Below are 264,723 nucleotides of genomic sequence, written 5' to 3'. Positions count from 1 at the left end.
AATTGTGTTTCTGATGTAAAATTTCATGCAATTGATCATAATATCATTCAAATGCACAATTCTCAATGTAATTTTTCAAAGGCTGGAATTGCTTGAATGTAGGCCTCAAGTTCTTCAAGAGTTGTCAGTTTGTAAACGTAAAGCTTAGATCTTACATAGCCCAAAAGAAAGCAATCCAATAGAGCTGAGTCACACAATTTCGATATGGCTAGTTGACATACTAGTTTTTCGATAAAGCCGTTCAGTCAAAAATGCGTCTCATCCGAGTATACGATTTGTCGTCGAATATCTGGATCGTTTTTCCTCTCTTCCAAATATCAATCAGCGACCTCTAGACGAAGTAACAAGCCTGACTGATCCAAGACGACCTCTAAGAGTTATCGAAATTTAATTATCCCTCTTGGGAAGTACTGTACAACGATAACATTCGAGCTGTTCTAGAGTCCTGAAACCCCAATCATGTCATCCCTACAAGCTCTGCGATAGAATTCCTAACCGTTTTAAGTTAACACATTAAGGACTGCACGTTTTGGGGCAAACTTGAACGCTTCATTTGTTCGGATTCCACGAATAAGATCGTTTCCTTCGATGTGGATGAGACGAAGGCGGGGCTTCGGTAGGCCTTGTTATATTCTTGGGAAACCAAGGATTTAACCTTCAAGTGTAGAAAACACTGGTTATTTCGTGATCCATCCGTGACAGACGGAACGCGAAACACGAGAAATCTCGTGACCGGTCCGCAAAATGTTAAGACATTTAATCTCTTATCCATTGTGGATCGCATTTTCTGCCAATGTTTCTCTAGAAGGATCTAACCGTCGTGCACTGTTCACGTTTTCGTGTGTATCGATCTAATCGAAATGATGAAATCCGTAATCCGATGGTTCCGCTTAGCGTAGGGTATTACAGGAAACCATCTCTAACTGGATTCGCATGGCTCGTCGGCTGCTGAATTATGTTACGATAAGATTAGGTATACAATTGTTGAATTTTCGCTCACGTGAGCAAGTGATAATTTCCAGTATAAAAAAATTAGTTCATTCTGTTACCGTATTAATTTTATAAAATGTGTTGAGCTGAACACACAAAACGAACCTCTAAGCACAATCGTTTTATTGTTAGTTTTTGTTTGTTATGGACAACGTCATCATCTATCAGTAGAGTGACGCGAAACAGAAATGATCGAACGAAGGCTAACCATCATCGTGTAAATTAGACGACGAATCATTTTCATCATCAGCCAAGTAGTAGAACTATGAACTCCAAACCAGCGCACTGTAAAAATGATCACGAATTTAGGGTATCGGATATTCTTTGAATAAAATAGTACAGGATGTATTAAAATCCAAAACTAAATCTCCGAGATAATGTTATTAAATGAATGAGGCAGATATCTCGAATAAAAAAAAACCAGTGCGATAGTTGATTCCGGTTAACAAATGATAACAAACGCACTATACTACAATCACAGGCAATTGATACTGGAATGAACGATTCAAAAGGGATTGTTTGCTTCTCATGACAAAGAGAGTATAGCTAGCGATAATGACCTGTTATTACAGAAGAAGAAAATAAACACAAAAACTCCGAATATAATTATATTAAATATTATGCGAACTGGACGGAACTCTCGTCGACAAGATATTATAAAGCGTCGCTTCGTCCGTCGGCAACGCTTCCACCAAAGCACTCACACAGACAAAACATATATATAAAGAAGTTATGTACATGCGAAAACCAGAGATTCAAATCAGCATCTTTCAATGAATTAAGTGATATTTTACTGTTGATATTGTTGTTTGGAGTGTATTTATTGAATTTGAAAATATCATGCAGTAACGATTGTTGAAATAGTTTTCGCAGAAGTAAACGCCGTATATTAGAGGAACCTAAATTTGAAATAAGTGATATCTATGTTTCCAGAAATATTTCTTCTATTGCTACTAACAAGACTAACTTTCTGGTCAGCCGTACAAAAACCTGTACTTATCGCCAGCGCAACGGATCCCATCTTAATTCGATCAGTAGTCAACTGCATCGGGACGATATCAGCGCCATCAGGCGTCTCTTCCAGAGGAAAGTGATATCGCAAATTGTACGTCCGCCGGAAACGATTAAACTACTGCAATCAGCATTCCAAGCGATCTCTTTTACCACACCGAAACGACACAACAAAGCTATACAAGTTATTCGTTTCGAAACAAGGAAAAAAAGTAAACAGAACTAAGTTTTAACTTTTCTAAGTGTGATATTTATCTATATACATATATACTATAGTCGTAAACAAGACAAAAAGATAATTATATTGCATATTGCAGACTTACTGATTCTATACATTACCAAACACACAAACACACTCAAGAAAGAGACATCATTATTCGTGTTCGACCATGTTACGATTTTAAAACCTTATTGATATATATCTGAGAAACAAGAAAAATCTCTAGCTGCTATCTTTAAACCAAAAAAAAACTCACCGTACAAAAAAAAACGCAAAGATTCAAAGAAAAACTAAAACCAAAAGAAAAAGAGGTATATATACATAGGTCGATTGTGCTCCATAGGAATCAAATATATATAATACCTATAGAAAATTTAACTAAAATGCAACCAACCAAACCAAAATAACATTATTTCATCATAGCTAGAATATCTTTTCCAATTTCTCACAGATGAAAACAAAGCGCATTCAAATCTTCTAGGTGTCTGTAAAAAACAAACATATGTAAAATTGCATCTATCAAATTGAGAGAAAACAAAAAAAAAAACGGAATGTCCTCAATCCAGGAACGTACTAAAAAGACATACACACTCATAAGAAATACGTGATTATTATGTAAAAGAAAAAAAAACATGTTGAGTTTGACGAGAAACGTTAAGATTTATTACTAGGATTTATCTCTCATCAGGAAGCAAACCCATTGAAGCAAATATAGAAAATCTAATCACCGGAAGGCAAGTGAATATTCGAACGGTTCGAACAGACAAGTGGTGGATAATCACTGAAATGCGCGCTCCACCGGAAGGCCGACTACATTCCGGTGGCATTATCAGACAGAGGAATTTGTCACGAAATAAACTATAACTACCGGTATGGGTCAAATACAATTAGGGATAAATAAATGAGAAAAGAAAACAGAACAAATGCAATAAGAAACCGGACTGTGTATGAGTGGAAAGAACCGCCTATTGTTCCGCACAATAATACTTTTTTGAGTATGGATTTGAGATGGAATATCAGGGTAGAACCTCTGCTCGATTTATTGAGCAGTCATTTTTTCGCACTTCTATGAAAAAATGTTATTCTCTGTTGTGCATGAAGTTGTCCTAGCAGTATGACCAGTTTGTTCCAGCTTCTCCTATCTTTGCAGTGTCCAGAGTAACCAGTTTTCGACTGTTGTTCAATCTTTCTCGAAAAGACGAAATCAGATACAAAGGAGTGTTTGATCGATTGATGTATTCTATTTGAGAAATGTTTACGGAGCAAGAAAGCATTTAATTTATTAAAAGCATTGATTCAGTTTCTCTTAGGCTCGAAAATTATTTGAGGAAACACCTTAATAAGTTAAAATTTCGCAGACGATGAGTTGCTAACATTATTACGTCGAAACTCAGCTCGAATGCTAGAACATTACACACGTAACTTAAGCTGCTATTTTCGAACGTTTACATGCCATGCGGCAAAGATCCAAAACGGAGTACAGTGAGTACCACATAAATTGTCTGAAAATACATTCCACAGCCATTTCAATATCACGGTTTCTTGCTTATCATACAAGAAAGAAGAGTGGCGATGATGAAAAAATATTTTGTCTACCCACAGGCAATATCCCGGGTTGTCGCATCGCACCTAGGGAAAACTGATGAATGTACATCATTCGACCATCTTAAGGGTCTTCAAAAGGTTCTAGGAAGGGATGACAGTAAACAACAAGCCAGAAACTGGAAGAAAACCGGGAATAACGCGCAAAAAAACGAGAAAGTGGTGATTGCTCATTTCACATGAAATTCGAACATTCCGACGCGGGTCTGGGCGCAAAATTTTCAACCAGTTAAGAAAATATCCGGAATCAAAACATAGAGGATGCTGAACTTCATAAATTGGGACGAACCCCTGCAGAGTGTTGCCGAAACTCTTGCCCCCAAACTCTACACGAAGCTGCCAACGAAATACCGAAATACGTCATTAATGATCAGACCTACATCAAAGCGGATTGTTAGCAGTCACCGGGACAGGAATATTTCATGGGTAAGGACAAGTTTGCTGTGGACGACCGTTTCAAACGAAAGAAGCTGTCGAAGTTTGCTTCCGAGTACCTGATTTGGCATGCCATATGCACTTTCGTTTGTTCAAATATGATCTTGCAGAAATCATTCCCCCCAGTGATATTCGTTTGTTGTTATATTTATTTATTTTTTTATTTATTTATTTTGTGTTCAGTCTTCGATGGACTCGTACAGACTAATCATAACTTAAGCTAATAATTTAAGTCTACATATAAAACATTGTCGGGTGATATGAAAATCGAATTGAACACAAACAACACTAAAGGCCTCAAGACAGGAACAGAAAGAGCTGTTGAATCCATAATTAGTCCTGTGTCTAGGAATGGCGATCAAAGCAGAGTGTCGCAGCTGTCGCGGGGGTACGGTAAATGATATTTCTTGTAGAAGATCAGGACAGTCAATGTTATTCGTCAGGACGTCAAATATGAAGAGCCGCTGTAGTCTCAACCTTCTTACCGACAGGAGCTCAAGATTGATCAGACGGCAACGATCTTGGTAATCAGGAAGGTTTAAGGGATCATTCCATGGCAGGTTCCGAAGTGCGAATCGTAAAAACAGCTTTTGGATACGCTCGATTCGTATTATCTGGTACGCGTGGTAAGGTGCCCAAACCGGAACAGCGTATTCTAAGATGCTACGTACTAATGCGCAAAAAAACGATTTGAGTGCATACACATCAGTTAGCTGAGCAGCATTACGGCGAATAAAACCAAGCACGGAGAAGGCTTTTGCCGTAGTAATGGAAACGTGCTCGTGAGATCGAAGTTTACAATCCATTATCACTCCCAAGTCGCGAATAGACTGTACGCGTTCCACAGAAGCACTGTCGATCCGATATTGGTGTGAGGATGAAGATCGACTGCGGCTAAAAGTGATCGCTTTGCATTTATTTATGTTCACACTCATACCATTCTCGTTGCACCAGTTCAGGACGATGTTGATGTCGGTTTGCAATAAAAAAGAGTCAATTGGAGATGCGATGACACGAAAAATCTTGAGGTCATCGGCAAAAAGCAGCTTTTCGGAGGATATACGAAGACAGACATCGTTGATGAAGTGGACAAATATCAAAGGGCCCAGCACACTCCCTTGCGGTACGCCAGACGGTATGTTGAATGTGCTGGATCGTGATGAGTTGAGCTGTACAAATGCCTTTCGATCCGTTAGATACGACAATAGCCAGTCCGCAATCCAAGTCGGAAAACCTATGTGTTGCAATTTATGCACTGCGTAAGCGTGTGGTACCGTGTCGAAGGCTTTCGAAAAGTCGATATAAACTGAGTCTACTTGATTTCGCCGTTCGATCTCAAGAAACAGAAACTTGGAGTAGCACATTAAGTTGGACACAGTGGAACGATGTGGTATGAATCCGTGTTGATGATCTGAGATAAACGGCAGTGTTGCGTTTAGTATGACGTTATGCATCAGGGATTCAAAAACCTTTCCCAAGCAACTGAGAATCGAAATTCCACGATAGTTGACGACATTGTACAAACTGCCAGATTTGTGAACTGGAATCATAGAAGCGGTTTTCCATAAACTCAGGATGCATCTCTGTTCAATTGAGCTGTTGAATAGCATCGTCAAAGGAACCGCCAACGATGCCGCACATTTTTTAACTAACAACGGCGGCAGAGCATCCACCCCGGCTCCTTTTGAAGCATCCAGTTTAACCAGTGCACCGAGTACTTCTTCGTTGGAAAAGCTGAAGATCGGAAGGTGGATATTATGAGTTGGTACGTTGTTGAAACATCCCGGCCGAGGTACAGGTGAAGTAGAACAAAACACACTTTGGAAGAAGTCAGAAAAAAGATTGGCGGCTTCGTCAGCTGTACTGGCTGTGGAGTCATTGTAGACCACATTGATTGGCACGAGGTTGGTAGCCCTTTGTCCTTTAACGTACCTCCAGAACATCGATGGGTTTTGTTTCAAGTTAGATTCCAGTCTGCATATATATTGTTGATAACTGGAAGTGTGTAATTCGTTGTATGATGATTCAATTTGACGCAACCAGTCTCTATTCACATCTGATCTGAGAGCAAAGAATCGTTTACGTGCTTTCCTTAGTCGGTTACGCAAGTTGCGCAGCTCAGCTGTCCACCAAGGTTTCCTGCTAACGCTGCTTAAGTTACGACGACGGCGCGGGACATTTGAGCGAATAATTTCGTTAAGTTTGCCGTAGAACAGAAAAACATTTGCGTCAACAGACCGTTTGTTAAGAAAATGCTGCCAGTCGATGGACGAAAACGCGACGTTCAGCGAATCAAAATTGCATCGCCTGAAGTCCATGTCGTTCTCATTCGAAGCTGGGAAGATTTGGTGGCAAGTGACCGAGCTTTGTAAGTCCACGAGTAGGATGAATGGAGGGTGATGTGCGTCAATGGGCAGCAGTGGTAGTGGTGGCTGAAATACCTCAGTGATATCCGGAGAACTCGTGAAGGCTAAATCCAGAAGCCTGTTGTTCGAATTGACATGCGAATTCACTTGAACCAAGCCACACGACGAGATGGGATCAGCTAGATTTGTCTCTTGTTCACTGGACGCGTTTGATGGTAAGTATCCGTTGATGTCCTCCTCGAAACACCATTGTAGATGAGGAAGATTATAATCACCAATAAGCACGATAACGTCGTTCGGTGATGAACGTTCCAATAAATATTGAGCAGTCACGGCGTGAGCTGAATATAGCCCAACATCTGAGCCCGGAGGAATATAGACAGCAGAGATAAACAGCGATCGGTGAGGAAGTAATATTTTTACAGCAACCTGTTCTAGCTGATTGCAATCAACTATGGACACCGCCGTGCAGTGCAGTGTCGGTTTCACAGCAACAAGGACGCCACCTCCTCTCGAGTGGTTACTAGTAGCCTCGTTGCGATCGCACCGGAATACGGTGTAGTCCGATGTAAGCTCTGTGTTGCAGATATCGGATTTGAGCCACGTTTCGGTAAACACGATTATATCGTAGTCACAGCACGATAGTTTCAGCTTTAGTTGTGTCGTTTTAGTGCGAAGGCCTCTGACGTTCTGATAGTATATAGATAAAGAGCTGTGATCAGGTTGAGGCACTCCGTTGCTGACACTGATTGTTGTCATGGTACGTGAACAATCGAACCCACCGGCGTGGCAGTTGGACATAACGTTGCCGGGAACTGCAGGTTTGTTGCGTCCTGGAGTTGAAACACGTTTCGTAGAGAAACTCGAGGGTTGACGATTAAACGGAATAGTACTGAAACCAAACAACGAATCAGGGGTTGTACTGATCGGTGAATTAACGTACTTGCCTGATGAGACAGGCTGGACAGCCCCATCACCATGTTCGAACACAGGGCCGGGACGACTGCGGCAGGAACCGATGAAATATGGCTCGACTGTGCTGAAAGGATAAGGGCTGTCCATAGAGCCTGTTTGTGCGCGTCCCGGGTTGACCACATTGACAGATTTACGTGCTGGTTGATCGTTCTTTACAAGTTCTAAGTCGAGTTTTGACGAGATGAAATATGACCGTTTTTTTGGTCGTGATCGAAAACACGAATGTTAACTCCTTCTGGCCAGTACCAACCATCGCCGACCACGTTGGATATAGCTTTATTAACGGTCACTTTGAATGATACAAACGATAGATCATCCAAACATTTTCCACGAGGAACCAGCTTGACCACCTTGACCAGCGTTGAGTCCACGTTTGTGATGTCATGAATGTGTTGTTTGATGTCACTTTCTTTCTGGTCTGGGGTGAATGGTGTCACGTAGTAATCTATTATATCGTCAGTAGTCTGCCTAACTTTGGCAACGCTTAGAGTTCCAGTTCTGTGCCGATTAACATTGTCAGTGTTTTGATTGTCGTTGATGGGTAGGGTATGACCGGAGATAACTGAAATAGACCGGTTACTATTTCCTCCGTTCTGAGCGTGAGGTGGAAGTTCGTTGCCGGATAATTCACAGGACTTTTCGATTGGTGCTGCCGGTGTGGATGCAGTCGCCTGAGAAGTGGACCTGGAATGATGATTGGACAAAATTTTCACACGTCTATTTCCCACAACGAGTTTGTCAGGTTGTGCAACTGAGCTGTTGACTTTGTCCAGAACTTCGAAAAACGATGATTCGTCACATGATCGCGAGCGGTTAATAGGATCAATGGTGTCATCTAGGTTGAGCTGATCGATGTTGTTGAGAAACGTTGACTTTTCGAACGATTGGCTGGTTTGTCTGTGTTGCTGTTGTGATCCAAAGAGTGTTTTGTTGATAGTGCGGAGATTGTCGCCGTAGTTGCCTAAACGTGTGTCCATGGAGTCCGTGCGTATTAACAGCTCACGTAACGCTTTGATGATAACTTTCTCTCGATTGTAAGTAGCAGGGTTGAAATGCAGTCGACAGGAGTCGCAAAACCAGAGTAGTCCGACTTTTGCTGACCATGCTGAGTAGTGGTGCTTAGTTAATCCCACACAAGTGTGGTGAAAAATAAGGCCACACGAACCACTGCACGTTATCACCTTTCCGGAACTCAATGGTCGTGAACAAACTTGGCACGTATCCATATTACAGAGCAAATTTGAAGATCACAATGTCAGTTGAATTACAATGTCTCACTGGACGACGGTGACAACAGTTGTTCGAAGCGCCTACAGTTATGCTGTCACAGAGAGACAAGCTTCCAAGCTTTCAGCGCTACCACGATTTGCTACCAGGTGGCACTTCGAGACGATCAGAGATTTCGAACGGGTAGAGATAAGCGATGGCGATGACAAATTATAAGAATATGCAAAACACAAGGCACAAAAACACTCATACACAACAATACAGCACAATAAATAAACACAGGAATGTGATATTGTTGACTTGTTATCATGCGTCCGAACACGTCTGATAATATACGACACGGAAAAACCTTCGTATTTAGCGAGAAAAAATGCGACGAAAACAAGCAGTGAACAGTGAACGAAAAAAAAACGATATATATTATATGCTTACGAATCATTACGCAATCGAGAACCGGAGAATTTTGCTTCGGTGTGTCAAGCGAAGGTTCTATCGTGGCTGAGTGCCGGCACAAATCTGCAAGTCGTTTCTGTGTCATACAGTAGCAGCGCGTAGCTCTTAATGGTAGCCTTGAAAACAGTTCACCACTTGAGATTTCCCAGTTTATGACTTCCAATCGCGATCTTGACCTCGGATATGATAGAGCCGGAGATCCCACCTATATTCACTTATAGAAGAGTGGCCGTTCTTGAACGTTTCCTGAAAAGCTCGGAAGCTCAGGCATTACCTGCTTCGCAGCTAGTTGCAGACCGCGCACCGGCACCCAAGAAAGAAAAGCATGAACGACTGGATGCACCAAAGGAAAACTAATTCCTAATTCCTTTCGAGGAATCGAGCGTGACCGTCATGCAGGAAGCTGAAGAAGGTAAACATGCGTGTGATACAATGGAAACAACGACTTGTCGCGTGAACATGTCCTCCTAAATTAAATATGTTGCATTTGAATTAACGATAAACTGTATGATAATAATTTATAGCAAATTTACTCCAGCCCTAATTTGAAAACTTGTTAGGATCAGCAGTAGGCTTAGCGAATCATCATTTGCAAACACTCTCTTTAACCTCAACCGTTGAACAAACCGGTCACAATTTAAAGTGAACTAAATAAAATAAGTTTTGAGAAAATTCCATTGTGTCCTCATTCGGAAAGACGGTAAGTCCCAGCTAGAAGGCGTTTCCGCATCCACCCAGACGAATCATAGGGTGCCGTGATCAGGATTCGGGTGCTAGAATCGACTTAGGAATTCGAATTGTTTCCTAATCTGTACCAACCGAACCCAGAGGAGATTTGGAATTTTGATTTCTATAAAATACAAGTCCTTCAATTCAAGTGCATGTGAGTACCTGTCCAATCCAATTATTTTTGTTTGTAAGGTGCTTCCTTGGTGTTCTTTGGATTTCCACAGATCGAGTCGTCACTACTGTTGCTGTTGCTAGGTTACCACTTTGCTGCCACCGCTGAAATTACGTGCTGTTCACTGAAAAAAAAGATGAGACAACTCATATCAAACTACCCATTATTACACAACCGAATTTTGATGGTGATCTGAATAGTTGGTTGACGTTTCATGAATCATTTTTATCGCTAATCCATTCATCTGCTTACAAGCATTGACATCATCTGCCAAATTTACCGCGCAGACCAACCTAAGATCCATACTGGAAGATTTCGAGCGCAACGTAAAGATCATTACTCAGATTGGTGAACTAACCGAGCAGTGGAGTAGTATTTTGGTCCAACTGACATCTTCTCAATTGGATGACGGAACACTCAAAGGCTTGGAAGAGCATGTTTCTGATTAAAAAGAGCCTACGTATCAGAACATAGTGAAATTCCAAACAATGAAAGTTCGCACTTTGAACTCATTATCCATTAATGCAGAACAAAATCCAAGTTCATTGCACTCAAGGTCAGTCATCCCCTAGCAACAAAAGCTAGCTTCATCATCTCATACTCCACGCATTAACACGTACACCATTACTGTTAGCTATAAACCTGATTGTTTGGTATGCAGTGATAAGCCCTTTCTAGTTGAATACCCTGTGTTCGACAAAATGCATCTGAAGGATAAGTTAGACCTAGTTAACAGTAAAAGAATCTGCAGCAACTGTTCAGAAGAAACCACTTCGTCCGCAAATGTCCTTCCAAATTTTGAATGGCGTTAACGTTCCCTGAGGAACTTGTGCCGTCTCTACGTATGCATTAACTAGCGTCATTTATTAACAATTAATAGTAGAGATTTCTTAAGCCAAATAACACGCCTTGAATGTATTCCGAGGGGCAAGTTCTTGAATACGTGACCACAGTGTAAGTCGAAGGGAAATTCTTTGAAGAAAAATCCTCCGGCCAGAACGGGAATCGAACCCGAACACTCGGCATGATAATGTGAGACGCTAACCACTCGGGCACCTTCCAAATACAACTGTCGAATTTTCCAGAAAAAACATCACAGATCTTTGAATCCAGGTTTTGAGACAAATAGTTCATCCAATCCTAATGCTCAAGTCTCGCAAGCTGCCTCAAGTCCAGAACGAAATGGGTCACGACATGTGAATAACTCCTTGATCAAGTCTCGCAGCGAGTGTTCAGTTGTCGACGGTTATCCTGGTGATACTAGATGCAAATGGATGTGAGCATCTCATCCGAGCACTACTGGACTGGGGTTCTCAGTGTAATTTGTCGAGTGAACAATTATTTTAACAGCTATGTTCATCCCGATCTCGTGTTAATCACAATATTTCTAGTATTGGTGAATCTCAAGTGCGTGTTATTGGTTTGACTTGAACTACAATCTAATCTAGAATTTTTCCACTAATTTGGATTGTATGGTACTACGCAATCTCACTGCAACTTTCTCATCCGTGAACACATCTGGAGTGATTGGGGAACACCCACGGGAGTCACTTTGGCAGATCCCGAAGCCAATATCTCTGGGAAAGTTGATTTAATCATTGGTGTGGAGAACTTCTACACAATTATGTTGGTGGAAAGTGAATTTGGATGATTGATATCAGGAAAAGTTCCAACAAATCTCTAACCAAATACTATAAATTGTTGTTTACCCACGTTTTCTGGAAAATTGAGGAAATAGGTCATGAAATCCTCTCATCTACCGAAAAGCAATGCGAGGGTTTTTACCAGCAAACTGTATCACGGGACCCAACTGGACGTTACATTGTCAATTATCCTGAGAAGGCAAACTTTAGTTTGATGATCTGATTCCTCGATTTCTCGATTTCTCGACGTGGTTTTGGTCGGAATCTATGGTTACCTGCATTGGCTTCGTGCATCCAGCCAAACCTGGAAACCTTTGAGTCGTGATGGATAGCGTTCATCCCTGGATCCTACTGTGATGAAAAGATTGCTGTGGTCCGATTTGTCAATCGTGCTGTTAACGTTGGGGATCGGACAGTTACCGACATCACCAGTTTGTAGCTTTTCAACTAACTTCAACTAACGTAAATGTAATCCAAACTCAACCTAGCCGATATCGCTATCAAGTGATAAGATTAGGATTGGGCGATATTGGATCGATTTTCAGAAGATCGATTTTTTCCATTCAGATTTCCGATTCTTTGGATCGATTCTTTGTACCCGAAAAAATCGTAAAGATCGATATTTTTTTCGATTTTTTCGAACTTTAAATTCTCTTTTCAGTGTACATTAGAGTGCCAATGAAAATGGCCATCTCGAGTTTCAAAAAGTTACCCCAGAAAAAATGTTCACCACCTCGAAAAAAACACCCTATGCAAAATATCAGCTCAATCGGACTTAACCCTTTCGTTACGAGCGTCGTCTATAGACGACATCCGCGCGACGAGCTGTGTGTACGAGCGTCGTCTTTAGACGACATGGAATTCATACTTTTCTTCGCCACTCTCCCTTAAGTACGATTAGGCTGAAATATGGCATAGGGTGTTTTGACGTAGGACTACGTCTTTCATTTCTATACCGGGGTGTAAAATCAAAGTTTCGAAAACGAAAGCGTTACGCCGGAGACCGAGATTTTGAGCGTTAATAGCTCCTAAACAACTGAACGAAATGGTATGATAAACACTTCATTCGAAAGATAAAATGTCTACGCGTTCTATACTTGTTACTTTTTGATCCAAAAACTTGTTTCAATAGTGTTAAAATTGCTTTCAAAACAGGCTATTGAAATCACCAATCGGTATATAAGCGAGCGCCGCTCGGAAATCCACTCAGTTCTAATTGAACAGCGATTGGAGCATGTTGTCGCTGTTGTGGTGAAGCTCTTCGTTTATCATGAAAGCGCGGATGAACGGTGCCACCAAGAGCCTGTTTGTGCACCTTAGGCCAGAAGAGAATCCATCAGGAGGAGAGTGATGCCACAAACGGTTCCCCGGGAAGAGTTCGGAGCAGCCGCCACACACACACATACACGCGCGGAATTCTTCGTTTGGATGCCATTCAGCATCGAGAAAATTCCGGAAAGATCTAATCATTTCTGGAAAATAAACTGCCAGTTCCTCTGGGAATTTAAAAATACATTCATGTGAAAGAGTTTATTTGAATGTTTTCTATCCATGTAACACTGTGACCAAATATGTTTCAATCAAGTGCTATTAACAGATGATTATCGAGTTAGCATTAACCACTGGTGAGCTTCCAGTATCGAGGAAAATGTGGAAATATCTAATCGTTACTGAAAATAATCTGCCAGTTCCTCTGGGAATTTAAAAATACATTCATGTGAAAGAGTTTATTCGAATGTTTTCTATCCATGTAACACTGTGACCAAATACATTTAGTTTTGTGTTTTTTCAATCAATCGCAATGAACAGGATAGCTTCTGAAGATTATTCTTCCCCATCAGTAGGATATTTGCGTATCCAATATTGTATGCGCCCGCAATCGATTATTGCTCAGTCGCCGAAAGTTCCGAGCTCAGAGAGTTCATTCCCCTCTAGTTTGCCTTCCAAATTGCCATCGTAAACCACACCTTCTCTCGATTCAATCACACACAAAAAGCATACTTAAACGATATTCTGGTGGTAAGACACATTCATTTCTCGTGAGGACATCGACAAGACAACATCGTTGCCTAACGTGCTGGAGGAGGTGGACGGCGAAGGATCGACACATACACGCGCAGAATTCTTTCCGTTTGGATGCCATTCAGCATCGAGAAAGTTCCGGAAAGATCTAATCATTGCTGGAAAATAATCTGCCAGTTCCTCTGGGAATTTAAAAATTCATTCATGTGAAAGAGTTTATTTGAATGTTTTCTATCCATGTAACACTGTGACCAAATATGTTTCAAGCAAGTGCTATTAACAGGTGGTTATCGAATTAGTATTAACCACTGGTGGGCTTCCAGTATCGAGGAAAATGTGGAAATATCTAATCGTTACTGAATATAATCTGCCAGTTCCTCTGGGAATTTAAAAAATCATTCATGTGAAAGAGTTTATTTGAATGTTTTCTATCCATGTAACACTGTGACCAAATATGTTTCAAGCAAGTGCTATTAACAGGTGGTTATCGAATTAGTATTAACCACTGGTGGGCTTCCAGTATCGAGGAAAATGTGGAAATATCTAATCGTTACTGAATATAATCTGCCAGTTCCTCTGGGAATTTAAAAATACATTCATGTGAAAGAGTTTATTTGAATGTTTTCTATCCATGTAACACTGTGACCAAATATGTTTCAAGCAAGTGCTATTAACAGGTGGTTATCGAATTAGTATTAACCACTGGTGGGCTTCCAGTATCGAGGAAAATGTGGAAATATCTAATGGTTGCTGGAAAATAATCTGCCAGTTCCCCTTCGAATTGAAAATTACATTCAAGCGAAAGAGTTTATTTTAATGTTTTCTATCCATAAAATATCCATGTAATACATTTGGGTTTGTGATTTGTCAATCAAGTACAGTTAGCAGGTTAGCTTCTGAAGATTATTCTTCAGAACAAGGTTTTTCGTATTCTATATTGGATACATAAAACCTTGTGCCTCCAACGTAACGCTCTCGTTTTCGAAGTCCCCCAAATATTCATTTATTCATTCATTCAGAATGGATTGAGATTCAACTTCAAACAAATGATCTCTAAATCAACGATAGTCCTACGTCACCCTTGCGGTAATACCATAGATATAACCCACTTCCTGTTTTTTCAAGGTGGTGAACATTTAGTATATGGTAACTTTTTGAAATTTTAGGGTCGATTTTTCCCATACATTCATTGGCACCCTAGTGTACATTGATTTTATTCTCTCCACCTGACAAATTTTATAAACATAACGTCAACGTTTGGATCACTTTGGATTGATGATAGTGAATCTAGGTTAAGCTGGCGTCTACGTTTGGTCAAGGATTGGGCGATCTCGGATCCATATTTAGAAGCTCATTTTTGATCTTTTCTTTTATCAAAAACAAACTTGTTTTAAATTTGTTTTTTAATATACATCAATCAATCAAATACATCATCAGCAGTCAATGGATTTTTCATCTTATCAAGCCAGAGAGAATAATTTACCTCTCTCAGGTTCTATTCTTCGGGAGAAAGCTTACGAATTTGTCCAGACACTGGGAATTTTCAACTTTAAAGCACAACCAACATGGACGGAAGCGATAAACTACCGTTGTTGGTCAATGGAAAGAGTAAAAACCCACGTTGTTTCAAAAAGAAGAAGTCATTACCAGTGATATACGAGAGCAACACCAAGGCCTGGATGGCCTTAAAGCTTTTTAAGAAATCGATCATGCAACTAGACAAAAAAAATTTCCAAAGAAAATAAAAAGGTATTAATTTTATAACTATGTTTAGGTAGGTAGTCGAGTTCGTTGATGTACAGTACAGCGCACCCAAAATCTCTCTGACCAAAGCTCAAATCGATAAGTTTACACTTTTTCCACAAATCTTTAGTTCCGTAGCTCAGCAGTTGGACTTCGACATAATCAAGAACCTGAACCAATACTTTCACCATCTTCGATTAATTAGTTCGATTAGTTAAACAAAGATTGCAAGAAATGGGGGATATTTGTCCTTTTCAACCTTCATGTTATTCAGCATTCTTACTGTATTTAAATGCACTCTAGGACCCTTCAGATATATCGGTATTGGATTCAATTGAAATACTTTCACGCTCTTGGATCAATAAGGTTAAATCTGAGACTATTCAAAATTGATTCCGGAAAGCCGAATTTTCCTCCAATGATGATAATTAATGCATCGTGAGCTTGCTAATGTCAATAGTACAGTACTGTTCCATTGCTCAACGTCCTTTAATGATTAGTGCGACAAGGACCAATACGTGATTTGCTGTGATCTGATTCCAGATACCGATGTACTGAAAAGTGTTGAAAAAGCTGAGGAAAACCCTGATAATAGTAGTCCTATCGAATTGGTGAATAATCAGGAAGGTTCAGATGATTGTGTCGGAATTACTCCTTCGAACGTTAAATCAAACCTGACGAATATGTCCGGAATATTGGAATCAACTGAAAATGTACCTGTAAAACGATTTGAACATTTCTTTGTGATTGAACAGTTCCTGCGTGATCGTTACAATTTACATAGTTTTAATATCATACCTAATCAATATTTGCATTGTTAACCTAGTTCCTTATTTGGACTCGATTATATACAGTTTGAAAAAAAAAGGTTTTTTTTATAATTCAAGAAAAAGTTTAACCTTTCAACGTTGAAGTGAAATTTAAATGGCTTTTGTTAGTACAGTGGGGTGAAAATAGCAATTTTTGAAGATTTTGCTTGAATTTTCACCAGGAATTGTTTATATCGATATTGCAGCGACATTAAGAGAGATAGAAGTTGAGTGTCAAAGATCAAATTGTAGAGTGGTTAGATAGTTTTAACTTGATTGATAGAAACAATCTAGTTTAGTATGAATTTTTGGGATAACATTAATTATTACACGTAGCGTACTTTTCAATGTAGAGCCAGTTTGAGGCAACAGAGTCCGAAACAAAAAAAAAGTTCTATAACTCTGTCGTCGTTGAAATACGATCATATGCGTAGAAGGATTTTTTTCGTCAAATATAACCGTCTATAACCTTCAGAGAGATTACTAGAAAAAAAAATTTCATGTGAGAAAGATGTTTTCTGACTTTAAGGCGATGAATAAAAAATTAAAATTCATGCCATAATTGGGACACTTTTCCTAATATCATATATTCGCAATTTATGACATAAAAAAATATGAAAGAAAGGTTCTGTATCTCGATACCTCCCTAACTCGATGGTCCCCTTGGATATCGAGTTAGGGAGAGTTGACTGTATATATTTTTTCAAAATCCTATCAGTTCTGGTATCAAAGGAAAGGGCTTGATTAGTAGAACACAGTCATTGATGAAAAATGTAAATCGAAGATAGCGGCCACTACAAAATGGCGGATTACATATTTTCTCTAAGCCCCATCAAATGAAATGGATTGACTAGTAGACAGTTCTTTATGGAAAATAGAAATCCAAAATGGCCGCCACTACAAGATGGCGCCATATATTTTTTAAAACCCCATCAATATAGGTATCAAATGAAAGGGCTTGACTAGTAGAATACAGTTATTGATGAAAAATATAAACACAAGATGGAGGTCACTACAAAATGATGGATTACATATTTTCTCAAAACCCCATTATTATGGGTATCAATAATATGGGACAAGTAGAACGGTTATTTATGAAAAATGCAAATCCAAAATTTTGAAGAAATTGTTGAATGGTATTATTGTAGTGAAATATTCGAATGATACAGATAATGTACTAAAAACTAAAAAATAAAATAAGTAAAAAACACTTTTTAAGTTCAACGGTTTCATTATGATTAAACATAATAATAATACAGATTATGTAATAAAGCTAGAAAACAATTAGGCAAGTAGTAGTTAGTAGTTATCACACCCCTTTCTTCATTAATCTAGGGCATTGATGAGACTAAAATAAAATCGTGGGGCATGTTATGAAACAACTAACTGTAGATGATGGAAATCTGACGTGGCCCATTTTGGATTAGCATTTTTCATAAATAACTGTGTTCTAATAGTCAAGCCCTTTCATTTTATACACACATTGATGCAGTTTTGAAAATAAATATGGCACCATTTTGTGGTGGCGGCCATTTTGGATTTGCATTTTTTATAAATAACTGTGTTTTACTAGTCAATCACATTCGTTTGATACCCATATTTATGGGGTTCTGAGAAAATATGTTATCCACCATTTTGTAGCGGCCGCCATCTTGGATTTATATTTTTCATCTATATTTGTATTCTATTAGTCAAGCCCTTTCATTTGATACCCATATTGATGAGGTCTGTTAAAAATATATATATATATATATGGCGCCATTTTGTGATGGCGGTCATTTAGGATTTGAATTTTTCATATAGAACTGTGTTCTTCTAGTCAAGCCCTTCCGATCGATGCCCATATTGATGGGGTTTAGAGAAAATATGAAATCCGCCATTTTATAGCGGCCGCTATTTTGGATTTTCAAGATCATGAAATACAGTAATCGTTCGCTAACTGGTCCTTGTTTAACTGGTCTGCTTTTTAACTGGGCGAACGTTAACTGGTCTTTGTACCAGTTAAAAAGCAGATTTTCGCAAACAATCGACGCCATATTCAAATGGAATATTTGCTGTGAGGGGCATTCGAATTTAATTTGAAATGTTATGAAAATTAACATTATTTTCGCATGATAAAAACGTTGATTAAATCACAGAAAAATAATTTCCTCAAATTACATTTCATACCTATTGTCGCACTCAATGCGAAACTTCCATTGGAATCCTTTTGTTTATTCAATTTCATGACCAACACGAATCAAACAATTCATTGAAATTCCCCTCGATTTTATTTGACGTTCAACATGCCGGACCAGTTAAAACGCGAATGTCGATAACTAGTCTTCCCTTTTCGACCAGTTAGTGAATGTTTAATGTACGAAGAAAAATGACTGCAGAGATAAAGATGTGAAATGACTGCAGAGATAAAGATGTGTTCCAAATTTCAGATTATTCGGTCAACATGAATGGAGTTAAATTTCTATTAATGTGGGACAGCGCTACAGAGAAAGTTACAAAGTTACCCACGTACATACAAATTAGTCATATAATCGACCCCGAAAATCTTTGCTCCACACTCCATACCAAGGATTCTAACACACCCTTATGCAACTCCTTCAATGAGAAATTCAATCGTCAACTTTTGACCGTCCGGATTTATAATCATTTTCTAAATGTGTTTTTATTCTGGACATGGGTTTGTGAAATTCACATTAATTTTTGATTTATTACATTTTTTTTGTTAACAGCTAGGTACTATGTTTGGCACTAAACTAAATTGACACAATAGTAACTATCAGTCACATTAATTCAACATGCCAAAAATGTCATGGTTTTGGCATGGTATTGAATGTAATAAAAAAGTGTCCGGATTAAAACGCGTCTGGATTCAGAAGCATCACTATATATATATGTGTTCTGGAATCGTGTTGGTTTTCGCCTCCGAAATTTTCGCTATCGTTGATTCACCAATATTATATCAGTACTGAAAGCATCGGAGGCGATTTTCAAGAAGCCCGGAGAATACTTCTTTTATAAGACCTTTCAGAAGTTAAAAACTCGCTGGGAATCGCGTATTTTATCGGAAGGGAAGTACTTTGAAAGCCTGTAATTGAATGTTGTTAATAAATACATTCTTCGATTTTTGGCGATTTTACTGACAGTTGTTTCTGAATGCTCCTCGTATGTAACTGAGTCTGTGAAAATAAACGAAATTTAAAAAAAACGTAGTCACTGGAACAATGACCAGCTTCGTGCAGTATTCCTATTTCACGATACAGGACAGTAATCACGGATAGATGTTTCAAGATTTTCAAACTGACACCGGCTAATGGGAGTAGCTGTCGACGTTTTACGTAGTGTTAAGGCTTATTCTGACGAAAGTACCATTTAAAAACGATTTCGATTTCGTATGCCTGAAAATTTATCCAAACAGTACTTCAAGGCCGCTTTTGTATAATTTTCTGAATAAGAATTTTGTGCCTCGGAAGAATGCCCCGGGAAACTACAAAATAGAAATAGGAGGTAGATGTTCCCGAAAAAGTTCTTCAATTTCCAAGAAATCTGTAGCCGCGAACCGAAAAGTGACGCGTTCGTAACTTCTACAATCACAAACCAGAAGATTTATTACAAAGAGTGCCTTCAGGAGATGCTGTTACTTTTCCTGCACCATAATGAGGCAATCAATCTGCCACAAAATAACAAGCGATCGTTGTTAAAATTTGACCAAACAGTTGTACAACGACAATGGCATCACTGTGATTCCCAATCTGATACGCTTGGAGCTCGAGCCGATTGGTGAACACTGGTCAATTGCAAAGACCAAATCATGAAAAAAAACGAAGTAACATAGTTTTCTGATTTTATTTAGAATCCCAAAAAAACCAAAACGGGAAAATCCACACATAATGATCACCTGCATCCGTGAACGTGGATTATGGTGTTTGGATTGATGGTTTCGGATCGTAAAAAATGGAACTAATGTTCACGACCTCTTTCTCTTTCACAAAGTTCGACGACCTTTTTCTCTTTCAAAACGCATTTTCGGATCATCGTCTGTATCTGTTATATACCCTGGTTCGTAATGTAGTTACGAAACGTATCTTTTTGGCGATACATCGTTCAAAATTTCAGAAAGCAGCGGGGTTTCCATCAGGACTGACCGCAAAAATAGATGGCTTCCAACGCTTTGGCAGTTGGGATGACTCAATTTTTGCCACGGGGCGTTATAGAAATCGAGAAGAAGTGTGTATTGAAAGTGATGATATGTTCATAGTTATGAAATCAGAATAATTTGTTTAATAGCGTCAGTTCCGGTAATTAATGGCAAAATCTCGCATATTATTATATTTCAACTAAAAATATCATATACATTCATGGGGAGTTCTTTTTATGGCAATAATACAAACCATACCTAATCACTAACATATTTTGGGATGGAAATGCTTAGATCAGCTATGACATAAGCCGCAGCGGCCCACAGAGCAGTACATTTGTCTAGATTTTTTGGATCCTCCACAGCCATGCTATCACCTGCCGAATGGTGAAACCTGAAAGTATGCACCGTTCAGTAAAGTCGTCGCGCGTACATAAGACGATGATTTTACCAGAAATATTTTTCATTCTTGTTCATCAGTGAAGCTCCGGGAAAACCACGACTTGTCCAGTGCGAGATGTCCGGTCCACCGTCTGAAGGTGTTTCGAACTGCGTTGCGTTCAACGGTGTCATCAGCCTGCAAGCGTATAAGAGGAACCGATCAACTTGTGTTATGGAAACTAATGAGAGCAGCAAACACTCACTTCACCACCTCTCTGAAGACACATTCCGCATCTTTGTTGCCGGTAAAATCCAAGCCCCTAGGTTCAAAGGTTCCGATATCAGATTCGAAAAAGAAATTAAATTCTTTCTTTTCATTCTCCTTGTGCGCATCTTTGTATGCTTTACCGCCCCACAAACCAAGCTCTTCTCCGGTCCATAATATTGCCCTAATCGTGCGTCTCGGTCTGAGTCCCATTGCCTTCAAGTAGGTTAATGCCTTCCAAGAGATCAAGGCACCACCACCGTCATCCATAGCCCCGACTCCCACATCCCAGCTATCCAAGTGTCCTGAAACCACCACTACCGAGCTGTTGGTATAAGTTGTTCCCACAAGTTCCCCGATAGTGTTTCGCGAAACGAACGGTTCAAAATTTCGATCGTCCATCTCCAGGTGGATCGTTATAGTTTCTCCCCGCCGATATTTTCTTAGAATCATCTCAGCGTCCTCTACTGTAATGCACGCCGATGGAATCTTATTCACTCCCTCGTCATAATCCTGCCCGCCAGTGTGGGGCGATCCAATCGAAAACGGCGTAACCGATCTGATTAAGGTGGCCACCGCTCCTTTCCTCGATGCTACCGATGCTCCCTTGCTTCTATACACCACCGTCTTCCCATATCCTTCCCATTGCGGCACAAACACCACAATCTTCCCTTTGACCTGCTCCGGTTTAAGTGTCTCAAACTCTTCGAAAGATTCAACCGCAACAACATCAGCAATAATACCACCCCGAGGCGTACCTACCGTCGTTCCGAGACCCAACAGTGGCAAATTCTTCTTAAATGGTGCCACCAGCTGGGCACTTTCGTATCCACGCACCCAGTGGGGTACTGGGGCATCCTCGGTGTGTACATTCTCCAAGCCATCCAATTTCATCTGCTCCTGTACGTAATCAATCGACTTCTCCAACTGCTCGGATCCGGACAACCGAGCTCCAAAAGTGTCCACCAATTCGGCCAAGCTGTCCCATGTTTTCCCTGCGAATTCTCCTCCCACAATCTTGCTAACTATCTTGTTCACAATCGGTTGATAACCTTTGATCTCCTGGACCAAACTATCCGGTACAGTGCACGAATCTACCCCTTTCGCAGCATCCGAGCCATATTGGTCGACTCGGTTATCTAACACACCAGCGGAAGCACGAAGCACCAGTAGACCCAGCAGCGCTAGATTGAGACGTGTTTTCATTATTCCAACGCGTGAATGACTGAATGACTGATTGTTGAACCCTTTTTCAATTATCGCTGCATGGATCGGACAGCTTCAGAACGCTTATCGGGCAATTTCTCGCTCATTGGCAGCACAATGGAATGGAGGAAGATGCCAAAGTACGAAGCATACCGTTGGACGATGTGTGGAATTTTGTTTATTTGAACTGGATGTAGGGTAACACGGGGTGATATGGACCATCCCATTATCTCAAAAAGTACGGCTCAACTTGGATTTTTTATAATGTCATCTTCTTTCATTATTAAACCGTATGTAACTAATGGTGCTCATACACTGTTTGACCGAAGCCAAATATTTGACTCTTTTTGACAGATAAAATTTGGTCAACGTGTACTGATCAAATATATTCTACACGAAACACGACAAGCAAATATTCAATTATTGGATGCCTAAAATATTTTTTCAGTCTGTTCTTCGAACCTGTCGGTACATGGTTAGGTTACCTTGGATATTTCAGTTGATTTTTTTTCATGTTCGGTGTTTGATATTGTTTACTACTGTTTAAAATTGAAGAGTGGCAAACAAAATAGTGTTTGTACAAATATCAAATCAAACCTTATCTGTCAAAAAATATCAAATATTTGACCTCCGGGCAAACAGTGTACGGCCACCTTAACGTAAAAAAACTTTGGTAAAATTCAGCAGGTGGAAGGAAATGGTATCATGAACACAGCAAGCACTTTAATTGTTAAAAAATGTGAGTTTTCCGATCGTGGTTCTAAGGTTTTTCCCGCTGATTAAACAAACTTTTCGTGTATTGTACAATAAAGTTCTGTTCACCTACTAAAGAGGAACAATTTGATGCAGCGAAACTGTAAGTTTGATAACAATAAATGAAATTAGTTGCATTTTAATTTTTGCATGTTGTGTGGGGTGACATGGACACGTTTTTGTGGGATGAATTGGTCCTACAGATTTGAGCTTTTTCTTTGGTCTAATTGATTCCAGATGCCGCTGAATTACAAAAAGAGCATGGGCAGACAACGTTGGAAGAAGGAGGAGCCATGCAGAATTCGAGATGGTCTCAATCCAATTTTTCTGGTCTGAAATCTGGCCAAGACACCTGGTATCGATCTCAGACACTGTTACTGATTGTAACATTATTCCAAAATTCTTTACACAAACATAAGTATGTTTTTTTCGATGAAACACACACTGGACCAAATCACCCCACAGATGGTTCAAATCACCCCGCATCAAATTTTAATGTCCAAAAATCTTTTTTTTTTATGATATATTTGGTAGTTTAAAGCTTGATATAATGATAAAACATTATTGATTGAGAGAAAACAAGTGTAGCTTAGTATACAATGTGACATTTTTTATTTGGACCGTATTGGTTTGGAAATATTAGGCGATTTGCTTAAGTGGTCCAAATTCCCCCCTTTTCCCCTAGGTATTAGTGGGCTTAGAATTATTGAAAGCCGGTTTCTTCGGTAGAGCATTGAGCTGGAAGGCTTTAATGTTTGTTGAAAAACCATTGTAGTTCTAATAATAATCAGGACGATTATACTGCACTTTTCGATCACATAGAGTGTATCAAGAATTGTCCATGCTGTAGTTTCTCTCATTCAAAGCAATACAATTATATTTAATCATTCAACAAATCGCAACGTATATTTCATTCTGTAATACAATATCCCCTCATTTGAAACCAGCAATGGGATTAAATTCTGATTTCTTTTGTCGAAACGAATGTATCGCAGAATCTCAGTAAAATCTCGTCTACTCATAGTGCTAGAGAAAAATGATGGTCCTTACTTGTTGTTCCACAAATATTGAAGCTTCAAAGTAATCCCTCCTTATGCCCCATGTGCGTCCAGTTTTCCTCCAAAACCCGAGAGGCTTCTAACTCTGTACAAATTCGTATATGTTTCAAAATATGGTTGTCAATCAGCAATAGGAACGCACTATTTAAATTCCCGTTCATGATGTTTCTTTTAGCATGTACTGTTGGCTCGTGTACATTTTTGAAAGCACTTTGAACTGGTAATCTACCAGCGACACCACGAAAAGGCGCATTGGCGCTACATATAGAGTAATGCGGGGCAAAGGAGCGCACCTAACTGTTGTCGTCCAATAACTCTTGAAATAAAAGCAAATAAAATTCCGTTTGCTTACCAAATTGTAACTATATGTATTACCTTCGAAACGTAGTACAAGCATTTCTCGAGTTGTGTTTCTAATCGGACAAATACCTATTTTAATACAAAAGGACAATTCAAATAGGTGCAAAGGTGCGCACTTATTGAATTGAATTTCTGAGATAACTTATACCAAAAATAAATGCTTTATCATCAGAAGCGGGAGAAGCATCATTACTAAAGAGTGTAGGCACCGTCTAGTAGGCAGGAGGGGGCGTGTTCTATGGTTTTTTATGGGTGAAGAAAAGTGGGTGTTATGGTCGAACATACCACGTGGAAATTTTTGGAAGGGAGGAGACTGACAATATAAGATATCCGAAAATGTCCAACATTTGAAACAGAATTCGTGTTTATTAACAAACTGTTTATTAACAAACTTCTATGTACGTAATCTATACTCGCAGTATATAATTTCTTTTTTGACATATAAACCTGATGCAGACTAAGACCCATCAGCTTGATACTGACTGTTTAAATCCGTTTCTCCGTTCTTGAGTTAAAAAGTGAGGAACGGACACCAAATCATTTTTATTTATGTAGATCAAGTTTATAAATACATAGTTAACTTCACTAAATTTATTTGAAACTCATTGTTGAAAAAAACCAATAATTATTTGAAGTTTATTGTGAAAACATAAACATAAACGAAACATAACCGTTATTGAAAATGGTTTATGCATGGTGCATGGTGAAAAAAAAAACATTTTTCATTTGAAATTCATTTCGAATTATTTTTAAGCAATTTTTTATTTTTATTCCTCATCTTGGATTTCGGTTCTGAGGATTCCGACGCTTTGCCTTGGAGCGCTGATGCTTCGTTGTGCTGTTGTGGGGTTCGGAGAGACAGACGATGGTTCCTCATGAAACTAGAATCAAAATCTCTTCCTGCCTGTGTGGCAGCTTGGTTGAATTCGTGCTGGAGATTGTTGGCTTCCGAAAATCAAACGCCAGATGCCGTAAATCTTTGAGAGTCATACCATAGAAAGCTTTGTCCAGTGGCCTGCAGATCCTCAGACTGCTCACTCGTAAATACCTATCTGAACCGCACTATGTACTCGCTGACACATCCCAGCAGAAGTAGAAATGTCAATAAAAGAAAATTCAAATCGTAAATCACTTTCTGATATGAGCCTCTTCCTCAGAGCTGATTCAAAAATATCGAAGTCTGCCGCAATCCGACGCTTCAAGACCCGCCTCCCAAAGCCTCTGTCGGGCCATTTGAGCATTTCTGGAGTGCATTTCTTCAAATCAGTTTTCTTCTTGTGGGTCCCGTTAAAAATGTGGTTGAAAACATTTTAGATTTTTTTTTCTGAGCAAAACTCTGGTGCGAACTTTCGCACCACAGCCACTGCGCACCTTTGCCCCACAAGCAATTTTTGAACTAATCGAATTTTAAAAAAAGCTCTTGAACTATTTCACAAAAACGAATACGCTCTATCATCTACTATAGAATGAAGGTTTCCTTGACAGTGTAGTTTCGAACTTTCCAGTTATTTTAGGTAAGTAAATCGTCATCTCCAAAACTAAAAAAAATAGATCAAAACATCGCAAAACTCTATTTACCTCATAACTGTTGCCACTTTAATGAAATGCATCTTTTTTTTTATGTGTGAGCTGCTATTGTAATAATGTATCAATCGTCTACACTGCTGTCGAAATTTTATGCTCGTTTGCTTCAAAATGGCCAATGCGCACCTTTGCCCCGCACTACTCTACTGCAACGGTTTCATGATTCTCCCGAAATCATACATTTCTTCATAGGAACATGCACCAGTCATTTAGACTGGTACTGGTATAAATGTCAACAACAAACAATATTTTTGTTACTAATGTATATGAAGTTACTTTAAGTTCATAAAATGTATTCTCTACTTATAGCTACAAAAGTCATAACATCATTTCGGAAAACAAATATTATATGTAGCAGGAAGTTTGAATTGAAATTGCATAACCAGTCAAAATGACTGGTCTGGTAAATCGTGTTTTCAAAAAAAAATTGTTCACCAGAAAAAGTAATCCTGAAAAATAAATCCAACAGTCTAGTTGGGTTCGTCAAGTATTGTTTTCTGAAAGTTCCGAGGCCCATACTGAATCGTCAATCGAGGCCGATCCACTGCGTCTCGAATATCAGAAGCTAAGACAAGACCAGACAACTGGCTTCTTACTCTTCTTCGTCGTCCAAAAACGAAGCCATGACATGAAGATGCCAGAGCTGCCAAATATTATAAAATATCGGATTTTTCAAATTTCTATTTTAATGAATCGTAACATTTGGTTGGTGCGAATTCAATGATTATTGCATATTTTCAAATAGACAATCTCAAAAATATGCTTTAAAAGGATAAAATAAGTCTTTTAAATACCCATATCTATAATATAATCGTTTCCAAAACAAATTTGGGATTTTTTTTTAGCAAATAAATCTAATCTGACAACCGTTACAGCGTTATGCAGATTCTCATTGTCTGAACCAAAACATTCTATCTTATTATATGAGCAGGAATACAACCATCCACTTTATTCCATTGTGAAAAAACAAGGAATGACATTATAAAAAAATTTATATCTTTTCGTTTAAAAAGCGGAGAAAACAAAAAAACAAGGAAACGAAAATTTGATAGCAGGAGCATGGCATGGTAGAAATAAAATATATCAGTATCAGAAACCAAATAGATTATTATTAAACTAAACTTATGTCCATTTCCATTTTAGTGTTGTCCGAAAACTCATTTTTTCCACTTTTTCCCAAAAATGACTTTTTCAAAAAATCATAACTTTTGAACCTCTGAACCGATTCAGATGATCAATAAATCTAATTGAAGCCAATGAGGTAGATTTTTAATAGAAAAAATATTGAAAAAAGTATTGAACTTGGAAAGAGGGTTCTAGAGAGGTGTTTTTTTCGTTTTAGAGTCATTATTTTGTAAATTTAACATGTTTTAAGTCTTCGTTCAATATTCTTATGTGACTAGACTAGACCTATGCGACTAGAATCCTATCTTTCCGGTAAGTGTGATATTTTTTCAAAAAAGATTGGCTTATTGGCTTCAATTTAATATGTCGATCATCTCAATCAGTTCAGTAGTTCAAATGTAATAAATTTTTGCAAAAAATTATTTTTGGATAAGAGTGGAAAAATGATTTTACGGACGACCGGTTAACTTTGAAAAGTCACTCAAAAACACAAAAAAGCCTATCTGATATCGAGATATGTTATGTAATAAATCCTCAGCTTTCAAGAAAAAACATAAAATATAAAAACATAAAAACAAAAAACATAAAAATAACAAAAAACAACTACAATCAATAGTTACGAAAACAAAATTCGATTTCTTGGCAAGCCTAATATTTTTCCAAAAAAGTTTAATTGGCTTCAATTTGATATATCGATCATCTAAATCGGTTCAGTGATTCAAAAGTTATGAATTTTTAAAAAAGGCACTTTTAGGAAAAAGTTGAAAAAAAATGATTTTTCGGACCACCCTAAAATAAGAAAAGGTCACCCTAACGAAAAAATAAAAAATACGGGTCTAATATTTTGCAATAAAGAAAGAAACTACCACTTTTCATGGAAATCTGAGGAGCACTATATCGGTTTGACATGAAATGGATGTATATATATATATATATATATATATATATATATATATATATATATAAATGTTTTCAATTCAATCAAAATATAGTAACAAAATAATTAGGTAAAACGTGTATACAATTCCTTCACATTTCCTCTAAACTAAGTATCGTAATATCAATTAAATTCATTTTTTTTCTAAATTCAATACAAACCCAACGTAATTTATTTTTATTGGCAACACTGGAAAAATCGACTTTGTTTACAAAATTTATCGAAATCGACCAATCAGAAATCAGAACGACTGACAGAAATTTGGTCCGTAAAAGACCCCCTATTGTCTGATCTTATCTTAGATCAGAAGGACTTTCATCGACATTTTTCATATGAACAATTTTTCAGGTCCCTTTAAATAAGGCGTCACGTGTGGGCGTAAATGATAAATAATAGTTTACCGGTTTAGAGCCCCCGCAGACTGCAGACTGATTTGTCGGCCGATAGTTTGGTCGTCTTGTTAATCAGTACGGAGAGGTATGCATGTGCGCACATTATGCCGATTCAGTTGGGTCGGTTTTGCACCAGAAGGCCGACCTGGCCAAACTGTTGGTTGACAGAAAGTCTGTAGAACGCGGGGGCTCTTAGGGTTCAAATTTGTTGTCTACACCGTTCGAAGAAAGGCTTCGTAAAATTATACAAAATGTTTCCATGAATTCAAGGAAGTGAAAAAAACAAGATAGGGAGAAAGAAAGATCAATAGGGGAACCGCGGGTAAGACGGACAGTGGGGATAAGATGGACAAGTGGTTGATTTGTATAGTTGCATTATGAATTTCAAATTTCTGTTGATGGGAACCTCTTCTATATGCTATTCTAGAATATTCAAAGACAATGAATACTGATCAAAAGTGAAATAGGGAAACAAAAACCGAAAATCAAACATGGTTCCGCGTGTAGATGGAATTTTTGCAGCTTCGATATTAAGCATTATGAGTGATTTAATTGCAAAATTGAATTTGCTGATGATTATATTTCGGTTTGTGAGTTGACAGAGAAGCGATATTAGGTGTGTATGGAAAAGTAAATTCTTTCGTAAGTGGTAGGGTAACACGGGGTGAGTTGGTCATACGGGGTGATTTGGACCAAGATTTTTCCCGTTGATTAAACAAACTTTTCGTGTATTGTGCAGTAAAGTTCTGTTTGTCTACAGAAGAGGAACAATTTGATGCAGCGAAACTGTAAGTTTAATAACAGAAAATGAAATTAATTGCATTTTAATTTTTGCATGTTGTGTGGGGTGACATGGACACGTTTCTTTGGGGTGAATTGGTCCTACAGGTTTGAGGCTTTTCTTTGATCTAATTCCAGATGTTTTCAGATGATTCCAGATGATTCCAGATGTCACGGATACTCAGGCCATCAAGAACGGATTTTCTTTGACCAACAACGAAAGTGTTCGAAAATGCTCGAACAACAGTGAAAAGATTCATGCAGAATTCGAGATGGAGTCAATCCAATTTCTGGTCTGGAATCTGGCCAAGACACCTGGTATCGATCCTAAAACACTGTTACTGATTGTAACATTATCCCAAAATACTTTATATAAACTTAAGTATGTTTTTTAGATGAAACATACACTGGACCAAATCACCCCGCATCAAACTTGAATGTTCAAAAATCATCTCTTTTAATTTATGATATATTTGGTACATAGTTTGAAGTTTGATATAATGATAAAACATTATTGATTGAGCGAAAACAAGTGTAGCTCAGTATACAATGTAACATTTTTGATTTAGACCGTATTGGTTTGGAAATATTAGGCGATTTGCTTAGGTAGTCCAAATTCCCCCCCCCCTCCCCTTTTTCCCTGAATTTAAATTATTGAAATAATTGCACTGGTGGGGTTGAAATGGACAGTCACATCCAAAATCACATCCAATGCATGATGGAAAGTGAAGGGAATAATATTGAACTCTTTTTTATATCGCTTTCTCTTTTTATTCTATTTCAGTTACTGGACGCACAAACACTGAGAGAGAGCTCAATTATTCTTCTCGCGAGCGATAAACTTCTACGCTTCGTATATTATTGGCCTGTCCATATTCCCCCCACTACATGTCCATTATACCCGCATCGATAAAATTGTTCTATATTTCAGTTTGTTTCAATTTCAGTAAAAATATGAAAAACCCATTTTTATGAAACATACAATACAATTGAAGTTTTCCTTAACATGTCCGTCTTAGCCCCATCTCCCTTACCACTTTTATCGAGTAAAAAAAGGTCAGAGCACTGTTGCACAATCGAGATTTCACTAAAAATAAAAGTCCTGTTGCTTATAATTTGTAGATTCTGTAGTGTCGCGCAGATTAACTTGGAAGGAGTACAATGAAATACGTGAAGCCTGCCTGAATGCCCAAATACGAATGCCGTTGATTGCCGCTTTGAATGTATATATGGTGTACAATGTTTGTTTAATAGGTGTAGTATATCAGATCCAAGATAAGTATAGTGAGAGGTAGTTAATACGGTTGAGATACTACAGATTCATGTTGCATAATGATATTGCCTCGGCCAAGGAGACCAACACCATATTTTCCGATATTGGCGATCTAACGTACAAATCTACACCTAGGCGGCGCTGCGGTAAAAGTGATGATGGTTTTAAATTTTTCCATGTTGTAAGAAATTTAATTCTGCGCAATTTTATATATAACATGTTATTTATTTACCTCTTTCAGTAGTGAAAACTATAAAAATGTTGGCAATGGTTGAATCAAAGAAGGAAATTCGAGAGCACAATCAAACACAAGTAGAAAAATGCACGATTCCTGCATGTGAGAACTACCTTGGAAAGCCCGGAAGTAAAATATACGTGTTTTGTTTTTGAGTTTTAGGTTACATTAGCATCATTTTATTAGTTCAAAAACAAAATCCAGATGTCTCACCGATCGTTTACGTTTTTGCATTAATCACTAGATTAATTAAAAAAAATAATGAATAATGGTCAGTCATTTTTTTTGAATGCGCATAGCTAAAAGAATGTAATCAAATTTATGTTTTTGTAATTTAGTGAATTTGATTCATAACGGGTATTTGAATAGGGACGCTACAAAAGTAGACCGATAGGGACAGCAAACAACTTCATATTTTTTCCCGCTCTCTTGACATTTCTCTTCAGTAAGGTTTGCCATTTCATAATGGAAAGATATATGATCCAACAACCAGTCGAGGTTATTAAAATTTACTACCGAAATTCGGAGTCAATGGGCTCAACTTTAAGAGCACTACGTTCAATTTATGGTCGTCATAATCGTCCTGTCAGATCAACAATTAAGCGTCTAGTGGAAAAGTTTGAATCCAAAGACGTAGTACAAAATTTTCCCGTACTAAGTGCTCGTAGTGTCTAGAATGTTGCTGCCCCCAGCGCATCAATTAAGGAAGACCCAAATCAGTCTCTAACACGTTGTTCTCAAACGTTGGACATCCCTGTGACGTTGTTGTGGCGAATTTTGCGAAAAGATCTTGGCCTACATCCTTACAAGATCAAATTGACGCAAGAACTGAAGTCGCTCAACCACCAGAAGCGTCTTATGTTCATGAATTGAGCTGAGCAACAACTTGAAAATGATCCGGATTTTCATCGAAAAATCATCTTGAGCAATGCGGCTCATTTCTGGCTGAATGGCTTCGTCAATATGCAAAATATGCGTTATTGGTCAGGCAGCAATCCACACGTACTCTATGAGTCACCATTGCATCCCGAAAAAATCACGGCTTGGTGCGGTTTATGGTCCGGCGGCGCCATTGGGCCGTACTTCTTCCGTGATGATCAAGACCGATACGTTGCTGTGAATGGGAATCGCTACCGCTCAATGATAACCCAATATTTTTGGCCCGAAACAGATGATATGGATTTGGACAATATATGGTTTCAACAGGATGGCACCACAAGCCACACAGCGAATTTAACAATCGATTTATTAAAAACCAAGTTTGGTGAGCGTGTTATCTCACGAAATGGCCCAGTCAATTGGCCGCCTCGGTCGTGCGATTTGATACCGTTAGACTATTTCCTGTGGGGCTACGTCAAGTCTATGGTCTATGCCACCAAGCACGCTACGATTGATGAACTTCGTACGAATATCGAACCTGAAATTGCAGCAGTATCGGCCGATTTATGCTTGAAAACCATTGAAAATTGGGTTCAGCGTCTGGACTTCTGCAAGCGTGCCCGTGGTTGCCATGCAAAAGAAATCGAGTTCCATACATAACGGAATCAAATGTACTTTCACACGAATAAAGAATTTCATTGATATCCAAAACCGTTTTTGTTTTACTCGCAAACTGTAGCGCTCTTATTGAAAAACCCGATAGTTTAATGCATGGGGTTTCGAATTAATCCCACCGAACATTTCTCCTTATATATAGGAGAAATAGGAGAGCAATTCGTCAAAAATACTCCTCTCGATAAAAGATCCAAGATTTCATAAATTCTTTAAAAGTGGTAACAGAATGCCGCGTTGTGCGTTGCTTCTCATCAGCTGTCTTTGCTTGCGTTTTGTGCTAAAACATTTGCCCGGCGCAGTCTGCTAATTTGAAATCACAATCTAGCGTTCGTGTCACCTCTTTTCATGTAAACAAACACAAAGTAAAATTGAATCAGTCAACTTCAATCAACTTGTGAATCTGTAATTTCATTTTTTAATTACGCATCAATTTCCGTTTATTCACCACTACCTTAAATATAATGAATTCGGCCGATGTTCAGTTTGCATCGGTTGCTTAAGTTTGCATAAGCACGAATACATAACAACTTCTTTATTCTTCTTTTCCGTCTCCAATGTTTCAAACTAACCCGGCAATCGATGGAACACAGGTTTGTTTATGAAAGGCCGCCGCTTCCGACGACGGGTCGGCGGCCAGCTCGGATTGGGTCACCTCGGCGGCTTAGGGCCACCTCTGTTCCCTATCCTCGATTGATGGGGACTATGTGTCCATTACGTTGACCTCAGAATAAATTTAATTAAGAAAAACCAATTCATAATGAAAATAGCGCTCCGGTGGCGTTTACACTTAAATACCTCAAATCCCAAATACGCATTTTCGTAGCACTAAAAAATGACAACACTGCATACAACAAGGCACTAACAATACAAAAGATATCTGAGTGCCAGTGTGTACAATAAAATTGCTATCTATTGTATTTCGGCTCCGCTGACGCTAATACGAAAGTACCAGATAAACTTTAAAGGACCAATAACTAAAACACAGTTATAATAAGTAGTAGATAAAATGTATGAACAAAAATAAATTTTATTTTCTCTTCATCAGTTTCAAGCCGCGTTTTGCTCGCATTTGGTTCACAATCTTAGTTTCCCGCATTCTACGTTTTTTGAATACCTTTCGAATATCTTGGAGTTGCGTGTCCTTTTCGGTATTGGCTTCTCCTACCGAACCCGCAAACTCAACGAAAAATTTCCTCCCCTCTTCCAAACGAGCATCATTGGGCAGAAAAAAGAAATTCTCCTTCCAAACGCCTTGCTTGGAAAAATAACCTGCCTTCTTTTTCTTTTTCTTGGCTTCGTCTTCCTGAGCAACTGTTAGGTCATTGTTTACGTTTTCTACCTGTTGCTCTTGTTGATCTTCTTCGTCCTCACTGGCAGAGGATTCATACCTGAAGCGGGTATCTTTAAGAACTGGCTTCTCCGATTTTACTTGTGGTTTCGCTTCTTCTTCGTTGTCGCTATTCGCTGAAACAGCTTTCCCAAACATCTGCAACAAACTGAATCCACCAGAGGAACCAACGCCGAGAGCTTGCGTCAAATTATCCGACACGTTATAAAACTTATCCTCCGAAACTTGAAAGCTGTCTTCCGGTCGAATGGCTCTCTTTGTTTCTAGTATATCCTCTTCCGTTAGCTTCTTCTCTTTTTTAACTTTGTTTTGCGTGGGTGGCTCGAAGCGTTGCATTGATTTACCACCTGGTTCTTCCTTTCGGAATTGGTTTTGATCCTGAATATTTTTCCCAGTTACTTTTGAGAGAATTTCAAGTTGTTTCTTCCTTTCCTGATTGTTAGCTTTGTTGTCACCTGATACAAAAGATGCCTTTTCCTTGTCCAGCATTTTTTTCTTGCTCCGGCCGACAGCAGAACCGTCGTCAGCTAAAAAGCGCTCGTCCAATTTGAAGCGAGAATCTCCTTGGAATTGTGTTTGCATTTCGAATAGTTTCTGACCATTCTCGGCTAAAATAAGTTGCACAAATTAATACATGTCTCGAAAATCCAAAGTGTAGCCATTACTTACTGTTTGATGAAAGTTCTTTTTTCACCGCGAAATTGGCCTTGAATCCGTCCTCATCGTCTTCATTACCGAACAGCGATATTTTAGCCTTTTTGTAGCCTAGTTCTTCCGAGCCATTCTCATCGAAAACTATCTTTTTTCTCTTAACACTAATTCCACCAGCAAGGGCGGCTTGTATGGCTGATTTCTGCAGCTCGTAAGCACTGTTCAGATTTGTCAAACCCTGCTTTCTTTTTTCATCCGCCAGTCGCGATTTCTCATCCAAATCCTTGACATTTTGCTTCTTCTTTTTGTCCTTCTCGATAACTTCTTTAACTTGTCCAGTGATAGGCACAATTTTCAACTTTCCGTGCTCTATATAAGTTTCCTGATTCCACTTCCGAACCAGCTGATCTTCCTCTTTCAATTGGGAAGGTGCTTTCCGGACAGGCTCAGGCACCTCATCCTCACTCTCGGAGCTCGACTCCGAACTAGAACTTTCAATTTTCTTCTTGATAGTCGGCAGCACCGGAAGTGGTTTCGCTTCCTCAACTGGCTTCGGTTCATTGTCGAATTTTTTGTACGGATTCAAAACACCACTGCTCTGCTTGGCGGCTTCCGCTTCTTCTCGTTCACGCTTGAGTCGATCCAGGAACGATTCCTTCGCTTTGGATACATTCAGGTAAACGCCTCTGTACTGCTGCTGACGGAATTCGGTAATGCAGCTACGCAGGGTGCGATCATCGAGCTCGATGTTGATGAAGGCGAACGTGTCCAAAGAGTCTACATTTGTCGCGTTCGGTTTGCTTTTGAGATCGATCGCTTCGACCGGTCCATACGATTCGAACTCTTGTCTTAACTCCTGCTCGGTGGTGCCCGATGGAATGTTGCCCACGAAGAGTCGCTGCAACGGCATTGTTTTATATTATAGTTTTCAAATATTGATGAGAAACCGTGTGATTTTTTTTCGAATGCCAACCGAATTCTAATCCAGCCTAACAAATTTGTATGAACTCGAATATTTACATTGTTTACATACAACACGTGCTTTTGACATTTGGCTCAATTACACCGTCAAAACAATTATTCTAGTATTCGCGACATAGAAGGTACGGTATCGCCATCTAGCGGATTATATGGATGTATGAGGAAAATGTAAACAAACCGAGTGTTTTTCAACTGTACTTTGAGTGCTATTTTTTTCTCGAATTTTTTTATAGTTTATATAAAAACGAATACGCAATGTTAGAGTAGAGCTTAGTAAAGCTGTTTTCACTTCAGGAACTGTTTATTTATTTCGTTGATACACAATATAGAATCGAATGAGAGTATCTTTGTTGAGATTAGCATACTCAGAGGCAGTTGTAAATTTTCAAATATTGAATGAAAATTATTTTGAAATGTTGTCAAACTCAGCTTCGATGTCCCGAATTGCGTGTGAGGGGTTCAGAGATGCCAAGTTTGAAGACATGTCTTCTTTTCGAAGACATTTGACATACTGTAAGACATGGAATGTACGTATAGAATACTATTAGATTAGGCAGTAAAACGTACTACTCTCCCCAGTGGTTGAAACAGAAGTGAAAGATTTTTATTTCCTAATTTATTACATGGTTGTTGTGTTTGGATCTTCGGTCTGAACACCTACCACTTCTAACAAATACTGCATATATCTATATTACGATGCTGGCTGTTTCGATGTACGACTTAATCTATCAATTATATAGAAAATAATGTGTTTAATAAGATTGTGATTTGTTACGACATAGGGTAAATGATCTTGGTTTGTCCAATTTGGGGCGTTTTTACGCAACTAGTAAATGCAAATCGATTTTTCTTCATGAAAATCACACATAATCGATACGAGTTTGGGTTTGTAGAAAAGCCCCCAGTCTCTAGTTGCTAATACTACCATAAGGTGTTGAAATTATTCAAATTTTTATGTTTTTTAACGATTTTCCTTAAAGAAGAATTATGATCATAGTTTGACCACCTCTGATCATGGTTTGCCCAAAAAAAAATGATCATGGTTTGTCCGGTTTTAGAAATCTCCATTTTTGAATGAAAACATTCGAATTCACAATTAGATGTTGCATTTATCATTGCTTGACTTTACTGTCATCATATTGATCCATTCATAATTTAGGCTTTCTTCAGAATATTGCCTTTTCTTGGGCATTTTAGAAGTGTTCACCTCAACACAATCAACACAGAAAAACCATACTTCTGCTATGTGCGAAGCACACCATAAACAAACATCAACAAACTGCAGCGCGCCAAGCGGTTGCCATAGAAATCATGTGGACAAAACAACATTATTGAATTGGACAACTCATGATCAGAATTGATGTGATGTTTACAATATTTATAAGTGTTGTAATCCAGAAAAGGTCTGAATACGTGCCAAATAATCATCTGGTGATCGATTAGAAGTTAGCTCGAATGAGGGGCGCATTGACACAAATAGAAGGTGTATTTTATAATCCTTTAAAACATGTGATTTCGTAAAAATATACTATCAAACTACTATAAATCATGTAAAAGGCAATTTCATTTATATGTTTCGAAACATTCGAAGGCCTTATTTGACACAGGAGCGCTGAATTAGAGCATTCAAAAAAGTGGGCAAACCATGATCATATTTTCGACTGGACAAACCAAGATCATTTACCCTACGTTGCATGAGCAAAAGTTATACAATTTAATGTTTACTTGGTATAAATCAGTAAAGTAACGTAAATAAAACAAAATCAATTATTTTCACTTAGCGATAGAGGGTTACTTTTATTGTTCAGCTACTACCTCTGTGGAATATGCGTGCTCTTACGTTCACTATCGCTGTCGTTGAAAACATTTCGCTTTTCTTTCTAATCATACTTCTAATATAATATCAGGTTGAATTTGTTTTTCGATCTTTTTATATCTTTTCAATAGCTGTCGACACCGCACCACTGTTCTCGCGAATGTCCGTTTAAAGATCACAATCATTTCCAGTGCGACACAGATGTGTGCTTCGGTATGTCGAATTAGATGTAACTTACTGTACCTCAAATTTAAATATTTGATTTTATTTCAGTGTATTATTCAACAGAGCTACTACACTGGAGAAATAGTTTAGTAACCAAAGCAGCTACCAAATCTTTAGTAGCCAAAACATTGGTAAAATATACAAATGTTTTGTAAATATTACCAAAATTGCGTAAAAGCGATGTCAGACGCAATGAACGTTCCTACCAGAGATTCGTAGATTTTACTTCATACCATTAGTAACTTTGTTTTTTTGTCATACCTAACATCTGTGATGTGCGCACTTTGCAAATCGCCATTTCTATTTTGGAGATGAAGCGATTCGGAGGTAAGTATTTTTGTGATGTTACGTTTCATTACATATATACATATTTAATATTATTAACATATGTATTTCTTTTCTTCGTAGAGACACGAGAGAACAAAATGCGGATGAAACGTGCTGGTGCTACCGGCACTCCCTAAATAATGCTAACTAGAGCGATGCAGCAGGAAGATGAACGGGAACTTTCCTCGTGTACGCTGCTCATAGAATAAGTTATATATTATTATTATAATGTATTCTAAGTATGTGGAGTTAAATGTAACCAAATATAATTTTTTAAATTAAAAATAATTATTAAAAAACATTTCTATTATCCCTGATGATTATCTCTCACAAATGAGAAGCAAAATTTTCACTGATATTGCACCAATGTTGGACCAACAAATCGTAGTTTGTTTGACGTTTGTGCCTACCATCTTTCTTTCGTAATATGTACCAATGATTAGTAGGGTAGAAAATGACTAGAGAATTGGTAACATGTACCAAAAAATTCGTCGTATTTACTAACTATTCCTCTCAGTGTAGATCAAGCCTTTTACACCGTCATGGACTTATTTGGATTCAAAATAGAGATGCTGTATATTTTACGGACATAAAAATTTTGCACACTCCACAATACAGGTTTTTATTTGCATGCGATATTCTCGCATATATTCAAGTGACCTGATAATTTGGAACAGCTCTTCAGCTCAGTTTTGAGGTTGTCCATACAATTTCGTCTGAAACGTAACTACCATGGGACATTGTATAGCATATATTTTCTTGATAAACAGAAGCAATGAATAAACGAATTGAATTTTTAATTGTACTCAAACTAAGACTGATATAAATTCTAATAATACAGTAATTTACATTTAATGCGACATGCCGAGGCACCACCCAGTGTCGCATTGGAGGCGTTTTTGATCTGTAATTGGACATTGGCGATGAGAATGGTACAGTGTCGACTTATAATGTGGGGCTATAATTTGGGCCCCGAACTCGATGTTAACAAAAATGTCCAATTAAACGTGTCGCATTACAAGTCTGTCCAATTAGCTAAATTTTGCGATAAATATAACTTACTGTATACTGAATACGGGATGCTGAAATTCAACTAAGAAGATTCTTAGGAGATGCTAAACTTAAACAAGAATCAGTAGTAGCCGAATAAATTACCTTCAGGAATATAGGCCGAAACAATGTATTTAGATAAATCTACCGAGAGATTTTTTTTGCATCAACACTCGCAAGGATAATATAAAATAAATCTTCTATTAGGTGCAACGAAAAAACAGTTATTTTTGGTGATAAATGTAACAAAGGGTCATCTACTTTATATCTCTATCGTATTAGTAGACGCGAAGATGATAGAATTCGGTTTAGTTTAAAAGTTTATTTATTCCACATAGAAATCAACTACCATTATCAATTATTTGCATTTATACCAGGTGAATTTTTGAATTGTTTTGATTCATCCCTCGAAAATAAATTTATGAGTTTCCACTGTCAAGTTTCAATAACAATATAGTAATATATTATAGTAATATAATAATTTTATTTAAAAACAGTGTTCTGAGACGAGCCAGCCCAGTCACACGTATTCTAGAGCTACTAATAAAAATGACGCAAATAATACCCACGTTGAGAAGGCAAAAGTTCCAGTCCCGTTCAAGAAGAAGAAGTTTTATATAAGAATGTAATTCTGTTTTGGGATATAAGAAAAATATAATCTTACAGGTCACGTTTTTATGAAATAAAGTTAACGTTAATAACTCCAGTTCACTTTGCTTTCGCTGCGCTTCGATCTAAGATTGGACCCCACCAGTGGCAATTCAACTTGTGACACCGCATCGAACAACAGCAAAATAGGCGATTTCGGCGCGTCGGTCGAAAATGTAAACGGTTTCTTTGGTGCCTTTGAGAATGCATCAATGCATTAAACTGACGTTATGGCGAAGCAAGAGTTAGGGTTAGGCTCCAAAAAAATATTTGGGGAATACCAAGTATCTTGAATGTCTTACTGGAATGTTATAAGTTATTTAGGTTCGCGTGCCAGTCGCAAAACTGCCTTCAACTAGATGACGGATGAAAACTTAACGATTTCATCACGTTTAAGTTGTCTCAATGTGCAGAGCTAGGTTGGAGATCCGATTGACATCGCCAACATAGATCGAGTTGCGGTTGCGTAAGTATTAAAATCAACGTTCCCTTAGGCCGTCTACACACTAGGCAACCTAAGTTGGAAAGCAACTTAACGAATATGTCAAAAAAGTTTAGAGCATGTGTAATCAAATGGGAGCATACACACTAGGCAACTGGCAACTTAGGTCGGACCAACTTTTTCGATTCAACCTAGCATGTCGAGTCACGCGCGATATATGTTGGCAACTTTTTCGTTCAATTTCTGTTGACATTTTTAATTCTGCGTTCGTTGAGTTTCAATGTTTGTCAGTAGTAATAACAAACAGTGTTTTCAAGATTTGCCCAGTTTATAATAATACGAACGAAACGTAAGCATTTTTTATTTTGATATATAATTTTATATATGGTTTATATTGTATCAGGTGGAACAAACTGAAAGAGGATTTCGAATGGAGAATGACCTATGATGGGGAGCCAAATTGAGACGTCAAATTCTCAAACTCCGATCGCTTCATTTCCAGGCCCCAACATCGAAGGGAAAATTTCCTTTCCCCCACATAAGACACAAACTCCGCTACCGTCGGCAAAAACAAAAAGTACACATCCACTCAAATTTCGACGACAATCCAAATGCGTAAACACTCAAAGTGCAATCACATATGCTACCGACATTCCTTCACAAACAAACATATCACATCCGTGTAATTCCATTTCACATTAATTACAATTCACATGTAAAAACTCAATTTATATTTACATATCACAACGTTTAGATTTTACATTATATTTACAGTTACAGGTATTTCACCTCACAAATTACATATATTAAATTAAATGTCACCACTGGCGGACCATCTCGGACTACTTTCGCTCCGCTATTTACAATTTTTGTTGTGCGTTGTTGTTGATGTTGATCCTACTCTGTGTCATATTTCACGATCTCCAATCTACGATGAAGTGATGAATAATTCACCAACGTGACCGCTTCGTTCGTGATGAGATCCCAGAAGGAGAGAACGGCAAATCACATTGTTTTTTTCTGTTCTCCTATCGCACATGTGGGATAAACAATTCCTGCTGTATATGATCAGCTGATGTAGACCTTGCAGTTCATTGTTCTCCAGCAGGCAGCCGTCTCGATTATGTAATCGTGTGTACCAGGCCTGTATTTGGGGGAGCTGCTACTACTCATAAACAGTCTATGTAGGATCAGCCGAATCGGAAGAGTACAATCAGGTTCTTGACACGATATATGTTGGTCCGGTACCAGTGGGGAGACACATTATTTCAAGCAGACATACATTCCCAATGTGACACGTACTCCGGAGCTAGACGCAGTGACTCTTCACACTTGTTCATATTGTGGTCAAGGATTCGTGCGAGCCGGTTACGTTATAAATAATTAATACACTGAAATAGAGAGAGAATGGAATGACCACTGAGTACAATCCGAGTGATGCTTGAATTGATGTTGCTTTAAACATTGCCAGAATATAACGGAACAGTAGAGAACAATTCAGCATTACTGCCAGAATTTAGCAGAAATTCGAACTCGTGGCCGACGGAATATTGGACATGAATATGTTTACTAGAATGATCCATTTTTTCAATTGTTTTAGATTGATGCGGAACCTAAATAAAGTCTACTGTCGAATGGCAGCGCGTCATATTTTCTTTTCTTTTTCATGCAATCAAAAAATTTTTAATGGTGCTGGTTATCTGTTTCATGCAGTTGAGGGTACATATAGTGTATTATAAAACTGCTCGTTTTGATTTCATTGTAGCTTACAAATATTGCGCACATTTTCAATTTGATGTCGTTTGCATAAATTGAGTACTTTTGTTTTCCTCTTTTCGCTAGAGTTAGATAATTCGCTCTTCATATGATTTATTTTGGTATTTGAAGAAATGACATCTCTGCCAGCGATTACGCAGTTGACAGATGAAAACTTAACGAATTCATTACGTTTGAGTTGCCTCAATGTGCAGAGCTGAGTTGGAGATCTGATTGACATCGCCAACAAAGATCGGGTTGCGGTTGCCCAATGTGTAGATGGCCTTAGTATTAAAAATCATCGTTCCACTAGCATTTTCCCATACGACGATCAACCATTTTTTGTCGAGACATTCTCGTTTCGAGTAGCTCGAAAAATGCTCGAACACAATGTTACGTAATGTCAAACTTTGCTCAAAACTCTACTACTGCTTTATTCATTTCGCTCGCTTGGAAATTCATAATGGCAAAAGTGGTCGAAACGAACAAAAATTACTCGTTTCGAAATGTGAAATGCCACCCCAGGTCTGTCCAATTAGCAAAATGTAAATTACTGTATCTTCTGTATTGCGCATTTACCTGAAAGCTACTGGCATCACTGCTCCGGTGTAAATCGTGACAGATCTTCAAAATCAATCTATGCGCGTTGCTGTCGTTAACAAACTGTTTCTAACGAACCGCCATAAATTGCGGGTTTTCGATTTTTATCAATTAAATAAATCTCTTACGCTATGGATAAACCAGAACAGATCAATATTGAAATCGCCTGTACAAAAGGGTACGTGTAAACATAGTGTAATGATAGTATAATAAATGATAGAGTACTAATACCGTGTTCATATCCACAGATTCAACAAAAAGCTGCCACATTCCGACCTGCAGCAGGCAATCCATTTGTATCTCGCGGAAAATAAAAATATTGTTAAGGACCATGTTTTTCATGTTAACTACGCACACGTTGAAAGTATTATGGTTTGTGACGAAATTACGGAGATGACCCCGCGGACAAATTTGTGTCTATATACGTATCTGCTGTCCGAAGGGACAGGCGAGGAAGAAACCGTCCAACAGGACGGAGACGAAGTCCAGGTTTCGAATCATTGGTTGCTTCCGGCCAGAGAATTCCACGGTTTGTGGGAAAGTTTAATTTACGAAGACGACCTAAAAGAAAATCTGTTGAGTTTCGTGCAGACGACTATGCTTTTCTCGAAGAAGATGGTGAACGTGAATCTTGTCGCCTGCAACAGGCTTATTCTTTTGCACGGTCCACCTGGGACAGGGAAAACAAGCCTCTGTAAAGCATTGGCCCAAAAGCTAGCGATCCGAATGACAAATCATTACACCCATGCGCATCTAATCGAGATCAACAGTCACAGTCTATTCTCGAAATGGTTCTCCGAGAGTGGGAAACTGGTGCAGAAGGTTTTCGGTCAGATTCATGATCTCTGCCAAGACCGGTCCTCGCTGGTGTGCGTTCTAGTGGACGAAGTGGAATCGATTGCATTCGCTAGGGAATCAATCTCGAATAACGAACCAAGCGACAGTATTCGAGTGGTGAATGCGGTGCTGACGCAGCTGGACCGAATCCGAAAGTATCCGAATGTGTTTGTGTTGGCTACCTCGAATTTGACCACCAGCATAGACATAGCGTTTCTGGACCGGGCCGATATTGTGCAATTCATTGGTAATCCCACCGTGGCAGCGATTTACGAAATTTACCGATCGGCGTTAGAGGATTTGCAAAATGTGGATATTATAAAAGATGCGGAAGCCCTACCGACTTATTTGGAGGCGAATGTCGACACGGTTGTAAGCAATAATATGAAAATTGTGTCGGAGCTGAGTCTGGGATTGAGCGGAAGAAGTTTGAGAAAGGTTCCTTTTCTAGCTCACGCTCTGTTCGTGAAGCAGGAAGAAACGACGCTACTTAAATTTTTGAGTGCTATGAGGAATGCCATTCGTAGGATGCAGAATGATAAACGAATGCTGGGAGCTGAGAAGCGACCATCGAGTATACCTAACGCAGATTCTTCGGCTTGTGAGAGCAGTACTAGTAGAGGGGTTGATAGTGGTGTTGTGAGCATGTAGTTGCTTTGTAGTTTAATAAGACATGTGTAGGAACAAATGTAGGCAAATTTCAAATGAAATGATCCTGAATAGAACACAATCAATATTTAGCTCTTAATATCACCATTAAACATGCCATGTTAGCAATAAAGAATAAATGATGTATTTCTCGCAAATGTTATATTTTCTTACTAGCTGACCCGGCAAACTTCGTCCCGCCCAAAATTTGTTTGTTGTTATCAATACCTTCAAACATTCATGTTTTCTTACTATGAGCAAGCTCATGGGTCCAATCGCAGGACTGTTCATTGATTGATCTTCTATTCGACCCCGTTGAATTTACTTTTTACTATAAAATTCCTAGTATTTTTAACAAAGCTCCGATTATTTTCAGACACAATTCTAGTTCAAGATTTTTTAACCACTTGCAAATAACATGTTTCTCCGTTACATGGAATAAATGTTTTATACAGAAAATATGATAGAATAAAGACAGCCCTAATTCGGACAATTCCAAAACCTTCACATGCAAAATTTGGTTTCATTAGATTAATTCTCAAATAATGTAGAAATTTATGTTTCATTTGAATGGCAGCCCTTCCTTAGAGAGGCTGGTGGAGAGTCTAATCATAGAAACATTCATTGCACCCTAAAATCTTCACATGCAAAATTTGGCTTCATTTGCTGGATTAATTCTTAAGTAATGCAGAAATTTGTGTTTTATTTGTATGGCAGCCCTTCCTTAGAGAGGATGGTGGAGAGTCTAACCATCATAGAAACATTAAGGGCGATTACACATTATCCGGTTTCCGCCGGACCGGTTAGAATCCCAAATGGCAAATTTCGACCGTACCAACCTCTTCACGGCGCCGTGATGCAGCCGTCCACTGCGACTGCAATGTCCGGTGACCGGACAAGCATTATACGCGATGACAGTAGTATTGTGTCGACGTCTGGTACAGACACCGGTTTGGGAGAGTAAATCATTCTCTTTGAGAATATCAGACCTTAAGACAGTTAAATTGTTCAAACTTTTAATGAAAATTTTTACTTTATATTATGTGATCACTTAAAACTCGTAATACTGATTCTTACTTAACCATTTTTGTATAATTTTCTTGATATTGTCACTAAAACTCATCATTGTAATATGAAATTATTATGAAACACAATTCTTGTTCAGGGGGTTTTCATCACTTGCAAAAGAACGTGCAATTGCATTGCATTAAGCATTAAGAACATATTTTATAAGAAAATGTTAATTTTCATTCATAATTTTTATTTTTAAATATGTGTTAACTGCACCCGAAAATCAATTATCACTATCAATTCCCAAAAGCGGAGCACGAACCTCCACGCGAATTGACAGTTGTTTTCATGTCTGTTAGTATTAGTACAATTCAGGCAATTTTTCGCCCCATATATTAGTATGTGTGTGCCATTTGACGTTTGTTTGTTGATTTTGAAATCAAACAGAATTTGCAAGTGGTATGGACACTGAATTTTTTATTTCGCTTCTTTATTCAGCTGCAGTGAAAAAATTCAGTGATGAAAGTTTCTGCTCAAAGCGAAGCAATGATCACAGGCACACGAGGTCGTCATGGAGTGTTTTGCCATGGATTGTGTTCAACGGTGTGTAGTGTCTTCTGACAAATTAATCGAGCTATTAAATTAACTTCTGTTTATGTTTAGCTCACAGCAACTACGAGTTCTTAAATTATCTTCTGTTTTTGTATTGTTCACAGATTCGCTACTGAACAAGTTCGATGATGTCAAACAAATCTCCAACTGGTTCTTCAAAGGGCATATTTTGAGCGACTTTATCGAGATTTTATGAGGAGGTCAGTCTTTGTTTATTTGAGCACATCAAAAATAACTCTCCTAATATTCTTATTGGGTATTTCAGACAGTTTGACCTGATTTGGGTCGCGATCGACGACGAGGTGGTCGAGGCTCGGCTTGAGGAACTCTAGCCCAAAATGTCCGATCTGTGATCGGTGATCGAGATGCCCGACACCGAAGCATCGGTTCTGTCATAACAAAATCACCCAAATCTCAAATTAAAATATCTGAGTCAGGCATTCTTTGCCCAAGATCCACGTATGCGCGTTGATTTGCTATGCGCTCGAGAAGCTACCGCTGCCCCAGGAGTAGGTGCTCGACGAATTGCGGCATATGCTGAGCCCGTTTCTGGACGAGGATCTTCGGATGCAGCAATGGGATAGCATTTGAATGAATCATTATGTTATTTTTAGGAAGGAATTATGATGTTATTTTAATCGTACAGATTTCTACTGTAATGGTGAAATAAAAAACACTCTAGAATGAATGGAAGGGCATATATTATCTCGTAGACAAATTCCAAGACAATCACAGGAAATGAACACATTACACATATAAATAAATAGTGCCGCTAGCTTCTTACGGAATGTTATTATTTTTACGGTCTTAAAATTGTACACTTGTTTCTGAGACTGTTGAACCAATATGTGGCAACAGAACGTGTGAAAAAATCATGCTATTTGTGTATGTTTAGAAACAAAATAACTGAGCGTATGAATGACTACACCGCAACAGGACTAAATTTAGTTATTCTAAAGTGGGGCGGAAGTATTTACGATAGGTGCTGCAAGAACACCTTTATGATCCAGGATGCGCTAATGCCGTGAGGGCTGCTCTTACTTTGACCATGCTCCTGATGTGCCACACAATATGAAAACGCTCGTGGTTGCCGCAGCAGCTGTGGTTTTAAAATTTTCGGTCTGCAAACAGCTGCATGTAGCCGGAATATTTGCAGCAATGTGTACCTGTCAATCCACTATATAAATAAATGCATGCATGTCTATGTGAGAGATGTACAGTTTTGTGTAGTGTATTTGTATGTGAGAGATGTACGGTTTTGTGTAGCGCGAGGTCTCTTTCACATTGTTATCCGGTTTTCCGTCCAAACCCAGCGGCGTTTTTTGAAACCGGTCCGGCAGAAACCGGATAATGTGTAATAGACCTAATTGCACCCTAAAACCTTCACATGCAAAATTTGGGGCCCTATTATACTATTATAGAAATCGAATCGAGGATTCGATACAATCACTATCACTATCACACCGAGTAAAATCTGGAGTTATAGAAATCGAGGAAAACTGCTCGATTCGTTAGCAAGCTCGAATGTCAGCGGTTGTGATGAAATATTTTGAAACAAGTTTGAAATGTTTCATGAAGCACTATAAAAAGGATGCCAAATCTTTTTTGTAGGCATCTGCTATGGAAATGTATTTCCAAAAGTGTTAATATGGTTATGTTTTGGAGTAAATTGATATTCCCTATAAGAATAAAGCTTAAAAGGCGTAAGGCACGCATGCATGTGTAATAAAAACGACAGCCTGGAACAATTTGCTGTACAAAAAATATAATTATCAGAAAATCTATGGAATTCCGTAAAGAGGCACGAATATCACTTTTTTTTAGCATAACAATTTTTGTTATTCATGTAATGCAACATGTAATTCTCGTTTAGCGTCGTTTTCTTGTTGTAGCGGCGTCGATAGCTTTATTGTATTGGGTCCACCACCTGTTGCTCTAAATTCTCGCTTGTTGCGTACTAGTGTTTTCTTCACCTTTCCCCTCATGTCAATCCAAACCTGTAATTTAAATAAAATCATTATTGTTTTGTAGGATAGCTTTAGCATATGGTATAGAGCATTATTCCACTCCGACCATTAGTTTGATCTATTGTAGTGAAAGTGGTATAGTTTGGCACAGTATAGCAATAAAACAGAAAATTGCTGCAAAAATAAGGTACTAATGTATGCCAAAAATAACGTATAATGTATAATCGGTTGAAAGGAATTCAAAGAGTATGATAAAATTTACTTATGAAAGTTATGTGTATCGTAAAAAAATACTTACTTCCTGCCATTCTGAACCTAGCTGCATTGGTGGTCTCAGTGCATTAAGCTTCTCTCTGAATTCCTCCAACTTTTCCTACACCGGGATTATATTAGAACTGACTCCAGAAAAACCTCGAGCAATGTCTACATTCGCTTCCATTGATTCAAGGAGCCGTTCAAACTGGTGGTGATTTGGTTTTTTTTCTTCCGCCACTCATTTTCAGCCACTGAAATATGCGCTGGAAGTAAATTCTGCATTGTAAGTTATAACATGATTAATATAAATAATGCTGAATGGAACACTTACTTTGTATAGACTATTCTGGCAGCATCGTAAAACAAATGCTGATCAAAACAAACGAACATGTGTTGCAAATTGCATATATTGAAGCGTTTCTGAAATGTTTCCCAAAGGGATGCAAGCCAAAACAAAATAATTCTCCGAAGATATGCAACAAGTGAATCAAACAACTCGAAAAGTTCTGACACTTGCATCGATAGCTATCACTCGCTCGGTGCTATCGAATTGCTCGATTTCTATAATAGTAAAATAGAGTTAACGAGCAAAATTCTTATCGCCTCAATTTCTATAATAGGGTCCTTGGTTTCAATTGCTGGATTAATTCTCGAGTAATGCGAGTTATATTATTTTTCAAAATTTCGAAATGCCAGAAAATCTATAAAAATTTTTCGTACTGTGTATTATTTTTTTTTATTATTTTATTTTTATTATTAGATATTTGAAAAAAAAAACAGCTTGAAGATATTTATCAATCTAGAAAATCCGTAAGAGCACATTTAAATATGAATTAGAGTAGTACTGAATCTCTAAATCCCAAAAAAAAAAATTTAAAATTTAAATATTTTTTTAGTACTAAAATTGTTGATGAAATATTTTTTTGATAATTTTTTTTGATACACCGTGGTAAGATGCACATTCAGTATTTTTTTCAAATTTTTATCTCGGATCTATTGAGGATGGCGTGAAATAAACGAAAGAGTACGTTTCTCACTATAGATCCTACGTCAAACCACAAAGGGGTTCAAATAAACCACCAAAATTTCTTATTTAATATTCTTTACAATATTTGCAATACAGCTAGTGATTTGGTTTGGGGGCACTTTTTACTCCCTTACCCGGCCAGGCGCTTTGTGTTTAATTTGTATGGCAGCATTAATTCTCGAGCAATGCAGAAATTTGTGTTTAATTTGTATGGGAGACCCCCTTACAGAGGAGGGTGGAGAGTCTAACCATCATAGAAACATTCATTGCACCCTAAAATCTTCACATGCAAAATTTGGTTTCATTTGCTGGATTAATTCTCGAGTAATGCAGAAATTTGTGTTTCATTCGTATGGCAGCCCCCCCTTAAAGAGGAGGGTGCAGTGTCTAACCACCATAGAATCGTTTATTGCACCCTAAAATCTCAATGTGCCTAATTTGGTTTCATTTGCTTGATTAATTCCCGAGTAATGTGGAAATTTGTGTTTAATTTGTATGGGAGGAAATTTCTGCATTATACGAGAATTAATCAAGCAAATGACGCCAAATTTGGCATGTGGAGGTTTTAGGGTGCAATAAATGTTTCTATGGTGGTTAGACTCTCCACCCTCCTCTCTAAGGGGGGGCTGCCATACAAATGAAACACAAATTTCTGCATTACTCGAGAATTAATCAAGCAAATGAAACCAAATTAGGCATATGGAGGTTTTAGGGTGCAATAAATGACTCTGCATCCCCCTCTCTAACGGGGGGCTGCCATACAAATGAAACTCAAACTTCTGCATAACTCGAGAACTAATCAAGCACAATTTGGGATGTGAGGGTTTTTGGGTATGAGAAATGTTTCTATGATGGTATGACACCCCTCCCTCCTCTGGAATGGTTCCATAAAAAATATTACACATATTTCAACCAAAAATATTCCAACCAAACATGACAATTGAAAATTTTCGGAAAACTCTGAAGAAAAAGGGAAAATTGGGAACATTAAATTCCCAAATTGATCTTTGTTCCAAACTGGAAATGGATTTTATTGTGATGGAACGCACTCCTATATCTTTTTCTATCTATACCAATAAAAAAGTATCGCCGAATGTGTTGATAAGAGCAGAACTCGAGGAAAAAATTGTCCGATTCCATGTAACGGAGAAACATGTTATTTGCAAGTGGTTGGAAAATATTGAACGAGAATTGTGTCTGAAAATAATCTGATATTATAATGATGAGTTTTGTTAAAAATACTAGGAATTTTATAGTAAAAGGCAAATTCAACGGGGTCGATTAGAAGATCAATCAATGCACAGTTTTGCGATCGGACCCATGAACTTTGCTTATAGTAAGAAAACGTGAATGTTTGAAGGTATTGATAACAAAAAACAAATTTTGGGCGGGACGAAGGTTGCCGGGTCAGCTAGTATAACATAATCTCTTATATTAAATCATTTGTCATAATATTAGGTATAAACAACTCTGTTTGCATTATAGTTTCATACAGATTGCCAAATGAAACTTACAGTGGAATGGAATATTCAACTGTTGTTGAGAAAAAAAAATGAAACAGCTAACGATGTTTTGACGCAGGCTACAGAGCATAGTCATTATCTTCATATTTATGCTGGTCGCCATACCATACGCATAATATCTGCTTCGCGGTGAAATAAGAGAAGGGCTCCAAATTGGGAGCGTTTTTGTGAAGTGACTTGTAGAGATGATGGCTTGTTAAAATGATAGTCTGACTACCAAGTAGGACGGTTAGTTTATTACAAATTGTTTAATGGTTGGCTGTCATAAAAGATTACTCCGAGATTGGCTACCGACGGCGGTTTTTTGCTCATATATCATCCTCTGTACTGGGGCACCGGCCATAGACGAGAAACGTTTCATTGTTTCTCCGCGGCCTAGAGGCTTTCTATGACCCTTTCCCGCGGCCATCGTTAGTGCATTAAATTGGTTAATATTTCCATTGATCAGCACATCATCGTATGTGACCCTGTCAGTTGAAATGAAAAGATGTGGACCAGCAGTGAATTAATTGGAGAGTAGTACACAAAATATATGCCGGCGCCAGTAATAATGAAAGGTGGCCCGACGGAAGGACGATTGCCAATGTACATTTCCGATCTAGATTTGTCGGTGTATTTCCGATGGATGCATTGAAGGTGAAAACAAACTATTCATTTTTGTAAAAGGGTTACATTGATCTGGATTTCCCGTGAATATTGCTTGTTTCAATGGGTGCAATTGCTTTGAAGTTGCCAAATCCGACAATCATCGGTTTAGGGTAACATTTTGCCGAATTTTCAAACTTGGTTCCTTTTCCCTGACTCCGACAGATGAAATTTAGAGCTCTAATTCTGTGCCGACCATAAAAGCAAATCAGCTTCTTAGACCTGCGCTCACTGTTCCGGTGTTGCATCTGATGTGTTAATTGAGAGCCATAAATCTGCTCCCAGCACCTCCATACGACGGATTCGAAATACGCACCCTTTCTATGAATAGATTTATTCATCCCTTCCACACAGGTGCAGCTGGGAATGGGTGTCATATAACACTGCAACGATGCTTTAAATTTTCCATTTGCATCCGTTTCGGTGTACAGAAGTGCATTAGAGAACCTCGCAGGTGTAGTTAGGAGAGGAAGGGGATTGCGAGGGGGAGCAGTACCTCATTCATGCGGTCGTTGCAAATTCATTGTGCAATTGCGCCTACCTTTCAGCATATTGACGTGTGGCAGGTGCGCTCCGTAACTTCACATGGTAGGTACTGCTCAGCATGCCACCGCGTCGGACTAATTTAATTAATAGTGTGGAAATTCATCATCATTGTCCCCTTCTCACCTCGTGCGACAAAACAGATATGTATTCTGGTGTGTGGCGGCAATCAACGAGTTATTTCCTGCCTCACTAATGGAGAGCATCCTTTCGGGACTGGCGGTTTCTAGATTGATGGCTGGCGTCTCCTTCTAATGGATGCTTGTGTCTCATAATTTCATGTGGGCACGACACATAACTCTGGCGCATCAGATGAGTGAATGCTGGCAGACGAAGTTCTCTCTCGGGCGGTGATGTGTACTACACACTGACACCGAAAGCTGTTCGAGTTTATGTAAATTGCAACTAAATTTACCCCTAAGTAATCGTAATTTTTCATCATTAACTCCAATGAAAGTCGGAAAATATATGTTCATCGTGAAGCAAATTGAGGCGGGAGCAACGCTAATTATCAGCTGATTGCATTGTAAACATTGCGTCAAGGGTGCGTCTCTGTCACTTCAAAGGTACAAAGGATGATTGAGCTTACGAAAGGTTCCAACCATTCGCTCAATTACGTTACCGATCATTATGAATGTACATGATTTGATTTGTCCGTCATATGGTTCCCCAAAAAGCTACTCGTCTAAGGTATAGATGGATGTTTGATGGTACAGTGATACATTTTTAAAGATATGAGTACACTGATGAGCGCAAAAAAAATCCACCCCTATTTGAAATCCAAGTGTCCCAATATTAACGTTTTTTTTTAAACATTTCGGTATTCCAGTCAATCCAACGTAAAAGTAGGTAATTATTAGTAGACCATCTTGCCATCTTGCCTATCGTTGATTTTTTTGATTTTTGTTTTAAAAAGAAAAATGACATTTTTTCCCAAACGGGTACTTTAAGGGTACACCCAAACTTAATTTTTGGTACATTCTCCGGCATCCCGATTTATTACATTAAATGAGCTGAAAGATAACATGTTCTACTCCCCAATACATGTATATCATTTGTATAATACAGGGTTTTCCAACTTTAAATTCCGAAAGTAAATTGAAATAAAACACACTTAGAATTCGAATTTCGATGAAACTTTTATTTCAAATTAAAGTTTGGTTTATGCCATTATGTGTGAAATACAACATCATTCAAATGTCCACCTAGGGCTTCCTCGCACACCTTGATCCGGAACAAGTAATTTTCGATGACTTTTCGGCACATATGGGGCGGTATCTCGGTCATAACTTCACGAATGTTGTCTTTCAAATGTTCAAGAGTTTGCGGAGAGTTGGCACAGACACGGTCTTTCGCATAACCCCACAAAAAAAAAGTCTAGCGGATTCAAATCGCATGATCTGGACGGCCAATTGGCATCACCAAAACGCGAAATTATGCGTCCCTCAAATTTCGTTCGCAATATGGCCATGTTCGGTCGTGTTGTGTGACACGTGGCGCCGTCCTGCTGAAACCACATGTCATCCGTATCCATATCTTCAATTTGTGGCAAAAAAAAAATCGGTTCACATGCGGCCCTAGCACTCACCATTCACAGTTACCGTCTCGCCGTCCTCATTTTCAAAGAAATACGGCCCGATGACTCCACCAGACCATAATGCGCACCAAACAGTGACTTTTGGCGGATGCAGTGGCCTAATTGACGCACTACATTAGCGATTGTGTGCTCTGTAGGCCGTCCATGTAGACCAAAATCCGTCCGTAATGCTCGAAAAACATTTGCCGGTTTTTCATCATTTTTATAGTATAATTTAACAAAATTAACACGTTGTGCGATGCTAAAACGATCCATATTGTAAAATGGCAGACATTCAACTAACGATATGACGCTTTGGTTGACAGCTATGTCAAACAGTTGTCAGCGCAGGGCTGTATACTTTCGGAAGCCCGAAATGGAAAACCCTGTATATATGGTAGAGCCAATATGAGGGAGCACATTCACATTCAAACGAAAGCTGTTCGTATAGTTTGCCAAATACACGGCCCAGACAGAGAAAGATATATTCTCGTACATGTTCTTCTTTATCGGCTTAGACAACACCTTCCAACATCATTTTATGATGAGGTGTAATATTATCACGCTCCTTTATAATAGCGCTGGCAGCTAAATGGATAGCGTGGTCGTGTAAAGTAACTTCGCATTCCAGCCGGCCTTGGTTCGATCCCATTGACGTTGTCGTATGGGCTTTTTTTTGCACAATCCCAATTGAAAAGAGAAAAGAAAACAGAAAGAGATGTCTGCACGCATACATACAAACCATTTTTAAGCTTTCAAAATAGCTCATTTTTTTGCGCATTTGACTCTCATGACCAGGAAATGGCATCTTTTCTGCCAACGCTAGTTTGGGTGTATACAACATACATATATCGCAATAACGATTTTGCGTAAAATGCGATTGAAATCTCCTAATGAATCGTTACATGCCTCGTTTTCAAAAATTTAACACATGGTGGGTCGCTGTCTAGAGTGAAACTAAAAGTTGAGAAGAGAGAGTAGCATTATAAAGGGTGTGTCACATCAAATTGCATCACGGAAAAAACGCTGTAGAAATTCGCCCAGTAGACCGATCCTTTTGAAAATTTTAGACAGTAAAATAAAAACTATTAAACAACTTTTGGCATTTTGTTTTTATTCATACTTCGAGCCCAAGCCCGTATGCTCGCACCTTCCTCTTTACCCCGTCCATAAGGTTCTGTACAACGTCAGGTAGTAGTTTTTTATGAACAGAAATCCATTTTCTCTTGAAGTCCGCCTCCGATTTGACAACTTTTGGGTTCTTCCGGAGGGCCTGCTTCATAATCGCCCAATATTTCTCTATTGGGCGAAGCTCCGGCGCGTAGGGCGGGTTCATTTCCTTTGGCACGAAGGTGACCCCGTTGGCTTCGTACCACTCCAACACGTCCTTTGAATAGTGGCACGAAGCGAGATCCGGCCAGAAGATGGTCGGGCCCTCGTGCTGCTTCAATAGTGGTAGTAAGCGCTTCTGTACGCACTCCTTAAGGTAAACCTGCCCGTTTACCGTGCCGGTCATCACGAAGGGGGCGCTCGCTTTCCGCAAGAGCAGATCGCTTGCCACACCATGTACTTTTTGGCAAACTTGGATAGTTTCTGCTTGCGAATCTCCTCCGGAACGCTGAATTTGTCCTCTGCGGAGAAGAACAACAGGCCCGGCAGCTGACGAAAGTCCGCTTTGACGTAGGTTTCGTCGTCCATTATCAGGCAATGCGGCTTCGTCAGCATTTCGGTGTACAGCTTCCGGGCTCGCGTCTTCCCCACCATGTTTTGCCTTTCGTCGCGGTTAGGAGCCTTCTGAACCTTGTATGTACGCAGGCCCTCCCGCTGCTTGGTCCGCTGGACGAATGAACTTGACACATTCAGCTTATTGGCGACATCCCGGACCGAACTTCTCGGATCACGTCTAAACTGCTTAACTACGCGCTTGTGATCTTTTTCACTGACGGAGCATCCAGTTTTGCCGTTCTTCACCTTCCGGTCGATGGTTAGGTTCTCGAAGTATCGTTTTAGTACTCTGCTGACCGTGGATTGGACGATTCCTAGCATCTTACCGATGTTCCGATGTGACAACTCCGGATTCTCGAAATGAGTGCACAGGATTAATTCACGACGCTCTTTTTCGTTCGACGACATTTTTCCAATTTTACGAAAAATTGACAGTGAAGCATGGCCAACGTGATCTATACACTCTTATCTGATTATAAGCGAAAGCTGAAGATATAATTCCTAAAAATTAAATTTCTACAGCGTTTTTTCCGTGATGCAATTTGATGTGACACACCCTTTAGAAGTTTTAAATGTTTTGCAGTTCATTCGCCTCCAGCCTTGAAGAGGGCCTTTTAAGAACCAGGTATCGTTTCAGATTATCACTTGTTCAGTTCTCGGTAACGTTTCCTTGAGGACAAGAACGTTGACTCTTAGGAAAAAGTAAAAACTCCGAACTAAACAAGTTTTGGGAGGACAAAATTTCTAAACGTTGGAAAGTTGGTGATGGCTTGTGGAACAAAACGGTGCATATATTAGGCTGTCAAAAACGTCCTACGGTATTTCCGCGAGGTGTCGTTGTAAGCGCGTAGTTCTAGTTGTATTCATTGTATCGAGTCATATTATAGCTTGTTGGAAAGGTATTTTTGCGCGCTATAATAAAGTCCTTGACAGTGTTTTGTTTGGTTAAGTCGTTCGTGAGTTATAGTGTCGCAAATATGGAGCAAAATAAAGAGAAAATCCGACATATTTTACAGTACTACTATGACAAAGGCAAAAATGCATCTCAAGCTGCCAATAAAATTTGTGCAGTTTATGGACCCGATACAGTTTCCATTTCCACCGCACAACGATGGTTTCAACGTTTTCGTTCTGGTGTAGAGGTCGTCGAAGATGCGCCACGCTCCGGAAGGCCTGTCGTCGAAAATTGCGACAAAATCGCTGAATTAGCCGAGAAAGACCGCCATAGTAGCAGCCCTAGCATCGGCCAAGAGCTGGGGATAAGTCATCAAACCGTTATTAACCATTTGAAGAAGCTTGGATTCACAAAGAAGCTCGATGTATGGGTGCCACACACGTTGACGCAAAAAACCATCTTTGACCGTGTCGACACATGTGAATCGCTGCTGAATCGCAACAACATCGACCCGTGTCTGAAGCGGATGGTGACTGGCGATGAAAAGTGGGTCACTTACGACAACGTGAAGCGCAAACGGTCGTGGTCGAAGCCCGCTGAAGCGGCTCAGACGGTGGCCAAGCTCTCATTAACGGCCAGGAAGGTTCTGCTGTGTGTTTGGTGGGATTGTCAAGGAATAATCTATTATGAGCTCCTTCCTATGGCCAAACGCTCAATTCGGACCTGTACTGCCAACAACTGGACCGCTTGAAGGTAGCACTCATGAAGAAGAGGCCATCTTTGATAAACAGAGGCCCCATTGTCTTCCATCAGGACAACGCCAGGCCACACACTTCTTTGGTGACGCGCCAGAAGCTCCGGGAGCTCGGATGGGAGGTTCTTTTGCATCCGCCGTATAGTCCTGACCTTGCACCAAGTGACTACCACCTGTTTTTGTCCATGGCGAACGAGCTAGGTAGTCGGAAGTTAGCCACAAAAGAGGCCTGTGAAAATTGGCTATCCGAGTTTTTTGCCAATAAGGAAGCGATCCTCTATAACAGGGGTATTATAAAGTTGGCATCTCGTTGGGAACAAGTCATCGAACAAAACAGCGCATATTTGACTTAAAACAGATGATTGTAACTAATTTTATGAACAAATGAAAATTTAAAAAAAAATACCGCAGGACTTTTTTGACAGCCTAATATATTGAATGAATTGTAGGCAACGTATTAAAGTGTTTTTTTTCCTTAGGAATCAGCACGACGAAACTGCGGATTCATCAAATAGTTGTATTGAAGTTTTAATATGAAAGAGCGCGTGATGTAAAGTAACATGGCATGTCTGTAAGACTGAGTAAATATAACGGAATGATTTCACCGCTCTCTTACGGTTAAGAGAAATCGTAAATGATCCTAATCCTAATTACTTGACCTTATGATCAACATATGCCTATTTCTGATTCGGTGATCAAACAAGTATAATTTTTCAGTACTATTAGAGCTAACGATGCTCGGAGCCCATGAAACGAAAAGTAACCGTATTACCGGTCAATTTAACCCACACTGACGCACGGGGAACTACACTGCTCAGACATTAAGAACATAATTGTGACATGGAATGTATTTCGTAAATGCGATCGCATCCATCTAGCCCTAACTACAAGCACCCACGACTTAAAATTGATGGCAACCATACATCTGCCTGAGTCATTAGCTATAATTACCATAATATCTATTTTGAACAAATTGCCAACAGCAATTATGTTCGAAGGTTACTTATGCCAATGAAACGATGAGAGCAGAATTTGTTGAACTAATAAGGAAGTCTCGTTCTTATTGTTTATGTAGATTAAGTCCCAAACCGTACGAGTTATCTTTATGGCTTGACATATCTCACATGCTCAAACTGTATCCCTGTCGGTGATTTCGGAGCCCATCTCACGTCAGTCGGCTCGAAAGATTGCGTTGTTTTACGAGCGGTACATCTCACCCCGAATGAATCTCCGATGTTGATCATCTCCGGTATAGGACACGATGCAATGCGGCACAACAAAGCGGCCGTGTGTTCAGAAACGCAAATCATGTACACGGATCCAAATATTTTGTTAGGGGTTGGTGTCTGAGCCGTTAATTTTGTGGTCCATTTTAGCGGAGGACCTCGCGTGAGCTGGACAGGGGGTGCAAGAATCGTGCAATCGGTCGTGGGTCACGCCGAGAATGGCCGCTCGCTGTAAAATCTCACACTTCTCACTCAATCTTTTGAAGGTAAAGGTGATGCAAGCATGTCTCTGGCGGTGCTCGTGTTATAATTAAAGGTTCCCTAATTCAATGCTGACGGAGAACCAAAAAAAAACAAATAGGCACGACATTGTCAACGATAAAGATCGTTTCTTCTACGGAGGAAGGAAATCGTAAATTGTTTTCGGGGAACATTTAGTTGCTAACAAGCCAACATTTATGGTTTGTGCCGATGTCTAGCAGCTACCGCAGTTGCATTCATTCGTCATATCTCCGTGACCCAGTAGCAGATTGAACATTAAACGAGTAGTTGTGTGACACTAATGTGACAGCATCACACGTGGTATGGAATTTAAATTACGTTTCGTAATAAAGTGTGACATGTGTTGTGAAATATCTCCAACAATGTAACACACATTAACACTAAATCACATTGGCGCGAGAGTCCCTTTCCCCTCCAGTTGATTAGTTGTGGAGCTACATGCACTAGCTTATGCTTGTGGAGAATAAATATCTCTCCACTGAATACCCTCTGACGATTAGGACGCAAATTAATGGTTTCACAATGCCTCATCATCTTTACGAGCATCAGCATCTGTGCCACTTGATGGAAACCGGAAAGCCTTTTCGTTGAGGACTTGTAGTGGCCATTCGTGTCGAATCATCATAAAAGATTGTGTATTCTTTCGGGCTTCAGCTCTCCACTCAACGACATTCGATGCCCTGCGAAGGCAGTAAGCTCCACTTCTAATAGAGGCTTAGAGCATTTGGAGAGGAGGAAAGCTCACCCACAAGTGATGGTGATTAGACACTACTCGGAACCGCGCTTCAATTGGTGCTGTCACCTTGAAGGTTGTGATTCTTCTACCGATTCAGCTGAGATTGGTAGTGAGAACTTGTTCGGAGAAAAATGCTCATTATGCTGTAAAAGCGAAACCCGGTTACGGTGAGGAACTGATTCATGATTGTTCTGGTGGTTTGGGGAAACTTTTGACGTAGGATTACGTCTTTCGGGAACATATTGGGGTACAAATTGAAAATCGAAAATCGTGTATATCGTGAAAATTGTCCAAGTTCAAACGCTTATTGCTGAGTCATTTCATGATGGATTGATGAAATTTTTGCGTCAATCGATTTCGGCACTCCACAACAATTTTTTATATTGAAGAAAATAATATGTGTCATGAAACTAACTATCGAACAATTGAAAAATCTCAACCCGTATCCTAACGGAAATACCCACTTCTGATTGGACGAAATTGACGACATATGCGGCTGGTCCCTAACAGAGACATCAAAACCAAGCTGCCTGGGGGAAATCGGAGTTGCAAATATATAAAGGTAGTGGGAGCTTTTGCTCCCACCGAAATGTGTTCCCTAACAGAGACATTAAAACCAAGTTGCCTGGGGGAAATCGCAATGCAAATATATGCAAGTCGGGGGCATTTTTGAATTGCAAGTAAGGTGATACGAATCATTCTAGCAAATAAAATTTAAATTTGGAACTTTAATGTTGGTTGCTTCGTGAAATTTCATATCAATGACCGATCGTGTATTGTGAAAAATTTAGCACAAGTGCAAGTGTAAAATTGTATTAGGCTGTCAGAAAAGTCCTGCGATATTTCCGCGAGGTGTCGTTGTAAGCGCGTAGTTCTAGTTTATTCATTGTATCGAGTCATACTATAGCTTGTTGGAAAGGTATTTTTGCGCGCTATAATATAGTCCTTGACAGTGTTTTGTTTGGTTAAGTCGTTCGTGAGTTATAGTGTCGCAAATATGGAGCAAAATAAAGAGAAAATCCGACATATTTTACAGTACTACTATGACAAAGGCAAAAATGCATCTCAAGCTGCCAATAAAATTTGTGCAGTTTATGGACCCGATACAGTTTCCATTTCCACCGCACAACGATGGTTTCAACGTTTTCGTTCTGGTGTAGAGGTCGTCGAAGATGCGCCACGCTCCGGAAGGCCTGTCGTCGAAAATTGCGACAAAATCGCTGAATTAGCCGAGAAAGACCGCCATAGTAGCAGCCCTAGCATCGGCCAAGAGCTGGGGATAAGTCATCAAACCGTTATTAACCATTTGAAGAAGCTTGGATTCACAAAGAAGCTCGATGTATGGGTGCCACACACGTTGACGCAAAAAACCATCTTTGACCGTGTCGACACATGTGAATCGCTGCTGAATCACAACAACATCGACCCGTTTCTGAAGCGGATGGTGACTGGCGATGAAAAGTGGGTCACTTACGACAACGTGAAGTGCAAACGGTCGTGGTCGAAGCCCGCTGAAGCGGCTCAGACGGTGGCCAAGCTCTCATTAACGGCCAGGAAGGTTCTGCTGTGTGTTTGGTGGGATTGTCAAGGAATAATCTATTATGAGCTCCTTCCTATGGCCAAACGCTCAATTCGGACCTGTACTGCCAACAACTGGACCGCTTGAAGGTAGCACTCATGAAGAAGAGGCCATCTTTGATAAACAGAGGCCGCATTGTCTTCCATCAGGACAACGCCAGGCCACAAACTTCTTTGGTGAGGCGCCAGAAGCTCCGGGAGCTCGGATGGGAGGTTCTTTTGCATCCGCCGTATAGTCCGGACCTTGCACCAAGTGACTACCACCTGTTTTTGTCCATGGCGAACGAGCTAGGTAGTCAGAAGTTAGCCACAAAAGAGGCCTGTGAAAACTGGCTATCCGAGTTTTTTGCCAATAAGGAAGCGAGCTTCTATAACAGGGCTTCTATGAAGTTGGCATCTCGTTGGGAACAAGTCATCGAACTAAACGGCGCATATTTGACTTAAAACAGATGATTGTAACTAATTTTATGAACAAATGAAAATTTAAAAAAATACCGCAGGACTTTTTTGACAGCCTAATATATGGTAGTAGTTGTGTTAAAAATGACTTGATATATGAAACGATTTATTTCAATTTTCATAAATAAAAACCAAGGTCGCTTGGTTTAGCTGTATGTTTTGTTGTGTTCATTTTTATCCAAGGAAAGTTCATGTGGTGAGAAAAATTAGGAAAGTGAAGAAATATTAGAAAAAGTGATTGTTCATATGCTCGACATATAGTATTAGGTTTTGTTAGTCCATTTAAAATTCGCGTTGGGCTGAATAAACACTTTAAAATTCTGTATCAGATTTAAGTGGGTGATAAGTTGGTCGGTGTTAAGTCAGAGCGGACCAAGTCGCAAAATTGAAAATTTCGAGTTATTGATTTCATTAAGTTAAACTTTTTGTGAGCTACATTCCACATTTATCAAATTTGGAAAATCACGCGTGCAGGTGGAATAACTTATCGAAATTGTTTGGAAAGCTCAATGAAAACCCCTTATAGCACCAAACTTCAAACTTAACACTTAACACCGACAACTATTCTCGAAATTCAAGTTATGTTTAGTGTACTGAAATGAAATTTACTATAGGTAGTGTTAGTAATATTTAGTGCTCCCGTAGCCGAGTAGTTAGCGTCACGCCTAACATGTCGGGGGTTGGGTTCGATTCCCGTTTGGGTCAAGGAAATTTTTTGTCAAAGAAATTTCCTCCGACTTGCACTGTGGTCACGGGTATTCTAGAGCCTGCCACTTAGAATGCATACAAGGCGTGTTATTTGGCGTAGAAATCTCAACTAAGTACTAATAAAAATAACGGGGGAAGGTTGCCCTGATCAGACCTTGTAAATTGCAAATGCGTTCCCCTAATTGATGTGGACGCAAACGCTTGACAACGGACCGGGCTGATGCCAGAATCATCAGAGAAGTGCAAAAAAAAAAACCCAAGAGCTACAAGCAGTGGTCAGACGAAAGCAAATTCAAGCTTTCGGTACGAAACAGCGATCCAGAATATGGATTAAGCGAGGAAAGGAGCTGCTTGACAAGAACGTTCAGAAGACAGTGAATAACGGTGGCGGCAACATCATGGTCTGAGGGTGGTCCTTGGTCCGGTGTTGGAAACCTGATGCAGATCGATAGTATAATGAATGCTGACAAGTACATCGATATTCCTCTGCACAATTTGAAGAGCTAAGTACGGAAGATCGGTTTGCCGAAGGATTGGATCTTTCAACAAGACAACGATGCAAAACATACGGCACACAAAACGATGTCCTACTCCCGTCAATCTCGTGTGAAGTTGATGGGTTGGCCGCTACAACCACCCGATCTGAACTCGATCGAAAATCTGTGGTCAATTCTTGATCAAAAAATGGATAAAAGCTCGGTGATCAACAAAAATCTGCTGTTTGAAGAACTTTCAACGAGTTGGGAACAAATTGGTCAACACTACCTGCGAAACATGGTTGAAAGTATGCCCCGATGTCTGCATGCAGCTATCGGTGCCAAAGGAAGACACACGAAATATTAGTGACTGGTTTTTGACGTAGAACTAAGTCTTTCTGGAAGGGTGCCAAATTAGAAAACAGGTTGACAGAAGTTAACGTGAATAACTATTTTCACTGTATACGAATTCTCATGATTTGCATACCAATCGAATCAGAAATTCTCTAAGATTTGTTTGATATGCTATACATTACAATTCGCTAATTTGTAAACGGTTTAAATTCATGAGAACTAGAATAACTTATTTTGTTCCCATACATTTCCTGTGCCGATTTGTGTGCTAATCCTACCCGTATTTCGACTGCTTATAACTCGAACATTTCTTAACAGATTAGAAAGATGTTTGCATCAAATGATAGGAAATATTTCTACGCGTCTATCGCAATTAATTTTTGAGATGAACAATTGAATAACTGTAAAATGTCAAGCACTATCTAAACGCCCTAACTGCCAAGTTTTGATTGGCCCGATTTCCGGTTTCCCCTACACAGACTTCATATCGATGTACCTGTGGAAATCCGCTTCGCAAATATACATGCAAGTCGGGGATATTTTTTTTCCACTGAGCTGTGTTCCCCTAATACAGACTTCAAAATTAATGTGCCTGGGGGAATCCGCTTTGCAAATACATGCAAGTTGGGGATAATTTTTGATGTTGAGTACTTTTGTATTCGCTTGTCGTTGTGCAGACCGGAATATGTTTCCCTAAAACGTACTTTTAAACTGAGAAGCCAGGTCATTTCAGATACTAGAGGTGAATGAACTTTCGCGGTTCGAGGGCTACGTAAACATGAGATGTGCAATAATTTCATAGGGAAATGTAAAATACAATTATTGTTTGGCAATTTTTCCGTTCAAATATTTTGGTAGTGCTAAGCATCATATCAAACGTAAAAGGACGTTCATCAAATTTATTTGTAACAAAAAAAAAAAAATTATAGGAGGTTGTGTCCAAGATACGACCGCATTGTTGACGTAGAACTACGCTGTTGTTTTATATAAGTCGCTTGTTTATACCTTCGGATATTATTCTATAATGCTGTGAAATATTCGGAACAACTGCTTAGTAGAATAATCTCTGAAATTTTTTTTTCATTGTAGAATCAGTTGACGATAATTGATTGATGATTCATTTTTGCCCTCGCAAAACAATACACTAGCTGATCGTATGTCGCAATTTATTTCCTGTCAATGCATTGAAAATTTACCACGAACGCTATTCCGGTGGCCTTTTTCGCAACTGACATAGACTCGGCTACAGTCGATTATAAACATGTTACACCAGCACCATTATTCCACATCTCATATCTACATCAATATATCTTTGGCACCGCATGGAAAAAACAACAATGGCAACACTTGCAAGTATCAAATATCATGCTACATGCTATTTAGTATTGCCTCAAAGGAATCGCACCTCTAGGCATCGTTCGTACAACGTAAACAAAGCGCCAAACAAGCGTTCGCCATAGCATGCATACAGAGCCATACATTGGTGGCTTGAAACTACTAGGAATATAAACATTTCTCATCATTTTGCGCTATTCTAAAAAAAAAACGCTTCTGTTAATATTACTGGCCTCAAAAAAAGTTGCATTACTTTCTCATGCCTCCCTCTTCTTGCTCATTACACACTACGCGAAACATCCAATTTATTTATTTTATTTTTTTTTTTTTTTCCAAAATATATATTTTATTAAGGCTCATATGGCGTCAGCCTAACGGGGCCGGAGTTCAATATTTTGACAATGTTTGCTTAGACTATGTTAGTAATATGTAACCGATTACTCGCGGTTGACTCGAGGTTAGTATTACAAGTGTTCTCATAATTGGTATGTCGCAGTCTTCGATGCTCTGTACGTGTGCCCGACACGGGATACTTCCTATTGGGATGCAGCTGACCATTAATCAGCAACGCCCCCCTAGTCTGTACCCCATATCTAGCGTGGTGCGTCTTTCTCGACTCAAGGAATCCAGGATAGAATGGCGGCGCAATCATCAGCTCGTGTAGAGTTGTCATGAGCGGTACAATCTTTGGCTCTTGTTGAATAATCAGTGGACTGCACAACCTTCGGCCCGTGCATCTGTAAAGAGTGTGTGTATGTATTGCCGCGACTAAGTAAAAGTTTATCGATCGGATAGGAGGGATATGAAACGGGGACACAACGAAGGAAACATCATTAAACGTTGACATCGGCGTTTCTGAGGAACAGGTATAGATGAAGCAGAAGATCAGGATCCCGGCTACCTAAGATATCCCGGACGGGGATATCCGATTGTCTGCCTTGTGCTCTCAGTGCTCTAGAGAGCTGAGAGCGAGCAGCATGGAACCGGATACACGACCAGACAACATGCCCTCCAATTTATGACGCGAGAAGAAAAACACACGATACGAATAACGAATAACGAACAGAAAAAGCAAACGATGATATCCAAGTTGGATTACCACTGGTGGGGTCCAATCTTAGATCGGAGCGTAGCGAAAGCAAGGTGAACTAGATTGCTCAACAGTCTGATGCCGAATGAAAGTTTGCCTCAGCGAGATCCACTGTTTATACTCTAGGCAAGTGTTCCCCTTTATTCTTCTACTTTTCCTTTGTTCACGGAGACTTTAAATCCTACGATTTCGCCTTCGTTGGTCGTCGATAAGTAGCTCGTAATTGACAGCTCTGTTCGGGGAAGCACACAAATGGACAGAACAAATGTATGGGAAAATGGAAACGCCTAAAGTTTTCATGAATTTTAACCATTTACAAACCAGGGGATTCTAATGTATAGCATATTAAACAAATCTTAGGGAATTTCCGATTCGTTTAGTATGTAAATCGCTAAAATCCGTTGGCGGCAAAAATAGTTATTAACGTTAACTTTATTTCATAGTAACGTGACCTGTTTTCTGATTTGGCACACTTAATGAAAGACGTAGTTCTACGTCAAAACATAATCTATTACGAAAATTTCAATGCATTCTAAAATAATATTCGAAGTGGTAAACAAAGTGGATTGCATAATATAATTGCGTAGTTCTACGTCGAAATGCCGTCGTGTCCTAGATACAGCCCCTTACACTTACACAATCATAGAACTCTAAATTGAAATAGAACATGATGTTGATTCCGATGAATTTGGGTTTATTTGAAAAATAATCTAATCGATGTGAGCCAAAAATTCACATAGCCCCACAACAAAAAAACTCTAACTGTGTTACGTTATCTGATCTTAGAGGCCAATTCAGATGTCCATTACGCGAAATTGCTCGATTGCCGAACGTTTCTTTCTATCTCATTTCATTCTTTCCCGTCAAATGGACTTCATTGCATTTTGAAGTTACTCCCCTCAAAATGAGTTCATTCCTCTCTCTCTCTCATGTATCACGTATGCATGTATCGATGTTTGAGTTCAACGTGGTTTGACATATACTACAGGTGAGCTAGATTTTTTTTTGTATTGTACACGAAAATTACTCACACGTATAAACTAGCGTGCAGTGTTGTGTTCAGAATCACTGGCAAATTTGTGAATTTTGTTGATCTAAATCCGATTTTTTGTATGTTTTTTCTCCAAAAAAATTGTGTTGAGAATTAGTCCCAAACTGCACTTTATTTTGCATTTTATTTACTAATACTAATGCAAGGACCTTTATAGCATACCTGATAACTGCCTAAGTTCGTTGGTTTGAGTTCACGGAGGGTAAACAATAAACCGTCCATTAATGGTGTAGCTACTTTTTTGCATCAGATATCAAGTTTTTATTTCGCATTATATAGACTTAAAAATAAAATTTTGTACGCGGGTAAAGAGATTCGTATCCGGGGGAAGTAGATGTGTGGCTTGAAGTCAGTTGAATGAAGAGGCAGATTTGTATTCATTAGTCACGCAATTAGAATAATCATTGACTAGAATGTTTCATCAGTCATCCTCGCTCTCAACGCTTGTCAATTGTCATTTCCTAGTCAATTCAAATTATGTTGACGGCGAATGCCGAAGTAGTAATTATCATTTGAACAAACACCATGTAATATAAGGTACCTTGGTTTTGATGGCTATGTTAGGGAAACCGTAAATCGGATCAATCAAAACGGGACAGTTAGGGCGTTTAGATAATGCTTGACGTTTTACAGTTATTGAATTGGTTATCTCAGGAAAAAAAAGTCACAGGAGGGTTGTGTCTGAGACACGACCCCATAGTTAACGTAGGATTCCGTTAGGCTATCTGTGGATTTTGGATATGTTTGAAGAATTACATCGTTAAACTCTTCGATAATGATTTGGTAGCCCTAAAATGTGACGTTTTGTTTGGTTGTTGGGTATTGTTTGTTCACTCCACCAGTGTTTACCGAGTGAAGATGACAGAAGGATGGTAAACAGACATTGGATGGTGCGTATCAGATAAAAGATAGTGAAGTGGAACGAGATATGATGAAAACCTCCCTCTGTGATCCTAGGCGAGATGCCTCCTGTGATATGTATGGATGAAATAAAGAAAAAGAAACATACCAATGAAATATAAGAAAATTACCAATACCGAACACAATTATCAATTTTCCTCATCAGTAAAAACATGTTACTTCAATATAGAGAAAACATATTTGAAATTGAAAAGGTAATTTTCTTCTATAATTTTTACTTTCTGAGTGTTTATTCAGCCCAACGCGAATTTTAATTGGACTAACAAAACCTAATACTATATGTCGAGCATATGGACAATCACTTTTTCTAATATTTCTTCACTTTCCCAATTTTTCTCACCACATGAACTTTCCTTGGATAAAAATGAACACAACAAAAGCTTACAGCTAAACCAAGCGACCTTGGTTTTTATTTATGAAAATTGAAATAAATCGTTTCATATAATTCACTTGCACTTGTGCTAAATTTTTCACAATACACGATCGATCATTGATATGAAATTTCACGAAGCAACCAACATTTAAGTTCCAAATTTAAATTTTATTTGCTAGAATGATTCGTATCACCTTGCAATTCAAAAATGCCCCCGACATGCATATATTTGCAATGCCGATTTCCCCCAGGCAGCTTGGTTTTGATGTCTCTGTTAGGGACCAGCCGCATATGTCGTCAATTTCGTCCAATCAGAAGTGGGTATTTCCGTTAGGATACGGGTTGAGATTTTTCAATTGTTCGATAGTTAGTTTCTTGACACATATTATTTTCTTCAATATAAAAAAATGTTGTGGAGTGCCGAAATCGATTGACGCAAAAATTTCATCAATCCATCATGAAATGACTCAGCAATAAGCGTTTGAAATTGGACAATTTTCACGATGTACACGATTTTCGATTTTCAATTTGTATCCCAATATGTTCCCGAAAGACGTAATCCTACGTCAATAACATTTTATTTGTTCTGATAGGAGCGTAGAAATATTTCCTATCAATTGATGCAAACATCTTTCCGATCTATTAAAATATGTTCGAGTTTTTGACGTAGAACTACGTCTTTCATTAAGGGTGTCAAATCAGAAAACAGGTCACGTTTTTATGAAATAAAGTTAACGTTAATAACTATTTTTCCCGCGAACGGATTTTAGCGATTTACATACTAAACGAATCGGAAATAACGTAAGATTTGTTTAATATGCCATACATTAGAATCCCCTTGTTAGTAAATGGTTGAAATTCATGAAAACTTCAAGTGTTTCTATTTTCCCATACATTTGTTCTGTCCATTTGAGTGCTTTCCCGAACAGAGCTATCAATAACGAGCAACTTATCGACGACCAACGGAGGGAAAATCGTAGGATTTAAAGTCTCCGTGAACAAAGGAAAAGAAGAAGAATGAAGGGGAATACTTGCCTAGAGTATAAACAGTGGATCTCGCTTAGGCAAACTTTCATTCGGCATCGGACTGTTGAGTAATCCAGTTCGCTTTGCTTTCGTTGCGCTTCGATCTAAGATTGGACCCAACCAGTGGTAATCCAACTTGGAAATCGTCGTTTGATTTTTCTGTTCGTTTTTCGCGTTATCCGTATCGTGTGTTCTTCTTTCCGCGTCATAAATTGGACGCTTCGCGTAGTGTGCGATGAGCAAGAAGAAGAGGAAGGCAGGCTCAAGCCCTGCAAAAAACGAACGCATTGCCAGGGGCAATAACATTTCGAGGTAAGCGTCATCTAATGATGCACGTGGGGTTGGTGCAGTGAAAAGCGCTCGCACTGAACCGAGCCTTCGCAAATGTGACACCCCACCGAACAACAGCGATTTCGGCGCGTCGGTCGAAAATGTAAACGCCCAGGCAGCAACCAAAATCAAGCTCCCCCCGCTGGTGGTGAAGGCGGTCGCTCTTCACAAACTCATCAGCGAATTCGCATCGATGGGTGTTACAGCAGAGTACAAGCTGTGTGGCATAATTCAGTCTTTTTCCAAGCAGTTAACATTGTTTATTTTCCGTCTTCATAAGGGTTGGTGCCTTTGATAATGCATCAATGCATTAAACTGACGTTATGGCGAAGCAGACGTTAAGGTTGTGCACCAAAAAATTATTTGGGAATACCAAGCATCTTGAATGTCTTACTGGAATGTTATAAGTTATTTGGGTTCGCGTGCCAGTCGCAAAACTGCCTTCAACTAGGACTGCATTTGCGCTAATATTGATCATACTGAAGCATTGCTACTCTTTTTGTTAATAACAACCTCGAAAGTTATTAACAAAAAGAGTTTATTTCTCTTGTTTAGTCATCAAGAAAGTAAATGTTCTGGAATTTTGTTTGTGACAAGGTTTCACTTACCAGTAGCAAAACTTCCTCCACTAAGGGTGACAGCTGCGCTTCTCTCGAGCATGAGAAAGTAATGCAACTCTTTCGAGGCCAGTAATATTAACAGAAGCGTTTCTTTCGAGAATAGCGCAAAATTATGAGAAATGTTTATATTGCTAGTAGTTTCAAGCCACCAATGTATAGCTCTGTATGCATGGTATGGTGAACGCTTGTTTGGCGTTTGGTTTACGCTTAGTTTTTACGAACGATATCTAGAGGTGCGATTCCTTTGAGGCAATACTAAATAGCATGTAGCATGATATTTGATACTTGCAAGTGTTGTCATTGTTGTTGTTTACATGCGGCGTCAAAGATATATTGATGTAGTTATGAGATATGGAATAATGGTGCTGGTGCAACATGTATATAATCGACAGTAGCCGAGTCTATGTCAATTTCGAAAAAGGCCACCGGAATAGCCTTCGAGGTAAATTTTCAATGCATTGACATGAAATAAATTGCGACATACGATTGTTTTGCGAGGGCAAGAATGAATCATCAATAAATTATCGTCAACTGATTCTACAATGAAAAAATCATTTCAGAGATTATTCTACTAAGCAATTGTTTCTAAAATTTCACAGCATTATAGAATAATATCCGAAGGTATAAACAAGCGACTTATATAAAATAACAGCGTAGTTCAACGTCAACAATGCGGTCGTATCTTGGACACAACCTCCTATAATTTTTTTTAATTGTGAGATCTTCGAATTCATGTCATAATAGAAAGTATGTGAAACTAGTTTCACGCCATGTGACTGTATGTCCTTCCAAACTCCCACAATTAATCCTCTCAGTATCGATTGACAAGTACTTGAGACACGAAACCACTTGGTCGATACCTCCCACTGATCCATAATTTGCTAATAACTATGTTCTGGTAGCATCAAATCGAAAAGCTACTGCATCAAGAATCCGATGCTTCCTAAGGATGCGCGAATGCTTGTGTGTGCACTATACAGCGAATGCGAATGCAGTCTGTGCACTACATTGCTAGAAATGAACTCATCAGTCTCACAACTTTGTCTGGTATTTTCCGACACCAGAGCGTGATTGAGACTCATAGTTGGCATTCCAAGGCGATGGACGGTTTTTGAGCGGCGTTCGATTTTCACTGTCCGGAGTGCCGCTCGTAATACAATGTTTTGTCATGTTTGGTTCCATTTCCTTGGAGCACTCCACCATCCGGCGGTACTCGTGGCTGCTCTAATGTTGACACATTGCATTGGGTGCAATCCATCCTACCGTACCTGGCTGTTGTGTATGGGGCACTTGTCCGACAAAGGGTCTTTGTTAGTGTTTGTTGCGGAACGGCATTCAGTTGGAATCGGAGCGGTAGCGGATGGGTGCTTTTGCTTTCAAGACGCAACTCTCGTTCCGTGTTGCCACTGTTATGCACTTGAGGCGATGTGCATTTTTTTTCTGTTGCTATTGAACCTGTCAACATCGTCTGTGAATTAAGTGGATTTGCCGTACGAAGTCTTGTTCCATAAACACCTGACACGTTGGTCTTCTTCGAGATAATGCGATAGTCCGTGGGTCGGACGAGGTTAGAATCTCGGTCAACAGACCAATAACAAACGTTTTCCACTGGTTTCAGCAAGCTTAGATGAGCGCTTGAAGCTGATCCGATTACAGCTGCAGTGGGAAAAGATGAATGATATAATGTGTTCTTGTTTCCATTTCCAAGGAAGTGGTGATGATGAGGGTGAAAAGTTTAATGGAGCATCCCATTCAAGGATTTTATCGACACGATGATCTAGCTTATGTACGATGAATTCGAGGAACTCCTTTTGCGGATCCACAATTTTCACAACATCAACTTCGTGAGATGTTTTAGCTCCGATTTAGCCGCACGTGAATTACTCCTGTCCGCTTCAAACGAGATCAAACAAATTGGCACAACTGACCTCCTCCGAACCATAGTGGTGTTGACGTAAGGTCTATTTATTCGCGATTATCAGAAGAAAACAAGTGCCTAGTAGTGGCAATTGGCCCAACAACAGAAACACCACAGTTTCTACATTACAGTGCCTCATAGGGTTTTGAGAAATTAGTGGGCATCGTTCACAATTTTAGTCGAACGAGAGAGACGAGAGCACCAAACGAAAGAAACCATTCCGAATTGCGGTAAATGACCAACTGTACCCACATTAATAATAATTGTTTGCAACACACAACACATTCGCTTGTTTCGGTATGGGAAACCAGATGACATTGTGGTTGATGGGGAAAAAAGGGCAGAGTGCAAGAGTTGTTTGGGACTGAACGTTAGTTTTGATTCGCTTCTCGCCGGTGCACACCTTTAGTGAGTCAAGATTTTTCTCCACATAATGATGATTGTCAGGAGAATACAAATATACGTGTCGTAACTGCTTCTTGTAGAATTGTCGTTTTAGTTGTATATTATTCACTTGAGAAACTAATAGCTATAAAGAGGGTCTTCCTCGATTCGAATTGGAAGGAACGCCATGAGCTTCTTTTTTTTCTCTTGGAGGTCAATGGTGATGATATTCCGTATGCGATCTATTTTCCCCGATGCATCTCGAATACTGTTCGACTAAGCATGCACCTTGACATATTACATATGTGTATTCCTCATTACCATTTTTGCCGCGCTCAGAATACATATTTATTTCGAACGGCATGGTTTATCACATAGTTCGAACCGGAATATGGACACTGAACGCGGTCGGCGGTCGGTTGAAGTCGTCCCCAAAAATGAGCTTCATTAACATACGCGCCACATTTGGGCGCAGAGTGTGAAAGAGGAGAATCCAGCCACATTCACTCACCGAATGGCGAAGGAATCGCAGAAGTAACATCTTCTGAACCTAGGTCGGGGTTCATTCCGCGTTGTTGATTGTGTTTTTTTTCCCAAAAACAGTTGTTCAAGGTTGGCCTATTTTGATCCAAATAAATTAGATTTGGAAATGAAATCAGTTGAATAGAATTCGCTTCGATTCAGTTTTTTCTGCGTCAATTCGATCATGGCGATTTGATTGATTCCCACCTGCTTATCATATCTGATAAGATCAAGATCAGATTTCGAAATTTTGTTTTTGAAACATTTTGAATGGAGCTACCCAGGTTATCTCGATGGCTTCAGGCTATAGATAATCGTTAATTTTAGTATTAGTACTCGCATATCTGTCCTAAACTGATTCATTTATTCATTTTCTCTCGGTTACGTGTTCCTCTTGTATTTGTGAGATTTACACTTCGTTGTCTCATCTGATACCACAAATATTATAAAATGTACACTTTATTGACACGTCTGATAACACAGACACTACACTTCCCCACTTTCTCAATAGTCCTGAACTCCCTGTCCCGAAGTACTCTACCGAAAATAAGTGCCGAGGGTGCAACTCCCGTTGTAGAATGTGGAGTAGAATTATACATAAGACGCATCCGTAAGTCCCACTTCCAATTCATTTTAGTCGATTCTTCAATGTTTTTTCAATGATCTGTACGCTCAACTTCCCCGTTAGCTTGAGGCCAGTATTGCGTTGTCTTCCGTAGCTCGATTCCGAATTCCTTACAAAAATTCTTCAGAGGTTCGCTTATGAACTGAGGCCCATTGTCCGACTTGATAGATTTGGGAATGCCATATCAGCAGAAGATTTCGTGCAGTGCTAGAATTGTATTTCTGGCCGAAATTTCCTTTATTATTATCACTTCAATGGATCTACTAAAATAATCAATCAAAACTAGAAGATTGTGACCTGAGGGTAATGGACCCATAAAGTCCACCGCAATGTGGACCCATGGCTTATCTTGAATCTTCGTTCTTATCAATGATTCCGGAGTCGCCACCGATGATACAATAGTGCAATCTTTACAACTCATGACGAATTGCTCGGTTCCCACGTCCATTCCCGGCCACCAAACCTTCTGTCGAAGACGTCTTTTCATGACTACGACCCCCCGATGTCCCTCGTGCGCTATTTCCATGATTCTGCTGCGCAAAGATGTTGGTACCACAATTCTTTCTCCTCGAAAAAGCACGTTTGACGTTGTACAGTGCACCCGTGACCGAGTGGTTAGCGTCTCACATTATCATGCCGGGTGTTCGGGTTAGATTCCCGTTCTGGCCGGAGGATTTTTCGTCAGAGAAATTTCCTTCGACTTGCACTGTGGTCACGCGTATTCTAGAGCTTGCCCCTCGGAATACATTTAAGGCGTGTTATTTGGCTTAAGAAATCTCAACTAAGTATTAATAAATGACGCTAGTTAATGCATTCGTTGAGACGGCAAAAGTTCCACAGAGAATGTTAACGCCATTCAAGAAGAAGAAGAAGACGTTGTACAGAGCTCCGCTGCATATGCTTTGTATGATTTAACCTCCTCAGACTATGTTCCCGCTTCCAATGATGTGATAACTTTCTGAACCTCTTCATCCATTTGACGTGGGACTACGTCTAACCGGAGTATATGGGGGGTAAAATGAAAACCTAAACACAGAACATGCAGGAAAAAAATGAAAGATTCCGAATGCTCACAACTCAAACATTTCTTACTGGATCGGAAAGATATTTGCATTAATTGATAGAAAATATTTCTACGCGTCTATTGCAATTAATACAACATTATTTGTCATTAGATGAACTATTGAATAACTGTAAAATGTTAAGCGTTATCTAAACTCCCTAACTGCCTCGTTTCGATTGGCCAATTTACGGCTTCCCCAACACAGCCATCAAAACTAAGCAGCCTTGGAGAAATCGGCATCGCAAACACATGAAAGTAGGGGCAGTTTTTGCTCCCACCGAAATGTGTTCCCTAACAGAAATTTCAAAACCAAGGTGCCTGAAAGAAATCGGCATTGCAAATTCATGCAAGTCGGGGGTATTTTTGTTCCAACTGAAATGTGTTTCCCTAACACAGACTTCAGAACCAAGGTGTCTGGAGAAATCGGCATTGCAAATACATGCAAGTCGGGAGCGTTTTTGTTTCGACTGAAATGTGTTTTTCTAACACAGACTTCAAATCCAAGGTTTCTGGGGAAATCAGCTTTGCAAATAAATGCAAACTGCGAGTACTTTTGGAATCGCTTGTCTATGTGCAGACTAGAACATGTTTCCCTAACACGGTCTGCTAAACTTAGGAACCTGGAAAAATCGTGCAGACACCAGAGGCGAATGAACTTTCAGGTTTGAAGCAACTGCGGTTCGAGAAGTACGTACACTTGAGAGATGCAAACTTCAGAGGGAAATTTAAAATAAAATAATCGTTTGATTATTCTTCCGTTAACATATTTTGTCCTAGGCATTATACCAAACGTAAAAGAACTGTCATTTAATGTACTTGTAACGAAGAACGTAATCTATCACAATGCATGAGTTGATCAAGAATCAATCAAGAATTTAATCAATACAAAAAAGTGATTGCTAGGCTAAGGTAGTCCCACGTCAACCTTGCGGTTATATCACAGATATAACAGGTTTGTACCTGAATCTCCTGTACTGTGATTGCTACGGGCGCTGAAAAGGTAGCTAACATCTGCATGTAGCTTTCATTTACATACATAATAACTACATCAATTGTACGATTGGAGCGGTAGTACCCAGCTTTCAATTCTGGCACAAGGCTTAGAATTGGGACCAAATAAAAACTTCAGTGGCTTACAGTCTGTGACTAATGTAAATTTTGCGCCGTGAAGATATAGTTTTAAACGGTCAACCGGCCAAACCAGAGTTAGTGCTTTCTTTTCCGTTTGGAAATTCTTTCTCTCTAAATTAGTCAGTGACTTACTAGCATACGCTATTATTCGTTTCTGTTCTTGTACATCTTCCTGAAGCAACACTGCTCCTAGGCCGGTGATTTTGACGGTTTGTAAATGGACCATCCACTTCCATTTCTACTTTTTGCTTCAATGATTGACGCCGCCATTTTTTTAGGTGTGATAGCATCGGAACGCTTTATTATTTCCGTATGAAAAAAACACTCACCTCACAAATATCGCCAATTTTCCACCTTAAATCACCGGTTCTTCGATCAATCTGTACAATTGCAGCTCGGAATAATTGTATAAATTCTCACTGAATAAATTGTAAATGTAAAGACGGAATCCGCAGCAAATAAAATACGCGTGTTGACTACTCGCATGTCTGTCCCAAACTGATTCGTTCATTCATTTTCTCTCGGTTACATGTTACTCTTGCATTTGTGAGATTTACACTTCGTTGTCTAGTCTGATACCACAGATATTATAAGATGTACACTTCATTGTCACGTCTGATACCACAGACACTACAATGTCCTGATTTTGAGATGATTTTGGGGCGTCCTGATTTATTTTTCATATCCTAGCATTTGTCCTAATTTATTATAATAATGATTTATTATAATTTTGTTGATGAATCATGATTAATATTTTTTTGCATTTTGTTTTTGAGCAAAAAATCACGTACAATCACGTCTTCCGGAAACATTATATTGGGGTACAAAAAAAATGAAAAAGGAAAAAGACGGGTGGCTAATGTCGGGGACATAACCGGAGTGACGTAGGACAAAGGGGACAGCTTTTGATAAATATATATTTTGAATATATTGTTTTATTTTCTTCTCCTACGTGAATTCCTACCTATCTACCTGAAAAATGGATTAGTTTATACTTATGACAGACATACAGCTGTACTTGCGTTGTACTTCGAAAATTGTATGTCTGTCACCATGTACAGCGCTAGAACCATGCAAGCAACTCGGTACAATCGCTGTACCTGTACCGACCTGTTTTACCGCTGTACATGGCTACAGTTGTACTGTGCGCAGCGCCATAGACGGTTAGTGGTGGGTAACATGAACAAGCAGAATCAAATCACTTGATAAACGTTCTTTTCATTGACTTTCTTTTAAGTTAAATGTTAAATGTTCAACGTCGGGCATCTTTCGGCGTATACACATATCGTACAATCAAAATTATGGCTGTGATAGGGAATGCACTGGTGGTCATCAGCTCGTTCACTATCATATATTTCACTATTGAGCACATTACCGTACATTAAGCTGTGGTTTCGGAGACGAATGAATTGTAAGATTTGTAGTCTCCGCAAACAAAGTAAATAAAAATGAAAAAGAACTGAGATTTTGGAGACGAACTCTACGATCTGTCGAGAAATAAACGAGCTATAAGCGTTCTGAAAAACCAACAGTAAATACAGAGACGGATGACCTTCGGATTAAAGTCCTTTAAAATAAGAACAGAGCAGCAGGAAATACATAGCTCATCGTGTTGCTCCTTAGTTATTTCTCTATGCAATGCAGATGTAACGTCAGTCAGTTTTCAACATCAGTTATCATCAGTTATCTCTATAATCGCTGTTAGGTATACTGGCACCAATCCGTTCGGCCTAGTTACCCTTGCGGAGCAATCAGTGAATGAGACCAACAGGGAACTGGAGACCTGCACGGTTCGAGTGAGACTTTGCCTTTCCCTTAACATGTCCTCCTTTGTTACGTCCACACGTCCACGTTGCTGCTTGTTTTCTTTTTATGATGTGATGCGATGCGATGTTAAACGATGCCGTACAACCACACTGGTTTACGGTTTGAAAGAAAATGAGATATTTTTTTGGGATCCGCGCGTTTTATACTCTAGCGGTACATGCTCACAGGATAGAGACAAATCGGTAGACTCAGCCAGAGGGGCGAGTCCAACGAGACGAACGAATGAGCGTTAAAAGGCAGCGATGGCAAAAAAAATACATTCATTACGATTTGTTCGCTCGTTGGATTCACATGCAGGCTAAAAATGGTCCTTTTCAGGATCACAAAATTATCTTCCATCTAAAGAGTTTATTTTTTTTGTTATCACTCGATATCCCCATTTTGTTCGGCTAAACCTTTCTGTTTAGCGATTGCGTTTGCCACTCGCCACAGCTTTCACAGTTGGAAAATTTCTTCCCATCCAGCTTGTGACATATTTTACAGTAAATTACATTCAATGGCACGTCGCATTACCACCACTCAATGTCGGATTGGAGGTAATTTTAACCTGTAATTGAACATTTGCGATGACAGTCGACTTTCAATGTGGGGTCATAATTTGGACCCCGAACTCTATGTTTACAAAAATGTCCAACTAAATATGTCGCATCACAGGTCCGTCCAATTAGCTAAATGTCGAGATAAGTGTAAATTACTGTACTTTCAATCTAGAAGCGATTTAAGAATTGGTGAAAATCAATAACCTCAGAACAACTGCCAAATTCACATACTCATCAGATCCTGGCAAACAAATTATGAAAAAATCAATTTGTGTTTTATTATTATTTTGGATATTATTTTAGAAAGCATTGAACTGTATTTCGTAAACTCTTTTTTGAAAGGTTTAATGGCCCTGATAAGCGCCTTGTTTTATGGAATGGTTCCAATTTAGAAAACTTTGTACTCGTGGTTTTGGAAAAAAACCATTTTCGAACGCCCTCGATGCCGCCTTCTTCTGGATTTGCCACCAAAGCAGATTGTATAAAGAACAAACTTTTTTCTTCTGCTACCAGCTGCCGTTTTGCGACCAATGTTTCGTTCATTTTTTTTTCTTTTTCCTTTCCAATCGTGCTTCATTCTATTTCGCTGCTGCTCTGGTTGCCCGTTTTGGTCGGTACGATTTGAGGAGCACAAAATGGACCAATCAAAAATGGGCATATAGTGCATTTGGACAATGCTTGATATTTCACAATTATTTAATTCTTTATCTCAAGAAAAATGAAATGTTATTCGTTATGATAGGTGCGTAGATATATTTCCTATCAATTGATGCAAAAACCTTTGCGATCTATTGAGAAATGCTCGAGTTATAAGCGTTCAAAATCTTGCATTTTTTCCTACTTGTTCAGTGCCTAGATTTCCATTTCACCCCCTATATCTTCCGGTTAGACGTAGTCCTACGTCAAAATCTGCCGCATCGTCGCATCAATTGTCCACTTTTAAGCGCTTATTGCTCAGCCATTTGCTGATGGATTTACGAGATATTTGCATCAATCGACTTGGGCACTCCTTAATAATTTGAAACAATGTCAATGAAAAAATGAGTATTCCGCGTTCTGATTGTTCAATTGGCACAAGCAATCTGTGCTTCATTCAATACGAATACTTCATTCAATACGAATCTGATTTGGAAAAGCATATCCAAACACCGAAACATCGCAAGAGTATTCTATTGACTGCACAAGGAACTCTTGCGTTTCATAGATCATAAAAGCTTCAAATCCATTGATTGTCTCCAGCGCTATTGCGCATCATGTTTGATGACTCGAAAACCGCCCGAAAATCTCCTACTCTCGTACAGAACAGAAGTCATCATCTCCAGAGAATTTTCAGCGCATGGATCGCCCGAGAAATACTTTGAATATTTAGATTTAGGTATTTTAGTCTCTTGAAGTGCAAATCTCATACAACAAATCAAATGTTTTTATTTATTTATATCTCAAAAGAATGATAATGGTTTGGTCATAATCGTAGTTGTGAAAGGTGTCCTGATTTTCGTGAGATTCCCGAAGTTCTTGATTATTATTATCCAGATTACCACAGAATTCTGGTATTCCTAAGAATTCAGAGAATCCGGAAATTTCGGAGAATCCAAAGATTCTTTATATTTTTGAGGTTCCAGAGATTCCAGAGAATCCAGAGAATCCAGAGATTTCAGAGATTTCAGAGATTCCAGAGACTCCAGAGATTCCGGAGATTCCATAGATATCAGAGAATTTAGAGATTCTAGAGATTCCAGAGGTACGAGCGCTTTCAGAGATTCTAGAGATTCCAGAGATTCCGGAGATTCTTGAGATTCCAGAGATATCAGATAATCCCGATATTCTAGAGATTCCAGAGATTCCTGAGATTCTAGAGGTTCCGGAGATATGAGAGAAGCAAATGATTCTAGCACTTTCGGAAATTCTAGAGAAACCAGAGAAGCCAGACATTCCAGAGATTCCTGAGACTCTTTAGATTCCTGATATTACAGAGATTCTTGAGGTTCTTGCGATTCCAGAGATTGTGTCGAGTGTCAAGTCTATCTTATCATGTAGATTCCAGATTCCAGACTCCAGAGATTCCACAGAATCTTGAAATTCCTGAAAATTCAGATGATTCTAAAGATTCCAGAGAATTCAGGGACTCTATACATTCAAGTGGCTCTTGCAATTCCAGAGATTCCTAAAAACCCACAGAGATTCTTAAGGTTGCTGAGATTCCAAACATTTTTTCCCTTTTGGGTTCATTTTCCACTACGACCAGTTATTTGTAGGCATGATCACAGCAAGGTATTATAGCACGAATGAACTTTATTCCCTTATTGGGGGAAGCTATCCAAACATCGGGGGGTTGCATTAAACCTTGATCAAATAAATTGCGCCTTCTATGAAAAAGTGCTTCGCAATTACATAATAAATGTTCCGAGCATTCACTTTCTAGGTTATAGAAACGATTGGTATCATCTTCCAATTTACCTAGTTTCTTTAGGTAGTATTTACCTAAACAATGTTCTGTCACTAGGCCACTGAAAGTGCATAGGTCTTTTTTTGTTGGACTAAGAAGTCTTTCAGTTACTTTTTTACTTGATGATTTAAATGATTGAGCCTTTCAAGCTACTGTGTGTTCCGATGTCATCAATCTTCGATTTTTTCCCAGTTCTTAAATTCCATTTTAAGGCCCCACAAAATAGTTCTGGTCCTAAGAATGGTTTCGATGATCCACATCTAGCTAACAAATCAGCTTTTTCATTACCTTCAACTTCACAGTGCCCTGGAACCCAGAATAGGTTCACTGCACTTTTTTTTAGCTACTTCTTGAAGAAGTTGAATACACTCCCAAACTAATTTAGAAGTACAGGTAACTGACCTCAATGCTTTCAATGCAGCTTGACTGTCAGAAAAAATGCATATGTTCGCATGTCTACACCCAAACTAGCGTTTCATTTTTGGCAGAAACCATGCCATTTCGTGCCTTGAAGCGTCAAATGGACAAATAAAATCATCTGTCCCCCAACGCTTTAAAATGTTTGTGTGTATGGAAGCAGATATCTCTTTCTTTTTCCTTTTTTCATCTTTTTTTGGGATTGCACTAAAACAAAAAATCCAAATGACGTCAACGGGGATCGGACCAAGGCCGGCTGGAATGCAAGGCTGTTTTACACGACCACGCTATCCACATACCCAGAGATCGTAAAAGAATGTTGATTTGAAGTCATATAAAAGTGCAGAATAAGTCGATGTTACATAAGATGCAATAAAAAATCGGTTGGAATCGCTTAAGATGCAAAATTATGATTCATTTATAACGGTGTCCATAAAGTTACAGAAGAGTGCATTCAATGTCAATATGCAATCATTTTACGTATTCATGTCACATCAAAGTTGAAAATTGCTATAGCTAATGATGCTGTTGAGTAAATGCGTGAGAATATTACTCCTGATTATAAAATTAAGTTGAAAAGTGTTTTCTAAGATTAAAAAGGAGAGCATGAAGGAGAGCAATATCTATCTCGGTCTGGGCCGTGTATGTGGCAAAGTATGCGGAAAGCTTATTTGTCTTTTGTTTCGCTCGCTCGTATTAATCTTATATTGCTGTACCATATATATTATACAAATGCTTGCCAGTATTTGAGAGTCATGACATTTTCTGTTTTGTTTAGGCTCATTTAATGTGATAAATCGGGATGACAAAACATGAGCTAAAGATTAATTATGGGTGTATAATAGCGCCTTAGACAAATTGTTGCACATCCAATAATTGCCTGTATTTCTGCCTAAAATACAGTTGGCCACTTGTCCCCTTTAAAATTAATATGCTCACCGGTTATTCCAGCCACGGCTCTTTCGTTCAATTTGGAACCATCAGTGTAGAAAATTATAGATCCTGGGTAAATATCAGGTCCCCCTGACTCTCATTTAGTGCGGCTCGGCTCAGCCACATTAAATAGTCGTTCAAAGTTGTATTGCCTGCTCATCCAGTCCTCCTGAGTTTGTATCGGATTGAGTTTGAATTCCTTTAGAACACTTAAATGACTCCTAAGGTTTCTATCAAATAACTGTTTTGTTCTTTTCAACCTTAGTAATTTCTCTTTTCTGTAGCATTTGAAATATCCATCCTACAACAGTTTCATCGAAATCACGCTGTATCATAGCATTTCTCATTGAGTTGAGGGATGTATTGTCAAATGCTCCTTCAATATCTAAGAACGCGGCTAGTAGTAACTCTTTGACTTCAAGTGTTTTTTTTTCAATTTTCGTTACTAGTGTATGAGGTGCTGTTACTGTTTATTTTCCTGGCTGGTATGCAAAGGTATGCAAATTGAAATGTACTGAGTGGTGTCGATTTCAAATATTGCGATTTGATATAGTTATCAACTAGTTTCTCTATTAACTTCGGCTTAATGACGAAAGACTAATAGACCTAAACTATTTTGGACTTTTTTTTTATCTTTTTTATTAGCTTTAGGAATAAAAACAACCCGAATTTGTCGCCAATTCTTTGGAATATAGTTCAATCGTAAGCTAGCTTTGAACAATTCAGTTAAGCATCGCACTACAGTTCCTCCACTGGATCGTCACAGGACGGATCTCTTCATTACCCGGTGATTTAAAAGGATCAAATGAATTTATTGGTAATTCAACCCCTGCAGGAGTGAAGATACAACTCGCTAGATCTTGCTTCTCTTCACTGGTCATTTTATGCCCAGGTTTACTGGTGTTATCATTGAAATCTTCAGACGGTAAAGTGTGATTCTGTTGCGAATCAGTATGTGGATCTATGCGAGTCGTCCTATCACTCAAGACCGGTAGTGATCCTGGAAAATGAATTTGCGTAATTAAACTTAAGGTATCTGATGCATTAGAAGTGAACTTTCCGTCCTCTTTTTTGAGAGTACCTAAACCATTAGAATGCCATACCATCATTTGCCAAAACTTTTTGTAATCTTGTTTCCAAAATTTTAAACATTCCAGATACTCCAGAAATTTGCATTTGCATTTGCAATTTCCAGTATCCGGTTTTAATTTCGAATGCAAGATCCTTCTTTTATTTTTAAAGAATTGAAATTAAGTTATGGAGTCAGATATTGAATGAACTCTAGATTCAAACCTAATAAAAATGGTATTCAAATTTTTGGTTTGAATCCATAGTTCGGAATTTCAAATCCAATCTATATATATAAATGGATTTCTGTCTGTCTTTCTGTCTGGCTGTCTGTCTGTCTGTCTGTCTGTCTGTCTGATTCTTTTGGACTCGGAAACTACTGAACCGATCGACATGAAAATTGGTATTTAGGGGTTTTTGGAGCCGGAGAAGGTTTTCATGATAGTTTGAGACCCCTCACGCCTCTCTAAGGGGGGCTCACCTACAAATTAAACACAAATTTCTACATTACTCAGAAATTAATCAAGCAAATGAAACCAAATTAGGCATATCGAGGTTTAAGGGTGCAATAAATGTTTCTATGATGGTTAGACTCTCCACCCTCCTCTCTAAGGAGGGGCTGCCATACCAATGAAACACAAATTTAGGCATTACTCGAGAATTAATCAAGCAAATGAAACCAAATTAGGCATATGGAGGTTTTAGGGTGCAATGAATGTTTCTATGATGGTTAGACTCTCCACCCTCCTCTCTAAGGGGGGGCTGTCATACAAATTAAACACAAATTTCTGCATTACTCGAGAATGATTCAAGAAAATGAAACCAAATTAGGCATATCGAGGTTTAAGGGTGCAATAAATGTTTCTATGATGGTTAGACTCTCCACCCTCCTCTCTAAGGAGTGGCTGCCATACAAATGAAACACAAATTTAGGCATTACTCGAGAAATAATCAAGCAGATGAAACCAAATTTGGCATGTGAAGGTTTTAGGATGCAATAAATGTTTCTATGATAGTTAGACTCTCCACCCCCCTCTCTAAGGGGGGGCTGCCATACAAATGAAACACAAATTTCTGCATTACTCGAGAATTAATCAAGAAAATGAAACCAAATTTGGCATGTGGAGGTTTTAGGGTGCAATAAATGTTTTTACGGTGGTTAGACACTCCTCCTCCTTTCTAAGGGGGAGCTGCCATACAAATAAAAGACAAATTTCAGCATAATTCGAAAACTAATCAAGCAAATGGAGCCAAATTTGTCATGCGAGTGTTTTAGGGGACGCGAAACGTTTCCATGGTGAATAGACACTCCTCCCCATTCTCTGAGGGGGGGCTGCCATACAATGAAACTCAAATTTCGGCATTACTCGAGAATCAATCAAACAAATGGAACCAAATTTGGCATGTGGAGGTTTTAGGGTGCAATAAATGTTTTTACGGTGGTTAGACACTCCACCCCCTCCCTAAGGACACAATTAAACGGGGTCGATTAGTAGATCAATCAATGAACAGTTCTGCGATTGCACCCATGATCTTGCTCATAGTAAGAAAACGTGAATGTATGAAAGTATTGATAACAAAAAACAAATTTTGGGCGGGACGAAGTTTGCCGGGTCAGCTAGTCCATAATAAAAATCTCAGATTCATTATTCTGATTCCAAGTTTAGTCTCTATGAAGTGAAGTGCTCATGTTGAATATATCATGTTCCATTCAACTTTTGTCCAAATTCCTTTTCCCGGATTGAAAATCCGAGCTTCAGATTCCAAACTCCGGAGAAACTCAATTTCATCTTCAGATCATGAGTTCTGATTGAAATCTAGATAGGAGCCTCAAACATTAATTCCGAAATTTGAAATCAAAGCTGCGGGAATATTGATAAAAATATAGATATCTGATACCAGTTTTAAGTGAGAATTTTATAAAGTTCAATTCAAACGAATTTGAACACAGCTTCTAGCTTCGGATTCCTCTTTATTTTTTTTATCCATATTATTATTTTTTCATTTCATTTAAATCCAAATTCAATCTGTACAACTGAATTCCGGACTCCAACATAAAAAAATGATTATTCCCCATTTAAATACAAATTCGAATTTCTAAAATCAATTTTAGCTTGAGATTTTGATCCCCTGTCACAGAATATTGGATGCAAATTGCAAAGTCCAAACTCCAGATTCCGATTTATTTTTGTAGAATCAAATCCAAGAAACCAAGTCAGTGTTTATCTAGATTTAAAGTAAAATAGCCGAATAACAAGCGATTTTGATCCGATCTCTTCTGTTTTTTTATCCTTCGTACAGAATATGACAGATATTTGAGATTTACAAATATTTTAATGGTTTCTTCTTATGTTATGGAAAAACGTCAGTTACGAAGTCATCGATGAAAGCGGTGGTAAAATTATTCCAAGATTTGAAAAAAAGTCCGTCAAAATGGATAAATTGCGCTATAAGTTGGGATATAAATTTCATTCTGGTTGTATTCTTTTGATCATTCCCCCATCGAATATTATTAGATTTCGAACATTGAAAGATTTCTTCAGAGGAAGAAATTCGCTATTTTCTGTCGTTTAAATAAAAATGTCTTTTGCAAACGCCCAAAGATCAAATATTATTTAACAAGTGACATACGAAACGGGTGCATTAATAAAGTTGTAATAAACGATTACACAAATGATATTACACGTGAATTCGTGAGCGAATTAATGTACTTCATAGCAAGTAACGAATGAAGCATGAACACAAGATCTAATTCGGTCAAACCAATACCGATTTGATTCCCGTCAAACCAGAGCCCAATACAATATGATTCATTCCCTCAATCGAAAGGTCGAAGGTCCTCACTATCTCCAGCGATCACCGGGAGGAAACAGTGAACGGGTGGCCTTGAACGCACCATGGAAATCAACGACACGACCAGCCGACAATCAGAGCAATTCGCCACGAAGGCTTCTTAAGTGATCGGTAAATGTCAATCATTATTTTCTGCAGTAACGAGTTCATATGAAATTGATTGATGTTCCAGATTTTTTGTGCTGGCGAAATCTCACGAAACTTTCAAAGTTATAGATCATCCACCAAGGTACCAGCGCAATTGAAGACCGTTCATAAGTTTGTTAATTGGATGTTCTTATAATTATACAGCTGAAGTTAAAATATAATTTGCCATTATTTATATAACCTGAAATAAAATTAGGCACCCCAAATCTAGATTTCCGGATTCAGATCTGAATTTAGACCGAAGCCGTATCTATTCCGATGAGCAAAAAAACTCATTATTCATCTTTTTTGCTAAACATATTTGACACGATCCTCGAGCAAACTTGGTCAGCAGTTTACCCTCATCCACTTCGAACAGCCGCTGTCAGCGTTCATTGAATATTTCCTACTAACGGAGTATCGTGAAACATTAAAATAAATAATAATAATGGCAATAAAACCGATAGCAACAATGAAGATTGAGCTGATCGTCTCAGTTACATTTCAATCTCGGGCTCTCCTACGCGCGTGGACCGACACTCGCCATCGAAAAGTCTTTCATGTGTACCCGCGCAGGGGGCGCGAAATCAACGCCCGCAGCCGTCAGCTCAATGAATTTCAATCAACCTCCCGATGATGACCCGTTGGGTGTTGAAATTAGTAATTGCTCTGTGACCGACAGCGCGCGATCCATTCGGAGTCGATGATGCAAAATGATGATTTATTAATCCCGCAACAAACAGAGTCGAAGTCCGGTTCCTCGTCCGGACCGGGGCGCATTAAGACCCCACCGTTGGTGAATTGATTTCAGCATTGGATCCAACGAAGCTGCAAAATTTGTATCCACTCACTCAGGCGAGTGAAATAATTTTACGATAATGGATATGTTTGTTTCTATTTCCAATGCGTTTCTGCGTCCGAGGATTGCACGGCTTTCAAATCGGAGACCGCGTGCGCGGGAAACTCACCTTCATGATCGCAAACCTTGCCGATATTTAGCGTATGCATAAAACGACTGATCGGGCGCCAATTAGGATTGGGCGTGGTCCGCATCCAAATGGCCCACTAATGGGTGCTGTGATACACACAAAAATAATAAGGTATCAGAAGCGAGAAATGAAAGATTCGCCCGCTGGATGAAGATCGAAGGTGCATCTCAACCGAATAGATGAATGTGTGAAGTAATATTATTATGTCACGTGCCTTCGGGCGGCAGCTAATCTGCATAGTTTTTGCTGGTTTCGTATGCTTGCGTTGCATGTTGACATAAGGCAGCAGGACCATTATATTATAGGGCCCGATAAGTGAAGCAAAATCCACAACTAATACGCCGTTTAACTATTGACACAGAAACGCTGAGTTTTGGAAATTATACAGGATTTAAGAATGTTTTGATGTAGATGCTAAAATTTTATTGTATCGAAGGCTATAAATCGTGCTGTACGAATCATTAAAAAAAAATCACAGGAGGGTTGTGTCCGAAACACGACCGCATAGTTGACGTAGGATTCCGTTAGGCTATCTATTGATTTTGTATATGTTAGGAGAATTACATCGTTAAACTCTTTGATAATGATTTGGTTTTAATTATTCTGTTAGGGAACACATTTCGGTGGGAACGAAGGCTCCCCCTACTTCCATGTATTTGCAGTGCAGATTTTCCCCAGGCAGCTTGGTTTTGATGTCTCAGTCAAGGTGCCTCGAAGTATATCATAAGGTGGGGCCGTTTCGTCACTAAGTTGGTTAGGGGAGTGGTATATGAAAACAGTACGGGAGAAAGCAGAAGGGAAATTGTTTGCCTGTAGCGTGAAAGAGACAGACCGATCACGAGCGAGCTTCGGCACTAGCGTATTGTGTTTAGTTTACAAACAAAACACAGTAGACTTCCAAGATGGTCTTAGCAAGTTGGCTCACCTTAGGATATACTTCTAGGCGCCTTGGTCTTAGTTAGGGAACAAAAATTCCCCCTACTTTCATGTATTTGCTATGTCGATTTCCCTCAGGCAGCTTTGTATTGATGTCTCTGTTAGGGAACATATTTCGGTGGGAACAAAAGCTTCCCCTACTTTCATGTATTTGCAATGCCGATTTCCCCCGGGCAGCTTGGTTTTGATGTTTCTGTTAGGGACCCACCGCATGTGTCGCCAATTTCGACCAATCAGAAGTGAGTATTTCCGTTAGGATAGGGGTTGAGATTTTTCAATTGTTCGATAGTTAGTTTCATGACAAATATTATTTTCTTCAATACAAAAAATTGTTATGGAGAGCCGAAATCGATTGACGCAAAAATTTAATCAATCCATCAAGAAATGACTGAGCAATAAGCGTTTGTAATTGGACAATTTTCACGATGTGCTCCATTTTCGATTTTCAATTTGTACCCCAATATGTTCCCGAAAGACGTAATACTACGTCAAAATGTATAAGCTGAATTAGCACAGACTAGTTCACATGCCACCAAGGTTCGAGAAGCTATCCGAAATGGTGGTCAAAATGAGTCTTTAGCATTTTATCGAATTCCACTTACCCAAGAAACACGGTTTTTTTTTATAATTCGTTTATTTTTACAGACTCAGTCAAACTTTTAACTGTAGAGCAATTCCAAGCCAAATCAATCAGTTACTGACCTGACCCTCTAAGATTTTTTTGAAAACTTGAACATATTCTGGCAGCTACCAATTTCAATTACGACTGATTTTTATAAAGGCGTATGTAGAAACATTGAACGTTTTTTTCAAAAATTCGTAACTCGAAATGAAGATGTCTGATCCAAATATTTTGTAGGGCAAAGTTGTTGAAAAATGATTATAGTTACTATTCAGGAATAATAATATTTCAAATACACTGTAAATTTTACATTGAATTAAATGTTAAAAGCTTTTGTATCTCAAAAGACTATTGATTACTAATAGACTACCCAACAAACATTGAATCGTATAATTTTGCACGTCTTACAAGAAATCCGAATAAATCATAATCGCATATAATATCAATCAAAGTATGTATCGTGTATATTTGAAATCGAATAAAATTTAAAAACTCGATTTTATACACCATTATCAAATTAAGTCGCAATTCGGTATAATAAAGATCAATTTTATGATGTACATTGTCGTTATATATAATTAATCCGCATCATATGCGTATATTACGCTGATACAGTTTGTGTGTCGTTTAAGCGTATAATTTAAATCGATTCAGTACTTTAGTAAATCGTGTTGCATGCTGAAGAAAATCATGAAACAGTAAATCATATTAAATCCTAATAAAGAACATATTATATCATATTGAAATGTCATTGAAATGCTGATGCACTCGAAAGTTTTAACCGCTTTTGAATTAAATTTCAGATAGCCGCGCGAGATAGCTGGTGGATGATAATCCAGACGACCGGAGTTCGAACCCACATCGGAGCAGTTTTCATCGAACATCAATCTGTGGCATTTTAAACATATTCCACTCCCAACACAAGTCAATCAAACAATTATTATTTCTATGAACATAAATACTCATATATAAAAATGGCGATTCGTGAGGTTGTAATAAACATTTCACGAAAATATTTTGCACCATTTGTTTTTTCTTTGTCTGTAATAAATCGTATGTAAGTATGGCAAAAGTCGTATTTGGTGCTTTGACAATTCATGAATATATTCATATTAGATCGCAATTCAATTCCAACATAATCGCTATTATAGCCGGTCAAAGTTGCATATTCATCCAAATTAATTCGGTAAGCATTTGCCATGTATGTACATGGCCTCCACTTTTGCATGCATATGCCAGTTAGGCGCATTATATGCCAACCAAACTTTAGGGCATATGATGTTATATATACGCTTGTTATGCGATTTAATGTTTGCTGGGTAGACTAAAAGACTAAAAGAGTTTGATATTTTTTTTTAATTTATTACAAAATTACTCTAATTCAACAAATTTTGTTTTTTTTTTGTGTGGTGCCGGATTCTCCATAAAGGAAATATGAATTTTTAAAAACCTATTGAATTTCAATACTTTTTGCGATGTCGTAACCATTTGAGAAAAGTAATACATAAAATGTAAAAAAAATATCATGCGATTCTATATGAAAAACTATATATAACGTTTTATCCTAGTACTAAACATTCTCGAGATATGTTCAATTTTATCCAATTTATATATTTACATTACATTTATTTTAAATCATGTTCGTTGAATTTATTTTAAATCATGTTCGTGAAATAATACAGAATTCATACTGGTGCTGGACATTACGACTCAAGGTTGTTTCAGAATGAGCGACGTTTGAAATTCGTTCTTGCGAAATGTTCTCGCTAAAGTCATTCACATTGAATCACGAAATCATGCGAATCTGTCAAATTGTCATATTATTATTTAAGAACAACATTTACAACGAACACAAGTTGTACAAATTCATACTTTTCAGAAATCCGAGTTATATCTAGAACTCGATACAATTCAATATTAGAATTTTCAATAGAGTATGAATAAAAATTCAGAAATTTGTTATTTCTACGTTTCATGCAATTTTAAGACATTTGGCATCAAACTTTTTTTTTTAAAACCCCCGATTTCTTTTACTTTCCCCTTGGGTGATTTTTCGATTTTCAAAAAACTCAAACTTTGACAGCTTTGCGTCACGCTCGCTTAAGTCCGATTGAGCTGAAATTTTGTATTTTTTTCGAGATATCAGTGATTATCGACGGTAAACATTTTTTCCGAGATAGACGGTTAGACGTAGTCCTACGTCAAAAAAAAAAAAAATTACGATTGCGATGTATGGCTCTTGGCTCTCGTGTTCAGTATTTGCCGATTGATTTACACGATAAAATACCCAGTGCAAAATGTTAGCTCAATCGGACTTCATTTACGAATGTTGCAGACGTTAAAATTTTAGTCTTTTGAAAAACCAAAAAAAAACCAGAAATCGGGGTTTAAAAAAATGATGCCAAATGTCTTTTAATTGTACGATATGTATATTCTGGTTTCATGAAATTATCCAGTACCGTTTTGAAAATCTTAGAACAATTTGAGTGTTGTGAATATAATTCGAGATTTTCATTCTGGAAAAGCTATTCTATTGTGTTTATTATGGATAATATTTTTCTGATAAAATGAAAAGTACAAAAATCAGGATAAATCAGGATCATTTTATAAATATCAGGGGAAATTGAGTGTTTGTCAGGATCTCAGGGGACGTCACAAAAAGTCCGGAAAATCCTGACAAATTAGGACATCTCTGGTTATAGGGACCATTTTATATGTTTTCTTGAAAGCTGTGGATTTTATACATAACATGTCCAAAAATCAGATAGGTGTTCTTTTTCGTTTTTGAGTTATGTGGAAAAATTGCAATTTTGGATATCTGCCATCATATGTACCAAGTTCCAAAAAAATCGAAGAAGGTCGCGTCAAAATCTATATTTATAGAAAAAAAGTAATGTTCCAGAATCCGAACATCTTTTCAATTCGGACACTTTATCATTCTTTATCGCAAAGCTGTTGACGAAAAAATGTCAAAATTCAAAAAATGCGAGATGTCCGGAATAAAAAACACATTCAGAAGATCACTCTAAATCACGGGAAAAATACAGATACAAGCCCTAGAAAGAATGGAGCAAGGATTATCGATGCGAAATGAACGGTTTAAGATCATAATAGAATAACAATGAAATAATAAGCTTTACGAAAATCAATAACTAATTTCTTTCGAAGAAAAGCTGCTGATAAAACGTGTTCGGAATTTGAATAAAAAATTGTGCGGAAATCATGACTATAAAAGTGTCTGGATTTCAGATCACTGTATAATGAAAAACTTTACAAATTTTGAACAAATATAACATGATTTTGTGGATTTCTGTGATTTATAACTAACATAAATGCATTGCAGCTTTGCAGCTTTGCGCCACTCTCCCTTAAGTCCGATTGAGCTGAAATTTTGTATTTTTTTAGATATCAGTAAATATAGACGTTAAATTTTTTTTTGAGATAAACTTAAGTTTTTTTTGAAAACCCTGATTTCCGGTGATTTTTTGGTTTTCAAACACTAAAATTTTAACGTCTACGACATTAGTAAATGAAGTCCGATTGAGCTTATATTTTGCACTGGGTATTTTCTCGTGTAAATCAATCGGCAGGACTACTTCTAACCGTCTAACATCTCTTAATAGATCGCAACGATGTTTGCATGAATTGATAGGAAATATTTCTATGCATCTAAGAAAGAATAATATTTTATTTTTCTTGGGATAAACGCGCTATGTGTATCGTTTTGATTGGTCCAATATGTGCTCCTCAAATTGTTCTGATCTAAAGGAGCAACGGGAGTAACAGCAAAATACAATTTGAATACATCAATACCACTGCGAAAGCAATCGTAGCAAGCCATCCCGCATATAATAATTTTGTTTTTTTTTATAAGTTACTCCAGAGTAGAGATGAAACAAATATCCGGTTACTATTCATCATATCTATCAGGCCAATATTTGCTATCCGGCCGGATACCGGATATTAGAAATAAATCAATAATTTCTCATTAACACAAGATAAATCACAACAAAACAACCCATCAACATAATTTATACATAATTAGAAATAAGGTTTGATTACTGAAATGGTTTACGAGCAATACGAGTTCTGTAAATCTCAGAAAATTCCTCGTACGATATTTTATATAATCTAAAAAAAAATTCTGTCGGGTTTTTTCGCTTCAAGAACTCCTAAATAGTCTGACTTGAACTTCGGGTCCAAACAGGTAGCAAATAGGTAATTTGGATCTTCTCCTAAGTAGTTGAAAGGAATTCCCAATCCAGCGCTTGAAGATTCCGTCATGCGAAGTAATTTTGGTGTTTTATGTGCTTATGTTTCATCCTTGACAATTATTGATTGATGTTCTTTGCTTACTTTAAATTCGCAGTCCTTATTTTGCTCGACTAGTATTAAAATTATTTCAATATATCCACAATTTCATGCCAACTCGACTAGCCGGTGGCAACACCATCTCAGATAGCAGTGAAACGTTGTGGGTGTAAAGACATGGGTCATTTAAGCAACTTTGCATACTTGAAATATTCGAAAAATAATTAGACTACATTTTGGAAAAAGACAATTTTTTTTTCTTAATTTTTTTACAAAAATTCATAATTTAAAAACTATGATACCTACAAAACTCTTGTCAAAGGATAAAATGTAGGAAATTGTTTAGATTTTCACAAAAAAATACCAAAAATTTTTTGGAAAAAAAACAAAGTTTTAGATCTTGTTAAACTATAAACTTTTGTCGAAGACATCAATTTTCTATCTTTTATAGTTTTTGGAATACAAGTCATTTTTGTATGAAGACTCCTGAAAAAAATACTGTTTCGTTCGTAACATTTTAGTGTGTAAATTCTCACGTTTGACATGTTCTTGATATGTTTCTAAACAGAGAAAAGTTAGCAGAGCATGAAAATCGCGATAATTAATGCATAAAAATGTTACGAATTAAACATTAATAGTATTTTTCCAAAAAAAAAGGAAAAGCTGTTGTTCGAAAAACTTTTTCCATGTAAATGTGTCCATCATCCGATGTATTGAAAACTTGTTGGAAATTTTAAGGGCTATTTATATCTATTTTTATTAGAATTTAAAAAAAAAACTATAAAGATTGGAAATTGACGTCTTCGACAAAAGTTTATATTTTAACAAGATCTAAAACTTTGTCGAATACACTATATTGCTATCTTGACATTAAACAAAATTAGGGTTACTTGTATTTTTTTCAAAGAAAACATGAAAAAGTTGTTGTTCGAAAAACTTATTCCTTGTGAAAGTGCCCATCTTCCGATGTATGGACGACTTGTTGGAAATTGTAAGGGCTATTCATATATATATTTGTGGGAATTTTATAAAGAAATGTTTTTGAGAAAAATAAATTTTAATTTTTAAAATAACTTTTTTGTCAGCGAAATTTTTTTCCAAAAAACTATTGGTATTTTTCTGTGAAAATATAAATAATTTCCTACATTTCATCCTTTGACAAGAATTTTGTAGGTATCATAGTTTTCAAGTTATAATTTTTTGTAAAAAATTAAGAAAAAAAATTTTGCTTTTTCCAAATAGTAGTCTAATTATTTTTCGAATATTTCAAGTATGCAAAGCTGCTTAAATGACCCATGTCTTTACACCAACAACGTTTCACTACTATCCGAGATGGTGCTGCCATTGGCCAGTCGAGTTGGCATGAAATTCGTCTATATCCATAAAAATCTCATCATAGAAAAAGTCACAGGAGAGTTGTGTCCGAGACACGACTGCACAGTTGACGTAGGATTCCGTTAGGCTATCTGTTGCATGCTGATTTTGGATATGTTTGAATAATTACATCGTTTAACTCTTTGATAATGATTTGGTGGCCCTGAAAAGAGCCGTTTTGTTTGTTCACTCCCCCAGTGTTTACAACCGAGTGATGATGACAGAAGGATGGTAATTATTCGTTGGATGGTGCGTATAGAAAATAGAAGATGGAATGCCAAAGTGGAATGAGATATGATGACAACCGCCCTCTGTGACCCTAGATGAGATATCTCCTTTGTTCTGTATGGATGAAATAAAGAAAAAAAAACTCACTAAAGTAATGTAACATAATTATCAATGCCGAACACAATCATCAATTTTTCTAATCAGTAAGAACATGTTACTTTATTAAAGAGAAAACATATTTAGATGGAAAAAGTAATTTTCTTTTATATTTTTTTTATATTTCACCTAATACGGTATGTAGAGCATAAGGGGAATCACTTTTTCGAATATTTCTTCACTTTTCTAATTTTTTCGCGGTATGAACTTTCCTTGGGTTCTTATTGGAACGAAAAAAAAAATGCTTTGGTTCGCACTCATTCATCGTTCCCAACTTATTCGCCAGCACGTATGTAACCAGCAATGCCCGCGCTAGTTACAATGAGCACAATCCATTTGTGCGCGTCGCTTGTTAAACTATGGACCATCTCTGTTAGGGAATACATGTCGGTGGGAAAAAAAAGCTCTCCCTACTTTCATGTGTTTGCAATGCCGATTTCCCCCGGGCAACATGGCTTAGATATCTCTGTTAGGGAACACATTTCGGTAGGAACAAAAGTCCCCCCTACTTTCATGTATTTGTAATGCCGATTTCCCCCAGGCAGCTTGGTTTTGATGTCTGTGTTAGGGAACACATTTCGGTGGGAACAAAAGTTTCCTCTAGTTCCTCCGTATCTTCAGTTTCTACCAATTAGAACGAAGTATTTCCGTTTGGAGATTTTTCGATTGTTTGATAGTTAGTTTATTATAATATATTATTTTATTCATTGTGATGAATTGTTATGGAGTGCTCAGATCGATTGATGCAAATATTTCGTAAATCCATCACGAAATAACTGAGCAATAATTGTAAGTACATGAGCATGTATTGTCAATTTCGACCAATCAGAAGTGGGTATTTCCGTTAGGGTAGGGGTTGATATATTTCAATTGTTCGATAGTTAGTTTCATGACATATATTATTTTACTCAACGTAAAAAATTGTTATAGAGTGCCGAAGTCGATTGACGCAAAAATTTCATCAATCCACCATGAAATGACTGAGCAATAAGCGTTTCAAATTGGACAATTTTAACGATTAGCTCGATTCTCGATTTTCAAATTGTACCTCAATATGTTCCCGGAAGACGTAATCCTACGTCAAAAAATCTGTTCAACATTCCTTGCAGAAAACTTGATACTTTGTTTTGTTTTGTTTATCGAATTATCGGTTATTTCCTTATCATTGTAGTAAGTCAATAATCTTTCATTTCTAGAAAAAAATATTTACCATACATTTTGATTCATTTATATGCTGCACCATCATGTGTCGTAAAATTTTATATCGAAGTACCAGTCATAATAGAGTATTAATTTACGATTTGGATATTCCGGATGTTCATGACAGTTTAAGGATTAACAAAAAATCATGAGTTTCTTCGCACATCAACGTTAATGCCGCCAACATAAATAGCGATACGGTCCTTAAAATAAAATGCTGTCTAAACTTCTAAGAGTTACTGTTTCGAGTGTAATTAATTTCCCTTCACAGATTTGAGAATAAAAGGAAATCGACCCTCAGCTTTATTGATGTCCACCTTTCCCTCAGACTGAAGGAAATCAAATTCGCGTTACGCAATCGAAAGCCCGTTAGCGACATTTCATGTAATCGGAGCAAAACATCCTTATTGCCCATTAAACGAAACAAACGGGGGACCGTTTCGCTAATCGTCTTCTTGTGAATGACTACCAACCATTTCAATTGAAAGCTAGCCGTTGATATCACAAACAAACAAACGAGCAAACGTTCCAACGAACAGGTGCGCTGAGATGAAAAAGATGAAAGCCGTACCTGTCGTGTTAGGGGGTGGCGAGGGAGGTATGAGTTTGTGTTGTGTTTTGTTTCGAATCCGCACACACTGTGCGGGTTTATGCGCGAACAGGGAGAGGTAGAGGTGGCAGTGTCGACGGCTACAAACAGCGATAGTTAGCGTGCTACTTCTCGTCAGACGCCGCCTTCATCACTGATGTGGTCTTGTGGTGGCATCATTATCGTTCTCCCTCCGCCTCCTCGATCTTCACCTCCATGGACCGCGCCCAATTGCAGCAGGAAACCATCGAACAGAACGATTCAATGACAGCAAAAGTGCATTCGAACGGATAGAAGAATTCGACCATTGCGGAGCAATTTTTAAAGTATTTCGCAACCCATTTATACAAGCATTAAATATTGATTTTCATTACCTCATCAGGATGGGGTCATCGGGCCGGTCGCGATAACGCGGTGGGACGACCTAATGAATAATTATTTTTGTCTCGTTGGCTTAAGCTTATCATTTGGTCGGTGAATTTCACCGCCCCCCGGCGGATGCGGGCCTTCTGCGGTTGGCCGACCGTTTCTTTCCAAAGGTTGTACCAGTGATGCAATAGTTCGCTAGCAGCACCGGTTGGGCTGTGTAAATAAATTAGGCTACGTGGGGGCGATGAGGCAGGCCAGAGCAGCAGGAAGAAACTGCTGACCGCCATCACCGCATAAATAACATTGACTGCCATGACGAAAGTATCCGAACACAAGCGGTGATTAAAGCTTTTCCCTCGATGCATCGAATGCGAGTTTTGGGTTACAATAATTCGCTTTTTCGCACACATTTCTCGCAACAATTCAGACGAAATTTGCGCTTTCACAACTCGGTGGATCTTGTTTTTCCTCTAATCTTCATAAACTAGTTCCAATTTGACTATCGGTTTACACAAATTTGCATACCTTGCAATTTGAGCCGTTGTTCGCAACCCGTCTTCGTCACGGTTAGCCAAACTTAAACCACAAAAAATAACTTGATTGGCCAGGTTGGATCGCAACCGTTGTGCCCGTTGGCCGAAATTGTGCTGATCTGTCGTGATGATGGTCATTTGGCTAAACCCCACTGACACTTTCGACACGTCGATGACCCGACACTGAGTCTTCGAGACAGAGAAACAAAAAAGAAGAACGAGACGTGAGCTCCGCGGCTTTGAACTGCGATTTAATTTTCGTAATGCTGATCCAATTATTAAATTAACGATGAATTAATTTAACTTCTTATAAGCAAGATGGATGAGCACGAGTTTAAACGCCGGATGATCGTGAGATAATGATACGTATTCAAAATTAGAGCTACCGTCAGTATCGTCTTCTACACAGGTCTTCACGGATGTCGTGAGCACAGCGAGCAATATCGTCGTTTCGCCTTTAACTCATTGCAATAAATAATGAAAACAATTCATTGCTAAAATAAGTTGTGCAAAAACGAAATTGGTCGGGTGATTTAGTTCGCATTCTGCACCTCACCAACCCTACAATTCAATCGTTGCAAAGATGCTGTACGAAGATAGTGTCCACGTGCGGTCTACATACCCACAGGGTCTGATCATCTATCTGAACCGGTGAATGCCTGGCTGGACGGCCGATCGAAGGTCTTTCGCGATGTGCGGGCAATATACCTACTACAGGGCATCATTTTAACAACGCAACCGTGGCGAAACATCTCAACACCGATGTCCAATTGATTTGCTCCGGAGGGGAATTCCTGCGGGCCACGGTTGTGACTGAGAGGATGGTCCGATCAATGTTATGTCACGCTCTTTCACCAATGCACTCGGACCGCTGGACTCGGACGGATCATCGCAATAATAAATTGTTTTGACGGCTATTCGCGAAACAACCAACCCGCGTTGAACAACGGCTTTCAAGACTGGCGTCGTGTGACTCGTCCAGAGTGATAAACGATGCTTTTAAGTATTGTAATGAACTCGACGGATCACTCCGACCAAAACGGGTTCGATCGATGGACCAAAGTTTGAGTGAGATATTAGTTGTAAATGATTGCGATTATCTTCTATGCAATGCGCCCGGCTCATGCTGTCACGCAATCAACATCAAGTACTTTGTCATTCGCGAATGCTGTCGCGCGCTGACGACAGATTGGTGGCCTTCTCCAACAAATATCTCAACTTTTACTCGTCATATTTTGCTTCTGGTAAGATGGGAGACGCGTGCGGCTTGTGGGTACAAAGAAGGATCGATTATGGGTAGAAATTACAGCGCAATATGGATTGGTTTTTTCCTTGTACTTACTTCGCTAGAGCATTTGTACGCTATAAGTTTGCTGAGGAGTTGTCATTATTTGAGTCTTATTCGCCTCTCCATGCTGATTGTCATTGGGCAATGTGAATGGGAACTAATTGGACAAGAATATCTGAGTAAGGCGCAGTTCATTGGAAGGGTGCCAAATCAGAAAACAGGTCACGTTTTTATGAAATAAAGTTAACGTTAATAACTATTTTCACTGTGAACGAATTCTCATGATTTGCATACCAATCGAATCGGAAATTCTCTAAGACTTGTTTGATATGCTAAACATTAGAATTCGCTAATCTAATCGGTTTAAATTCATGAAAACTGGAAGAACTTTCTTTTTACCCATACATTTGTTCACTATAAAATTTTATGTTTACCTAATCCATGAATCGCCCCAGCTTCCCCCAGATTTTCTCTGATAATCTGAAAGTATATAATATGTATATGATGTTTTGCTTTTAAAACTACGAAAATGAAATTTAATTTTTAACCCAAAATTGAGAATACATTAACAAAATAAACCCTGCGTTACATGCATTTTGCTCATTAATGACAAATCGTTTTATTTTCCTTACAAGCGTTCTCGTTATATTTATCCATTCCGCCCAGCGCAAGTCAGTTCAGCTGCATTCGTTCGTTCGCAAACAATTTACCCGCAAACACTTCGTTCTCAAACAGTTCGTTCCAATACAGTTCACTCTCAATCAGTTCTTTCCCATACACAGTTCACTCGCAAACAGTTCGTTCACAAACAGTTCACTCTCAAACAGTTCACTCGCAAACCGTTCCTACGGAATCAGTTCGTTCACAAACCGTTCGCTCGCAATCAGTTCGCGGGGAGAACTATCGTTCTTTGAAAAAGAACGATCGCTCGTTCACTCTTTTCGGCGAACTAGTTCTTTCGTACCGTTCGTGAACGGTTTGTACTCGCTTGCCGTTGTGCAGACCGGAATGTGTCCCTAAAACGTACTTTTGAACTGGGAAGCCTAGGAAAATCGTCATTTCAGATACTAGAGGAGAATGAATCTTCGCGGTTCGAGAACTACGTAAACATGAGATGTGCTATATTTTCAGAGGGAAATGTAAAATACAATGATCGTTTGACAATTCTTCCGTTTACATATTTTGGTAGTCCTAGGCATCATATCGAACGCAAAAGGACGTTCATCAAATTTATTTGTAACGAAGAACATAATCTATTACAAAAATTTCAATGCATTCACAAATAATATTCGAAGTGGTAAACAAGTGGATTGCATAATATAATTGCGTAGTTCTACGTCGAAAATATGCGGTCGTGTCCTAGATACAACTTCTTACATTTTTTTCAAAGAAGACTACAGTAATGCATGTTTGATTGTCTTAAGGATATATTTATGGATATGAGTATAATAAACATAAGACAATTGTGTCGAACTATTGCTTTCAGATATTTTTTGCCCTTTGGGTTGATGTACCCAGATATGGCCGAGGCATCGGACTTATTTCACGATAAAAAAAAAGCTGGTTGTAGAGATCGATAACTCGCGTATCGCGTATCGATAACACAATTTCAAGTTTAGACTCGTTGTGAAGATGACATTCCACACTGAAAAAATCTTTTGATGTTTTATGACGTAGGATTACGTCTTTCGGGAACATATTGGGGTACAAATTGAAAATCGAAAATCGAGCACATTGTGAAAATTGTCCAATTTCAAACGCTTATTGCTCAGTCATTTCATGATGGATTGATGAAATTTTTGCGTCAATCGATTTCGGAACTCCATAACAGTTTTTTATATTGAAGAAAAAAATATATGTCATGAAACTAACTATCGAACTATTGAAAAATCTCAACCTCTAATCTAACGGAAATACCCACTTCTGATTGGTCGAAATTGACAACACATGCGGCGGGTCCCTAACAGAAACATCAAAACCAAGCTGCCTGGGGGAATTCGACATTACGAATACATGAAAGTAGGGGGGACTTATGTTCCTACCGTGATGTGTTCCCTAACAGAGACATCAAAACCAAGCTGCCCGGGGGAAATTGGCATTGCAAATATATGCAAGTCGGAGGCATTTTTATATTGCAAGTAAGGTGAGTGATACGATTAATTCTAGCGAATAAAATTTAAATTGGGAACTTTAATGTTGGTTGCTTCGTAAAATTTCATATCAATGGCCGATCGTGTATTTTGAAAAATTTAGCACAAGTGTAAGTGTAAAATTGTATATGGTAGCAGTTGTGTTAAAAATTACTTGATATATGAAACGATTTATTTAAATTTTCAAAAATCGGGTCGTTTGGTTTAAGCTGTCTGTTTTGAGAAAACAGAAAAGAGAAAAATTGGAAAAGTGAAGAAATATTAGAAAAAGTGATTTCCCATATGCTCTACATAGAGTATTAGGGGCTGTTAGTCCAATAAAAATTCGCATTGGATTGAATAAACACTCAGAAAGTAAAAGTTATAAAAGAAAATTAACTTTCCTATTTCAAATATGTTTTCTCTATATTAAAGTAACATGGTTTTACTGATGAGAAAAATTGATAATTGTGTTCGGTATTGGCGGTTTTCATCATATCTCGTTCCACTTCGGTATCTTTTATTATTATTATTTTTTTATTATTATTATTTATTATTTATTCATCTGACTTTTTGTAGTCTTAATGAATTAAGATGGGGAAAAACCAAATAGAGGAGGCCAAAACCCCATATCTTTTCATTCACATGCAAAACATATATAAGTATAAAAAAAAAAGTAGCACATTTTGAACACAACAAATATAAAAAAGTAAATAATAATAGGCGTCAACTGTGGTCAAATCATAAAAAAAAATAACAAAAAACTAATTGGGAACTGGGCACTTGTCCATAGTTAATGTCGTTGTCAGTGGTTCATCCTATTCAGTTCTGTGAGTCTGTGTTTGAATGCGGACGCAGTAGAGCCAAAATCAAAGTGAGCGAAAACTTCATTGAAACTTGCCGACATGAATCGCACAGGGTCATGGAGGCCATACAAAGTATTTCGGGGCTCAAGAAGCAGAAAGTTTCGTTGGCGAAGCAGTCGTTCAGGAGCGTACAGGAGCTTTTATCTGATACGCACCATCCAACGACTGTTTACCATCCTTCTATTATCATCACTCGGTAAACACTGGTAGAGTGAACAAACAATACCGAACAACCGAACAAAACGGCCCTTTTTAGGGCTACCAAATCATTATCAAAGTGTTTAACGATGTAATTCTTCAAACATATCCAAAAACAACAGATAGCCTAACGGAATCCTACGTCAACTGTGTGGTCGTGTCTCGGACACAACCCTCCTGTGACTTTTTTTTAGTGCAATATACTAAATTCAGGTCTCCACTGTCAACAAATAGACCGTTTGAAGTCTGCGATTGACCAGAAACGTCCAGAATTGACCAACAGAAGAGGTGTTGTGTTTCATCAGGACAACGCAAGGTCACACAACTCCGGGAGCTTTATTGTGATGTTTTAATGCATCCACCATATAGTCCGGACCTGGCACCAAGCGATTACCACCTTTTTCTCGCATTGCAAAACTGCCTGAATGATAAGAAGTTGGAATCAAGAGAAAATTCTAAATCTATTGCTAGAGTTTTTTCCAATAAAGACCAAGACTTCTATGAGAGAGGCATTATGAAGCTAACTTTAGCAACAAAACGGTGCACATTTGACCCATATCGGGCAATCTGAAGTATTTCAAAAACAAATTTCACGCAAAAATAAGGGATTACTTTTTCCCCAACCAAATATTGCATGGAGGCACCCGTGTTTTGTTGGGTATAGCCTTAGATGGTAAAAAATGCGTTTGAAATTGTGTCGGTATGAATGATTATTATTTTTATGTTTTTTATCGATAAGTTTTCGGCTCACTTTGATAGAATATAAATTGAAATAAAACAGAAAAAAGTTGATGGGTCTGAGTCTAGGGGATTAAATTGAGTTTTGCATTGTTCAAAATCTGTAATTTTTTTTTCTCTTTTGATACATCAGATGGATGCCCTGGAAAAACCGTTTCCTGTATGTACTTGTATTATTTAAACGGGTTAGATGACATAACGTGGTAGAATTCGGTACCGCATTCTGTTCAAAATTGTACACAAAAATAACATTAAAGCCATTACTACCTTTTTCTTCTCTTTATTCAATAATGCAGAAGAAGACAAAGAGTCATCATGTATCATTTTTAAACACAAGTCTAAATAGTTAAGACCTACATAAATATAAGCCTGAGTCAAATCAATCTATGACTGCAAAACTATATTATAGATAAAAATAGCATTATCTCCTTCGTTACCACGTTGTCCGGAACATTGTTTGTAATAACTTTATAGCCCTATAAAATCGCGACTACTCAAGCTATCATAATCTGATTTACGAGTGTATACCCTTTCAATCTTCTAAATCAGCAGCCATTTAAATTCATTTATTGCATTTTTAAATAACCAAACAACATACTCGATATTGTGACATCCTGGACCACAATTACACTAATTGTAAGTAGTGAGACCTACACGATAAAAACATGAATTGAGCACAAATTGATTGGACAACATACAATATAATATAAAATTAATGCCTATTATCGGTAAATGGAGAATAATTCGTGTTACGCATCGACTCACATTATGAACTAACGCCCGAATTTAGGCAGAAAGATGGCTTGTTGCGTCGGGGAGAAAGCGAGTGGATAGTGCAATCGAATGAAAACATACTCAGTTAAATCGTCAAATTGTTAACTTTTTTTTATTATATTCACTGTTCATGTTTCAAGCAAAAAAAAAATCTGGATAAATTTCCTGTATAATGGTATATAATACAACATATGTCGCAATAAGCATTTTGAGTAATACGCGTTTGAAAACTCTTAATAAATCGTTACACTTTTCGTTGAGTGACCCCCTATAAAGAAAACAAAGACATAGTCCTATGTCAAGAAAATCTGTTAAAAATGTAATGACATTTAGCAGAGTTGCCACACTTCTTGACTAGGCGAACCTAGCCACAATATTTACCTGCCCCAGGGATTCTGAAAGCCATAAGGGAACTAGGCTCTGCGGAATGCACGTTTCTGCCTGCTGGTACTGTTTAGTTATGACCGAGGATTTGTCGGACCGACTTTTGATGGTGATGCGACGATAAGAGCGACCGACAAATCTTATCGTATAGCATAATATCTGGACGGTTGGGATGGATTGAGAGGTCGGTCGGAACAGTGCGATTCCAGTACAGATTGAAAAGGTCATTACCAAGAACAGATACAGGCAGGTATTGGTAGTATTTTGTTTGTTCGGATAGGTTTTCAGGCAGACGAAAAGACGTTTTGACAGCAGCTTTTACACAGCTTCAAAGCTGAAAATAGATTTGTACTGATTTGACGTTTTTAAACAGATTACTTATACACTTACATTGTCGTGTTACTTTTTGATGTACTACCTGAAACCTTACTGACTACCTGTATGCTACGATAAATCTGGTCGAACTTAAACGGAAATAAATTCTAACTTGAATTCACTTGATCAATAGTTCTTCGATGGAGGTTCCATATTTACCTTTTTGTAGACTTTAATTTAACTAAAGAGTTAATAGAAATGGCAATGTACTAAATTTGAATTTGAAAATAGCCTAGCTGTAGCTACTAGCACGTTTTTTCGACTATGTTGTTGCTTGTCACTTTCGGAGTGAAGTTATCCACTATGCTGCACTTGACATATGCGATGAAAAACAGGGTTGTACAGAATTCACTCAACTGTCGAACGAAACTGCCCTGTGGTTTCGTAACATTGTTGATGTAGAACAACGCTGTTATTTTGTTCAAGTGGCTTGTTAATAACTTCAGATATTATTCTACACACACACTCGCTTTGCGCTCTTCTCAACAGAAGCCCTTTCTATTCATATTTTCGGTCTCGATTAGCTTAGCTGTCATCCTTGGTGGAGATAGTTTTTTAGATAGTTAGTCATGCGAAATGACAAAATGCTACTAATGTTCAATTTGTTACATTTTTATGTATAAATTATCGCATTTTGAATGATCTGCAAACTTTTCTCTATTTAGAAACATGTCAAGAACATGTCAAACGTGCGAATTTACACACAAAAATGTTTCGAGCAAAACATTATTTTTTTCAGGAGTCTTCATACAAAACTGACTTATATTCTAAAAACTATAAAACATAGAAAGTTGACGTCTTCGACAAAAGTTTATATTTTAACAAGATCTAAAACTTTGTCGATTAAACTATATTGCTATCTTGACTTTAAACAAAATTAGGATAAGTTGTATTTTTTTCAAAGAAAATATAAAAAAGTTGTTGTTAGAAAAACTTTTTACCTGTAAAAGTGCCCATCTTTGGATGTATGGACGACTTGTTGATAATTGTACGGGCTATTCACATAATTTTTTTGAGGATTTTAAAAAAAATACGTTTTTGAGAAAATTGAATTTGAGTTTTTGAAAAAAAAAAATGTTGGTGTAAATTAAAAACAATAAATTTTTGAATATTTTTTTAAGAAAATTTGAACAATTTCCTACAATTTCTTCTTTGATCAAAATTTTGTAAGTCTTATAGTTATAGTAAAAAAAACATTGGCCCTTTTTAAAAAGTGGTCCAATTATTTTTGGAATATTTCAAGTATGCAAAGTTGCTTAAATGACCAATATCTTCACACCCTAAACGTTTCACTGCAATCTGATATGGTGCTGCCAACTACTAAGACGAGTTGGCGTGAAATCCGTCGAATACCAAATGTGTTGCTAAGCGCAAAATCTGAAGAAAGAATTGTCTCTGCCCCTAGAAAAATCAGAAAATTTTGGGAAAACTCTCTGAAAATACCATACCATACAAATGAAACACAAATTTCTACATTACTCGCAAATCATTCAAGCAAACGAAACCAAATTTGGCATGTGAAGGTTTTAGGGTGCAATAAATGTTTGTACGGTGGTTAGATACTCCTCCCCCTCTCTTAGGAGGGGCTAAAGGGTGTGTCACATCAAATTGCATCACGGAAAAAACGCTGTAGAAATTCGCCCAGTAGACCAATCCTTTTGAAAATTTTAGACAGTAAAATAAAAACTATTAAACAACTTTTGGCATTTTCTTTTTATTCATACTTCGAGCCCAAGCTCGTATGCTCGAACCTTCCTCTTTACCCCGTCCATAAGGTACTGTACAACGTCAGGTTGTAGTTTTTTTTTGAACAGAAATCCATTTTCTCTTGAAGTCCGCCTCCGATTTGACAACTTTTGGGTTCTTCCGGAGGGCCTGCTTCATAATCGCCCAATATTTCTCTATTGGGCGAAGCTCCGGCGCGTTGGGCGGGTTCATTTCCTTTGGCACGAAGGTAACCCCGTTGGCTTCGTACCACTCCAACACGTCCTTTGAATAGTGGCACGAAGCGAGATCCGGCCAGAAGATGGTCGGGCCCTCGTGCTGCTTCAATAGTGGTAGTAAGCGCTTCTGTAGGCACTCCTTAAGGTAAACCTGCCCGTTTACCGTGCCGGTCATCACGAAGGGGGCGCTCCGCTTTCCGCAAGAGCAGATCGCTTGCCACACCATTTACTTTTTGGCAAACTTGGATAGTTTCTGCTTGCGAATCTCCTCCGGAACGCTGAATTTGTCCTCTGCGGAGAAGAACAACAGGCCCGGCAGCTGACGAAAGTCCGCTTTGACGTAGGTTTCGTCGTCCATTACCAGGCAATGCGGCTTCGTCAGCATTTCGGTGTTCAGCTTCCGGGCTCGCGTCTTCCCCACCATGTTTTGCCTTTCGTCGCGGTTAGGAGCCTTCTGAACCTTGTATGTACGCAGGCCCTCCCGCTGCTTGGTCCGCTGGACGAATGAACTTGACAAATTCAGCTTATTGGCGACATCCCGGACCGAACTTCTCGGATCACGTCTAAACTGCTTAACTACGCGCTTGTGATCGTTGTCACTGACGGAGCATCCATTTTTGCCATTCTTCACCTTCCGGTCGATGGTTAGGTTCTCGAAGTATCGTTTTAGTACTCTGCTGACCGTGGATTGGACGATTCCCAGCATCTTACCGATGTCCCGATGTGACAACTCCGGATTCTCGAAATGAATGCACAGGATTAATTCACGACGCTCTTTTTCGTTCGACGACATTTTTCCAAATTTACGAAAAATTGACAGTGAAGCATGGCCAACGTGATCTATACACTCTTATCTGATTCTAAGCGAAAGCATATACTTCCTAAAAATTAAATTTCTACAGTGTTTTTTCCGTGATGCAATTTGATGTGACATTGAAATGAAGCATACATTTGCGCATAATTAAAAAAACTAATCAAGCAAGCGGAACTAAATTTGGCATGTGGAGGTTTTATGGGGAAGAAACATTTCTAAGGTGGTTCGACACTCCTCCCCCTCTCTTAGGGTGGGCTGTCATACAAATGAAAAACAAATTTCGGCATAACTCGAATATTAATCAAGCAAATGGAGCCAAATTTGGCATGTAAAGATTTTAGGGGGCACGAAATGTTTCTATGGTGAATAGACACTCCTCCCCCTCTCTAAGAGGAGAAGAGGGGAGAGGTCTGTCTTTATTCTATCATATTTTCTGTATTAAACATTTATTCCATGTAACGGAGAAACATGTTATTTGCAAGTGGTTGAAAAATCTTGAACGAGAATTGTGTCTGAAAATAATCTGATATTATTATGATGATGAGTTTTGGTAGAATTGGATTGGACTCATGAACTTCTTCTTCTTCTTGGATGGCACTAACGTTACCGGTGGACTTTGGCCTTCTCAACGTAGGTATTACTTGCGTCATTTTTATTAGTAGTACTTAGTTGCGATTTCTATGCCGGAAAACACGCCTTGAATGTATTCTGGAGTGGGAAGCTCTAGAATACACGTGACTACAGTGCAAGTCGGAGGAAATTTCTTTGACGAAAAATCACCTGGCCAAAACGGGAATCGAACCCGAACCCCCGGCATGATAATGTGGGACGCTAACCACTCGGCCACGGGAGCACTCATGAACCTGCGCTTAGTGAAAAACGTGAATGTTTGAAGGTATTGATAACAAAAAAACAAATTTTGGCGGGACGAATTTTTCCGGGTCAGCTAGTTCCACATAAATTCCGTTTACGGATATGATAGATCCAATATCGTAAAATGAAGAAAGGAATGTTTCTTGTTGTTCTGTTTTATATAATTACAAGCATTCATCGATCAATCACTTGTATGTGAATCTAAATTCAATTCTTCAATCATATGTATGTAAAACTGAAAACTGTTGACCAGAAAATTGGTAAAAACAATTTATTTTAGATAGTATAATTTTATTTCTTGAGGCCTTTGCATTGACAATAAGTCACGCCAGCACCATAATGCAGAAGTTGTGTCCCGTACAAGGAAACAACATTCTCGACATTCATACATCCATGGATGCAGTGCAGCAAAAACATATGCCATCGAAATATACGTTAAAACATTGAGAAGTTAGATTGCCGTAAACTACATTCTCCACAATGATTGAATAATAAAACCAAAAGTATGTTGAGTGCATGGAGCACTTCTACAACCGATACACATTTCCCCCACCCACATCGCAAAAACGAGTCAATTCCACTTGTTCTACTAAACAAACGTCACTCGCTTTGTGTTGGGTACTTCATAAATGTAAGCTGGAGAAACCATTCATCATCATCCATCTGATAGAGTACCAGCAGTCCCAGCATCCGAACGGCGGCAGTTCCTCTACCACCCACTCACCGCAACCACAACTTTCGGCTGCAAGCAAACCTTTCTCGCAGAGAGCAGCGTCATTAGCTGCAGCACACTTCGGCGCTCGATCAGTGGGCGCCCAGCATGAACCACCGCCCCCTCAGATGCGAAGAAGATAGTGAAGGTGCTTATATTTCCATCAGCATTATACATTTACAAGTGTGCGCCTTTCAGGGGTTGGGTGAAAAGCGAGCGGTGGGCGGCACAAGTGCACAACGGTGAACTGACTGCAAGCATCGCTATCAACACACAATGATTATCGGTTCTGTGGCATCTAAACGGGCCTACCGGGGGACGGACTTTTCCCATCAAACTATAGAGAACGGTTTGTTTGTGACAAATTGTAGACAAATGGTGAAAAAGAGGCTTATGTCAAACAAATATTATTTTAATTGAAAAATGTACAATTCCCGTGCCGTCGGTTAATAATAAACAAGTGCACAACAGGTACATGAATTTGTATTCCGCAATCAAAGAAAATTACGGCAGAGGCTCCCTTTCAAAGTCACTCATGGGGGTGCTCTCGGAGTCGGTGTTTCGTTTACAGTTTGCTCCCCCATGAAGTGAGGTAACGAAACAAAATAACTTCAACTCAAAAGACCCTCGAGTCAAAGACCGAAATACGGAACTGGAAGCAAAAGGGCAGAAAAAGTAGAGCACAAGGGTTTTTCTTGCATACAATCAAATTACACACAAGTAGAACAGTCCGGATGTCAGCAATTTATGGGATTTGATTACATACCGAGCTCCAATTACCACCGGTAGTAGCCAAGATTGATACAGATGTGAAACAATCTCTCACCTGGTCCGATCGGTTGCATATTAATGAGCAGTCGAGCAATGTGAATTCACGCTCCGAGGACGATCGAACTCGTGAACAATTATCGACCGATCTTGATGAAACAACAAGCGATCAATGATCGCCTGTAATTAATCCATTTGGCCCCAATGTGGCGCCTAAGCGTTCAGTGGGTCAAACTGAAACGTGCACGTTTTCAGGGATTCGCGTGTGAACCTATCGGAACTCATTGAAAAGTGGAAAACAAAAAAGTTTCCTGCTACGAGTGAACTTGGAGGAATTTTGAACTTCCATTATGGTAATTGAGTACCTTCGATAGTTTACTACCCGCTTGGAACAGTTGCTCTTGAAACAATAACACAATAATAATCGAACAACTCACATCCACTCATCCCGAACATAACCCCGCTCGGAAGGGTTCACCGCAGAGCACGCGAATTAAACCAGAACGACAAATTCTTCGTTGTTGCGGTTGAGGGTGCTAAGTGGTTTCTATAACTCACTCATCGTACCGTAAATTAACATGACAACCTTTCAAACCCAGTCGAGACCCCAGCAGCGCCATCGGAAACCAGTCGCGCGCCGTAACCACCGGATGAAGACACACCGTGACCGCAATCAATCAACTGCTGCATCAACTCTGAATATCGGGAATATGGGGGAAAAAACAACGCGTCGGTATTGCAGGGTTAGTTCGCTGTCATTCGCACCCAGTGCCTCGGCGACGTCAATTGCGGCTTCAATATGACCGTCTTCCAGCAGCAGCGCATCGCTGCCGGAGATTGTCCGCGCTCGTGAGAGGCAACTTGTGTATGGGTGTTTTGGATGCAACATAGTCATGTTGGACAAGGAAAACTCATTCAAATCATTCGTTAATGTAAATTAAAATAGAAGGCTAAAACAAGCCTTGAGCGAGTGGAAGGCTGCTGCTTCAGCTCCAAGCCAACCACTCACTCACTTCGACTCGTTACATTGAGAGCACATCTCGTTCTGACCTGAGGTGCTAAAACCGTAATTGTGCAATCCAATCTCATTCGAGTTGAATGCCGCGGTTTGGTGCTTCGTAACATGTCTTGGGGTCCACACAAAGGGGTTGTTGCATTATTTTCAATGCTTCTCAGTGTTCTCTCGACAAAAGATCGAAGCTATTCCGATTCTCCGGCTTTTATTTCTGTACTACGTAGCAAATTATTGTTTAGAAAAACGTGAGCTGCTTCACTACATCAGATTGTCATAATTTCTCAGCGAATAATGGCTTAGAATTTAGGGACTGTTGCTACTTCTATCGAGTCTTGTGACTTTTATTTACTTCAATTTCCCTGCGGTTTCTTCAATTAATCAAACAGGTGGAGATCTTGAAGCTGTCGAAACTGAAACGACATTCGAGCACGGAACAATTTTGTGCCTACAACATCAAGGATATCGCATTATTTTCGTGCCACGAAGATTACTTCAAACGCCACTCTATGAAGTTGCATCTAACAACAGAAGTCTAGACATCGCAAAAGAACAAAAATAAAATACAAACAAATGGAGTAACTCTAATTTGTTATAGAAAGCGTGAAATTCTGGGCGCTGTCCTTTGGTGTTCAAAATACGACAAGTCTCGCAGTCAAACTAGAACGTGCAAAGACGATGTGCAATATGACCCAAGACGCAAATTTTGGCAGAAATCAAGCAGTCCATCTAACTCAATCTCACTCAATAAATCTACATTAGTTAGTTGATAATGGTGTTCTAGGACTATTTAACAATTTTGAACATTGAAAAGAATGATCTATTAGTCAGGGGTTCTCAAACTGTTTTAGGCAAGAGACCCCTTTTCCAGAATTAGGGCCTACCTTAGACCCCCATAGTCCAATTTCTTTGAAAATCCTATCTTATTTTTTTTACTCAACAATTATCAATTTGAAAGCAATGCAGTCGGTTATATGAATAAACTTGACATTATTTTCTCACGGAGGCGATCATCCGCACCGCGTAGTGATAACATTCGTACCTCTCACGCAAATGGTCACGAGTTCAATTCACACTCCCGACATTTATCCAAAAAAAATGGAAGTAATATGACAAACCAGCCAAAAGTGTTGAAAGTCACTATAATGCAGAAAAAATATTTTCTCGTCATTTTCTCATCAAACAGAGATAAAATTTAGTAAATATCAAGTGTAATAAATAATTATTAATACAAATTACTCACAAACTATAAAAACATTCAAATCGAAAACTTATCTATCCACAACTACCAAAATATCAAAATACGGTTCAATATTGGTTAGTTAAAGCCTTAAATCTTCGCGTTCGTTGATTTTCAAATGGTTCCTTCGATTTCGCGTTGTTTGCAACCATAATGAAGCCTTTTTCGACAAAGTAAGATGATGGAAAAACGAGAAGATATTTTTCAGATATAAATATTTTTAGATATTTTTCATCGCAGGATACTGTTTTTCAATGTTTCGTTATAACTAGAACATATAACAACCTTGGTTGTACATCCGCCTCATCTATGCTGATGATAATAAACTTTTCTTGCATAATCACCTTGGTTCATTTCATCAATGTGATACAGTACAGATTTATTAACCATTGAGGAATTTGAAAATTCTGAAGATATAAAAACATTTTAGAAAATCCTTGTGTAATGCGTCCAAATGAGTGACATATGATAATATAACATGGTCTTGAAGCTTTTGTGATAGTTTTTCCAAATGCGGAAACTGTGAATATTCTCTTTTGCTTAAATTTTGTTTTGAAATTTTCGTCAGAAGGGTCGATATCATTGATATTGTTTCAATCAAACTGAAATCGTCACCCTGCAGCTGATACACAAATTCAAAAAAGCTGAGAATCTTGTTATGCAAGGAACTCTTGTAGGCAAGTATGGAAAAGTTCATTCGCTCATTTCTCCACACCTGATTATAAATCCCTCTTGTATCTGCTTGGAATAATCATGGCGAAAAAAATGCAGCAACAATCGTGGGATTGCACGATGAATCGTTTCACACTCCCCGACCATCTTCAATTGGCATTGTGGTCAAATTGTAAATAAAAACAAAAATGTAAATCACTTTGGTTCGACAACTCGCAAGCAGATCGGACAAGTTATTAATCGATCCAACAAAGGTGTTTTTTTCACATCGAATAATAGTGTGCTTTTTCATCGGTTGCGCTTGCGAGTGTAGCGAAATTTAAAGTGGTGCGCGCTGAGGATCCAAATCAGACACATTCATCACACACGCCACACAGCCGCGGCAAGTAGAAATTTATTTTTCTTTTGTTTCCCTATCATTCCTTCTTCCTTCTGTGCACGATATACACCATTGTTCAACTTTGTGTTAACCAAATCGGCAAACGTTGGCATTAGGGGTGATCATTATTTCTTATATACCGTTGAATTTTTATTGGAACTTTTTTTCATTTTAGCATTTTATTTGACATAAAATAAATCATAACCTTATAAAAAAATATTTTTTTTTCACTCATTTATTTATTTTGAATCATTATATTCTGTTCATATCGAACAGTTGACCGATTTTTTTTATATGGCTGAGGGCGGGAAGGATCCCCCATCGACGCCATTGAATATTTCCGATACCGATCCTCCTCCTGAAGAGCAGGAAGATGAAGCAGAAGTTGAGGAAGAAACTTCTGTATATAAAAGTTGGAAGTTCCGAAGATGAGGACATTGACGAAAAACAGGATTTTCGTCCAAAAGAATACCATGAAGGCTCCAAAGGCCCATTCATTGTATACTTTAGACGAAAATCTAAACCTCTCAATGTCATTCGTATCTCGAAGGAACTTACTCAGAAGTTTTCTGCAGTTACCGAGATTACACGGATGGGGCCAGACAAACTACGAGTTGTCGTCTCAAGCAGGACCCAAGCGAACGAAATCACGCGCTGCGACCTCTTTGCGATTGAGTATCGCGTATACGTGCCCTTTTGCAACGTCGAAATAGACGGCGTAATAACCGAAAAGGGTTTGACTCGAAAAGAGATTATCGATGGTGTCGGTCGCTTCAAGAACTCTTTACTAAAAACTGTGAAGATTCTTGCATGCGATCGACTGAAATCTGTGTCACAAAATGACAAAAATGACAAAAGGGTTCTCAATCGGACAAACTCTTTTCGTGTTACTTTTGAGGGTTCCGCCCTTCCAAACTACGTTGCAATAGGTGCACTTCGTTTACCTGTTCGGTTGTTTGTACCCCGGGTAATGAAATGCAACAAATGTATGCAACTCGGTCACACGGCCGCCTATTGTTGCAATAAAAAACGTTGCGCAGATTGTGGAGACAGCCATGATGAGAATCCTTGCGCGAAAGAGCACAAGTGTCTTCATTGCGGCGGGACTCCTCATGATCTTATCCAATGCCCGGTGTACAAACAACGAGGGGAGAAAATCAAGCGTTCCTTAAAGGAACGTTCCAAGCGGACTTATGCAGAAAGGCTTAAGAATTCCGTACCAACGAATCAGGACAATCCCTACTCCATTCTGCAGAACGACGAGCCTGTTGCTGACGCTCCCAATGCAGGAAGTTCCGGTACATCGCAGGGTGCCGTCAGGAAAAGAAAAATTACTTCTTTTCCATCACTCCCCAGAAAGACGACCGAAACTTCCCAAGTTGGAATGAAAACTCGAATTGAACGTGCTGAGAATAGACTGAAGCAAGTACCTCCTGGTTTAAGCGGTTCTTCTACGCACCAGGGGTCCTCAGCACTTCCCGGAGCAGCACCCACCCCGTCTGTTCCATTTTCGCGGTCGAGGCAACAGCCACAATCTGGTTTGCTTGTGCTTTCTGACCTGGTGGACAACATTTTAAATGCTTTAAATATAAATGACCCTCTTAAAAGCATAGTATTATGTTTGCTTCCGATTGTGAGAACATTTTTGAAAGAAAAATGTGGTTTTTTAGCAGCGTTCATTTCCCTCGATGCCTAATTCAGTGCAAGAGGTCAAGGATTTGACCACTGTAATACAGTGGAATTGCAGAAGCATCATCCCTAAACTAGATCAATTTAAATTTTTAGTTCATAGTTCTAACTGTGATGTATTTTCCCTCTGTGAAACATGGCTTTCTTCAGCCGACGAGCTGAATTTCCACGATTTCAACATTATTCGCCTCGATCGAAATGACTCGTTTGGTGGCGTACTATTGGGGATCAAAAAATGTCACTCCTTCTATAGAGTCACTCTCCCATCGATGACAGGCATTGAAGTTGTCGCTTGCCAGACACAAATCAATGGCAAAGACTTCTGCATTGCCACGATATATATTCCTCCAAGAACCATGGTCGGCCGCCATCAGTTTTTTGATATCATCGAGGCATTGCCGGAGCCGCGGCTAATCTTAGGTGACCTCAACTCCCATGGAACAGCATGGGGGTCACACTACGATGACAGCCGTGCCACGTTGATTTATGATCTGTGCGACAACTTCAACATGACAGTTTTAAATACAGGGGAAGCAACTAGGATAGCCAACCCTCCTGCACGGGCAAGTATGCTAGACATATCACTTTGCTCTTCTTCGTTATCCCTGGATTGCACGTGGAAGGTAATCCAAGATCCCCACGGTAGTGATCACCTGCCAATAATTTTATCGATCGCCAATGAATCAGGTTCTCGTGAGTCAGTCGATATTGCGTATGACCTCACGAAAAATATTGACTGGAGAAAATTTGCAGAAACAATATCTGAAGCACTTGTTTCAATGCATGAACTTCCTCCACTCGAAGAGTATAACTTTATATCGAGTTTGATTTATGAAAGCGCACTTCAAGCTCAAAAGAAACGTGTTCCTGCTACCACTTTCCGACGTCGTCCTCCATCACTTTGGTGGGACAAGGAGTGTTCAAAGGTCTACCTTGAAAAATCATCCGCTTTCAAAAAATTCAGGAAAACTGGATTAGTGGAATGGTTTCGAAAGTACCAAGCTCTAGAAGCCAAACTAAAAGGTGTGATTAAAGCAAAAAAGCGAGGATATTGGCGGAAATTCGTCAATGGTTTGTCAAGGGAGACAGCTATGAGCACTCTTTGGAATACGGCTAGGAGAATGCGTGGCTGGAACCATACAAATGAAAGTGAGGAATACTCTGACCGTTGGATTTTCAAATTTGCAAGAAAGGTTTGTCCCGATTCCGTTCCTGCACAAAACGTCGTACGCGACATTCCGCTCCAATGCGATTATGAGAATTTTTCGATGGTAGAATTCTCAATTGCCCTCCTCTCATGTAACAATTCAGCTCCGGGGTCGGACAAGATTAAATTCAACTTGTTGAAGAATCTTCCTGACTTGGCGAAACAGCGTTTGCTGAACTTGTTCAACAAGTTTCTGGAGCTGAATATTGTCCCGCATGACTGGAGACAAGTGAGAGTGATAGCCATACGAAAACCCAACAAGCCGGCTTGCGATCACAACTCGTATAGGCCGATTGCAATGTTATCCTGTATTCATAAATTGTTAGAGAAAATGATTCTACTTCGTTTGGACAAGTGGGTTGAAGCGAACAATTTGCTGTCAAATACGCAGTTTGGCTTCCGCCGAGGTAAAGGGACAAATGATTGTCTCGCGCTGCTATCTTCTGAAATCCAAATCGCATTTGCTCGCAAAGAACAAATGGCTTCCGTTTTTCTCGATATCAAAGGGGCATTTGATTCAGTTTCCATGGAAATTCTCTCAGAGAAACTTCATAATCGTGGACTTTCGCCAATTCTGAATAATTTCCTGTACAATTTACTCTCAGAAAAGCACATGTTTTTCAATCATGGCAGCTTGAAATCTTCTCGATACAGTTTTATGGGCCTACCACAAGGCTCCTGCCTAAGCCCCCTCTTGTATAGTTTTTACGTCAATGATATAGATGATTGTCTAACTAGAAACTGCACGCTGAGACAACTTGCAGACGATGGAGTTATTTCCATCACCGGTACTAATCCCGCCGTTCTGCAAAAATCCTTGCAAGATATCCTGAACAACCTGTTCACGTGGGCTCTCAAGCTGGGTATCGAATTCTCTACGGAGAAAACCGAAATGGTCGTTTTTTCTAGGAAGCACGAACCCGCCCAATTCCAGCTTCACCTATCTGGCAAAGCGATCAGGCACTCGATGTTTTTCAAATACCTTGGAGTATATTTTGACTCTAAATGTACCTGGGGAATACACATTGCGTATTTGAAACAGAAATGCCAGCAAAGAATCAATTTTCTCCAAACAATAACCGGAACATGGTGGGGCGCCCATCCAGGAGACCTCATTCAGTTGTACAAAACAACGATATTATCAGTGTTGGAATATGGCAGTTTTTGCTTCCGATCAGCTGCCAGGATTCATATTCTCAAGCTGGAGAGAATACAATATCGTTGCTTGCGTATAGCAATGGGGTGTTTGCATTCGACACATACGATGAGTCTCGAAGTCTTGGCAGGAGTACCCCCGCTTACTCTTCAATTCACAGAATGATCCTACAGATTTCTCATCCGTTGCAAGATCATGAATCCATTGGTGATTGATAACTTCGAAAATCTACTCCAACTGACTCCTCAGTCAAGTTTTATGTCTTTGTACCATGATTTCCTTACCCATGAAGTGCACCCTTCACCGGGCATCTCCAACCAAGTTTGCTTCCCATACTTTTGCAATTCCTCTGTCAATTTTGATCTGTCCATGCGACAAAAAATCCATGGAATCCCAGATCATCTACGCTCCGATTCTATTCCGCCGATATTTTCGGCAGAATATGGGAAAGTTAGATCTGATAAAATGTTCTTTACTGACGGTTCATTCATAAACGGGTCCACTGGCTTCGGCATCTTCAATGAAAATTCCAGTGCCTCTTTCAAACTCAAAGATCCTTGTTCCGTGTATGTCGCTGAACTGGGTGCGATATACTACGCACTAGGGATCATTGAAACACTGCCCATCGACCACTATTTTATTTTTTCAGACAGTCTCAGCTCATTAGAGGCAATCCGCTCAATGAAAGTTGATAAACGCTCATCTTATTTCCTAACAAGAATAAGACAACTATTGAGTGTTTTGGTCGAAAAATTATTCAAGATTACCTTAGCATGGGTTCCCTCTCATTGCTCGATTCCGGGGAATGAGAAAGCGGACTCGCTACCTAAGGTGGGCGCTGTAGAAGGCACTCTTTTTGAAAGGCAAATTGCTTATAATGAATTTTTCCACATTCCTCGTCAGTATACGCTCGTAAGTTGGCAACGCATGTGGAGTGGTGATGAGTTCGGTCGTTGGTTACACACGATTATCCCTAAGGTTTCGACGAAAGCTTGGTTTAAGGGATTGAATGTAGGTCGTAATTTCATTCGCGTGATATCCCGGCTTATGTCCAATCACTACAACCTAAACGCGCATCTCTATCGCATTGGGCTCGCAGCAAACAATCTTTGTGATTGTGGCGATGGCTACCACGACATCGAGCATGTTGTCTGGTCGTTTATCCGGTTCCATGCTGCTCGCTCTCAGCTCTCTAGAGCACTGAGAGCACAAGGCAGACAATCGGAGATCCCCGTCCGGGATATCTTAGGTAGCCGTGATCCTTATCTTCTGCTTCATCTATACCTGTTCCTCAGAAACGCCGATGTCAACGTTTAATGATGTTTCCTTCGTTGTGTCCCTGTTTCATATCCCTCCTATCCGATCTATAAACTTTTACTTAGTCGCGGCAATACATACATACACTCTTTACAGATACACGGGCCAAAGGTTGTGCAGTCCACTGATCATTCAACAAGAGTCAAAGGTTGTATCGCTCATGACAACTCTACACGAGCTGATGTTTGCGCCGGCTAGTGACCATTCTATCCTGGATTCCTCGAGTCGAGAAGACGCACCACGCTAGATATGGGGTACAGACTAGGGGGCGTTGCTGATTAATGGTCAGCTGCATCCCAAAAGGAAGTATCCCGTGTCGGGCACAGGTACAGAGCATTGGAGACAGCAACATCACAATTACGAAAACACTTGTAATACTAACCTCGAGCCAACCGCGAGTAATCGGTTACATATTACTAACATAGTTATAAGGCAAACATTGTCGAAATATTGAACTCCCGGCTCCGTCAGGTTGACGCCATATGAGCCTTAATAAAAATATATATTTTGGATAAAAAAAAAAATCTTCATTCGGGACTGATAGAAAACATAACAAAACATAGAGTGGAAAACAACATGCAATGAATGAATATTCCTTTGGAAGGATCGCACGAAACAAAATAACAAGTGAGTCAAAATAGATTGAATCTGCATGTATGTATGATTTTATTTTTCATTGTACTGTTTTCCTTGTTTTCTTTCAAGTGCACATGAAATCCCTCTTCCCACTCATCAATAACTTGCGTTAATATAGTCCTTTGCGTTGGCTTAGATAGTTTCATACTAGAAACAAAAAAAAAATCATTGCAATAGTGCACAGGAAACAACTCGATTTCAACTATCTACCTATATTTTACTACCGCGATCGAGGCTCAATGATTGCTATTTGAGTGAAAAACGAATGATTTTAAAGAGATACTCGCTGGCTCAAGCGAATGAGGCAAATGAGGGAATGCAAAAATTTCTGAGAATAGAAGAGCGGAATCGAGACAGTATTTTTTCATTCTAATCGAGAATGAACTTTGCGAAGAGGATAGGTGAATGTTTTCTGTTTCAAACAAAGTGAGGCATAAACGGAGAATAAAAGGGTGAGTTTTATTTGTGAATGAGTGTTGTTGAACGAATTTCGATGCGATTTTGCCCATACCTGCTTGTAGGTCAGCGAACTCCAGCGCGTAGAAGTAACCGAGTAAAGATTTCGTCTGTTTTCTCATATAGCTGAGCAAACAATCGAGTGTTCAAAGAGTTGCTTCGAAGGTTTTTGATAGCACTCATAACATAAAAAGACTGATGCGATCTAGGGCTCAGATTTCTTGCTACTAAAAGCTGTCTGTGAATCACGCAGTGAGTGGCCAGTACCTTACGCAGTTGAAACTTTGAGTGAGCTGTAAAACCATGATTACAACCAACCATAGATGGTCCATCCTCTGGTATCAGTCTTTATTCTTGGCACATATTTTCATCTTTAATATATCGAACATACCCTAACAACAGAGCTTCATTGCTGGGTAATGTAGATTCGTCCAGTTGGAGGGAAAATCTGTTGGCCTATGATAAATTGAATAACATTTTTCCCTCTTCGCGACCCATCTCAAGTTACTGAAATAATTGAAAAAAAAATTTTGTTACGCCATACACATAGATGACCAAGCATTTTGGAAATTTTTTATCAGTCACTTTATTCTAGTTCACTTCATTTATCAATGTAAATACCTTGTAATCTCTTGAATTAAACTAGAAGTTGAGTACATTATCATTCAAGCTCCAACGTATAACAGAAAACATATGAACTTGTAACCTAAGGACAGGCTTGTTATACAGTAAAATATTAGTAGCATGTTTATACATGAATTTGATGATGACTTCCTTCGTGTTATATCGCGTATATGTTTCAAATACAGAGGAATGTTAAACTGGAATGTTAAACAATCTTGCACGAACCTGTTCACGTTTTTTACTTGCCGTATTTTTCATCTTGTACTTTTTTATTTTCATCTTGTGCACACTCATCGTCTTGTTTAGTTTCTAAAATGTGCAGCAATAGTATTTTCTACTAAGATATTAGTCATTCTCAGGGTTGCCACCTATACTAAATATTCTGTATTTTACTGATTTTTCTCCAAATTTCAGATACATAATCTGTATATATAGATTACAGATTTTTTGCAAAGATACAGAATTTATTGATATTTTTCAAAATTCTAATTTAAATGTTAAACTAATTGCTCATTTGCTTTGTCTACTTTCTTACTTATAAACTTTGTTCTTTATATCGTTGAATCATGAAGATATGTACCTTGATTTTTAAAAATTTTGAACCATATGAAATATCACCTCACTTCTCCGATCCTGCTAAGGATGTTTTTGGGACACTTTTTTATCTTTTTTTTTGTGTTGAGTGAACATTCTCGCTTCACAATGCCAACAAAACAAAGTTCCAAAATCGGCTGGCTTCCATCGATCAATTAGAAATTGAAGAAAAGCAAAGTTCAACAAAACCGTAAACATCGTACAATTTATTATGAGAAAACCTTTTTAATGATTCATTTTGTTGTATTGATACGACTTAAGCTAACCATAAATAAAAACAATAAATTCAAAATGAAAATAAACGTTTCCTTCCATTTTTCCGTTAGTTTTTTGATACAGATTTTTTGCTAAAAATACAGATATACAGTTTTTTTTAGAAAATTTTACAAAATCAAATGTGGAAACCCTGGTCATTCTGATAACAATGTGATTCACGTAACACAACTTATAGAGCATCTTCAATATTTCAAATAAGAACTTGTGATATTTTATAGGGGTTGATATTCAGCCCTCGTCGACCCCCAAAATCAATTTTCGTTTCTGTCGACCCCTGGGAAACCGAAATCGACCCCTGGGGGTCGATATCGACCACTTTGAGAAACCCTGTATTAGTGAACGATTTTGACTGTGACTCACTGTAAATAATAGAAAACGAAAAAAAAAATTTACATTTCATTTTATAAATCTGAGTATAACTCAATTTTTTCAACCAAAAACATCTCCAACGCAGTACTAGGAATTTTTGTACGATTTTTCGTCGGATTCTGAGATTGTAGAATATGGGTCGTTTCGACCAGGTCTATGGCGGTTTGATATCTTATGATGAATAATGGTCAATTGATAGGTACAAAATCTTCAAAAAAAAAGAAATCATTGTGTATTCCTACTGTATCATCATCACAGTATCTTCGTCACAGCAGGGAAAGAAAAACTTCAAAAAATCAAGTCTAGTTTTCATCATATCATTCAACATAGCATTGATATTTAAAAAATCTGATTAAGCCTTATACAAGTTGTTTGCCATACACCGTATGCATGATGATGTTTGCGCCATCGTACAAATAAGGTTCTCATTGCTTGGGTTTTCTTACTTTCTGCTATAATTTGCAGAAAAAAATTGAAAAATATTTCCTTCCTCACTTTGGTTTCGCAATTCGATAGGTATGAGTGCTCCTCTGACCGAGCAGTTAGCGTTACACATATCATGACAGAGGTTTGGTTTCGATTCACGTTCTGGCTGGGGGATTTTTCGTCAAAGAAATTTCTTCCAACTTGCACTGTGGATTCGCGTATTTTCAAGGCGTGTTTTTGGCATATTAAGGGGGTATTCTAGAGTAGAGACACTACTTTTGGATGTTTTCTCGAGCTTCGTAAAAATAAAACAAAGAATATTTTTACTATCCATTATATCATTATTTGTTCAACTATCTTTTAACAATAAAACAAAAAATGAACTGGAAAAATATCCATAACTAGAATAGTTTAGAGCTGATGAAGGGGGTTCAAAAAAAAGTTGTGCCATGGCGTACACGATTCCAGCTCTTCTGGTTATCTGAAACAAAAAAAAAATCGAACTGATTCTGAATCAGTATATGAGGGCGCTATTGCATGAACCTCGGACAGGTTGAAAACACCTTCTATGACAAAATGGCGGCCGTTTGAAAAACAAAATGCGATTTAAAAGGTTTTTTCATACGTTTCCTGATTGTTAGAGGTTCTTGCGGTAGAGAGACGCCTGCAGATTGTAACCACAAAAATTCGACATGAATCGGTTCAGTACAACTTGAGCTATCGTGTACACCAGTTTGAAACAACATGTTTCGAAAAAAACTCGTTCGAAGTTCATTATTATGGCCGTACCAGGTTAGAAATCGCATCACTAAAATGGCTCTAACTCGGTAAATAATAGGATTTCCGATGAGTCCTTTCTATGGTATATTCTTGAATGTCTAAACTACAGAAATATGAAGGAAAACAAATTTGATTTTTTTTCTAATTTTTAGGCTAGAATAATGCCTTAATGGAAATTACGTTGATGAAGATTGATGTTGAGAAGAAAAGTGAGAAAGAAAAAGGCAAAAATGGATGAAGGAAAAGGAAGAAGGAAAAATGAAGAAAAAGTAAGAAAAAGAAGATTACCGAAAAAACAAGAAGAAGAAAGAATAAAAAAGAAACAAAGAAAGAAGAGGAAACAAAAATAATAAAAATGAATGGAAAAGAAAGAGAAAGTAACATGAAGACAGGAAAACAGAAAAAAGGAAGAAAGCAAAAGAAAGAATAAATGAAAAGAAAACAGGAAACAAATATTAAGAAAAAAATGAAGAAAGAAAGAGAAGAAAGAAGAGATAAAAAAAGTAAGAGAAAGGAAAGAAAAGCCTAAAAAATAAGTAAGAAAAAGAACGAAAAAAGAAAAATAAAACCATAAATAATTGGAAAGACAAAGAGATTATTCTAAAGGAGTTATAAGAAAGAAGAGAGACGAAACAGAACGAAGAGAAAAATGAAGAAGAAAGACGAAGAAAGAAGAAGAAAGAAGAAGAAAGAAGAAGAAAGAAGAAGAAAGAAGAAGAAAGAAGAAGAAAGAAGAAGAAAGAAGAAGAAAGAAGAAGAAAGAAGAAGAAGAAAGAAGAAGAAAGAATAAGAAAGAAGAAGAAAGGAGAAGAAAGAAGAAGAAAGAAGAAAAAAGAAGAAAAAAGAAGCAGAAAGAAAAAGAAAAATAAGAAAAAAGAAGAAAAAAGAACAATAGCGAATAGTGAACAGCGCGAATAGCGAACAGCGCGAATAGCGCGAATAGCTCGAATAGCGAATAGCTCGAATAGCGAATAGCGAACAGCACGAATAGCGAACAGCGCGAATAGCGAACAGCGCGAATAGCGAAGAGTGCGAATAGCGAAGAGTGCGAATAGCGAATAGCGCGAATAGCTCGAATAGCGAATAGCTCGAATAGCGAATAGCGAATAGCGCGAATAGCGAACAGCGCGAATAGCGAACAGCGCGATAGCGAACAGCACGAATAGCGAACAGCGCGAATAGCGAACAGTGCGAATAGCGAACAGCGCGAATAGCGAACAGCGCGAATAGCGAACAGCGCGATAGCGAATAGCGCGAATAGCTCGAATAGCGAATAGCTCGAATAGCGAATAGCTCGAATAGCGAATAGCGAACAGCACGAATAGCGAACAGCGCGAATAGCGAAGAGTGCGAATAGCGAACAGCGCGAATAGCGAAGAGTGCGAATAGCGAACAGCACGAATAGCGAACAGCGCGAATAGCGAAGAGTGCGAATAGCGAACAGCGCGAATAGCGAACAGTGCGAATAGCGTATAGCGAATAGCGCGAATAGCTCGAATAGCGAATAGCGCGAATAGCTCCAATAGCGAACAGCACGAATAGCGAACAGCGCGAATAGCGAACAGCGCGAATAGCGAAGAGTGCGAATAGCGAAGAGTGCGAATAGCGAATAGCGCGAATAGCTCGAATAGCGAATAGCTCGAATAGCGAATAGCGAATAGCGCGAATAGCGAACAGCGCGAATAGCGAACAGCGCGATAGCGAACAGCACGAATAGCGAACAGCGCGAATAGCGAACAGTGCGAATAGCGAACAGCGCGAATAGCGAACAGCGCGAATAGCGAACAGCGCGATAGCGAATAGCGCGAATAGCTCGAATAGCGAATAGCTCGAATAGCGAATAGCTCGAATAGCGAATAGCGAACAGCACGAATAGCGAACAGCGCGAATAGCGAAGAGTGCGAATAGCGAACAGCGCGAATAGCGAACAGTGCGAATAGCGTATAGCGAATAGCGCGAATAGCTCGAATAGCGAATAGCGCGAATAGCTCCAATAGCGAACAGCACGAATAGCGAACAGCGCGAATAGCGAACAGCGCGAATAGCGAACAGCGCGAATAGCGAATAGCTCGAATAGCGAATAGCGCAAATAGCGAATAGCGAACAGCGTGAATAGCGAACAGCGCGAATAGCGAATAGCTCGAATAGCGAATAACATCCAATCCATGCCAAACCGATATACACTCTGTCCAACTTCTATAAGACTTCTTCTTGAATGGCGTTAACGTTCCCTGTGGAACTTTTTCCGTCTTAACGTATGCATTAACTAGTGTCATTTCTTCATACTACAGTTGAGATTTCTAAAGCCAAATAACACGCTTTGAATGTATTCCGAGGGGCAAGCTCTAGAATACGCGTGACCACAGTGCAAGTCGAAGGAAATTTCTTTGACGAAAAAATCCCCCGGCCAGAACGGGAATCGAACTCGAACACCCGGCATGATAATGTGAGATGCTAACCACTCGGCCATGGGTGCACTATAAGGCTACCCTGATTCTATTTCGTTGCTACACAAACAGTTAGAATTTCAACAAGATACATTCATACATTGTTGAATGCTTATTAAAAGTATGCATAACGTCAATTCCGTTTATTTTTTTATTTTTTTGTTCATTTTTTTTATTAGGGTGCTCATTTCCATCTTAGGGTGGTCTTTTTTTTTTTTTATCTTCGCTTATTTTTCGTCGGCCTATTTCCGCCACTTTAGTGCCAATCACCGATATCAGGGAGGCGACTCCACCTGTTCCTACCTATCAGACTCAACAACTCATGAGCCGGGCCAACTTCTTTTACTTCCGCTCCGAAGGAAGACGTAACCAGAGATTTTTCGCCTCAGAAAATCCCAACGACGCCAGCTGGGATTGAACCCAGGCCGATCGGATTGTGAGGCTGTTACGCTAACCATACAACCACTGGCGCCGTCGTCTTAGGGTGGTCCTAAAAGTAAATTTTTCCACTTTTCCCCAAAAATGACTTTTTTCAAAAAATCATAACTTTTGAACCACTGGTCCGATTTAGATGATCGGTATTGAAGTCAATGAGCTAGAAATCGGATTTTGTTATTTTCGATTGTATTTGCTTTTTATAGTCTTCATAGTCTCGGGATCAAGGGTGCTATATTTTTTTAAATATTTTTTCTTGAAAGCTGAGGGTTTTTTTTATTAAAAACTATAGAACTTGCAAAAATGAATTTTATTTTCGTTATGTTTGATTGTAGTCGTTTTTCATTGTTTCCATGGCTTTGGACTAGAGGGCTCTATGTTTTTTTCTTTTTTTTCTTGAAGGCCAAGGATTTCTTACATGTTATCTTGATGTATACAGCCTCTCCATGCCAAATAGCGTTCGCAGATTTTCGCGAAAAGTGGCAGTATTGTTTTTTTATTGCAATCTATTAGTCCCGTATTTTTTAAATTTTTCATTAGTTTGTCCATTTCTATTTTTAGGGAAAAATCATTCTCGGAAAAGTAGGAGAAATTAATATTATTATTTTTTATTTCATTTTTGTACTTTAAGGTAAAAATATATTACATTTCACTTAACATATTTAAACTTAACATTAAACATTTCGGTTACGTTAATGAATTACATTGAAATAAGATGGTTTGAATCAAAATCTTCAACTTGTTGGCAAAAAAACATACACTTTGTTGTGACATATTTCCCCGACCAATCCGAAAAACAGTATAATGAACTGCAAAACAAAAAAAATGCATTTAAGTATTGTAAAGGTAATTTTCCAGTCGAGATTCTCAACCCGTATATTTTATCACTAGTTTATCACTGGTTGGTGTAAATCACATCAGTTTGTGCTGATATGCTTGCCTAACTGTCATTCAGTGAAATGCAAAAACATTATAAGCTTTTAACAAAGCTTCCGACAACACAGCACTTCGTGATCAAAATTTGGAATTCCTAGCATGGAAGGTTTCACCGACAAACATATCAAAATCGGGTGATTATAAATAATCGAAAAATAGTTTCGATTCAAAAATCGTAAATCACCTATGCGAGCGTGAAAGAAATAATTTCCCAATTTTGGTCATGTCACTGATGCGTCCCAATGTCGTGTGAACCGCCGAATTTCACCGTAACTTTGACGAAAGCTAAGGAATTTTTTTCAGGAATAATTTCACCAAACATGGTGACAGCAGTATTCATGCCGCGTGTGCCGCGAATCGAATTTTCTTATGTTCGACCGATGCTTACGTGACCGGGCTACCGGAGTGGCATCATCATTCGACGTTAGTATTCCGTTCGATTTGTCCCATGGGTAGAGGAGCATATCCATCGCCGACCACTTGTTTCATGTTTATGTTTTTTTTTGCCATCAAACGGACGGCAATACTCCTTCTCGTCGCGTCGTTCAGCATGGCACTCAGCTCCGAACAATGCGATTTGTGGTGTGCTCTCGATCGATTTTCGGTTGAGATCTCCTAGTTCCATTCTCTCACGTTGGGGTCCCATAACGATCAATGTTTTGTTTTGTCGTGTGGTGACTTCAACGATGCCAGCAACGAACTCGCTCTCCACGCCGCGATTTCGGACGTTTTCCGTGCGCTTGGCGTCGGCTTGGAGCTTCTCGAGGAGCTTCTTCTGCTTGTCGCCGCCACGCGGAGAGTGACGGTTGCATTCGAACGAGAGCGAAAGGAATATGTAGTAACGAAACCGAAAACAGCAGTAGAAAGACAGCTGAAATCTATGGTTTTATAAAATTAAGAGGCGATGCTAATAATTACGTTATTTGAAGAATAAACCTGTTGCGATTAACACGCGGCGAGGCTTGTCGTGCGCGCGCCTGCATAGTTTGGATCTTGACGGATAATACATCGTTCGGACATTGTTCGTTTGTTGCCTTTCTTTGTTTGCGTGGGATCGCATATCCTCAAATTGTTGGTGCGCTAGAACCGGTGTCGTTTTCCCATCGTTGGAGTGATGTGATTTATGGTACACTGATTATTATCCGTGGGAATTAATGCTGCCGCCAGTGAGTGTGATTGTATCATCGCAGTGAGATTCGAGTGGATAATGTGCTGATGTTGAAAGTGACGGTCTTATCTACGAGAGGGATATTTGCTCTGCAGGTGGAATCTGATGGATGAAGCGCTTGGGATAAGGGATTAAGCTGAAAGTGAAAGATTTTCCTAGTCTGGTAGTGAGTGGATATTTACAATCTACCAATTTTCTAGCGCAATTTTGCCCCTTTCAACTTCAACCGACAAATGGTTGGCACTGGAAAGCAGCTGGGGTAGTTTCACTCGTCACCGCGGAGTAGTTCGTGTTCGCTTGTGATCTAGATTCTAGTGGCGGTTACGACGGACCTGCCGATGTTACTGCCGATATTGGCAACTAGTGTTACAACAAAAGTTTGTGTTGAGAAGAGACACGTTTCTGGAAAATAATATCGGAAAGCGAATCTGGAGCTGTGAAGGTAAGTTGAGTCGTGCTTTGAAAAGCGATCTTTCGATCGAAGGGTAGCAGGATCGTGGGTTCGGATCAATGGTGCTGCTGGCTGTTGTGTAATACGGAGACTGGGTGATGCTTCTCGTTTTCCAACAATCGATGAACCAATTGTGGTGGAGTAATAGCAGACCAAGCGTGAAGGAAATGTGAAATTCTAGTGTGATCGAGTTGCTGTGCTTTGTGGGTACAGAAGCGGTCTGAAAGTATTTCATAACACTCTTCGAAGAGGAGTTTATGAACAGTTTGGTGAATATTCTTGCTTTTAACACATGCGTTGATGTGAATCATTAGTTTTTCGATTTTGCTGTTTGTGACAATGCACAATGGTCCAGAAGATGCATTTAAGTGGAAATTATCATTTAGAGCTCGACGGTTATTCTTTAGAAACAAACTGTCTTCGACTAAGTTGTTACATATGATAGAGCGCTCATTTTCATGTTATTAAAAATAGGGTGACCAAAATTGTCAATGGAATAAAAAATCTAACTTTCTTATCTTTATAGATAGAGGTGAACATAGTTCGACAAAGTTGTAGTCCCAGTTATTTGAAACATCTTTGTAGAACAAAGTTTTTTTTATATCTTTTGAAATAACTCTAAGTTGAGTTAGGGTCACCATGAAAAAAAAAGTTTTTTGCTCTAACTTTCTTATGTCAATTATACATCCAAACTGTCTTCGGAAGACTTTTAGAACTTACTAATACAAACATTTTGCGATGCAGAACTTGTCAATACCTCATCATCACTCAAAGTTATTGATATTCTTTCCCAAAAAACACGCTCCATTCATTTGTTTGTCATTCTTTTTGGGCAAACATAAAAAATGTTTGTTGACGGAATTTGAAAGAACATATTTCACTCTATATAATATGTGCTTTTTGAAACTATGTTATTTTTTTGTGTTTGAGTAAATTAAAATTGAAATCATGAGTTTTTGGGGGAAAAACATCAATAACTATAAGTAGGATTAAGATATTGACAAGCTCTGCATCGCAAAATGTTGGTATTGATAAGCTCTAAAAGTCCTACAAAGACAATTTTGATGTAGAATTTTAAATATAAAAGTTAAAGCAAAAAAAAAACTGTTTTTTCATGGTTACCCTAATGCAACATAGATAGAAAGCGCCAAAACAACTTTGTGCGAGATATTTGTTCTTTAGACAAAAACTGTCTTCAACAAAGTTGTTACATATGATAGACCGCTCATTTTTATGTTATCAAAAATAGGGACTCAAATTGTAGATAAAATAAAAAATCTAACTTTTTTATCTTTATAAATAGAGATAAATATAGTTCAACAATGTTGTAGGCCCAATCATTTTAAACAACTTTGTAGGACAACGCTTTTTTCTATCTTTTAATATAATCGATTTAGCGCTTTTTTTCTAAGTTGCATTACGGTGACCATGAAAAAACGGTTTTTTTTTGCTTTAACTTTTATATTTAAAATTCTACATCAAAACTGTCTCCGTATGACTTTTAGAGCTTATCAATTCCAACATTTTGCGATGCAGAACTTGTCAATATCTTAATCCTACTTAAAGTTATTGATGTTTTTTACCCAACAACTCATGATTTCAATTTTAATTTACTCACACACAAAAAATAACATAGTGTTGAAAATCACACATCATGTAGATTGAAATATGCTCTTTCATATGCCGTCAATAAACTTTGTTTATGTTTGCCCCAGGAAGAATGACAAATAATTGAAGAGAGCGTATTTTTTGGGAAGAAATATCAATAACTTTGAGAGAATTTGAGATATTGACAAGTTCTGCAAAATATTTGTATTTGAAGGCTCCAAACGTCTTCCGAAGATAGTTTGTATGTAAAATTTGAAATATAAATGTTAGAGCAAAAAACAGTTTTTTTCATGGTGACCCTAACATAACTTAGCAAAGATGTCTCAAATAAACGGTGTGCTTTGCTTTCTCTCACATACACTATTACCCTATGAAAACACGTGGTTTTACCTATACCACTACAATGGCTTCGTTCCACCTTGACCTAAACTTCTCCAGAAATATATTTCAGTTAGCCGTGCGGGATAGCTGCTGCTTGATAATCAGAAGTATTTTTCTTAACCATCACCACCTCATTTTAAACATTTATAATCTGCTCCTACTAAAACCCAATTGAATAATTTCTATTTCTACAAACATCAATGTTCTCATAAATAAAAACGGCGATTCATAAGGTGTGATAAATGTAATTATAACCTCACAAATATTTTTCGACATTTGTTTTTTTTAGAATGTTTGAAAGAATGTCAACTGGGAAAGGCAGCAACAAAATTGGAAAATGATTTATAAAAGTGCCCTATTGATCCTCAGGGACCGACGTGAGTCAGACGAAAAATTCATTCTCGATCCTCTAGCTCGATCGGGGCTCAACGTGCGAAATAAACCGGAAGAACTAGTCGATGCTGGACAGGAAAAGGCAGAGATGTTTGAAAAAGTATGGTACGGCCGAAGCCTCAACCATGGCCAACGAAAAGATGGATGTCGGCATGTTCTTTAATCTTTTCGTGCCTTTGGCGGTCAGCTGTCTCTCCGTTTTAGTCATGGAATTATTTAAAGAAATCTTCCGTTTTAAGTTCACCCATAATTTTTCTATCCTTCGCAGCTAGGGGATGTTGGTAAGGTTGGCGGTTTTCGTTACAATGTTTATCTCCAGCCGATCCATCTCTTCCAGTGATCTCTTGGCATAATGGGCCGCTGCCGGGTTCGGCCTAAAGACCACATCACCTTTGCGTGATACCTCTTTATGAAGGCGGCAATTTCCGGCAGGCACCTCATGCAGTATATCTTCCCGTTCACCTCAATACTCGAAAGAAGAGCCGCTTGGACATTCCCTTCTCGCCGATCGTTAGCCAGAGAAGGACCTTCTTCGAGAACTTGGTGTGGAATATATATTAGGTTGGGAAAAAGCTGGCATTAGTGATCGAGTTACAGCGTGTTAACAATAAAGTCAACAAAGAGGAAATTCGGTACATTTTAAACTTTTTCTTTTATAATGCAAGCCAGGTCGCTGAAATTTTGAATGGTGTTTTTGGTGCCGATACTGCAACAGTAAAATACGTGCAATTATTGTTTTTTTTCCATTTTTGTTGAATTTTTCAAATTCTTTTTAATTTTTTTTTCAAGTTCAATACACTGAATTCAGAGCTCTACTGTCAACAAATGGACCGTTTGAAGCTAGTAATTTTTTTTTCGCTGTACTCGGTGTATTAATTAATTATTTTACTTTCTTTTTTTTTGGGCTGCTAAAAATGTACAATGTTAAACAAAACAAAATCTGTGCCACCGAAAAATTACAACTATATGTCGATACGTTGAAAATAATAATAAAGATCAGGTTCAATCGCAAGGATACGTGTTACATAGCTTATGTTCACATAACGTATATAAATAAAGATTGTTTGGGTGTCACGCGTTATACATCTGTCCATCTGGCCACTTGAATCTATGTATATCGCCTCCACTTTTGCATGTATATGCTAGTTAGGCGCATCATATACCACCCAAAAAATGGGGCATGTGATGACGTATATACGCTAGTTGTACGATTTAATGTTTGCAAGGATGTAATACGCAAGTTTTGTAATCTAATGCTGAAATTGATTGTCCCATGAAGATCCGAACATGTGATGTTCGAGACAATTATATGAATGTGGTCTCAGTGATGTTCGTGCAGAGACTCAGTATACCAAGCCCAATTTAACTACATTGATTATTATAATTTGGTTGATTTGGGGGATCAATAACATATTGTGCAGAGATCAATTTACGTTGAATTGTTTCGATTCAGGTAATCACATGTATTCTGAAAGCCTATCGGATCAAATCCAATCGGGTTGTGCAAATGTGACAACCATGCCACATAATTTGACATCCATGACATTGAGCGTTGCATTTCTGTGAAGCGAAAATGGTATTTTGGATTTTTGGATGGAACAAATGCGCTCTCAAAACAAAATTACTTCGTAAGGAAAACACAATTCCAGAAAACGAGCATGTGCAGGGTTGATGGACGAAAATTGGATGCCTTAAAAGAATTAACGGTTCGCTCGCATTGATGCCTTGTTTGTAACGTTCTCACTATGCCTCACTCCTCGGCAACAGTCTAGCGATTTTTTTTTCTGAATATAACCAGAACAAAAATTAGCTTTAAAATCGGCTCAGCAACGATACGATGACACTATTTTGAGATCAAAAGATTTGGTTAAACATCGTGGTGGCAGCTCGAATATTTTAAAAAATGATGGTATGCAACCTAGATTAAAAAAACTATGTATAAGCATTATTAAACACACAAATGACTTGCAAATGTAGTATTTGTAGTACATAAATGAGTGTTTTTCGAATGCTAATAATTTTTTTTTCTCTACAACGAAACTTTTCGATGGTACAGGGGTGGCATTGCGCATTCCGAAACGAGTAACTCGTTTCGAGAAAATTCGAACTCAAATCAAAATGGTTTTAGTATTATGTATTTTTTTCAAGTTCATATTTTCGGTGTACTAGATTTAGAGCTAAATTAGTCTCGTAGAGAAAAGTAAAATTTTCGGGTTCGTAAAAGCTGGTCAAAGGCATGTAAAAATGGTCGAAACGAACAAAAATCACTCGTTTCGAAATGCACAATGTCGCCCCAGGTTTTTGTACAGATTTTTGGAAAAAAAAAGTACAGATGAGTAAGATTTTTGACCCCTCTGGTACCGATTTAAATGTGGCAACACTGGTTGCCACTGTTGCATATATCGATTGGATTTGAGTCGAACGGATTGCAGAAGTGAAAAAGTTGATCTCGATCGAATCTTGAAATCCGATCGAATTTCAAATCCGATCGGATTCCGGAATATGAGTGAATATTTGATGCTTCGCCGGTGACGGAATATAAATAAATGCCATAGAAACACAAATGTAATGAAATTTGATATTACATAAAATTATTACAAAAATTACATATCAGTTGAAGTAATCAGCGAAGAAACGAAGAATGTAATAAGCAGCGTTGCCATTGTTTTAAAGTTTAAACTGGATTCTTCCAGTTTTTTTTGCTCGATCCAGTAAAACAGTTAAACTCTAAAATATTCCAGTTTTTTCAAATATTGTCCAGTTTTATCCAGTTTTTATATGTGTGCTTCAGTTTTACCAATATTTTATGTAAAATAAATTCACAATTCATAAATATTATACCTCCCTCACTTTTTCTATTCCTTGACCAATTTTGTTTTTTGATATTTTTCGTTCGATCGATCCAAGGTGTATTTACCTGGATCGATGTTTCTTTCTATACATAATGTCATTTTTATTTTTCTCCTGCTTACACTTCGGAATGTAATACGGAATTCAATAAGACAACGTACTAATTTATTTCCAAAACATGCTGAAGTCCAGAGCAACTGACCTACTATTCCAACAACAACTGGTGCAATGTTCGTAGCAAGAAATCTTACTCAAATCGGTTCATAGAGCCCGCCTGTTATGCTGACTTTAAGTTTATATAAACATCAGATGTTATAGGTCCTCCAAATCATTCTAAAGTTCAGTAGATCATAGGGCCAATGTGCTCCATTGGCTTTAATTGATATGAATATGGAACCCAAATCATTCTATTTTCGTTTAAATCCATTTATATCAATCGATCATTCGACGAGAGGAAAATCCGAAAATTTCCTCTGTACCAACATGCGGCAAAGATTAGGTTTAGGTAACCTGTAAATATGTTCCATTATGCATTTCGCGACGAAGGCAGAGTTATTTTTTTGGTACCTTGAGTACCTAACCGAGAGAATTCCTCTGAAACCAATGTTCCTGGCGATATGTTCCTCTATCAATCGCGCGTAATCTGTATCAAACTTCAATCGCGATGGTGGAGAGTCTTTCTTTACGTAATAGCCATGGATAAAGTGCGATTCACATACAACATCCAAGTCACGTGCACGTCCCGTCACGTCACGTTACGTCAATTATTCTACCATGCAATTCTTATGAAAACATTCACATCCAGCGGCAACGTAGCGACCCGTCAGCATACGTTCAACGAAAACGACCGGCAGAATTTGTAGAAAAGAAAAATTGACAGAGACGGACGGTTCGTTGGGTTTTTGTCTGAGCTTTGTGTCTCGGCTTTTGTTTTGATTTTGGTTATATTTTTTATGCCAACATATCTCTTAGTTCCAAATTTCGGAGTCAAAATCAATCACAACTAGCTGAGGAAAATAGACTTTATATTATTATTGTTGAATAAAGGTCGGGACTACGGGATTTAAGCATTTAAATAATGTAATTCAATGATTTTCATTGAATCTTTCTAAATTTAGAACTGGTTCTAGGCATGCTGATTCGAAAGAGAAAATTGCAATTTAATACTGTTGTAGGTGGCGACACCATGAATAACATTGAATAAATCATTCGTTTGACAATTGACGTGACGGTGCTGCTGCAAGCGTAGACTGCATGTGTGAATTGGTGGAGACGGGGACAGAACGTGGACATTCTTTTCCGTAACGTTCTATGTGAATCGCACATAACAGCTATTACAACCGTCCTCCTTAGGGGTTTGGACCCTTTGCTCTGGTTCTCAATAGTTTTAAGTTCTTCTCCGGACATGCTACTATAGAAATCCGTCAGCCACATTCTTCGTGAGTGCGAAAAAGATAGCAACGAAGATAATCAAAAGAAACTCTACAGAAATGTCAAAATTCGAATTAGAAAGAAAAGAATAGAAGATTGAGGTTAGGATTGATGCAGTGATCTAGAATCAGAAACCGTGTCCCCAAGTACCTCAATCAATCATGTTGTCGAGCAATAAATACGAGATTTTTCAAGTTTTATCCAAATAAAACCGTATTTTCTAGAGGTTCAAGAAGAAAAGCTCCTCAAATATTGTTTTACAATAATGTTCGAGTCGTGGGAAACGTTATTTTGATCTGTTCGAATGGTTAATTAAAGGTTTGCGTAAGCTACATTCCATATTTATCAGATTTGGAAAATCACACGTACAGCAGGAATAACTAATCGAAATTATTTTGAACGCTCAATGGAAGGCTTTTATAGCACCAAACTTTAAACTCGTTTTTCTCGAAATCATAAAAATGTCACATGGTGCGGTCTGACTCAACACCGACCATATAAATACTACCCGAAGGTTCGAAGTAAATTCTATTTCTCAAGCACTGGAGTAACGATTTCTTAGGATCCAGTTTTCTTCCAGGTTTTTAAGAGCAATATTCCAGTTATTTGAAAAATATTATTGGCAACCCTGGTAATAAGCGTTCTTGATACATGGATCGTTTTAAGCTGGTTGAAGCAATAAGTTCTTCGGCCGAAGCAATGGGCGAGATGTAATCTCGTGATCGCTTCCACCACTGCAGAGCGAAAATAACTTGTAGTAAGAAAAGAAAAAATAAACGATTCAGTCAGTAGTTTCCAGCATCCCACGATAGAATTCTTTGTCACACATTACGTCGTTCGTCTGCATTTCTATACACTCATCAAAAGTTGACCACTCTAAATGCTCGTTATAGGGGGTCTCCGTAGCCACATTGGTTGCGCGTTCGCTTAGTAAGCGATCGATCGTGAGTTCAAAACTCAGGACCCTCATTGACCATCTTTGTGTTGTTACAGAATAACTACGTCCACGCAACAATCATCAGCGATGGAGATCGATCCACGGTCGAAATAAGATCGATTCATCCATGCAACTGCTTTGCTCTGCAAGACACATCGGACTGCTGTTCTATAAATAACTCAACAATGATCAAACAACTGTCTCCGCTGTCCGGTCTAACTGGATAATGTATGAACAGAAGGAAAAACTCTTACGCCTAAATGGCTACTGTGTAAATATGTATCATATGCGATGGTATAGAAGGGACTCTAGCGCCGAAAAATGGTAACTGTGTAATGTGCTAATTATAGATATATGATAACCATGTGACATGTACACGATTAAAATTCGGCTTTGTTACAGCTAAAATGCTAATGAGCCTTAAATAAATAAATGGGATAAAAAAAATGCTCGTTAAGTCCAGCAGCCAACTCATTGGCCACTGGTTTAGGCTGGTAGGATGGCTTATGTTCTCCAAACGAGGTCACTCCGTCGAATCCCCAGTTTGAAAGTGAACGTTTTCAGATGACGGCACAGTTCAGGCGAATGGCGTGAGGTATGCAGAAGATTCGACCTTTGAAGAATCGGTGGCATTGATAAGGCACCCGAAAAAAATACAAACACACACCATCTCTTTTACTTCTGCCAATAGGCGTACGCCACGGATTAGCATTCGATACGCAAATGACGCATCGAAAATAGATTGCGAGATGAAACTTTCAATGAAACAGAACGGAGGTATCAAGCTAAACCTTGAGCTTTCTTTATTTATTTATAATTTACTGTTCGGTAGCGGAAGCGCCTAGGTTGACAAGTTGGATCAAATTCAAATTCAAGATACTTCCGACAATGTTTAGTTCTGCAAAGAGTAGTAGACGGATCGGATTGTCGATAACCGGTTCTGTTGAATAACGATGAGATCCTAGCGTTGCCGTTATAAATTCATCGGTTACAGCATAAGCATCAAATGCTAAAGAGGTATGTTAGTAGTATCGGCGACATATTTGAATAATTCATCGGATTCCACAGCATTTTTCTGTAGTTCATTGAATGCTATTTTTCAAAAGAACGCTCTCCATAATGAACAAGCAAATTACGACAATAAGGAATCGATTATTGTTATCACATTTAAGCTTGCTTGTTTCCATCCGCCTATATTTCCACCCTTAATTCAATCGCACAAAACACGCGTTCGCGAAACGTCGCTTCGAGGCAAGCTCTCTCACTCAGACTCGACTGATTGAATTAAAAATAATTTCATCGATTCAAATCGAGTCCGCCTTCATCAGCATCATCATCGTCGTCGTCGTCTTCTTCAATCAATACTTCCGGTCTCACTGGTTCACTGCTTCCCTGAGGGGTACCATTCGCCGCTCTAATCAACGGTTCAATAGATTGTGGCTATTCCGATTGGAAATAAGGTCGGCGTTCGGTGTGATGATGTCGATGAAGGCTATGAAGAAAAGTTTAAGTTATGGTAGTCCATCGATGGGATAAATTGATCTATCCGTGAACGTTTTTTTTCCTGAGCAAAACTTTGTCAACAGTTTCAGTCATTCTCAGCTCTCGCTCTCGAGTCGATTCGCAGTCAATATTGATTGAAAGTTTGCCTTCCATTTAGTGGAAAGTGACTTACAGCTCTGCTAAACTCCAAGCAGAACCTCGCACCAGGACACCCTTCCCAAAGGATGCGGATGGGAAGCTTTTATCACTGTCGCCCTTGATCATATTTTTCCTTTCGCCGTTTTTCCTTTCCGTTACGCGCGGGGTTTAGCTTGAAGAGGTGAAGTGGGACGCTGCGACATCCCGATACATTATGACGGTATGATGAAAATCAAGACATTAAACCGAGCAGCAGGAAAACAGCAGCAGCAGCAGCAGCAGCAGCAAGCAGAGTCGGATACACTTGGTGTCTCATCCCGAAGACACCTTGCGTGGGTGGTGGGCTGCCGGGGCGCTCGCAAACGTCGTTTTCGATTTATAGAGAGTATGTTTTTATGATGAGGCTCCCGATTCTTTCACATACGTTTTTTTTTAATGGTTTCAACGACTTCTAGCCTGCAAAGGCTTATCGGGGGAGCGAGGGAAGGGGCGCGGCAAATGTATCGAAATGGGCAATGGGAGGCCACGAGTGATACAAACCTTCTCCCCAGGAGGATGATTTATTTATGAATCATTTAACGTATCGTAAACGTCGATCTTTTACTTTATCGTTGCCAGTTTACCTCGCGTTTACGGATTGGCTTGATTCCGAGTAAGTGCAGCAATATTGTCGAGCGGATTATGAGCTGAATACATTGTGCTTACGACGGAGCTTAAATATTTTGAAGATTTGTTTCCGCAGTCAATGTTTGTAAGACACCCTTTTTACGATTCCACTCATCTTAATGTAAATTTCCCTCGCTCCATCAAAGCAGGATTGTTTTCTTTTACATTTCTCCGAATGTCAATATTGCCACCAAAACTTCTAAGGTATCGTTCCGCCAATCCATCCAGCCGTTAATTAATTGCTCTCGACCGACTTCCCATCGCGTCTCGTCGTTTCAATCCGTGCCGCTCGCGCGATGAGACCCCCAAAATGGCCATCCATTCGCTGCACAAACAGTCCATTGCCACTGGCAACGGAAAACAACCTTTTCGGTGGAACCGTCTCGCGCCTCATCGTCTCTCGATCGGCCAGCCGCCGCCACCGATGGATGTAATCTCGCTAAAACACTCGATTCCCATTAAAATAATCATTTCTAATCCTCAGTCAGCTCGGAAGGCTCAAAACGATGATGGTGTATTGATGGCGACGATAAGGACCGATTTCACACCCCCTGCCCGGGTGGGCGGCCGCCAAGCTAGAGGAAGGCACAAGCGGTATCCTTTTGTGGGTCCTGGCAAACGGGCTGACGCGCCTTCAGTCCAAACGATATCATTATCGGGACTTTTGCTTACAGCACCGAGGCTGGCCTGAGCGCGGTGTGTGTGTGTGTGTGTGTGTGTGTGTGTGTGTGTGGTTGGTTTTACAACGGGCCAACGGATTAAGGCCTATCCGCCATATTTTGGTTATTATCAGGTTTAGGCGGGGAAAAACTTGCAAGGCAAATTAATTGGTTCTACTGAATCGTGCGAAGGTGAAGGCTGTTGGATGTTCGCTGCCAAATGGGGTGCACTTTGCCCTATGCGACCGAGTGAAATGAAGAGGAGAGTGATTTTGGAATGGTTTCAACGAAAAATTCACGTTCGAATGGGTTTCGATCAATCAACGCGCGATGCATTCGACGTATGCCTGGGAGGTTGCAAAATCGAAGGCATTTCATTCCGGTTGTAATCGATGTGTACGATGCTGATAGGGGAAGTGGGGGCGTAGTGGTCACCCTAAGGAAAATGCTCATTTCCAGCGCCCACATACCGCTTCAATTCCCGTTTTTCGAAGAATATGATTGTTCAACTCATTGTTGTTCAAGACAGTGTTCGGCTTTTACTATAAAAATTAAAATTAGTACATTTTTCATCATTAGAAAAAAAGGTGAAAAATCGAACTTTTTTTTTTGCTTGGAGGTAAAGTGGTCACCTAGTGGGGACAAAGTGGTCACTCGCACATATCAAGCTAAATGAGATAGATCTATGCGTTTCTTTCGTCCAAATTTGTTCAAATCATATTTGTTATAGTAAGTAGGACTGTCATACAAATGAAACACAAATTTCTGCATTACTCGAGAATTAAGCAGGCAAATGAAACGAAATTTGGCATGTGAAAGTTTTAGGATGCAATAAATGTTTTTACGGTGGTTAGACACTCCACCCCCCTCTCTAAGGAGGGTGTGCCATACAAATGAAACACAAATATCTGCATTACTCGAGAATTAATCAAGCAAATGAAACCAAATTTGGCATGTGGAGGTTTTAGGATGCAATAAATGTTTCTATGGTGATAAGATATTCCTTCCCCCTCTCTTAGAGGGGGCTGCCATACAAATGAAACACAATTTTTTGCATTACTCGGAAATTAATCAATCAAACGAAATCAAAGTTGGCATGTGAAAGTTTTAGGGTGCAATAAATGTTTCTATGATGGTTAGACAGTCCTTCCCCCACTCAAAGGGGGGGCTGCCATACAAATGAAACACAAATTTTTGCATTACCCGAGAATTAATCAAGCAAATTAAACCAAATTAGGCATATGGAAACTTTAGGGTGCAATGAATGTTTCTATGGTGGTTAGATACCCCTCCCCCCTCTCTTAGGGGTGGCTGCCATACAAATAAAACACAAATTTCTGCATTACTCGAGAATTAATCAAGTAAATGGGCGGGACGAAGTTTGCCGGGTTAGCTAGTATATATATATATATATATATATATATATATATATATATATATATATATATATATATAAATGGATTTATATCTGTCTGTTTGATTGTTATGGACTCGAAAACTACCGATCGACGTAAAAATTTGTATGTACGGGTTTTTGGGGCCGGGGAAGGTTCTTATGGTAGTTCGAGACCCTTCCCCCTCTCTAAAGAGGGGGTGGTCCATACAAATGAAACACACATTTCTTTATAACTCGAGAATGAATGAAGCAAACGAACCCAAATTCGGCATTTGGACTTTTTAGGGGGCAATCAATTTTTCTATGTTGGATAGACACTCCTCCCCACTCTCTAAGGGGGAGCTACCATACAAATTAAACACAGATTTCAGCATAACTCGAGAATTAATCAAGAGTAATTGTTTCTATGGTAGTTTGACAATTCTCCCCTCTCTCGGAAGGGGAGGGGGGCTGAATAACTCGAGAACTAATCAAGCAAATGGAATCAAACTTGGCATAACAAGTTTTTAGGGAACGATAAATGTTTCTATGGCGGTTTGACACTCCTTCCACCTCCCTCAGGGAGGATTCTGCAGAACTCGAGAATCAATGAATAGTAATCATATCATATAATCATATAAATGTTTCTATAGTGGTTTGACATTCGCATAACGCGAGAATCAATCAAGCAAATGGAATCAAATTTGGCATGTGGAGGTTTAAGAGGGCACGAAAGGTTCCTGTGGTGGTTCGACACGCTGCCATACAAATCAAACACAAACTTCTGTATAACTTCTGTATAACTTTATTAGTAAGAACTAATAAAGCAAATGGAGCCAAATTTGGAATGTGAGGGTTTTTGGGTACGAGAAATATTTCTATGATTGGAGAGGGGGTCGCATAAAAATATTACACATAATTCAACCAAACATGATAATTGCAAATTTTCGGAAAACTCTGAAGGGAAATGGGAAAATTCGGAAACTTCAATTCTCATATGTTCTATAATTACATAGTTACAAGCGTTGTTGATCCAGTGGATATTTGCGCCAACGAAATTGATTTTTGTTCGAAAGTGGAAATGGATTTTAATGTGACAAAACGCATTCCTACATCTTCTTCTGTCCATTTAAATAAAAATGAATCGCCGAATGTGTTGATAAGAGCAAAACTCGAAGAAGGAATTATTTGATTTAGGGCTATCTTCATTCTATCAAGTTTTCTGTATCAAACATTCATTCGATGTAACGGAGAAACATGGTATTTGCAAGTGATTGAAAAATCTCGAACGAAAATTGTGTCTGAAAATAGTCTGATATTATAATGACGAGTTTTGGTAGAAGTCCTAGGAAATTTATATTAAAAGTAAATTGTAAAGGGTCAATAAAAAGATGAACCAATGAACAGTTCTGCGATTGGACCCATGATCGTAAGTAAGAAAACGTGAATGTTTGGAGGTATTGATAACAAAAAATATATTTTGGGCGGGACGAAGTTTGCCGGGTCAGGTACTATATATATAAATGAATTTCTGTTTGTCTGTCTGTCTATCTGATTCTTATGGACTCGGAAACTACTGAACCAATCGACATGAAAAATGGCATGTAGGGGTTTTTTGGGTCGGGGAAATTAGTTCGGGTAATATAGTTCGAAACCCCTCCCCCTCTCTAAGGGGGGGCTACCATACAAAAATGAAACACAAATTTCTACTTTTCCGAGAATTAATCAAGCAAATGAAACGAAATTCGGCATGTGGAGGCTTTAGGGTGCAATAAATGATTCTATGGTGATTAGATACCCCTGCCCTCTCTCTTAGGACTGAACGTGCGCTTAGTAAGAAAACGTGGATGTGATAACGAAAAATAAATGTTGGGCAGGACGAAGTTTGCCGGGTCAGCTAGTATAACATAAAAACTGATTTGAACACGTGAACTGTAAATGATGCATAGCAATCCGAGGAAAACTGAAACATATATGAGAGACATTTATATCAAAAATATACATCACTTCGAATTTTCAAGGAAAACACACCGGAATCGGCACCGCTTATCAAAGTCACAAATTCGAACACAACACTATAGATGTTCATGATAACGCTTCAAAGGTGATCGGTGATAAGTTTTTCACCAATCCTCTGCTCGATGACCTTTCAGTGATTAAAGTCGTGTGTTTTCGAGGCTCTGATTGTACATGGATACATGGTACATATATGGATAACGCCCTAACGACACACCAATGATGAACAACCGTGTGAGGGAATTCAAACGGTTTTTGATGATGTGTTTTGGTTTTATTGATTGCTCTGAAAACGCATTGCGCCATTCATCAATTGGTGTTATCGGGTCAATGAGAAAAGGTTTATTACAAACATCGTAAAATTTCTACAGTCAAAAAGCGTGAGGTGCCGTTATATTCCTGTGTGGCTCGTATCTTTATTTTTTCCTTCCACTCAGCGGTGGGATAGCTATACTGTGATTATTTTTCACATGCATGAATAGCCACAAACATCACACATAACCAAAAACCATGTTCTCAAATGGTTAACGACGGGATTGAGTCCCTTTCGAGGAGTATAATTCTAAATGCAAAACAGCTCTCCATTTCTGAGCTTTTTGGCAAAGTCATTAAAATGTATCATCTTTTTTTCTCTAGCCACACTTGGAACAAATGAAATAATAAACCACGATGACAGAATATCAGGAGGACGTGTGAAAATTGCTAAATAAAACGCTACACTCGGAAGTCTCCGCTCGTGTTGCATTCAGGATAACAACAGCACAGCAACAAAACACCGAAAGACTGACTGTATGTTACAAATGCACATAAACAAAGTGTACAATATAATCCCGAAGAGAGGGAAGAGATAGTAGAACCTGTGCGGACTTAATCCGGTTCCAGCTGAGGTTCGCCGCCTCTGCTGCTGTTCTTGCAGTGTGCTATTTTTTTCCCTGTCTCCACCCGCATCGTTTGGGGGCGGGTGTGTGGGGGAGGCAAAACAAAAGCAAGCCTTTCGGAATCAGAAATAAACAGTCCTCGTTGTTGTTGCTGTTGTGCGAGTGGAAAATTAAAGGGATGAAAGGAGGAAAGCCAAGTGCTATTATGTGTGACTTGGATTTCAACTATTCATAGGATCCGCTTTTGTATCTCTTGCTGCTCAAGATACGAGCAACGTGTCAGTGGCGGATAGAGCTTTGCTTCTTCGACCAAGAATGGGTTCCATAAAAAAGGCAACAGAGAACAAAGTAATAATTGAAGACACACAAAATAGAAACAAATGTTTGTTTTCCCAACTGGCAGGGACATACGAGACGTGGTTTCGTTTCCAAAAACACCAGAATAAAAGTTTTGCCACAGCAAATCATGGATTTGATATATTTATTTTGGGTTATTTGAGTGTATACAATTAGGGAAACGCGAGTGGTGCCAAGTTGCTGTTCCAGTTTGAAACTGTTCCGACAGAATGTTAATCCCATCTCGCGCAGAGGCACATCTAAAGGATGTTTCGGATTCCTCATTTTGGGTAATGACTACCACTGTTGTAGCAGTAGCAGCTCAGGAAGATGGATAATAATAGCACAGAACGGACGATGGACTGTTGAGAAAATAAGTATTATACTCCTGCGAAATCACTGGAAAGCAGACGCTCGCACCCCGGTCTCATTTCAGTGCCACTTCTGTTTCCGGCAGGAGCGGGCAGTCGGGAACAAACAAATTCTACTGAAACTCGAAGCATGAAGCTGACGGTGAGTGAGTCCCGGGATTTGATGAATCGTGGGAACCTGCAACAGACGAGAAACACCAAAAGTTAGGAGTTACTTCTCCGCTGGAGAATCAACTTTGTCATCGTAAGAGGAGATAGAAATGCTTTCTGTGCCGGAACGACAGGAAACACTGTTCGTTTCTAAAAGGTTCTATTTATTTTAGTTTGATGCAGGGAATTGTTTCGTTCGTGCCTTTCCTTTGCCTGGTTTCCCGGAAATGAAACGATCGGCACCTGAGCATATTCGCGCAAAGCTCGAATAGATAGTCAATGGAATTCGTTACTTTTTAGGTGAGATGATTTGAGTTGCTGCAATTGACTTTCTCATCGATAGCAAACTTCAGGATACAACCAGTCGGAATGACATTAGGCCAAACATGAGCCAGATGCACGATCTTTTTTAATCTGAAACATTTCATTTAAATCAATATTTTTTGTCGTTCAATTATAAATCTTCCTGTTTCCCTGGATTAAGACATAGATGAAATTTTAGCGAGTAAATAGTATTTTATAGTATATTGTGCGGTGCGGTTGTATATTCGAGTCGATCTGACAGGAAATTAAGTACTTGGAAAGTAATGAAAATAGATTTTTTTTTATATTCGGAAAAATGGATAAATTCAGAATTTGCAGTGCAATCGATTATAAACATTCGAAGGTTTATCAAAAACTGAAACTTTAGGTGAACCCATCGTATGAGGCTGTTTATTTTTTGGGTCGATTAATTTGAATGTAGCCAAGTGCTTCAGACGATGAACGCATTGGAAGTCCAGCACTGCCGTTCTACGCATAGTTGTCTCATGTTCTAAAATAGGCAACTGAGAAAAATGCCATAAAAGTTTTCTACCAAATTTGTCTATCAGAAACTTCAAGCATTTCAGTTTAGCAATACACCAGGTTTTTATGAGCAGTAAACTATTGTTTAATGAACTGTGAAAAATTCATTTGAATCAATCAAGCTTGATTAGGGGCTTAAATACAGGTAAACTTCGATATAACGTACCCTCGTTATAACGTACCCTCGATATAACGTCACTCGATATAACGTACAAATGATCGAAGTCCAAAAAAAATATTTTTTTAAATTTTTTTTTCTGAAAGAACAATAAATTATCTGTATTTTGATACTAAAGCTTGTGTTGTAACATTAATCAATCCCGAAATACTACTGTTTTGTGATTTCGGATTCTAAATGAATCAAACTTCAATCAACTGAACAAAGGGAAACATCATGAGAAAAGTTGGCTTCGTCTTCTTATTGATTTTATTCATCAACCTTACTCAAACAGCAATACAATGAAGTAATATAAGCTACGTTTCAGAGTTCTTTATTATGCTTCGATATAACGTACATTTCGATACAACGTACAATTTTGAAAGCAATATGTACGTTAAATCGAAGTTACCCTGTATTAATGGAGGGTCAGTTATGCCTAGAATATCAACACGGGACAAGTTTGATGTTGTTTTTTTTTTAACTGGGAACAAACAATAACTTTTTTGACGTAGAACTACGTCTTTCAGGAAGGGTGTCAAATCAGAAAACGGGTCACGTTTTTATGAAATAAAGTTAATCTTCACTGTAAATGAATTCTCATGATTTGCATACCAATCGAATCGGAAATTCTCTATGATTTGTTTGATATGCTAAACATTACATTTCGCTAATCTCTAAACGGTTTAAATTCATGAAAACTGGAAGAACTTTCTTTTTCCCATATATTTGTTCTGCCGATTTGTGTGCTAACCTTACCCGTATTTCGAACATTTCTTAACAGATCGGAAAGATGTTTGCATCAATTGATAGGAAATATTTCTACGTGTCTATCACAATTAATAAAATGTTATTTTTCATGAAATGCCAAGCGTTATCTAATCGCCCTAACTGCCATGTTTTGATTGGTCCGATTTACGGTTTCCCCAACACAGACTTCAAAATCGATATACCTGTGGAAATCCGCTTTGCAAATATATATGCAAGTCGGGGGTATTTTTGTTCCCACCGAACTGTGTTTCCCTAACACGGACTCGAAATCAATGTGCCTGGGTGAATCCGCTTGGTAAACACATGCAAGTCGGGGGTATTTTTTGGTGGTTTTTGGGCTGGCCGGTTGACACAGAACGATGAGAACTCGAGAAGATTGGTGCTTACCGAGCTTCTTGGCATAAAACCATGTTGTACTGGTGAGATATAGCTCTTAACTTCGAAGAATACAACATCGTTCACAATCATCTCAAATAGCTTAGAGGCGGCAGATAAGCTGGTTATCCCGCGATAGTTGCTCAAGTTACACTTGTCTCCTTTTTTTTGAAGACGGGAAACACAAATGAGTGCTTCCACTCATCCGGAAAGACTCCTTGATCCAGCGAAGCTGTGTATATGCGGGAGAGTGGTGACGCCAAAGATGAAGCACAGCGGCAGAATACTATTGCTGGAATTCCATCTGGGCCAGGAACTGTTGAACGTTTCAACTTTTTCGCGCGCTTCTTTACCGTCTGTGGAGTTACAACGAATGACCGCGAGTCTATTGGATACTCCGGAACGTTAGCAGCAGCCCTCTCGGCTTCAGATTAGGTGGTTACATCAGCGACAAACACTGATGCAAAATGTTTAGACAACAAATCACACGTCTCCGGGACAGAGGACGATTCCGAATCACCCAAAAACATTTTTGATGGGATGTCTGTATTTTTACGCTTGGAATTGAAAAACAAGAATGGGTTATATCTTTGATATAATCGCAAAGCGGACGTAGGACTAACGTTGACTTAGCAATAAATAAGTAACAAGCATATAAATCTTAGACATTTCGTCTTTCGAATAAAGTGATTATCATACCACTTCGTTTATTAACGCTAAAAGGGGGAATCGATTCCTCCTCGGAAATAACCAATAACCCTCGATAACGACGAACGATTGCAGCATTCGTAAACAAATATTGATATGTAATATAATATCCACTTCGATAATAACCACTACACCATATCTTATCGTGTTCTTCACTATCAAATCCATAGAATTATCATCGATACCTCGGATTTCGCTAAATACTCCGTTAGGTCCGACTGCAGAGGAGAAATGGAATTGAAAAACGACAAACGGAAGAAAGAGATGTTGGAGGTTGAAAGGAGATTGGCAGAAACATCTGAATTTTATGTTTCGAATAATGTGATTATCATACCACTTCGTTTTGCCAGAAAAGATTATTAATGCTCAAAGGAGGAATCGAGTCCTCCGAGGAGATACCCAACGCATATTGGAATCGACCATTGATTGCGGCATTCGTACACAAATAATTTTATAACGCAGCTTTCATCAAAGTGATTTCTTCTTCGGGCCCGAGGAAGACAGCTCAATGTGCGGGTGGGAGATGTGTTGGCTCGGTTAGACTTTGATTACATGTCCCATATATATGTTTTCCTTAAAGCTATCGATCTTCGTGTGTGATTGTCCCTATATCCTTATACCCTCCTTTCCTTCCTTTGCGGGTAATTCGTCCCCTTGCTATACATAGTAGAATAAGTTGAAATGTAAATAAACTATAGATATACGAATAGATTCAGAATTGAGTGTTCATCAACATTGTTACGATTTCCTTATATCCCATCCTTCTCCTAAAAATATGTCACCATTCTAAACTCGAGTACACCGCGAGTAATCGGTTTTCCACCTTACTAACCATAGATGTGAGAAAATTGTTTATATATATATAGTTTTAAAATTATATTTAAGAATTCGGCTCCTTTAAACTTAAGTAATTGAGCCTGTAAAAATAAACGAATTAATAAAAAAAGTGATTTCTTCGATATGGTGAAATATCCACTATCATATATTTCGTATTCGTCATTATCAAATCCATAGTCATGGCACCCATCGGTATCGAATTATCCTCGACACCACCATTTTCGCTAAATGCTTCTTTCAGTTCGGCCTAAAAAACTTTTCTGAACTCTAATCCAGAAATTTGGTGTCCCTGAAAAGGGCTGTTGATTATATGCTAAAGTACTAAGATAATAATGACGTACTAAGATAATAATGACGAAAGCGGAAGCGCAGCTGTTTAAGCACACTCTCCTCGGATACGATGGGCCAGCTGGATGTCCTTGGGCATGATGTGACGCGTTTTGCGTGGCTTAGCACACAAATTGGAATCTTCCAACAGGCCGACTAAATATGCCTCGCTTGCCTCCTGCAGTGCCATAACGGCGGAAAACTTTGGAAGCGCAAGTCGGTTTTGAAGTCCTGGATAATTCCACGAACCAAACGCTGCAAAGGTAGCTTGCGGATCCGCCATTCGGTCGACTTCTGATAGCGACGAATTTCACGCAAAACGACGGTCAGGAGGTCAGTAGCGATGTGGCTTCTTCACACCTCATGTGGCTGGCGCGCTTTTTCTAGCTGCTTTCGTGGTGCCTTACCACCGGTAGATTTACGAGCTGTATGCTTGGTCCCGATGAAACGAGTCCTCACGGTGCGAGAGTAGAGGTAGAAATGAACGAAAGCAAAGGAAGCGTCATATTATATACCATAAGAGTATGGAATGTTAACCCGACACCCTCGATTATATTCGTAGCTTAACCTGAGAGAGAAACGAATAACATTGAAGTAAGTATACAGTAATGTATTTGAATCTATATTACAGTAATGTATTTGAATCCGGACGCTTTGTAATCCGGACACATTGTTACATTCAATATCATACGCAGCCATAACATTTTGTGCATGTTGAATTAATGCGATTGATTGTTACTAATCAATCGCATCAATCGCATGGTAGTTACTAATCAATCGCATTAATTCAACATGCACAAAATGTTATGGCTGCAGTATGATATTGGATGTAATGCAAAGTGTCCGGATTCAAAAGCTTTGCTGTAAAAGAGAGTTGACTCGACTGAATTTTTTTTAGTTCGACCTGCAGAAACGAAATTAATTGGGAAAGAACAGCATAATGCATAGACGTGAGTGTGAGCTTTCCCATCTCACATTCCAATAAGATTAATGGCTTCCCAAGTAAGCGCGCTACATATGGATACGGATGATTTCAATAACCTGTTCTCAAAGGTATTTTCAAGCTATAGAAACAATTTTTCGAGTCAATAAATAGCAATCATATAATTCTTGGACTTTTCATCTTTTGTATGGAATGATCATCATACTGTTCCGTTGATCCGAAGTAGAATAATTAACGCGTAAAGAAGGAATTCTTGGAATAACTCAGCAAAAATAATGCCCTTTCCCAACAATTAGAAACGATAAACGGTTCTGGCATTCGTACACAAATAATTTTATAATACAACTTTCATCAAAGTGATTACTCCGATATGAGGGAATATCCACTACACCATGTAATATATTGCGTATTCTTCATTATCAAATCCATATTAAATGGCACCCATCGGTATCGGATTATCATCGAGACCACAATTTTCGCTAAATACTCCTTTCAATTCGGCCTGCAAACACTTTTTTGAACTCTAATCCATCAAATTTGGTGTCCCTGGAAAGGGCCGTTGATTATATGCTAAGGTCATAGCACGCTTTCCTCGGATATGATGGGCCAGCTGGATGTCCTTGGGCATGATGTGACGCGCTTTGCGTGGATATCACACAAATCTTCGAATAGGCCTCCTGCAGTGCCATAACCGCCGAACTTTGGAAGCGCAAGTCCGTTTTGAAGTCCTGGGCAATTCCACGATCCAAATGCTGCAAAGGTAGCTGCGGATCAGCAATTCGGTCGACTTTTTTCACGACGAATTTCACGCAAAGCGACGGTTCCCGGTCGGTAGCGATGTGGCTTCTTCACACTTCCTGCGGCTGGTGCGCTTTTCCGAGCTACTTTCGTGGTGCCTTACCACCGATAGATTTACGAGCTGTCTGCTTGGTCCCAATCAAACGAGTCCTCACGGTGCGAGAGTAAAGATAGAAATGATCGAAAGCAAACGAAGCGTCATGTTTTATAGCCATCCGTTCGGTTCAACTGCAGAGAAATGAAATTGGAAAAGAAGACCATAATGCATAGGCGTCTGAGTGCGACCGTCCTCATCTCACATCGAGCGTATGCGAGTTTATATACGGTTTCAATAACTTGTTTTTTAAGCAATTTTAAAGCTATTGAAACAAGTTTTCGGGTCAATAATTAACAATCATATAACTCGTGGACATTTTGTCTTTCGAATGAAATGATTATTGTACCACTCCGTTCAACCGGAAAAGAGGTATTAACATTCAAAACCTTGCAGTCCGGCGTAACTCTCTCGTTTTCGAAACTTTGAACTTACACCCCGGTACAGAAATGAAAGACCTAGTCCTAGACCTAGTAAAAATTCCAAAAACACCTTGGATTCCTACGTAAGTTTTTCTGTACACGAAGTACGTATAATAAGAGTGAGGCCGCGGTATACATTGCTCGCAAGTTGAATGTTATGCTTAGTTTCAACAGTTCGTCGACGTCGCAGTTTGCGTTGACAAGAGTTTTTGTTGCGTCGTAAGACGCGAAGAAGTGGAGTGCTCCATGCTGGTGACATCAGCTGCAAACGATTTCGCAAAAACGTGTATGAAGAAAAATGAAAACTGTCAAAAAGTAACATGGGACAAAAATAATAAACATGGAAAAAATGATTACAATTGAGGGGCTCAGAATGCAAGGGGTGTAAGTGACTTGATCGATTTCTCTTCATAAACTTTTTATTTAGTTAATAACTCAACTGCAAAAACTTTCCGATTTAAGTGTGCTGTAGAATCCGATAGATGAGGTTCCGACCTATTTTCCACATTGGTAAATACAGCTGGGAATGTATTTGCAGCTGTGTTATGACCCAAAGAGAGAGTCAATGTAGAGAAATCGATCAAATCACTTACACCCCTTTCATTCTAAGCCCCTCAATTGTGTTGAATGAACATCCTCCCTGTTCATCTAACACAATTTTAATCGTTTTTTCGTTTTTACATCCTTGCAAACATTAAATCGTACAACTAGCGTATGTACGTCATCACATACCTCATTTTTTGGGTGGTATATGATGCGCCTAACTATATTCAGACCACTCCCCTCTTCTCCCCTTAGAGAGGGGGGAGGAGTGTCTATTAACCATAGAAACATTTCGCGTCCCCTAAAACCTTCGTATGGCAAATTTGGCTCCATTTGCTTGATTAGTTTTCGAATTATGCAGAAATTTGTCTTTCATTTGTATGACAGCTCCCCCTTAGATAGGGGGTGGAGTGTTTAACCACCTATATAAATATTTATTGCAACCTCCACATGCCACATTTGGTTTCATTTGCTTGATTAATTCTCGATTTTTGCAGAAATTTGTGTTTCATTTTTATGGCAGCTCCCCCTAAGAGAGGGGGAGGAGTATCTAACCACCAGAGAATCATTTATTGCACCCAAAAAAACATCCATATGCCTAGTTTGGTTTCACTTGCTTGACTAATTCTCAAGTAATGCAGAAATTTGTGTTTCATTTCTATGGCAGCCTTATTTGGTTTGATTTGTTTGATTAATCCTCGAGTAATGAAGAAATTTGTGTTTCATTTGTATGGCAGGCCCCGCCCCTTCGAGAGGGGGGAGGGGTCGCAAACTATCACGAAAACCTTCCTCGGGCAAGAAACCCCTACATACCAATTTCCATGTCGATCGGTTCAGTAGTTTCCGAGTCCATAAGAATAAGACAGACAGACAGACAGACAGACAGACAGACAGAAATCCATTTTTATATACAGTCAAAGCTCTCTATAACGACAATCTTTATAGCGACAAATCTCTCTATAACGACATGTTTGAAGGTCCCTTCAAAATCGCATATAAATTCTTTTCTTTATTGCGACATTTCTCTATAACGATAGTGTGTGTGTGTCAATGTTAGTGCATACGAATGTAAATAGTCTATGTTGTGTATTAAAAAGTTCAATCAACTGTGAACATTTCTTCACGGCCAACTGATTCAAATTTACTTACTTACAAAAACATAAATTCAAGCCATAAAGGATAGGGAAACCTTATTGAAACAAATTAATCGAAGCATTGTTGAACGAGAATCCCGTCCTAGAGCAAAGGAATAAATTGCATTTTCAATACATTTAAAAATAAATGCATTGTTTACGCAATTGTTTTATGGATAAAGCTTTTAATATCGAAATCAGGCAATAACTTGAAGTATCGTTTGTTTCACTTAGAAAACATTCACTGCCCAAAATGAGTTGAAATACACGAAAATCTTTAACGCTAAAAATAAATTGGACATAATTCAAAGGTCGTACAAAGGTACGAAAAGGGTACTGAAAAGATAATATTGTCTAATGAATTCAATGTGCCGCACAATGCGAATTCATTCATCATCAAAAATGTGGACTATAGTCGTGAAAAGGGTAAGAATAATGGCTTCAATGATGTTCAATTGGTAAATTGTCTGGCGATGAAATAAAAAAATCAATCATTTATTGAATCAGGGATTGATGGAGCATTCAACAATGAAACTATGAGCCCACCCTCTCAAAACTAGCAAGCATGTGCTTTCCAGATTATCTATACTGGTTTATTAACAAAAAAAAATCAATTACAAATTACCGGACGAATGAGCTGAATTTCATATTCATTGTTTAATGTTTTCAGTTCCAAGATGGTTAGACATCAATTACTTTTGTTTCTGATATGATTTGATTGTTTTACGTGAGCTTGGGCATTTCTCTCCTTATAGCGACATTTCAGCTCTCTATAACGACAATCTTTATAGCGACAATTCTCTATAACGACGGTTCCTTGCGATGTCGCTATAGAGAGCTTTCACTGTATATAGATATGGTACGGCAATATGAGATTAATACGAACGAGCGAAACAAGAGACACGTTTCAAATAAGCATGCATTACTTTGCTAACTTTCTAATTTCAATTTGTAATGAGATGTATAAAATACCACACTCCTGCGCAACAGCATCATTAGCTATGTAAATAGCGCGATCGTGTAAAATAGTCTTGCATTCCAGCCGGCCTTGGTTCAATCCCCGTTGACGTCGTTTGGACTTTTTTTGGGTGCAATCCCAAAAAAGACGAAAAAGGAAAAAAGGAAGTGTTGTTTGCTTCCGTACATACAAACATTTTGAAGCGTTGGGGACAGATGACATTTGCTCATTTGACGCTACAAGGCATGAAAAGACATGGTTTCTGCCGAAAATGAAATGCATTCTAGCAACGCTAGTTTGGGTGTAGGAATATTTCCCATCCATTGATGCGAAATCGATCATTTTTCCCTACATGTTCAGTGTTTAGTCGTTAAATTTATCCCCCCCATATATTCCTGTTAATCGTAGTCCTACGTCAACAGAACAAATTTCAAATGGCTCCCAAAATATCTAAGTGCGTACAGGATAAGGTTCGGTTCCCGAACGCACTTTGCTATTTTAGTGGTCACTTAAAAGCGTTCTGTCTTTTTTCTGCTCATTAGCAATCATCATCCATCGTTTGATTGGTGTTAATGACACCGTATTCACCGTATCCTGTCGCACGAACCGAAATAAAGAAAGCAACACAGCACACGAGAGAGTAGCATCCAATGTTCAGCGAATGGGAAAAACGTGTCACCCTTGGTAAAACACCGAAAGCTTCACTCTAATTAGGAGCTCATTTCATGCGATAAATTAATTATTTATATTAGCTGTTTACTGGAAGACATAAGGACCGACAGCAACAACTGGTGCTGCTGGTATCGGTTCAAAGGATTGAGATAGCTAAGCAGGGGCTTTGGCTGGCCAATCTTACTCCGAGACTATGTTTAGAGAATCGCTTTCCGAGAAGTGTCACCTAGAGTCATCCAATCCAAAATCGCACGGTTGAGTTTCGTTATCATTTAATTGGGATCAGCTCGGGCTTCGAGTTTCTCTGCGATCGCCAGGGTGCGGGGAAGTTCGAGAGATTTCCGGCCAGCTAAACTATCGTCGTCCTCCGCAAGGGTGCTGAGGTTTTTTGGTTAATGGAAATCGGGTATAAATCGAAGCGAAGACATCTCTCGGTTGTGCGATAGGGCCGAATCAATAACCGAATGTTTTGCTAAACGATATATTTGAATAATTTACACCCCTTCTCAATCATAACATAGCTCACACCAATGTTGTAATTCACGTGGAAGATCAGCTATTTCACAGCATTACGCAATCAGCGGAGTGTAAGTGAAGCAAAACAACACACGCGCTCAGTTCTTTCTGGAAGGGGAGATACCGCATGCAACGATTCACACAACTAACGCTCAAACTATTTTACACTCCCAGAACCCAAACCCAAACCCATGTCCCGACCAGATGTGTAAGGTCCATCTCATCCCCGAGCATATGTGTGCAGCGAAGCATCGCGCTGAATGCTGCTCACCTGAGCCAACCAACCAAAGCCACAAACACTCACACCTGCCAGCTGCAGAAGAACTCCCACAATGCCCACAGAAGTGCATAATTTACGATAATTGATAAATTTAAAACGATAAAAATTACCTTCAGCACCGTTCCGTTCGTTGGGAGGGATGGTTCTGTACTTTTTCGCGTGTTATTTCTGCTCTTTGGTCTGGTGGGAGGATGCCTGTGTACATGTGTCTCTACGTGGGTGGAGAATTCCTTCAATCCTAGTCCAACTTTTGACACCCGGGGGCTACCCTCGGATCTGAAGTATACAATATTAATATTCATGAGAGTGGTTTTCGGTTTCGTGGACGCGGAAATCGTTGTGCATTGCTTCCAGCTATAAACACCTTCCAGTAAGTTAAGCTCTACCATTGAACTAGGGTGAGATTCGAGATTTTGTATTTTGTGTCACATAGATAGAACGCATGTTGTAAGATTTTCGTTTCTACGAATTATTGGAGATAAATGTTGCTGCAAAAGGGCAACATAATCGCATTATTTATTACGAAGTTAAAATTTTCCTGAAAAACATTTCTTGATGTTATATAAATAATTTGAACACATAGTTTTTACCCTTGCTTAACTATGTTTTTATAATTTTCCCAGTATTTCCGCTAAAACTTTATCAATAATAGGAAATCATCATCAGGCACATTTTTGTTTCACCACTTGCAAAAAATGCGTTACTCTATCACATAGAATACATACTTAATACGAAGAAGTTAATTTGCATTCATCATTTATATTTTAAAAGCAAATTCATTCCTCCCGAAAATCCATTACCATTTTCGCTTCACAGAAGTGGAACACGATGCTGAATGTCGTTAATGTCGAAATTTGTGGCAAGGTTGCCACATTTGCACAGTATGATTGAATTTGATACGATCGGATTACAGAATGCAACATTGTACTAATTTCAGATCCGATCGGGTTCCGGAATAGGGGTGAATCTTATGAAATTTAGATGTTGACCGACTTTAATTCGCTTTATTTCAGTATTTCTTATTGGCGATAAGAAACTAAGAAACTATACGGAGTGAAATCCCAGTGGAACTTAGTTCCTTTGAAGGGATTCACTTAAGATAGGAAACAAAAAAATAAAAACAAAAACAGTGAAAACATTTATGGCTTTGAGGGTATTTTGAACTAATTTACAATATTAGAATACAGAGAAGAAAATTTAAAAAAAATTAAAAGAAATTGTGATTAAAAAAAATGGTAAAGTCTAAATTGGTTGGCACATTTAAAGAATGAATCCATTTACGTTCCTGATTATATGATGTTTCAGCTTTCTATTGAAATTATTATTATTGGTTATTGATTTCAAATCATTAGGAAGTAAATGTTAATGTACCGTAGCTCATAATGCGCGTGAAGCCCAGGATTGTGTATGCTCTACTTCTTGTTAACTCATTTGCATTTCTCGTATTCGGAAGGTTCACTCGAGTTGAAAAATTTATGTTATGATGGAAATTACGATTATACAAAGTAAATTACGATTATGCAAAGTATTATGTACCAACATAATTGCTTGAATATCACACAATCCTAAAATAGGAATAATTCTGTGGTGTAAACTAGTATAGGTCGAAATTGCCGGATATAGGAACGGTAAATTAAAGATTAATTTCACACATCTATTCTGAAGTGTTTGGATTTTTTTAGTTTTGATTTGGCAGCATGACCCCACACAACGATCAAAGATTGGAGTATGGAATGCGAAACATGCGAAATAAAAACGCAGCAACGCTTCTTTAGGCACAACTCAACGTACTCTTTTCATGAGGCCACATAGAGTTGAAACTTTTCTCGATACATGATTTATATGAGTGTCCCATGAAAGGCAAGAATCTAAATGTAGCCCTAAATATTTGAAAGATGGTACCTCCTCAATTGACAAGTTTCTGACAGACGGATCAAGATGGTGACAGATTTTTTTTGCGTTACGAATGAAAAACCATATACTTTGTTTTAGTAAGGTTTAGTGTGAGATGATTTCCGCTAAAATATTCCATGAGAGCCGCTAGATCTGATTCCATATCTGCTACAATGGATTTAACATTAGGAGAAGGGTAAAATAAAGCTGAATCATCTGCAAAAAGTCTCGGTATACCATGGAGTTTTAAATTACCAAAATCATTGGTGAAAACCATAAAGAGTAAAGGACCTAAAATGCTTCCTTGAGGTACTCCCATGCTTATTGGGCGTAAGTCACTGCGAACACCGTTGAACATAATGAACTGTTTTCGATCAAATAGGTAGCTTTTCATCAAATCATTGGCAACTCCTCTTATGCCATATCTTTCAAGTTTTTTCAGCAACATTTCATAATCGAATGTGCCAAAACCTTTTTTAAGATCGATAAATAAGCCACCTACGATCCTTTTCTGATCAATGTTACAGATCAATTGATAAGCTACAAAGCAAAACACATAATAATAGCACAATTAATATTTTGTTAAAATTGTGATTTTAGAAGGTTCGGTTTTGAATTTCAAACAAAACAGCAGCATTGCAAAACTTATATAGAATGTTTATTTGAAACGATAGGTGGGTGTCGGTCATTTACTTTTTGAACATAACTTTATGCTAATGTTGACTGTGACAATGGTTGACCACCACAAGCATCAAAGATCTAAAGATCTAATTTTAAACCACCTTCTTCAAGCATTTCGGCTGTATCTTATCAACGAGGCCCACCAATACCTCAATCGTTGCTTGTTTATCCCATAGAATAGAATAAGAATTTATACTGAAAACAATAAAGCGGTCAAGTTGGCTGAACACGTTTCTAACAAAGCATGAATTTTAGTCATGAAATCCAATTTTTGTGAACGTTGCTCGGATATAAGTCCTTCCAATATGAAACGGAAACGCAAACTGAGATATTTCTACCTTGGTACATGGCACGAATCATGTATTCTAGTATTCTAGGGAATTCTAATCTTGAAATTTGAATGGCTTCTTTACTGATTCAGTTTTTTTTCTGCTTTGATGAAACCTTGAAGAAAAGTTCGAGATTTCATCGAAACCAAACCGGAATATTTTTTTTGATAATTTTCCTTCAAGTACAGTGTTTTCATTTTATTAACATGGTTCTGAGTTCGATCTTTTTTTTTTGTTCTCATATTGAATGACTCTAGCTTTATTATGGTATTATGATTATTTTAAGACCCTTGTTTAATCCTTCTTTGCATAATGGTGGAAATTTCTATCATAACATTTAATGTCCAAAAACACACACACACATACACAGCTGCACTTTAAGTTGATCGTGACTGGACATTGATTTATTTCGCCAATAAGGATAAAAAGACGGGTGGGTAATGTCGGGGACATAACCGGAGTGACGTAGGACTATACAAAGGGGACAGCTTTTGTTAAATATATATTTTAAATATATTGTTTTCTTCTCCTACGTGAATACCTACCTATCTACCTGAAAAATGGATTAGTTTACTGTATACTATTTATGAACATGTTGATGGTTCTGAAAAGAACCTTTGGTGTTGTGTTTTTGTTATCACTCGATATTCCCATTTTGTTCGGTTAAACCTTCCTGTTTAGCTATTGCGTTTGACACTCGCCACAGCTTTCACAGTTGGAAAATTTCTTCCTATCCAGCTTGTGACATGTTATGCGACGTGCCGGAGAAACACTTTGCCACTCACTGAAACTAATTGTTGCCTTGATGAGCGCCGAACCGAAGCTGCTCTGTCCTTGATGCGGGTTTTCTGATTGTCGTGAGCAGCTTTGCAAGCCAACTCGAGCACTCCGACGGCCGAAACTCTATAATCGCTGTTAGGTATACTGGTGCTCCGGCACCAATCCGTTCGGCCTAGTTACCCTTGCGGAGCAATCAGTGATTGCGACCAACAGGGAACTGGAGACCTGCACGGTTCGAGTGAGACTTTGCCTTTCCCTTAACTTGTCCTCCTTTGTTAAGTCCACGATGCCGATGCCGTACAACCACACGGGTTTACGGTTTGAAAGAAAATAAGATATTTTTCTGGGGTCCGCGTGTTTTATACTCTAGCGGTACACACTCACAGGATACAGACAAAGCGGCAGACTCAGCCAGAGGGGCGAGTCCAACGAGACGAACGAATGAGCGTTAAAAGGGAGCGATGGCAAAAAAATACATTCATTACGATTTGTTCGCTCGTTGGATTCACATGCAGGCTAAAAAGGGTCCTTTTCAGGATCACAAAATTATCTTCAATCTAAAGAGTTCATTGTTTTGTTATCACTCGATATCCCCATCTTGTTCGGCTAAACTTTTCTGTTTAGCGATTGCATTTGTCACACGCCACAGCTTTCACAGTTGGAAAATTTCTTACCAACCTGTAATTGAACATTTGCGATAACAGTGGTACAGTGTCGACTTCCAATGTGGGGTCATAATTTGGATCTCTATGTTTACAAAAATGTCCAACTAAATAAGTCGCATTACATGTCCGTCCAATTAGCTAAATGTCGAGATAAGTGTAAATTACTGTACTTTCAATCTGGAAACAATTTAAGAATTGGTGAAAATTGAATAATCAGGAAAGTCCCCAACTATCAATAAGCTCAGAACAACTGCCAAATTCACATACTCATCAGATCCTGGCAAACAAATTATGAAAAAATCAATTTGTGTTTTATTATTATTTTGGATAATGTTTTAAAAAGCATTGAACTGTATTTCCTAAACTCTTTTTTGGAAGGTTTAATGGCCCTGAAAAGCGCCTTGTTTTATGGAATGGTTCCAATTTAGAAAACTTAGTACTCGTGGTTTTGGAAAAAAAAACCATTTCGAACGCCCTCGATGCCACCTTGTTCTGGATTTGCCACCAAAGCAGTTTGTATAAAAAACAAACTTTTTTCTTGTGCTACCTGATGCCGTTTTGCGATTGCGTTTGCCACTCGCCACTCGCTGCAACTGCCTGTTGTCTTGATGTCCACCGTCGCCAGCAGCTTTGCCAGCTAACTCGATTACTTCGGCGGCCGAAACTATATAACGCCGGCTAGGTGGACTGGTTCAACACGGTTCGAGCGGGATTTTGCCTTTCCCTTCACTTTTCCTCCTTTACCATGTTCAGACATGGCTGCTTGGGTTGGTTTGTTGATGTGTTGTGATGCGAACCGATGTGGTGTACGGTTTGAATGAGAATGATCGTTACGGCAGCGGAGCGGGGATTTTTAAGCTGACTGGCTGGCTCGAGAATTACGCATGTGTGAGACTGCGACCAATGTTTCGTTCTTTTTTATTTCTTTTTCCTTTCTAATCGTGCTTCATTCTATTTCGCTGCTGCTCTGGTTGCCCGTTTTGGTCGGTACGATTTGAGGAGCACAAAATGGACCAATAAAAAATGGACACATAGTGCATTTTGACAATGCTTGATATTTCACAATTATTCAATTATTCATCTCAACAAAAATGAAATGTTATTCATTATGATAGATGCGTAGATATATTTCCTATCAATTGATGCAAAAACCTTTGTGATCTATTGAGAAATGCTCGAGTTATAAGCGTTCCAAATCTTGCATTTTTTCCTACTTGTTCAGTGCCTAGATTTCCATTTCACCCCCTATATCTTCCGGTTAGACGTAGTCCTACGTCAAAATCATGCAAAGAAGGGTTATCTTCTTACCTCAGACCAGGGAGATTTGTTATCAAAGCGCACTTTCTATAGCAAAAACATTGAACGGAGCACCTGTATCCTGCTTGCATTGACGTTACCCAACTAGGAACAAATCTATTGTGAACTGTTTTGTCCATATCTACTCCATGGTCTGGTTTCGTTATTTGTTCTCGCAAGTTTTTCACCTTTTATGACGGGCAAGTTGAGTCGATGCATATTAAAATTATTCTACATTTGCCGATAGCAGGCACTTATCAGAATCAAAGACGAGGAGATGACTTGAAAGACAGTTGGCATAAAAACAAAATTAAAAAAAAATTGAAAATCCCGATTTCTGGTAATTTTTCGGTTTTCAAAAAATTAAAATTTTAACGTCTGCGACACTAATAAATGAAGTTCGATCGAACTAATACTTTGCATTGGGTATATTATCGTGCAAATCAGCAATTTCCGAATGAAAAATCGAGATAGCTATTTTTATTGGCACCCAAAATCATACGTTTTGCCTCGTATTCCGAAAAAACGAAAGTCCCAGAGTGTCGACTTTAGACATTTTTTTTCGAGATGACAATAGATCTCAACGTTTCAAGCAATTTTAAGACATTTGGTATCAACCTTTTTTTTTCCAAAATCCCGATATCCTTTTCAAAAAACTCAAACTTTGACCGCTTTGTGCCACTCTCCCTTAAGTCCGATTGAGCTGAAATTTTGCATAGGGTGTTTTCTCGAGGTGGTGAACATTTTTGTACAAGGTAACTTTTTGAAATTTTTCCCCATACATTCATTGGCATCCTAGGGTACATTCATGCATACCAGCTCGCGAAATCTTATCAAGGAGTAGGGGAAATGGGGGTAAGACGGACATGTTAAGAAGAACCTCAATTGTATCTTTGGAAACTCATATTTTCCAAAAATTAAAAGCAGTTTCTTACAGTTCAATATACTGGATTTCGAAATAATTGGACAAATGTATTTAAAAAAAAATTATATGTTTTTTACTGAAATTAAAACAAGCCGAAAAGTAGAACATTTCTATCGGTGCGGGTAAAATGGACATGTAGTGGGGGAAATGTGGACAGGTTAATAATATAAGAAGCGCAGAAGTGTATCGCTTGCGAGAGGAATAATTTCACTCTCTCAGTGTATGTGTGTCCAGTGACTGAAATAGAACAAAAAGTGAAAGCAATTTAAAAAAGAGTTGAATATTCTTCCCTTCACTTTCCATCATGTATTGGATGTGATTATGGATGTGCCTGTCCATTTCAACCCCACCAGTGCAATTATTTCAATAATTTAAATTTACCACTTACGAATGAATTCACTTTTCCGTACATACCTAATATCGCTTCTTTGACAATCCACAAACCGAAAAATAACCATCAACGAATTCAATTTTGCAATTAAATCACTTAAAATACTTAATATCGAAGCCGCAAAAATTGAATCCACATGCAGAATCATGTTTGATTTTCGGTTTTTGTTTCTCTATTCCACTTTTGATCAGTATTCATTCTCATAGGATGGTTTAAATATTATAGAATAGCATGTAGAAGGGGTTCCCATCAGCAAAAATTTGAAATTCATAATGCAACCATACAAGTCAACCACCTGTCCATTATACCCCCACTGTCCGTCTTACCCACGGTTCCCCTACTAATAGTTTTATTTAGCTAGACACAGCTTTCCAAATCCAGCTGTCCATTACCCTTCCCCAACATTTATTTTTCGTTATCACATTCACGTTTTCTTACTAAACGTACATTCATGGGTCCAATCGCAGAACTGCTCATTAATTGATTTTCTAAACTTCACTTGAAAATTACCTTTTACTATAAAGTTCCAGGTGCTTCTACCAAAACTCGTTATTATAATATCAGTTTTTTTTTCAGACACGACTTCCGTTCAAGATTTTTCAACCACTTGCAAATAACATGTTTCTCCGTTACATGGAATAAATGTTTGATGCAAAAAATATGATAGAATAAAAACAGCCCTAAACGGACAATTCCTTTCTCGAGTTTTGCTCTTATCAACACATTCGGCGATCCAATTTTATTTATATAGATATAAGAAGATATAAAAGTGCGTTTTATCACATTAACATTCATTTCCACTTTCGAAAAAAGATCAATTTCGTTGGTGCAAACGTCAAATGGACTAACAACGCTTGTCACTATGTAATTGTAGAACATATGCGAATTGAGTTTTCCAAATTTTCCCATTTACCTTCAGAGTTTTCCGAAAATAAAAATTTTGCATCGAAAATTCATGCAGAGTTATGCAGATTTTTTTTTCATTTGTATGGCAGCCCCCTCTTAGAAAGAATGGAAGGGGTATCTAACCACCATAGAAAGATTTATTGCACCCTAAAACCTCCACATGTCAAATTTGGTTCCATTTGATTAGTTTTCGAGTTATACAGAAATTTGTGTTTCATTTGTATGGTAGCCTCCCCTTAGAGAGGGAGGAGGAGAGTCGAACCACCATTAAAACGTTCATCGATCCCTAAACCTCTACATGCCAAGTTTGATTCCATTTGCTTGATTAATTCTCGAGTAATTCCTCTTTAGAGAGGTAGGCCACCACAGAAACATTTATTGCCTACTTAAACCTTCATATGCCAGATTTGTTTCCATTTGCGTGATTAGTACTAGAGTTATGCAGAAATTTAGGTTTCATTTCAATATACTTTGGCGGAAATTTTGGATTTTCGTTTTCGTAATTTTTGAGTTAGTTTTTCATAGTTTTCTCGGTTGAAAATAGAGGGCGCTATATTTTTTATATTTTTTTTTCTGGAAAGCTGACATAACATAGCTCGAATTCAGATATGCTGTTTTTCCGGTTTTGAGATATGATTCTTTCAAGTTAACCGGTGGTTCGAAAGATCATTATTCCCTCTTTATACAAAAATGACTTTTCGCAAAAATTCATAACATTTGAACTACTGAACCGATTTAGATGATCGACATATTTAATTGAAGCCAATAAGCCAACCTTCATATCACACTTGTGAGAAGATTGGATTCTAGTCGCACATGTCTAGTCTAGTCACATATGAATTTTGAACGAAGACTCAAAACATGTTAAATTTTCAAAGTAATATCTCAAAAACGAAAAAAATAGCACCTCTGATATCAATAAATGTTATGTAAAAAATCCTCAGCTTTAAAGAAAAAATATAAAAAATATAACGCCCTCTATCTTTAACCCAGAGAACTATGAAAACTGACTCAATCAATAATTACAAAAAAGAAAATCAAAATTTTTCCCACAAGTAATATTTTTTCAAAGAAAACTAACTCATAAGCTTCACTTTGATATGTCGATCATCTGAATCGGTCCAGTAGTTCAAAAGTTATAATTTTTGTAGTGGCAAAAATGGGGTAAATTGTTTTTTGCATGCTCAAATTTTTAATGAAAGGCTTGCTTATGGGATATTCAATTGGATATGTCGATTATTTAATTCGATTCAGTGGCTTAAAAGTTATGAATTTTTGAAAAAAGTCATTTTTGGGAAAAAGTGGAAAAAAATTGATTTTTCGGACCACCCTAAAATGGAAATGGGCACCCTGATAAAAAAATAAAAAAAATAAAGTAAAAAGTGACAAATGAGTTGAAAATCACTATAATACAGATAAAAAAAAAGAATAGTTATCTCGATTTTTCATTCGGAACTTGCTGCGAAATATTGATTTGCACGATAATATACCCTTTGCAAAATATTAGCTCATTCGAACTTTATTTATTAGTGTCACAGACGTAAAAATCACCGAAAATCGGGGTTTTCAAAAAACTTTTTAGTGCCAAATGTATTAAAATTGCATTACGCGTCGAGATTTACTGTTATCTCGAAAAAAAAAATTGTTTTTGTGAAAAGTCGATTTTTAACAAAAAATTTTTTTTTGGGATAACTGGAAATCTCGATGTGCCATGCAATTTTAAGACATTTGGCATCAACTTTTTTTTTTGAAAATCCCGATTTCCGGTTTTTCGGTTTTTACAAAACTTAGATTTTAACGTCTGCAACACTAATAAATGAAATTCGAATGAGCTAATATTTTGCATAGGGTATATTATTGTGCAAATCATCATTTTGCAACAAGTTCCGAACGAAAAATCGAGATAATTATTTTTACTGGCACTTAAAATCATGTTTCATCTCATACTCAGAAAGTCCCAGGGTGTTGATTTTTGACAAAAAAGAATTCGAGATGACACTAGATCTCGACATTTCATGCAATTTTAAGACATTTGGCATAAAAAAAACTACATCCATATAACTACGAAGAGTGGTCTGTAATCCCGATGGCTTTTTAATTTATTTACTCAGCAAAACTTTAACTGCTCCATTCGATCCTGACATGGTTGAAGCGTAGTCGCAAGATTGTGATAGACATTCAATGGAATCCCAACCGTTACTCTTCAGTTGATGAAGGATCGTTCCTAAATCAACAGCACTCAGCATTCATTAAGATGCTTTTGTATGAACTTTTCCATGATGAAACTTTAGACATAGGAATCTTCATTTCCGCTTAACTTTCTAAAATCCACATCTTCATTGGTTCCGAAATCAGTGTAACGAACTACTCTTTTTAGAACCACAATTTTGAATATGAGATAAGTAAAATGTACGAATTTCTGAACAATTGAAAGAGCTAAATTTAAAAACATTTTTCGAAAAAATACTGTCCAAAGTTAATTTTTGACCTAGGACTACGTCTAACCGGAAGATATAGGGGGTGAAATGGAAATTTAGGCACTGAACAGGTAGGAAAAAATGCAAGATTTGGAACGCTTATATCTCGAGCATTTCTCAATAGATCGCAAAGGTTTTTGCATCAATTGATAGGAAATATATCTACGCATCTATCATAACGAATAACATTTCATTTTTCTTGAGATAAATAATTGAATAATTGTGAAATATCAAGCATTGTCAAAATGCACTATGTGCCCATTTTTGATTGGTCCATTTTGTGCTCCTCAAATCGTACCGACCAAAACGGGCAACCAGAGCAGCAGCGAAATAGAATGAAGCACGATTGGAAAGGAAAAAGAAAAAAATGAACGAAACATTGGTCGCAGTCTCACACATGCGTAATTCTCGAGCCAGCCAGTCAGCTTAAAAATCCCCGCTCCGCTGCCGTAACGATCTTTTTCTTTGTGTGGACACCGACTGGACAACATCGTTGCTGGACGGGCTGGACGGCGAGGGATCGAGTGCCTTTCTCAAGGCAAGAGGGCGGAGGTGGTAGCGCTGGAGTAAAGTAGAGTAGAGTTTTCAAAGGGCCTTGCTCAAGGCTAGAGACGAATGAACTGCAAAAGTTTAAAGTCTCTATAATACAAGACCTTCCTTTTTTTCCGTAACGATCATTCTCATTCAAGCCGTACACCACATCGTTTCGCAAAATCCCGCTCGAACCGTGTTGATCTGGAGTTCCCCGCAAGGGTAGCTAGGCCGAGCGCGTTAGTACCAGTGCACCAGTCCACCTAGCCGGCGTTATATAGTTTCGGCCGCCGGCTAACTCGGTGATCGAGTGAGCTGGCAAAGCTGCTCGCGACGATAAGAAAACCCGCATTCGGAACAGAACACATTCGGTTCGGTGGACATCAAGACAACAGGCAGTTGCAGCGAGAGGCGAGTGGCAAACGCAATCGCAAAACGGCTTCAGGTAGCAGAAGAAAAAAGTTTGTTCTTTATACAAACTGCTTTGATGGCAAATCCAGAACAAGGCGGCATCGAGGGCGTTCGAAATGGTATTTTTCAAAACCACGAGTACTAAGTTTTCTAAATTGGAACCATTCCATAAAACAAGGCGCTTTTCAGGGCCATTAAACCTCCCAAAAAAGAGTTTAGGAAATACAGTTCAATGCTTTCAAAAACAATATCCAAAATAATAATAAAACACAAATTGATTTTTTCATAATTTGTTTGCCAGGATATGATGAGTATGTGAATTTGGCAGTTGTTCTGAGCTTATCGATTTTCACCAATTCTTAAATTGCTTCTAGATTGAAAGTACAGTAATTTACACTTATCTCGACATTTAGCTAATTGGACGGACCTGTAATGAGACATATTTAGTTGGACATTTTTGTAAACATAGAGTTCGGGGTCCAAATTATGATCCCACATTGAAAGTCGACACTGTACCACTGTCATCGCAAATGTTCAATTACAGGTTAAAATTACCTCCAATCCCATACTGAGTGGTGGTAATGCGACGTGCCATTGAATGTAATTTACTGTAAAATATGTCACAAGCAGAAAGGTTTAGCCGAACAAGATGGGGATATCGAGTGATAACAAAACAATAAACTCTTTAGATTGAAGATAATTTTGTGATCCTGAAAAGGACCCTTTTTAGCCTGCATGTGAATCCAACGAGCGAACAAATCGTAATGAATGTATTTTTTTGCCATCGCTGCCTTTTAACGCTCATTCGTTCGTCTCGTTGGACTCGCCCCTCTGGCTGAGTCTGCCGATTTGTCTCTATCCTGTGAGTGTGTACCGCTAGAGTATAAAACACGCGGACCCCAGAAAAATATCTTATTTTCTTTCAAACCGTAAACCCGTGTGGTTGTACGGCATCGGCATCGTGGACGAAACAAAGGAGGACAAGTTAAGGGAAAGGCAAAGTCTCACTCGAACCGTGCAGGTCTCCAGTTCCCTGTTGGTCAGATTCACTAATTGCTCCGCAAGGGTAACTAGGCCGAGCGGATTGGTGCCGGAGCACCAGTATACCTAACAGCGATTATAGAGTTTCGGCCGTCGGAGTGCTCGAGTTGGCTTGCAAAGCTGCTCACGACAATCAGAAAACCCGCATCAAGAACAGAGCAGATTCGGTTCGGCGCTCATCAAGGCAACAATTAGTTTCAGTGAGTGGCAAAGTGTTTCTCCGGCACGTCGCATTAAATGTAATTTACTGAACAACATGTCACAAGCTGGATGGGAAGAATTTTTCCAACTGTGAAAGCTGTGGCGAGTGGCAAACGCAATAGCTAAACAGGAAGGTTTAACCGAACAAGATGGGAATATCGAGTGATAACAAAAACACAACACCAAAGGTTCTTTTCAGAACCATCAACATATTCATAAAGAGTAAACAGTAAGCTAATCCATTTTTCAGGTAGATAGGTAGGTATTCACGTAGGAGAAGAAAATAAAACAATATATTTAAAATATATATTTTACAAAAGCTGTCCCCTTTGTATAGTCCTACGTCACTCCGGTTATGTCACCGACATTACCCACCCGTCTTTTTTTTTCTTGCCCTGACGCGTGACGTTCATTCGAAAACATGAATGATGATATTTTCGAAAAAACTTCTCGTCGAGGGTGTCACCTCTCTGATGGTGACTCCCGGGGCGGACCACCTCCCGGCCCTACGCCACTGCTGACGAATTTCATGCCAACTCGACTGGCCGTTGGCAGCACCATCTCAGATAGTAGTGAAACGCTGTGGTTGTAAAGACATGGTTCATTTAAGCAACTTTGCATGCTTGAAATATTCGAAAAATAATTAGACTACTTTTTCCAAAAATTTTTAGGAAAAAAATATCGCTGACAAAAAAGTTATTTAAAAAATTAAAATTGATTTTTCTCAAAAAAGTATTTTTTTTTAAATTCCCAAAAAAAAAATATATATATATATGAATAGTCCTTCCAATTACCAACAAGTCGACCATACATCGGAAGATGGACACTTTTACAGGGAAAAAGTTTGTCGAACAACAACTTTCTCATGTTTTCTTTGAAAAAAAAAACATTCTATCCTAATTTTGTTTAAAGTCAAGATATAGTGTATTCGACAAAGTTTTGGATCTTGTTAAAATATAAACTTTTGTCGAAGACATCAACTTTCTATCTTTTATAGTTTTTGGAATATAAGTCATTTTTGTATGAAGACTTCTGAAAAAATAATGTTTTGCTCGTAATATTTTTGTGTGTAAATTCTCACGTTAGACATGTTGTTGACATGTTTGTAAATAGAGAAAAGTTAGCAGAGCATGTAAATTGCGATAATTTATACATAAAAATGTTACGAATTAAACATTAATAGTATTTTGTCAAAGAAAAAGATGAAAAAGTGGTTGTTCGAATTTGTCGAATACACTATAGCGCTAACTTGACTTTAAACAAAGTTAGGGTTAGTTGAATTTTTTTCAAAGAAAACATGAAAAAGTTGTTGTTCGAAAAACTTTTTCCCTGTAAAAGTGCCCATCTTCCGATGTATGGACGACTTGTTGGAAATTGTAAGGGCTATACATATATATATTTTTGGGAATTTAAAAAAATACGTTTTTGTGAGAATTAATGAGTTTTAACTTTTAAAATAACTTTTTTGTCAACGAAATTTCTTCTAAAAAAATTTTGGTATTTTTTTGTGAAAATCTAAACAATTTCCTATATTTCATCTTTTGACAAAAATTTTGTGGGTATCATAGTTTTCAAATTATAAATTTTTGTAAAAAATTAGGAAAAAAAAGGTCTTTCTCCAAAAAGTAGTCTAGTTCTTTTTCGAATATTTGAAGTATACAACGTTGCTTGAATGACCCATGTCTTTACACCCACAACGTTTCACTACTATCTCGGATGGTGCTGCCAACTCCTAAGACGAGTTGGCATGAAATTCGTCTGCTTCAAAGTGTACCATATCTTAATACATATTATATCACGTCGATCGGTGATTTTTCACTTAATTGCGCAGTTCAATATCGAAACATCCATCTAAATTACCGACGAACTAATGAATTATTCACAACAATCGCCCACTTGACCCCACGAAGAGCAATGGTAAGATATTCAACCTGGTAGCGCCATCTAAACTCCCCACACGAAAACCAGCCATCCTGGGGCACGATTAAGTTGAAATGCAACCATCTGATCAACCAAAATAAAAAAAAATACAGGCCGCTGCTTTCGTTTACCACCATTAGACAGGCAAGGGTTTTAGAGATCGTATGAACACAATGTTAGGAAAAAAAAATTATGTAAAAGATGCTACGAGATTCGCTGTACTTTCTTCTCCGAAGTGCACAATGTGCACAATGGAGAACGTCAAATATAAGCTCTAGAGAGAAAGAGTGCTGGAATGGTACATCTGGCAAGACGGCCCACACCAAACCGCTTCCATTGCAGGCGCTCCATTCGAGGTGTTTTATGATCCTTTCTCGGTTCGCCCAGATACGGTCGTTAAGTGTTATTGGAGTTTAAAACAGTTTACTCTTATTTATACTACAAAAAGAGCACACACAACAGCAACAGCAACAGCAACAGCAACCACCCTCAACCAGAATCAAGTGAAGCGAGATTTTTCTCAGGCAGCAAATAAAAAAAAGTAACACCGAGAGCTAGAAGGGAAAGATTGCTTGCTTAATTCTTTTCGCAGATCTCCATTTTTATAATATGTTTTCCCCTTCTCTCCGGCCCCGTTTCCTGGCCCGAAGATGACGCTGGCCGATTTTCACTTGATAGCGCTAATAAATTGCCGGCGGAGAGGTAAGATACAACCGTAGATTTGTGACCCTCTGGGCAGGACCTGGCGATAATAGGAACCCAGGACGACCGGCAAGTGTGCGCTTTCGGTTGGCGCGCTCCCTCCCTGCGCGCGCGAGATGAGATTTTTTGCCTCCTGGTGAGGAAATATTTATTGAGACATAATTCTTGGTCGTGGTCTCACGCTTGCCGCCGAAAGCGTTATCTGCTGAGCCACTAGAGAAGAAATAAGCACTCCTCTGCCCGACCCGGGAAGGAGTGAATAACGCGGGGGAGACATAGAGTAAGCGAAAAGGACCGCCATCGGGACTAAGGAAGCCTGTGAAAAGTGGTTAAGATATGAAAATTTTATGTTCCGGGTCATCCTCTGTACTGTGGATGGCCGCCGATGAACGATGGATGGAGTTCGTAACTCACTGACAACATGGTCATGGAGTTTAGATTGTGCTTAGTGCAGGGATATTACATCGCTCGTGCCATTTGAGAATAGGCTATTTTTTTTGCTGTGAACGGCTCAGAATATTTTCTTCTTCCTCGAAGTTACATTCCAAAAATCTACCGGCAGTTCCAAAATCTGTATAGGGTTATTTTGGATAATTTGAAGCATTACTAATACGCAATATTTCGTTTTTTGGGGCAGCTTCAGCTGTTTAATTTATGCTGCAAATAATAGTCTTTCCTCACCGAAATTATAATCACTCCCGAGACTCTGCCTTCTAGTCTTAATTCTATCAGTGAAACAATTGCCAAATGAATCTGTCATACTCTTCATGTCGTCACGTTATGTTTCTCCCCTTCCTGGTTGTGGACATGCTGCAATGGGGTAAAAATTTTGCACGCTCTGGTACGCCCAGAAGCGCTCCAAACGTTCTTCTTTCGATATGCACATGGCTAAGCATACTACCACCATCAACCTCAACGCCACCCTCCGAGGACCCAACGATAATTTGTCTCCAACCCAGCAAGACCAACTGAAGACTTCAAACGGGTTGTCGTTTAATGAATGGGTACCCGGGCGGAACAAAATACGAAAAACTACTGTCTTGAAGGGGAAAAGTGTGAGAGTGGAAAACTGAAAGAGACCCTTCAATTGAAGACAGAGAAAAAGCCTTCCGTTCGAGCTACTGCAGCTGGTTCGTTTTTACATTTGTATGTTTTCGGGTGATGTATTTTTCTCAATGGGTAGAAAGTGATGCAAAAAATATACGAGACACAAATAAAGTCTATAGTACTAAAATAATGAACAAGAATTGACTTACCACTCGTTGGTGAGGGGAGTACTCTATAGCAACAAGATGTGATCTGAAATGATGACAGGAGTAAATTTGAATTTACAAGTATTTCTTATAATACTAGCTGACCCGGCAAACTTCGTCCCGCCCAAAATTTGTTTTTTGTTATCAATATCTTCAAACATTCACGTTTTCTTACTATGAGCAAGTTCACGGGTCCAATCGCAGAACTGTTAATTGATCGATCTTCTATTCGACCCCGTTGAATTTACATTTCACTATAAAATTCCTAGTATTTCTAACAAAACTCATCATTATAATATAAGATTATTACCAGACATAATTCTTGTTCAAGATTTTTCAACCACTTGGAAATAACATGTTTCTCCGTTACATCGAATAAATGTTTTATACAGAAAATATTATAGAATAAAGACAGCCCTAAATCGGACAATTCCTTCCTCGAGTTCTGCTCTTATAGATAGAAGGAGAAGATACAGGAGTGCGTTTCATCACATTAAATTCCATTTTCAGTTCCGAACAAAGATCAATTTCGCTAGCGTCATCAAATGGACTAACAGCACTTGTCACAATGTAATTGTAGAACATATGGGAATTTAATTTCCGAATTTTCCCTTTTTCCTTCAAAGTTTTCCGAAAATTTTCAATTGTCTAGTTTGGTTGGAATATTTTTGGTTGAAATATTTTTATGGGACCCCCTCTTCATTCCAGAGGAGGGAGGGGTGTCGTACCATTATAGAAACATTTCTCATACCCAAAAACCTCGAGTTATGCAGAAGTTTGTGTTTCATTTGTATGACAGCCCACCCTTAGAGCGGTAGAAGTGTCTAACCACCATAGAAATACTTATTACATCCTAAAACCTCCACATGTCAAATTTGGTTTCATTTGCTTTATTAATTCTCGAGTAATGCAGAAATTAGTGTTTCATTTGTATGGCAATCTGAAATGAAGTCCGATTGAGCTAATATTTTACATTTTATCGTGTGTTTTATCGTGCAAATCAACATTTCGCAACAAGTTACGAATGAAAAATCGAGATAACTATTTTTATTGGCACCCAAAACCATACATTTTGCCTCGTATTCCGAAAAAAAAATTAATATGTCGGTTCAGTAGTTCAAATGTTAGGAAAAGTCAAAAGCGAAAAATGATTTTTCGGACCACCCTAAAGTGGAAATGGGCACCCTAATGAAAAAATAAAAAAATACGGGTCTAATGTTTTGCGGTAAAGATCAAAATTAGCACGAAAATCTGGGAACCACTATACTGCTGTTCTACGCATAATAGTTGTTCCATAATAACAATGAGATTTATATTCTGCAAAGGTGTTGCAGATCACTCCTTTTGTTATAAAACGATGTTTTCATGCAGAATCTTTCGGAAAACACCAAAACACTTATTGTTTGTTTCCCAGTATTTCAAAATACAACATCAAGTTCAATTGTCCCATGTTGATATTCTAGGCATAGCTGTCCCACCATGAATTTTTATACTTATGATCAAGCTTGATTGTTTGAAGTGAGCAGAACTCTTCACATTTCATTGGACAATAATTTACTGCTCATAAAAAACCCGGTGTATTGCTAAACTGAAATGCTTAAAGCTTCTGGTAGCCAAATATGTTAGAAAACTTTGATTGCGTTTTTCTCAGTTGCTGATTTTGGAACATGGGACAACTATGCGTAGAACGGCACTATATCGGTTTGGCGTGGAATGGCTGTTTATAAAAATGATTTTTCCCGTCTTCATGTTTGTCTTTCTGTCTGATTCTTATGAACTTGAAAATTACTGAATCGATCGGCGTGGAATTGGGGCCGGCGAAGGTTCTTATGATGGTTGGAGACTTCACCCCCTCTGGGAGGGAGGGCTCCCATACAAATGAAACACAAATTTCTGCATAACTCGAAAACTCTAAAACTACTGTGATCTACTATTCAAGCCCTTTCATTTGATACCCATATTAATGAAGTTTTGGAAAAATATGTAGTGGCCATTTTGTAGTGGCAGCCATCTTGGATTTGTATTTTTCATAAATAACTGTGTTCTACAAGTGAAGCCCTTTCATTTGATACCCATATTAACGGGGTTTTGACATTATATGTAGTCCGCCATTTGGTAGTGGCAGACATCTTGGATTTTCATTTTTTTTATAAATAATCGTATTCTACTAGTGAAGCCCTTTCATTTGATACCCATATTAACGGGATTTTGATATAATATGTAGTCCGCCATTTTGTAGTGGTAGCCATCTTGGATTTGTATTTTTCATAAATAACTGTGTTCTACTAGTAAAGCCCTTTTATTTGCTACCCATATTGATAGAGTATTAAAAAATATATATATTTGCATTTTTCATAAATAACAGTATTCTACTAGTCAAGCCCTTTCATTTGATATCAATATTGACGGGGTTTTGGAAAAACCCATTGTTGGGTATAGAGGATCGTTGGAGAAAAAACGCAGTTGAAAATTTGGGGAGTCTCCACTTTTAATTTTCATAAAACACGTAACATTTAACACATATATTTTACACACTAATAAAACATTAAAATTAACACGTAATGGAATGAACGAGCGTGCTGTATTGGCATCCGACGGTGAGAAGGACTTGGGACCGACTGACCTTCGATGATCAGCGATCACTTATCGGTTATCTCGACGAGCTTTAGTTGACGAGATGAGAAACTGACAGCAACCGGGCGAAATAGGGTCGGTACCATCATCCAACATTCCGACCCCCCCTGAAATTACTTAATTTCAGATAATGTTGACGATTTTTCCACATGCTGATCGTCCATAGCAGGAAGAGGGAGCATGCTTATTTTGGTGACTGGTCTCTTCAGGAATCCTGTTGCAGTACGCAGTGTGACGACTCGAATTACCCCGTCACTGCCAGGATGAACTTGATGAATACGGGCCATTCGCCATCTCATCGGTGGTTGATTTTCGTCGACCATAATAATCAATCTCCCGGGCTGTATAGTGATCGGAGGCTTCCAATTTTTAACGCGTGCTTGAAGCTGCGAAAGGTATTCGACTCGCCATCGACGCCAAAAATGTTGTTGCTGCTGCTGAATGAGCTGCCAATGTGATAATCGGTTGCTCGGTGTGGAGGTATAATCCGGATCGGGAAGTGCATCCAGTGATGTGCCGACGAGGAAGTGAGCTGGCGTCAGCGGTTGGAGGTCCTCAGGGTCATCTGAGAGCTGTGTTAGCGGTCTGGAATTTAGACAACCTTCTATTTGGACTAGAAGTGTTAGGAAATCTTCATATGATACGGAGGAATTCCCTATTACGCGGAGGAGGTGTTTCTTAGCGGAACGAACCGCGGCTTCCCAAAGCCCGCCAAAATGGGGTGCCCCAGGCGGAATGAAGTGCCAGGATATTCCACTCGTACTGCATTCTTGCTGAATTGCTTCGTGATAATTACGATTGCTTAGGTTGCTTATTAATTCTGCTAACTCCTTTCGAGCGCCCACAAAGTTTGTTCCGTTATCGGAAAATATTTCGGCCGGTTTTCCACGACGTGCCGTAAAACGACGAAGTGCCTGGAGAAATTTCACGGTGGAAGGTCGGACACTAGCTCCAGATGTACCGCCTTTGTACAAAAGCAAACGAAGACGGATACATACGCTTTAATTGAGCTTTTCTTATAACCTTGCTTTATGTACACAGGCCCGAAATAATCTATGCCTGTTGTCGAGAACGGTCTCGTGGCAACGATTCGTTGTGCTGGAAGTTGGCCCATGAATTGCTGTTGTAGTAATGGCTTCGCACGATAACAAGTGATACATTGATGTGTCACTAGTCGACATATCCTTCTTCTATCTAAAATCCAGAAACGTAGTCTTATTGAATTGAGCATGAGCTGTGATCCAGCATGGAGTAAGCGTAGGTGATAACTTCTCGCAAGAAGCTTTGAGAATAGGTGATTTCCGGGTATAATAATTGGATGTTTGAAGTCAGTTGAACTATCGGAATTTAGTAATCGTCCTCCAATCCGAATAATTCCATCTTCCGTGAGTTTGGGATTGAACCATCGAATTTTAGATGCACGATGCACAGCTTCACCTCTCGTTAGAGCAGTGAATTTCTTTTCAAAGGCTTCCTGTTGGACCAGTTTAATAAGACATAATTCGGCGTCGGTTAGCTCTTGCGTGGATAGTGGTATTGAGCATTTTCTTTCTTTTTCGGGAATTCCAATATTCCGCATGTATCGCCTGCAATATGCTTTGATACGTAACAGTTTTGCGTAATCTGAGAATTTAGATAAATACCAACATAAAAATGAACTCGTGGGAATCTCAGCAACAGCTGTAACGGTTTTCTTTTTTTCCTTTTCTAGAACTTCTGCATACTCATCAGACCTTCGTTGATACGGCCAATAATCTCTATTTTTGGCCAACCATGGTGGACCACTCCACCACGAAGAATTCTGCACCAGTTGTTCCGCTAGTAATCCCCGGGACAGATGGTCTGCCGGGTTCTGTACACCTGGCACGTGATACCAATGACAATTTCTAGTTGAATGCTGGATAAATGAGACACGGTGAGCCACAAACGTAGTCCAAGTGCTAGGTGGCTGAGCAAGCCACTGCAAAACAGTATTAGAATCTGTCCAAAAATATACTTCATAGAGGGCGTTAAACGACGCAGTTATTTTTTCATGCAGCTCGACCGCGATACGTGCTCCACACAGTTCCAACCGTGGGATCGTTTGACGCTTCAACGGCGCAACTCGTGATTTGGAGGTAATAAGAGAAATTTTAATTTTTCCGTTTTCGTCCTGTGAACGGATATATGCACAGGCGCCGAATGCCTTTTCCGAGGCATTCCGAGGATCCTTTGCATTAGGATTTTCGCGCTAGTGATGACTGGTCCTGCGAAGCCCAACGGGTCAAAGATTTTGGCAATACAGGAGAGCACATTACGTTTCGTTATTTCGTCTCCTGGTATCGCAACACAATCAATTTTAAAACGAAAAGTATCTGTGGTTGGTTGCCAAACCAAACCTAAGGTTTTCACTGTCTGTTCGTCGTCATAATCGAGTCGTTTTTCTTGAGGGATCGCTAAGTTTTCTTCATCGATTCCTTCTAACGCCTTCTGGTTGTTGGATATCCATTTTCGCAGGCGAAACCCTGCCGTTTGCAGCATGCTATCTAAGGCCTTCCTGATGGATTTGGCTTCATCTACATTCTCCACTCCCGTAATGACGTCATCCATATAAACGTCCTTGGCAAGTATTCCAGCGACTGACGGGAAGTTTGCAGCCTCATCTATGGACAATTGCTTGAGGGCGCGGGTAGCTAAAAAGGGAGCTGTTTTTGTACCATATGTAACGGTCTTCTGAAGCCATCCAAGTTTGTCTAAACATCTTTTCGATGTCGGCGATTAAAACAAATGGGAATAGTCGACTTCGCATTATGATGCTTCGTAAATCGTCCTGTATAATGGGTCCATTCAAAAGAGTGTCATTTTAGGAAATCCCAGAGGAGGACTTACATGACGCATCAAAAACAACACGGACGCGGGTAGTCGTGCTCGAGTCTTTTATCACTGGGTGATGTGGGAGATAGTAGGTGGTGATAGGTTCCACTGATGTTTCTGAAACCTTCCTCATGTGTCCTCGTTCCATGTAATCGGACATAAATGTATGGTACTCCAACTTCAAATTATTGTCGCGGGTTAGTCTTCGTTCCAGTAGCATCAAACGACGATGTGCAGTCACCTTCGTATCACCCAACCTTGCAAAGTTTTCCGTGGCTTTTGGCAAACCAACTGTGTAGCGACCATCCTGACCTCGCTTTAATGTTCTTAAAAAATACTCTTCACATTGGGATTCCTCCAGAGAGTAGTTTGATTGCGAACCTTCATTCTCGCATTCCCAGAATCGTTGCATCAGTCTTTCCAGTGACTCCGATATCGTCGAGTGTTGGCAAACGATAGGAGACTTTCCATTATCCCAACCACATCGTCCAGTGACCACCCAACCAAACACCGAATCAATGAGTGTCGGTAAGTGATTTCCCAGGGGCATCCGTTGCTTTGATGGGAAAAAGTTGAAGAAAAATTCACCTCCAAGAAGTAAATCAATCGAATTAGTTTTGAAGAATTCAGGATCGGCTAATTGCACGCCTACCGGTAAATCACAGTTGATATCAATGGTGGTGGTTGGCAAATCCTCAGTTACCCTGGATAAAACATAAAATTCCATGGTTTCTCTGTAGTCGGTTAACCTTGATTTCACTGTAGCTTGAATTTTCTCTGATGTACTGGCTGAGACTTGTCCGACACCGGATATTTGTACATTTGATTTTACTCGTTTCACACGTAGTTTCTGTGAAAGATGAGCGGAAATAATGTTACACTCTGAACCAGAATCTAGGAGTGCTCATCCCGGGAATTGGTTTCCAAAATCGTCCTCGACCATAACGATTGCTGTCGCCAAAAGCACTTTTTTCGCCTTCCTGTTTATGGTACTGCTAACCATTACCGAATTGGTATGAGATTGGATAATTGTATGGTCTTCCGTATTGGAACTGCCACCCTGAACGGTTGATTGGATTGAGGTATTTGGTTGTTGATTGCCATGTGTATCTTCCGGTTTATAGCAAACCAAGGTATGATGACGCTGTTTACATCGACGACATGAGAATTTCGATGAGCATTCACGAGCCTGATGTCCTTTTCGAAAGCAATTTCTGCACAGTGAGTTTTGTCGAAGTAAATTTTCCCTCTCGCTAACTGAGAGCCTGGCGAATTTAGGACAGATGTACAAAGGATGCGAGTCCGCACACGAAAAACATTTGTTCGGGGTAGTTTGAATGGTGCTATGACTAGCAAGCTTTGACGATTGGACCTTCCTGACCATCGGTGGGTATGATTCCGGTTGTTTACAAGGGAGTGATTCCAGAATCCGAACCCGACGTTGAAGGAATTCCACAATATCCTTAACACTCTCCTCTTCCAATGACGAAGAATATTCCTCCCAGCAGCGTCGAGTTTTGTCATCTAACCGTGAACAAAGCAAATGGATCAATAATAGGTCCTTATAATTTGCTGCCTCTACCACCTGATCCAGCACTTTAGTCGCCTTTTCAAATCCATCAACCAACCTTTGAAGTTCCACGACCGATTCCCTTTTAACCGTAGGCAGTTCGAAAAGTTTCTGGACTTGCTTTTTCTTGAGCAACTTACTATTTGAGTACCGTTTTACCAATAAATTCCACGCGACCTCGTAGTTCGCTTGGGTTATAGCGAGGGATGAAATCAGTGTCAATGCTTCCCCTTCTAGTTGACTCCGTAGATAATGGAACTTCTCTATTTCGGGAAGGTCTGAAGATAAGTGGATCAATGACACGTAGAGGTCGTGGAAAGCTAACCACTCCTCAATGTTTCCGGAAAATTTCGGTAGACTTATCATCGGTAGTTCTACATGAGGGGGAGGATGCGAACTGGTAATTACGCTGGACTCAAGAACCTGGGGCAGGGCGGCGTTGCGATCGGAACACTCTCGCAGTTTATTTTGCAGGAATGCCTTCACAGCAAAGAATTTATTCTGGAATTCAATTCGTTCCTTAACATACCGTTCTTCCGATGAACCTTCCTCGCTGTCGACCATCTCCGTCTCCGTCATCGCTTCATTGATTTGTTCCCACAGCGGCTCCAGCTTCTCCAACCGCGAAGCCAGCTCACACCAATGTTGCTCTGGACCATACTGCTCCATCAGCAGGTAAATACCGTTGAAAGACGTCATCAAGTTGCGTAGACGCGTTTTCTTAGACCGAAGTCTGGACGACATTGTAGCAGGCGAACTCAGATAAACACCGAGAAATTAAAAGAAAACCGAAAGGAGCACCCTTTGTGATGTGGTAATTAATTGGAGAGGTTCTCACCTGCTCACAATAAATTCGTGCCTTGAATTATATTGTGATTTTGTTGTATGTCCCGATACAGTTTATTGCCGTTTCACCGTGGAATGTTGCCAGAGATTATCGCTGATTGAAAACAGTACATTCGTTGCACCCTGTGCAATATGGGATTCCGTAACTGGTGATCCGGTAGCCGATGGGATAAGCCTAAACCAATGAGCCTCGCTCACAGATGGGAAAAACACCAAGAATAACACCAGCAGATGGGGGGTCTTCGTAGCCACTTGGTTACGCGTTCGCTTACCAAGCGATCGATCGTGAGTTCAAACTCAGGGCCCTCAATTGACCATCTTTGTGTTGTTATAGAATAACTACGTCCACGCAACCATCATCAGCGATGGAGAACGATCCACGGTCGAAATAAGATCGATTCATCCATACAACTGCTCTGCTCTGCAAGAAACATCGGGCTGCTGTTCTATAAATAACCCAACAATGATCAATATCAACTGTCTCCGCTGTCCGGTCTGCTGAACAATGGAAGGACAGATAGAATACCCTTACGCCTAAATGGCTACTACAGTGTAATTTACCATAATGTAATGGTAATTTACAATTTATAGAAACATAAACATATGTACATGTACACGATAAAAACTCGGCTCTGTTACAGATAAAATGCTAATGAGCCTGAGAAATAAATAAATGGGATAAAAAAAAAAATAAAAACACCAGCAGATAACCTAGTATTCCATTGGAGAGGTACTCACCTGCTCCCGATTATATCGGGCCTTGATAATATATTAATCGGTAGAGCAGGATGAGTTGGATCCGTTAATTTTGTACCACAATAGTATATCATTGATTGAATCCCTCATCAATCATTCGCTAGAACCGCGTCAACCTCGATGTGATGATTATGGTATCGAATTGACCAGAAGCTTCAACAAAAAAGGAGCCAAAGGGAACACCGGCTAGGTATCTGGAGAGTACTGGAGAGGTACTCACGTGTTCCCAATAAATTCGGGCCTTGAATAAATTCAATCGGGAACGATTGTCTTCCAAATCCTTAATTCCAGTAGTGTATTATCGTGATGACAATTGATATTGTCCAATCAATTGTTTCGGACGTCGGTTTCGGACAATCGCCTATTGCGCAAACCTTGCAACAATGGAATCCTTTCAACTACGGTACTCCAACTATCCGGTTCGAAGGACCAATGTTGGGTATAGAGGATCGTTGGAGAAAAAACGCAGTTGAAAATTTGGGGAGTCTCCACTTTTAATTTTCATAAAACACGTAACATTTAACACATATATTTTACACACTAATAAAACATTAAAATTAACACGTAATGGAATGAACGAGCGTGCTGTATTGGCATCCGATGGTGAGAAGGACTTGGGACCGACTGACCTTCGATGATCAGCGATCACTTATCGGTTATCTCGATGAGCTTTAGTTGACGAGATGAGAAACTGACAGCAACCGGGCGAAATAGGGTCGGTACCATCATCCAACACCCATATTGATAAGGTTTTGAGAAAATATGTAATCCGCCATTCTGTAGCGGCCGCCATCTTGGATTTTCAAGATTATGAAATACGCAGTTTTATAATGACTACAGAGATAAAGGTGTGTTCCAAATTTCAGACCAATCGGTCATCAGGATATTATTTCAAATTTATATTAATGTGGTGAAGTGTTACAGACAAACATGTTACAAACCTAAAAACATACAAACATACAAACAGATTACAGGGCAAGCTAAATAAAACCGTTTCAAAAATCCAGATTTATGGTTCCATAAGTTATATTGATTTAGAAAAAAATAAGTGTCAGTTCGCAGGGCTGAATGTGCTAACGATAGTATATCGTTGGCAAATTCTTATAGAGTTTGTTTGACATTTTTTTCGCTTCCATACTTTTGCTTCACGTTTTAATTTATTTATATTGTACAATTTGTGTTTTGAAACCTCTCAATATAGCCCTCTACTTACTTTTCTGGACATAAAAGCTGCTGGTCAAAAAGACAGGTGTGTAAAAATAAACACTAAAATTCGGTAATTTTAACATATTTTTTTGTTATCAAGGTAGTTAAAATCATTACACAGAATAAAAAAAAAATACGGAGTAAGTAAAACAGATGAAAGGATGAACATTTCCAGTAACTTTTTTATTCCCATTAAAAGTAATAAAAGGTCTATGGGCAATAAAATAGGTGTGAGTTAACATAACATTAGTTAACGATCTTTCCTGAGGCATAATACTAAAAAACAGTATTTCACTCGAAACCAATTTAGTATCCAGTATAACAACCACTATTCTGAAGCACTTTAGGCACTCTTCTAAGCATAGAGTCTACCACAGGGATTCTCAAAGTGGTCGACCCTCTGGGGTTGTTATCAGTTTCCCAGGGGTCGACAAGATATTGTATAAGTTGTGTTACGTGAACCTACTCATTATAAGATCGTCATATATTTTAGTTGAAAGTATTATTGTTGGAACTTGTATTAATAATTTTTAATAACACTTGATATTTTCTGAATTTTATGTCTATTTATTGATGAGAAAATGATATCAAGTTAACTTACTTGATCAACCATGAAGTTTTTGGGGGTCGATGGTATCACTTAATTCTGGAAAGGGGGTCTCTTGATCAACATAGTTTGAGAGTCCCTGGTCTACCAATAGATGTACTTTCAGTATTTTTTCCATTTTTTTGTCTCAAAGCTATTGAGAATGTCGTGAAAAAAACGAGGAGCATTTCTCACCATAGATCCTATGGTGTGCCATATAAGGTCTCAAATATATGGTACTACTGCCAAAATGTTTTATTTAGTACTCTATACAATATTTTCTATACAGCTGGTGATTTTGTTTGAGGGCACTTTTTACTCCCTTACCCAGCCAGACCCTTTGGAAATATAAAAAAATTGTACCGCGCAACAATGAAAAAAATTACACATTACACAATAACATAGCTGGTGATTTGGTTTGGGAGCACTTTTTACTCCCTTACCCGGCCGGGCCCTTTGCTTATCACTCCTATACTCGCGCATTGGTCTGTCAGACCGAGAAATCAATAATTCGTTCATTTCTCAGAAAATATCAACACTACGACTTTGCGATTCTCTCTAGCTTCGTTATTCGTCGTTCGTCATCGTTTAGCGTATCACATGTGTTGGTGCAAAGGGGACGTTTGCCACTTTTTTAACACTTTCGGTCTGACACACCGACGGAATGTTTATTGCATATAATGCATAAGATCATTACCGGACTATTCTTATTTGATTTCAGTCCCTTTTGTAACTGGATTGAACGGATCTATACATATAAAAATTATTCGTCATTAGATTCATACGTTCAAAAGCAAAATATAAATGTTTGACTTTCGTATAGTTATTCGCTAAATATGATGGTCATCCCTACATTAAGACCCACCGCCAGGTATACAGCCATAGAAGAAGGAGGGTAGACAATGGGTAAATAAGGGAATAGCAGCTTCCTAATAGGAATATAGGAAATCCACCTGTGGCGATACAGGTAATTGAATAATGTTTCTTGTCAGATATAAAAAGGCGAAACAATGTGAAATAAATTAGTTCTAGTCTAGAGCTCAAACCTCAAAGTCCTTAATTCATATACACACTTGTGGAAGAATTGTAAACAGTAAACTATAAACTAATCGGTGGCTTATGTTAATTTTTAACGGTTACAGTTTCGGGGATATTTGTTTTTTATAATGGACAATATAGACAAGAAAACAAGAAAATGAAAAGGAAGTTCCTAGAAATCATTTTATATCATCTTTTTATGCCCCATCTAAAAAGGCATTAATTCTTAGTTTACCAAGAATACAGAGTCGAAGAATATGCAAACTTCATATTCCAGAACCTCCATCATCTGGTAATTATCTAGAAGGTCGGTTTACATTCTTCTCTTCGATAAAAGACCCTAAAACACGCAACAACTGCATGAAATGTAAAAAAAATGTTTGTTTCGAGCATGCAGATATGCTATGTTCTGATTCTAACTCCAATGAAACCACAATCGATTAATACGTTTTCATGTTATTTTATAACTCTTTATACTTCCATGAATTATATTCAGTTGCTTACTTTTCATTAACAACAGTGAAAAATTTGAATTTCGTTATTTGTGTTGGAGTATCGAAAATTACTCTGTTTTGAGGAGGCTGATCTAACTCATAATAAAGACAAAGAAAACTTTTTTTTTTAGTTTTTTCATTCAATCATACCCTCTTCTCCAAATAAACGCCAATAAAGTCTGAAAAATACACAATGGCAACATTACAGAGAAGTTCAAATTTCGGTCTGTGACACCGTGCGCGAGTATACGTGTTATGATTTTGCATGCGAGTACAGGAGGGTTAAAATAACTGAGACTAAAACATTGTCGAACCATATTTACCTCTATCTATAAAGATGAGAAAGTTATTTTTTTTATTCCATTGAAAATCTTGGTAACCCTATTTTTGACAACATCAAAATGTGCGCTTTATTATATGTAACAACTGTGTTAAAGAGGTTTTGTCGAGAGAATAACTGTCTGAGCCATTGTGCAATGGTCCAGGAGATGCATTTAGGTGGAAATTAGCATTTAGAGCACGACAGTTATTCTCTAGACAAAAACTGTCTTGAACAAAGTTGTTACGTATGATAGAGTGTGAAATAAAAAATATAACTTTCTTATCTTTATAGATAGAGGTAAACATAGTTCGACAATGTTGTAGTCCAAATCATTTGAGACATCTTTGTAGAACAAACTTTTTTTGACGTAGGACTACGTCTAACCGGAAGATATAGGGGGTGAAATGGAAATCTAGGCACTGAACAAGTAGGAAAAAATGCAAGATTTGGAATGCTTATAACTCGAGCATTTCTCAATAGATCGCAAAGATTTTTGCATCAATTGATAGGAAATATATCTACGCATCTATCATAACGAATAACATTTCATTTTTCTTGAGATAAATAATTGAATAATTGTGAAATATCAAGCATTGTCAAAATGCACTATGTGCCCATTTTTATTGGTCCATTTTGTGCTCCTCAAATCGTACCGACCAAAACGGGCAACCAGAGCAGCAGCGAAATAGAATGAAGCACGATTGGAAAGGAAAAAGAAAAAAATGAACGAAACATTGGTCGCAGTCTCACACATGCGTAATTCTCTACCAGCCAGTCAGCTTAAAAATCCCCGCTCCGCTGCCGTAACGATCTTTTTCTTTGTGTGGACACCGACTGGACAACATCGTTGCTGGACGGGCTGGACGGCAAGGGATCGAGTGCCTTTCTCAAAGCAAGAGGGCGGAGGTGGTAGCGCTGGAGTAAAGTAGAGTAGAGTTTTCAAAGGGCCTTTCTCAAGGCTAGAGACGAATGAACTGCAAAAGTTTAAAGTCTCTATAATACAAGACCTTCCTTTTTTTCCGTAACGATCATTCTCATTCAAGCCGTACACCACATCGTTTCGCAAAATCCCGCTCGAACCGTGTTGATCTGGAGTTCCCCGCAAGGGTAGCTAGGCCGAGCGCGTTAGTACCAGTGCACCAGTCCACCTAGCCGGCGTTATATAGTTTCGGCCGCCGGCTAACTCGGTGATCGAGTTAGCTGGCAAAGCTGCTCGCGACGATAAGAAAACCCGCATTCGGAACAGAACACATTCGGTTCGGTGGACATCAAGACAACAGGCAGTTGCAGCGAGTGGCGAGTGGCAAACGCAATAGCAAATCGGCATCAGGTAGCAGAAGAAAAAAGTTTGTTCTTTATACAAACTGCTTTGATGGCAAATCCAGAACAAGGCGGCATCGAGGGCGTTCGAAATGGTTTTTTTCAAAACCACGAGTACTAAGTTTTCTAAATTGGAACCATTCCATAAAACAAGGCGCTTTTCAGGGCCATTAAACCTCCCAAAAAAGAGTTTAGGAAATACAGTTCAATGCTTTCAAAAACAATATCCAAAATAATAATAAAACACAAATTGATTTTTTCATAATTTGTTTGCCAGGATATGATGAGTATGTGAATTTGGCAGTTGTTCTGAGCTTATTGATTTTCACCAATTCTTAAATTGCTTCTAGATTGAAAGTACAGTAATTTACACTTATCTCGACATTTAGCTAATTGGTCGGACCTGTAATGCGACATATTTAGTTGGACATTTTTGTAAACATAGAGTTCGGGGTCCAAATTATGACCCCACATTGAAAGTCGACACTGTACCACTGTCATCGCAAATGTTCAATTACAGGTTAAAATTACCTCCAATCCCATACTGAGTGGTGGTAATGCGACGTGCCATTGAATGTAATTTACTGTAAAATATGTCACAAGCAGAAAGGTTTAGCCGAACAAGATGGGGATATCGAGTGATAACAAAACAATAAACTCTTTAGATTGAAAATAATTTTGTGATCCTGAAAAGGACCCTTTTTAGCCTGCATGTGAATCCAACGAGCGAACAAATCGTAATGAATGTATTTTCTTCTTCTTCTTCTTTTTAGCTTTAAGAGGGTTTACACTTTTCAGTTCATTCGCCACTAGTGAATGTATTTTTTTTGCCATCGCTCCCTTTTAACGCTCATTCGTTCGTCTCGTTGGATTCGCCCCTCTGGCTGAGTCTGCTGATTTGTCTCTATCCTGTGAGTGTGTACCGCTAGAGTATAAAACACGCGGACCCCAAAAAAATATCTTATTTTCTTTCAAACCGTAAACCCGTGTGGTTGTACGGCATCGGCATCGTGGACGTAACAAAGGAGGACAAGTTAAGGGAAAGGCAAAGTCTCACTCGAACCGTGCAGGTCTCCAGTTCCCTGTTGGTCAGATTCACTAATTGCTCCGCAAGGGTAACTAGGCCGAGCGGATTGGTGCCGGAGCACCAGTATACCTAACAGCGATTATAGAGTTTCGGCCGTCGGAGTGCTCGAGTTGGCTTGCAAAGCTGCTCACGACAATCAGAAAACCCGCATCAAGAACAGAGCAGATTCGGTTCGGCGCTCATCAAGGCAACAATTAGTTTCAGTGAGTGGCAAAGTGTTTCTCCGGCACGTCGCATTAAATGTAATTTACTGAACAACATGTCACAAGCTGGATGGGAAGAAATTTTCCAACTGTGAAAGCTGTGGCGAGTGGCAAACGCAATAGCTAAACAGGAAGGTTTAACCGAACAAGATGGGAATATCGAGTGATAACAAAAACACAACACCAAAGGTTCTTTACAGAACCATCAACATATTCATAAAGAGTAAACAGTAAGCTAATCCATTTTTCAGGTAGATAGGTAGGTATTCACGTAGGAGAAGAAAATAAAACAATATATTTAAAATATATATTTAACAAAAGCTGTCCCCTTTGTATAGTCCTACGTCACTCCGGTTATGTCACCGACATTACCCACCCGTCTTTTTTTTCTATCTCTTGAAATAATCAATATTGCGCCTTTATTTAAGTTTCGTTAGGATCACCATGAAAAAACAAGTTTTTTTGCTCTAACTTTTATATTTCAAATTCTACATACAAACTGTCTTTGAAAGACTCTTAGAACTCATTAATACAAACATTTTGCGATGCAGAATTTGTCAATAATTCAACTTAACTCAAAGTTATTGATATTTCTTCCCAAAAAAACGCTCTTTTCATTTGTTTGTCATTCTTTCTGGTGATGAAAGTGGCGTCAGTTCCTCGCAGATGAAATGCCACACACAGAGACAAAATCAAGCGGATGGATGTATGAAGGTACGTTGCAAATATGATGACCGCTGTGATAGTAAAAGCTTGAGTGCTGACACATATTGGACGGTATGTCGTCACACACCTATTTTATTGACCAGCAGGGAATTTCCAGCCATATTCATCGCATCTCTTGATAATAACTTCGGGTTCCGTTTAAAAAGAGCTACCACTTCCGAATTAATTCTACTAACGTTTGTCTTTGCTTTTCTGTCATTTTTTGGACTCCTGTCGCTGGCCAGATGTTGACAGTTCAGCCATTTTACGAGCGGATAGTCCTTGATTTCCGTTGCTAGCGTGCAGAATTATTTCGTGATGCACTTGCTCCGGTGCCTACTCTTAACGCAATACAGTGAAATTCTTAAAAGTTTTGACTCATTACATAAATAAATGACAGTCATTATTATGTTCAGTCCAGTGCATATGCTTCCGAGCAAGATTTGAACTTTAAATCAAATCTCACAGATTGCATCTTTCACCTATTCAATTGTTTCCATCTTCTATTACAATTCATTCGCTCCAATGAGTTCCTCAAACACTGGTCGAAGTGGGAATGAAGAGATTGAACCGATAATCCAACGTTATTCCGTAATTGCCTCCGATGTTCGAACGGATTTGCCACAGTTTTTAACGTTCCATTTCAGCCGATGATGGATCTGTCTCTGGCACCTAAGTGCACCGATTATCGGCTTAGCGCAGTTGGTGTGCTTGCGCTACCTTCGCTGAGTGGGTGAGTTATGACAGGGTGAAGAAAGAACAAAAAAGGAGAAAAAAAAACCGTCCCATAATCGCCTTTCCATTAGCGCAATCTTCAGCGTCGACGGATCGACGACGATTGGAGGATGAATGATTTTTAAAATGTGTTTCCTGCTCCGTCCAATCCTGCCGCATCGCTGCCTTTGAACTGGAACGAACGACAGGCGAAATCGCGAAACAACACCATTTGGAAAACGGATCGATTTTGTGGCGAACCACCAAGGATAGTTGACTTACACTGTTTGCTTAGGGCTTTCCCACGATTAATTACGGACTCTGTGTATTGATTTTCCGGCAATTAAATTACCCATGACAAGCAGAATTCTGCGTCGCTAAATTATACGGTTTGGGATGATTGAAGTGCATTTGTTCAATTAAGCTGCATTGTAAATAACTGGAAGTGCTTCTCGAATTCATACCACGTTCGAGGTGGGAGCTGACAAACAAATAGTATCGTCACCATGAGCCCACCCCCACCCGTGAGCCTCTCGCTGGAGCACATCAAAGTGACAACATGAAAGCGGCATGAAGCACCCAATCTCCCGTGCCGCAGCAGCATTTGCGCGGGAACAGTGCCAGTAGATCACTCGGTCGCATCAGTTGCATCTCCCGTCCACCGCACTTGAGCGTCATTATTTTATAATAATATTTTCTCAGGGTGTCAACATAAATTAGACCGAGCTCGAGCTGTGTGTTTTCGAGTAGTACCCGGCAATGCGCACTATTTGCATTCCACCAACCATTCCGTGGCAGTCGGTGGCCCTGGATGTGGATGTGTGCTGAAGTTCGTTCAAACAAATTTCGCCTACAGCAGTCGCTGCCGACGACAACATTGTGATGTGGGATCACAGCGAAGCTGGAAAGTGTCTCACCTGAGCGGATGTTCGTAACGTGGCACCATCATGATGTCACTCTTTTCCAAAATCTTCCGCCCCGCACCGTAGCAAGATACTTCCGGCGCCTTTAAACAGCGCGACAAGCTTGCGGTTCGCTTGGTTTCCCGCGAAACAATGTTACCCCGGCAAAAAGCCCGAAACGCGTTGATAGCATCTAACATGTAAATTGTTCCCGCCAGCGACAGAGTTGCCGTCGGATTCTTCCCCATGGCGTCATCGCTACCCACCCCACCCGGGAGGGAAAGTGGCCGCCAAATTGAGCGATGTGTTGTTTGCACACCAAACACGATTTGAGTTACAACACACTCTCTCGATTAAACTACAACCCCGTGATCTCTCTGTACTCGTATCCTTGCGGTTCAGTCGGATGACCACAATTCTATCCGGCGCACACACCATTAGCTTCGGATTATGAACCCGTACATATATTTATGTTTTGAAATCCACCTTCGGTCTCGCGAAAATTTACCACAAAATTTAAGCTTTGTCCCAGACTTTTCTCGATGTCCCCTGACTGATGGACCTGGGAAACCCACAACCGGAGGGTTGATTTTTAATCTCTCCTAACGACAACCGGAAAGAACCAAGCCCCGAACGAAGACCATTGGTGGACTATTAAGCTCTTAAATTCTAAGCAGACCGAAACCACCTGTGTGACGGATTGGAAAACCACATCGTATACAGAGGGTGTGTACGGTCCGCTCTAAGCCGTAAGTTTGTTCCCATCAAGTGAGGCGAGGCACTGATAATTTAAATTCGTAGGCTTCGGCGGCTTCCGTTCCACACCGAATCCTTCGGAGCGAGGCGCTCACATGAATGTTCCACTTCTCGGGATAACATCATCCATTTCGAGCGGCATCAGCATTCTTCTACGCAGAGGAAAACCGGATCGCTTGCTACGGATCATTTAACCGGCTTTGTTTTTCTGTCCGACCGACCGGCAGAGGCAGCAGCCTCTGTTGATTTTCTCATGGCGGCTCAGCGAAATGGGATTTTTCCTGATGGAGTTCCGGCCTGTCTGTCAGTAACTGCGGATCCGATGTTTGCTTCAATTCATCGTCATTTAGACGCGTGGGGGAGTGGGGCGATATGGGATTAGCGAACTATTTTCGGATTCTCGGTGATGAGCCATCGGGTTGTGTAATGGGGAGGATAGACTTCAGATATTTAATCAAATTTACGAGATAATGGTCGAGGCATTTTCACTTCACTGTCCGACAATTCATGAAATTTATTATTTCCATGGGTTATTTTAATAACATTGATTGTTATTTGAAAATACATTATATGATCTATAGCTAGAATTGTTGCGTAGCTATGGTTTCGAACGCTTTTTCGATTGTCCTTTGAACCATAGACATATCCCCATGCTTTGTTTTCAATGGTTAAAACGAATGATGATTGATTTTCATTTGAAGCTAAAATATTAATTTACAACTCCAAGTGGAAACAATACTTTCACATTTTTCCGTGAAATACCTTCACTATATTGTTCACATCTGCTGTTACACAATTTTCATTATATCATTTAATGTACCGTCGATATGGGTGAGAATGGGTCAAAAAAGGTAGTTTTCGAACTTTTTGTTGAATAATTATCGTGAATTAGAGTAAAACGCAATTCTGATTACGTAGATATGTTCTCTAATGATAAATTTACGAGTGTTCAAGGAATTGTTGATTAATATTAATTTTTCACTGAACTGCGATTAAATGAAAGTTGACCCAATCTCACCCCTTAGAGGGGGTGACAATGGGTCAAAATAGTGAATATTACTTTCTATTATAAATTTTGTTTAGAAATCAATTTCTCAATAATTTCCAGATAATTTGACAACATGTAAATGTCTTGAATGATTATTTGAGTTACGGAAATAGTGTCAATCCTCCTAGAATTTGCGATGGAAATGTTAAATATGAGAATTTGACTTAAAGGTGAAGGTGGAAGGAAGCCACAAATGGCTGCCACAATGGCGCTCATTTCTTTCATCTCCCTCCCTTACCCCTCGCCCGAAAATCAATAATTTTGCGTAACAGTGTGAAGAAAGCGATCGTTTTCGCACACTTCTCATCAAGTAATATCAACCAAACTCTAAACGATTACTCACAGGATATTAAATTTTCATCTGCCGTCGCACTGTATAGTGAAAAACGTCGGAAAACTCGAGCTAGTGCTCTGAAGGTTAAATTTTCATTTAACAATTTTCCGCAATGGTTTTGTTTGTATTGGTGAAAGCATCGATATTTTTTCGACACTAATGCCAGACAACATCATCGAAACAGCTACAAAAACCATTCAATAAAATGTTATTCCTGAGTCTTAGCGTTTCATGTCATGAAATTCAATAAAATAAAATAGTGTTGATATCAATACAATTATTATTTGAACGTTGAATGGCTCTATCATGTAAGCTTTAGCAACTTTCACGTTGGTTGAAAAATTGTATTGCAGAGCTCGGAACACTGCCACGAATGCCTATGCTTCCAAAAACAGTAAACGGAAAAGTATTACATTCAATCAAAAGGTGGCCAACGAAGAGAGGGGTTAAGGCTCTCCAACGTGAATATGTGAAAACAATACGATCAACGAAGGAAAATATTAAGAAATTAGTACCTCGATGTTGATTATTCCTTAATATGCGCAAGAACTCGTTAATACCAATAGAGCCCCAATTCGCATGTGTTATAAATTTGTATGTATGCTCGTGAATAAATTTACTTAATTTTACGTGATAGAATTTTACTTCACATGCAAATACACATTCTATATATATTTATATTTGCAATTGTTCATGGGAACACATCGTTCATACATTTTACTTTAGTATTGAATTGTTATTTTTTTCAAATGTACTCTAAGACTCGTGTCAGTGAAATGCCACACAGTCTGATAAGTGAATTGATCTATTTACATACAAAAATCAAAACAGACGAAACAATTTGCTCTTCTCTCACAAACACTATTACCCCATTTTTACACGTGATTTTAGCTATACTACTACAATGGCTTCCATCCACCTTCACCTTGAATCTGGTCCTCCTGCGATATAGTGCGGTTGGTCGTTAAGGTGAAGATGGAAGCTGGCCGAAAATGACTGCCACGATGGCGATCATTTCTTTCATCTCCCTCCCTCACCCCTCGCCCGAAAATCAATAATTTTGCGAAACAGTGTGAAGAAAATGATCGTTTTTGCACACTTCCCATCAAATAATATCAACCAAACTCTAAAAGTTTACTCACAAGATATTAAATTTCCATCTGCTGTCGCATTGTATGGTGAAAAACGTCGGAAAACTCGAGCTAGCGCTCTGAAAATTAAATTTTCATTTTTCAATCTTCGGCAATGGTTCTGTTTGTATTGGTGAAAGCATCGTTATTTTTTCGACACTGATGCCAGACAACGTCATCGAAACAGCTATAAAAACCACTTAATAAAATGTTATTCCTGAGTCATAGCGTTTCATGTCATGAAAATCAAAAGAATAAAATTGTGTTGATATCAATACAATTATTATTTTTACGTTTAATAGGTCTATAATGTAAGTTTTAGCAACTTTAACATTGGTTAGACAAATTGTATTGCAGAACCCGGAACACTGCCACGGCCGCCTATGCTTTAAAAAACAGAAAACGGAAAAGTATTACATTCAATCAAAATGCCTCGGCCAACGAAGAGAAGGTTTAAGGCTCTCCAACGTAAATATGTGAAAACAATACGATCAACGAAGGAAAATATTAAGGAATTATCAACATCGAGTTACTATGCGGAAGAACTTGTTAATACCAAAAGAGCCCCAATTCGCATGTGTTCATATGCAAATGCATCTTCTATATATATTTATATTTGCAATTGTTCATCGGAACATATCGTTCATACATTTTACTTTAGTATTGAATTGTTATTTTTTTTTCAAATTTAATTAAAGCCTCGTGTCAATGAAGCGCCACACAGTCTAATAAGTGAATTGATCTATTCTAGTGTGCTTTGCTCTTCTCTCACAAACAGTATTACCCCATTTTTACACGTGGGTTTACTTATACTACTACAATGGCTAGCTTCCACCTTCACCTTAAATTTGGAAAATTGCTACTAATTGTGAGTGTATTGGTGTATTTTTGCATGTGCATTGCAGCTTAATTGTATATGTTCAATTTTATGCTCGACCCATTCTCACCCTCACTCAGCGTTAATTAGAAATTATTTCGAAAATGTTGAAATTCCAATGGAAAAACTTTTTTGATGTTCAACATCAGCAATACCCATCTGGAAAGACTTAAAATAATCATTTTATTCAATATTCAATATTATAGTAGTTATGTATAATGTACAGAGTTTTCCATTTCAGGCTTCCGAAAGTATACAGCCCTGCGCTGACAACCGTTTGACATAGCTGTCAACCAAAGCGTCATATCGTTAGTTGTATGTCTGCCATTTTACAATATGGATCGTTTTAGCATCGCACAACGTGTTTATTTTGTTAAATTATACTATAAAAATGATGAAAAACCGGCAAATGTTTTTCGAGCATTACGGACGGATTTTGGTCGTCATGGACGGCCTACAGAGCACACAATCGCTAATGTAGTGCGTAAATTCGAACAAACTGGATCCGTAGCGGATATTGTGAAACCTGTGCATCATCGTAATGTGCGTTCGGCCGAAAATATTGCTGCTGTTGCTGCCAGTGTGGAGGATGACCCGAATGTTTCGATTCCACGGCGTGCTCAGCAATTGGGCTTGTCAAACACATCATTGTGGCGAATTTTGCATTTGGACTTGCACCTACATCCATATAAAGTCCAACTGGTACAAAAATTAGAGCGTGGTGACCATGGAATGCGTCGGGCATACGTCGATTGGGTTAACGAACAACAGCAGTAAAATGCTGAATTTTCGCATCAAATTTTCTTCAGCGATGAGGCACATTTCGAGCTCGGTGGCTATGTGAACACCCAAAATTTCCGTATATGGGGCTCAGAAAATCCACACGTGATTGTTGAGAGGCCATTGCATCCGCCAAAAGTCACTGTTTGGTGCGCATTATGGTCTGGTGGAGTCATCGGGCCGTATTTCTTTGAAAATGAGGACGGCGAGACTGTAACTGTGAATGGTGAGCGCTATGGCCGCATGTTAACCGATATTTTTCTGCCACAAATTGAAGATATGGATACGGATGACATGTGGTTTCAGCAGGACGGCGCCACGTGCCACACAACACGACCGAACATGGCCATATTGCGAACGAAATTTGAGCGACGCATAATTTCGCGTTTTGGTGATACCAATTGGCGGTCCAGATCATGCGATTTGAACCCGCTAGACTTTTTTTTTGTGGGGTTATGCGAAAGACCGTGTCTATGCCAACTCTCCGCAAACTCTTGAACATTTGAATGTTATGACCATTCGTGAAGTTATGACCGAGATACCGCCCCATATGTGCCGAAAAGTCATCGAAAATTACCTGTTCCGGATCAAGGTGTGCGAGGAAGCCCTAGGTGGACATTTGAATGATGTTGTATTTCACACATAATGGCATAAACCAAACTTTAATTTGAAATAAAAGTTTCATCGAAATTCGAATTCTAAGTGTGTTTTATTTCAATTTACTTTCGGAATTTAAAGTTGGAAAACCCTGTATATACACTAGCAACATTGGAAACATCATTTTATTGCTGTAGAAAATGACGCTTTTTCTGCTGCGGGAAAAATAAACACAACTTCAGGAACAAAATTATCAATGAAAATCAAATTATCCGTATCGAATGAAAATTCTAAGTAGAAGTGTAACGAGTTTTGTACAAGCGATAAAAAAACGTGAACGAAAATAGTCTGCAGTAATGATTTTTTTCGCGTTTTTCAGGAGCCATTATTGGGAGAAAACGCAACATGCAATGTATTTGTGGGCCTGGGAGATATTTTTAATTTCACTGCCGGAGGACGTCGTTTGGGCACCGAGGGTTATTTTACATACCTGGTGGCATGCATATGCATCGCGTTAATATGAAAATTTCAGGTACGGTTGTTTATCAATGGCCCAATCTCCATCCTGAGCCGTTAAAGCTATTCGAGGTATCAGGTTTCATCTGTATTCGATGAAAACTTACACTATTCTGGGCCAATATCTTAATTTATAATCTGGAACTACTATACAATTCGGGCGACAGTTAGGTTCAGCGTTATGATCATATTTTTCAGTATTACTAACAAAAGCAATTTCTTTATTGTATAGGAAATTCGTCCAACTTTTGAGGTCCACTTTTCAAAGGTTCTGGTGAAAAGATTTAGGAGTTCTTCTAGTGATGATTATACACGGATCCGGACTATGTAACCTGACCATGCAAACACCATTTCGAAATAATTTTCATTCAATGTATGAAAATTTACAACTGCATTTGAGCATGCTAGTGTCAATGAAGGTACTCTTATTCGAGTCTGTATTGTATGTCAACGCAATAAATAAACGGTATTCGATACGATATTCGTTTTTTTATAATCTACAAAAGAATTCTAGAAAAAATAGCACTCAGTGTACAGTTCAAAAACACACAGTTTGTTTACTTTTTCCTCATACATTCATAATATCCGCTAGATGTCGACAGCGTACCTTCTATGTCGCGAATAGAGCTGAAATTAATACTGATTTTCCTTCTACTCTTTATTGAAGAGACATGCAACACAAAGCAATCGCAGCTGCTGCTCACTGCTAACTCTCTCTCTGTTTTGTTAGCATTCTCTCTGTTTTTTTACACCGCGCATTTGGATCCCAAGCAATTGATCGCTTATTGAAAAGAATTGTCACTTGTGAATTAATCTACGGGGCGGTCGGATCAATAATTACTTTTTTTTCAAGAGTGGCATGTCTGTCGTCGGGTCTTCGTAGCCTAATTGGTTGCGTATCCGCTACTAAGCGAACAGTGATGAGCTCATAACTCAGGGCCCTCAACTGACCATTCTAGTTACTACGTCCACGCAACGATCATCATGTGACGGTAATCCCAATCCCTTACCGCTCACATTGCGGTCTGCTGCATCGGTAATTGGTGTTGTCTGTAACACAACAATGGAAGCCTCATATTAACAGTCCCGCTGTGTATATAGCCAAACTGTGAACATTCGAACATTAGGAATATTCTTACGCCGAAAAAGGCGACATGTCTTGTGTATCGATATAATGGCTACTGTGTAATAGATAAAAATGTATATCGATAAGATAGGAATACTCTTACGCCTAAAAATGGTTGATGTATACTATACAACATGAGAAAAAAATGTACACGATAAATTCGGCTCTGTTACAGCTGAATTGCTAAACGAGCCTAATAAAAATAAAACAGATGGGATAGAAAGAATGTCTATCGAATTGCTTTATGTTATTATTATAAAGTTTGTGCTTCATTATGGAACTCTCACCTATAAAAAACTCCTCAATAATCATGAACTCATAAAGTGAGTTCAGTATTGAACTAACACATTTTCTATTTTCTGAGCTGCCCACGAATTCAAGTTTATCCAAGGTTGGGTTGCAATGATCCAAAAATCTTTTGATTTCTATTGTTCAGTTCTGCACGAATTATGTTCATACTTCGCCTAATTGATTCAAATCTCATGACATTGATTTACTGATTTGCATGTTCCGCGAGTTAGCTGAGCTTAGTTGTTTTCGGCTGTCTTGAAAAATTGCCACTAAATTTCACGGTCACCTGAATCAAACCGCATTCAATCCGAAGGTTGGTTCCCGTTATGGTTCATAGTGCACTCTCGGTTGATTTTTCCTTCGATTGGACACCGTTGATATACAATTAGTTGTTGTTGTATTACTCTCTTTTTCTGTTTGTTTTCTGAGCAAGGTGATAAACGCAATGGTTTATAAAGAAAATGAAACGATTATTGATTTAAAACAAGTTCCATTCACAGATCGTACCTTCGTCGATAATTGGGAAATTCACGGATATCTTGCATGAAAAAATCATAGTCTTTTGAGGCAAACAGAAGTGAGCAGTTTTGTGCAAGAAGTAAATTGTTCACCCATAATATGTGATTGCATCGTTTGGAATAAGTGACAGTCTGAATAATCTTTTCTCGGCGAATATGGTTGGCGGGACAACACTTTCCCACACACTTTCGATTATCCAGCAACTAAACATAAAAAAACCAATTGGCGCAATGCAAATAATAATAAAATGTCGAACAAAATGGTGCATAGTTTCGCATAATCACGGCCGAAGAAATAGACTTGTGCAACACTTTTGGAACGATTCTGATTGAATAAGTATTTTGCGCGTTAATTTCATTTCAACAGCGATGGCAGACTTCAATTTTCCTTTCATGCGAAATCGTGGCGTTTCATTGTGTCACTTCTTAAATGACGAACAAACAAAAAAATAGAGCCAAACTTCTCAGTGTTGTGATGTCGCCAATTTGGTTCAATATTGTGAATAATTTACTTCTGACCATTGCAGTACTTCTCCCTGGCAGAAATTTAATTACAGAGTGGGGGCTACTCTTTCAGATCGTTGCCCAACTTTCGTGGGGACGTCAACAGAATCTTTGTCATCGTCACCACAACCTTCCGTGAACAATCGATCTCACACAAAAGTCAACTCCTCGGCCACACTTTCTTCGAGTGTTGCCTGAAATTTGACCCATCCACGGTTGGGGTTTTGTTTTGTGAAGTGTTTTCCTTCTGCTGTTATCGTTTGAGTTGAGTTTTCCTTCTTCGCCCCATAGCTTGTCCCCACAGCAAGAGGCGACAGGAGCGAAAGAAACGCCAACACTCATTAGTCTTCGTTACTCAGTGCATTTTCCGGGTGGTTGAGCTGAGTTTGATACCTTGCTCTCACCAAAAATCGGAACCCTGGAATGGAATAGTTTCGAGCCCTCCCTCTCGCTCCTCATTGCTAGAGGACCCTTTTTGTCAGTTGATTCTTTTCCCATCAGCAGAGTGAGGAGTGCCTGCTTGATGATGTAAAGCAATTTTTGGTCCGGTGTACCGGGACCGGACTGTTTGTGTGGGTGGGGGGAGGCGGTAGCCTCTTCTGTTGATGGAAAGCATCTTACTTTGTGCTGACCAGGCAGCAGCATCGAACTGAAAGCAACTTCATGTTGAAAGGGAGGGATTAAGTTTGCACAGAGTGCAAAGCCGACCGGATGGAGCGATTCCGGGCGGTAATTATTCTACTTTAGTGACCAATTTGGAAGTGTTCTAGATGTTTGGTATCCAACCGCTGTGGGAATAAATTTTAAGCCATGCTTTTGTTTCTTGTTTCAGGATACCAAAGAGCTCATATCGGCCGCCCCTAATCAATAAACAAAATGAAGCATTTTCTGTACATCATGCTGATTTCGATCCTGCTCAGCAAGCACTACGGATTGACACACGTGATAAGGGTAAAAAGAGACGGAGTTGTAGTTAGTTGACAGCGCCACTGGTTTGTCCCGCTTGTGACGATACCTCATTTCATTCCAGAAACGACAACTTTTCCGCGAGCAAGTTCTTCCCCACACCGGTGGCAAGATTCCGGATTCGGCATTCCACACGGATCGATTAGCGCTGAATCGCCTACAGCAGGATGGAATCGCTATTCCGGATGGAATTCTGCTCCAGCAGAGGATACCCCAGGTTTATCCACATCCGCAGAGAGGCGCGAGGCCAACCATCCCGGTGACCCAAACCGACGATGGACGGTACACTTCGCCCGAGGGTGAATACAACCCAAACCACATTGCCACGGTCGAAACCACTTATGCCGTCCCGACGCAGTACGAGAAGTCGATATTCGACGCCCGTCCCGCACTGCCGACATATAAGGAAGTTCGCATACCAAACTATTCGGTGTTCAATTTCGCTTACAGCAGCTTGAAGCACAGACCAAAACCATCGACGGCGGCTATCGTGTCGGCATATACGCCTCAGGGCAACCGGCGGCCAACGTCGCAACCAAACCGTTTTGCGTCGCCCCAAAGCTTTGTCAATAGTCACACAGGTAAGCCGTCGAAAAGGTGTATCAAAACGTGCGGGTGGGTGGCCTACCTGTAGGCGCTCATATGTTTGTCTCGTTTCAGCCTTCGGTAATCAGTTGAGTTACCAGCATCCGGGCTATGTTTATGGCGTCGGTTTGAACGGAGCATACCCTTCCGACGTGTCTCATCTGGGGCTCGAAGCTTTAGCGAACGTAAGTTGAAACAATCTTAAAGTAATTAAAGCAGCACTTTCGCTCTCTCTCTCACTCTGGTTATTATTATTCAAACAGCCACTTAACTTCGAGGCACTTTTCGGCGATGCCACCAGCATCAAGCAACGATACTACCGGAAGGTGGATGACGCACAAAGTCCTGCCGAGGCGGGGAGCATTCGCTCATCGCGAATGGCCTCCTCCTTCACCCAGCAATCACTTGCCAAAGGCCAGATACCATTATCATCCTCACCAACCTACGCGCGGATATCTACTTGAGAATAAGAAATGAACAAAGTGCCGAGCCGAAATCCGTTAGCAGCAGCGTTAGACATTTTCCTGTTTGATCTCCTCCTCTCTATTATCCTGTTGTTGGCTACACCTTTTTCACACGCACACCCACACCTACGCTCACGTTTTGCTAGTGTTTGATTTAATCCATAAATGTATATAATCGTGCCAATTTTGTGCCTTCTTGGAGGACTGCCACCGCCGCACTGGGTTGGGAAGCAGCGGGGAATTCCGGTGGGACCGGGGAGGGTGGTCGTTTTGTAGCTAATCCCCGACCAAGCCTTAAAACTTATCCGCATTTATCGCGAAATAATACCGCTGTCGTTGGCGTCTTCTTCGCTTTTTTCGACTCACACACAAGAGATTGGGGTCGCATTATTTGCATGTCCGTTTTGTCCCATGGGAGCAGAGGAGGGGGAGGTTGATATTTACTGCCGACGAGTGAAGGAGTTTGGACAGTGATTTATCTGATGTCGCTTTTTCGGGGAATTTTTCCGCGAAAGTTCGAGGAATATAGTGAACTGGAATTCAGCTGGACATTCTGTTGTTTTTGTTTTCCCTGTCAGGTGAATTTATCGCGTCTTCGAGGTGCAAAGACAGTGTTTGGGATAATGGTTACATGATTTCGAGTGGGGGTTACTAACCCCCGCACTTGCTGACTTGTAAACAGTTACGTCTAAAAGGTAACCTTTGCCGGAAAAAGCTCCCGTAAGCGGTACAGTACGAATGCTTTGCCAAATTGCATGATTATCTGTTTTATGTTTCATTTTCGTTGTTGGAATAAAATTATTTTTCTCAGAGTACGTAGGTGATGTAATGGTGTTAATCAAGGCGCCTAGAAGTATATCCTAAGGTGGGCCAACTTGCTAAAACCACTTTTCAGCCATCTTGGAAGTCTCCTGTGTTTTGTTTGTAAAACAAAGGGTGGGTTGTATCTATGATATAACCGCAAGGTTGACGTGGGACTACCTTAGCTTAGTAATCATTTGTTTGTATTGATTAAATTTTTGATTAAATGAAACAATTTCCGAATTCAATTGAATTCAATACATTTGCGTTGTGAGTAAAAAGTTTGAACCAATGTCTTGTCTCTAGTGTCTGCACGATTTTACCAGGTACCTAAGTTTAGAAGACCGTTTTAGGGAAACGCACTCTAGTCTGCACAAAGGCAAGCGAGTACAAATGTACTCGTAGTTTGCATGTATTTGCAATGCCAGTTTCCCCAGACACCTTGGTTTAGAAGTCTTTATAGGTAAACAGATTTCAGTCGTAACAAAAATCCTCCCGATCTGCATGACTTTGCAATCCCAATTTCACTAGACACCTTGGTTTTGAAGCCTGTGTTGAGGAAACATATTTTAGTTGGAACAAAAATGCCCCGACTTGCATGTATTTGCAATGCTAATTCCCCCTTGGATTTGTAGTCTGTATTAGGGAAACACATTTCAGCCGGAACAAAAATGCCCCCAACATGCATGAATTTGCAATGTCAACTTCCCCATGCTCCTTCGATTTGAAGTCTGTGTTAGGGAAACACATTTTGGTGGGAACAAAAACTCCCCCTACTTTCATGTATTTGCAATTAGTGATCCCCGATAATCGTTCGATTAATCGATTAATCGAATACTTCCTAAAGAAATCGATTATTAATCGAACGAATACTGCGCAACCAATAATCGAAGCGAACGATTAATTTACGTCGATTAATCGATCCAAACCCACAGAAAAAAAACGCAGTTTTATCCTGAAATTCAATCATTATCTTTGGTGCTCCCCTAGACTCGTAAACGAAACTCAATGTAGTCAATACGAATTGAGCTTCTTTTGCGAATTTGAGGGAGCGTAGAAGACGATAATTGATTTTCAGGCGAAATGAACACTTTTGTGATTCCAGATGGCTTTCTAGCAAATGAGAAATATTAGTCTAACTAATTATTTCTCTCATTGTGACAATTAATCGATTAATCGATTATTTGGGGCGATTAATCGTATCGAATAGCAAACTGCTGAAAAGTATGCGATTAGCTGCTGAACGATTAATTTCAAAAATCAGAGATCACTATTTGGAATGTCGATTTCTCCAACGCTACTTGGTTTTGAAGTCTGTGTTAGGGAACACATTTCGGAGAGAACAAAAGTCCCCCTACTTTCGTGTATTTGCAATTCCGATTTCCCCAAGGCTGCTTGGTTTTGAAGTCTGTGTTGGGGAAACCGTAAAGCAGGCCAATCGAAACGAGGCAGTTAAGGTGTTTAGATAACGCTTAACATTTTACAGTTATTCAATTATTTATCTAATGGAAAATAACATTTTTATTAATTGCGATAGATGCGATAGATCTGTACTCGTTCTGTATTTTAGATACTGAATAACAAAAGTGCTACGAATTTTATTTTTAAGGCGCCTAAATTCTAAATTTCCAATCATACGGTGTTAAATGGCCCAGCAGAAGTATAATATGCCCATGAGTTGTATCTCTCAGAGACTAGAAAGCTCAGAGAAACAGCTTGTATGAATGAGAGATTCTATCAATCTATTCCCTTCATGCTCACCAGCGAAGAGAAGAAGCCGTTCCTCCGATGAGCGTGTTCTCCCAGTATTCGTGCATTAATTCTCCATTCCGCGCTCTTGTTTTCCTGCATTCTCTGAGCACATAATATAGATGCCAGATGTGAAGACATGTTTTCGTTGTCAAGATATTTAATGTTGTGAAAACATACTGAGGTCATTTCAAAGTATGTGAAAACAATTGTTTGTGTGATTTATCGAACATAATTTAGAAATATCGTGATGATTTGCTCATTTTCGTTCATTATGATTACATTTGAAGACATTTATTCGTGCCATGCAGAGATATTTGAACTCGACTCAATAAATATTATTATCGCCTCTGAAACGGTTTCAAGCAACAGAAACCTTATAGAAATGATGTAGAAAATTACATCGAAAATCGCTTCCAAAGGAAATAATTTTTCTAATTTTTTTAAAGCAGGTTACCAATGTAAAACTTGCATGGTTGGATTCTATCATTGACTAGCACGATTGCCTATATCCATTGCATTTCTATTCTTGCTGGTTTACGAGAAAAATTCTGGCGGGTCAAATTGTCCGGCAGGCGCGTTTTAGACACATCTCCTCTACTTCTAGGCGCCTTGGGTGTTAATGTTAGGGGCTGTCCACATACCACGTGGACAACTTTAGGAGGGGTAGGGGGTATCAAAATGTCCACGCTTGTCCACGAAGGGGGGTAGTGGGGGGGGGGGGGAGGAAGTTTAGACTATGTCCACGTGGACACGAAGAATAAATATTTTTTCAAATATAATCACCGATACACTCTAAATTAAATAAAACTGTTCCATATTCAAGAATTTCAAAACTCCCCCCAACCTGAGTATTCCGTAATTATCAATAAACTGTTTGAGTTGAGCGCAGATATTTACTGAGAGTGATTCATGTATATTTACTAAATCATTGGACTTCTGAAATGAAATCTACTGAAATCCATATTCTGAAAATAACTCACGTAAACTGTGAACAACCGAGCTATTTCCTATGATCCTATGACTTTTATAGTTACGGGCTATATATAGACGTTCATAGCCAAAAACTGTAAAAATTAAACATTTGATTGATTAATGATTGAATTTTCATGATATTACGCATATTCATCAAATATAACTTTCTATAGATTTTTCCTCGAGAAAAGTTGGTTTTAGAATGAAAATGTCTGTATAGTTTTCCATGCAAAATTACGTGTAAAATCATTTTTTTTGTGTTACTTTTCTCGAAAAGTAACAATTTTTCAAAGTATTGGAATTTTTCATTTTCATTCAATTTCTAGGATTTAATATTTACCTTTGCGAAAGATGATCCATGCACCACTAGTCGTCATAATTTCCCATGATCATCTTATCTCTCCACGCTGATAATCTTTTGTTTACGCCGAGTACCGTTATCTATTATCCATAGAAACTGCGTATTAATTCATGATCAAATTCACTAGACGTTACAATTCATACAAAAGTAGTATAAATTATTGCATGGGGTTGGAAAAAGTATTTAGTATGATACCTCGCTGTGGTGGTTGAGAGCAGACATACGACCGCAAAAGGTTAACGAATTGCAGAATGGTCGATAAGGATTTGAAAAATAATAGAATATTTTGATACGCTTTCAATACCCTCTGAAATTTTCCGAACTATGGCGGAAAAGATTTCGTATTGCGCTACAGACTAAAGGTGAACAGGAAATTCAGCGTGAAGATGAATCGGCATTTGCAAAAAAAAAGGACCAGAATGCAACATCGGAAATTTTGAGTGGGTTTTGAAACGCTGTAACTGTCATTAAATGATGCATTTGTCAAAGCAATAATTGGGTCTTGTATAGAACATTTCAAAACTGTCCATCGATTTGCTGTGCGATCGTTTTGTCTTTAAATATTCATAATCCAAAATGAAAGGATGATTTTTCGTTAGATCGAGAATATCTCTGTGAAAATTTTTTTACTGGAGTTTCATTTGAATCGAATGAAAGCGAATCAAACAGTTAGTGGATTTCCAGATGTAATAAGTACACTTCTGAAATAAAGCAGTGAACTTAAATTAACATTATTGTGACTATGTATCCTATGTGATATCAACACATTTTATTACTAGTGTTCAAAAAAACCCTAAACTAAAATTGTATTTGAAAATAATTTTAAATCCATTTATTTTTATTCGATTGGCGTTTGCAATCACAATTAGTAGAGCACAAGATCAATCTTTGAAGTTGTGTAGTTTATATTCAGATGCGGATTGTTCCTTACCTGGTCAACTATACATTACGAGTTTCCATGTTGGCAAACTAGATAGCCTGCATATCTTCGCTGATAATGAAAAAAAAAAAAAAAATGTTTACTCACAAGTATTTCAAAATTAAATGAAACATGTGCTTTGTTATGCTACTTATGCTACTACGTAAAACAACAATGAGTCACAGCAAAGCTGGTACAGCAGGGATACAGCTAGTAAAACATGAAATAAAATAAACTTAAATGGAATTTAGGCGCAATTCAGTTATTTTAATTAAAAAGAGAAAAATGTCCACGTGGACGAAGGGGGGTAGGGGTATGAAAATGTCCACGCTTGTCCACGAAGGGGGAGGAGGGAGTCTAAAATCGTGCTTTTTCTGTCCACGTGGTATGTGGACAGCCCCTTAATTGAGGGGCTTAGAATGCCAGGGGTGTAAGTGACTTGATCGATTTCTCTTCGTCAACTTTTGACGTAGAACTACGTCTTTCATTAAGGGTGCCAAATCAGAAAACAGGTCACGTTTTTATGAAATAAAGTTAACGTTAATAACTATTTTTGCCACGAACGGATTTTGGCGAAATTCCCTAAGATTTGTTCGATATGCTATACATTAGAATCCCCTGGTTTGTAAATGGTTAAAATTCATGAAAACTTTAAGCGTTTTCATTTTCTCATACATTTGTTCTATCCATTTGTGTGCTTTCCCGAACAGAGCTGTCAATAACGAGCAATTTATCGACGACCAACGAAGGGGAAATCGTAGGATTTAAAGTCTCCGTGAACAAAGGAAAATAGAAGAATGAAGGGAAATACTTGCCTAGAGTATAAAAGTAGATCTCGCTGAGGCAAATTTTCATTCGGCATCGAACTGTTGAGCAATCCAGTTCACTTTGCTTTCGCTGCGCTTCGATCTATGATTGGACCCCACCAGTGGTAATCCAACTTGGATATCGTCGTGTGGTTTTTTCAGTTCGTTTCTCGCGTTATTCGTATCGTGTGTTTTTCTCTCCGCGTCATAAATTGGACACTGTGTGATGAGTAAGAAGAAGAGGAGGGCAGGCTCGAGCCCTACAAAAAACGAACGCATTGCCAGGGGTAATAAAATTTCGAGGCTAGCGTAAAGTAATGAGGCACGCGATGTTGGTGCAGTGAAAAGCGCTCTCACTGAACCGAGCCTTCGCGAGTGTGACACCGAATCGAACAACAGCAAAGTAGGCGATTTCGGAGCGTTGGTCGAAAATGTAAACGCCGTTACCCAGGCAGCAACCAAAATCAAGCTCCCCCGCCGGTGGTGAAGGCGGTCGCTCTTGACAAACTCATCAGCGAATTCGCATCGATGGGTGTTACAGCAGGGTACAAGCTGTGTGGCATAATTCAGTCTTTTTCCAAGCAGTTAACATTGTTTGTTTTCCGTCCTTGCCTTTGAGAATGCATCAATGCATTAAACTGACGTTCTGGCGAAGCAGGCGTTAAGGTTGTGCGGTATTTGGAGAAAACCAAGCATCTTGATTGTCTTACTGGAATGTTATGAGTTATTTGGATTCGCGTACCGGTCGCAAATCTGCCTTCAACTAGGATTGCAATTGCCCTAATCTTTATCATAATGGAGCAATGCATGTTTAGTCACCAAGAAAGTAAATGTCGTTCTGGAATTTTGTATGTGATTAGGTTTCGCGTACCAGTAGCAAAACTTCCTCCACTAAGGGTGACAGCTGCGCTTCTCTCGAGCATGAGAAAGTAATGCAACTTTTTTCGAGGCCAGTAATATTAACAGAAGCGTTTCTTTTGAGAATAGCGCAAAATGATGAGAAGTGTTTATATTCCTAATAATTTCAAGTCACCAATGTAATGGCTTTGTGTGCATGCTATGGCGAATGCTTGTTTGGCGCTTGGTTTACGTTGTACGGACGATACCTAAAGGTGCGATTCCACTGAGGCAATACTAAATAACATGTAACATGATATTTGATACTTGCAAGTGTTGTCATTGTTTTTGTTTCCATGCGGTGCCAAAGATATATTGATGTAGGTATAAGATGTGGAATAATGGTGCTGGTGGAACATGTATACAATCGACTGTAGCCGAGTCTATGTCTATTGCGAAAAAGGCCACCGGAATATCGTTCGAGGTTAATTTTCAATGCATTGACATGAATTAAATTGCGACATGATCAGCTAGTTTATTGTCTTGCGAGGGCAAGAATCATCAATCAATTACCGTCTACTGATTCTACAATGAAACAACCATTTCAGAGATTATTCTACTAAGTAGTTGTTTCTAAAATTTCACAGCATTATAGAATAATATCGGAAGGTATAAACAAGCGATTTATAAAAAATAACAGCGTAGTTCTACGTCAACAATGCGGTCGTATCTTGGACACAACCTTCTATATTTTTTTCTTTGATTAATAACTTAACTGCAAAAACGTTCCAATTTGAGTTTGCTATAGAATCCGATAGATGAGGTTCTGACCTATCTTCCACATTGTCAAATACAGCTGGGAATGAGTTTGCAGCTAAGCTATGACCAAAAGAGAGAGTTGATGTAGAGAAATCGATCAAATCACTTACATTCTGAGCCCCTGAATTATTGGTTTGACCTCCAGGAATTCAGTGAAGGTAAACATTTTTCGATTATTTGAAATTTTGTGATCCATTTTTGAAGTGTGAAGCTTTTTGATTATTCAATTATTAGTTTTTGTCCATAAATTTTAAGTTTCTGTTGCTTATTTACATGTTTCATGTGAAATCACACAATTAATCGTTGCTTAATTTTTTCGTTTATAATTTTTCTGGTGTAACAAACAACAACTCCAATGAAAGCTACACATCATATTTCATTTGAAGTTTATATTATACATTCTGTCAAATATATACGGGGAATTTTTAACTTTAAATCTTCCCGCTGAACATTTTTTAATTGTTTTTAAAGTTGGTACTACTGTCAGTGGTCTTAATGTCAATTTTGAGTGCGATAATTTTTAGTTTGCTTTCAGCGTCGCTGAGAACAAGTTAACTGATGAAAACATCACTCGGAAATCATCATTTAAGTTTGAGAGAGCTAGCCCGTGAATAAAATATCTCTCACGTGATCGTTCGTCGTGTTTTGGTTGATGTTTTGGGCATGAGCAACTAGTACGACTAGTGCAAAAGAGTACAATTTTCTTCTAAAACTCCATCGCAATCAAGTGGCGGAAGACATGCTCGAACGATCAAATTCTGATATCACGTTCATTCCAACGCATAATTTCTGGCGACGAGACGTGGGTGTACGAGCAGAGTAGCAAAATCTCACACTCATTCTACTGACAGCGCAAGATATTGAGACCAAGATAAGTGAAGTGGAAGGTAAAACGTAATGTCAGAATTGCCGTTCGGACGTATCCCGTAAGTTTGAACTTATTTACAAAGATGGTATCCAATCAACACTAAACATTGACAGTTTCAGTTTCGCCGGCACGGTTGATTGCCGTTATGAACCAGCACAAAAAACAAAGCTGCAAATTATACGCCAGTGGCGGTACCACGATCAAAGCATTCCTTGAATCACATTAGCCGAGCCAGTTGGCGGAAGCATATGCATAAAGGTTACTAGGTTACAATTTTCAACGACAACTGTTTATTTATTATACTGCTTCAAATACCTTCGACGAAATCAAATGTAACCATATCAACGTAAGTAATAACATAAACAAATCCAAACTTTTCGTCTTGCCATTCCTCATACGTCTTTTCTAAATAGTGTAAATTACGAGCCACCTGTTAACTCCACCATCTTGATTGAGACAACATCAAATTCAATCACCTATGCCCCTGCAGTTCATGACAAATGAACCGAACTCAATAACATGCAACCGACACTCCGTCACGTGGAACATTTGTTTTTTGCATTTTTCCTCACACTCATTCGTTTCACTGTCTCACTGAGAATGAACACCCGAAATATTCATACGCATCTTCGATCAGCAGTGGAAGTGGAAGGGAACAAATATCTATCCAGAGAAATATCATCTCACTGACACCGCATCAGACGTTTAAACGGGTGTTCGTGTGTATGTTTTCCTGGTATTTTTCTAGTCCCGGTCCCATTTTTGTGCCGCCAGAATTGCTTTTCAATTTCAACATGTTCTTTCAAAATTTTGCATCCTTATGTACGAGTACGACAGGCAAACGAGCTAATGATCATCAGCATGAACCGCTGCAAACGAGTCGAAACCGCAAACACTCCGTCATAGTCGATCAAAAGGAAGGTAATGCTGACTGTTTTCTGCGATATTCGTGGTGTTGTCCGTTCGGGATTCCTTCCGGAGGACCAAATGGTCAATAAAGAGTATTATCTTGACCTTATGAGGCATTTCAGAAAGAAAATTCGTCGTAAACGGCCATATTTGTGAAAGGATAACCCTTGGGTTTTGCACCACGATCAGAACAAATTTTTAATCAAAAATTGCCCGAATGTGATTGATCAAGAACCGTGCTCTCCAGATATGGCTCCGTGTGACTTTTTCTTATTTCCGAACTCAAATTACCGCTTCGTGAACTGAAGGCAATTCCTGGATACAGCCATAAAAAGTGTCTCGATGACTGGATTGTTCGTTGGAAAAAGTACTACATGAACTGAAAAGTTCCTGGATTTTTCAACAGATGGCGCCACTAAAAATGCACATGATTCATTTCGAGAGGTTCATCTGTCACTAGCTTCTGTGTGAAGTTTAATGATATTCTGTTTATTTGTTCACAAACTCCAATTGTTTAAGTGTAACTACCTGAGCATTCGTATAGAAAATGGAAAAAGATGAATATCGTATTTTTATCAAACATTATTTTTTGATGGGGAAAACTCCTGAACAATCAATGCAGTGGTTGACGAAATGTTATTGCACTTCTGCTCCTTCGAGAACAACAGTTTACCGTTGGATTAGTGAATTTAAAATGGGCCATATGAACACCGCAGATGCACCTCGCTCTCGAAGGCCAAAATAGGTTACGAATCTAGATATTTGAAAATATATATTTGAATATATATTTCGCGAAAATCACATACTTTTTATGATGTTCATAGTGTACTAGTCCCTTAAATATTCGATTGCATTGGTCAACATGTGTTTAAGTGCCAGATCCGTTTTTCTTAATGTTGTATTAATCCTTTGTAATATTCGCCTCTGCTATCTCCATTCCATAAATGTAAATTTAGAGATAAGTTTCAGTCTGAGAAGTTAACGGACTGATTGGAAATTGAGTTGAAGGCCCCTTCAGCTATCGGCTTGATATCGCCACCTCCTTGAGGCCCATACACTCCTTATGCTGCGACCTGGCAGCATCCCTCCCCTAGGCAGCGTCTCATTGTGGACAAAGTCCAAATTATTGTTGTTGAAATTGATAGCGAGCGCGGCGCGGAAATAACGATGGAATCTCTACCATGTCAACCAATTTGCGGGGATTGAATCAGTCACATGAATTCCTGTCACGCGGATTGAATGAGAAAGATACGCTTGTCTGTGAGTGAAAAAATATAATTGTTTGAGAATTTGGTTCGATTTGTTTTAGGTTTAGTGAAATAAACGTCTTGTGTATTGTAAATAGATAAAATAAAAATCGAGGAGTTGTTTTTCTTGCCGATGACCTCCAAACAGATCAATCAGATTAGTCACATCGTTCGCTCGAAACGTTTTCCGAGAAAAGTACAAGAAAAAAAAACGCGTCGAATTGGATTCTCATCCCGAGCAGCGGAAGTCTAAGGAAATTGTCTCGGGAGAACATTTTCTTCTCGAAAATAAAGGCCCTCGTAAAAGCGAAGAGTGTAACACGATGATGGAGAAACTTCTTTACGATGGTCGGATTATTGGGATAAAACTCACAGACCCTTATTAATGCCGGCATGATTATCGCTATTTGAAGGAACGGAACATCAATATGAAGTACGATAAACGAGTGGGACAGCCCGGAAGGGCTTAGTGATGATTTTTAGTATTTTTCAAATACAATAAAGCAAGGTAGGAGGAGCTCTAGAGCAAAGCCGGTTTGATGTGTACACGTCGTCTTCATTAATCACATCTGCTAAAAACCGGAGTCTCAATCGCTGCGATGAAACCATCTTCAAACGATTGCCATAAACCGAATCGGATTTCCGTTGATCTAACGAATTCCTAAACACACATGCCGGAATCGGAAACATGGTCCAATCATCCTTTCGCCGTCTCAGCACCAGCTTAGTGTGGCTTCCGAGGATGTGCATTCCGAAGTGGCAACAAATGAACGGTCCCCACATTGTGTATGTAGCAATATTCCACATAAGGACAATCAATATTTGCTTTTCAATTAAGCTTTCATCGCATCGGAATCGGGCTAAATGAGGGTCGTTTTGCATGAATTTTCTTCGGCAAAGATTTGTCGAAGTCCGGACAGCAGTGTTTTCGTCTTTAATCTCCTTCGGTTGAGCAGCAGGACCACCAACCGGCGGAAACAAACAGCTCGCCAGTTTGCCCGAGTATATTTGTGTGTGTGTTTGTGATCGGGTGTCCCGGAATCGGTATCAACTGTGTCGTTTGCGTGCAATGCATGCCTTTGGGTAGGTTGGAAGCATGGTCCACCACGAGACAACCACGACCTGGGACAACAAATAGAGCCGGCGTCACTCGGCTTGGGGTCGAAGGATTGTGAGGTAGAGAGAACACAGGGTTTCAATCTGGTGCATTAGCAGAATTGATTTCGGTACCGTGCAACGGTGTCATTGTGGAGAAATTTGAAAGAAAAATTTATGAATATAATAAAACAGTCTACAAGTTGGAAATGTTTTCTGATTCTTGAGAAAGGCAACCTTAATAATTAAAGCGCAACTTCTATGTCGACTAATCTCATTAACTTTAAAATTAAATGATTGAAAATTAATTTAAATTGAATTGAATTAATTTTTACTAAAGTGATCTGATGGCACCCATCATTTGGGCAAATGCGTTGCTTGTATTTCAAAAGAAATAGTCAATGAAAGAGCAGCGCTAGGTAAGTGTTTATCAGAAAATTAATTTATTAGGTCGTTTGACAGAGTTTGTTTTTCTAGGTGACGAATTGAATATTGAAGAAACTGTCCGAAATACTAGAGCGCAGTAAGCGCAGTATCCAATCTACAACTTTACGCTCCTTCTGACCATTTGTTCACTTGACCTAGAGTATATTATGGGCCCTATTCCAGAAAACGAGACGAGCAGACGAGTGCTCGTCTCGTTTGTTTTCATATTCCAGAAGCCGAGCTCGACTAAAAACAGACGAGTAGCTCGACTGGCTCGACGACCGTTCGGCCGCGCTCGTCGATGAATCAGTCGAATCGTCTAGTTTGTTTGATGTGTTTGTTCACCTTGTTGACTGAAAGCATCGGTATTTTTCTGCTCCGACTTTATCTTCAAAAATTGTTTCACGGCTAAACTAGTATTGCATAAGCAATATATGTTTTCAACTGCAACCATCAAATTCAATTCAACAATTGCAAGATTTTACAGATTTTCTAATGGGCCTCTTCCAAACAACACAACCAAATGTAAACATTGAACTCATATCCAGGGATGCTAGATGAATGTTTTGAACATATTAACACGGCACGAAAAGGGTCTTCACATATTGAACAAAAATGAGTAATTCAAAACAACTACTTTATTGGAAATGCATATATATATATATATATATATATATATATATATATATATATATATATATAGATTTAAAACTATTTTTGATAAATCGTTGATTAGGTGATCAAACACTGCCCCAAAAAATCCATAATAACAAAACGTCTGAGTGATGTAACCATATGCTCGAGGAAAAATATCAATGAAACCAAAAGATATATGAAACTTATTTCTTTTTGTTATGTTTTTTTAATACTTTGGCACTGAGAAAAGAGTATCGATTGATCAATTTTAAAACTGTTTGTTGTTTTTCTCAAAACAAAAACGTCTTCTCATCTGACATCACTGATCATACCGAGAAAAACTGACCGTAGTCTCTCCAGTCTACCAAATAAAACATTTCAATGAAACTCGTGTACTGGAATGGGATATTTTGCTCGTCTCGACAGTGACTGAAGCCGGGACGAGACGAGACGAATTGCTCGTCTCGTTTTCTGGAATAGGGTCCTATGTTTCCACTTGGGACACGTAACCACTATTTCAATCAAGACTTGTAAATAATAAGAACTACGTGTGTGAACTTTGGGATCATAGAATATTCTGCCTTACGTTTATTCTTTTTAATTTCAATAGTCTATTTAATCGATCGTCCGTATAACGAAAGGGTTTACCCATTTTACCGAACATTATTATTTTTATGGTACACTACAGTCCTTCCTTCTCAAGAACCTTGCTACATACTTATTTAAATTCTATTGCGAAGGCAGTTTTAACTAAAGCCTTTTCTACAGTTCACTAAATACAATTCAAACTATCTCAGAAACTCAGATTTCACTGAATTTCAATCGATCGCGCTACGCGCATATTATTCATTGAACTCAGATCGTCCAATTTTTCGTCTGACTTTTCGAGCGCGACTCCTGGTCATTATCAGGCTATCGCTCGTTTTCTGTCGGTCCGTTTTGGTAGATTTTGGATCACTCCTCGCTTCTGGGAACCTCAGGAATGGCTCCACCTCGTCCTCGGATACCGTATAGCCGTGGAATTCCTCCGATTCTTCCCGTCTGCGTTTCCATCGGTTGACTTCCAGAAGTGGTACCAACGAGCTTCGAATCTGAGAATGAGCCAATTTCAATTGGTTTCGGTGCGCCATAATCGTCGTTCTGTACAGGGATATTTGTAAGGTATTTTTAGACATTTGTTTCACAAATCTCGCCTCAATCCATCTCTGAGGATCAGTTTTTCTAAAATTTTTATAGTAAATCACATCTCCTGCGACTAATTGATTAAATGGATCTGGCTTAGGAGGAGATACGACAGGCATATCTTTATGAACAGGTTTGTCAAGAAATTGTTTATATTCCTTATTTGGATTTATCAAGTCTAGTAAAATTTTTGATTTAAAGGATAAAACTTTGTGTGACGGCGAGCTTCCGTCTTTGGTGGCGATTTGACTGCGATAATTAGTTAGAAAGTAGTTAATTTGGTATACTTTTTAAAGACATCTTTGACCACCCTCACTAGTCGTTCTGCTTGTCCGTTGCTACTTGGGTTGTACGGTGGGTTCTTCATTACCTTTACTCAGTGTTTTTTTAAAAATGATACGAATTTTTTCGAGTTGAAGGGCGGACCTCTGTCGGTTACCATTACATCGGGAAGACCAAACCTAGCAAAAAGACTAATTAGTGAATTAATCACTCGTTTTGCATCCGTTCCATGCAGCATGACCTCATCTTCCACCCACTTTGAGTAACTGTCAACAATTAGCAGGAAAGTTTTTCCTTCGAAATGGTTCGGATTTGGCAGGCACCGTGCCCATTTTTATACACGCCTCACATTTCTTCACGATGTTTTCGATATCTAAGGTGATTCCTGGCCAAAAAATCGTTTGGCGCGACAACTGCTTCATCTTCTTTTTACCGATGTGGTTCGCATGCAAAAGCTTGAGAACGCTCTCTCTTAAGATTTTCGGAATGATAACTCTGTCTTGATGAAGAAGCCAATTCTGGACCACCTCCAGATCTGTTCGTACTGAATACAAGTCCTTATGCGAACCACGAATATTGTAAGGCTACTCATTTCCAACAAATTGCATCACTTCTGCCAAACAAGAATCTTTTTCTGATTCTCTAGCTATCAAAGCAAAATCTTAGCTTAGAAGATAGATTTTGAACAAATTTGTTGAAAAAATTGATTAAACCAAGAAATGCTCTATGTTCTGTCACGTTTGTCGGAGCTTTAGCTTGACTAATAGTGGAAATTTTTACAGGGGATGGTAAAAGTCCCTTATTTGTAACAAGATGCCCTAAATAAGCTGTGTCACGAAAAACTTGCATTTCTTGAAGTTTACTTTGATATTTGCTTCAGAAAGTCGCTTGGGAACTGAATCCAAAATGTTTGCACATTTATCAAAAGTGTCAGCCGCGATAAGAACGTCATCAAGATAGCAACTAACGCCTTCAAGCCCGCACATGACCTGGTCAATAATTTGTTGAAAAATAACCGTAGAGCTTGAAGCCCCTTGCGGGAGTCAGTTATAAGTAAACAAACCCTTCATAGTGTTAATGACCGTGAACTTTTTGGACCGCTCAGACAGAGGAACCTGCGTATGCGCCCCCACCAAATCTAGGCAACAAAATACCCTACAACCTGCTAGCGAAGCAAATATATCCTGTGCTAGTGGCAACGGCAACGTATTAGGTACCATGGCTTTGTTGATAGAGACTTTACAGTCTATCACCAACCGTATATCTTGATCTCTTTTAACTACCACGATAACAGGCGAAGCCCATTCGCTAGGTTTTATGGGTGTGAATACCTTCTGATGCTCCAGCATCTCCAAGTGTTGTGCCAGTTTGTCCTTTAATTTGTAGGGTACCGTATATGCCTTCTTAAATATGGGCTGCTCGTGTTTCAAAACCAGTTCCCCCTCGTAGCCTACGATAGGTTCTGAAAAATCTTTATCAAAAATTTTCTTGTACTTCAGTTTCATACTTTCAATTATAGTATCAATACCTTTCTTCTCGTTCAGACTATTTATTAAAGCAGTTTTCATAAAACCCAACCTCCAACCAGAAAACAAACAGTCAAGCCATGATCTTCCAATCAAAGGAACAAAACTGTTGCTGCATTTTAAAAAATCAATTTTTGCTGTACTTTTATGCCATTCAGTTCCACATGTACAGAAATTTCCCCCAGAATCCTCAATCGAGCTCCATCAACAACAATAAGCTGTTTAAAGGGTGTGTCACATCAAATTGCATCACGGAAAAAACGCTGTAGAAATTTAATTTTTAGGAATTATATCTTCAGCTTTCGCTTATAATCAGATAAGAGTGTATAGATCACGTTGGCCATGCTTCACTGTCAATTTTTCGTAAATTTGGAAAAATGTCGTCGAACGAAAAAGAGCGTTGTGAATTAATCCTGTGCACTCATTTCGAGAATTCGGAGTTGTCACATCGGGACATCGGTAAGATGCTGGGAATCGTCCAACAGAGTACTAAAACGATACTTCGAGAACCTAACCATCGACCGGAAGGTGAAGAACGGCAAAAATGGATGCTCCGTCAGTGAAAAAGATCACAAGCGCGTAGTTAAGCAGTTTAGACGTGATCCGAGAAGTTCGGTCCGGGATGTCGCCAATAAGCTGAATTTGTCAAGTTCATTCGTCCAGCGGACCAAGCAGCGGGAGGGCCTGCGTACATACAAGGTTCAGAAGGCTCCTAACCGCGACGAAAGGCAAAACATGGTGGGGAAGACGCGAGCCCGGAAGCTGTACACCGAAATGCTGACGAAGCCGCATTGCCTGGTAATGGACGACGAAACCTACGTGAAAGCGGACTTTCGTCAGCTGCCGGGCCTGTTATTCTTCTCCGCAGAGGACAAATTCAGCGTTCCGGAGGAGATTCTCAAGCAGGAACTATCCAAGTTTGCCAATAAGTACATGGTGTGGCAAGCGATCTGCTCTTGCGGAAAGCGGAGCGCCCCCTTCGTGATGACCGGCACGGTAAACGGTTTACCTTAAGGAGTGCCTACAGAAGCACTTACTACCACTATTGAAGCAGCACGAGGGCCCGACCATCTTCTGGCCGGATCTCGCTTCGTGCCACTATTCAAAGGACGTGTTGGAGTGGTACGAAGCCAACGGGGTCACCTTCGTGCCAAAGGAAATGAACCCGCCCAACGCGCCGGAGCTTCGCCCAATAGAGAAATATTGGGCGATTATGAAGCAGGCCCTCCGGAAGAACCCAAAAGTTGTCAAATCGGATCAAATCTTCAAGAGAAAATGGATTTCTGTTCAAAAAAAACTACAACCTGACGTTGTACAGAACCTTATGGACGGGGTAAAGAGGAAGGTGCGAGCATACGGGCTTGGGCTCGAAGTATGACTAGAATGAAAATGCCAAAAGTTGTTTAATAGTTTTTATTTTACTGTCTAAAATTTTCAAAAGGATCGGTCTACTGGGCGAATTTCTACAGCGTTTTTTCCGTGATGCAATTTGATGTGACACACCCTTTACTTGAGTTACGCATTGGAATTCCATTGAAATTTTTCCTATAATTGGCCTCCCTAATTACTGAAACGACTGAACCCGAATCAATTTCCATTTCCAGCAAACAGTTTGTACTTTTGCCTTAATCAGGCACGGTTCGTTGATTCTATTAACGGAAGAAATCATCAAACATGCTATTCCATCTGCGTCTCCACCTGAACTATCATGACCGGTAGACCTTTTAAAATCGTAGCTTGTGTCCTTGTCATTATTTTCTACATGATGTACCGCATTTCGATTTCTCAATAGTTACAAATTGCATTAGCGTAAGCACTACGATTTCTAACTTCAGATGGAGATCTATTGCGGAAACTAACTCGCCTATCATTTCTGTAACTTGTTCTACCTCTGTATTTATGTCCTGTCACGACTGAAATCACGGCTACTTTCTCCTACCTTTTTCCCTATTCTATTCTTAACTGAATGCACTTCATCTTTTCTAGATTCACTACTCAATGCTTTTGTTTGTTTGTTGGCAACTTCACTGCTAAGTAACTTTTTCTCTATCACGTCCAGTGTCAATGTCTCCGGCATCAGCAAAGATTTTTGCAACTCCCGATCGTGTAGTCCCATTATCGATCGATCCCTAATTGCTGTTTCCTTGAACTGTTGAAAATTGCAAAGCTCTGCCTGCAACTTTACCGATAATATGAAGCTTTCAGCAGATTCATCCACTATTTGGAATCGATTGTAAAAATAGAACCGCTGCATCATATCAGAGTTTACCTTGTCGAATCGTTCCTTTAACTTTTTCACCATATCCTCATACCTTGAAGTTCCGAGCTCAACAGTAGGAAACATCAATTTCAGCTCATCGCAAACTATTTACCGGATCGGTGAGAGCAATCAGTACCGATTTTTTGTTTTCTTCAGTCCAGCCATTGAAGGAGCTTGGATGCTCCAAACGCTCCATATAGTTAGTGAAGGACGTGCCTTGCACATAATGGTCCAACGTACCAAACGAAGGCATGTTGTGGTAATAGCAACCAGCAAAAAAAGGAAATCAAAACAACTTACTTGATACATCTTTTTTTTTTCTCACCGATACTGGAACACTAACAACTGCAGTTATGCTTCCACTGTTGTTGTTTACGTTTGTGAGTGAGACACAGCCAGTGGAGCCTTTCTCACAACTCACTACTCAGTCACAGCGAGAACTCTTTCTCCAGCCTGACAGTTGCTCCGCCACACGATCGCTTGCCCGCTCTTCACTGGTCAGATGAGAGATATTACGGTCTGGTAACTATGAGATCGAACAATGGTCTCAGTCACTATCAGTCACTATCACTATCACTTTTTTTTATTTCCCTCGTCGCCAGCTTTTATGTTTCGCTTGGGACACGTAACCACTATTCTAATTGAGGGGCTTAGAATGCAAGGGGTGTAAGTGACTTGATCGATTTCTCTTCATCAACTTTTTCTTCAGTTAATAACTGAACTGCAAAAACGTTCCAATTTGAGTTTGCTATAGAATCCGATAGACGAGGCTCTGACCTGTCTTCCGCATTGTCAAATACAGCTGGGAATATATTTGCAGCTAAGTTATGACCAAAAGAGAGAATCGATGTAGAGAAATCGATGAAATCACTTACACCCCTTTCATTCTAAGCCCCTCAATTAAGACTTGGAAATAATAAGAACTACGTGTGTTAACTTTGGGATCACAGAATATTCTGCCTTACGTTTATTCTTTTTAATTTCAAAAGTCTATCTAATCGATCGTCCGTATAACGAAAGGGTTTACCCATTTTACCGAACATTATTATTTTTATGGTACACTACAGAGTAGAGAACAAGAATATCGATCTTAAATACTGAACGTTCTTCTTTTAAGTGTATAAGTGAATGAGTATTGGAATTATGAATGATGCTGGAAAGTACATAAAATTCAATTCAACTGGATGGTGGTTCTGAAAAGGATCGAAGAGGTTGCATGGTTTTGTAGAAACACCTGAAGATGGTTGATACATGAATCATTCTTGTTGACGCGAGAACAACAGAATAATTTACGTGATTTGGGTCCTTATTACCAGTATGTATCTCTTCTTCTAGACATTCACTGCCGCCACAGGCGATTTTATATTTGTGCCACTACCACCAATCTACTCAAAGCTTTTTTTAACGTTGGGTTGATCACTTAAAATTAACTTAACCAGAATGAACATTTTCAGCGCACCCCTTTCCATAGCTAACGATTCTATATTGAACTCTGTCGCAATTCAGCGGCTCACCAGAGTCTCCGGTGAAAGAATCGATTCCTTATTCTAGAAATACCTAGTGCAAATTATACCTTCCCCCACTTATTCGAATCGATTGAACCATTCGTGAACATTCAATACTGGCACTGTTTCTTGCATCAAACAAGGCGGTTTCTTTGATATTGTGAAATATTTTCTACAATAAATCTTTATGGGGCACTTTTTTCTGCCACTTGAGAAATAAAAATTAACGTTGATTTTGTTGTAATAATGTAAATTCAAACAGGATATTTTATTTTTGCTTTTGCCAAATGAAAAAGCATTGTAAACAACACATTTTCTCCAAAACATCAATGTTCTAGTATTGTAAATAAAAAAGTCATCAAATAAAATGTTCGAAGGATAACATGAGCACTTAATTTCTGTTAGTATTATAAAGGGTGTGTCACATCAAATTGCATCACGGAAAAAACGCTGTAGAAATTCGCCCAGTAGACCGATCCTTTTGAAAATTTTAGACAGTAAAATAAAAACTATTAAACAACTTTTGGCATTTTCTTCTTATTCATACTTCGAGCCCAAGCCCGTATGCTCGCACCTTCCTCTTTACCCCGTCCATAAGGTTCTGTACAACGTCAGGTTGTAGTTTTTTTTGAACAGAAATCTTTTTTCTCTTGAAGTCCGCCTCCGATTTGACAACTTTTGGGTTCTTCCGGAGGGCCTGCTTCATAATCGCCCAATATTTCTCTATTGGGCGAAGCTCCGGCGCGTTGGGCGGGTTCATTTCCTTTGGCACGAAGGTGACCCCGTTGGCTTCGTACCACTCCAACACGTCCTTTGAATAGTGGCACGAAGCGAGATCCGGCCAGAAGATGGTCGGGCCCTCGTGCTGCTTCAATAGTGGTAGTAAGCGCTTCTGTAGGCACTCTTTAAGGTAAACCTGCCCGTTTACCGTGCCGGTCATCACGAAGGGGGCGCTCCGCTTTCCGCAAGAGCAGATCGCTTGCCACACCATGTACTTTTTGGCAAACTTGGATAGTTTCTGCTTGCGAATCTCCTCCGGAACGCTGAATTTGTCCTCTGCGGAGAAGAACAACAGGCCCGGCAGCTGACGAAAGTCCGCTTTGACGTAGGTTTCGTCGTCCATTACCAGGCAATGCGGCTTCGTCAGCATTTCGGTGTACAGCTTCCGGGTTCGCGTCTTCCCCACCATGTTTTGCCTTTCGTCGCGGTTAGTAGCCTTCTGAACCTTGTATGTACGCAGGCCCTCCCGCTGCTTGGTCCGCTGGACGAATGAACTTGACAAATTCAGCTTATTGGCGACATCCCGAACCGAACTTCTCGGATCACGTCTAAACTGCTTAACTACGCGCTTGTGATCTTTTTCACTGACGGAGCATCCATTTTTGCCGTTCTTCACCTTCCAGTCGATGGTTAGGTAGTCGAAGTATCGTTTTAGTACTCTACTGACCGTGGATTGGACGATTCCCAGCATCTTACCGATGTCTCGATGTGACAACTCCGGATTCTCGAAATGAGTGCACAGGATTAATTCACGACGCTCTTTTTCGTTCGACGACATTTTTCCAAATTTACGAAAAATTGACAGTGAAGCATGGCCAACGTGATCTATACACTCTTATCTGATTATAAGCGAAAGCTGAAGATATAATTTCTAAAAATTAAATTTCTACAGCGGTTTTTCCGTGATGCAATTTGATCTGACACACCCTTTAATTACCGGTTGCTCCCATGACCTAATAATGAACGCTTTCGAAGAAGTGGCTTCAGGTTCGATTCCCGTCCGGGTCAGAAATTCTATCGTCAAAGATCATTTTTCAGTCTTGCATTGGTTCAGGGAATCTATCTTGCGTGTGGAAAAGGTAAGCAATGGGTATCACCAGTCTCAAAAAAAGCCAAGGCGAACTCTTGGGTGATTTTTCGGTTTTCAAAAAACTCAAACTTTGACCGCTGTGCGACACTAGTAAATGAAGTCCGATTGAGCTGATATTTTGCATTGGGTAGTTTTTCGTGGAAATCAATATTTATAATCAAGTTCGCTTTGAAAATTCGAGATGACCATTTTCATTGGCACTCTAATGGTCGTACATGCTGGCCAAGCAGAGCAATCATAAAGTGAGCACTATGTACCAATTTAAGAAGCTAATTTCCAAAATCTGGGACGAGATGCCGAAGGACCAGGTGCGTGCCGCGTGCGTTTCGCTTGAGGAAAGTCTCAATCTCGTCATACAGCACAAAGCAGGAGTGCTCCAAGCTAATGTGTCGTAGAGATTCTCAATAACCATTGCCTCAATAAAAATTGCACACATTTTTAAAGCGTATTCGAACTTATTGGACACCCTGTACGACATTGGTAAGGATCAACAATCGTGGGCTCAATTCCAGCACTTTCCGTTCATTGATCTTCTAATAGGACTTTATCAAGGTTAGAGGCGAATGCACTTTGTAGTTTAAAGCCTAGAGGCTTATATAATCTACTAGCTGACCCTGCAAACTTCGTCTCGCCCAAAATGTTTTTTTTTTTCATAAATACATCAAACATTAACGTTTTCTTGCTAAGCGAACGTCTATGGGTTCAATCGCAGAACTGTTCATTGATTAATTTTGACCCTTTACAAATTCCTTTTACTATTAATTTTCTAGTACTTCTACCAGAACTCGTCATTATAATATCAATTTATTTCCAGACCCAATTCACGTTCGAGATTTTTTAATCACTTGCAAATAACATGTCTATCCCTTAAACGGAATACATGTTTGATACAGAAAATATAATAAAATGATGACATCGGAAATCGGACGATTCCTTCCTCGGGTTCTATTCGGACCCCTTTGCTTGATTAGTTCTCGAGTTATGTAGAAATTTGTGTTTCTTTTGTATTGCAGTCCCCCTTAGAGGAGTCTCGAGGCACTATACAAACATTTATTGCCCCCTTAAATCTCCACATGCCAAATTTGGTTCAATTTGCTTGCTTAAAGGGTGTGTCACATCAAATTGCATCACGGAAAAAACGCTGTAGAAATTCGCCCAGTAGACCGATCCTTTTGAAAATTTTAGACAGTAAAATAAAAACTATTAAACAACTTTTGGCATTTTCTTTTCATTCATACTTCGAGCCCAAGCCCGTATGCTCGCACCTTCCTCTTTACCCCGTCCATAAGGTTCTGTACAACGTCAGGTTGTAGTTTTTTTTGAACAGAAATCCATTTTCTCTTGAAGTCCGCCTCCGACAACTTTTGGGTTCTTCCGGAGGGCCTGCTTCATAATCGCCCAATATTTCTCTATTGGGCGAAGCTCCGGCGCGTTGGGCGGGTTCATTTCCTTTGGCACGAAGGTGACCCCGTTGGCTTCGTACCACTCCAACACGTCCTTTGAATAGTGGCACGAAGCGAGATCCGGCCAGAAGATGGTCGGGCCCTCGTGCTGCTTCAATAGTGGTAGTAAGTGCTTCTGTAGGCACTCCTTAAGGTAAACCTGCCCGTTTACCGTGCCGGTCATCACGAAGGGGGCGCTCCGCTTTCCGCAAGAGCAGATCGCTTGCCACACCATGTACTTTTTGGCAAACTTGGATAGTTTCTGCTTGCGAATCTCCTCCGGAACGATGAATTTGTCCTCTGCGGAGAAGAACAACAGGCCCGGCAACTGACGAAAGTCCGCTTTGACGTAGGTTTCGTCGTCCATTACCAGGCAATGCGGCTTCGTCAGCATTTCGGTGTACAGCTTCCGGGCTCGCGTCTTCCCCACCATGTTTTGCCTTTCGTCGCGGTTAGGAGCCTTCTGAACCTTGTATGTACGCAGGCCCTCCCGCTGCTTGGTCCGCTGGACGAATGAACTTGACAAATTCAGCTTATTGGCGACATCCCGGACCGAACTTCTCGGATCACGTCTAAACTGCTTAACTACGCGCTTGTGATCTTTTTCACTGACGGAGCATCCATTTTTGCCGTTCTTCACCTTCCGGTCGATGGTTAGGTTCTCGAAGTATCGTTTTAGTACTCTGTTGGACGATTCCCAGCATCTTACCGATGTCCCGATGTGACAACTCCGGATTCTCGAAATGAGTGCACAGGATTAATTCACGACGCTCTTTTTCGTTCGACGACATTTTTCCAAATTTACGAAAAATTGACAGTGAAGCATGACCAACGTGATCTATACACTCTTATCTGATTATAAGCGAAAGCTGAAGATATAATTCCTGAAAATTAAATTTCTACAGCGTTTTTTCCGTGATGCAATTTGATGTGACACACCCTTTAGTTCTCGAGTTACATAGAAATTTATGTTTCATATGTATTTGTATTTGTATTTGTATTTTGTTCTTTATCGCAAAACATTAGATCCGTATTTTTTTATTATTTTTTATTGGGATGACCGTTTCCAATTTAGGATGGTCCGAAAAATTAACTTTTTCCTATTTCTTCCAAAAGTTTTTTTTTCCAAAAATTCATAACTTTCGAACTACTACCACAAAAATATTACGCTTGCAAGAATTTTGGATTTTGTATTCATAATTATTGAATGTACACCCAGGTTTTTTTTTACGAGGTACGTATCCCCCGCGTAAAAAAAAACTGGGTGTATTTGTTTTTCATAGTTTACATGGTCTCAAGACCAAGGGGGCTATATTTTTTATATTTTTCTTGAAAGCTGAGGTTTTTTTTACACAACATATTCAAAATACAGAGAGGCATTATGGTTAGTACTTGAGTTATGATTTTTCAAAGTTAACTGATGGTTCGAAAAATTATTTTTCCCCTTTTTTCCAAAAATAACTTTTTTCAAAAATTCATAACTTTTGAACTACTAGGCCGATTCAGATGATCAATACATCAATTTTAAGCCAATGAGTTGATCTTCTTTCCAAAATATCACTTTCGAAAAGAATATTTTCCAAAATATCCTTTTCTTTTTTTCAAAATATCCCTTTCGCACAAAAATTGGATTCAGGTAGCATAGCTGTAGTCTGGTCGCATAAAAATATTGAACAAAGACTAAAAACTTGTTAACTTTGAAAAATCAAAACTCAAAAACGAAAACAAACACCTCGCTGATATTCGGATATGATATGTGAAAAAATTTCAGCTTTCAAGAAAAAAATATTTAAAAAAATAGCCACCCTTGGTCTTGAGACCACGAAAACCACAAAAAAAACACATACAATCAATAATAACGAAAACAAAATTCAAAATTTTTGCAACTGTAGTATTTTTCCATAAAAGACCATTTTATTAGTTTTAATTTGATATGTCGGTTCAGTATTTAAAAAGTTATGAATTTTTGAAAAAAGAGATTTTTGAAAAAAATGATAAAAAAAAAGATTTATGAAAAAATATAAAAATACGGGTCTAAAGTTTTGCGATAAACAACAAAATTACTACTTTCGACGAAAATCTTAGAACCACTAAATCGGTTTTTCATGAAATGGCTTTATATATAAATAATTTTAGATGAAAAAAAAAACTATACGGTGTAGTGGCACACCCCTCGTGCGGTTAAAGAGAGTTTGCAATGAGAGAGAGAGAGAGTCTGGTGAGTGGCTTTGAACAATGAGAGAAAAAAGCGAAAGGGGAATCATTCAATTTCCTCCATTGCAGCTAACAGCGCGGGAAAAGAATAAATACAAGAGTGTGAAAATAAAAGTATATTGAAACCACAATATAGTTTATTTGTGAATCCATCGATATCTGAAACCATTACAAAAGTACAGTGGGCACAGTTATGCTAGTCGTACTCAAAATCCTTATACCCAATTTCTCACCTTGATCGCTTCAGTAGTTTTCCAGTACAAACAGGACATTCATACTTACACACATACAAATATTAAATTAATTTAAAATGAAAATTTTTTTGGTACTTCTTCGACAGATTTTTTTGACGTAGAACTACGTCTTTCATTAAGGGTGGCAAATCAGAAAGCAGGTCACCTTTTTATGAAATAAAGTTATCGTTAATAACTATTTTTGTCGCGAACGGATTTTGACGATTTACATACCAAACGAATCGGAAATTCCCTAAGATTTGTTTGATATGCTATACATTACAATCCCATAGTCTGTATATGGTTTAAATTGATTAAAATTGGAAGCATTCCCATTCCCTCATACATTTGTTCTGTCCATTTGTGTGCTTTCCCGAACAGAGCTGTCAATAACAAGCAATTTATCGACGAGCATCGAAGGGGAAATCGTAAGATGTAAAGTCTCCGTGAACAAAGGAGAAGAAGAAGAACGAAGGGGAATATTTGCCTAGAGTATAAACAGTAGATCTCGCTGAGACAAACTTGATAGAGGCGAATGAAAGAAAGAAAGACAAACTTTCATTCTTCGTGAGGAAATCGACTGAACAACATCGTTGCTGGGGCAGCTAGACGGCGAGGGATCGAATGCCTTTCTCAAGGCAATGGGGGTGGAGGAGTAATATTATGAATAAAGTAAAGTTTCCCAAGGGCCTTTTGAAGGTTACAGATGAATGAACTGAAGATGTTTAAAGTATCAAGCAAGGAAGGAAGAAAAATTTTCAGTATCGTTCTGTATTCAAAACAATGAATATCGTTTGTTCTTCCTTGTTTTGCGTCATCACATGTCTTCGTTTCGGATTGAGCTGTGGATGCGACCAAATTACTCACTCGCTGATGTCTCTGGCATTGCAATCATTGCATCAAACTGCCGCCATTGAGCTACACAATTGTGTTATTATTATCAAGCTAGGCTAAACTGACCAGACGTCCCGCGTTACGCGGGACAGTCCCGCATTTCAACAAAATATCCCGCGTAAGATTTCGTCCCGCGGAACGTCCCGCATTTGGCAAAAGGAACGAAAATGTCCCGCGATATCAATATATTTCAGTATTACAATTTGATCATGTTGATTTTCTTAAATGGATGAACATCAAAATAAAACTTTTATTTGTCAGACTGTTCAAGAGCGCTTCCAATGCATTCAACGATTAATACGATTAATAGCTGGTTTCATTGCACCGAATGTGGACTTTTTGTTTAGAGAGTATCAACAGGAAACGACAGCAACAAAATCGGAAAATTGATTTTTAGAAAGATTTATCTTTAAGATTTTCTTAAAGATTTATAATGATTTTTAAAAAAGTCCCCTATTGATTCGCAGGGACCAACGTGAGTCAAACGAAAAGTTCATCTTTGGTCCTCTAGCTCGGTCGGGCTTAACGTGTTAAATAAGTCGGAAGAACTAGTGTATGCTGGACAGGAAGAGGCAGGGTTGTTTAATGAAGTATCGTAATGAAGCAAATGTTGGCCGGAACCTGATGAAAAGATATATGTCGACATGTTCTTTTACCTTTCCGTGGCTTTGGTAATCAGCTATCACTCCATTTTGGCCATTCGCTTAAAACTTTTCTATAGGCCGCAGCTGGGGTATGTTGGGAAGGTTGGCGGTCTACGCGACAATGTTTATCTCCAGCCGATCCATTATCCATTCTCCAGTGATCTTTTGGCATAATAGGCTGATCCCCGTTTCGGCATAAAGACTACATCACCTTCGCAAGTTTCGGCAAGCACTTCGTACTCGTTCCCCGTTCACCATATGACTCGAAAGAAGAGCGGCTTGGACATTCCCTTCTCGTCTGTCAGAGAAGGACCTTCTTCGAGAACTTGATGTGGATGATATAATCGACGTCATCGCTTACCTAGGGAACGTGTAGTACCCGGTCCCCGGCCATTCGTTGAATTCCAGCATCAAGCACGTCTCGTCTTCCATTATGAGCACGAAAAGAAGTTTTTCACTTCTTTCGCCGGAAAGAAGTTTTTCACCAGCACCTGAAGCTACTCCTTCTGGGTGATTGCCTGCTTCTCAGATACTGCCGGTCTCGTCTGACGCTTCCGCATGAAAATGTCCATTTTGGCCAAATTCTCCTTCACCGTTTGGCCGGTTGTTTCGATCTCCCGGCTTAAGGAACAACAGGGAGAGGATGTTGTAAATACTTATAAAGAAATAATACAGATCAGGTTCAATTGCAAGGAAACATGTTAAGTGTTTCACGAGTAAATGAGACTCGCTAAACTATGGTTTATCTTCACATAACGTATATACATAACGTTTTGTTTTTTGTGTCCCGCGCTAGATCTTTGACTATCTGGTCACTTTAAGCTAGGCTATCGTCAGCTCACCAAGAAAATAAATGTACTGAAATTTTCTCAGTGATTTGGTTTCGCATGATGGTAGGAAAATTCTCTCCACAAAGGATGACAGCTAAGCTAATCTAGACTGGTAATACAGAAAGGGCTACTGTTGAGAAGAGCGCAAGACGGAGATAAGTGTGTGTATATTTAGTTGCTCCAAGCCATCGTATATGGATATTTGTATGCGTACGTGCGTGCTTCATGTGCATAGGCCCTGTAACGATGCAACAATCGCCTAATTTTTTAATGCTCTGATTGATGATTGTTTGGTGTTGGTTATGCCGTCTTAACGATAAATATAAACAAGAAGGGTAGATAGCGGGAGGAAAATATTTACACTACGGTATTGGTAATGAATCTCTGTTGAGGCAAATATTCAGCCTTTTTCCAAGCATTTAAATTTATTTGTTTTCTATCATCAATGCATTGAACTGAAATTTGCGCTAATCTTGATCATAATGCAGCAGTGCTACTTGGTCATAATGAAGCAGTGCTAATTAACAAACAATTATCGTCAAATGACTCTACATTTAAAAAAACATTTCAGGGTGACTAAACTGGTAGAATGGTTATTTAGAAATTTTCGTAGCATTAGAAAATAATATTCGCAGTTATAAACAATGAAATTTTTATGAAATAAAGTAAACGTTAATAACTATTTTTGTCGCGAACGGATTTTGGCGATTTATATACCAAACGAATCGGAAATTCCCTAAGATTAGTTTGATATGCTATACATTACAATCCCATAGTCTGTATATGGTTTAAATTGATGAAAATTGGAAGCATTTCCATTTCCTCATACATTTGTTCTGTCCATTTGTGTGCTTTCCCGAACAGAGCTGTCAATAACAAGCAACTTATCGACGAGCAACGAAGGGGAAATCGTAAGATGTAAAGTCTCCGTGAACAAAGGAGAAGAAGAAGAGCGCAGAGGAATATTTGCCTAGAGTATAAACAGTGGATCTCGCTGAGGCAAACTTTCATTCTTCGTGAGGAAATCGACTGAACAACCTCGTTGCTGGTCGAGCTGGACGGTGAGGGATCGAATGCCTTTCTCAAGGCAATGGGGGTGAAGGAGTAAGGTTCCAGACGAATGAACTGAAGTTTGAAGTATCAAGCAAGGAAGGTAGGCAATCTTTCAGTATCGTTTTGTATTCAAAGCAATGAATATCGCTTGTTCTTCCTTATTTTGCGTCATCACATGTCTTCGTTTCGGATTGTGCTGTGGACGCCATTAAATTATTCACTCGCTGATGTCTCTGGCAGTGGAATCATTGCATCAAACTGACGCCATTGCATTAAGGTTCAGAGCTACACAATTGTGTGGGGAATCATCGAGCTAAGCTATCGTCAACTCACCAAGAAAATAAATGTTTTGGAATTGTGTCAGTGATATGGTTTCGCATGACGGTAGGAAAACTCTCTCCACAAAGGATGCTAAGCTAATCGATATATGGATATTTGTGTGCGTACGTGCATGGTTCATAACCCGTACGTAAAAAAATGCATCTTCGCTACGCTGAAACCCCATTTGCATCTGTTCCCGTGTGCATTGGCCCTGTAACGATGCAACAATCGCCTAATTTTTATATACTATGATTGACGATTGTTTGATGTTGCAAATTATGCAGTCGTAATGATAAATATGAACAAGAAGGGAAGATAGCGGGAGGGAAATATTTACGCTAGGGTATTAGTAATGAATCTCTGCTGAGGCAAATATTCAGCCTTTTTCAAAGCAGTTAACATTGTTTGTTTTCTGTCCTCAATGCATTGAACTGACACTATGGTGAAGCAGGTATTAAGGTTGTGTTATTCAATAAGTTATATTAAGTTATTATTTTTTGGGCTCGCGTGCCAGTCGCATAACTGCTTTCAACTAAGATTGCATTTGCGCTAATCTTGATCATAATGAAGCAGTGCTACTCTTTTCGAGGTTGCAGAGATTAACAGATAATTAATTCGTTTATTTAGTCACCAAGAAAGTAAATGTCATTCTGGATTTTGTATGTGAATTGGTTTCGCAGTAGCAAAACCTTCTCTACTAAGGATGACAGCTGCGCTTATCTCGAGCAAGTATTGTTCTGCGAGTGCAAGAATGAATCATCAAACAATTAATGTCAAATGATTCTACAATAATAGAAATAAATATTTCGGGGTGACAAAACTGGTAGAATGGTTATTTGAAAATTAATTAGCATTATAAAATAATATCCGCACTTATAAACAAGCGCCATGAACAAAATAACAGCGTAGTTCTACGTCAACAATGCGGTCGTGTCTTGAACACAACCTACTAGAATATTTTTAAACGGTTTTATTTAGCTTGACTTGTAACATGATTGTTTGTAGCGCTGTCGCAGATTCTGCTATCTCTGCTTCATCTCATCAAACAAATACGTATTCCATAATCTTGAAAATCCAAGATATTGCGGCCGCTACAAAATGGCGGATTACATATTTTCTCAAAACCTCATCGATATGGGTATCAAATGAAAGGGATTGATGAGTAGAACACACTTATTTATGAAAGATGCAAATCCAAAATGACCGCCATCATAAAATGGCGATATTTTTTTTCAAAACCTCATCAATATGGATATCAAATCAAAGTGCTCAACCAGTAGAAGTAAGAAATAAAAACTATACAAAAATTATAGAGTGGTTTTATTGTAGAGAAATATACTAATGATACAGATGATGTACTGAAAAGTAGAAAATAAATTAAGTAAAAAATCTTTTACTTTCATTATTCTAGGGCATTGATAAAACTAAAATAAACCATGGTGCACGTTAATGGTTTCATCATATCCCCCCCGATTTTATTTTAATGCTATCAATGCCCTAGATTTATGAATGAAGGGGTGTGATAGCTGCTCGCCTAATTATTTTTTAGCTTTTAGTACATTATCTGTAATACGATCGTGTTTAATCACAATGAAACTGTTCATCTTAAAAAGTGTTTTTTACTTATTTTGCGATGGGTAGAACGCTCTAGAACATAACTCTTCAAATGCTATTTTTATCGTCGTAAGAAGGATATCACACAGTCCAAACAAGCAAACAAGGATAATCAAATTGTTTTCTAGTAAGTTTCTCTGCTTTTAATTGCCAGTCGCTCTGTTTATTAGCATTTTTGTGAACAGATGGTAAGAAGATTTTTCAACATTCAATTCTGCAGCAATGCGTTAAATCAATAAACTTTTCTCGACAGTGAATATTTATTGTTGCATAACACCACTCATAACGGGCGATCGTTGCCCTAGTGTTCAAACATCATTGCCATTATTACTAATTAAGCCCTTGAAAGCCCTAATTGCTTGCGCTCATCTCCACAGTGGTAGCCCCACGCAATACCCTCGTGAAGTGTGCTTACTCTCTCACCACACGATACGTGTTGGCTCATTTCACCCATCAAAAAATGGAATCGGCCCGCAATAATAAGTGGGGCAATTTGGGGCAGAAGCTAATTTGTTAGTGGCGCTATTTTGTGTACCATGTTTTGCTGAAAATGTTCACGACTTTGAGCTCCGCTTATTGCTTGTGGCCGAAGTGATCGAGCTCTTTGTGGAATGCATTTCGCCAGCGCCAGAGTCCTGAATTCATGCAAGAGTTCAGTCTGAACACTGAATGAGGAGGGGGAGTGCTAACCCGAGAAAGGTTGAAGGTCGAGGGAAAATTGGTTTTGCAAAACTCAATCAAATGTGTGTTGTCCATTATTTGGTTCTTGCCGGTGTCTCAACTCGGAACGTGGCCACTGGTGCAGCCTGGATGGGAAGAGCCCTGTTGGCCGGGTTGGTGATGAGCGCGGACGGAAGTTGAATTATAGAGGTGATACTAGATCAACAATCAACACCAGGCAAACGACGGTATCTTTTTATGTCGCCGAAACGGGCCACTGCTCATTTTTGGGATTTGTCGGACGGAAATCCATGCTCCGGAAAGGCAATGTTGCATTCGGGTTGTGTAAACAGAGTGACGGCAGTTTCGAGCTGGAAAAATTTGGCCGACAGAGTTAATCAACTGGTCGTGACAGCAGCTGCAGGCCATATGCGGAGCATTGTTTGATTAGTTTGAGGCCTTCCGGGGAGACGTGTTTTGTAGAATTGTTTCAGTGGTTGGTGGGGTTGGAGTTTCGGTACCACCCTACCGTCTGCAACATTATTATTTCATCGCATCGCATCTGCCGCCACTATCTCTTCGGCGTTTGCTCGGCCCGGCTCGACTTCGGTATTTTACTTAGTGTTATTGGTATTTGCGGCTCGTTTCGTATACTTTCACTCTCAACATGTTTCTCGAGTTGCTTGCTTGCGATGTTGTAATATCTTACATAGTTTGAGTATGTGTGTCGTTCTCGTTTAAATTTATTTTTATGCTCTGGCTTGGAACGACCTTTTGCTGTAGCTGTTTCTGGTTCTGATGCCATACGAATATACTTCGAATATGCACAGAAAATCTGGAGGGGAAGCACAGGTTGGCTTTCGGTAGGTTATCAAGTTTGTACACCGTTTTCGGAGTGGCTTTCGAGGTGGATCAAGCGACCTAGTAAACACTAACCGAGATACGACCGGGCTAAAATAAAAATGCGAATTGATTTGGCGGCTGGTGAAATGAAAGTTGCGAATCGCGGGTAAACATTGTACCGCCACATCTGGTTGAGCAATTGGATTGAAACAGTGTTTTTTTTTGTTCGCTGAAATATTTACCGAACAGAGTTCAGTTCGTTTGTTGGATACGCTTCAATTATGTATCTGATATCTCTTTCTAAAATGGTCCTGTCACGTTATCATCGTTCCAGAACAAAATCCTTCAGCTAGTTGGAATCTCCGACACCCCTAATCTAATCGATTTCAGCGCTCCCCCACCTCCACAACTTTGAAACATCCCACCATTCCGCCACGTATCAAAATTAACGATTTTTTTTATTCGCGCGATGCAAACAAACGCCAGAGAAAAAAAAATAACGATGTGACCCATCGTGAAATTGAATCCCATCCCACAGAATGACCGGGCTTTTATTATTTAAACCTTCCCATCAGGATGCTCGGGGGACAGCGCAGATTTGCGACGACGCGTCCTCGAACGCGGTCCAGGACGCGCTGTGGAACACATTTTGATCGTTTGATTCATGTTGAAACATCAAACAGCGCTGGGGTGCTGGCTTTCAATCCCGACGAGAGAAAAAAAAATCCATTCTACTCGCGCGATGGTTTTATTCCGTTTTAAGTACATGGACTGCCCGCTAGGTTCCGCGGGATCACAGGGAAAACGATGAATAAAACCAACCAAATTGAAACAGATTATTTGTTTTTTTTCTCCTGTAAATAAATTGCTACTGTCGAGATTTATGTGTTCCATCGTTGGATTTGAGCGATCAGCGAGTACTCCAATTTTGTTTAGATTTAACGTTCCACAAGGCATGAGTGGATTCCCAAATAGGCACTCCTCGTAGGAAGTGTGTGGCACCGCTGCAAAACAAACACTTTGGCCGCGAATGGTTTGCCGAAATGGAAAGCAATTTCCGCTGTTGCTGCCACTGTTGCATTTAAATTAAAGTGAATGGGTTTGGTTCAATGGATTATTCGGTTTTCCGGAAGTGGTTGCGGGAACATTTCACGTCGTACATGACTGAGTAGGCGCGTGGTGGTAAATCGTGAGAGAAATTGATGGCCGTGTTTAATTTATCGGACCGGATTGTGGTATCGATTCCCCCATTGATGGGTCATTGGTATTGACATGTGAGCATAGTTATTAACGATTGAAATGAGATATGTAGACCCTTTTTTCAGAATCATTGCTATAATGGATTTCTTGGATGGATTTTATAGATATTATAGAAACAGAAAATAATTTAAAATGTTTATATTGAACTAGCTGACCCGGCAAACTTCGTCCCGCCCAAAATTTGTTTTTTGTTATCAATACCTTCAAACATTCACGTTTTCTTACTAAGCGCTAGTTCATGAGTCCAATCCCAAAACTGTTCATTGATTGATCTTCTAATGAACCCCGTTGAATTTATCTTTTACTAAAAATTCTTAGTACTTCTACCAACACTCATCATTATAATAACAGATTATTTTCAGACACAATTCTCAAGATTTTTCAACCACTTGCAAATAACATTTTTTTCCGTTAGGCATGCCAAATTTGGTATTTTCTTGACAAGTTTTCGAGTCTGCAGAAATTTGTCTTTCATTTGTATGGCAGCTCCCCCTTAGAGAAGGTGGAGTATTTAACCACCGTGAAAACATTTATTACGCCCTATAACCTCCATATACCCAATTTGGTTTCGTTTGCTTGATTAATTCTCGAGTAATGCAGAAATTTGTGTTTCATTTGTGTGGTAGCCCCCCCTTAGAGAGTGAGGTGGAGTGTCTAACCCGCATACAATCATTTATTGCACCCTAAAACCTCCACATGCCAAATTTCGTTTCATTTGCTTGATTAATTCTCAAGTAATGCATTTGTGTTTCGTTTGTATGGCAGCCCCCCCCTAAGAGAGGGGGGAGGAGTATCTAACCACCATAGAATCATTTATTGCACCCTAAAACCTCCACATGCCTAATTTGGTTGCATTTGCGTGATTAATTCGCGACTAATGTAGAAATTTGTGTTTCATTTGTATGGCAGCCCCCAGCTTATAGAGGGGGGAGGGGTCTCCAACTATCATGAAAACCTTCCTCGGCCCCAAAAACCACTACATACCAATTTTCATGTCGATCGGTTCAGTAGTTTTCGAGTCCATAAGAATCAGACAGACAGATATACAGACAGACAGACAGAAATCCATTTTTTTATATATAGATGTATATAGATTCATAGCATCAATGCCATGGAGAGCTCATAGTTGGTAACATTCATGAGCGAAATTGTGTGATACACTCTGTCCAACTTCTATAATACTAGGTGATGATCTTGCTGCTTTGTGCCATCATAAATAAACAATGCTTCAACTTATATTGTAGTGTGTTGGTATTGGTGACTGCCATACACTGCATGATTTTCATATGTGTGTGTGCAAACGCTGAGCGTAAACCAAAGGGTTTGTATTACTATAAGACCAGTTACACTTTTCCGTTGTTTTAGTTGTTTTGATCAATAAATCTGGGAAAAGCCGAAGGGAAAAGTGCTCACGGAGAGAAAAGAAAGACAAATCGATGCATTTCACCAATTAAATGTTGGTATCAGAGAAATATCTCGTCGGATTGGACGAATACCTCAGAATCGCTCATGCAAATAAAGCAATATTTCAATTTGAATGTTACTCGGGTGACAATTCGTCAAGTTTTGGTAAAAAATCCTCACATAAAGAGGGTTTAAAAGGTTAAAGCTACTCATCTTACACCATCTCACACCGGAAGACGTCTGAGTTTTGCCAAAGCTCACACGAACCGACAGTAGGACATGGTATGTTGTGACAAAAATGTTTCCAAAAAATACATTTTTCTATATACCATAATGAAAAGTTCTCCAATGGAAAGGTTATCTTCACTGACGAAAAAAAGTTCAATAAGGCTGGTATTGATGGTTTCAACGAGTACTGACGTGATTTACGGAAGAAGGAATAGTATTTTCCAACCAGGAATTTCGATGGAGGCTCGTACATGGTTCGGGCGGGATTCTGTGCAATCGGAAAGCTCAAGACAGCTTTCATATCATTCAAGGATTACATACATGTTCTGGAATCCTCTCTCCTACCGTTTTTGCGTGGATATCATCATTTCGCACACTTCCCATCAACTAATATCGACTAAACTGTAATCGATTACTCACAAGATATTAAATTTTCATCTGCTGTCGCACTGTATAGTGAAAAACATCGGAAAACTCGAGCTAGTGCTCTGAAAGTTATATTTTCATTTTTCAATCTTCGACAATGGTTTTGTATTGGTGAAAGCATCGTTATTTTTTCGACACTGAGCCAGACAACATCAGCAGACAGCTACAAAAACCACTCAATAAAATGTTATTCCTGAGTCATAGCGTTTCATGTCATTAAAATCAATAGAATAAAATTATGTTGATATTAATACAATTATTATTTCTATGTAAGTTTTAGCAAATTTAACATTGGGTAAGAAAATTGTATTGCAGAGCTCGGAACACTGCCACGGCTGCCTATGCTTACAAGAACAGTAAACGGAAAGTATTAAGGCACTTCCACATTACGCCGAATAATGCCGATCGGCCTATACCAGGGGGCATATTCGGCTCGTTATGTAATGTGGACGCCCCATCGGGTGCACAAAGCCGAAGCCTCATCGGATGCATGAAGCCGTCACGAACACACGAATCACAATGTCGTCAACGCTAATTTACTTTGTTTTGTTTTGGTTCGACTTTCTCGAACCGGACCCACTTGTTTCGGGTTGGGTTCGGTTTGATTCGAGTCGGTTTTCGGCACGTCGGCAAGCCCGGGCGGTACGTCCACATTTTGTCGTCTTTACCGGGCGGCCAAGGCCGATTGGCGTAATGTGGACGCGTCTTTACATTCAATCAAAATGCCTCGGCCAACGAAGAGAAGGATTAAAGCTCTCCAACGTGAATATGTGAAAGCGATCAACGAAGGAAAACATTAAGGAATTATCTACATCGAGTTACTATGCGGAAGAACTTGTTAATACCAAAAGGGCCCCAATTCGCATGTGTTATAAACCTGCTCATGTTACGCTCGCGTATAATCAGAATTTTATTTTTATATGCAAATGCACCTTCTATATATATTTATATTTGCAATTGTTCATCGGAACATATCGTTCATACATTTTACTTTAGTATTGAATTGTTTTATTTTTTTCAAATTTATTCAAAGACTTGTGTCAATGTAGCGCCACACAGTCTGATAAGTGAAATGATCTATTTACGTGTGCTATGCTCTTCTCTCACAAACACTATTACCCCATTTTTACACGTGGATTTACCTATACAACTACAATGGCTAGCTTCCACCTTCACCTTAAGGACCAAAAACTTATTTTTTTGGACTGGTCGGCTCACTCTCCAAATTTGAATCCTGTTGAAAATCTTAGGGGGATCCTTGTACGCAGAATCTACACTGAGGGAAAACGGCACATAACGATTGAAGAGCTCAAGGTCGCAATTTCGGAAACATGGACAAATATCGAGAAATTCGTTCAGCAGCATTTGGTAAATATTATTCTAACACGAATTTTCCAGGTTATTAGCTAAAATGGCAAGGTTACCAATTATTGACATGTAAATTAGCCGATCGTTTTGAATTTTTCATTGATAAACCTTATGAATTTTGAAGTGGTCCTATAGAAACAGGACAACTGAAATTATCATATATAAGCACAATAAATAAAAATCCAACTTTTTTGAACGAATTGACGTTAAATATACTTTATTCTAAGCATTCAACAATGTATGAATGTATCTTTTTGAAATTCTAACTGTTTGTGTTGCAACGAAATAGAATCAGGGTGGTCTTATAGAAGTTAGACAGAGTGTAGGTTGTTTATTAGTTGAAAAATGTCGCGAAACCTGCAGGTAGTGTAAGCATGGATCAAACGTTTGCTTCCGATGATTCTCGACGGTAACTCAAATCAATGTTTTCTCACGAAGATTGACGGAAAAAATTACCCGTATTAGTGTGAGTAATGAAACGCTTGGCGGTGAAGCGATGACGATAGCGCGCAAAGTGTAAATTGACGCAACGAAGTTTACAGTCACAGCTTAATATTGTAGCGATTTCGATGAACCGTTAAATATTCTTAACACGTTAAGCCCAGCGTCGGTCCCTAGGGGCCGACGTTGCATTTTATTTACATTTCAATAATTTTGTCATCATTTCATATGCAAAGGGTGTTTGGAGATCTCAGGTAAGCATTTCGACAAAACGACAAAATGATACTAACAGTCTTATTCAGTGTTTCTATTTACCTATTTACCCTTCATTTCGTATGAGAAAACACGTATAAAAGTGGAGAAAATACGCAATTACCGGATTAGCAAGAGAATACGTGTAAGGGTCAGGATCAGGGTAAAAACGATACTCTAAGGATTTCCACATATTTCCATGACCTCATGATGTCAGGGTATAGCCGACACCTTCAGAGAAACGAATGAAAACTTGTTACAATAATTTCAATGCATTAAGAGACTATCTATATACTATGTGGACAATTTAAGAAAGGAGAGAGGGAATAGTTGCAAATTGAATGTAATTGTATTGTTCAGATTTTGAATGATGAACAAGCAAACAAATTCAAGTGCACACGAATCTACCTTCCCGCTCACCAATAACTTGCGTTAATATGGTCTTTCGCCTTGACTTAGATCGTTGCATACTAGAAACAAAAAAAAACATTGCAATAGTGCACAGGAAACAACTCGATTTCAACTATCTGACTATTTTTTACTTTTAATGAACTTTGCGAAGATGATAGGTGAATGCTTTCTGTCTTAAATAAAGTGAGGCATAAACGGAGAATAGAAGGGAGAGTTTTATATGTGAATGAGTGTTGTTGAACGAATTTCGATGAGATTTTGCCCATACCTGCTCGCAACCGAGTAGTAACTGACAACGTATAGGGGAAGAAGGGGTAAGACCGCCCGGCAGGGTGAGACGAACCAAAAATTGAGAAAAATTGAGTTTTTATTGAGAAACGAAAGATCACCGAAAATCGGGGTTTTCAGATAAAAATGTTACTGCCAAATGTCTTAAAATTGCATTACTGCATTCACTGCGATCTCGAAGAAAAAATTTTGTAAAACAAAATTTTTTTTTTGGCGCTTGGTCGTTCTTCCTTCTGAAAGGCGATTTTTAACAAAAAAAAAAAATTTTTTTAGATAACTGTAAATCTCGATGTGTAATGCAATTTTTATACAAAATTTTGAAAACCCCGATTTCCGGTGATTTTTCGGTTTTCAAAAAACTCAAATTTTAACGTCTGCAACACTAATTAATGAAGTTCGAATGAGCTAATATTTTGCATAGGGTATATTATCGTGCAAATCAACATTTCGCAACAAGTTCCGAATAAAAAATCGAGATAATTATTTTTATTGGCACTTAAAACCTTATATTTCGTCTCGTACTTCGAAAAAAAAAAATTAGTTCCAGAGTGTCGATTTTTGATAAAAAAGTTTTTTCGAGATGACACCAGATCTCGACGTTTCGTGCAATTTTAAGACATTTGGCATCAAAATTTTTGTTTTCCAAAACCCTGATTTCCTTTAATCCCCCCTTGGGTGGTTTATCTATTTTCAAAAAACTCACACTTTAACCGCTTTGCGCCACTCTCCCTTAAGTTCGATTGATATTTGGCATAGGGTGTTTTTTCGGGGTGGTAAACATTTTGTATACGGTAACTTTTTGTAATTTTAGGGCGATTTTCTCCCATGCATTCATTGGTACCCTAGGGAGCAGTGTCTCTTCACCGTAGAAACGTTTTGTGTCCCCTAAAACCTTCGCATGCCAAATTTGGCATTTTCTTGATTAGTTTACGAGTTATGCAGAAATTTGTCTTTCATTTGTATGGCAGCTCCCCTTTAGAGAGTGGGGTGGAGTGTCTAACCACCGAGAAAACATTTATTGCGCCCTAAAATCTCCATATACCTAATTTGGTTTCGTTTGCTTGATCGATTCTCGAGTAATGCAGAGATTTGTGTTTCATTTGTATGGCAGACCCCCCCCCCTAAGAGAGGAGGGAAGAAGTATCTAACCACCATAGAATCATTTATTGCACCCTAAAACCTCTACATGCAAAATTTCGTTTCATTTATTTAATTAGTTCTCGAGTAATGCAGAAATTTGGTGGGAAGGGGGAAGGGAGAAGGAGTATCTAACCACCGTAAAAACGTTTATTGCCCCCTAAAACCCTCACATGCCAAATTTGGATTCGTTTGCTTGATTAATTCTCGAGTAATCAGGCATTTGTGTTTCATTTGTAGGGCAGCCCCCCCTTAGAAGGGGGGGGGTGTAAAGTGTTTGACCATCATAGAAACATCAATTGCACCCTAAAACCTCCACATGCCAAATTTCGTTTCATTTGCTTGATTAATTCTCGAGTAATGTAGAACTTTGTGTTTCATTTGTAAGGGGGCCCCCCTTTAGAGAGGGGGGAGGGGTCTCACTATCATGAAAAACTTCCCCGGCCCCAAAAACCACTATATACAGGTCGGACTCGATTATATGTGATTTGATTATATACAATTTTGGACTCGATTATATACAGTTTGGAAAAAAATATTTTTTTAATATTTCAAATATTGCTTATTTCATGAAGAAATGTAACCTTTCAACGTTAAGGTGATGTTCAAGTGGCTATTACATGTACAGTGGGGTAAAAATCGTGATTTTTGAACATCTTGCTTGAATTTTCACCAAGAATTGTTTATACCGATATTGTAGCCAAATTAAGAAAGATAGAAATTGGGCGTCAAAGAAAAAATTGTAGAGCGGTTGAAGTTCTTCAATTTGATTGATAGAAACAATCTAGTTCAATATATTTTTTTAGGATAAAATTAATAATAACACATTCAAAATTATTAACTTTTAAGTTTTACACTTCCAAAAGGTTATTAAAATCCACTAATGTGGTTATTCCACTACTATATCCTGTACTAAATTTTGTCATCTTTCAAATGAAAGCATCAGAATTCACTTCCGTAGCGTAATTTTTAATGTAGAGCCAGTTTGAGGCAACCGAGTCCGAAACAAAAAAAAAGTTCTATAACTCTGCGATTGTTGAAATTCGAAAATATGCGTAGGAGGAATTTTTTCATCAAATATGATCGACTATCACTTCCTGAGATAATCTGGATCAATTTATTTTTTTCGTGTGAGAAAGGTGTTTTCTGATTTTAAGGGGATGAATCAAAAATTAAATTCATCTTATATTTTCAAAAAACGATATATATATGCAAAAAAAAACAAATAAAAAAAAATTTTTTTTTGACTCGATTATATACAGGATTCGATTATATACAGTGAAAAGAAATCAAAAACTGTATATAATCGAGTCCGCGCTGTATCAATTTTCATGTCGATCGGTTCAGTAGTTTCCGAGTCCATAAGAATCAGACAGACAGACTTTGTGCCATTTAGTCCTTATACAACCCCTCTATTCCCTTATCATTGCTATATTCCTGATTATTGTTTCTCGTATATTCCTCTGTTAATTATCTAGCTACCGATAGTCGAATTTGGGCCTCACATGATACTTGCCCGAATCGCGCTGGGTGACCAACGTGCCAATTGAGTTCAAACAAGTATATGTTCAAACAAGTGGAGAGCTGGAATTTTTGACTTGCCCAAGTGGTTCAAAAAACAACCCAAATGAAATTTTTAAAAGAATTACAAACGCAATCTGTTCGTTGTCCCCTCGCCAACAATAATCAACGAATTATGTTTCTCACGGGGGTCGCAAAAAGTGACGGTGATCTTAAGTGGCCTTGAGCCGAAATTTTCCCCGTCGCCGATGGCGACAATCGCAAGGTTCCGCACCCGCCTTTTCATCCATTTTCAATTACATTCTAAAAATTGCACTGTAGCACTGAAACAAAAAAACACCTGATAATGACAATGAACAATAATCGATGAAACACGAAGGCTTATGAAATCGAGGAAAGTATTTGTTCAGTGTGTTTCAGCACTGTTTGTCCAACCAATTGGGTTGAATTTTCACATATGATCGACTCGCCGGTGTCTACGAGCCCCCCTTGGAAGCCATTAGTTTTAGGTGCATAGTCAGCCATTTAGTAACCCATATTGTAGGAGGTGAAGAAAAAAAGAAAGAACATAGGGATTATTAAATGTTGCTGTTGAACGATTGCGGTAATGTGTACTCGTGTGGGTGCATCGAGTATAACATGTTTCACTCGTTGTTGGCACGATGCAATGACCATCAATACAGGGGGTAAAAAATGAACCAGCGCTAGGGGTAAATTAATGGTTTGCCGTCAACATGTGTGCATGAACAAAAACAGCACTCAAAAAAAAAAAGGAGTGGTGGACGAAAACTGGAACTTTTCGCAGTCCCGGTCGCTCCGTTGAGAGCTGATGCACTTCGTTTGGCGCTTTTGGGGTTGGGGGTGGGGAGGCAACCAAACTCGAACCCAATCCAATCTGTCGCGCTACCAATTCGGACGGATCAGTTTCAAATTAGTGTTGATCGCAGGCGGTTCGCTTCGGTTCAATTGTTCCGGTGGGCTCTAAGTGCGTTGGATTGGTTTTGGTTTTGCCACTGCTGTGAATTTCGGTGAGTCTCGAGGAACGAGTTTTTTGCTGGAGTGGTTTTCATTTCGCGAACCACATCGAAAATCATCCCCAGAGAAGCGCACGGCTTGTTAGAACCAGCGGATGGCAGTCAGTGATCGAGGCGCGCTGATAAATAAACCATTACAAGTGGGAGATTTATGACGGGCTGCTCGACTTCTCAACAGCTTCCAGCATGCGATATTACATCGAGAGTTTGTTGGCGGTGGGGAAGGAAGGGAAACAAAGGATGAGTAATGAAAAATTGATATTTGTCACACTTGGTTTATGGCATCAGTTTGGTGTCGAGACCTTTCGGAGGATGTTCGGATGTTATATTTCGGGAAATGCGGCTCACCTTTCGGCCGGTGGCTTCCGCGGGTGGGTTCGAAGAATGTCCCATTATGTTGTTATTTATAGTGATACTTGAAGAATATTAATGGTAACAGTGTGGTGTCTGTTCTATATTTCTTACAGAGACGAGAGGTTGTCGTGCCAATATTGATCATATGAAAGCGATGAGAAACGAGGCAGGTTAATTGATTTGTTCTAATTGCTGCTAAAAGCTATTGAGTTCCAAACTACAGCTGGTCGCACAAATGAAACAATTTGCGGAATGAAAACCAATTGTGAATATGTATGGAGAATTGTTGTGATAAATGTATTTGACGAAACACAACTCTTCGTTTCATCTTGCGATTGAACAGAAGGTCCATCTTTAAGTGTGATTTATTGCGTGTCCTACTGAAGAAACGTTCTCATCACCTCTAGTGATATTTGTCTCGAAACTGTTTCTTCAGATCGGTATATTGTTCGATGCCGTATTTCCATCGAAGATTTTTGAACGAAATGTAACGTGAAAATTGATGTGAATAGACTAAGCTCTCTTCATTACTATTACTAGATAGAGCCACGTTGTTTTCATTTTCACAAAATCTGGGCGGTCCATACTCAAACTTGCTCATGACGAATTTCATGCCAACTCGTCTAAGGAGTTGGCAGCACCATCTCAGATAGTAGTGAAACGTTGTGGATGGAAATACATGGGTCATTTCAGCAGCTTTGCTTACTTGAAATATTCGAAAAAGACTACTTTTTGGAAAAAAAACAATTCTTTTTTCTTATTTTTTTACGAAAATTTCTAACTTAAAAACTATGATACCTACAAAATACTTGTCGTGTGATGAAAAGCAGGAAATTTTCACAAAAAACACCAACAATTTTTTGGAAAAAAATTTTGCTGACAAAAAAGTTATTTTAAAAATTAAAATGAATTTTTCTCAAAAACGTATTTCATAAAATTCTCAAAAATATACATATGAATAGCCCTTACAATTTCCAACAAGTCGTCCATACATCGGAAGATGGGTACTTTTACAGGGAAAAAGTTTTTCGAGCAACACCATTTTCATATTTTCTTTGAAAAAAATACAACTAACCTTAATTTTGTTTAAAGTCAAGATAGCGATAGATCTTGTTAGAATATAAACTTTTGTCGAAGACATCAACTATCTATCTTTTATAGTTTTTGGAATATAAGTAATTTTTGTGTGAAGACTCCTGAAAAAAAATGTTTTGCTCGTAACATTTTTGTGTGTAAATTTTTACGTGTAAACGTGTAAACTACGATAATTTATACATAAAAATTTTACGATTAAACATTAATACTATTTTTCCAAAGAAAAAAAAAATCCCCTTCGTCCGATGTATGGAAAACTTCTTGGAAATCTTTAAGGGCTATCTATTTTCTTCAGAATTTTAAAAGCATGTTTTCGAGAAAAATGAATTTTAATTTTCAAAACATTTTTTTTTCAATGAAATTTTTTTCCAAAAAATTCTTTGATAATTTTTAATTAAAACCAAAACAATTTCCTACATTCCATTCTTTGACTAAAATTTTGTAGGTCTGATAGTTTTTTTTTGTAGTTTTTTTAAATTTTGAGTTTTTTCAACTTTTTTTTCGGAAAATCTTAACTTAAAAACTATAAGATCTACAAAAAGTTGGTCAGAGAATGAAATGCGGGAAATTACTAAGGTTTTCATTAAAATTATCAAAGAATTTTTTGGAAAAAAATTTCATTGAAAAAAAAAATTTTGGGAATTGAAATTAATTTTTCTCGAAAACATATGCTTTTAAAATTCTGAAAAAAATAGATATAAATAGCCCTTAAATTTCCAACAACTTTTCCATACATCGAATGAGGGAAAATTTACATGGAAAAAGTTTTTCGAACAACAACTTTTTCATTTTTTTCTTTGATAAATATAGGAGGTTGTGCTCAAGACACGACTGCATTGTTGACGTAGAACTACGCTGTAGATTAATTCAAGTCGCTTGTTTATAACTGCGGATATTATTTTAAAATGCTACGAAAATTTTGAAATAACCATTCTACTAGCTTGGTCGCCCATTTGACGATAATTGTTTGATGATTCATTCTTGTGCTTGCAGAACAATACAGGCTCGAGATAAGTGCAGCTGTCATCCTTAGTGGAGAATATGTTGCTACTGGCAAGCGAAACCAAATCTCATACAAAATTCCAGAACGACATTTACTTTCTTGGTGACTAAATAAGCGAAATAAACTCTATTTGTACGCAAACCCAAATAAATTAATGACTTATTATAACTTATTGAATAGCGGCTCCGCAAAGCTTATGCGATTGAGTCTTACAAATAAATAAATTGGAAAAAATACTTACTGAATAACTTGGTATTCCCCAAATAACTCTTTGGTGCACAACCTTAATACCTGCTTCACCGTAGTGTCAGTTCAATGCATTGATGCAATGTCAAGGGCACCAACGAAGCCTTTATGATGACAGAAAACATACAATGATAACTGCTTGGAAAAAGACTGAATATTTGCCTCAGCAGAGATTCATTACTAACACCCTAGCATAAATAATTCCTTCCCGCTATCTCCCTTCCTTGTTCATATTTTTCATTACAAATGGGGTTTCAGCGTAGCGAAGATGCACTATTTTTACGCACGGATTATGGAGCACGCACGTACGCACACAAATATCCATATTTCGATGGCTTGAAGCAACAAAATATACACAAACTTATCTCTGTTTTGCGCTCTTCTCAACAGAAGCGCTTTCTGTTAAAATTGCCAGTCTAGATTAGCTTAGCTGTCATCCTTTGTGGAGAGAGTTTTCCCACCGTCATGCGAAACCAAATCACTGACAAAATTTCAGAACATTTATTTTCTTGGTGAGCTGACGATAGCCTAGCTCGATGATTCCCCACACAATTGTGTAGCTCAAAACATTAATTCAATGGCGTCAGTTTGATGCAATAATTGCAATGCCAGAGACATCAGCGAGTGAGTAATTTGGTCGCGTCCACAGCTCAGTCCGAAACGAAGACATGTGATGGCGCAACACAAGGAAGAACGAGCGATTTCGTTGTTTCGTAGCAAGAACGATACTGAAAGTTTGCCTTTCCTTCCTTTCCTTGTTGATTTAAAGAGACTTTAAACTTCTTCAATTCATTCGTCTCTAGCCTTCGAAAAGGCCCTTGGAAAACTCTACTCTTTCCTCATACTACTCCTCCACCCCCATTGGATTGGGAAAACCATTCGATCCCTCGCTGTCCAGCTCGTCCGGCAACGGTGTTGTCCAGTCGGTGTTCTCACGAATAATGAAGTTTGTCTTTTTTTTTTTTTTTTATTTTGCATAAAAATTTGTTTTATTCAGAAATTTTAGAGCTAAGCTATGATTTACAGTAGAAGTGATACAAAAAAAAAAACATTCTTTTCAGCTTCGTTTCAAAATTAAGATTTTCTTTTTGTTTGATTTTTGTTTTTCTGTTATGGATAACTATTTTACATTAACCGCAGTCGCGGTATTATTTTTTTTTTGAAAAAGAAAAGAAAGAATAAAATTTGTTATCCTAACTATTTACATAAATGAGAAACCCTACCTAAACTAATCACTTATACAGGTTGTTTATAATGGCGAGTGCAAGCAGTCCTCTCGAAATTTATTTTAATTGGTGGCGAATCTGATTTCCAGTGTTTCAATCTCAGCCAGATCATGGACCTCTGTTATTCTTGTCCAGCGGGGAAGATTGAGGGTCATTCTGAGGATTTTATTTTGTATTCGCTGGAGTTTGAGCCGATGCGTCTGGGCACAGTTACTCCAAATAGGCAAGCCATACTCAATCACCGGAAAGATGATTTGTTTGTAGACAGCAAGTTTGTTACTTAGACACAGAGATGACTTTCTATTTATGAGTGGGTACAATGATCTGATCATTATACCACACTTAGTCACTATTTTATCAATGTGTTGTCTAAATAACAGCTTGCAGTCTAAGGTGAGCCCGAGATATGTTACCTCATTGGACCAGTTTAAGGCATTATTTCCCAAGCTGATCCTGAGGTTTTCAGGCGGAACAAGTCGCGGGGAGTTCGAATATGGAAAAAAGGATGGTCTGGGTTTTCGGTGCATTCACGCGAATCTTCCAGTTGTTATAATATTCAGACAGGACATCAAGATCCCGCTGAAGCTTCTCCGTCAGAGCACGTGTTATTCGTCCCTTATAGATAATGGCCGTATCATCTGCGAACAGAGATAACTTACCATCATCTGGTAAGGGAGGAATATCCGACGTGTGTGTATTGAATAACAAGGTTCCCAGGATGCTGCCCTGGGGGCACCCCTGCAATGATGTTCAGTTCCTCTGATTATTCAGTGAGACCCTGAATGTTCTGTCTGTAAGGTAATTTCTGATTATTTTAATCAGAAACACTGGAAAATAACCCTGATGAAACTTATACACTAGACCATCATGCCAGACATTGTCGAATGCCTTTTCGACATCCAATAATGCCATTGCAGTTGATTTGGCGACAGTTTTGTTCCGCCTGATGGTGTTCGTTACCCTGACGAGCTGATGGGTTGTTGATCGACCTCTCCTGAATCCAAACTGCTAGTCAGGGAGAACATTATTATCTATGGCGAAAACCGTGAGCCTGGAGCTGATCAGTTTCTCAAAAACTTTGGAGAGAGCAGACAATAATTGGGCGATAGTTTCCGGCTAAGGATGCTTCTTTCCCCGGCTTTAGGACGGGTTCAACTTTAGCTAACTTCCACCTCGAGGGGAAGTAGCCAAGTTGTAAGCATCGATGCTTAATGTCCGTATAACCTGGAGCTTAGGTGTTTCAGCTCCAGGTTGAAGATATTATCAAAGCCGGGGGCCTTCATATTTTTCGAGGCTTTAATTTTAGCCTCAACCTCTTCAGCGGTTATTCTCTGCTCATCATCCAAAGTTGGTTGGGTCCGATCAACCACAGCCACAGCTTCCGCAACATCATCCTCCCGGGGACTGAGCATGGCTTGCCCAAGACTGTGTGAATTACAAAAGTGATGGCCCAACGCATCAGCTTTCTCAGCAGGAGTTATTGAAAGATCAGGACCAGGAGCATAGGGAATTAAAGGAGGAATAGGTTTGGGTTTGGTTTTTAGTATTTTTGACAGTTTCCAGAAGGGACGGGAATGGGATGGGAGCTGGTTCAATTTTTGAGAAAAAAATTTGTTTTTGAGTTCCAAGATTCTGGCTTGGACCACTCTGGAAAGCTGATTCGCCGCCAACTTCTTTTCTAGATGGCGAGTTCGCTGAAACTGCCTTCGATAGATGTTTCGCAATCTGATAAGTTGTTTGGTTAGATCATCAATTTCGAGAAAGCTACTTACACACGGAACTTGTTGGACATGCTGCTCACGAGCTACACACAGTGCCTTTTCTACGCCACTCAGCGCACTATCGATGTCTTTCTTGGTATGCAGCGAATGGTCAAAAATCACGCCAGCGTCGACCAGTTGCTGGAAAGCTGGCCAGTTGACTCGATGGTAATTCCTGCGCTGCAACCTCCTGGTCTCCACCTGTTCACCAAGAACTATCATTACCGGGTAGTGCCACCGGAATAAAACGGTGGCATCTTTTCTTTTTTGGTTATAATTCCGCCATCTTCCACTGGAAGCGCCGCAAATTTATGATTTGCAAGCAGCTGTTGTGCTTCTTCAGACTGTTCATCACTTAGTTCTGCCTGAGAGCGAGTCCTCTTCGCAGTGTTTGGTTGCTCTTTATTAGAGCGTTGTTTTCCCATATCGAGGGTAAATGCACTTGCCGAATGCAACGCGCCACGCACACAACAACAAAACTAAATGTATTAAAAATCACGAGCTCACTAAAAAAGCGACCGATTAACACGGGAGCGGAGCAACGAATGATGAAGTTTGTCTCAGCAAGATCCACTGTTTATACTCTAGGCAAATATTCCCCTTCGTTCTTCTCAATTTCCTTTGTTCAGGGAGACTTCACATCTTACCCCCCCTCTTTCGTTGCTCGTCGATAAGTTGCTCGTTATTGACAGCTCTGTTCGGGAAAGCACACAAATGCAAATGTATGAGGAAATGGAAATGCTTCCAATTTTCATCAATTTAAATCATATACATTCTATGGGATTGTTATGTATAGCATATCAAACAAATTTTAGGGAATTTCCGATTCGTTTGGTATGTAAATCGTCAAAATCCGTTCACGGCAAAAATAGTTATTAACGTTAACTTTATTTCATAAAAACGTGACCTGTTTCCTGGTTTGGCATCCTTAATGAAAGGCGTAGTTCTACGTCAAAAAATGGTTTAATGTGATGTTGGGTGTTTCAGTTTTGCGAAAATCTAAGAGAGGTTATTGGTTTCAAGTACAAATAGCAAATACTCATGATGGATGCTTTTTTATTCAATTGAAAGATGTGATAATACGGTGAAAAAAATTGTAATTGAAAATTATTGGATTTCGGCACCCCAAAGGGTCGGGCGCCCCCGGCAAATGCCAGGTTTGCCGCCCGTATACTGCGCTACTGCCCCCCAATACATGTCCATTATACCCGCATCGATAAAAATGTTCTACTTTTCGGCTTGTTACAATTTTAGTAAAAAAACATAAAAAAATTAATTTTTATAAAATATTTGACCAATTATTTCGAGAACCAGTATATAATACTGTAAGAAACTGCTGGAAAACATGTTTTTCCAAAGATACAATTGGAGTTCTTCTTAACATGTCCGTCTTACCCCCATTTCCCCTATATGTACAAAGTTTCAAACAAATCGGAGAGCGTCGCGTCAAAATCGATTGATTTGGCGAGGAATCGTTCTATGTGATAATTCAGTAATGTCTAGAGAATGCATCTGCAATCCACTACAACCATGTAATGAGACACGAATGGTGATTATAAGCATTGATGTAACATTACATAAAGTCTTCGATGAAACTGAATCTACTCTACAAATCGATCTGATAATTATAGCTCGAACAACATATCATTTTTTATTCATATATTCTATTAGAACTCATTAAAAGGGTGCAAACATGTGACGAATCAATATCTCACATCAATTATTTTGCCAGATTTCATAATCGAAATCGAATGCATGGCTTAAAAAGCGCAAGAGGACATATTAGAATGCTCCCGGCTCCACTTGGAACTCGATATTCATTCGTACTCTTTTCATAGTTACTCCCTCGTAAATTCAGCGACACAACTAATCCCATACTTAGCCTACGGTTAATAGCATGCTATACCACGGAAACCGGTTTCTACAGCCGGTGATTGATCTGCTTCGGGTGCATTCACCGTCACCGTATCGTTTAAAGTAGAACGGACCAAGCAAATTACGTAATAAACAGTCGGAAACACTCGCGATTGAGCGGTGTGTGACCTAAACATGGGAAAGGTGTTGGACCTTCGTTTCGCTCCAAAACCGGTTTATCGATTGATGCTAATGCGAAACCGAAAAGATTAAACTGAAACTGAATTGACCCTGAAAAATCACGTGTGCTTTCCCTTCTATTCACAGACGACGATTATCATGCTGCGCGTCACAATCGCCACAGTCGTGGGGCTGCTGTGCGTGGTCCAGTGCGTCAAGGTCGACTACTATGGGTCGCTGTATCAGAAGGATGAACTACATGCGCCCTACAAGAGTGCCAAGGAACCGAAACAGGATTTTAGCAAGATCCCCGGCCAACCTGGAGTAGACTATCCGATCTATCACGAGGTTCCCCACACCAGCTTCAGTTGTGCCCACGTTCCGGCGATTCCAGGCATGTACGCTAACGTTGAGACCGGTTGCCAGGCGTATCACACCTGTCACGATGGCCGCGAGGGACATCAGGGTGCCTCGTTCCTGTGCACCAACGGTACCATCTTCAATCAGAAGGAATTCGCCTGCGATTGGTGGTACAATGTTAAGTGCGAGGAAGCACCTAGCCTATACAGCTTGAATGCCGATCCGGAGCACAATCCCTTCGTGCCCAAGAAGAAGCTCGAGGAGGAACCACATCACAAGAAGTTCCTGATCCATGTCTAATGGCCTGGCCGAAAGTTTATCATTCAAAAACCACCACCATCTGTTTTTTTGTGTTTGTTAAGTTTGTGCAAAGCTTTTGTTTCATCTGTAGATTACCATCGTTGTTTTCGCTCTCTTTCCATATTTCAACGACGTCTGTTGTAAATATTTAGCTCTTGCCATTATAATCATTCCCCGGTAGCCAAGAATAAAAAGGATGAAAACGAGAGTAAACCGAAATTGTCTTTATTTCTATCCCTCTGGTGTTACACTTTTTGCCTCGCGCGGTTTCGTGAGCATGGATCTGAACATTATTGCGTTGTTATTAAGCGGAATTTTAATTAATACTTCTCAACGATGCTGCAGTGGAGCATCTTTCTCGCATCTGAGATGAATATTTCCACCCATATAGTCGCCTGTTAAAAGTTAAAGGAGCAAATAATTCTCCCCAGAAAATCACGTTTTCCGCTTCCCTGACTGGGCTATACTTAACTGTCTATTTCTCACAGACCTAATGTAGTCAGTATTCCTGTTGCACCCTCCCACTGTTCATCCACATCGGAATTATGTCGAACACCCGATGAACAAGAGTGAAATGGAACGACTTCCGGTGCATTGCTCTGAAAGCTCTTTTGAAAAACTAGAATAATGGATCGAACGCTAGAAAATTGAGGCTTCGATTTTAGGTCAACCCGGCCCTGAGCGCTCTGGGCTAAAGGATATCCCTTCAGTTCATGCACAAATCAATCCATGCACCCGATCGTATGTACTTCCGTCGACGTGAGCACTTTCGTAAATTGTGTTTATGATCAAAAGGAGATTTTCTCTCGAGAGCATCGTGGGCAGAGCAGCAGTGGGCAGCAGCAGCACCTGTTTCCCATCGTTTTCCAAGCCGTGCGGCTTCTTTCCTCGATGCCGATGATATCAGGAACTATAGTTTGAGTTGGCGTGGTTTGAGCCTTCGTCGGAAGGATGGATCTTGAGACCTTTGATGAGGTGTGAAGAGTGCTGCTTTTTTTATCACTAGCTGACTGCATCGTTCTTTCGAGTGAGGGCCTTTCGTTGTTGGAAGCAATGTAATTCTCTTGCTGGCACAACGAGATATTTGAGTATTTCATGAGATGAAAGGATAATAATCCCGCGATTATTATGCAGACGTAGGATGAATTTCAACAGTCAGACAGAAAGAATCAGACCCTTCGATTGTGAGAGTGTATAGAGAAGGGGTCCGAGGTTGGAAATAAATATAACATCTCTTTGTAACAAGTTTTTCGTACTTAAAATTCACAAGAATTCGCTAGCGATTACATTCGAAATGAAATAAATTATACAGATAACAGATATAGATACAGAATACAGATACAGAATGAGTAAATACAACTGATTATGAGGTTTTGGTAATTTGGCTGATAAACAAAAACTAAAAGGGAAACGACGTGTAATAGAGTTGAATTTTCTGAATCTATCTTATATTTAAAATTCTCGTAGGGGGTCTTCGTAGCCACTTGGATACGCGTTCGCTTACTAAGCGATCGGTCGTGAGTTCAAACTCAGGACCCTCAATTGACCATCTTTGTGTTGTTATAGAATAACTACGTCCACGCAAACATCATCAGCGATGGAGATCGATCCACGGTCGGAATTAGATCGATTCATCCATACAACTGCTCTGCTCTGCAAGAAACATCGGGCTGCTGTTCTATAAATAACCCAACAATGATCAATATCAACTGTCTCCCCTGTCCGGTCTGCTGAACAATGGAAGAACAGAAAGAATACCCTTACGCCGAAATGGCTACTACTGTGTAATTAACCATTATGTAATGGAATAGAAAACTTAAACGCCTAAATGGCTACTACTTCTACTGTGTAATTTACAATTTATAGAAACATAAACATATGTACATGTACACGATTAAAACCCGGCTATGTTACAGCTAAAATGATAATGAGCCTAATAGATAAATAAATGGGATAAAAAAAGTCGGGTGGGTAATGTCGGGGACATAACCGGAGTGACGTAGGACTATACAAAGGGGACAGCTTTTGTTAAATATATATTTTAAATATATTGTTTTATTTTCTTCTCCTACGTGAATACCTGACTATCTACCTGAAAAATGGATTAGTTTACTGTTTACTCTTTATGAATATGTTGATGGTTCTGAAAAAAACCTTTGGTGTTGTGTTTTTGTTATCACTTGATATTCCCATCTTCTTCGGTTAAACCTTCCTGTTTAGCTATTGCGTTTGCCACTCGCCACAGCTTTCACAGTTGGAAAATTTATTCCCATCCAGCTTGTGACATATTGTTCAGTAAATTACATTTAATGCGACGTGCCGGAGAAACACTTTGCCACTCACTGAAACTAATTGTTGCCTTGATGAGCGCCGAACCGAAGCTGCTCTGTTCTTGATGCGGGTTTTCTGATTGTCGTGAGCAGCTTTGCAAGCCAACTCGAGCACTCCGACGGCCAAAACTCTATAATCGCTGTTAGGTATACTGGTGCTCCGGCACCAATCCGTTCGGCCTAGTTACCCTTGAGGAGCAATCAGTGAATGCGACCAATAGGGAACTGGAGACCTGCACGGTTCGAGTGAGACTTTGCCTTTCCTTAACTTGTCCTCCTTTGTTACGTCCACGATGCCGATGCCGTACAACCACACGGGTTTACGGTTTGAAAGAAAATAAGATATTTTTTGGGGTCCGCGTGTTTTATACTCTAGCGGTACACACTCACAGGATAGAGACAAATCGGCAGACTCAGCCAGAGTCCAACGAGACGAACGAATGAGCGTTAAAAGGGAGCGATTGCAAAAAAATACATTCATTACGATTTGTTCGCTCGTTGGATTCACATGCAGGCTAAAAAGGGTCCTTTCAGGATCACAAAATTATCTTCAATCTAAAGAGTTTATTGTTTTGTTATCACTCGATATCCCCATCTTGTTCGGCTAAACCTTCCTGTTTAGCGATTTGTTGCCACTCGCCACAGCTTTCACAGTTGGCAAATTTCTTCCCATCCAGCTTTGTGACATGTTGTACAGTAAATTACATTCAATGCGACGTGCCGAAGCGCCACTCAGTGTCGCATTGGAGGCGATTTTAACCTGTAATGGAACATTTGCGATGACAGTGGACAGTGTCGACTTTCAATGTGGGGTCATAATTTGGATCTCTATGTTCACAAATGTCCAACTAAATAAGTCGCATTACATGTCCGTCCAATTAGCTAAATGTCGAACTAATTGTAAATTACTGTACTTTCAATCTGGAAACAATTTAAGAATTGGTGAAAATTGAATAATCAGGAAAGTCCCCAACTATCAATAAGCTCAGAACAACTGCCAAATTCACATACTCATCAGATCCTGGCAAACAAATTAAGAAAAAATCAATTTATGTTTTATTATTATTTCGGATAATGTTTTAGAAAGCATTGAACTGTATTTCCTAAACTCTTTTTTGGAAGGTTTAATGGCCCTGAAAAGCGCCTTGTTTTATGGAATGGTTCCAATTTAGAAAACTTTGTACTCGTGGTTTTGAAAAAAACCATTTCGAACGCCCTCGATGCCGCCTTGTTCTGGATTTGCCACCAAAGCAGTTTGTATAAAGAACAAACTTTTTTCTTCTGCTACCTGATGCCGTTTTGCGATTGCGTTTGCCACTCGCCACTCGCTGCAACTGCCTGTTGTCTTGATGTCCACCGAACCGAATGTGTTCTGTTCCGAATGCGGGTTTTCTTATCGTCGCGAGCAGCTTTGCCAGCTAACTCGATCACTTCGGCGGCCGAAACTATATAACGCCGACTAGGTGGACTGGTACACTGGTACTAACGCGCTCGGCCTAGCTACCCTTGCGGGGAACTCCAGATCAACACGGTTCGAGCGGGATTTTGCCTTTCCCTTCACTTTTCCTCCTTTACCATGTCCAGGGTTGGGTTGGTTTGTTGATGTGTTGTGATGCGAACCGATGTGGTGTACGGTTTGAATGAGAATGATCGTTACGGCAGCGGAGCGGGGATTTTTAAGCTGACTGGCTGGCTCGAGAATTACGCATGTGTGAGACTGCGACCAATGTTTTGTTCTTTTTTTTCTTTTTCCTTTCCAATCGTGCTTCATTCTATTTCGCTGCTGCTCTGGCTGCCCGTTTTGGTCGGTACGATTTGAGGAGCACAAAATGGACCAATCAAAAATGGGCACATAGTGCATTTTGACAATGCTTGATATTTCACAATTATTCAATTATTTATCTCAAGAAAAATGAAATGTTATTCGTTATGATAGATGCGTAGATATATTTCCTATCAATTGATGCAAAAACCTTTGCGATCTATTGAGAAATGCTCGAGTAATAAGCGTTCCAAATCTTGCATTTTTTCCTACTTGTTCAGTGCCTAGATTTCCATTTCACCCCCTATATCTTCCGGTTAGACGTAGTCCTACGTCAAAAAATTCTTGTGTCACGATGTTCGTGGTTGAACTCCTCCGAAACGGCTCAAACGATTTTCAAGAAATTATGCACAAAAAAATTGGTAGGCATGAGAATAAGACGTAAACTATATATGAGGGGCTTAGAATGCAAGGGGTGGTAAGTGACCCCATTCTAAGCCCCTCATATGATACCGCTAGGGTACCAATTACCATATGTTTAATACCGATTAGGGTGGCCCTAAGCAAAAAAAAATCTAAATTATTTTGATTTCTATTTTTTCTCAAATTTGGCATAAAACTATATATAACCTCAAAAGTTCACCCCCATCTCCTATTTTGAATCGCTATTTTATTATTTTGGTATAAATAATATTCAAATAATCGACCCGTAGGTGTTTTTCAAAGAGATCGAATTAATTTACGTTGTTAAATGACATATGGCGCGTTCACTCCATTGAACATTCATCCTCACATGCGCCAAAAACCTTTATTCGGCTAAAGCCATGCGTATTGCCAACGAGTTGGAAGACTTTTTGAATAAACATAATGAATTATTGAAATTCATGCTCGAAATGCTCGGTTTGCAAGGTGACGATCACGTTATTTTCATCAATTCTAATCCATGTATACATTCAATGCGTATATCGTTGAATACACTGCTGGAGTCATGGTAGGCGACTGCACAGTGAGGCGAGAAATTGTGATTCGAAAAAGAAACAACAATATGGAGTCCATCGTTGACACCCACCGTTAAAACGACACTCTCCATCTTCTTCTTCAATGGCACTAATGTTTCTAATGATCCTAACGTTCAGCATCTGAACGTAGAATGACTTGCGAACGATATAGAGGTAGAGAGCGAACAACTGTGATTCTAAACAATCAGAAGCGGTGTGAGGAAAAATACACTCACTTGCCAGACGCTATCATGAGCAACGCCGACGCAGCCATTGATATTGTCAGGTCTAAACACATGCTTTGTCATGATATTACAAAACGTGTGTAAAGGGTGTGTCACATCAAATTGCATCACGGAAAAAACGCTGTAGAAATTCGCCCAGTAGACCGATCCTTTTGAAAATTTTAGACAGTAAAATAAAAACTATTAAACAACTTTTGGCATTTTCTTTTTATTCATACTTCGAGCCCAAGCCCGTATGCTCGCACCTTCCTCTTTACCCCGTCCATAAGGTTCTGTACAACGTCAGGTTGTAGTTTTTTTGAACAGAAATCCATTTTCTCTTGAAGTCCGCCTCCGATTTGACAACTTTTGGGTTGTTCCGGAGGGCCTGCTTCATAATCGCCCAATATTTCTCTATTGGGCGAAGCTCCGGCGCGTAGGGCGGGTTCATTTCCTTTGGCACGAAGGTGACCCCGTTGGCTTCGTACCACTCCAACACATCCTTTGAATAGTGGCACGAAGCGAGATCCGGCCAGAAGATGGTCGGACCCTCGTGTTGCTTCAATAGTGGTAGTAAGCGCTTCTGTAGGCACTCCTTAAGGTAAACTTGCCCGTTTACCGTGCCGGTCATCACGAAGGGGGCGCTTCTCTTTCCGCAAGAGCGGATCGCTTGCCACACCATGTACTTTATGGCAAACTTGGATAGTTTCTGCTTGCGAATCTCCTCCGGAACGCTGAATTTGTCCTCTGCGGAGAAGAACAACAGGCCCGGCAGCTGACGAAAGTCCGCTTTGACGTAGGTTTCGTCGTTCATTACCAGGCAATGCGGCTTCGTCAGCATTTCGGTGTACAGCTTCCGGGCTCGCGTCTTCCCCACCATGTTTTGCCTTTCGTCGCGGTTAGGAGCCTTCTCAACCTTGTATGTACGCAGGCCCTCCCGCTGCTTGGTCCGCTGGACGAATGAACTTGACAAATTCAGCTTATTGGCGACATCCCGGACCGAACTTCTCGGATTACGTCTAAACTGCTTAACTACGCCCTTGTGATCTTTTTCACTGACGGAGCATCCATTTTTGCCGTTCTTCACCTTCCGGTCGATGGTTAGGTTCTCGAAGTATCGTTTTAGTACTCTGCTGACCGTGGATTGGACGATTCCCAGCATCTTACCGATGTCCCGATGTGACAACTCCGGATTCTCGAAATGAGTGCACAGGATTAATTCACGACGCTCTTTTTCGTTCGATGACATTTTTCCAAATTTACGAAAAATTGACAGTGAAGCATGGCCAACGTGATCTATACACTCTTATCTGATTATAAGCGAAAGCTGAAGATATAATTCCTAAAAATTAAATTTCTACAGCGTTTTTTCCGTGGTGCAATTTGATGTGACACACCCTTTACAAACAAAAAAAATGAATGAAATGTAGAACGAGGTTCATTACAACGTTACATGTATTCGGTTCCACACCTTGCTGAATGTATTCGGCTGGATGTCAAAATTACAAAAAATTGGGATTACCTCATGTACACATTTTCAATTTGGATCATCGACAAAATACGCCCTGAGGAAAACTATAGTGTAATTTCCTCAAAAATTCCAGTAATTGAGCTTCGTGTTCCATTTCTGTGAAGCGTAAATTGTTATGAATTTTCGAGTGGAATAAACACGCTTCTAAAACAAAAAAATAATGAAATATAAAAAAGCGATATTTCATTAATTTTTTGTTTTAGAAGCGTGTTTATTCCACAGATCGCAGAATAATACATTCTCTTCAGGTATCTTGAACAAGAATAGTCTCTGATAATTATTTTATATTTTGAATAATATTTTGGTTGAAATGCGAGGAGATCAATAGATAATTGTTAAGTTAGGGTCTGGACTATGCCTACTAAGTATTGAAACAACATCGAATAAAAATTTTCATTCAAATTTCAATAACTTAAAATTGCTTTTATTGTTCGATATTGTTATTATAACCATGGTTCACCGTGCGGTAATCTAAAACTTTTATAGCCTTGTATAGCAGATGGAAAGTGTACAATGCATTTTCTCAAAGAATTCACCAACGCAACACGACCGCAACCTTAGGTGGATGTCCAATATATCAACGACTAAAAACTGACAATTATAGACAATCATTCATAAAAATTAACAACGCAGACATTGACATGGAAAATCGTTCGGCAGTGCCATATTCGCCTCAACACATTCAATGCTCATATTAATGTTGAGTTCTGTGGTTCGATGATGAGCAACAAATACATTTGCAACAATGAAATTTATATTGATATTCTCCATTTAATTTGTCTACTTTACGACGAAAATATATTCCTATTTTCACTTCAGACGAAATTCATCGGGACTGGAACATAAAGAATGGTTTGTGTTTTTTTTTCAATTTTTGTCGGTGGTCATCGACTTGGCGCTCTATTCCTCGGTATGTCAAACACAAGAGTAACGAACGATTCACGTATATGTAGATCGTTTAAAACGTTTAAACACACTTACAATACAGTAGTTATTTTTAACTTAACAACCAACATATTCGCTGGAAATAATTTTTTTGGCAAAACAACGTTTGCCGGGTCAGCTAGTATATGTATATAAAAATGGATTTCTGTCTGTCTGTCAGATTCGTATGGACTCGGGGCCGAAGATTTTCATGATAGTTTGAGACCCCTCCCCCCTCTCTAAGGGGGGGCTGCCATACAAATGAAACACAAATTTCTGCATTACTCGAGAATTAATCAAGCAAATGAAACGAAATTTGGCATGTGGAGGTTTGGAGGTTTTGTGCTCCCGTGACCGAGTGGTTAGCGTCATAACTAACAAGCCGGGTGTTCGGGTTCGATTCCCGTTCTGGTCGGGGGAATTTTTCGTCAAAGAAATTTTCTCCGACTTGCACTGTGATCACGCGTATTCTAGAGCTTGCCACTCAGAATGCATTCAAGGCGTGTTATTTGGCATATAAATCTCAACTAATAAAAATGACGCAAGTAATACTACGTTGAGACGGCGAAGTTCCTCTAGGAACGTAAGTGCCATTGAATAAGAAGAAGAAGGTTTTAGGATGCAATAAATGTTCCTATGGTGGTTAGATTCTCTTAGGGGGAGCTGCCATACAAATGAAACACAAATTTCTGTATAACTCGAGAACTACATACAGATGAAGCATACATTTCCGCATAATTCAAGAACTAAACAAGCAAACGAAACTAAATTTGGCATGTGGAGGTTTTAGGGTGCAATAAATGTTTCTATGGTGGTTCGACACTCCTCCCCCCTCTTTTAGGGTGGGCTGTCATACAAATGAAAAACAAATTTGTGCATAACTCGAAAACTAATCAAGCAAATGGAGCCACATTTGGCAAGTGAAGATTTTAGGGGGCACGAAACATTTCTGTGGTGAATAGACACTCCTTCCCCCACTCTAAGGGTTGAAGAGGGGAGGGATCTGTCTTCATTCTATCATTTTTTCTGTATAAAACATTTATTCCATGTATCGGGGAAACAGCTTATTCGCAAGTGGTTGAAAAATCTAGAACGAGAATTTTGTCTGAAAATAATCTGATATTATAATGATGAGTTTTGGTAGAAGTACAAGGAACTTTTCAGTAAAAGGTAAATTCAACGGGTTCGATTAGAAGATCAATTAATGAACAGTTCTGCGAATGGACTCGTGAACTTGCGCTTAGTAAGAAAACGTAAATGTTTGAAGGTATTGATAACAAAAACAAATTTTGGGCGGGATGAAGTTTGCCGGGCTAGCTAGTTGATAATACATTCGAAGAAAAATTCTACAGCAAAAAGTGCAAATTCGAATTTTTTATTTTTGTTATAAATGAACACGGTTCTATTTGGGTATGTGCATTAGAATGCACAGCCATTCCATGCCAAACCGATATAGTGCTCTCAGATTTTCGTGAAAGGTGTCAGTTTTGTTCTTTATTGCAAACTATTAGACTCGTATTTTTTGTTAGGGTGACCATTTCCATTTTAGAGTGGTCCGAAGAATCATGTTTTTCTAATTTTTTTTTTCCAAAAATGACTTGTTTTCATTCGAATCAGATGATATCATGATATCATTTGATATTATATCAAATTAAAGTCAATTAGCTGGTCTTTCTTGAAAAATACTACAGTTGCAGAAAATTTGAATTTTGTTTTCGTTATTATTGATTGTATTTGTAGGGCACTGTATGTTTTTATATTTTTTTCTTCAAAGCTGAGGGTTTTTTTACAGGCATTTTTTTCGTTTTTTAAGTTTGAATTGTCAAAGTTAACCGATGGTCCGAAGAATAATTTTTCCCCTGGGATTGTATTTTTTTTATCATCCGTAAAATCGCAGCTAAAGTTTTCAAATTCAGTAGATGACCCCAATGTGAATGATAGATAAAAAGAAAAAATAGGAAAGATATGATGATTGTATATCTAAGAATATAAGTTAACATGTACATGGTTAAAATGAATTTAATGTCAAAAAATGTTTTATTACATTTGATTTGAAATAAAGACCTCTGAAACACTAATTTAACATTTTTATTTTTATTTTGGGTTGGCTTTCTGCGCTGAAAAATGAAATAAACTTAATTTCAATAAAACATTGAAAAACTTTTTGTTACAAAAATATAATGCAATGTATGGAAGAGTTGTAGGGCAGCATATTTATCTACCATTTCATCAAAATCTGAGATGACCATTTTGGGAAAATCAACTTTTAGTTTCTAAAAACGTCAGTGTAGGATTTCAAAAAATATGTTTTGAGTATTTTTTTCTGAAAATTCAATTATTTTCCTTAAACTCTTCCATAGAACACTTGTAGGACTTACCATTTTTGAGTAAAAAAAAAATCATAAAAAAAATGGTCAAAAATATTTAGACTTTTCCATATGTTAGTCTAGATAATTTTTCGGAAAAGTCACAGGAAGGTTGTGTCCGAGACACGACCGCAAAGTTGACGTAGGATTCCGTTAGGCTATCTGTTGATGTTGGATATGTTTGATGGATTACATCGTTAAACTCTTTGATAATGATTTGGTGGCCCTGAAAAGGGCCGTTTTGTTTGGTTGTTGGATATTGTTTGTTCACTCCACCGGTGTTTACCGAGTGATGATGACAGAAAGATGGTAAACAATCGTTGGATGGTGCGTATCAGATAAAAGATACCGAAGTGGAACGAGGTATGATGAAAACCGCCCTCTGTAATCTTAGACGAGATGCCTCCTATGTTATGTATGGATGAAATAAAGAAAAAAAAACTCACCAATGTAATATAAGATAATTATCAATACCGAATATGCAGAGCATATGGGAAATCACTTTTTCTAATATTTTTTCATTTTTCCAATTTTTCTCGCCGTATAAACTATCCGTATCCCTGGGTGAAAATAAACACAACAAAACAGACAGCCTGAACCAAACGACCCGTTCTCGAGCGGGAACACTTCTTCTTGAATGGCGTTAACGTTCCCTGTGGAACTTTTGCCGTTTCAACGTATGCATTGACTAGCGTCATTTATTAATACTTAGTTGAGATTTCTTAAGCCAAATAACACGCCTTCAATGTATTTCGAGGGCAAGCTCTAGAATACGCGTGACCACAGTGCAAGTCGGAGGAAATTTCATTGACGAAAAATCCTCCGGCCAGAATGGGAATCGAGCCCGAACACCCGGCATGATAATGTGAGATGCTAACCAGTCGGCCACGAGTGCACCCTCGAGCGGGAACACACCTTGGGTTTTATTTATGAAAATTGAAATAAATCGTTTCATATATCAAGTCATTTTTAACACAACTGCTACCATATACAATTTTACACTTACACTTGTGCTAAATTTTTCACAATATAAGATCGGTCATTGATATGAAATTTTACTAAGCAACCAACATGAAAGTTCCAAATTTAACTTTTATTTGCTAGAATTAATCGTATCACTCATCTTATTTACAATATAAAAAGGCCCCCGACTTACATACATTTGCAATGCCGATTTTCCCTGGGCACCGTGGTTTTGATGTCTCTGTTAGGAAACACACCTCGGTACGAGCAAAAGTTCATCCTACTTTCATGTATTCGCAATGTCGATTTCCCCAGGCAGCTGTCTCTGCTAGGGAATACATTTCGGTAGGAACAAAACTCCCCCTACTTTCATGTATTTGCAATGTCGAATTCCGCAATGCAGCTTGATTTAGATGTCTCTGTTAGGAAATACATTTCGGTAGGAACAAAAGCACCCCCTACTTTTATGTATTTGCATTGTCGATTTCCACCAGGAAGCTTGGTTTTGATGTCTCTGTTAGGGAACACATTTCGGTAGGAACAAAAGCTCCCCTACTTTCATGTATTTCAATGCCGATTTTCCCCAGGCAGCTTGGTTTTGATGTCTCTGTTAGGGACCCGCCGCATGTTTCGTCAAGTTCGACCAATCAGAAGTGGGTATTTCCGTTAGGATAGGGGTTGAGATTTTTCAATTGTTCGATAGTTAGTTTCATGACATATATTATTTTCTTCAATATAAAAAATTGTTATGGAGTGCCGAAATCGATTGACGCAAAAATTTCATCAATCCATCATGAAATGACTGAGCAATAAGCGCTTGAAATTGGACAATTTTCACGATGTGCTCGATTTTCGATTTTCAATTTGTACCCCAATATGTTCCCGAAAGACGTAATCCTACGTCAAAACTAAGTATGCCAAGTTGCTTAATTAGGTAAGGTTTTCACGCCCAGGAAGTTCTGAGAGGGTCATGCCAATCCGCGAAATCCGTCCATTGTAACACTTTGGTGTGATGGGAAAGATTGTTCATAAGTATATAGTACTACTGTTTGCATAAATGTTATTCGAAAAATCGCATAAGTGTCTCGAGCGACAATATCTTTTTTATATAAAAACAATCAAATTAAGATATATTGTTAAGTTAATACATATATATATATATAGTTCACAAAAAAAAAATTTTTTTTTTCATAATCTTGCATGTATCACTGTTTTTCAAGAGAAAAAAAATCCGACCAGTACGACAAAATGGTGTATTCAGTTCATTCAGTTGAATTTTATATATTTTATTGTATCAATTATAATTCAATACTTATACTCATCTTACACGCAGTCTTCCGAAAAACACTTACACATGTCCACACGATGTTTAAATTTCATGTTTTTGTTTGAACTCGAACATGATTTTCGCTAGTGTTGGATGTCTATCCCAAACCCGAACAATGATACACAAACATAAACATGTGTAAACAAACACGATGTTTATAATTCAAGAACATCATGTACAAACATATCACCCGATGTCGCAGTATTCATTGCTTTCGTTTCGTTTCCTTTCATGCAAGGAAAGAAATGATTCACCCTAAAACATTTCTTCGTAGAATACTTTTTCTCAGAAACGAACATGAAATTTAGTTCGCATTATAAAAATTGCATGAACTAAGAGGCTATGGGTTCATGCACATTTTGCAAGTCTGATTAAATAATCTTTAGTTTCGTGCAAAGAAAACATTCTCTGAATTGAAAGAAGTATTCTATGAGAAGTTTTTTGCGTGCATGTTGCCAATTGCAGTCTGGAGAACCGACTGCACAGCGGACGACGTCGTGCAAATGCTGGCCAAATAAATAAATAAATACCCAAAAACTAGTTTTAGATGCATGTTTTCAGGAATGTTTACAGATATTCTTGATATTTTTATGAAAGTTTGATTAGGGCGGTCCAAGTGAAGGGCGTTCAAAAAACCAATTCCGAAAAATTCATTTTTCAGTGTAATGTTTCTGAAAAATTTCTGCATCAAACGCAAAAAATCAGTTCAGTTGAAACCAATTGTCACCTGCAAAATTATTATGGAAAAATCTGTACCATATTCATGATAAGCTTTTGCGATGACGATTTGTGAAAGAATTACAATCAACCCTCCCTTAGTCTATGTTCTGTATCTCGATACTCTATATAATTATACAATTATAAATGGGTGTTGGAGGAAAGATTAGCTTCAATGACAGGTATATTGCGCATAGAGACATATCAGTCGCCGTAGCAAGCCATTCATTTCTCGATGTTATCACAAACTGAATGAAGAAGAAAACTAAAAGCTACATTTACACTACACTACATATGCTATGTGTGTATGCGATTGCCTCATCTTTTCTTCTCCTCTTCTTCGCTCGTTTTATAGCTCGAGTCGCGTTCGTCGCGAACAAGCAGTATTAGCCATTTGTAAACATTAAAAGATCCAGTCAAAATTGTCTAACATAGCACGCCTAGCATGTCACTGCTGAATAATTCTGGTACTTTATATTCGATTAAAATTATAGAAATATTGTAATCAAAATTTGTCGTAGATAACTAAACATCTCCGCCACGCTCTATTCAATTTTAGTACTTGTTCAAATAGTTAATAATAGCGAATGTTACATGAATTCAATATATAAATTGATGCGTGCACTAAATAATTATATCAATTGTGAAGAACTCTGATATTAATCGACGTTTATTTTGTTCAGAACAGATAAAATAGTTTATTTTATTTGCCCAAAATTTTAGACGAAGCACCCATTGTCATGATAGGAAAGCATTTTTTTCGTGTCAACATAGCAACACACCACGTGTTGAGTGGTGGTGGTCAGTCTTCCGTGTTTCACAAAAAACACTACGTCCGGGATAAACATGTCCACGCTGCTGTTCGCAGTTTTGTGTTTGAATACAAACATGATTTTTTCGTACCTATGTTTGAAAATGTGACATGTTTGTATTCGTAGTAAGTTTGGACATACGATGTTTAATCCCAATGTTTCACATGATGTTCGAACATGGTGTACAGTTTCTCTTGCATTTTCACCCAAGCACCGGCAGTGCGTAGAGTAGAAGAAGCGAATCGGACACCACACCACCACCACTCAACGCGTGGTGTGTTGGTATGTTCACATGGAGAAAATGCTTTCCTATCATGACAATGGATGCTTCGTCTAAAATATTGGGCAAATTAAATAAACCTCTTTATCTGTTCTGAACAAAATAAACGTCGATTGATATCAGAGTTTTTCACAATTGATATCATTATTTAGTGCACGCATCAATTTATATATTGAATTCATGTAACATTCGCTATTATTAACTATTTGAACAAGTACTAAAATTGAATAGAGCGTGGCGGAGATGTTTAGTTAACCACAACAAATTTTGATTACAATATTTCTATAATTTTAATCGAATATAAGGTACCACAATTATTCAGCAGTGACATGTTAAGCGTGACGCTAATCACTCGACCACGGCAGCAACCATTTTGGCTGGATCTTTGAATACAAATGGCCAATACTGCTTGTTCACGACGAACGCGACCCGAGCTATAAAACGAACGAAGAAGAGGAGAAGAAAGGATGATACAATCGCATGCACACATAGCATATGCAGAGCAGTGTAAGTGTAGCTTTTAGTTTTTTCCTTCATTCAGTTTGTGATAACATCGAGAAATTATTAGTGTGTTTTAGCCGCTGAAATTTCTCTGCTGGTTCTGCTGTGTGCCGCTGAAGGATGCATCTAAGACTAATTTTTGGGTATTTATTTTTTTGGTCAGCATTTGTACGACGTCGCCCGCTGTGCAGTCGGTTCCCCAGACTTTAATTGCCAACATGCACGCAAAAAAACTCATAGAATGCTTTTTTCTATTCAGAGAATGTTTCTCTGCACGAAACCAAGGATTATTTAATCAGACTTGCAAAATATGTATGAACTCATGGCCTCTCAGCTCATGTAATTTTTGTAATGCGAATTAAATTTCAAGTTCGTTTCTGTGAAAAAGTATTCTACGAAGAAATGTTTTGGGATGAATCATTTCTTTCCGTGTATGAAAACGAAACGAAACGAAAGCAATGAATACTGCGACATCGGGTGATATGTTTGTACATGATGTTCTTGAATTATAAACATCCCGTTTGTTTACACATGTTTATGTTTGTGTATCATTGTACGTGTTGGGGATAGACACTCAACACTAGTGAGAATCATGTTCGAATTCAAACAAAAACATGGAATTTTCACATCGCGTGGACATGTGTAAGTGTTTTTCGGAAGACTGGTGGTGGTGTGGTGTGCGATTCGCTCCTTCTACTCTACGCACTGCCGGTGCTTGGGGTGAATATACAAGAGAAACTGAACATCATGTGAAACATTAGAATTAAACATCGTATGTCCAAACTTACTACGAATACAAACATGTCACATTTTCAAACATAGGTACGAAAAAATCATGTTTGTATTCAAACACAAAACTGCGAACAGTAGCGTGGACATGTTTATCCCGGACGCAGTTTTTTTTGTGAAACATGGAAGACTACTTACAAGAAGCAAGCTTTAAAAATGTCCATTTATTTATTCATCGAGATTTGCTTCAGATGCCACTTCAAACAAATGATTATAAGGCCAACGGTAGTCTTTCGTCCTTCTTGCTTATATAACCCACCTCTAGTCTTTTTCTATCTACTATTACTACCAAGGCGGTACAATAAGGTGGAACGGTATGTCAGAATTGCTGTTCGGCCATTACTTGAGTTCGGGTTGACAGCGGCCAAACGGTTTTAAAAACCAAGAGCTATTTGGCTGTCATGAATCGACGGGTCTGCGCCATAAACGAGGAAAGGAAGCAAAACAAAGAGCTAGAAATCATGCATATGATTGTTGCAATTCTGCATATGGTAAGTAAGAATGGAGTATTTGAGGAAAGTTATTAATTGTCGTTTTGTTTCTAGAACCCCTAGAGGTTTTCGCAGTAGCTTGGATTGCGCGTGCAAATGTTTTGCAAAGTGAGTTTGCTGTCAGTTTGCTTTTGAATTGCTTGGATGAAATGATGTGTATCCCACTGTATGAAGCGTTTGCTGTTCTACGTCGTCAGCCCTAACAGCAATGCAAATCATTGTTTCAATTACTTACTGTAGCGTCTCGTCTGAAAGTATCCTCCTATTTCCCGGAATAATTGAAAGTCCGTAAATTGTCCTTAACCCTTTTATTTGCTTCCACTCGCCTCAACGGTTAAACTCCTCATAATCCCCGAACATCACAATCGTTTTCTCTACCTCCACGCGATTCCCTCTCCCTCTCTTCGAATCAATCGCTCGCCTCGCATTATTCTCTCTCGCACCAAGTACACGAAAACTAATAGGGTAAACGGCCATGAGTTGGCTATCGCTTACCGACTCTACATCCCTTTTCTACTCTGACAAAATAAAACAAATCTTGATACAAGTTATGAATAACTGCAACTCTTCCTATACTGACTTAAACTATGAATTATATTTTGTTGGCATTTTTCTGTCACGTTTGGGGCGCTTTGCGACGCTGCTTTCGTTTGTTCCGTCTTCGTCACTTTTGCTCGTTGTAGCTGAGGAACGTACTCTAGAAAATACCGTATGATGTTGTAAATTTGTATTTGTAGTTAGGTTGCTCGTCCTTTCTCCTTTTTCCCTGGTATCATCTGAGTGAAGGGTGAGATGATAATCGTCTGCTGAAGTAGCTTCCTCTAGTAGAACTTCTTTTTCCAAAAGCCATTTCCTCAGGTGAGACACCGGTCTATGATATAGAACGCCCTCGTCATTTGTAACGACCACATCATTGCCACTTCTCTTGACTACAGTGAATTTGTCGAGTTTGAATTTAGGCTCCAGCTTTCCAGTTTCGTGATTTTTCAGCATGACTTTGTCTCCAACATTGATGTCTGATGTTCTAGCGTGTCTTCGCTGGTCCGCATAGATTTTCCCTTGCATCTTCCTTATCGCATCGTTATCACGGGTTTCTTCATCTCGGCGCCAATATGGTTCAGTCCGCAAAGACGGCAGTAGATCCTTAACCGGTCTACTGGTCATCAATTCCATTGGTGATTTTCCGGTCACGGAGTGGGGCGTCGTGTTGTATGAATATACATAATCTTGGATGGCTTTGCGCCAGTCTGTATTGATGGCTTTCGCAATACGCAGGGTACGCAAAATACCCTGGTTTTGTCTTTCCACCAGACCATTCATCTGTGGCCAATAGGGAATTGTACGAATCAGTCGAATGTTTTTAGATTCACAGTAATTCGAAAATTCCTCACTGGAAAACGGGGGCCCGTTGTCACTCCGAATGGTTTCTGGGTATGTGTGCTCCCGGAAAATTGCTTCGAGAGCATGGATAGTTTTCGCAGCGTTCGTTCCCTTCATCTCGGTTATCCTCAGAAAGCGACTGTAATAATCCACAGTTACAAGGAATGTGGCACATTCCTTGGCCGAAAAAAAATCAATTGCTATGTCTTGCCAGGCACGATCTGGCATTTTCTTGCGAAGCATTGGTTCCGTTGGACCTTGTGAACTAACTGCAGCGCACCCAGCACATTCTTGAACATGGTCCCCGACATCCCGATCCATATGTGGCCACCAAACTTTTTCTCGCAGATTTCGGCGCATGGTAACTACTCCTGGGTGTCCCCTATGAGCAATCGCCAATGCTCTCTTTCTAAGGCTTGACGGGAGGACGATCCTATCATTCCGGACAATAATTCCCTCGAATATTCCCAGTTCATCATGAAACGCTTGATAGCGAAAAAGTTCGGATGGCCATTTCTGATCGTATATTGCTTTTATCACAGCTTTAAGAACCTTATCCTGCTCAGTTCCCTTTTTTATCTCTTGCAGAGAAATTGCCGTCGGTCCCTCTCCAACTGCGCAAAGGTAATGCTCAGTAGCTTCGTCGAAGGGTGTGTCTGAAGATGCATCAGGGTGTACCATCAATCTCGAGAGAACGTCTGAAATGTTTTTGCAACCAGGAATGTGTTCTACGCGGAAATCGTATGGCTGGAGCCGTAATGCCCATCCTTCGGCCCTTGAGCATGCACGTTTTCCTTGTTGGTGTTTCCCTCCGTAGATATATTCTAATGTTTTATGATCGGTAAACACTGTGAACTGGATGCCGAACAAGTATGGGTAGAATTTCTCGACGGCCCATACAACTGCCAACGCTTCACGTTGAGTTTGGGGATACACTCTTTCGGTTTTTGTTAATCCCTTCGAAGCAAAACTTATAATCCTCGGAATCTGTTCACCATTTCGCTG

The 264,723-nt window shown here is 39.0% G+C and overlaps 4 protein-coding genes and 2 long non-coding RNA genes across 6 annotated transcripts; 4 read left to right on the top strand and 2 right to left on the bottom strand.

Annotated features, from left to right (window-relative positions):
• Positions 1-20,696: 20,696 nt before the first annotated feature.
• LOC129776087 (carboxypeptidase Q-like) lies at positions 20,697-22,525 on the bottom strand. Its single transcript, XM_055781486.1, has 3 exons — positions 21,177-22,525; positions 20,984-21,109; positions 20,697-20,926 (listed from the first exon to the last, which is right to left on the bottom strand). Exons 1-3 carry the CDS (start codon positions 22,382-22,384, stop codon positions 20,791-20,793), a joined length of 1,470 nt encoding a protein of 489 aa, XP_055637461.1. The 5' UTR covers positions 22,385-22,525; the 3' UTR covers positions 20,697-20,790.
• Positions 22,526-30,613: 8,088 nt separating this feature from the next.
• On the top strand, positions 30,614-31,042 carry LOC129779360 (uncharacterized). The gene is made up of 2 exons (XR_008743634.1): positions 30,614-30,827; positions 30,888-31,042. It is a non-coding gene; the product is annotated as an uncharacterized LOC129779360 (long non-coding RNA).
• Positions 31,043-33,442: 2,400 nt separating this feature from the next.
• LOC129776646 (probable RNA-binding protein CG14230) lies at positions 33,443-35,471 on the bottom strand. The gene is made up of 2 exons (XM_055782403.1): positions 34,453-35,471; positions 33,443-34,391 (listed from the first exon to the last, which is right to left on the bottom strand). The coding sequence occupies exons 1-2, from the start codon at positions 35,342-35,344 to the stop codon at positions 33,463-33,465; spliced, it is 1,821 nt and encodes a 606-aa protein (XP_055638378.1). The 5' UTR covers positions 35,345-35,471; the 3' UTR covers positions 33,443-33,462.
• A 6,842-nt stretch (positions 35,472-42,313) lies between these two features.
• On the top strand, positions 42,314-44,083 carry LOC129777697 (pachytene checkpoint protein 2 homolog). Its single transcript, XM_055784135.1, has 2 exons — positions 42,314-42,456; positions 42,527-44,083. The coding sequence occupies exons 1-2, from the start codon at positions 42,410-42,412 to the stop codon at positions 43,764-43,766; spliced, it is 1,287 nt and encodes a 428-aa protein (XP_055640110.1). The 5' UTR covers positions 42,314-42,409; the 3' UTR covers positions 43,767-44,083.
• Positions 44,084-45,287: 1,204 nt separating this feature from the next.
• On the top strand, positions 45,288-46,074 carry LOC129779316 (uncharacterized). The gene is made up of 3 exons (XR_008743619.1): positions 45,288-45,377; positions 45,491-45,586; positions 45,652-46,074. It is a non-coding gene; the product is annotated as an uncharacterized LOC129779316 (long non-coding RNA).
• A 79,111-nt stretch (positions 46,075-125,185) lies between these two features.
• Positions 125,186-246,528, top strand: LOC129774437 (uncharacterized). Its single transcript, XM_055778175.1, has 6 exons — positions 125,186-126,143; positions 195,172-195,311; positions 195,370-195,886; positions 195,966-196,075; positions 196,154-196,336; positions 245,811-246,528. Exons 2-6 carry the CDS (start codon positions 195,216-195,218, stop codon positions 246,321-246,323), a joined length of 1,419 nt encoding a protein of 472 aa, XP_055634150.1. The 5' UTR covers positions 125,186-126,143; positions 195,172-195,215; the 3' UTR covers positions 246,324-246,528.
• The last annotated feature ends 18,195 nt before the right edge of the window (positions 246,529-264,723 follow it).

This window comes from Toxorhynchites rutilus, chromosome 3 (genome assembly GCF_029784135.1).
Source record: "Toxorhynchites rutilus septentrionalis strain SRP chromosome 3, ASM2978413v1, whole genome shotgun sequence".
In the NCBI taxonomy this organism is placed as follows: Eukaryota; Metazoa; Arthropoda; class Insecta; order Diptera; family Culicidae; genus Toxorhynchites; species Toxorhynchites rutilus.
This window is presented reverse-complemented; position numbering and strand designations above follow the sequence as displayed.

What these genes read in the sequence shown, in the direction of transcription:
- LOC129776087 (XM_055781486.1), bottom strand. Translation starts at nt 22,384, where the DNA reads ATGAAAACACGTCTCAATCTAGCGCTGCTGGGTCTACTGGTGCTTCGT. An exon ending in GTCTTCAGAGAGGTGGTGAA is followed by an intron (nt 21,110 to 21,176) that starts GTGAGTGTTTGC and finishes ATACGCTTGCAG; the next exon opens with GCTGATGACACCGTTGAACG. An exon ending in AAGAATGAAAAATATTTCTG is followed by an intron (nt 20,927 to 20,983) that starts GTAAAATCATCG and finishes GCATACTTTCAG; the next exon opens with GTTTCACCATTCGGCAGGTG.
- LOC129776646 (XM_055782403.1), bottom strand. Translation starts at nt 35,344, where the DNA reads ATGCCGTTGCAGCGACTCTTCGTGGGCAACATTCCATCGGGCACCACC. An exon ending in AAAAGAACTTTCATCAAACA is followed by an intron (nt 34,392 to 34,452) that starts GTAAGTAATGGC and finishes AACTTATTTTAG; the next exon opens with CCGAGAATGGTCAGAAACTA.
- LOC129777697 (XM_055784135.1), top strand. Translation starts at nt 42,410, where the DNA reads ATGGATAAACCAGAACAGATCAATATTGAAATCGCCTGTACAAAAGG. An exon ending in GAAATCGCCTGTACAAAAGG is followed by an intron (nt 42,457 to 42,526) that starts GTACGTGTAAAC and finishes TCATATCCACAG; the next exon opens with ATTCAACAAAAAGCTGCCAC.
- LOC129774437 (XM_055778175.1), top strand. Translation starts at nt 195,216, where the DNA reads ATGAAGCATTTTCTGTACATCATGCTGATTTCGATCCTGCTCAGCAAG. An exon ending in TAAAAAGAGACGGAGTTGTA is followed by an intron (nt 195,312 to 195,369) that starts GTTAGTTGACAG and finishes ATTTCATTCCAG; the next exon opens with AAACGACAACTTTTCCGCGA. An exon ending in CTTTGTCAATAGTCACACAG is followed by an intron (nt 195,887 to 195,965) that starts GTAAGCCGTCGA and finishes GTCTCGTTTCAG; the next exon opens with CCTTCGGTAATCAGTTGAGT.